General features: G+C 58.3%; 9 protein-coding genes and 1 long non-coding RNA gene across 25 annotated transcripts; 4 read left to right on the forward strand and 6 right to left on the reverse strand.

Moving 5' to 3' along the window:
- Positions 1–30,155: 30,155 nt before the first annotated feature.
- On the forward strand, positions 30,156–60,739 carry RARG (retinoic acid receptor gamma). Its single transcript, XM_048834769.2, is given in 9 exon segments — positions 30,156–30,644; positions 48,505–48,566; positions 48,568–48,654; positions 50,140–50,281; positions 55,571–55,731; positions 56,690–56,866; positions 57,050–57,254; positions 57,479–57,637; positions 57,980–60,739. Coding segments are annotated over 9 exon segments (1,326 nt in total). The 5' UTR covers positions 30,156–30,493; the 3' UTR covers positions 58,162–60,739.
- A 3,549-nt stretch (positions 60,740–64,288) lies between these two features.
- Positions 64,289–85,394, forward strand: ITGB7 (integrin subunit beta 7). Of its 2 annotated transcripts, none has more exons than XM_075121576.1 (16): positions 64,289–64,443; positions 69,842–69,926; positions 70,869–70,942; positions 75,249–75,450; positions 76,332–76,502; positions 77,229–77,470; positions 78,022–78,177; positions 80,122–80,217; positions 80,303–80,392; positions 80,831–80,971; positions 81,581–81,774; positions 82,380–82,597; positions 82,859–83,075; positions 83,380–83,588; positions 83,890–84,050; positions 84,528–85,394. In XM_075121576.1, exons 2-16 carry the CDS (start codon positions 69,845–69,847, stop codon positions 84,591–84,593), a joined length of 2,319 nt encoding a protein of 772 aa, XP_074977677.1. In that variant the 5' UTR covers positions 64,289–64,443; positions 69,842–69,844; the 3' UTR covers positions 84,594–85,394. The 2 variants fall into 2 exon arrangements, with proteins under 2 accessions (XP_074977677.1, XP_048690720.2); XM_048834763.2 differs by having other exon boundaries at positions 64,290–64,443; positions 78,019–78,177.
- Positions 85,395–87,656: 2,262 nt separating this feature from the next.
- ZNF740 (zinc finger protein 740) lies at positions 87,657–101,755 on the reverse strand. Of its 6 annotated transcripts, none has more exons than XM_075121846.1 (7): positions 101,622–101,755; positions 99,787–100,027; positions 99,034–99,165; positions 98,757–98,843; positions 97,769–97,892; positions 96,620–96,758; positions 87,657–94,516 (listed from the first exon to the last, which is right to left on the reverse strand). In XM_075121846.1, the coding sequence occupies exons 2-7, from the start codon at positions 99,802–99,804 to the stop codon at positions 94,276–94,278; spliced, it is 741 nt and encodes a 246-aa protein (XP_074977947.1). In that variant the 5' UTR covers positions 99,805–100,027; positions 101,622–101,755; the 3' UTR covers positions 87,657–94,275. The 6 variants fall into 6 exon arrangements, with proteins under 6 accessions (XP_074977947.1, XP_074977948.1, XP_074977950.1 ...); XM_075121847.1 differs by having other exon boundaries at positions 99,648–100,027; XM_048834778.2 differs by having other exon boundaries at positions 94,297–94,516; positions 96,620–96,738.
- Positions 101,756–111,582: 9,827 nt separating this feature from the next.
- Positions 111,583–124,606, forward strand: CSAD (cysteine sulfinic acid decarboxylase). 2 transcript variants are annotated; one of them, XM_048834768.2, is made up of 15 exons: positions 111,583–111,736; positions 112,206–112,369; positions 113,913–114,039; positions 114,526–114,616; positions 115,227–115,333; positions 116,195–116,310; positions 117,294–117,373; positions 117,857–117,911; positions 118,018–118,134; positions 118,997–119,061; positions 119,486–119,567; positions 120,318–120,517; positions 120,665–120,716; positions 121,043–121,132; positions 122,429–124,606. In XM_048834768.2, exons 2-15 carry the CDS (start codon positions 112,223–112,225, stop codon positions 122,600–122,602), a joined length of 1,503 nt encoding a protein of 500 aa, XP_048690725.1. In that variant the 5' UTR covers positions 111,583–111,736; positions 112,206–112,222; the 3' UTR covers positions 122,603–124,606. The 2 variants fall into 2 exon arrangements, with proteins under 2 accessions (XP_048690725.1, XP_048690724.1); XM_048834767.2 differs by lacking the exon at positions 111,583–111,736 and having other exon boundaries at positions 112,114–112,369.
- Positions 124,607–124,791: 185 nt separating this feature from the next.
- Positions 124,792–128,987, reverse strand: LOC125629354 (uncharacterized). Of its 2 annotated transcripts, none has more exons than XM_048834776.2 (3): positions 128,868–128,987; positions 127,263–127,648; positions 124,792–126,755 (listed from the first exon to the last, which is right to left on the reverse strand). In XM_048834776.2, exons 2-3 carry the CDS (start codon positions 127,600–127,602, stop codon positions 126,463–126,465), a joined length of 633 nt encoding a protein of 210 aa, XP_048690733.1. In that variant the 5' UTR covers positions 127,603–127,648; positions 128,868–128,987; the 3' UTR covers positions 124,792–126,462. The 2 variants fall into 2 exon arrangements, with proteins under 2 accessions (XP_048690733.1, XP_048690734.1); XM_048834777.2 differs by lacking the exon at positions 128,868–128,987 and adding an exon at positions 128,152–128,653.
- Positions 128,988–130,079: 1,092 nt separating this feature from the next.
- Positions 130,080–143,261, reverse strand: SOAT2 (sterol O-acyltransferase 2). The gene is made up of 15 exons (XM_048834726.2): positions 143,168–143,261; positions 142,185–142,243; positions 141,677–141,804; positions 140,648–140,707; positions 139,710–139,817; positions 138,760–139,042; positions 138,208–138,283; positions 137,856–137,937; positions 137,573–137,618; positions 134,527–134,656; positions 134,016–134,113; positions 133,477–133,575; positions 132,745–132,880; positions 132,342–132,487; positions 130,080–132,000 (listed from the first exon to the last, which is right to left on the reverse strand). Exons 1-15 carry the CDS (start codon positions 143,259–143,261, stop codon positions 131,950–131,952), a joined length of 1,596 nt encoding a protein of 531 aa, XP_048690683.2. The 3' UTR covers positions 130,080–131,949.
- A 2,276-nt stretch (positions 143,262–145,537) lies between these two features.
- Positions 145,538–151,788, reverse strand: IGFBP6 (insulin like growth factor binding protein 6). The gene is made up of 4 exons (XM_048834775.2): positions 151,310–151,788; positions 148,048–148,199; positions 147,381–147,500; positions 145,538–146,616 (listed from the first exon to the last, which is right to left on the reverse strand). The coding sequence occupies exons 1-4, from the start codon at positions 151,689–151,691 to the stop codon at positions 146,494–146,496; spliced, it is 777 nt and encodes a 258-aa protein (XP_048690732.2). The 5' UTR covers positions 151,692–151,788; the 3' UTR covers positions 145,538–146,493.
- Positions 151,789–158,713: 6,925 nt separating this feature from the next.
- Positions 158,714–196,991, forward strand: SPRYD3 (SPRY domain containing 3). Of its 2 annotated transcripts, XM_048834770.2 has the most exons (11): positions 158,714–158,811; positions 163,164–163,310; positions 164,502–164,577; positions 165,408–165,532; positions 166,813–166,948; positions 167,355–167,543; positions 182,700–182,849; positions 185,796–185,853; positions 192,220–192,339; positions 192,902–193,062; positions 194,256–196,991. In XM_048834770.2, exons 2-11 carry the CDS (start codon positions 163,183–163,185, stop codon positions 194,388–194,390), a joined length of 1,278 nt encoding a protein of 425 aa, XP_048690727.2. In that variant the 5' UTR covers positions 158,714–158,811; positions 163,164–163,182; the 3' UTR covers positions 194,391–196,991. The 2 variants fall into 2 exon arrangements, with proteins under 2 accessions (XP_048690727.2, XP_048690728.2); XM_048834771.2 differs by lacking the exon at positions 182,700–182,849.
- A 6,075-nt stretch (positions 196,992–203,066) lies between these two features.
- On the reverse strand, positions 203,067–259,837 carry TNS2 (tensin 2). Of its 6 annotated transcripts, none has more exons than XM_048834756.2 (29): positions 259,373–259,837; positions 233,173–233,284; positions 231,792–231,829; positions 225,655–225,693; positions 221,715–221,753; positions 220,452–220,501; positions 220,021–220,192; positions 219,414–219,464; positions 219,111–219,233; positions 218,831–218,895; positions 218,162–218,245; positions 217,898–218,010; positions 217,198–217,258; positions 217,031–217,106; positions 216,442–216,571; positions 215,943–216,008; positions 215,433–215,549; positions 212,380–213,810; positions 211,944–212,100; positions 210,603–211,462; positions 209,848–209,934; positions 208,962–209,093; positions 208,485–208,577; positions 207,920–207,997; positions 207,204–207,281; positions 206,588–206,756; positions 206,153–206,221; positions 205,557–205,586; positions 203,067–204,455 (listed from the first exon to the last, which is right to left on the reverse strand). In XM_048834756.2, the coding sequence occupies exons 1-29, from the start codon at positions 259,466–259,468 to the stop codon at positions 204,314–204,316; spliced, it is 4,758 nt and encodes a 1,585-aa protein (XP_048690713.2). In that variant the 5' UTR covers positions 259,469–259,837; the 3' UTR covers positions 203,067–204,313. The 6 variants fall into 6 exon arrangements, with proteins under 6 accessions (XP_048690713.2, XP_048690716.2, XP_048690714.2 ...); XM_048834759.2 differs by lacking the exon at positions 259,373–259,837 and adding an exon at positions 248,581–248,744; XM_048834757.2 differs by lacking the exon at positions 259,373–259,837 and adding an exon at positions 246,412–246,649.
- Positions 259,838–271,265: 11,428 nt separating this feature from the next.
- On the reverse strand, positions 271,266–274,488 carry LOC125629356 (uncharacterized). 2 transcript variants are annotated; one of them, XR_007354403.2, is made up of 4 exons: positions 274,402–274,488; positions 273,716–273,943; positions 272,900–273,084; positions 271,266–271,735 (listed from the first exon to the last, which is right to left on the reverse strand). It is a non-coding gene; the product is annotated as an uncharacterized LOC125629356 (long non-coding RNA). The 2 variants fall into 2 exon arrangements; XR_012665630.1 differs by lacking the exon at positions 271,266–271,735 and having other exon boundaries at positions 271,761–273,084.
- Positions 274,489–275,090: the final 602 nt, after the last annotated feature.

Genomic DNA, 275,090 nt, shown 5'->3' on the forward strand with positions numbered 1-275,090 from the left:
GTGACTTTATCCCTCTGTGCCTCAGTTTTCCCCCTCTGTAAAATGCGGGTGATAGAATGTACCCAGCTGGGAGGTCAAAGAGGCTGCTTGGGAAGCTCCCTGCCAGGCTATCAGAGAAGCAACACACTGTTATTACTGGGGACAGCGTGGGATCCAGCGGCAATTACCTAAACCACCCCCGCACACCCTGGCTCACAGCATAAGATCCCTGCAGTCAGGGTGAGCCCCATCCCCCGGCTGGACACTGGAGCAGCAGTTCATCTGATACAATGCTTGATCTGACCCAAGGCTGCTGGACTCTGTGTGGGCCCTACTCCTTCTGCACCCCAATGTCCTCCACATTTTTTTCACCATGCAGTGAGCCTAGCTCATTGATCTGGAATGGTCCAGGGGATCCCAACAGGCTTAGGGAGGGGGGCGGAATTACACCAAGCATGGAGATGCAGCCACCTCTGAGGTGGGGCATGGCAGCTGTTTAACGCTGCAGGAAGATTTAGGTGAGGGAGTGAAGAAGACTCCTGAATCTGACTGAAATGACGAGGGAAATGTAGGGAGGCAGAACGGACTCACTCAAGGGGAATTTGGCGAGGGGGCTGGAGTGGGTCAAAGGATCAGCTTTATTTCTTAGCCAAGAGACCCAGGTACACCAGTGAAAGTACACAGAAAGGAGGCTGTGGCCATGAGTTGTATGTGTGAGCATGAGCACCCATGCACACTCACCATTGCCCTCTACTGGCTGAAATCATAGTGGACCGACTATGAGTCATAGACCCTATACTGTTAAGAGCTGAGGGGGATTCCTCCTTAACTCAGGTGGCCGTTGGAGCAGACGGCTGTGCGTTCAAGCCCTAGCAGGGTCTGAGCAGCCCCTGGGAAGGGAGGTCCCTATGAACGGATCACAGCACGGTTAGGTGTCCAGTGTTGTGGTTCTTAACGGTTCCATGGTGCCCAAGTCAAGACACCGCTGAGGTGCAAGGGGTTTGGAAGCAGGACGTTAGGGAAAGGCAGTTCTTGGGACGGGGGACCGAGGCCTGAGATCCCAGTGTCCAGACCCCAGTATAGTTGGCTAACACAACGTTCCAGCTGCAGGATCTCTCTTGCTGGGGATGGCATTTGAGCAGGCAGACCAGGCCAAGCTCTCAGCCCCGGCCCAGCTCTCAGCCCCCAGGGCAGAGTCTGAAGCGCTGGAACTAAAGACGGTGCCAGGGCTACATGGGCATCATTCAGTTTAGCAACGGTTGAACTCCTGACTCACATCCTGAATACAAATATTGTCTTCTCACTAGACTCCCCCATGAAGGGCCCAAATAGCGTTCAGAGGAGAACTCAGGAGACCCCGTCCCAGCTCTGCCCCTGAGGGACTTCCCCCTCCCCTCCTCTGTCTGGATTGTGAGGGACGGGGGCTGTCTCTGACCCTGTGTCTGGGCAGCGCCCGGCACAATGGGATCCTGCTCTAGGGTAGGCCCTTGAAGCTATCAGTACTGCAGCTCCTCGCCATGGCTCAGGGCATGGCGGGTTTCAAGCTGCACCTGAGGACTCGGAGCATTGTCTGAGCTGAGGGGGAGCAAGTCACCTCTTTGAAGGCCTTCACTGCTCCTTTCTGCTCTTACCCCAGGACCCTGGTGTGACCCACAATCCCCCCCACCCAGCAGGCAGGACTATCCCCGTTCTATAGCGAGGCACAGAGAAGCTAAGTGACATGACCAAGGGCATGCAGGAGTCTGTGGGAGAGCAGGAATTGAGCCTGACTCTCTTAAGAGCTGGGCCATCCCTGCCAGCTGGGGCTGGGTCCCTGGGCTGTGGTAGGCCTGGTCTACAGGGGAAAGGTTTTGTTTGGTGTCTGCCAAGGTGTGAATGGAAACTGACCTACTTCTCCTGGTCCCACTTTCCCCCGCAGGGACATTCTCCTCCCAGCGTAACTCCACCTGCATAGTGCCACCCGGGGCACTGAGGCCCACAGCCCTGCGTCATCTCCCACGCTGCTATGACCCACCCCAGGGAAGATCCGCTGCCCTTGCTCCCCACCATTTCTCCTCCAGCCCCGTTCACGTTGGCTTCGCTCTCCCAGAGATGCCAGGCGCTGCATGGACGCCCCACGAGAGCCACTTCCTGCCCCAGGGAACCTGCGGTCCAAATGGACGCGGGAGGGATGGGACGCAGCAGCAAAGCGAGGGGAAGGGGCTTGCCCCAGGCTACCGGCAGAGCTGGGAATAGACCCCAGGAGTCCTGGGCACCAGTGCCCTAGTTGCTAGCCCAGGCTGCTGCTCAACCCATTCACCAGGTGCTCTAACAGGGAGGGGCACTGGCCTAGCAGCCAGGACACCTGGGTTCTATTCCTGACTCTGCTGCTGACTCACTGACCTTGTGCAACCCGCCCACTTCCCCTTCTTTGTGCCTCAGTTTCCCTGTCTGTAACCCTGGGATAATGACACCTTGAGGGAAGAGCCTGTTCCTCCCGATGCCAGGTGTTCTTCTTGTAGAAGGCAGTTGCGGCCCCACCTCTCTCTGGCTGCTCACGCCCAAGGAGCTGCTGCCCCATTCCCACGCCAACTCACAGTTCCCGCCCCGCCCGGCGTTCTGGCTCCGGCTAAACTCTTGCCATACCAGGCCCTCTGGCTGGGCTATAGGAGAGAGGTGTGGGCATGCCCAATGGGGGTGTTAAACCCCATCCCGATGGTGGCTCTGCAGGGACATGGGGGCCGAGATCAGAGAGGCTGCAACCCAGCAGGGGCAGAGAGAGGCCCCCCCCCCTCCACACACTCTTAGGTTCTATTTCTAGCTCAGGAAGGGGAGTGGTGGTGGGGGAGCTGGGAGCCAGGACTCCTGGGTTCTTTCCCCAGCTCTGCTCTGATTCGCTGTGGGAGTTGCTTCCCTTCTGTGTGCCTTGGTTTCCCACTGAGCCCTTCCCAGGAGGGCTGTGAGGCTCTGTAAGTGTCGGGCAGGTGCTTTGAGATCTCAGGACAGGCCAGCCCAGTGGTGTCACTATCCCAGTGAGCTGAGGGGCTGGGAGCTCTGGGGTTCCCTGGTGCTTGGAGGCCCTGTGCCTGGGACCTTCCCTGGGGCATGGTGTGGCCCTGCCCCGCTCGAAGAAGCCTTGGGAAGTTCTTGGGAAGAACTGCTGGAGGAGGCCGTGGGCTGGACCGGGAGGCGAGGGAGGTGTCTCTCCTTGTCTGCCACTGCAGCCTCGTGACTCAGCCACCTCGGGTCTTGGCCGAGCTCCCTGGCCAGTCACACCCGAAACTGCGGCACTGCGGGCAGCAGGCTGGGCGCTGCCAAAGCCGGGCAGTAGCCTCCCCTCACAGCCTGGTATCAGCCCAGGTTCCAGTCCCCAACCAGAACCACCAGCGCCAGGGTTCACTCTGCCAGCCCCTGACAGCAGCTGGATCTGCCCGCTGGGCCACCGGCGCCAGCCCCTCACCTGCCCCCGCATGCCAGGAACAAGCCCATTCCAGGCCCCCCTTGCCCGCCCACCGGGGCTGCCGAAGCCAGATGTCAGTGCTAAAATTACTCCCGGCCCGGGCGGGGAGCTGGGGGTGGGGAGCTGCGCTCAGCCGTCCCTGCCCGGCTGGCTGGGAGACAGGCCCCGGCTTGCTGGCTGGGTTTTTTTTATTATTTTTATTATTATTTTTTTTTTAAAGGAGCTAATTCGGTCATGGAAAAAGGTTTGGGTGGAAATACCTTCCCCAGACGTGTGAGTGGAGGCAGTAAATGGGAGCTTTGTTTGGCGGCTGGGCTGGGAGGCCCAGCCCAGCACGGCAGGGAGAGGGGCTCCGAGGCCAATCCCAGCCCCCCTGTGTTCTTAAAGCCCCTCCACGGTCAGAAACCCCCCGCCCCCATGGAGCCAGAGCCCTCGGGGGAGCTGAATCTCCCCCCTCCGGCTGGCGCGGAAGTCCAGCTGGCTCCACGGAGCCGGGCGGCAGTGGGTCTTTGTGTGGTGTCAGGCTCCGGGCTGTTTGGCGCTCCGGGCTGGCCTAGCTTGAGGCAGTGAGGTCCAGTGGCTAGAGCACTGGGTTGGGACTCAGCAGACCTGGCCTTGGCTCTGCCGCTGACCTTGGGCCCGTCTTTGATCCTCTCTCTCTAGTTAGGCGCTGAGCTGTCCGGGGCAGGAACCGGGTCTTACTCTGCGGCCGTGCAGCACCTGACACAAAGGGCCCTGAGCTCGGGTAAGGTCTCTGCTACCTTATAATCATCTGGGTTTTGGGTCAGCCCCTCTCCATCCTTGGCTGGGGTCAGTTACCCTGGGCTGATTCTGCTGGTCCTGGGTTACCTGAGTTTGGGGAGGGCTCCCAGGCATCTCTGACCCTCTCTCATTTCCCCAAACGTCCCTCCATGGTGAGAATTCTCCTTGTTTTTCAGACAGGGACAAAGAGGCAACGGGAGTGGGGTCTAGTGGTGAGAGCAGAGGAGTGGGAGTCTCGACATCTGGGGTTCTGTGCTCAGCATGGGGAGGGGAGTGTTCTTTAGTGGTTGGAGCGTGCGGGATGGGGGGACTTAGACTCCTGGGTTCTATGCTTGGGAGGGGACTGTGGTCTAGTGGTTAGAGTGGTGCCATCCAGAAGCCAGGACTCCTGGGCTCTATTCCCAGCTTCCTACTGACTCACTCTGTGACCTCAGATAAATCCCTTCCTCTCTCTTGCTCGCTCTCTGACTCAGTTTCCCCACCTGTAGCTCAGAATTGACTCTCACCCATCACCCTGAGGGCTGTGGGATTTAGGCCACATACCGCTTTGGTACCTCTTTAACTACAGCCGTTTAGAAATTAGTGCAGTGAAAGTGGGTCAATCCCGTTGTGTGGTTGCAGGTCTAAACATCTTTATACTGGTATAACTGGGTCCCCACTGGGCTGGGTCGTACCCCTTCAGCTGTCCTGGTATGGCTAAGTTGGTCCCCAAACTGTAGAGCAGGCCTTAATAAACGCCTGCAAAGAGCTTTGAGATCCTCCAGGCTTCAGGGGCGGGGGGAAATGCAAATGACTTACTAATGAACATTTGTGGTACGTCCACACTGCGTTGTAAACCTGGGTCTGGGGGATCTGGGCTTGTGCACGCGCTGTTTCCAACCTCCCACTTGAGTGTCCGCACTGCATTGTAAACCTGGATTCACAATTGCTGGTCCCAGCTCTCTCAGTCGTGTTAACATGTCCACACCGCGCAGACCCTCCGACTCAGGGCTGCGACTTGACTTTCGTCCGCACTGCAGAATGACTTGCCTCTTGGCTTCTGGTTCGAGCCCTCGGAGCTTGGCTTGGGCCCATGTGGATGGCGCTGACAGTGGGGAATCGGTCTGCTGCGAGAAAAGGAACAGGCCCTGCTTCCCACCCCATCTTGGTCAGTGCCAGAGCTCTGGCTCAGGGCATTACTGATGCCCCCTGTTGGCTGATCGCGCCCAATGCCACCCTCTGCCCCAGGACAGGGCTTTAAAGCTCCAAGAAGCTCCAGCCTGGCCCCAGAAATGCTGGCGGTTGCCAGGGGCTGGCTGCTACTTTCTTTGGCTGATTTCCCATCAGCCCGGCCAGCGAAGGGTTCAAGCCCAGTCCAGACCCCAGAGCCCCGCTGGATTTCGGGCTGGGCTGGCTGGCTCTAATTCGGGGTGAGGTTCGGGCCGGGCCTGTTCCCCGTGCAGCCGGGATCCCTGCTGGGGCGGAAGGGGTTAGATGCTGTGGCTGCGCTCAGGAATGCGGTGCTGCGAGTCGGGGAAGAACCTGCATGCGCCCAGGTGCTCCACGGGGCTGGGTTTGTTTTTGTTGCCTAAGCCTGTGGGTTTGGTTCCTACTGGGCACGGGAGAGCAGGTTCTGGCTCTTCCCCCCCCCACCCCCACCCCGTGTGTTCGGGCCCAGCCACACCCACTGGAATAAGGGCCTGGCATGGCAGCTGCGGGCAGGGAGAAAAGAGATATACCCCTCCTTCCCCCAGCTACACCTAAACACACACACACACAGAGCAAACACACATACCCAGCTCAACATAGACACAGTCCCACACCCCCAGCAAACACACACACACACACACGGCTCAACACAGACACACTCCAACACTCCCCAATCAACACAACACTCCAACACGCACACGCACGCACTCCAGTCCAACAGACACATACCAATATTTACACTCACATATCTCAGCACACACACACATCACCCCCCCAACCTCAGAACAGACTCATCAACAAACACACCAACCCCAACAAAATCACACACACCAGCCCCACAGACACACACACTGATACATCTACACACACGCCAACCCCAACACACCCTCACCGACATACCCAAAGACACCCCCTCCCCCCACATTCCTGCTGCAAGCACTAGACAACCCTGCCCCTTGCAGAATCAGGCACCAAACCCAGGAGTCCAGGCTCCCAGCCCCCCACCCCGTCTCTAAGGGCCCAATAGTGCTAAGAGCTCCCGGCCACAGGCTGAAAATTTTCTGAAAATCCAGCTCGTCACCGGTGCCTAACTGGGAGCTGAGCCTCTCTGGAAATCCGGCTCCTGCAGTGCCAGCGGTAAGAGACAAGACTTCCCTGGGTGGCAATTCCCGTCTCTCCCTTACAAATACCTTTCCCTGCAGTCCTAACCTGCCGCCACCCACAGCCCCCATTACAGTCTAATTATTGTCTCCCTTGCCAGGAACAGTTTGTTGAGAAAGTGGAAAATCTGTATTTATTTTCCCACCTTCAAGTAGCTTTTTAAAAGCAACAACAAAAAAATACAAACCCACAAACCCAAAGCAGGCCCAGCTCAGTGGATTCCACCCGGCCTCCCCTCCCCACCTCCTGAAAATCCCCCACCCCACCCCACCCCACCCTGCAAGCTGGAACGGCTTGCAAACCCCAGAGGGGAAATATTTCTGAGGACGCCGTGGCAAGGGGGTTAGGTTGGAATGTGCCGCACTCCACCTCCGCTAGCTTTGCTGCCAGTGTCCTAACGGGGAGGGTATGGAGCGGGCGGCTGTGGGTCACAGGGGCAAATTGAAATCGCTGTCAGCAGTCCTGTTAGGTTCAACAGGGCCAGGAGCTGGCCTAGAGCAGAGAGGAAGGATGGATGCTAGCCCAAGGCCTGGCTTCAAGCTATTTAGGCATAGCAGCTCTGAGACTCAGTTTTCCCATCTGCACAATGGGCAGAACAGCCCTGCCCTGCCTCACATGGGGTGGGTTGGGAGGAGAAATCCTTTAAAGACTGAGAGGTATTCGGACACCACAGCATAGGCGGAGGTCCTAGACAGACTGGAAACCCAAGATCAGCTGCATGGCCTAGCGGCTGGGGCCTTAGATTAGGACCCGGAGACATAGGTTCTGTTCCTGGCTTTGCCAGTGCCTGTTTCTGTGTGTCTGGGCGTGATACTCTGAGCTCCATGGGAGCGGGGGGGGGGGGGGGGGGCGGCAGCGGATTGGCACCTTCCAATGCCAGGCCCTGGCCCCGGTGAAGAGTGGCTGTGTCTGGCTGTCAGTGGGAAATACACCTGCCTCCGCGCACAGCTCGGCCCCAGTCTTTGTGCCTGTCACCTGCCCCCCAGCTGCATTAGCCCCATGGCTTAAGTAGCAGCTTGGAGTGACGGTCCGTGCTGAGCCCGGCCGTTCCAGGGTGCACCGGGACCTCGCCGGACTCCGCTGCCCGGCGGCCAGAGCCACCCGTTCACATGCACGTGGCTCCGAGCTAGCAGCTTGTCTGCTCCAGAGGAATGTCCCTCCCGAGGGCTCTGGGACGCCCTGCTGGTTCCCGGGTGTGCCGGAGTGGACGTGCTTTCTGCTGGGTTCAGTGCTGTTCCCCCGGGCCAGCGCGGAGCCCCCTGGAAACCTTTGACCCTTTTCCTGGCCCCATCCCAAAGTCCCGCCAGATCTCCCAGCCTCCCCGGCGTCATGGGATAGGTACCCAGAGGGCAATGCCAGTCAGATGGGTCGGAAAGGGGGCAAAAGGGCCCTGGCTCTTACGCCACGTGACCCCATTGCAGTGGAGGCTCTGAGCACTTGGGCCCAGTTCCTCAGAGGTGCGTAGGTGCCTAACTCCCAGAGGAGCTCTCTGAGGAGCTGGCCTTGGGTCCTCACACTGGTTCGTTCCACTAGTGCAGAAGCAGCGTGGAAGGCACTGGTACTGTTATCCCAGGCACCATGCTCAGCAGCCCCTTGGCAGGTGGAGCTGGAGGGGGGACGTTTGCGTCAAATCCCTTGGGAGGGAGGCGGGCGGAAAATCCACATCTCTCTTTTTCTGTTACCAAAAAATATAGCCCTGGGTTTGAGCGGGGTACGGCTGCGGGCTGCTTGGCCTCCCTAGCTGAACATCACAGCCCAGGCTGCTCCGATGGACCAGAGCCCAAAGGGCCGAACTGGGCAGATCGGGCCGGGGCAGACCTGGGTTTTCCCTGCTCTGGCGAGTCACTTCCCCCCCTGCCCGGGCTTGATTCCTCGGACCGTCTCCTCCCTGCTCTGTGACTGGGAAGTGCCTGGCATAGCTTTGCCCTGGTCTGAGTGAGGGCCTCTGGGCACTCCCGCCATACAGAAAATGGTCACAGCAGAGATGAAGCTCTCTCCAGTCTGGGCGGAGCGTGGGCGGTGGCCACGCCAAGGAGGTTCGAGTCAAAGGCCAGGTTGGCACCACGGCGTGAAGAGGTGGGATCCCTGGTTGGCGTCGCTGCGTTCACAGAAGCCCCTGGTGCAGCAGACGCTGGAGGCTAGAATAAGCGACAGCAGCGCACGGTGAGGCGTTGCCGGTCGAAGCTACGTCCGCCCCGGGGGGTCCTTTGCTGGGGCAGCCACACTGGCAGGCATGCGCTGTGAGGCCTACCCCAAACAGCCTGGGTTTGCTGCAAGCATCGACTCCCCTCAGACGCACGGAGCGAAACCTCCTCTGGGCTTTTCCAAGGCTGGGGCGAGCGCCTTGTCTGCACCACGCCGAGGGTGGGAGAAGCCAGCGCCGCTGAGTGTGATCCCATTGTGTTCCGGCTGAGAACGGCAAACTTGTGACGTGTTGGAGGCCGCCCCTGCGTGGATGTAACCTGCGATCCCCCAAGTGGTTGGAAAGCAGCCCCACAGCTGACCCGCTCCCCTCCCCCCCGCCAGCCCAGCCCAGAGTCTAGAGAGAAAGCGGGGGGCCCTATCTCTGCAGAGGGGTATCTGTGAGCTGGTTCTCTCGCTGGTTTCCATGGGCTGGACACCTTGGCCTGACAGCACATTTATTTTTGGAACCCGGGCTCCAAGAGGCCCTCACATATGGAAAAGCTTACGGAAACGGAGCCCTTACGTGAGCGGCTCACTTGAAATCTCATGGCTTTCGCTACACAGGCCGCTTGGCAGGGTCCTCCGCAGCAGGGGGAACGGAGCCATGGGCCAGCGAGCTCTTGGATTTTTAAAGGCACCCAACACTATCCTCTCACCCCAGTAGGATGTATGCACAGGCCCGTTCGGAGAGATGACTGGCCTCTAGGGCTGTTTGTGCCACTGGGCTGGGTGCCTGCTAGAGTCATGTCAGGGCACTGCTGCGGGGAAGTTCACAGCGCTGGTGTCCCAGCTGGGCACTGCTGAGGGGAAGTTCACAGCGCTGGTGTCCCGGCTGGGCACTGCTGCTGGGAAGCTCACACATGAAGCTTGTGAGCCAGTGTGCAACGATCGTCCCCGCCGTCTTGCGCCAGCATGACGCACATCAGCATCCTCCTCACGGGACGCTAGTTTCCTCCGCTTTATATCCTCCAGTCTCCTGCCTGGCTCAACACTCCAGCTTCCCACGTTCACCAGTGGGGGAACCACATGGCAGGTCATCCCTAGGGATAGCTTGGACCTCAGCACCCTGGGCCTTTAGGACAGAGATGCGGGGTGCAGCCCCCTGCCTACTCCGTGGGGATCTGCAGGGTGATGGGGCCAAATTTACCCCCTGACTGCACTGTGGATCTGGATCTGACCCGTGGGGCTCAAAGCAAGGAAGCCCCCGGCAAACTGTGACCCCAGATCAGAAGGGGAAGAAGTGGATTTCCCTACTGGGTGACAACAGTCCCCCACCACTGGGGTGAGCATCAGGGCCTCTCTTCTCTGCAGCGGGATGAGGTTGACCCCCCCAATCCAAGCACAGCCCCTGCCCGCCTCTCCCCCTCCCCCGAGACCAAGCACCCAGGCCTCTCCCTCAGCTGTGGCCATTTCTTCTCTGCTGGTCATTCTTGTGCCGTTCGCTATCTCTTTCTGCTATTCCCCATCCTTGTGCCAGTTGCTATTCCCGGGCTGGGCAGCCCTATCTCCATGGTTCTCCCCACCAGCATGCCAACCCCTCTGCCACGTCCCTTCCTCGTGCCAGCCCGGCTCTGCTGTTCACCATGATCGTGCCAGCCACGGCCTCTCCACTCTCCCCCAGGCGTGATGCCAGCAATCCCCTTTCACCCATTTCCCACGACTGGCACTCCTGCCACGGTCCCCGCCACCTCCCTGCCCTCGCCTCCTGGCCTAGGAGCTGTACCAAAGGGCTTCAAACTAGGGTGTGGCAAGATCCCCCCCAGCCTCGCCCCCAGGGAGCAAGTGCAGGAGCCTGAACAAAGGAGGGGGGGACCGAAAACAAGCAGCAGGGGCGGGGGCGGGGGGCAAGAGCTGGGCGGGGGGGGGGGAGCGGGAGCCGCAGTGGCGGCTGTTGTGAATTAGGGCTGGGGTGTAGTGTTCCATGTGGAAGATGTGACGAGCTCGCATTCTGCCCCCGGGGTGGTACAGGCCGCGCTGAGGCGGGGCGAGCCAAGCCCAGACTAGCGCTGGCATCGAGAACATAAGCTCCATTTATCTGGGAACCTGAAATGACTCTTGATTTAAATCAGATGGTAAAAGCACAAAAAAATCGCCTGCCTTTGGCCCCGGTTCAAAAGGAAAAGCACACAGACACACGCGCCCTTGTGCGGCGCCGCTTAAAGGGCCAGCACCACGCACCGCTCCGGCGCGGGGACAAGGCAGGGCCTCGTCCAGGCGTGGCGGGAGGGGGTCTGGGTTGGGGTCTGATGGCGCTGTTTGGTGGCCCGGGGCTGGACCCGGGGTTTCTCCACTGGGATGTGGGGACTGCCATCAAAATATAGATCTGGATGGGGATTTTAAATGCGCACCCAGGGTCAGGGGGGTGTGTGTGAAAGAGAGAGAGTTGGTCTTCTTGTGTATGAGTCAGGGTGTGGTGTGTTTGTGCATGTGAGTTGGTACATGTGTGTGAGAGTAGGTGTGTGTGTGTTTGTTTGTGAGTAAGGGCGTGTGTGTCATTTGGATCCTGGGTTTAGGTCTGATCTGCTTGCCGGTCTAGGACTCTCCTGTTCATGCATTTCTGAGCCAGGGGGCGTTCAAACCCACTGGGCTACAATAAACCTCCTCCTCTCCCAGGTCAGCAGCGTAGGGTTGCCAAGTTTGGTTGGACATATTCCTGGAGGTTTCATCGCATGACATAATCTTACGATCCTGGAGACTCCAGGACAATCCTGGAGGCTTGGCAACCCCACCTGAGCTGTGAGTTAGGGCACAGGATTGTTGGGGGAGGGGGCAGGATTCCTGGGTCCTATTCTCAGCTCTGCTGGGTGACCTCAAGTGAGTCCCTCCCCCTTGCTGGGCCTCAATCTCCCCATCTGTTGCAAAGCACTTGAGACTCACGGACTGAGGTGGGGGGGGGGGTCAGGCACATGCTAATGAGCTTATCAAAGCCAGTTTGAACCTTTGCCACCCCAACCCCAGTCCTCAGCCCTCTGGGGTTAGCTGGCAATGAGCAGGAAAGACAAGGCAGGTGTCCCGACTGTCGAACCAAACAGTGGTATGTCCCCTCCCCTCAGGTGGGGCTGGATATTTGGGGTTATGGCCCCTGCACCGTGGGTCAGAGGCTACTGGTTGAACTGGCCTCCAGATCACCCTTCCCATGGGCATGCGGAGCCATCTGGCCCTCCGTAATCGGGGCGGGACTGGCTTCCATGGGTACTCGAAGCCCTGCTTGTCACCCGCCCCCCCCCGGCAGAGAGCATGCTGGGACAGCTGTGTTCCCAGCAAGCTCTCTGCTCTGCACATCTGGAAGGGCCCCCTCCAGCTGAGCCCCTCTGCTCTCCCATGATGCACTGGGGGCTCACAGGGTGGCCCATGGAGGCAGTACTGTCTCTGGTCTCCCATGATGCACGGGGGGCTCACAGGGTGGCCCATGGAGGGGAGGGGGCTGGACAGCTTTCTCCAAGGGAGTGGGGTTTGGTGGATCTCTGCTCCATCCCCAGCCAGCCCTCAGCCCCCACTGACTTAGGAGATGCCTGAGGATCCTGGCTACCCAGGGGCATGAGGCTTGGCACAGGCCTATTGGGGGGCAATGTTCGGGGCAGTGGCAGGCCAGATCCCTGGTGTATTAATGGCGCATCCCCTCCTTACTGCACCCTGGAAACTCCAGGACAATCCGGGAGGGTTGGCAACTCTACTCCTCCTCCCTCTCCCTCCAGCAGGGGCTGGGCTGGGATCAGGGCTGTTTCACATGGGGTGGGGTGGGAGGTTGGGAGCTGAGAGACACAGAGCCTATGCAAGGGGTGGGGGGAGCTGCTTTCCCTGTGCTGCGTGCACAGGCCTGTGTGAGTGTGTACATGCCTGTACTGGGTGTGTGTGGGCACACTGTGTGTGTTTATGTGTGTGCGCTGAACTCCTGGGCTATCCCCACCTCCCTCACAGGGTCAGGAGTGCCCTGACCAGGCTGGCACTGTACCAGAGCCCTGGGCTTCCTGGGGCCCGTGTCCTGGGTGCAAATCTAGCTCGAAAGGCCCAGCAGGAAAACTTGGCCCTGGCGCCTGCCGTGCCTGGACCTGGAGCAGCTTGGAGGGTTGCAGCTGCTCTTCCTCTGTCAGGGCAGCTTGGCAGGATGCCACCAACCCTCCGGGCCAGGCCCTGCCCCCTGCCCCCAGTTTCCTGCCCACCCTCTCCCCCATTGCAGGGGTGCCTGCGGGGGCAGGGCTTTGGGAGTCTGGGCGCAGGCGGTGCCCGTGCAGTGCAGCCAGGCTGCAGGGGACCGAGACCCCTGGCTGGCTCATCAGCTCTCGCTCGCCCTGCCGTGGCATCTGTGCCAAGCGGCAGCATGGTACTGAGCTCCGCCACCGGGCAGGGAGGGGCTGGTCGGCAGTTTCACCAGCACCATCTCATTCTGTCCTTCTTCTCCCGCAGCCGGGAAGGCCCAGCGGACGCCCCGGATTCTCCGAAGACAGGAGGAAGGAACGCCGGTGGTGTGTCGGGGGGGGGGCAATCCTGGTGGAGGACACCCCAATTCCACTGCCCGCTGTGTCTTTCAAGGGAGATGCCTGGGGGCCATGGCGTGCTCGCCATGGGGGGCGACTGATGCCACCAGGATCCTCGGCCGGTGCTGAAAACAGGTCGGTGCTGGGCATTGCTCCATAGCAGACGGACAACCCCCTGCTGGCCCTTCCCCACCATGGCAGCAAACAAGGAGAGGGTCTGCCCCAGCGGGACCCCGCTGGGCCACATGAACGGGTTCCCCCCCACCGTTTACCCCTTCGCCTTCTCCAGCAGCATCCGGGGCTCACCCCCTTTTGAGGTGCTCACCAGTGCAGGCTACTTCCGGGGCTTCCCCACCGACCTGCCCAAGGAGATGGCGTCTCTGTGTAAGTACCAGGGGCTCGGCGGGGCTGGGGGTACCTGTGTTGAGGGAGGGGGTTCATCATTGTTTAGGGGAATCACAAGAAGCTTGAGGCTGTGATGTTGCATCGTGGCAGGGCTGGCGATAACATGCAGTGAGTTGAGGGTGGGTTGGCATGGGATCGAGGCTGAGATGGGATTGATGCTGGGACTGGTGGTGCCACGCTGGAGTGAGTGGGGCTAGCTCCGGATGTGAAGGGATTAATGGCGGGGTGCAGTGGGGCTGGCTCCGGATGTGCAGGGTTTAATGGCGGGGTGCAGTGGGGCTTGTGTTGGAAGTGAAGCGGTTAATGGCGAGGTGCAGTGGGGCTGGCCCCGGATGTGAAGGGGCTAATGGCGGTGTGCAGTGGGGCTGGCTCTGGATGTGAAGGGGTTAATGGCTGGGTGCAGTGGGGCTGGCTCTGGATGTGAAGGGGCTAATGGCTGGGTGCAGTGGGGCTGGCTCTGGATGTGAAGGGGTTAATGGCGGGATGCAGTGGGGCGGGTGTTGGATGTGAAGAGGTCAATGGCAAGGTGCAGCAGGGCTGGCTCTGGATGATAAGGAGTTAATGGCGGGGTGCAGTGGGGCAGGCTCCGGATGTGAAGGGGTTAATGGCGGGGTGCAGTGGGGCTGGCCCTGGATGTGAAGGGGTTAATGGCGGGATGCAGTGGGGCGGGTGTTGGATGTGAAGAGGTCAATGGCGGGATGCAGTGGGGCAGGTGTTGGATGTGAACGGGTCAATGGCAAGGTGCAGTGGGGCAGGCTCCGGATGTGAAGGGGTTAATGGCGGGGTGCAGTGGGGCTGGCCCTGGCTGCGTAGAGGCTAATGGTGGGCTCCATTCTCTTTATTGGGGTAGCAGCTGCAGTTCCCATCCCAGATCAGAGCCCCACTGTGCTGGGTGCTGCGGGAGGGATGTGCCGCAGGGGCATGATGGGGTGGGTGCCAGGGCGTGGTAGGACAATTTTGGGTTCGTCATCGGGGCATGGCAGGATTGGTGCCTGTAGATGGCTGGGCTGCTGCCAGGATGCAGCCGAGTCAGCGCCAGGGCATGGCAGGGTCGGTGCCGGGAAGTGGCAGGATTGGTGCCTGCACATGGTGTGGCTGGCATCAGGGTGTGGCGGGTGTGACGCTGGGATATTTTTAGGTTTGGCCCTGGGATGTGATGGGGTCATTGCCTGATGGGGTCATCGCCCGGATGTAGTAGGGTTGGTGCTAGGCCACGTTTGGGTTTGCCATCGGGCCGTGGCAGGGTCAGTGGGGAGTTGGTGCTGGGACTTTTCGGGGGCGGCATGGTGACCCATCGCAACGACCTGATGTGATGGGCGATACTTTGATGGGATGTCCTGATGGTCGAATGGGGACGGGGGGACGCTGTCTCTGGTCTTCCATGGTGCCCTGGGAGCTCACAGTCCTGCCTCTGGTGGGGGTGGCTCTCAAGGGGGATGTCTCCCAGCAGCTCCTGCTGCCCTATAGTGCCAGGGGTGGGTCAGACCCCCCACCCTGTCCCCGGTGAGCGTTTTGGCTGGGCTGGTGGCTCAGCGCCAGGGCTTCAGGGCTCCGTGGGGCTCAGCCCTCTCCTGCCTGCTGGGACAGGCCTGGAACCCGGCCTGGTCTCCCGTGTGCGGATCCCAACATGCAGGAGCCGCGTCCCCACGCCGCCCCAGCTGTCAGTCATGGGCTGCACGTGTCTGCCCCACATGTGGGACTGGGCTTATCCCTGTGGGCGTCAGGGTCCTCCCCCGCATGGGGGGCTCCTGATGGAGGAGTCATGCCCCCTGTGGCCACCCCCAGCTTCAGTGATGCCTCTCAATCCCGACCTTCAGCCCTTCCTCCCCACACCACCTCCCGGCCCGCTAGAGGGGCTCCAACGTTGTTCCTTTCGCTGGGGCTGGATCTGAAGGCAGCGTGGGGTGGGTAGCATGACCCATCCCGCCCTGGGCACTGGACCTTAGGGCTGCCCAGCCCTGGGCCAGACCCGGTGAGCGCCCTGCTTGGCATGACCTGGCCAGCAGCCTGTGCAATGTGGGCCGCGGTACGGGGAGCCCAGGGCGTGCCCGCGTGGGCGTGGGAGCCTGGCTGGGCTTTTTGACAGTGGAATCCCAGGCAGCTGCAGGTGGTGCTTGCCCTGGGGCCCGGCGGAGCGGCAAGTACATTGCGTGGGAGGGGCAGGAACGTTGGCATCTCGGGGGACGAAGCAGCTTGGCAAGACGGTGCCTGCTGTGATCCCCCACCGTGTGGGGAGGGCAGGTGTGGGCGAACCCTTGCTCTGCCTATGCCAGGGTGTTAGCTGACGGGCACAGTGCCCCCTGCTGCTCAGTGCAGGGGTCCGAGAGCCCCCGAGGTCTGGAGAGGTGCTGTGAGGTCAAGCTGCCATTTGTGATGGGGGGCAGGAGCCTGGGGTTGAGTGAGGGGCCCATGGGGCAGAGCTGGGCTGGGAATGTGGGGCTCAGCAGGTCTGGCTGCAGCTTGGGGGGAGTTTTCAGGCCGGGTGGCGTTTGTGACCATGGAACTGTCTCCTCATTTTTCAGGAAACAGGAAAGGGGTACACTTTTGGCACAGGTGTGGGCAGGAATCTGCCCCCCGGGCTGCCCCCGGCCCAGCCCCCTTGTCTCCCCCAGCCCCCTTTGTCAAACTCCACGCGAGCAGCAAGGTGGCCTCTGTTCTGCTCACGCTGGCTTTTCCGCGGGCCCGGCTCTCGCTCGGCCGACGGAGGGTGACGGCTTTAATCAGTGCCTGATGGACAGGCGCTGGCAGCGCCCCTGGAAAGAATTATTTCATCTGGCTCCAGATGAGAGCTGCCGAGCGGGGCCCGCATGGCGCTGCAGTGAAAAGGGCTCTGTGTGCTCCCCTCGCCAGCCCCTTGCAGGCAGCGGGCAGGCGGCTTTTCCCACCCAGTCCTTCGGCTCTCCATAGCAAAGCAGGCTGGGGTCAGGGCTCCTCCCTGGCTTGCTTTCTCCCTTCTGCAGGGGCTCTCGGACTTCACTAGCCCATCCCAGCGCTCGCTGGGCCCCGGGGCCGCCTGAGCCCATTGGCCTGGGCCGCACCTGGGGTTTAGCTGCTGGAGAGTGGCAGGGCAAGCCCTGGTACAGCAACCCCCTCGCTGCTCCCTGCCAGGGGCGTCGCTGGCTTTGCAGAGCGGATCTGGTGGACGCTGGGATTAGGGGCTAGGTGACTAATGTGGGAGGGCGCGGCCGGGATGTGCAAAGGGAATGAGTGGCTTAGAGTGGGGGTGAGCGGGTGGGGCTGGGAGTCAGGACTCCTGGGTTCTCTTCTTGGCTCTGGGAGGGGAGTGGGGTCTAGCAGTTAGAGCCGGGGTAGGAGCCAGGACTCCTGGGTTCTGTCCCTGAGTCTGGTGGGGGAGCAGGGTCTAGTCTGTTGGAGCAGGGCAGGAGATGGGCGTCAGGACTCCTGGGTTGCTTCCTCACTTCTGATACTGCCTGGTGAGACGGGCAGCGCTCTGATATGGGCAGGGGGCTGTGAGGGCATTGCCCTCCAGCTGCTGGGCTTGCTAATGGGACCCAGATCCGTCCCCTGCGCCAGCTGGTGAGAGCTCAGGGGTCCCAGGTGAGCTCGCAGAGGAGCTGGGACTGAAGGCATTCTCCTGCTGCCTCTCGGGGGCAGTGCAGGTGGTGCCTTGCCCTGCCCGGCCTGTGCATCTTGTAGCTACGAGCCTCCACGGCGATCGACCCAGCACCAGATTCACCTTGAGCTTCCCCGGCCTCCACCCCCGCTCTGGACCCCCCAGAGCCCTGTGGCTCCCTTGTCATGCCCCCCAAGCCCAGTCTTCCACGTCCTGGCCCCAGCTCCTGTGTCCTGTTCAATGAGATCCCAGACTGCAAATGGGCATCCCACAATCCCGGCTCTGTGAGCTCCCCCACAGCAGTGCCCAGCTGGGACTCCAGCGCTGTGAGCTTCCTGGAGTACAAATGGGCATATCCCCTGCCCCCGGGTAGGTGGAGCTGCGAAGCCACATGGACGGTCCCAGCTCAGTGGCCTGGCCTCCTTTGATCAGCTAGGCAGGTGGACTTAGTGCATTGCATGGTGCGGGAGCAGCGGTGGATACATCTTTACTTTGGCACTTCACCCTCGGGGGTGGCTCTCCACACCCCAGAAGCAGCTGCCTTCCGCCGTTCTGTGGCATCGGGAGCCCCCGGCAGCCCGGAGAAGTGGTAAAACTCCTCTCCCTGCCCCCTTTATGCAAATGGAGAAACTGAGGCATGTAATGAGTGGGACGCGGTGAGGTAGAAATAGAAACCAGGCGACCTGGCTTCCAGTCCCAGGCTCAGCCTGCCTAGCTGTGCCATAACCTGCCAGTGGGGCTCCCCATCTCCAGGGTTTGGGATCGTCCTTCTGGGGGTGGGGAGCGGGATATCCAGGGAAGCGGAACTCCCACCACCCCAAATCCCTTGACTTGGGGCGAGCGGAAACTGCCTCCCACAGCTTCTGTAGCACAGTGGACACCCAGGCTGGGATACTGGGGAGGGCTGAGACTTGGCTGCTCTGGGGGGCAGGGACGGGGTTCAGGGTGATTACCCAGTTTGGTGTGACTTGGGGTTCCCTGACCTGCAGCATCCCCGGGAGCTGGGCAGAGGGACCGGGGGGTGAGCCCCAAATGTGGGGCTGTCCCGTCCTGAGCGCAGTGAGCCCATGGGTCTCCAGGGGGAGCCAGCGGTATCCCAGCCCCAAGCATACTGGCCTCTCAGTGAACCCCGCCAGGGGTACAAGGGGGGAGGCCAGCCGGGGGGGTGGGGGATGTAGCTGGCGGCCGCCTATACCCTGTGGTTTGTTTTCTTTAGTGTTAACTTTCAGCGTCTTTCAGGCCCATTTATGCCGTAGTGGCTGGAGTAGAGGTGCCCCCAGAAACACCAGCCCCAGGCCCCCTGGCAGCTTTTGGCTCCCCTCCCCTCATCTCTGATTGCTTTTAGGAGAGCCAGAGAACCCCAGTGCCACCAGTCGTGGATCTCCAAGCACCATATGGACATGAACTAATTCAGCCCTGCGGCCCTCCGTGATATCCCAGCTTTGCAGATGGGGGACAGGGACACACTCTGCCAGTGATAAGACTGGCAGAAAAACCCAGGACTCCTGGGTCCCAGACCCCGCCCTGCTGTATCCATTAGACCCCCCCACTCCCTTCCCAGAGTAGGACTAGAACCCAGGAGTCCTGACAACCAGTCCTGGTTTCTCTAGCCACTAGACTCCACTCCCCTCCTAGAGCTGGAGATGGAACCCAGGAGTCCTGGGCGCTGGGTCTCCTGTTCTAACTCCCTTGCCCTCTCCGCCGGGCTCTCGCAGCTCTCCCCAGGGGCACAGACATTGCTGCTGGACACAACAAACCTTCTATCGCAGCACTGGCAGGAGGGGCTGGGGGATGCAGCCCCCCAAGGGCCGGGCGATGCAGCCCCCCAAGGGCCAGCAGAGGCTGCCAGTGGCAGCTCCTGCTCCTCAGGGCTGCTGAGAGCTCCTGCAGGGATGGTGCCCAGGGAAGGGCCCTTAGGAGCAGCACCTGGAGGTCCTGGCTGAGATCAGGACCCCGTCGCATTGGGGTGAGAGACAGCCCCTGCGTCCAAGAGCTCACAGTCGAAACAGACCAAGAGTGGGAAGGGAAACTGAGGCACGTGGCAGGGCAGTGATTTGCCCATGCTCTGTGGCAGGAGTCAGGGATAGGACCCAGGTGTCCTGACTCCCAGCCCAATGCTCTAGCCACTAAACAGCACTGCCTTAGGCTTCCCACTTGCTGCCCCCTTGCACTGGTCTGTGCCCTCCCCCTCTGGTTAGAGCAGAACCAGCATGCGTCTCTCCTCCCTACCCGAGCGAACCCAAATGCCCCTGGGAGAGGGGCCTGGTGCTGGCAGCTGGGAGGGAAGGAGTGACTCCCCCAGCTCTAGGAGCACTGAGCACCCCTTATCTCCATCTCCTCCTGGCTTAATGCTGCTGCTCTTCCTCCTCTGCCCACAGGATCCTCCGCTTGTGCTGGCTACTGGTGTTAAAGAGACAAGGGGTGGGGGCTGCCAATGCAGACCTCCCTCCGTCTGCATTGTAGCTGTGCCTTGCCAGTTCCCAGCCAGGACTCCAGTGCTGTGAGCTTCCCCGCAGCAGTGCCCAGCCAGGACATCAATGCTGTAAGCTTCCCTTTAGCAGTGCCCAGCTGGAACGCCAGTGCTGTGAGCTTCCCCTCAGCAATGCTCTGCCTCTCATGATATTACTTTACAAAGCTGCAGGGGATAAAATAGATCCCAGGAGCTCTAGCTCCCAGTACCCTGCTCTAACCACTAGACCTGCCTTGCTCTGCTTTTCAGGGAGAATAAATCCCTGTCTGTTAGGGTGCTCAGCATGGCTGAGCTGCTCTGTGGGAATTCCCTCCCGCACAGGTGGTTCTAGGAAGGGGAATCACCCTGCTGCCCTGCAAGTTTGCACTGCCCCAATCCCCCACAGCTCTGAAACCCCCAGGTCCTCTGCCCCCCATCCACAAATAACCGACCCTCTCCTACTGCTTCCCCCAGCCACCCTCTCCCCTAGCGCCGCTCAGCTGACGTCCCCTCCCCATCCCCCATTGCAGGGTCCCTGATTGAAACCCAGAGTGGGGAACGCACCCAGGGAGCAAACAGAGGATGAATCTGTGAATCCAAAATTGGGGGGGGGCCTGCCCCCCCATCCTGATCCTGGATCCACAGCAGGAGTTGGATCCCCCCTGCCAAATGCCCCTTCCCCCAATTTCCTGCCTCTGCTGCTCAGCTTGTGTATCCCGCACCCCTGTAGGCCGGGTCTGTTCCCCCTTTCCACACTAAACCGGTGAGCCAGCATCCATCAGACACGATTATGGCTCCTATCGAAGAGCTGCGCTCCCAGGGGGGGAGGACTGCCCTCCCCGCCCACTGATGCGCAGCTGTCCAGGCGTTGATGGGCGCCCTCTCCTTTAACAAGATGGGGGACGGCCGGGATGCTAACTGATCCCTGGAGCCCCAGAGCAAGGCCCAAGGGGGTGGTTGTGTCCCTAGGGGTGCTGTGACCATTTCAAGCAGCCTCTGGTCCTGGACCTCTGCGAGCCTGTCAGCTGTGAAATTAAGCCGTGGTGGGTGTGTTCAGGAGTGGGGAGGGACACCTCCGCCTGGAACCAGTGGGGTGGTCAGGCCTAATCCCAATGCCTCAGTGTGGTGCTAGGGGGCGCTGTGCTGCAGGGAGAGAGGGGGGGCTCTGTAGGGAGTGCTCTTCCTTCAGAGTCAGCCTTGGCTGAGCTTGGGGGTGCTGTGGGCTGCAGGGAGTGGGATGAGGCTCACTAGGGGGCACTGTGCTGCAGGGAACTGGGTGAGGAGTCACTAGGGGGCGCTGTGCTGTAGGGAGTGGGATGGGGGTCAGTAGCTGCCCTGCTGGGAGGGTGTCAGGAGCGCTGTGCTGTGGGTGGGGGCTCAGTATGGGGCACTGTGCTGCGGGGAGCGGGGTGGGGGCCTCAGGAATGTGAGACATGATTATTACTAGCTCCCCCCCCATGGCGCCCGGGGCTGCCCAGCCCCACCCATGGTGCTGGTGCTGCCCCTCCCCCTCTGTTCTCACCACATGGATCATGAATGTTGCAGTGTTTATGGCATCAGTGGGGCTGGAATGTGGGAAGGAGCCTTGGGGCTGTTGCTGGCTCCAGAGAGGGCCTGGCCCCTCGCCTCCCCCCTGGGCCAGCCTTTCCTTCACCGCCACAGTGTAGATCCCCTCACTGGGGCATGCATGAAAGAGAGCCCAAACAGCCCCCAGATCAGACCCATGGCTCCATTCAGCCAGGTGTCCTGCCCAGAACAGAAGCAATGGCCCGTGTGCCCAGTAGCCCATCTCCTCTGCCCTCACACTATAGCAGGGGTGATGTCTTCCTGACCTCCCAGTCAGGGGCCCTTTCACACCCTGAAGGAGGGAGTAGGGGTGGAGGTGGATCTACAGCCTGTGTCATTGTGAACCCAGATGTTGAGCTCCACTGAAATGCAGCCACCTCTGAGGTAGAGCTTGGCAGCTGTTTAACAGTGGGGGTGGGGATGGGGTATCTTAGCCAAAGATAGGCAGCCCTCTGCTCTCGGGTAGTGTGGCCTAGCAGACTGAGCAGTGGACAGGGAACTGGGAAGCCGCAGGTTCTAATCTCGGGTGCTGACTCACTGTGTGGCCTGAGACCAGTCCCATCCCGTGCTTCAGTTTTCCCCCATGTGGGCTGAGAGCTGAGAGGGTCAGTCGGTCTCAGGGCGCTGGGGTGACAGTGCCCCTATGGGTTTGCATGGCCTGTGCAGAATTGCTTGGGCCTGGTGTGAAAGACCCCTACGTGGGCTGCAGGCAGCTCTGCTGGGATTCTGAGCTGGGAAAGGGCTGGCTAAAGTATGATGCTGAGATGGCTTTGTGTGTATGTGAGATATGAGGGGTGTGTGTGTGTGTGGCAGAGGTGGTGGTGGGGTGATCTGCCAAAGATGCCTGAGGGGTGGCTGATGGAGAGGGAAATTCTTTGCTGTGGATTTGAGGGTCCATGAGGAACCCACTGGAGGGTCTCTTGACACTAGTGGTGGTGTGACTCTGAATGAGTCAGGGCACGAATGAGAAAGACTGACTTGTGATTGTCTGCCTGTTGGTATGCGGCTGTGATTGTGAGCGTGTGCGATAGCAGTCGAGTGACCAATGAGCCAGCGATCGAGTGATGGATGTGTAAAGGGCGCCGTTGGGCTGAGTGTGAGTTGCATCTGAGAGCGTGCGGGAGTGACACCAGCGCCGTTCATGTGCTGCTGTGAATAAACGTGAACATGACAGTGCATCATCGTTCGTCTGTCCATCCTGGTGGGGAGGAGATGGAGGGAGGCCAGGGACGACCCAGCTGTGTTCCCAGTTTGCTGACAGTGTGTCGGGTTCCTCTTCCCAGACAGTGAATGCGTCACTCCCAGCAACTGGTGCCCTGGTGGGGCATGGCACGCAGGGCTGGATGGTGGAAGGGTCTGGCACCGGGCCATGTGGCCAGCACAGGAAGTAGTCAGTGTGCCACAACAGGAAGTGGAAATGCCAGCCTCACCCTCTGCTAGGAACCCAGATGGTTGCAGCATATGCTGCTTCCTGGAACCACCGTGGCCAGCCAAGGGGGATGTCACCTGGAGCGGTCCAGGGGGCCTGGGTGGCAGAGGGCAGGATGCACCGAGCCCCAGGAACAGGCCTGGCAGGTCTGGCCTGGCCCCTGATTGGGCTCTGGGCAGAGATGAGTCACACTGTTGCACAACACTGCCAGAGTGACTCTGCTTCTCAGAAACATGCATCACTGCAGGGGAAGAGGGCAGGAGGGCTGCCATTGCGGGGAGCTCCAGGCTACCCCAGCCCAGCCTCTTCCAGCAAGGGACACTGCAGGGAGTGGGGCAGGAGAGCTGGCCCGGGGGGGAGGGGCGGACCTCCCAGCAGGAGTGCTATTGCTAATGGAACAAAGGTTCATGTCCATGCTGTGCAAGTACCAGGTGGGCGGGGTGTTTATAATATCATTAAACACCAGCCATTTTGGGGGGGGTCCTTTCTGTTGCCCACCCGCCCCATCTTGGTGCCGCAGGGGCCTGCTCCTTCCCCTCCCCCGGGGGATCAATCTCTTCTGGAGCTGGGAGGCTGTGCGGGTTTCAGACATAATAAAAGAAAAGTTTCCCCTGAGACAGAGGGAGCGACATGGGCACGGGGGCCTGGGGTGGGGGGAGCAGAGGTTTAGCCCTGGGTCAGCTGGGCACATGGGAGCCAGCCACCGGCAAGATGAGGGATTCCTTTCTGGCATGGGTCAGCTTAATGGTGGTAGTGGCGGGGGATAAACGGGGGGGAGGCCTCAAGGAAAGAAGAAGGAAAGTGTGAGCGTCTCTGTGCAAAACAAACAGGGCTTTATTCAGACAGGAAGCCCCCGTGGCTGGGTGGGCGGGCGAGGGGCTGGGGGCCTGCACCCTCCCAGCGGCATCCCGTCCCCTCAGCCAGCTCATGGGGGTAGAGGTGGAAGGTGACGCTGTACCCCCGGGGACATGGTAAAGCCAGGCTGCCACCCCACCCCCTCCGGCTGACTGGGGGGTAGGTGACACCGTGACCCAGAAGGTGTCCTCCCCACCCCGGTGTGAGTGACAGGGGGAGCAGGTGACACCCTAATGCCAAGGGTGCAATCAGCCCCATTTAACCCACCGGGAGTCCTACACCATAGTCCACAGCTGCCCTCTTTCAGGGGGGCGGCCCAGGGAGACTACAACTCCCAGCATGCACCGGTCCCAGTGGCCTGCCTGGGGTGAGGGCACTGGAAGCTGGGAGTTCCAGTCAGGCTCTCCGGGGCACCTGGCCACCGGCCGGACTGCGTCTCTTTGTGCCGCTGAGTGGCGGCTCTCGGGGACTCCTGGCTGGTGGGCAGAAGGCTGCAGAGGACCTGGGTGCTGGCATCTCGCTAGCCTGCCCCATGCCGCGTGCCCCACCCCCACAAAGGCTGGCCCAGGCACATCTGGTTCTCGTGAAACATTAGAAGGCTAATAGTTTTAATTGCCACAGGTTGGGGGGAGGGGGTTCTGGTCCCTGTGCTGCCTGCAGCTGGGGTGGGGGGGGAAGGCTTCTCGTCGGCCTCTGCCCTCCCCCCAGCCCAGCTCGGCTCCATCTTTCCGAGTCACTAGGGTTGTTACGAGGTAGCCCTGGCCCTTCCTGTCGGGGGCTCTGCATGGAGCAGGCAAGAAGCACCCAAGTTGGGGGTCCCAGTTCATTGGCAGCGGTTGGGTGGGGAGTGACTAGCAGAGGGGGATGAGGCTGAGCAGGCTGGGGGTGATTCGAGGGCTGTCACCTGGCCTTATGCAGGGGCTGTCAGGGTGGGGTGTGAGCAGGCGGGGGTGTGGCGGGCCTGGGGGCTCCGGAACGGAGCCATGAAACTGTAGGGGCCTGAATGGGAGCAGGAGCCAGAGTCTTTGCTGCCCCAGAAACACAAGCTCGACCCCCTCCCCCCAAAAAAACCAGACATTACACACGGCTTCACATGCCACACACACGCACCACAAGGCTGTGCACACCATACAGATATTGCACGCAAGCACATGCAACAGACATCCCATGCACTTGCCCATGCCACACATGTGCGGGCGTGATACACTGCACACACGCACCATGCTGAGAGGAACGTACATGCTTCTGCAGCCCAGACACATGCACAGCACATGGGCACACCCGTCACACATGCCTATGCATGCCAGCCCAAGGCAAACACGTACCAGGGTGACGTAAGTATGAGGGCAATGACACACGTGTTGAACAGATGTGAGCACACAGGAGAGCCATGGCGACAGCAGCACACCCACATGGACACTGACAGAAGTACACAGCAATACGACATGCGTGCCACACTGTTCCGAGAACGCACATGCAGACACGTGTGCACGGTGCTAACACGATCATATCACACCCACACAAGCATGGACAAATGGACACAAAGGCCTGCAGACATCGCACATGTCTGCATACACCATACAGATGCACAGACATCACTCCAAGATGTCTGCTTGTGCCACACTGACATGACAGACACACATGCATTGCACTGACAGAAGCCTGTATATGGTGAAGCCACATGCAAACACATGTGCAGTAACACAAGCATGCACACCCGGGTATCACTGACTCAAAGAACACATGCTCCAGCATGAACATGCAGACATACGCACCTCACCAACAGGCGTGCTGTACCACAAGCGTGCACCGACATGCGTGTGCTGCAGTGGCACACGCTCCATGCAACTCGCACATATATGCCCACCAACACGAGTGTGAATACAGTGAATAATGTACCAAAAAACTCCCTGAGCACGTGTTAGGATGATTAAACCAAAATGCTTCCCGCTCACTCCCTTCCTGCTGATGCTGGAGCCTCTGGCACAACAGTGACTCGTGCAATCGCACGTCCCAGCGTGCCCCATGACACTCACAAGTAAGCAATGTGAACGACGAAAACCCACTGGCCCACACAGCTGTGGGGCAAAATTCGCTAGATTCCCTGCAAAGTATTGGCTCCGTTCCATTCCTATCAACCCCCACTGGGGTGAGCTGGGAGGGGCCCATCCCAGTCCAGGGGCTCCTTCCAGCCCCCCCCCCCCCCAATGTTAGCTGGCACAGGACCCCTCGATGTGGGGCTGCTTCGAGAGTTTGAGCGGGTGAGTTCTGCGCCCAGGGAGTGAGGGAATGTCTGCAAGGCTTAATAGAGTCTGTGTGAGTCTGGGAGAGGAGCGGGAGCCCGTGCCTCCACGCTCAGGCCTTCCACAGAGCCGGGGTTTGTGCCGAGCGGCTTCTGGTTTTAATTACCGGGCAGGCGGGTCAGGCTAATTGGGACCTTTTGGATTTCAGCAAATGCATTTGAAAGGGAAGGAGGAAAGAAAAACCCTTTCGGGCCCTGCAGCACGTCAGCTGCGACGTGGCATGCCCCACCCAGGGGTCCGCTACGGCACAGGTCAGTGTGTGTGTGCCTATAGCCCCCCCTTACACACACACACACACACACACACTCTACCTTTCTCCAGCCGCAATGTGTGCGTCACTTTATACATCATTTGCCAGTTCAGGGTGCATTGAGGATTTAAGGCTGGGGAGGGGGAAAGGGAATACTGCCCCTCCATTCAGACTTGCCCTGCTTCCAACTGGAGTTGTGGGTGCTCTGCCATGGGTGATCTGATGTGGGGAATCCAGGGGGTTCCCCCCAGATGTGGGGGGAGGGGAATTGGTGCCCTGATGGGGGCAGTTTTGGAGGGGATGCCTGATCCCAAATCTCCCAGGAGTTTCTGCTCTAGGAGATCTGCAGGGTGTGTAGAGCAGATCTGCCCCCCTTGGCCCCCTGCACACACACATGCTCACCCCCTGGCAGGAGGCACTGGGCTCTGGCCCCTGCTCCTGGCTCAGTGGCCAGCTCCCAGGGCGGGTCTGTCTCTCGCTCTCGCTGATGGTTTATTTTTTCCAGGCAATTATAAATTGCTGAAGCTGCCTGTGGAGCCACGTGGCTGCCCCTCCAGAGGCTCGGGGCTGCGGCCCCCCACAACCGCTGTGAATCCCCCTTTTCCCTCTTTGTAGGAGGCAGCAGGGGCATTAGGGCCCAGTCATTTCATGTTGAAACCCCCACAGTCTTGACTAGGTCTTGGCTGAAAACCGTGTTTCAAACCAGCTCCGCCAACATACCCCCCCCCCCCCGGGGGACCCGGGGCCTCAAGCTACGAAACTGGAGCTAAAACCCCAGCTCCAGATGCCCCGTTGCAGGGAACCCCCAAGCCCCGCATCCCGAACTGGCCCCTCCAGACGGGAGACATGGCTGGGGCAGGGGTGTGCTGGGTGGGAAGGTCGCCCCTGTCCTGGGTTGGGGTGGGGGGCAACAGTGGCAGGGGCCTAGGGGGCGGGGTGGGGGGGCTCGGTAGGAGCAGGCGGGAGCCCGCTGTGTCCTGGCGGCGCCTCATCGGATCTGTGCCGCGCGCTGCAGGCAGGGAAGGGAAGGGTTGACATGGAGCTGGGTCAGTTGAAGGTTACTGTACCCAAAGGGGGTTCTCCGAGAGTTCAAGCAAAGCTCGCTGCTCTGCCTCTGCGCTGGAAGGAAAGGGAGGGGAGCTGCTGGGGGGGGGGGGGCAGCAGGCTGGCCCAGCCAGCGAGCGAGCGGGGAGCCAGGCTGGCCCAGCCAGCGAAGGGGGAAGCTGGTGAGGGGGGGAAGCCAGTCCAGCCAGGGAGGGGGAAGGCTGGGGGAGGGGCCAGCCCAGCCAGTGGGGAGGGGGCTCTGGAGAGGGCAGCCCAGCCAGGGAGGGGGAAGACTGGGGGAGAGGCCAGCCCAGCCAGGGAGGGGGAAAACTGGGGGGGGAAAAGCAGGCCTAGCCAGTGGGCGGTGGGGGGGAGGGGGATGGGGAATGAAGCCCAGCCAGTGGGGAGGAGGCAGGAGGGGTTCAGGCCAGCCAGTGGAGAGGGGGCTGGGGGAGCAGGCCAGCCTAGCCAGTGTGAGGGGAGATGTGTGGAGGGCAGCTCAGTCCGTGAGGGGGAGGCCATCGAGGAGGCCAGCCCAGGCAGTGTGGGGGAAGCTGAGGGGGGGAAGCCAGAGCCAGTGGGGGGGGGGGGGAGGCTGAGGAGGGAGGCCAGCCCAGGCAGTGTGGGGGAAGCTGAGGGGGGGAAGCCAGAGCCAGTGGGGGGGGGGGGGAGGCTGAGGAGGGAGGCCAGCCCAGGCAGTGTGGGGGAAGCTGAGGGGGGGAAGCCAGAGCCAGTGGGGGGGGGGGGGGGGAGGCTGAGGAGGGAGGCCAGCCCAGCCAGGGAGGGGGGAGGCCAGGGGAGGAGGCCAGCCCAGGCAGTGTGGGGGAGGCTGAGGGGGGAAGCCAGCCCAGCCCAGCCAGTGGGGGGGGGGGGGGAGGCTGAGGAGGGAGGCCAGCCCAGCCAGGGAGGGGGGAGGCCAGGGGAGGAGGCCAGCCCAGGTAGTGGAGGGAGAAGCCTGGGGGGACCTGGGGTGGTCCAGGGAGTAGAGTAGGGAAGGCTGGTGAGACCCAGGTTAGAGCGGAATAGGAGGAGCCAGGTCAGCCCAGCCAGTGGATAGGGGAGGTGTGAGGGGGAGGCCGGGACAGCCCAGGTAACAGAGGGGAGAGGCTGCTCTAGGAGCAGGCTGGGCCAGGCCAGGCAGCAGAGGGAGGGGCTGGGAGGATAGGATGGCTCCTCTGGGCTTGGCCTTGCTTAGGCTGTGGACAGGGTAGGCTGGGGGGAGGGAGGGAAGGCCCAGGCAGCAGAGGGGGGGGAAGGGAAGACCAGGGAAGGGGGAGGCCGGGCCAGCCCAGGCAGCAGAGAGGGGGGAAGGGAAGGCCAGGGAGGGGGGAGGACAGGCCAGCCCAGGAAGCTGGGCGGGGGAAGGGAAGGCTAGGGAGGGGGGAGGCTGGGCCAGCCCAGGCAGGGGGGAGGGGAAGGGAAGGCCAGGCAGGGTGGAGGCCAGGCCAGGCCAGGCAGCAGAGGGAGGGGCTGAAAGGGGAGGATGGCTCCACTCGGCTTGGCCTTGCTTAGGCTGTGGAGAGGGGAGGTTGGGTGGGGGGGAGAGGGAAGGGAAGGCCCAGGCAGCGGGGCGGGGGAAGGGAAGGCCAGGGAGGGGGGAGGCCGGGCCAGCCCAGGCAGGAGGGTGGGGGGAAGGGAAGATCAGGGAGGGGGGAGGCCGGGCCAGCCCAGGCAGGAGGGTGGGGGGAAGGGAAGACCAGGGAGGGGGGAGGCCGGGCCAGCCCAGGCAGGAGAGTGGGGGAAGGGAAGACCAGAGAGGGGGGAGGCCGGGCCAGCCCAGGCAGGAGAGTGGGGGAAGGGAAGACCAGGGAGGGGGGAGGCCGGGCCAGCCCAGGCAGGAGAGGGGGGGAAGGGAAGACCAGGGAGGGGGGAGGCCAGGCCAGCCCAGGCAGGAGAGGGGGGGAAGGGAAGACCAGGGAGGGGGGAGGCCGGGCCAGCCCAGGCAGGAGGGGGGGAAGGGAAGGCCAGGGAGGGGGGAGGCCAGGCCAACCCAGGCAGGAGAGGAGGGTGAGGGTGGGGGGGAGCTGGGTGAAGGCGGGTCTTATTTTTGCTGAGAGGCATCTGAGATTGAAAGGAAATGGAGACTTTCAAGCCACAGGAATGTATCACTGTGCCCTACCCGAGGGTGGGGGTGGGGGTGAGATGGAGTTGTGCGGGCAGCTTGTGTGGGGGGGGCCGGTTGGCACAAGGGGCTGTGTAAATGCATCCCGGGTGTCAAGGCTTTGCCACCCACAGCCCCTGTTGCCCACGAGCAGTGGGGAGGGTGTGTATGGAAACAAAACCACTGCCTGTGGGTGGGTGCCCGGGTGTATGTGAGACTGTGTGAGCATGACAGTGTGAGCAAGACTGTGAGACTTGGTGTGACACTGTGAGAGTGTTTCAGAGTAACGGCCGTGTCAGTCTGTATTCGCAAAAAGAAAAGGAGGACTTGTGGCACCTTAGAGACTAAGCAATTTATTTGAGCATGAGCTTCCGTGAGCTACAGCTCCCTTCATCGGGTGCAACTGTGCGAGTGTGCAGCTGTGTGCGTGACAGGGTGAGAGAGATGGTGTGTGCATGTGAGACTGTGTGTGCATGGTCCAGAGACTGTGTGGTGTGAGATTGTGAGACAGTGTGACACTGGGTGAGACGGCACATCTGAGACTGCGTGACACTGAGACTGTTTGCATGTCACTCTGTGACACGGTGTGTGACCCTGAGACACTGCACATGTGAGACTGCGAGACTGTGTGTGCGTATGACACAGAGGCTGTGTGCACGCGTGACACTGACACCAAAACTGCGTATGACAAACTGAGGCTGCGTGTGACACTGACACTATGTCTGAGACTGCGAAACACTTTGTGTGTCAGACTGAGTGTGTAACTGTGTGTGTGAGGCTGACTCTATGTGTGCTTTTAAGACCTTGTGTGTGAGGCTGGAACTAGGTGAGAGACTGTGTGGCTGTGTCCCCATGGTGTGCATGTGTGACATTTTGTGTGTGAGACCTTCTCTGCGTGCAACGGCAAGAATGTGTGACTGTGTATGTGTGTGTGAGAGAGAGAGAGACTGTGGGGGGGGGGGAGGCCTGGGGGCAGCTTGTGCACGTGTGTGTGTCCGAAAGCCCGTGTGTGTGTGTGTAGGTGTGCCCTCCTCTTGCTAGCCACGCCCACTCTGTCCCAAGCCCCACCCCCAGCCAAAGGCGTTTGCTTTTCCAATAGGTACCCAGCACTAGCCGCTGGGACTCACCCGAGGCGCGTCCCGCGCAGCAGCATTAGCCAGTGCCGGGCTTTTTTGGGGAGGTCCCAGTTGACCCGGCGCCCCCAAATCCGTCCCCCCCCCCGCCGAAGTGTGGCTCTCGCCCCCTGTGGTGTTGTGGGGGAGGGGGCGCAGCAGGGATTCCCTCCCCCCACCCCCGCTCAACCCCCAAATCACCCCCCTCCCCGCCGCGATGTACGACTGCATGGAGGCGTTCGCCGTCGCTCCGCGGCAGCTCTTCGATGTCACCAACCAAGGCTCCTGCATGCTGCGCAAGGCGAGCATCAGCCCCTGCTTCGGGGCGCTGGATCCTTTCGGCTGGCCCCAGCCGGCCAGCCTGCAATGTAGGTGGACCCCGGTTCCTCCCTGGGGAAGGGAGGGGTTGGTGGGGTGGGCCGCGGCTTGACTGATGTGGTGCCGTGGGTGGGTTGCCACGCGTGGGGCTGGGCCGTGGGTGGGAGTTTCCGTGGGGAGGGGCGCACGCCCGTGGCTGAGCGCTTCGGTGCGCCAGTGTGGCCGGGCTGCCCGGGGGATGGGGCGCGGGGGTTATACATGTGCGGGGGGGGGAGGGTTGTTACGCGAGTGGGCGGGGGGGGGGAGCAGAGAACCCACTTCGCGCCCGCGGTCTAGCCCCGGCTCTTCGCTTCGCTCGTTTCCTGCTTTAGAACTTCACGCGGGGGGGGGGGGGGAAGTTTGGTGAGAAGCGTTTTTGGAGAGGGCTTGGGGGGGGGCGTGGGTTCCCCCCCCGTCATCCTCCATCCATGGCCTCTCTCCGCTTTACCCTGCTGATGGGGTGGGGTGCAGTGCGGGGGACAAAGTGGCTCGGTTCCAGGAGCCCCGGGGTCCCCTGCCTTGTTTGGCTGGGGGGGGGGGCGCGTGTCCCTTTCCAGTCCCCCTTTGTCTTCAGCGCGTTAATGAAAAGCCCCGGAGGGCAGGAAAATGAGGACCAGATGAGGGTGCGCTTTGAAGCCAATCCCAGGGGACCTCGAGCAGGGGGTGGGGGTGGGGGTGTGTATGGGGGGCGGGGAGCAGGGCAAGAGGGGTCATTTCTTCCATCCTTACTAGCCAGAGCCAGGGAATTTTTTGTTTCTTTCTTTTAAATATGGAAATTTGGCGGCGATCCACTGAGCCGTGCAAACAGGATGAGGGATTGGAGAAGTGCTGGGAGAGGAGCCCTGTGGCCGGAGGTGTAGGGGGCACAGCATTGCGTCTCGCACCCCACCTGTAACCCCCCCGGCAGGGCCAGGAGCAGGGAAGGGGAGTGGAACTAGTAAATGGAGCCGGGGGGGGCGGCGGGGGGGAGGAATCTTCCATCCCCAGGACCCCGGGCTGCTCTCAGCCCACAGGCTCCCTTTGAGTGGCGGCCAAATCTCTCCGCCTTTGGCAGCCACCACTACTGTTTACAAGTTGAGGAACAGGCTGTTTTCAGCAGCCGGTTGTAGGGCAGGGTGAGCGCCCGTCTGCAGCCCCGGGCACCTAGCAGGGCAGAGATGGGCATAGGGATGGTGTGGGGCACCCCCCCCCCAAGTAAATCTGACCGTTTCTCTGTTCCATCTCAGCCCCCCCCCCTTCCAATGGTTTCATTTCAGAGCCAGCCCCACCCCGCTCTGCCAAGCTTTTTCCTGCCAAGGCTGCCCCTCTCTCGCTAACTCCTCGCTCCAAAATGTGGCACGTAACCCTTCCTTAGCACCCTGGGCCTGGGAAGCAGGTCGAGGCCTGGCCGAATCCCTAACACGCCACCCCCGCAAAGTTCCCATCCAGATGAGTTTTTTTTAGACTAGGAATCCATTGCAAAGCCAGGACCTGTCTAGCATTCAGAGCCAGGTGGTAAAGACACCCCAAAACACTGTGGGGGGATTGGGGCCCCCATGTGTGTGCCTGGGGGGAGGAGGGTGACTGCTTTTCCTTTCTCTCCTTCATTTGCTCCCAGCTCCCAGCCTACGGTACCCATCCCCCTGGAGTTTTTAGCTTGGGCAGGACCCCACCTCTCCCAGGTGTAGTGGGGATGCTGATTAACCTGCTCCCAGCTTGGGTCTCCTCCCCACTCTATGGCAGGAGGGTGGGAAATGACCCAGCAGTCCCTGCTCCCAGGAGCCATGCTGGGGGACAGCTGCATACAGATATGCCTGAATGGTTCTGTCCAGACCTGGTGCAGAGTGCCCCAGAGAACAACCAGGGCTGAGTGCTCACCCAGTGCCCACCCAGCCGGGAGAGCCAGTTCTCTTCTTGTTACCTCAGCCATCTGCTTTCACCACGGTGGGAATCAGGGATCGGGGTCCGGTGGAACATGCATGTTCCTGTGGTTGTTTAGAATAGTAGCAGCTAGACGCCTCAGCTGAAATCAGGGGCCCTTTGTGCCAGGTGCTGCAGCAGAGCCAGTCCCTGCCCCAAAGAGCTCATTGACGTCTGCATAGACGAAGGGAAACTGAGGCAAAGGGACTTGCCCCGGGTCAGTGGCAGAGCTGGGAATAGAACCCAGGTCTCTGCATCCTGGGTGTAATGAGTCGCTCCTTGGCACTGGCTGCGTGTGACACCTAAAATGTTCTCCTCATTTGCCTGGAATGAGTGCCCCCCCTTGCGTTAACACCGCTCCCTGTACCCCAGCGACCTCTCTGCCCCTGGGTTCCAGCTGGCAACCCAATGTCAGAATCCCCCCTCTCCTTGCCCCAGCTGACCCCCAGGTAGTTCGGAGAAGCAGCGCTGGACTGGCCCACCCAACCGAACTGTTCTTTGCTCGCCCCTCCCCTTCCTGAGTGAGGACACACCTCTGTCTGTCCTCATCTCTGGGCTGGCAACTCCTCTGGCTCAGGGCCTAGCTGCTAATCTCCCCCAGTGGAGCCAGGCCAACCGGGTTGTCCCCACCTTGGGGCTGGCTCCTCTGCTGTCATCCCCACTGGGAAGGAGGGGCTTGTGGTGCTGCCAGATCAGAAATCCCACTCTGCCTGGCTGCCAATCACCCTACAAGGGGCATGGCAGGGGGAATCAGGCTGGGTAGAGGGGTGGCCCCTGCTCTGTGCACACTGGGGGAGATGGGGCCAACCTCACCCCTCAGGCAGCAGGGTACACAAGGCTCATGGGCGCAGGTCTTACATCAGCGTGGCCCCACTGAGATGAGTGACCAGGCCCCAGGACCCCTATCCAGACCCTAGGTGGAAGAGTCCTATTTTGATTTCCCTGCCTTCCCGCCCCTATCCCCTCCCCACCTTGGCAGCGATCTTCCTGAGGGCAACTTATGGGGTAGTTTTCTTCAACCCCCCTGTTCCACTGACCCAGATGTCCTGGAAACCACAGTGAGCGAGGTCACCAGGGTGGCCCCGGAGCGGCTGTTGTCAAAGGGAGTAGGAGGGAATTTGGGGCTGGGCTGGCAAAAGCAGTGGCTACTAAGCTTCCCAGCCTGGTAGCCTGTGGCACCTCCCGGGCAGGGAAGAGCTGCTGTAGTGATTGATCAGGGACGTGGATGTGGGTGAGTGTGTGTCTCCTAGACAGCAGAGGAACATGCATTTGTTTGTGTGTGTTGGTTTGCATGGGTGTGTCTGGGCATGGGGTGGAGGTGCGGTTCTGGGTGAGCCGGGAGCCCTGCCCCCGGCTGGGCTGTGTGTCTTTGCTTGAGGCTGCAGGCATGTGTGGGTGTTTGGCTGTGGTGTGTGTCTCAGTGTGTGGGGGAGAGGGGGGCCGTGTGTGGATTACTCCCTTTGTAAAGTGTCAGGAATGCAGTTACTGAGACAAATGGCTTATATAGCGACCCAGCTGCAAACATTTTACGGCCGGTTATAAATGGCCTGTTTGAAGCTGTGCGAGGCGAGGGCAGGAATTTCCTCAATTTCAGCAATTTAGGCTTTAAAAAACAAAAAAAAACCCCCAACCTCCACCAAACTTCCTGCCCCAGGTCAGGCAGCGGGAGAACTGGGAGTAGGAACCTTGGCTCGGCCCAGCAAGAGCAAGTGGGCTGGGCCATCAGCACCAGGCTTGCGGGAGAGCTGACCCCATGACAGCTCCCTCAGGAGGCTGCCCAGGGACCTTGTATTAAAGGGTTCAATAGGGCCGTGGATTGCCGCTGATCCTGGCATGGTCCTGGCAGATACCAGTCAAGAGCTTTGCAGCCTCCTGTGAGCATGGGGTGTCCTGGCTGCCAGGTAGAGCTGTGGGACCACAAATGAGCCCAGATAAGATAACTGGTCCCCAGTGGTGTGTGCCCCTAAATGTTCTCTTGCTGGAGGGCGAGACTGCCCCTGCCTTTCTGCCTGCCATGCCTCCAGCTAGTCCAGGAGCGGGGCAAGCAAGGTGGGTTGGTGTCCTGTGGAAGATGAGCTTTGCAGGGGAATTCAGCCCAGAGCCGCACACGCAAGGCCCCTGGCTACCAACACCATCATAGCGACTGGCATTAAGCAGCCCTGCTGGTGGGCAGAGAGGCCAAGGCCTGAACAGGCCGGCCTGGGGCAGCCCAAATTCCCATCTGACCCTCCGGGATGGCCCCCAAAGGATTCCCCCAACAACTGAGAACCGAATGCCCCACACCCCAGGAGCCGTGGGGCGGAGTGGGCCATGACCCCTTCCAGTGTGCTCCTCTGAGCCTCTGGGGGCATTTGGCTCTTTGGAGACTCAAGGGGTGAGGATGCTGGGGCTAGTGCCTGTTGGTGCAAGGGGTGAGAGATGCAGGGCGGGTGCCGCGCAAGTGGGGTGGCTGGAAAAGCCATGGGCGGCGGGGGCTGCTAAGTAGTGGGGGGATCCTATGGGGTGAGTCACTGGCTGCTCCTCCTAGAGGGTTCAGAGCTGTGGAAGGTGGTGCTGGGATGGGAAAGCAGTGCAGAGCTGAAGGAGGAGGGGATGCCAGGCAGCTGAGCCAGGTTGCAGCATGCGGGGAGGGGTAGCTACAGGGCTGAGCTGGGGTGAAGCAAAGGGGGAGCAGAGACAGGGCAGGGCCGAGCTGGGCACAGCACCTGCAGTCCTTCCCCCTCCAGCCCACCCTGGCCAGCTGGGGCCTGCGTCGGCTGCAGAGCTCAGCCCCAGTTAGCTCGGCAGCTGCCTCTTCTGTGCTGAACGTTTCCTGCCGGTGGCTTGGCTCCCCTGCCTACACCCTCCTGCTGGTGCCCGCTCTGATGCGGGCATGTGGCAGCGGGCAGGCTGCAATTGGCTCGCGAGGGACCCTGCCCTGGGGTGACGCCACCCCCCGGCCCCTCTCTGATTGGCTACTGGGCGGGTGGTGGAGGGGCACCTGCTGCACGGAGAGGAAATGACCCAGCATTATAGGAACAGGCTGGCAGCGGGGCCATGGCAGCGGGGCGTGGGGGGGGGAGGAAGGGGAGTACCGTGCGTCAGGTGCCCACGTGGCTTTGGCAGAGAGACGATTGCAAGCCTGAGCTGGTGCCTGGGGAAGGAGATTGAATCACGGGAGCCCGTCAGCGCCTCCCCGGGCAGCCCCGTGTAAAACAGCCTGGGGCCGCAGCAGCTGTGGCTGCCTCTGAGTGCTATGCCCCAGGATGCACGGGGCCTGGGCCCTTCCTGGCTCCCAGCGCTGGGTCTGCAGGTGGGGCTGTCAGATTGCCAGGGAATGGGGTGACAGGCTCCACGGATCTGTCTCTCCATCTGCGTGTCCCTCCATCCCACACGCATCCCCAGGGGAGTGGAGCGCCCAGCATTCTCCCTCTGGGGTTGAGGATTTAGGGGTGCAGGTGGGGTGGTTCAATCCACCCCTTCCCCAAAGTAACACCCCCACCCCAGGGCTCCTGGGAGGGTTGGCGTGTTGTGTACAGAAGCTATTAGGAAGGGATTAAGTTAGGGTTGTAATGTGATTCTCTCCAGGAAATGACAGGCCCGATAGCTGGTGGCCTCAGCGGGCCAGGAGCCTGTCCCAGCCTCTTGTAAAGTTACCAGCAGGCTCCAGATCTGATAAGAAGCCAGGAGCTGGGCCCCTTTTTCTCTCTCACCCAATGGATGGGGAGGAAGCGCTGGGATGGGGGTTGGGGAAGGGCAGGGGCAGGAGGGGAGGAAAGCTGATGGGGGGGGCAGGGGGGAGAGAAATGTTGCATTCAGCCCTGGATCCTGGGGCCAAAGGGATGGACATGCAATGAGGGGAGAGAAAGGGAGCTGGATGTGTGGGGTAGGCGGAGGTGGGTGAACGCCAAGGGGCAGAGGGATACGTTACAGGGGGTGGGATTAGGAAAAGTGGAAAAACATTGTGGCAGGAGGACCGATCCAGCCAGAGAGCGACTCTCCCCCAGGGGAAAGGCTAGGAGCCCCATTGCACTGGGGCCAGGAGCTGGATGGATCTGACAGGCACGTCGTCCCTCCAGGGGAAGGGCCAGGAGCCCAGGTGCTTTAGGTCAAAGCGATGTAGTAGGGACCCACCCTGCCCTGGCTGGGAGGGCTGCACTAGACACCACCAAGGGGCTCTTCTCTGCTCCTAGATCCCAAAGTCCTTACTCCCCGCTAAGGGGAAACAAAGCCCCTGGCAGTGTTAAGTCAGTTACAGATACAGACCTTGGGTCTTGGCCACCTGCTCTCTAGGAGGAGAGTACAGCAGGAGTGATGGGGAGTCAGGACACTAGGATTCCATTCCCAGCTCTGCCACTGACCTTGGTCAAGTCTCTGTGCCTCAGTTTCCACCCTCTGTCTAGACTGTCAACTCTTTGGGGGCAGGGGCCGGCTCTCACTCTGTAGGGTGAGGAGGTGCAATTGAGAGAGTGCTGTCTGGCTGCCCATGCCATCGCTGAGCCCCTTGCAGTGCCAGGGGCAGGGACCAGAGAGGGCCCCAGAGCTGAGCCTGTGTGTGGGGAGAGAGGTTGAAATATAATGGGGTGTATGAGACAGGATTGCCCCCCTCCATGTAATGGGAGCTGGTGGGGTGCAGCGGGCACCTCTCTGCCATCCACACTGTTGCTTGGGCCAAATCCAGGGCTGGCACTTTGATCATCCAGAGCAGCAGAATAAACAGCTTTTAAACTGTTTCACAAAGGAGGTCAGTGTATTATCCCCATTGTATAGCTGTGGAAACCGAGGCACAGGGAAGTGACTTACTCAAGGTCACACAGCAGAGCTGGGACTAGAACCCAGGTCTAGCCTGAGTCCCAGTCTAAGGCCATAGCCATTAGGCAGCACTGCCTCTGCTTTACCCCCATGGTTTTGCCCCACCTAAGCCTTTGCCTGGATCTGGTTTTGCATCTGACAATTAGGCTGGTTGGCAGAGCCCTGAGCTCCACCAGAACCACCATGAACACTCCCCTGGCCTTTCCCCTCTTGGCTCAGTGAGCGCAGACATTGGGAGGCAGGGCTCCTGGGTTCCCTCCCCAGCTCTGGGAGGAGTGATATCTAGTGGATAGAGCAGGGGAAGGGAGTCAGGCCTCCTGGATTCTCTTCCCGGTTGCTCCAGGAATTAGCCATGTGATCTTAAGCCAGTCAGTTCCCCGCGCTGTGCCTCAGTTTCCTCGTGTACGAAACCTCTGCTCTGCCTCCCGGAAGCTTAATTAACAAGTGTCCGCGGAACGCTTTCAGATCAAAGGGCAAAGGATCAGTGTTATTAATCACTCTGGCAGGTTGCTGCTCGCTGCACCTGCTGGCATGCGGCAGCCACCTGACGGGAATGCAAAGCCCTGCTCCACGCTTTGACTCCCTGACATTGCCTGGCCCTGCTTTAACCACCACCATGGTGTTTGAACAGCAACCAGTCCTTTTATCCAGCTGCTGCAGACACAGGAACGATCCTGGGGGAGAGGGGGGGGATGAGAGCATCTTCCATCCTGTACCAGAGCGGTTCGGATTGAAAACACAGAGGCAGATGCCCCAGTGGCAGCCAGCTCCGTGGCCCACATGCAGTTACACGCCACCGGGTGAAGGCAGTGTCTCAGGGAGACCGTGGGGAGCCATGGAGCAGCCCAGGGCCAGCTCTGACCGGAACCCTTTGCTGGTGCAGCAGTATTGGAGAGGGGGGTGATTTTTAATGGCATTTCTTTGCCAGCCAAAGCCCCAATGTAGACGTGACCTGGTGAAGACCTAGCCCAGGCTGGGAGCTAGCGAGCCAGAGGCCTGGTCTATGCTTGAACATTTGGTCGACCTAGCTAGCTACATCGCTCAGGACGGTGAAGAATTTCATGGCCTAAGTGCTGTAGTTCAATCAACCTAACAAAGTAGGAAGTGTCTACATCATGGGGGGAGGGATAGCTCAGTGGTTTGAGCATTGGCCTGCTAAATCCAGCATTCTGAGTTCAATCCTTGAGGGGCCATTTAGGGATCTGGGCCAAAAATTAGGGATTGGTCCTGCTTTGAGCAGGGGGTTGGATTAGATGACCTCCTGAGGTCCCTTCCAACCCTGACCTTCTGTGATTCTGTGTGCTTAAGTGGCCCATCGGCAGTGGCGTGGCTGTAGCAGCTGCCATGTAGACAGACCCAGAGACAACGCCAGGGTCCTATCTGCGTCCAGCCGCCTCAGTACAAAATCCTCTTTATACTCCTCACAGCAGAGTCCCATCTAGGACTGATGCCCTAAAAGGTATCCAGGATCCAGGCAGATGCCCCTGGAATGGAGCACAAGTCACATTGTGGTCGCCATTACACCTCACTGGGCTGGGTCATTCATAAGCACATAAGAAGGTCCTGCTTTGAGCAGGGGGTTGGACTAGATGATCTCCTGAGGTCCCTTCCAATCCTGATATTCTATGATTCTATGAACAGCCATACTGGGCCAGACAATGGTCCATCTAGCCCAGTATCCACAGTGGCCAGAGCCAGATGCTTCAGAGGGACTGAACAGCACAGGACAGTATCAAGTGATCCATCTGTTGTCCAGTCCTAGCATCTGGCAAACAGAGGTTTAGGGACACCCTGATCAAGGGATTTTGAGCCTGACCATCTTGGCTACTAGCCATTGATGGACCCATCCTCCATCCACGTAGCCATTTATACTTTTGAACCCATTTATACTTTTGGCCTTCACAACATCCCCTGGCAATGAGTTCCACAGGTTAACTGTGCATTGTGTGAAGAAGTTCTTCCTTATGTTTTTCTGCAACCTGCTGCCTATTAACACAAAAAACAGGGATCAGCCAATAAAATTATGTGGAGGGGTAGATACCACTTCCTTATTCACTTTCTCCACACTGTTCATGATTTTATAGCCCATTATCACATCCCCCCTTAGTCATCTCTTTTCCAAGTTGAACAATCCAATTTTTTAAAATCTTTCCTCATATAGAAGCTGTTCCATCCCCCTAATAATTTTTGTTGGCCTGCTCTGTACTTTTCCCAATTCTAGTGTACCTTTTTTGAGATGGGGTGACCAGCACTGCACACAGTATTCAAGATGCGGGTGCACCAGGGATTTATATAGTGGCAATACGATATTTTCTCTATCCCTTTCCTAATGGTTCCTATCATTGTTGGCTTTTTTGGCTGCTGCTTCACATTGAGCCAATATTTTCAGAGAACTATCCATGAGGACTACCTGGTCTCTTTCTTAAGTGGTAACAGCTAATTTAATTCAGATCAGGATCCCTCTCCCCTCCAATAGCTGAAAGTCTCTAGGATACTGCTTCTGGGGGCTGAGGAGATGATAAAGGGTTGCTAAGAGTCTCCATAGAAATGCAAAGCTCTGTTGTCCATCCGGGAAGCAAGAGCTAGCACCTTACGTTGGGCCTGGAAGCCCTAGAGGAGAGACACCGCTACTTGATTTTTGTTTATTCCCCATCAAGGAACGAACTGCTTGTCCACATGGGAAGTTATACTGATATCATCATCCTGGGATAAAGGGCTCTGGCTACCCCAGTTTAACCTCCTATGTGGACACTCTTAGGTCTGGTCTACCTTTGAACTGTAGATCGACCTAGCTACAGTGCCCAGTATGAAAAACTTCACCCCCCGGAGCCTGTAGTTAAGTCAGCCTGGTCCCGGGGGGAAGATACAGCATGGGTGATGGGAGAATTCTTCTGTCGATCTAGCCACTGCAGCGCAGGGAGTTTAGGGTTGCCAATTTTGGTTGGATGTATTCCTGGAGGTTTCATCACATGACATAATCTTTAAATGAAAGATTCACCTTTAATTCCTGGAGACTCCGGGACAATCCTGGAGGTTTGGCAACCCTCCATCACTCAGGGAAGCGGGTTGCCTCCATCAACGGATGAACCCCTCCTGTTGATGTGGGAAGCATCAACGCTGTGGGGCTGCAGCAGCATCGCTGCAGCTGGGCCACTGGACCGCCCGTAGTGTAGACGTAACCTTAGTCCAGAATAAGAGTGGCTTTTCTCTGACTCAGTTTAAATCACTTCCAAAGTGACATAAGCTATATCGGATGTTAGACTGGGATAACTATAGTGGTTTCAATTCCCCCCACGCGCCCCCGTCCCTTAGCTTATCTCATAACTTCCCATGTTTTTGGTTTTGAACCTATTTAAGTTAAACCACAGTAAACTGCTCTTAATCTGAGACCTTGTCTACACAGGAAAGATACACCAGCTGTATCAAATCCATCTATCTGGCTGGGTGGATGCCTGCTTGGTACACCGTGTTTGTACCCATATAACTGTGTTGGTTGGGGGGGCTGATTTTTCACAGATCGTGATACTGATATAAGCCCTCAGGTGGATGCAGTTATACTGGTATATATTCCCTTCCCATCTGGGAATGAGCTACACCGGCACAGATCCATTTGTACTGGGATAATTGTGGCAGCCCAGTAACTGTGCCTGTGTGTGTGTGTGGTTATACTGCTTTAACTAGATCGGTAAGGTTCAACCACTACAACTTCCTAGTGCGGACGGAGGCCAGGAGTGCCTCAGGGGTGGGGGGAGTGGGGTGCTAGACCAGGGTAGCTTTACCGGTGCCTTCAGTCATACTGAAAAAATCTCTTGTGTAGACAAAGCCTAAATCGGTTTCAATTCGCATCTTTTAATCTGATGCTGTTTTGCCCTGTAGACAAGGCCTTGGATTTGAAATTAACATAACAGCAACTGTATGGGCTCAGACTGCTGCTTGCAAGTCTATCTATCTATCTATCTTCATATGCACCCAACTGTCTCTTTCTCCCCCCTCCACATACATACCTCTCTTCCCCTCCTGGACTTTTCCCCATTTATGTCAGCGGCAGCAGGATCGCTGGGACTTTCTTTATAGACCAAAGTTGCCTTTGGTAAATAGCAATAAATAGCTGAAGGAAACGGCCCGCCCCCGCCAGCCAGCGTGGCGGGATCCGTGGTGCCGGCTGCAGGAAGAGATGCTCCTTTTCCAGCAGCGCAAGGTATAACATACGCACGGGTCAGAGCGAGTCTCCCAGCATCTGGGCATTGCTTATTAACATCTCCCCTGTGTCCTGCCCCTGAGATGAGGGGTCTTAATCCAAGGGCTTGGTGACCAGATCCCCGCTTGGGCAACCACTCCAATGAGAAGAGATTCTCCTGCACGGTCCCTCACTAAAACCATCACGCAGCACTGCTAACCGGCTGCTTTGTTCCTCCCCAGAGGCAGCTGCGTCTAAGGACTGCTCGTGTTTGTAATGGGTCCTCTGGGAGGAATGTCCTGTGGAATCAGTGATGGTCCCTGCTCCCAGCATTTGTGGGAAGGGGCGTCTTTGGATAAGTGGGTGTAGTTTTGACTCTATCTAATAACAAACACTGGCAGAGAACTTCACGTTAATCGTATTATACTTCGGGGATGTAGTGGTTTGCCTAGGATCACACCGAGAATCAGTGACAGCTGGAAATAGAGTGAGTCAGGACTCCTGGGTTCTTTAACCACCATACTGCCTCCGAGAGCTCAGACTAGAGCCTGGAAGTCTTTATTCCTTGGCCCCTGCTTTACCTAGAAGACGCACTTGCCTAGATTCACAAGCCCCAACTGTGTTCTCCATTGCCACACGCCTCACCCAAATCCAGGATTAGAACCCAGGAGTCCTGGAGCCCAGCCTTGGGCTCCACATACTAGGCCATGCTCTCCCCCAAGATCTTTGGTTAGAATCCAGGAGTCCACTAGGCCACACTCCGCACCCAAGCCCAGGATTAGAACCCAGCAGCCACCTGCTACTTCTCGGTGCTGTGAGTCTGGCGGACTGGGAGTCCCACAAGTAATGGGGATCCTGCCCCCACATCTCTAGCCCCTGAGCTGGCAGCCCTATTCCACCTGCTTGGAGGCAGAGTGGTCCCCAGCAAGGGCTGGGAACACGTGTGGGTCTGTTCGTCCGGTGCTGAAAGGCACAGGGCAGAACATCAGATGGCTGGCGGTGCAGGGGGGATTTATGACCCTCCCGGCTCTTCCCCTCTCCTCTGCGGTGGGAGGCCCTGGGCACAGCATGAACTGTCCTGACACTGGATTTATTTCCTCCCCTCTGCTCCCACCTGTTGCAGGGCTCCGGGTTTATCTCTGCTAATGATGCTGGAGCCTTGTCAGCCTGGCTTCGGGGCTGCAGCCACAGGGCAGTTGGGGGCCCCTGGCTGTGGTTTGTGGGGTTTGAGCATCACCCTGATTTAGGAGGGCTCCCCCGAGCAACCAGTTGGAAAGATATATCCCTCTCTCTCTCCATCACACTTTCTTTCTTTCTGCCTCACACGCACCCTCTCCCACCACTCTGCTGCTCCAGGCAGGAAGGAAGGAGGCTGTAAAATGCAATCAGGAGGCCAGGAATTTTGTGGCTCAGTTCTTGTTGATGAAATGGGTGAGCTGGGTTTTGCCAAGCCTGCTGAGGGAGGGGTTTATTTTGAGAGCAGTGTCTGGGGGGAAGTATCTGGGAGGAGCAGAGCTGTGTCGGGGGATGGTATTTTGGGGGGAACGGGTATGCAGGGGGTGGTACTGGGAGGTGATATCTGGGGGGAGCTGTGCTGGGGGACAGTATTTTGGGGGGACTGGTATGCAGGAGAGCGGTACTGAGGAGTGATATCCGGGAGGAGCAATATCCAGGGGAGCTGTGTCGGGGGGATGGTATTTTGGGGGGACCGGTATGCAGGGGGACAGTACTGGGGAAGGGATTAGGGAGCTCCTAGGCTGGATTTCCAGAAGGGTGCCCCCCCTCCCTGGGGACCAGCCCTCTCTCTTGCCCACAGCCAGGCCTGGGGTGGGGGACCAGGCCTCCTCCACACACATGCCCCTTCAAGGGCTGGGGCCTGTAATGATCACTAGGAGCCCAGCCCCACGCCCAGCTCTTGCATGCTTATCAAGAGATGGCAGCTGGGGGCAGGAGGGCTCTGATCCATGGGTTGGTGACCCATGTCTGCAGCTTAACCTTGGACCCACTGGAGCCACATGGCCAGTGCAGTCCCAGCTCTCAGACCCCAGGCTCCATAGCAAGACCAGGGGAAGGGGCGGGGAAGGGGGGGCCTCACCCAGTCCTGCATGGGCCTCGGGCTGAGTGTGATGGGGTGGGATTGGTCCCTGGGGCAAGATCCAGTCCACATCGGATTTCCCCACTCCCTTTGCCCCCCATGTAGCTTGGGGACTGCTGTCTAACCCTACCCGGACCCCAAGGCATCTGCTCTCCAGCACTCTAATTCCTGGGGTCAGCTGAGCACTGTCCCTGCCCCAGGGGCCCGCGGGAGGCTTCTGGAATATTGCACGGGTTGGGTGTCTAGGCAGTTGGCTCCCATGGGTCAGATGCCGGTAAGGGAGGGGCCTTCCCTGTCCCATGGAGACAGATCTCTGGGGGATGGGGCTGCTGGTGGGGGAGAGGAAGCTCTAAAGGGGGTGAGCAGCCTATCCCGGCAGGGAGCAAGGGGCAGGAGTCCTGCAGCAGCCCTGAGATGTTCCTATAAAGTGGGTGATACATGCATGTAAGCACTCACCGGGAGCGTGTACACCCAGAATCAAATCAAGACGAGCTCACCGGGGACTGCGCCCCCAGAATTAAAGCCAAACATACTCACCAGGGGCTGAGCATACACACTCAATCAAGCGCACACATGCGCTCCCATTTCTGCACCCACACAAACACAGTCCACACAATCCACACAGACACACTCTCTTGCAGACTCACAATCAACTCCACTGATGTAGAGATACACACAGCATTCCCGTGCCTTTCAAAGGCGCCTCCCTGTGTGTTTATGGGTTACTTTCAGGTAAATAAGAGCCTGCAATTGAGATATAATCACCTTACCCTCCCCTCCTTTGTCTCTCTGCTGATCTCCCAGGCGGGAGGGGAGGCACAGGGAGAGGTCTCAAATCCCCTATTGTCTTATTGTAAAGAAGGGAAAAAATGCAGAGGGTTAAGATTCATGAGCCTCTAATCGTCCACTTGGCCTGTCTGTCATGGAGATGAGGTTGTCTCCCTTGTGGGGGAAGGGACAGGGATGCATGGAGTCAGGAGCTCCCCCATGCATCAGCCAGAGCAAAAGGCTAGATGCTCCCCCGGGTGAGATCTGGGGTGCAAGGGGTGCGGGAGAGGGGCATGGAGTGTGGGACCCCGAGTGCTTGCAGGTAACTAGTCCGCGGGGCCAGCCGCCAGCTTTGCCCCTAGATCTGAACCCCCGTGGATCTTTGGGGGCTCAGAGCTGAGGTTTTGGCTGGAGGCTCTAATTCTGTTTGGCAGAAGTTGGGGCAGAAAGGAAGCCTGGTGGAGAAGCGAGTGATGGCAGCTTGGATGGCCTGTGAAACTGAGGCCTGTTTCTTATTTATGTTACGGTGGAAGTCACCAGGTGGTGCTGTTGCATAGTCATGCTAGTTCTTAGCCTGCGGGCAGTGCTCTGCCTTGGAAGAGACGCCCTATTGTTTAGTTTGTTGGAGGATGGACATGCATCTCCCAGAGAGCTGTTGCAAGCAGCAAGAGACAGTTTGCACCCAGGGTGCAAGGGGGCTGCCCCCTGGCCACAGATGGCAGAGGCAGAACCCCACACCCTGCAGTTGGGTCTGCTCTCTGCGCTATGCCAGGCTCAGCGGTGCCCAGGGACGGCAGCACTGGGGTGGTGTTGGGGGCTAGTGCTCCACACAATGGAAATATTGTTTGTGTGTATGTGGGAGGGCTGATGTTTCTGCCTCCATGTGTCATTCCCTGTGAACTGCGCACATGCATGGGGGGGCAGGAGAGCAAGTGGGATTTAGAGGGGCTGGGGTCGCCACCATGACATCCAGGAGCCCATAGAAACCCTCCATCTAGGCCCCCTTCCTTAGTAAACTTTAGCTGTGGCCGGGTTTGCTCCCTGCCCTAATCTCTCCAACCAGGGTTAATTATTCTTGAGGGAGTCTTGCTCCCTGGGAACTGGGCTTTGGGGTTGGGGTTCAGATTTATTACAGAGGGGGCTGCCTGTGTGCCGTTTGTGACCGCCTCTGTTCCAGGTCTGGCGAAGGGACCGTATGCAAGATGCACTAAGTAAACTACCTAGTCCTCTGTGCTACTGCTTTCTCTCGCATTGGGAAGCTGATCAGCGAGGCCCTGAGATCCACACCCCAGTATTATAACCGCTGCTATAGTCATGCCGAGAGGCCCCTGCTGCGATCGGGGCCCTGGTGTGCAAGGTGCTGTGTGCACTGCACAGGGTCGCCAGTGGCAGTGGTGGTGCTGGAGTGTCCCTTTGCCATCTCCGATTCCTGGCCGCTGAGGATTTCTGCCTGAGCTTGCAACGGTTGTTGGGCAGCAAGGGCGGGCAGAGGATGCTGCCCCCCTGCCCATGCAATCTGTGCCCTGCATGGGACCAGCACGGAGCAGGGCCCAGCTTGGGGGCAGCACTGCCTTTCTGCCAGCACTAAATGGGGCTGGGAGAAGTGAGGCAAGCGAGGGTGTGCCCCTTGAGCCTGCACCCTGCTGTGGGTGGTGGCGATAGAAGAGAGGATCCCAGGCATCTATGTGCCACCTACACCGTCTCTAGCCTGGCTGTATGCTCCCAGCGCTGGGCAAGGGCCGTGTCTGGGGTGTTGGGTGGGGAGCTGGGGAAGAGCCAGAGCCAGCATCCTGGGAGCAGGGGGAATTAGGCAGGTGGTAGAGGGGGAGCTGGTATCCAGGGAGGGGGAAAGGATCTGAGCAGGGGGCTGTAGCCAAGGAAGGCAGCTGGAGAGGGGGCAGAGTGGAAGTAGGGTAGTGCCCATTGACGGGGCAGGGTACTGAGGAGGGAGCCTGGGGAAGGGGGTGTGGGTGAGGGTCCCATCTTTCAGCCAGAAGCAAATGTCTGGGGTGTGTATCTCTGAGCGTTTCAGGATGAGACTGGAAAGATGTGTGGACACCAGGTCAGCAGCAGGACCTAGGTGTTCTGGGCTCAGTCCCGTTGCTTGTGGCTGCTTCCCCGATTCCCACCCTTTTCCTGGGTGGGCTGAACAGTGCCCAGTGGAAAACCTTCCTCTCTAGAGGGCTCACCTTGTAGCCTGATTTACCACTAAAGACCTTAGGGAGAGGCTACAGCCTCAGGGAAAGAACCTAATCCTGTTCTAGTATAACCCTGGCTTCTACTGCTTGAGCTACAGGAGCGTCCCCCCTTAGCCGCTAACAGTACAGGGCCTATGGCACACAGCTGGACAGTTCCGATTGTGTTCAGTAGAGGGCAGCATTGCACACATGGACAGCTCTGCTCCTCTCTCATACTGTATAGGGGCTAGTGGCCACTCAGGCCACAATTTGCACAAGAGGAGCAAAGCAGTGAATGAAATATGCTACCAGTTTAAAATGTCTCCCCTAGAAAGTTCCTGGTTTTCAGGTATCCTGTGGGATGCTGCTGAACTCTGGTAGTTGCCTGGAAACTTTGCACCTGTGGTATTTCTCGGTCTGTTTCATCATTAAGTTCCAGAGTTAACATCACATCAAAAGGGAGCAGTTTGAGTTACTGCTTTTGGCTGGCTGGTTGCAGACTCAGGCAGTGGCTTGTGGTCGTGTTTGGAAGGTTATTGATATAACTTGAAGGCCTGGCAACTTAAACTTAAATTTTATAGAACCCCCTCACCCCCCAAAACCCAGAGAGAAGAAAGATTGCTTGGAAGTTGCAAACTCTGCCATGCTGGTTTGTTATTGTTGGGTCTCTTGTGAGTGCTGGAGCTGGGTGTACTAGTGTGTTGTTGTAGGGTTGCTTCTTTGCACAAGTCCGTACACACTGATTTATTTTAGAGCTGCTCAGGGGCATAGGACTCCACACGCTGGTTTGTTATTGTAGGGTTGCTCAGACTCTCTGGGCTGCACTGGCTGGTTTGTTATTGTAGGGCTGCTCAGAGGCCCAATGTTGTAGGGTTGCTATTGTTTTCCTTTTTTAAGAAAAATGAATGTGGGATGCTGGCCCCCCGCCCCCTGGCTTTGCAAACAGGGGAAGCTGATGCTTTGGAGACTGTCCAAACCTAGGCAGCACCCAGCTCCCCCCTCCCCGTTCCATTGCGGGGCTCCACCTGGGCTGATGGGGTTTCTGGGACTCAGCTGCCCTTCCAAGGGGTAGGGTGGGGATAAAACAGCCGAAAGGCAAGAGGCGGGACACACGATGCCCGGCCCTCTGTGGAGGGATAAGCCCGCAGTCCCCGTGGGGTATGGGTGTGCCCCCTCCATCCCCCTGCGCCCCTCCTCGTGCCGTGGGCCTGGGGGAAGGGGGATTAGGTTACACGGCTCTGGTAACAATTCCAACCTGTTTGGACTGGAATGTGGCATTTAGAGCCCGGCTACAGGAAATTCGCTCTGCGCTGAAAGACAGAATTGAAAACAGTTTGCAGCCCGGCCTGGGGGCGCCTGGCTGGCTCGGGGCGGGGGCGGGCAGGGGAATGGGGGTCTGGCTCTGGCCTGGGGTGGAGGGCAAGGGGATGGGGGCCTCGCTCTGGCCTGCAGGGAGCAGAGAGATTGTGGGGGCTGGTTCTGGCAAGGGGGAGAGCAGGGGGATGGGAGGATGCCTCTGGCCTGGGGGGAGAGCAGCAGATATGGGGGCTGGCTCTGGCCTCGCGGAGCAGGACAGAGGATTGGGGGGCTCGCTGTGGCATTGGGACAGGTTGTGGAGGGATTTGATTCCCCCTCCCTTCCCTGTTCCCCTCTGGTTATTTTGGCCAGTGCCAAATACCTAGCAAGTGGCCTTGGCTGCCCCAGGCTGGAGGGATCCCACAGAAGCATGTTCCTTGGGGCCCCTCCTGACCCTCCCCCCCACCCCCCAGGAAACCCCCATGATGGGAAGCCCCCAGCACCAGCACTCAGAGAAGGTTCCTGTCAGAAGTTGGGGGGGGAGGGGGGTTTACCAACCCCCCCTCCCCCACGCTGTCAGGGCCATCCCTGATCGCCTGGGTCTTGCGGCCCTTGGAATTTACCCGGACGCTGGCTCCTGATGCCCCTGCCATTCCCTCTCTCATCAGCCGTGGAGACCCAGAGCACGAGTTCGGAGGAGATGGTGCCGAGCTCGCCCTCACCACCCCCGCCCCCCCCGCGTCTACAAGCCCTGCTTTGTCTGCAACGATAAGTCCTCTGGCTACCACTACGGCGTCAGCTCCTGCGAAGGCTGCAAGGTAACGGGGACCCCCCCCTTGGGGCCCGCCGCACGGCTTGGGGCTCAGCCAGCTCCTTGCTTTGCCCCTCTGGAGCCTGGCTCTCCGTTGGGCACCCCTCCCAGCTGAGATTGGGGCCCCGTTGTGCAGGGCGCTGCACAGACCCCAGCTGAGATCAAGGGCCCATTGTGCCAGGCGCTGCAGAGAACCCAGTTGAGATCAGGGCTCCATTGTGCCAGGGACAGTCCCTGCCCCAAAGGGCTCACAGTGCAAACAGAGAGGAACAAAGTTTTGGAAGTGCAGTCATTATTTTGCAGGAAAAGTGGCTTTTAGTCCAAAATCGAGTGTCCAGTGGGTCACTGTTCTGGAATAGCAGCACAGTCTGAGGGCCTGAGCGCTGGGCGAGGGCTTGGGACCCCTGGATTCTAGGCCTGGCTCTGTTGGGTGACCTGACCAGTCACTGCCTCTCTTTGTGTCTCACTTTCCACACCTGTAAAATGGGGCTAGTGATAGGTACCCCCTTTTTAAAGTGCTTTGAGATTTGCTGATGAAACAAGCTAGGTGTCATTATTATTTCAGTCCATTTCCCCATGTAGACAAGCCCTAAAAGAATGACCAGGATAGAGACAATTTGTGGGGCGTGAAGGCCGAGGGGGACACTTGACCCATTTAAAACTGATCCCAGGGAAGAGCATTTTGAAAATGATGACCCTGTGGAACTCACCACCACTGGATGTTCTTTGCAATAGGATCTGTCAGGGATGGCCTAGATATATGTGCTCCCTCAGTGCAGGGAGAGGGACTGGGTGACCTCTCGAGGTCCCTTCTGGCCCTGCATCTCTACGATTCTATAGGATTTAGAGAAAGGCAAGGGCGGGGAGGGATAGCTCAGTGGTTGAGCATTGGCCTGCTAAACCCAGGGTCTTGAGTTCAGTCGTTGAGGGGGCCATTTAGGGATTTGGGGGATTGGTCCTGCTTTGAACAGGGGTTTGGACTAGACGACCTCCTGCTGTCCCTTCCAACCCTGATAGTCTATGGTTCTATGAAAAACCAATTACATGAATAGTGAATTGCATGGAAGGCTAGGATGTGCAAAGGGGCCCAGGGGGTTGGGCGCACTGCATTTGGGCACCCCACTCCCTTTGCAGATCCCAGCCAGAAGGCCTACACATTCTCCTGTTGACAGCACAAGCCAGCTCCTAAAAGCCAGGGGTCAGGAGGGATCAGTCCATGATTGCCTGTGAGAAGGGGGTTGAGAGTGTCAGAGCCGGAGCACCGGGCTGGAGGGGCCATTGCTCTTAGCTGCTGCAGCGACTGGTGCTCCAGCAGGCCAGTCCGGGGGGTTCTGTTTGCGTTTGGGGGTGCAGCTTTGCCAAGGCACCTGCTTGGAGCTGTAGGGCACATGGGGTAACCCCTTCCCTGCCTCTTCTCCCCCCACCACATCCTTACCTCTGAACCCCACTCCCCATGACCTGCATGTCCCTGTCTCCCCCCCACCACCTTCAGGGATTCTTTCGCCGAAGCATCCAGAAGAACATGGTATACACCTGCCACCGCGACAAGAACTGTCAGATCAACAAGGTGACCCGCAACCGCTGCCAGTACTGTCGGCTCCAGAAGTGCTTTGAAGTCGGCATGTCCAAAGAAGGTGAGGAGCCAGGGAGCAGCAGGAGGGTGGGGGCAACAGCCATGGGCGGCTGGGAGGTGGGGGAGGAATCCACCTGCAGCGGGATCAGATGGAAGGTTGGATCCAACAGGGGCATGGCCCCATGCAGAGAGACTGGCCCACATGCACCTGTTCCCCTCCCCCCGAGCCCTCTACTCCTGCATGCTCTTGTGTTGCCCAGGGCCCTGCCCCATGGCACTGCTGTGCCCCAAGACTGGAAAGTCACTGGCACTAGAGGTGAGAGAGCAGGGGCCCCTCCATGAGCCCCATAGTGTTTGGTGAGAGCTTTGCCCGAGATCTTTGCCCAGCTGGCACAGATGGGGCCGGACTGTGACGGGGCTAGAGCATGGCATCCAGGCCTGGCTTCGGATCATTTGGATCCAGGGTTCGAGTTTGGCCCAGTTCAGGTCTGTGGCCGGGGGGGGTGGGAGTTTGGATCCAGGCTCTGGTTTGAGGCCTGTCTCATGGAAGTCTGGCACCCATGGCAAGGCCACGCTAGGACATGCTTCCGATACGGGTAGTTCTTGGGCTGGCCGGGCCAGGGTAGCCAGAACCAGGTGGGAACAGGACACGGGCCAGAAGTGGATCCGAATCTCACCGGGATTCAAATCCTTGGTTCTGGCCCCTTGGCAAAGTGGGCTTTGAGGCCCAGCACTTGGAGCCATGGTTCACAGGTGCCACCGTAACCGTGCCCCCATGGTGGTGATCTCTCGTACCCACACCCCCTCCCCCCGCCCGCTTTGCTGAGTCACGCGGGAGTTGGCGGAAGGCTTGGAAGAGGGCGGCTGCCCCTTTAAGAGTGCTGTCAGCCGGATGGTCCATCTGGAGACAGAGTGCCTCTTGGCGGCTGTTGCTTTTACTCCCGACTGCTAAGGCATGTCCTCACGAGCCGGCCGGGGTGGGGCCCCCATTAATCACTGTCTCTTTAAGAGCCCGTAATTAGGAATGTCTGTCTCAGCCCTGGCCATTGATTTCCAGGCCCCTGTCGCTTTAAGGGCGGAGGGTTTTTTGGGGCGGGTGAGGGCGAGATGTCTTGAAGGCGACCGGAAATGGGTGGTCTGTGGGAACTGGGCCAGGATTGGGCAGGGGCGGGTATCCTTGGCATCCCTCCCACTCCCCCAGCGCTGGCCCAGCTAGAACTGAATGGGCTGCAGGACGCCCCCCCCTCCGCCCCCGAAAAGAGATCAAGGGGCTGCCCCCCTTGCCCTCCTGACAGCTGGTGGGCATGTGAACAGCACTGCATGGGAAGACTGGCACAGGTCCCGGATCTGGGGGACCTGCTGCCTCTCTGAACTGCCCTTCCCTGCTACCCCCCACTCCACACGCCTGCTAAGCTTCGGCTGTCTCACCTGATTCTTCAAACAACCCCCCCCACACCCGGCCTCCATGCGTCACCCTGGCTTTCGATGGGCTGAAGGTGCCAGTAGATAGGGTGGGGGGGCTGAGCAGCTCCCCCCCGGCCCCATGCCATGGCAGCCCAGGTTGTTGTGCATCTGGGGGGATGGGGCTGGATCCCCAAGGCAGTGGGGTGTCTGGGGGGGGGGGGTGAGCTCTGCTGGCAGCCCCTCCCTGCCGGCATTGTGCTGGCCGAGGCTATAAGTGGATATCCTGCCGGCTCGCGTATCCTGTTGCCAGATTCCCCCTGGCGCTCCGTGCTGGGGTGAGCCGGAAGTGCAGCCTGGAAATGTGCGGCCACAGGGCGGGCCGGGAGAATGTACACGCAACGGGAATGCTGGGACCTGGGGGGGCGGGGGACCCTGCTGGGCTCGCTGGGCCCCAGGACTGCTGGTGCCCTGGTTTGGGGATGGCAGGGATGAACTGACCCCCCCCCCCCCCCCCAACCCCCAGGCATGGGGCTGTCTCTATCCCTCTGGCTGAAGCCTAGTTCATCTCCTACCGTCCCCCTGCCACCAGGAGGCCAAGCCAGGACGGGTCAGGGCTCAAAGTACTTTGCAAGGGGCCCGCCTGGACAGGTGCAGCAGGAGGGCTCCCCGGGGAGCGGGGCTGGGGCGGCCGGAGTGGGGCAGAGGGAGAGCCGGGAAGCCCCATCCTTCACAGGAGATACCGGGCAGCCAATCCGGTGAGCCACGTCAGGCACTGCCCCGTGTGCTAAGCAGTGTGGCCAGTCAGAATCCATTGGTGCTGGGCGCCTGCACGTGGTCTCAGACTTTTGTACTGGCGACCCCTTTCACGCAGCGTGTGCGACCCCCCCTTATACATTAAAAACACTTGGTTATGTATTTAACGCCATTATAAATGCTGGAGGCAAAGTGGGGTTTGGGGTGGAGGCTGTCAGCTCATGACACCCCCCCCCCGTGTAATAACCTCGCGACCCCTTGCGGGGTCCTGACCCCCAGTATGAGAACCCCTGACATGGTCAAAGCCGGACAGCCAACCAGAATCCATTTCCATTGGTTCTTAACCCACATTAGAAGCCGGGTAGCCAATCAGACTGGGCTGCCAGTTGCCAGTGTTAGAAGCTGGATGGCCAATCAGGTTCCAGCCTCCCCCCCAGGACACATGCCCCAGGGGTCTAGCCAGCTGGGGCACTGTGAAGACAGGGGCTATTGGGGTGCCGGGCAGGCCTAAGGGGGGGCAGCTATCACGAGCCAGCAGCCAGCAGGCTTTGGCGTGATGGGATCCCTGGGCATATGCTGTGGGCAAAGGGGGAGAGCCTGGGGCAATGCCATGTCATCCCCCACTCCCATTTATCCGAGTACCCCCCACTCTCCTCGCCCCCCCCCCCCCCGCTTTATCTGGCCTCCCTGTCCGCTGCTTCCTGTTTTCCTTGGGCTGAGCACAAGCCTCGGTGTTTCCCAAGCGAAGGCGGGGAGGGTGGCTGGGAACCGCGGTGGGCAGGGGCCAGCTGGACTGGCCGAACCGCCTCCGTGGGTCAGGATGGGCGAGGGGTGTAGAAGCTGCAGTGGGAGCATGGGGACACCAGCCCACTGCAGCCTGGCTCGGAGGAGGTGACACCCAGACCAGCTCCTACTGGCCCTTCCCTTGCCGCCCCCTGCATGCCCATCGTCTCGCTGGCTGCCCCCAGGGCCACGTATGAAAATGAGCCTCAAGGGGCACCCATCGCTAGGGGAGGGGGCTGGCAGGTTGCTGTGGGCAGATGCTTGCTGGGCCATCCCCATGCCGATCGTGCGCATTAACTGCTGGGAAAGGGGATAGAGCGCCAGAGTGTATAAACCTGGGTTACCAAGGTTGGCCCCGGGGCAGGGGGAATGTTTCCCTCTGCAGAGACAGGATTCGCTTCCCCCTGCCCAGGAACTGGGACATGCACCAAATGCTCCCTCACCATGGCAATGCAAAAAATACCCCCGTCTCACGGGGTGCACTGTCTAAATAGAGCACTTGGGGAAACTGAGGCATATAGACAGCAGTGAGTCGCTCATGGTCAACCAACAGAGCTGGGAATAGAACCCAGGTCTCCTGCGGGCACAGCTGCTGCTCCCACCACTAGCCCACACTGCTTCAGAACAGCCAGGCTGAGAAGGAACGCCCAAAGCGTGTGATCCGACTGGCATCAATAGCAGCTTCCTAGTCATGTGGCCCTTCCAGCCCCAGCCAGGGTAGATCAGTGTCGCTGGGTTGCAGTCAGTGGGGCCAGATCCCTGTATGGTGTAAATGGGCGTTGCTGGGTTGCAGTCAGTGGGGCCAGATCCCTGTATGGTGTAAATGGGCGTCACTGTGTTGGAGTCAGTGGGGTCAGATTCCCGTAGGGTGTAAATGGGCGTCGCTGGGTTGGAGTCAGTGGGGTCAGATCCCTGTATGATGTAAATGGGCATCACTGCGTTGGAGTCAGTGGGGTCAGATCCCCGTATGATGTAAATGGGTGTCGCTGGGTTGGAGTCAGTGGGGTCAGATCCCTGTAGGGTGTAAATGGGCATCACTGTGTTGGAGTCAGTGGGGTCAGATCCCTGTATGATGTAAATGGGCATCACTGCGTTGGAGTCAGTGGGGCCAGATTCCCGTAGGGTGTAAATGGGCGTCACTGCATTGGAGTCAGTGGGGCCAGATCCCTGTAGGGTGTAAATGGGCGTCACTGCGTTGGAGTCAGTGGGGCCAGATCCCTGTATGGTGTAAATGGGCGTCACTGTGTTGGAGTCAGTGGGGTCAGATTCCCGTAGGGTGTAAATGGGTGTCGCTGGGTTGGAGTCAGTGGGGTCAGATCCCTGTATGATGTAAATGGGCATCACTGCGTTGGAGTCAGTGGGGTCAGATCCCCGTATGATGTAAATGGGCGTCACTGCATTGGAGTCAGTGGGGCCAGATCCCTGTAGGGTGTAAATGGGCGTCACTGCGTTGGAGTCAGTGGGGTCAGATCCCTGTATGATGTAAATGGGCATCACTGCGTTGGAGTCAGTGGGGCCAGATTCCCGTAGGGTGTAAATGGGCGTCACTGCGTTGGAGTCAGTGGGGCCAGATCCCTGTAGGGTGTAAATGGGCGTCACTGCGTTGGAGTCAGTGGGGCCAGATCCCTGTATGATGTAAATGGGCGTCACTGCGTTGGAGTCAGTGGGGTCAGATCCCTGTAGGGTGTAAATGGGCGTCACTGCGTTGGAGTCAGTGGGGCCAGATCCCTGTAGGGTGTAAATGGGCATCACTGCGTTGGAGTCAGTGGGGCCAGATCCCTGTAGGGTGTAAATGGGCGTCACTGCGTTGGAGTCAGTGGGGCCAGATTCCCGTAGGGTGTAAATGGGCGTCACTGCGTTGGAGTCAGTGGGGTCAGATCCCCATATGGTGTAAATGGGCATCACTGCGTTGGAGTCAGTGGGGCCAGATTCCCGTAGGGTTTAAATGGGCGTCACTGCGTTGGAGTCAGTGGGGCCAGATCCCTGTAGGGTGTAAATGGGCGTCACTGCGTTGGAGTCAGTGGGGCCAGATCCCTGTAGGGTGTAAATGGGCGTCACTGCGTTGGAGTCAGTGGGGTCAGATCCCCCTATGGTGTAGGTGGGCGTATCTCCATCGGGGTCAGGCCAGAGCCCCACCTCCTACAGATCAGCCTAGCCCCACCGAAGTCAATGGTACCACGCCAGTTTACACTGGCCAGGGATCTGGCCCATCGGGTTGATTTGGTGATCTCTGTTTTAAAGAGGAGTGTCCCAGCTGTGGGAGGTGTTTGGGCTGGGACACTCAGACCCCCAGGGCCAAATGCCCCCCTGACCGTGTGGCTCCCACACGCGCTCCCAGCTACGGACTCTGAGCCAGGGTCAGGGCTGGTCGCTCGGGGCCGTGTCCTCACCCCCACCCCCTCTCCGGCAGCCGTGCGGAACGACAGGAACAAGAAGAAGAAGGATGTGAAGGAGGAGGTGGTGGTGGACAGCTACGAAATGACTCCCGAGCTGGAGGAGTTGATCCAGAAAGTCAGCAAGGCCCACCAGGAGACCTTCCCCTCGCTGTGCCAGCTGGGCAAATACACCACGGTGAGCCCCCTGCACATGGCACTGCCCGTCTCCCCTAGCTCACCTGGGAACCCCCTTCTGCCTTCCCTGCTTCCGTCATTGGAATGTGCCTCCGGGTCCCTGCACCCCGAGCCCCAGGGCTCAGCCTGTGGGAATGACAGAGCCGCCTTTTACCACCCCGGGCTGCCCACTGCTGTCACAAGGGGGAGCTGTTCTCAGCCAGGCTGCTCGGCGCCCCTGAGTGCGCAATCCCCAGGGAATGCAGAGCCGGGATTCTGCACAATGGCCACCAGGTGGCACTGGTGCCCCTTACAGACCCAGGTTCTGTGCCTGGCTCTGACGTGGAGACGGGAGTGGGGCACCCAGATGCCATGCCCAGCCCAGTGAGGAGCGGGGGTCAGGGCACCCGGTTCCATGCCTGGCCCAGCAAGGAGAGAGGGTCGGGGCATCCAGGTTCCGTGCCCAGCCCAGTGAGGACAAGGGGTCAGGGTGGCCAGTTCCGGCCCCGGCTGGAAGAAGGGGTCGGGGTGCCCGGTTCCGTGCCTAGCCCAGTGAGAACGGGGACAGGGTGCCTAGTTCCGTGCCCGGCCCCAGCTGGGAGAAGGGGTTGGGGCGCCCGGTTTCATGCCTGGCCCAGCGAGGAGAGAGGGTTGGGGTGCCCAGGTTTCATGCCTGGCCCCAGCTGGGAGAGGAGGTCGGGGTGCCTGGTTCCGTGCCTGGCCCTGACGGGAAGAGTGGGTTTGGGCACCCAGGATCCATACCTGGCCCAGCGCAGAGAAAGGGTCGGGGTGCCTAGTTCCAGGCCTGGCCCTGGCAGGGAGAGGAGGTCAGGGTGCCAGGTTCCGTGCCTGGCCCCGGCTGGGTAATCTCCCAGCAGCCGCAGGTCACCCTCTGGCTCTTAGTTGCAGAGGGTAGGAGACGATCCCCACCTAGGCCCTGTGGTGCAGCATTAACCCCTCTCCCCCATTCCCTCCCCCAGAACTCCAGCGCCGATCACCGGGTTCAGCTGGACCTGGGGCTATGGGACAAGTTCAGCGAACTGGCCACCAAGTGCATCATCAAGATCGTGGAGTTTGCCAAGCGCCTGCCGGGTTTCACCACCCTCAGCATCGCCGACCAGATCACCCTGCTCAAGGCGGCCTGCCTGGACATCCTGGTGAGGAGCAGCCTGGAGGTTTAGTGGGGGACTCAGCTGCCTAGAGTCTCTTCTTCCTTGGCCCATGGCTTGGTGAGACCCTGGGCCCCTGCCCAGCCCAGGGCTCAACAGGCTTTGCCCACTGTGTGGGGAGGAGCTGGCCCAGTGGGTCCCGGCGCTCACCCCACATCCCATCCCTGGCAGATGCTGCGGATCTGTACGCGCTACACACCAGAGCAGGACACCATGACCTTCTCGGACGGGCTGACCCTGAACCGCACCCAGATGCACAACGCCGGCTTCGGGCCCCTCACTGACCTGGTGTTCGCCTTCGCGGGGCAACTGCTACCCCTGGAGATGGATGACACCGAGACGGGGCTGCTCAGTGCCATCTGCCTCATCTGCGGAGGTACCAGGGGTGCTGGGCACACTGACGCCATCACAGCTGCTGCAGCCCTGGCCTCTCCAGCAGGGGGCGCTGTAGGGGTGGGGCAAGAGCACTGGCCATGGGAGGAGCTCCCGGCTACATCAGCCAGGCCTCTCCCAGCAGAGGGCGCTGTGGGAGTGCTGGCCATGGGGGTTTGAGGGGGCTGGGTATGGGGATGTGACAACCAACGTGTGTGTGCCCCACAGATCGGATGGACCTGGAGGAGCCAGAGAAGGTGGACAAGCTACAGGAGCCGTTGCTGGAAGCGTTGAAAATCTACGCCCGCCGTCGCAGACCCAGCAAGCCATACATGTTCCCCCGCATGCTGATGAAAATCACCGATCTGCGAGGCATCAGCACCAAAGGTGCGGGCTGTCCGCTGGGCACTGCTGGGGAGGAAGCTCACAGCGCTGGTGCTTCCTGACGCTGCTGGGGTGGAGGCTTATGGCACCAGTGTCCTTGGGGTACTGATAGGGCACTGCTGGGGGGAAGCTCCCAGCACCCGTCTCCCACCTGGTACTGACAGGGCACTGCTGGGGGGAAGCTCCCAGCACCCGTCTCCCACCTGGTACTGACAGGGCACTGCTGCGGGGAAGCTCACAGCACCCGTCTCCCACCTGGTACTGACAGGGCATTGCTGCGGGGAAGCTCACAGCCTCCTGCAGTGCCGGCTCACTGCTCCTTTCTTCTCCCCACCCCCGTCGCAGGTGCGGAGCGAGCCATCACCCTGAAGATGGAGATCCCTGGCCCCATGCCCCCCCTCATCCGGGAGATGCTGGAAAACCCCGAAATGTTTGAGGATGACTCGTCGCAGCCGCCCCCATCGGCAGAGCCCCCCAGCTCTGAGGAGAGCCCTGCCGAGAGCAAGAGCCCTGAGGAGACCCCCTAGCACCCTGGGGAGTGGGGGGTGGGGACTGGGAGAAGCCCCATCCTCAGGCACCCCACCCCCTGTCCAACACCCAGCTGGTTCGAACAAGCCAAAGCTGCCTTCAATCTGCCCTCCATTGCTGGGGGGGGCAGGCATGGGCTGGGGGGCAGCTAATGGAGATTGTCTGTGTGCTGCCTCAGAGGTGTAGCTCTTGCCTTAACCTTCTCTCGGGAGGGGGGGGCAGTCTGGAGCCTCTCTTTCCCCCCCCCCCAAGCTTTTTTGTTTTCCAAAGTCTGACTCCAAGCCAAAAATCTAGTGGGGGCAAGGCCGGGCCAGGGAGCTGCCTGCCTGGGGTGGGGGGCAGATCCCTGGAAATGGACCGAGAGGGGTTCAGCAGAGCCCCCCACTCTGTCCCAGCACTGCAATTGCCCGTCCGGCGGGGGGCGCCCTGGAGCCAGAGAGAGAGACTTGGAAGTGAGCCTGGGCTGGGATGTCGGGGTGTCGCCCCCCCACTCTGCATCCCCAACGATGCTGCCTCCAGATTCCTGACTCATGATCAGTCAAGACCCTGCCTCCTAAACGGACGTTCCCCGCTGGAACCCAGGCATCCGGGACAACTGATGCAGATCTCTGAAGCGGCGGATTGCTGGGGAACAGGCGGGGGTCGGAACAGCCCCTGCCAGCCCGTGGAAAGCCCAGAACACCTGGGCGTGTTGGGAAAGGAGGCTGAGCTGGGGGGGCGTGGGGGACTTTGCCCCAGCATGGATGCTGCCCGTCACCCAGTGTCCTGCAGGTTTCGGGGGACGCGGATCTCAGAGGGGGGCGGCGAGGTCCAAGTTTGGGAGGTTTATTTTATTTTATGTCTTTGTTGTATAACGTGCTAATGGTTTGGGATCACTCCTTGGCGGTGGGGGATGAGGGGTCACTGTCCCGTCTCCTGGGGGCTCTGCTGGGATGGGGGGGGCCCCAGAGGCAGGGGGCCGGGGCTGTAGGGCTGTATCTGGTTTTGCTTTTGATGCTGTTCAGGTTTGCTATAGTTGGGGCGTCTTTTGCTCTTGACTCCCCACCCCCCCATAACCTCCAGTTCCAACCCTGCCCCTGTGATTCCCCCACTTCTGATTCCCTACCCATAACCCCCCACATGGCTTCCCATAGCCTGACTAACCCATTTCCCCCTAACCTTCCCCTTCAATCCTGACCCCGCCCCCACAATCCCCCTCCCCAGCCTCACCCCTTGGTGCTGATGATTTTGGGAACACAACACTAGAGACCAAAGATGGGGGGGGGGCATGGGGGCAGGGATTGGAGGGCAGGAGCTGGTGGGGTCACATGGGGACAGGGAGCTGCCACCTTCCCAGGGACTCAACCCCCCCTCCCCCAACAAGGCTGCTTTATGATGTATCCATGGGGAACATCCCCCCCCCCCCATGCCCCTCGGAAATGGGCGCCATCGGGCACTGCCAGCTGGGACCCTGCTCCCTGCCGGGGGTGAGGGGAGCACCCTAACCCTTTGCACAGCAGCCTGGAACGCGGCCCCAGGGGGCAGCACTGGGGGGGGGCCCTTTGCACATCATCCCCAGCCGCTTTGGGCCCCAACTGCTCTACAGCACCCCCTATGGACCAAAGTAGATAGCACCTCTACCCTGACTCCCCCTATAATCCCCCCTAGGGCCAGTGTTGTCCCCCAAAACCTCCACTCCAATCCTTGCCCTGGAGAAAATATTGTCACCCACACACACCCATTCAGAGTCGTCCCCCAGCTGGGCGGGGGCGGGGGGGGGGGAAGCGGTGGCGGTTGAATCCGCCCTCCCCACCCAATGCACACAGCCCCTGTAGGCTCCCCCCTCCCCTCAGCACCCCCCAGCTGTAGGGGAAGGAGCCCTGCAGGGTCGCTGATCTGTTACACTACAAGATGGGGCGGGGGAATCGCCCTCTCCTAAGGCCCCTGTTGGTCCTGGGGCTGCAGTTCCAGACTCCTGCAGCAGGGGCCACTGTCACCCTCACAAGCAGGTTCTGCATCGTGGGGGGAGGGGTTGGCCTCGTAGCATGGGGGGGGGGGGCAAAGGAGGTGCCCAGACTTTGCCACCTTTGCCAGGTGTCCCATGCCTGTGAGCCTGGCCGGGGGTGGGGGGGCCTGCAGGGGCAGGGTGAGCTGTAGCCACGTGCTGACCCCTGCAGCCTCTACAGCTCCCAGCCTGGCAGCACTTTCCCTGTGTTATTTATTGGCCTATCTTCATCCTGGGAAATGGACCCAATTGCCCCCTACCCCAACAGAGAGTGGGGCAGGGGGAGCCCCAGGGGTCCCGCCCTGGCATGAGACACAGCCCCATCCCCCCTCCCCCAAATCTCTGCTGCTCCCTGATCCTGTTGAGCTGCCAAAAAGAAATACCCCAGACCTTAAACCAAAGCCAAGGACCCTGTTACAGGGGGGATCTGGGAGGGGGGCTTTGCACCCCCCCACTCCCCTCGGTCATGTTTACAGCCAAGCTTTACATGGTATTTTAAAAGAAAAGCCCCTTTCCCATTGCTCACCCCCTTGTTGCCCAGCTCTCGCAGAGGGGACTTTTCTATTTTTGCAAAATAAAGTGATGGAAACTCAGCCCCGCCAGCTCCTGCTTTGGTGTGTGGGGCGCCCCCACCTGGCCGTCCCAGCCCGTCAGCACCCACCCGGCCGCGGCCTGATGGGATGGGCGGCGCTGGCCTAGCGTCAGGAGGCACCAGGCTGGCTCTGCTCCAAAGGACTCCTGGGTGGAGATGATGCAGCTGCCTCTGGGGTGGGGCATGGGGGCTGTTTATACAGGGTTCCCTTGCCCGGTGCTAAGATGCAGCTGTCTCTGGGGTGGGGCATGGGGGCTGTTTATACAGGGTTCCCTTGCCCGGTGCTGAGATGCAGCTGTCTCTGGGGTGAAGCTCTTTAACAGCCTACAAGTAACGCTGCACAAATCCTGCCTCATAAAACACCCCTGTGGACGCTGCAGGCAGGGAGAAGGCTCCATGGCTGGGCCTCCCAGGAACACAGCTAGGCTGGATTTGGAGGTCTAATCTACCGGGGGGGGGGGCGGTACCCCCAGCCCCGCCCGGGTTCGATGTTGACACAAGAAAGGAGCACCCCTCCTGGGTCCTAGTGCTGCCTGCAGCTTGCTGAGCCTGGCCATTAGCCTGCCCAGAGCAAGAGACTTCCCTGCCCCGTGGAGCCCAGGATCCAGCTAGACAAAGGGAGCGAGGGGAAACCGAGGCACAGCAGGAGAGTGACGTGACAGAGGCAGGAATAGAACCCAGGTGTCCTGGCCGTGCCCTGCCTTCCTGAATGCGGATGGTTCTGCAGTAATGACCCCCCCCCCCCACACACACCCCGGCAGTAGCCCTCGCTCCACCCCTCCGCTGTGGGCTCTCCCAGCCACGCCGCATCGTCCCGCACTGGAGAGCTGCCTGGCCTGGGCTGGGCCCGTCCACACACCACGACGTTCTGCAAACAGCCCCAGCCCTGCTTTGGCCCCAGGGTGCAGGGCCAGAGGGTGGGGGCTGCTGCATCAGCCGTGGAAACAGCCCCAGCAGCTCTGCCCAGCCCGCCATGCAACACCCAGCCTGGGAAGGGGGGACCCTGCTGCAGCCCCCGGAACCGGGAACTCTGGAGATGCAAGAGGAGCAGCTGTGGGGAGCAGGGGGCAGGACTGATGTGGGGCTGATGAGCCCCCCCACACACTTTTTTAAAACTTGTCAGTGCCCCCGAATTCTGAGAACAGCTGTGCCCCCCTCCCCCCCCAACTCTGCTGGTGCCCCTCACTCCTGACCCGCAGCCCCCCGCCAGCTCTCCCAGCCCTGCCCCCCTCCCAGCTCTGCTGGTGCCCCTCATTCCTGACCCACAGCCCCCTGCCAGCCCTGCCCACCTCCCAGCTCTGCTGGTGCCCCTCATTCCTGACCCGCAGCCCCCCGCCTGCTCTCCCAGCCCTGGGCTACCCAGCGGCCAATGCCATCTCGAGCTGGCAGTGGGTCGGGCTGGATCTGGCTGATGCTAGAGGCCTCAGGTCTCCTAGCTAATAAACGCCATGGGGCTAACGCAGCTGCCCCTGCCAACCCAGCACAGCCACCAGAGGCCAGACCTCGGCTGGAGCCGGGGGGGGAAGACCCCGGTGACATCGCTCCCTGGTCCAGGTCAGATCTCAGCGGCTGCCTTTCCTGGTCTTGCAGTGACCCCTGCCGGCCACTGGAGGTCGCCATTCCCCAGCTTTGTGCGGCCCCGTTGCTTTTTGCTTCACTCCCCTCATGCTCCCACCGGCCTGGGCCAGCAGGGGGCAGCAGAGGGGCGGCAGCTTCGCGTGGTGGGGGGGATGGAGGTAGATTTTAAACACTCACACTGGGGGTTATTGGTTAAGGGGGAGGAGAGCGGGGGGGGGGACAACCTCCGTCCCTCTGTAGTGATGGAGGGGGCAGAGAAAAGGAGGGGTGGAGACAGCCCCCTGCAGCACAGCGCCCCCTACTGAGCCCCCCAGCACAGCACCCCCTACAGAGACCCCCCACCACTCCCTGCAGCATGGGACCCCCGACTGAGCCCCCCCAGCCCATCTCCTCCTACTGAACCCCCCCCCCCGCTCCCTGCAGCATGGGACCCCCGACTGAGCCCCCCCAGCCCATCTCCTCCTACTGAACCCCCCCCCCGCTCCCTGCAGCATGGGATCCCCGACTGAGCCCCCCCAGCCCAGCTCCTCCTACTGAACCCCCCCCCGCTCCCTGCAGCATGGGATCCCCGACTGAGCCCCCCAGCACAGCACCCCCTACCGAGACCCCCCCCGCTCCCTGCAGCATGGGATCCCCGATTGAGCCCCCCCAACCCAGCTCCCCCTACTGAACTTTCCCCCCCGCTCCCTGCAGCCAGGGACCCCCGACTGAGCCCCCCAGCCCAGCTCCCCCTACTGAATCCCCCTGTTCCCTGCAGCATGGGACCCCCTACTGAGCCCCCCCAGCCCAGCTCCCCCTACTGAGCCCCCCACTCCCTGTAGCATGGGACCCCCGACTGAGCCCCCCAGCCCAGCACCCCCTACTGAGCCTTCCCTCCCCCCCCCTCAGCATGGTATCCCCTACTGAGCCCCCCAGCCCAGCACCCCGTAGCGCTGTGCTGGGGCATTGGGGGCCAGCACAAACTGCGAGGAGACAGCGCACCCTGCTGAGCCCATCCCCTGCTCCCTGGGATTTCCGGGGCGTCTCTCACCCATGTACTGACCAGGCCCCACCCTGCCTGGCCTGTGAGTGGTGACAGATCTTAGTCCGGGGGGGCAGGAGGGGCAGGGTGCAGAGCCCCTTCCCCCCCCATGCGGGGTGCAGCCTCCCGTGTCCCTCCCAGCTGGCTCCATTCCTGCAGCCTGGAGGGGGGTTCATGTATCTCTCCAAGCTGGGGGTGGGGGCGGGGGGGATGCAGGCACGGCTGGGGGTGGGGGGGCTGCTGCAGGAGGCAGTTAAAGCTGAAAAAACCCTCTGTGGCCACAGGGGCGGGAAGTTTTCTAAGAGCCAGAAACCAGCACAATGGGGGGGGGGGGCGGTTCACTCAGCCTGAGCAGCTGCGACCTGCCCAGCCCCACACCTCCATGCTCTGCCCACATCCACAGCCTCCCTGCCCCCCCAGTCCTGCTCACAGCCCCCACCACGGCCATGCACATGCCCCACTTACACATACGTGCAGCCCGCTACAGACACGGTCACGCCTGCCCCCTCCTGCATACATACAGCCCCCCTCCCCCAGACGCTTGTACATGTCTGACCCATGCTCAGTGTCCCCCTCTAGTGGCTGGGCCACAGAAGAGTTTCATGGACTGCTATTGCCTTACTGGTGCCCCACAGAAGGTTTCGCTTCTGAACCCAGAGGCTGTGAGGTCAGGACCCCGGGGTGTCACGGCCTGACCATGGGCATCTCAGTCCTGACTACTGGCCCAGCCCTGGGCTTCCCTCCCAGCCCTGCCGACACCCCTCAGTCCTGCCCGATAGCCCCCCCCCCCACTGGCCCAGCCCTGGGAACGCCCCTGTATCTCCTTTCAATCTTCACACGGCTCTTTCCTTCTCTCCCCCAGCCCCCTGTGCTTCCCCACCCAGCCCCCATGGCACCCTCCCCCTTGCTCTCCCCCCCCAAACCATTTCCACTGCACTGCACGGCTTTGGTTTCCTATCACAAAAGATTCATGCAAATTGCAGCCAGTGCACAGCTGCCTTTGAAGGAGGAAGGACTGTGGCTAGTGCAGCTACACAGCGCCCCACGGCTGGCCGGTCCCCAGGAGACGTTGGGATCCCCCTTTCCCGGGGGCTCCATTCAAGCCGGTGAGTGCCCTTGTTTGCTATCCCACTGCTGGAACCAACAGCCTGGGTGCTGGGGGGTCTGAGCTGTGAGTGTTGACCCAAACAGCTGTCCGGGGCTGGGCGGGTCAGGGGCCGCAGCGGGGTGGGGGTGGCGTGACACTGATCTGTGTCCAGTGGCCCAGATCTGACAGCCTGGCTCAGGGGGAATGTAGGGAAACTGACACAGCGGCTAGACTCTCCCAACGGGACTGCTCACTGACCCCTCAGGTAGTGGCTACTCCTGCCCTGAACAAGGTGGGTTCTGAACCCCGGCACTTTCCATCCCGCCCAGTGTCATGGTGCATATGCCCCGTACTGATAAAATTCTCCCCTTTGCAAACATTCTTCCTTTTACATCTTGTTAAATGTTCCCTTGCGCTTATACTGTGAGAGCATGAGAGGTGAACACCCGATCCACAGCCTCTTTCTTCCCGAGAACGAATCTAGCTTTCTCTTTTTGTATCTTCTATCTGTTTCTACCTTCCTTTCTCTATCAATCCATCCCAATATACACCATTTCTTTCTTTCTTTCTTTCTTTCTTTCTTTCTTTCTTTCTTTCTTTCTTTGTAATGTACTCATCTCCTTAGTATCCAGGGCCCCATCTGTGCTGCTTTGCACACACAGCTGGGATCGCTGCCCCCCACTACCCCAGGCCGGAGAGGGGTGTGTCTCTGCCGGCCAGGCCAGAGCCATCCCCCACTTCTCGGGTTATGAGACACAGCACTTGTCCACGGGGCAGGGGTCTCCACCCAGCTCTGTGCTCTGCAACGGGAGTCAGCCGTTGCACCTGGCATCAGAAAGTCGCGAGGCTGCAGCTGGGCTGGGGTGGCTGCACCTGGGGTCTGGGAGCTGAATCCCACGGGATGAAGGCTGCGCCGTAGATTCCAAGGCCCACTGAGATAGACTAGCCTGACTCCACAGCACAGGCCTGGGACATCACGCCAGCCAGCCCTGCATCCCCCCGATCCCCGGGGGCTGAGCTAGAGCCAGGGCTGTAGAGCGTTGGACCAAAATCAGCCTCAGCTCCCCCTCAGTCTGAGCCTGCTAAATCCTCTCCACTTTGCCCCAGGGGTGGAGTGATATTTCCCCACTGTGGGCAAGGAGCCCGATCTGCCTCCAGCCAGCTCCATGCTCTGTCCATTCACTGTCGGGGTTCGCACAGCTGTACCAAACCCTGTCTTACCCGGGTGTGGTGCAGGATGCTGTGAGGTCCCAGGGCAGACAGATCCCCATGCAATGGGGATATAGAACCTGTGTGATCCAAAGGCTTTGATCCCACCCCTGCCCCGGCACTGCCATGCTCTGAGGCCCATAAAAAGGTGACCAGCAACGGGCTTTTAGCTTCTTGATGTTGAATGTGCAAGGTCTGGGGAGGGGTCTGTGAGAGCCAGAATTGGCCTTGCTGTTTGTTTGTATGTTAGAAAGTTCAATTTTTTTCTCCCCTGGGAAACGCTAAGGAAGACTAGGGAGCTGGTGGACAGATGGGCTCAGACACTGACTGCAGATGCTGAGAGGGGGAGAGATTTGTATTCGGTTTGTTTAAAACCCTTAGCCGTTTTTTCGCCCCTATGAAACTCCAGCACCCAATGAACTCTGTGGAGAAAAGCGTTCTTTGTTAAATTTGAGGTTTCTCAGCCTTCAGGTCCCGGCTAGCCAATTCACACCCCAGAGACCCCCGGCCCCAGGAGCAGAAAGCTGTGATGCTCATTTCAAGCTGGTCTGGTGTAAATTCGAAGCAATTCCATTATTTCCAGGCTAGTCTGGGTGGGAACACTTGTACCCAAACCGACCTGAGCTGAGGTCAGGAACAAACTGCCTTTCACTCCACCAGCTTTAGCTGCTCTGATTCCGAAGGGGAGTGCTCACACCCCGAAATGGCAGAGTTGCTTTGGATTTGCCCTTTTTGCTGCCAAGCCTGTGTGTGGATCGGCCCTGAGGCCCAGGGGGAATCAGTTCAAACCTTTATTCTTTCATGGAAAAATTCGGGCAATGTCCCACGTTGGTGAACGCTCCTATGGACGTCTGGCAGAGGGCTGTGCCAGGCGACAGACCTTTGTGTCGTGCCCTAGGGTGCGGTTTGGGTGTTGTACCCCACTGGGGAGTGGGATATCTGACCCCCATCCCATGCCCGAGCCGCAGATGGGTTGTTGCAGCCTCTAACCAGTGAGTTTTGGGTCTTTCACTCCCTCTGGAGCATCTTGTCTTTTAGCTCTGGTCATCCCCGGTTCAGTGCCTGGTGGGTTGGGCCAGGGGCTCTCAGCAGGGTTGGAAATTCGTTCCCCTAAAGCCAGGGGCCCTTTCCCAGGGCGTTGCTGACCTCTGTGTCACGCTGTGGGCTGGAGCATCGAGGATGTTGTTTGTCACTGAGTTTTTGTTATTTCCGATTTGTAGACTTACGGGAGCCCTGGCTCCCAGCTTCCCGCCCCTCCCCCGCTCTAACTGATTGGACCCCACCCCCTCCCAGAGCTAGGGATGGAATCCAGGGGTCCTGATTCCCAGCGCTAACTCCCTACACCCCACTCCCCTCCCAGAGCTAGGAAGAGAACCCGGGAGTCCTGACTTCTCCAGCTCCCGCCCCACTCTAATTCTCTAGACCCCACCTCCCTCCCAGAGCTAAGAAGAGAACCCAGGAGTCCTGACTCCCAGGTCCCCCTGCTCTAACTGATTGGACTCCACCCCAAAGCCAGGGATGGAACCCAGGGCTCCTGACTCCCAGCTCTAACTCCCTACACCTCACTCTCCTCTGCAAGCTGGGAAAGGAACCCAGAAGTCCTGACTCCCAGACCCCCGCTCTATCCACTAGACCCCACTTCCCTTCCATCTCCTCCTAGAAGTTTGGTGCTCATGGGAACAGAACCAGCCCCAGGGGCCGGCTGGTTGTAAAGGGGAAGTGCCGCTCTGCAGCCGAGGAACTAGCAATGAGCTAAATGGTGCCGCAAGAGCTTTGCTGGGGACCAAAGGCTGGTGGGGGAGTCAATCCTGGGCCCGACGGGCTGCTGTCATGGCCTGGTTAAATGCGAACAGTGCAACCCCATGCCCTTTAACCCAGGCAAATGCCAGGCAAGGTGGACGCCCAGGTGACTGCCTCCAGGGCATGGGCTCTGTCTGGGGATGCTGTGCCCCCAAGAAGGATTTAGGGGCCATTGTAGATAATCGCCCCAGTGTGAGAGCTCCCAGCATGACACCGTGGCCGGAAGGGTCAGTGCGGTCCCTAGGCGTTGAAGGGGACTGGTAGGCAAACGTAGGGACGCGCTCGCACCTCTGCGCCCGGCGCTGTACTGGAATCCTGAGGCCAATGCCAGGCGCTACGCTGCCGGGGGTGTAGCGAGTTCAAAACACAGATCCAGGGGCTGACAAAGAAGCCTTTTGATGAGGGGCTGAATGGGAGAGAAGGCTGAGAGGGAGCTGAGCTGTGTGTCTGGTACTGACACACCGCAGAGAGGGCTGAGGGCTGGAGGCTTCTCTCCACCTCGCTGCCAAAGGAAGCTGCCTTTTAAAACCAGGCTGGGGCATGTTCGTTTAAGAGGTCGGCTCTCAAAATGAGCTGGGGGCAGTTCTCTGGCCCAGGCTACGGGCGCTCAGATTAGCGGATCGCAACAGCCCCGTCTGCCCTTGGAATCGCTGAATCTGTAAGATCCAGTTGCTAGCAGCTGCAGTTGCAATAAGATGCAATTTCCTAGCTGGGAGGGGCTGGGTGTCAGGACTCCTGGGTTCTAGTCTCAGCTCTGCAAGGGGAGTGGTGTCCGGTGATTAGAGCAGCAGGGGGCAGGGCTGAGTGTCAGGACTCCTGGGTTCTATTCCCAGCTTGGCCTTGGACGCATTCTGCATCTGCGAAATCAATCACCTTCCTGTTCCTTGCCTGTGCGTCCTTAGGAGAGGGTGGGAGGCTGGGTTCATTCGTGTCTAGCTCCAAATCCCCACCGGCTAGAGGGGGAAACTGAGGCACAGAGCAGGGCCACGCCCGGTGAGTCAGCGGCGGAGTTAGGAACAGAACCCAGGAGTCCTGGGTCTAGTCATGTGCTCTGACCACCTGCTTCCGCTCTGCCGTGATCGCGTGTGGAGGGAAAGTTGGGCGAAACCTGTGCTAACCACAGCTCCTGCCTCTGACAGGCACCTGGCGTGGGGGGAGCAGGGGGAGACTCTGGGCAGGGCTGTGCCTGCGGCCCGGCTCTGGGCCGCCTCTGCTCATATCCCTTAGGTGGAAAGGAAGCATCAAAAACTCGGGGGCGCGGGGGGAGGCCTGGGCTGATGTGGTCACACAGTGCACGGGGAGAGGGCATGTGTGGGAATCTCCAGGGCGGTGTGTAGCTGGGCAGGCGGGGGCATGGGTTTGAGCCAGTGTCCTCACTGCAGCAGAAGCGGTGGGGTTTGTGTGTGTCAGCTCCTGTCCCCACAGCCCCCCCAGGGTGACCCCAAGCAGCTCCCTGGAGGTGAAAGCCCCTGGGCCCCGTCTGCACTGGGACGGCTCCCTCCCAGGCCAAACGCCACGGCTACTGCTGCAGGGACGCCAGAGTGTGTGTGTGAAGGGTGTGTGTGCGAGAGGCCTGGGTGCACGTGTAGAGTGTGTGTCTGGGTGTGTGTGAGTGAGTGTTTGTTTTGTCCTGGTGTGTGAAGGGTGTGTGAGTGAGGGGGCCTGGGTGCACGTGTAGCTTGTGTGTGTGTGTGTGTGTGTGTTTGTGTCTCTGGGTGTGTACAGGGTGTGTGTGTGAGAGGCCTGGGTGCACATGTAATGTGTGTGTGTGTGTCTGCAGGGCGGGTGTGTGAGGGGCCTGGGTGCACATGTAATGTGTGTGTGTGTGTATGCAGGGCGGGTGTGTGAGGCGCCTGGCTGAACACATAGTGTGTGTGCAGTGCATGTGTCCTGCTGTCTGCAGGGCAGGTGTGTGAGGGGCCTGGATACATGTGTGTGTGTCTGGGCGTGCTGTAGGGAGGAGGCCATTTACCACACTGCATCCTCTGTCCCTCCCTCCATCTGCATCAATACAGGGTTGAGAGAGATTTTCCATCGTTCCTGGGGTGTGGGGGGGGAAGAGGGGGCAGGGGGGAGAGGTTCTCCAGTATTCCCAGTGTGAGGAGGGGGGGTTTCCCTGTTGTTCCCTGTGGGAGCTGCCCAGAGCTGAGCCCCTCTATGGATTGGGCCCCATCCTGGAGCTGCCTGGCCCCAGGGAGTGGTCTAGGAATCCAGACAGTGTGTGTGTGGTGGGGGGAGAAGTGAAACTCCCCAGGCCAGGGTGGGGGGCCAGGCCGTGCCCCCCGCTCAGCACTTTCACTTCCCCATGGCAGGGAGGCCTGGCTCTGGGCAGGAGACACCTCTGCCTGCAGCGGGGAGGGCGGGCAGACAGCTGCCCCCCACCCCTAACCATCTCCCCTCTCTGCCAGACCATGAGGGGCACCGGGCTGGTGGCGGGGCTGGGCCTCCTGCTGGTGCTGGCGATGGGGCAGGAAGAGAAGGCGCTGGAAACAGGTAAGGAGAGGAGATGGGGGTGTCGGGGTGGGGGGCATGGGGCAGCATGTTGCTGGAGGCAGAGGGATGGCGGGGGGGGGGGGGCACGGCAGGAGACTTGTCTCTGGTTTGTCTGGGCCCTGCAGCGGGTGAGACGCCTGTGGGTGCTGGGGAAGGGACTGGGGGTGTCACTCAATCCAGGGGCAGCGTGTGGGGAGCCCTGGCCTGTGTCCATTTTGGGGCCCCATCGGTGAGGTCAGGGAGAAGCCTCTGGCTGAGTGGAACCCACCCACTGCCCCGCCCCCCCGGGGTAGCCCAGTATAGCCCCCCAATCCTTGCCCAGCCCTGCCTTGTATCCCAGCCTGTCCCCTGCTCACCCGCCCAGCCCTGTCCTCCAAGCCTCCCCGCCAGCTTTGTGCTGCCCCCTAGCCTGCCCCTCAGCTCTGCCCCCCACAGCCGTCCCCCAGCATGGCCCAGGACACTAGTCCAACCTGGCCTCACTCCTAGTCAAGGCTTTTGCCATGGCAGGGTTGCTCTCCTGAGTGCCCGGCTGCTGGGCAATGCATGTCTGGGGAATGGGAGTGATGGGAGGCGGGCTGGGGGCTGTAGGTCACGGGCTCTGAGCAGTGGGGGATGCGCAGGGGGGGGCTGTGTGGTGGGGGACAGGGTCAACACAGTGGAGGTGAGGGTTGTATGGTTGGGGGGCTGTACAGTCGTGGGTGGCTGTGCGGTGGGGAGTGGGGTCTCCCCAGTGGGGGGGGTTGTATGGTTGGGGGGCTGTGCGGTGGGGAGGGAGTATCCCCAGTGGGGGGGGTTGTATGGTTGGGGGGCTGTACAGTCGTGGGTGGCTGTGCGGTGGGGAGGGAGTATCCCCAGTGGGGGGGTTGTATGGTTGGGAGGGCTGCGGGCTGCGCTGTACGTTGCGGTCGGGGTCACTCGGACGGTATCCCTGGTTCCCTGCAGGCTCCTGCTGGCCCCGCGCCTCCTGCCGCGACTGCATCCGCTCCCAGCCCAGCTGCGCCTGGTGCAAAGCGCTGGTAAGTGCCCATGGGCACTGGGGGGAGGGAACACACGCGAAGGGATCCCCCCCAGCTGAGAGCAGAGCCGGCTTATTGAGCAGCCCCACGGCCCCCAGGGAGCCCAGCTGGGGCCAGGGGCTGGGCCAGGGCAGGAAGGATCCTGCTGCCCTTGGGGGCCCTGGGATGTTCTGAGCTGCAGTTGGCGGGGTCTCCTGCTCTCCTCCCACGGTACCTTCTCTCTGGGGGGCTCCTCTCCCCTCCCATCCACCCCACTCTGAGCCCCAGACCCACTCCCCCTTGGCCTGAGGTCCACCAACTCCAGAACAAAAAGAAAAGGAGGACTTGTGGCACCTTAGAGACTAACCAATTTATTTGAGCATGAGCTTTCGTGAGCTACAGCTCACTTCATCAGATGCATACCGTGGAAACTGCAGCAGACTTTATATACACACAGAGAATATGAAACAATACCTCCTCCCACCCCACTGTCCTGCTGGTAATAGTTTATCTAAAGTGATCATCAAGTTGGGCCATTTCCAGCACAAATCCAGGTTTTCTCGCCCTCCAACCCCCCCCACAAATTCGGTATGCCCCTCTGCCATTTACATTGGTCAAACTGGACAGTCTCTACGTAAAAGAATAAATGGACACAAATCAGATGTCAAGAATTATAACATTCATAAACCAGTCGGAGAACACTTCAATCTCTGGTCACGCAATCACAGACATGAAGGTCGCTATCTTAAAACAAAAAAACTTCAAATCCAGACTCCAGCGAGAAACTGCTGAATTGGAATTCATTTGCAAATTGAATACTATTAATTTAGGCTTAAATAGAGACTGGGAGTGGCTAAATCATTATGCAAGGTAGCCTATTTCCCCTTATTTTTTCCTAACCCCCCCCCCCCCCGGATGTTCTGGTGTAACTTGGATTTAAACTTTGAGAGTGGTCAGTTTGGATGAGCTATTGCCAGCAGGAAAGTGAGTTTGTGTGTGTATGGAGGTGAGGGGGGGGTGAGAAGGCCTGGATTTGTGCTGGGGGTGGCCCACCTTGATTATCATGCGCATTGTGGGGAGAGTGGTCACTTTGGATGAGCTATTGCCAGCGGGATAGTGAGTTTGTGTGTGTGGTTTTTGGGAGGGGGGTGGGGGGGTGAGAGAACCTGGATTTGTGCAGGAAATGGCCCAACTTGATTATCATGCACATTGTGTGGAGAGTTGTCACTTTGGATGGGCTATCACCAGCAGGAGAGTGAATTTGTGTCGGGGGGGGGGGGGGGGGGGGGGGGGGCGAGAAAACCTGGATTTGTGCTGGAAATGGCTCAACTTGATGATCACTTTAGATAAGCTATTACCAGCAGGACAGTGGGGTGGGAGGAGGTATTGTTCTATGATCTCTGTGTGTATATAAAGTCTGCTACAGTTTCCACAGTATGCATCCGATGAAGTGAGCTGTAGCTCACGAAAGCTCATGCTCAAATAAATTGGTTAGTCTCTAAGGTGCCACAAGTACTCCTTTTCTTTTTGCGAATACAGACTAACACGGCTGTTACTCTGAAACTCCAGAACAGGGACCCCAGGATGCTGCCAGCCCCACTCGTCTGCCGCAGCCGGACGCCACGACCCCCTGAGCCTGGAGAACAGCCCCCAGCTCCACCAGTGCCCCTCAGCCCTGACCCACAGCCCTCTGCTGTCCCCGCCCTGGGCTCCCCCCACACCTAGCTACGCTGGTGCCCCTCAGCCCTGACCCACAGCCCTCTGCTGTCCCCGCCCTGGGCTCCCCCCACACCTAGCTACGCCGGTGCCCCTCAATCCCGCCCTCCGCCCGCTGCTGTCCCAGCTCTGGGCTCGCCCCACACCTAGCTACGCTGGTGACCCTCAATCCCCCCCCCCGCCCCCTGCTGTCCCAGCCCTGGGCTCCCCCCACACCTAGCTACGCTGGCGCCCCTCAATCCCCCCCCCGCCCCCTGCTGTCCCAGCCCTGGGCTCCCCCCACACCTAGCTACGCTGGCGCCCCTCAATCCCCCCCCCGCCCCCTGCTGTCCCCGCCCTGGGCTCCCCCCACACCTAGCTACGCTGGCAACCCTCAATCCCCCCCCCCCCCCCCGCCGCCCTCTGCTGTCCCCGCCCTGGGCTCCCCCCACACCTAGCTACGCTGGCGCCCCTCAATCCCCCCCCCCGCCCCCTGCTGTCCCCGCCCTGGGCTCCCCCCACACCTAGCTACGCTGGCAACCCTCAATCCCCCCCCGCCGCCCTCTGCTGTCCCCGCCCTGGGCTCCCCCCACACCTAGCTATGCTGGTGCCCCTCAATCCCGCCCTCCGCCCGCTGCTGTCCCAGCCCTGGGCTCGCCCCACACCTAGCTACGCTGGCGCCCCTCAATCCCCCCCCGCTGCCCCCTGCTGTCCCAGCCCTGGGCTCCCCCCACACCTAGCTACGCCGGCGCCCCTCAATCCCCCTCCCCCCCGCCGCCCCCTGCTGTCCCAGCCCTGGGCTCGGGCTGTCAGACAGAAGTGACTTCTCATCCCAGCCGCGGCCTCTGATTCACCCTCGACCTTTTCCTGTTCTTCCTCTGGCTTCTCACGAACTTGGTGTTTGTGAAAATAACACAGTGAGTCAGGCCGACTCGCCTCTCCCCCACCCCCAGCTCTGCCGGTGCCCCTCAATCCCGACCCGCAGCCCCCTGCTAGCCCGGCCCTGGCCCTATCTGGAGCAGGCACCTGTTAGTGCCGTGGGCTTTGGGGCTCGTACAGGGGGCCTGGAGCTGGATCCCCAACATCCCCCTCTCTGGGCGCCCCCCTCCCATGCAGCCAGAGCATTACCCCGAGTGCCGGGGAGCCGTGCAGTCTGTGTCCAGCTGCCTCGGCCCCCCCAGGCACGATGGGTAGGACCCCCCCATGCGGAAATCCTCTCTGATGCGTTATCCCAGCCGGGGGGGGTCCCAGCTGGCGTGTGACAGCAGCTCACCACATCCTGCCACCCAGCACGGCAGGAAGCCTGGGGAGGCGGGGTGGGGTGGGGGAATCTCCGAGCATGAGGGGGTCGTGTAACTTAACAGCACCGTCCCCATCTCTCACCCCTTCCGGCTGAGGGGCTCAAGGTGCAGCACAGACAGGGGCCCGGGGGGAGAGTGTGCGTGGGGGGAGGGAGGAAACTGAGGCACGGGGGGGGGCATGACTTGATGAGGCCCACACAGTGACGGTGGCAGAACTGGGAAAAGAGCCCAGGAGTCCTGCCTCCCAAGGCCCTATTGTGGTTGTTCGGTTTGGTGCCGCTCTGTCCTGCAGAGAAACCGGCGGCTTTGCCCTCTCGGGAGCTCGTGCCATGGGGTCTGGCCAGCGGGTGGGGGGTGGTGGAGCACAGATCCCTGGGGGACCCTCTGCCTCTGGCACAGACAACCATGGGCACCAGCCACTGGGCCAAGCAGACCAAGCCCTTCCCTCCCCTCCGGGCATGGCTGGGCTGAGTGGAGGAGCTGCTGGCGAGGATGGGAATGGGGGACTGCCCCAGCAGTGCCAGATGTCCCCCGCCTTGCCTGCCAGCTCCACTTGCAGGGGGCTGCACATATTTGCCAGCCTTGAGAGGGGGCAGCGTGAAACCCCAGTGGTCCCGCCCTGGTGTGGGGCAGCAGGAACAGCTCCCAGTCACCCCCCCTGCCCGCTACGCCCATGCCTCCCAGCCATGCAGCTGGGCTGTGCACCAGTGTAACTGCTTGGAGAGATGGGTCAGTGCAACAGAGAGGATAAAAGACCTACTACCAGTGCTGGCCGAGGGAGCGCTCCCATAGCTCACGGGGCCGAGGAATGTGCGTTGGGAATGGAAGGATGGGGGCATCCAGTCCAGCTGTGTCAGTGGGGGCGGTCTGCAAAGGGCTTGGGGGGGCACGATGGTGAAAGCCCCCCAACCCCCAGACATCCCATCCCCCACTGCTAATGCTGTGGTTTGTCACCTACAGCAACAGGAAACCATCAGTGAGAAACAGATAAGATAAACGCCACCAGCAGCACGTCTCGCACATCCCGGGGTGGGGGGGAAGGGGGCAGCCAGCAGTGGGGGGTCTCCTGATAGCACCCTATCCCTAGGGGCTTGGAACGGACCACAGGGAGTGCCCCCTTCTGGGGCAAAGCGGTAGGGGGGTGCCCCCGCTGCTCTGCTAGTGGGCCTCAGAGTGGGCGAGGGAGCTGGGCTTGCCCAGCAGGTGCCCTGGGTGGTGCTGGTCAATGGGGAGAGACCTCGGGGGGGCAGCGTGTTGGGGGGAACAGAATTGGGGGGAGGTGCCTCCCGGCTGCTCAGGCTTGTGGGCTGAACCCCCCCTCCCCGCTCCAGAACTTCACCAAGGCGGGCGAGTCGGACGCCACGCGTTGCGCCACGCGGGGGGAGCTGCTCCACCGCGGCTGTGCCCTGAAGGAGGTGGTCGAGCCCCGGAGCCGGCACCAAGTCCTGGAGGACGCGCCCCTGAGCGACAGCGCCGAGCAGGAGACGGTGACCCAGCTGGCACCCCAAAAGATCGCCCTGTGGCTCCGACCCGGTGGGTCCCACTGGAGGGGGGAGGCTTGTGGTTAGAACTGGGCCCCATGCCAGGCTGGGGGGAAGAGCGGTGCTGGGGCCCAGCTGTGGAGCTGGGTCTTCTCTGGCCTCCCAAATCCCCTGCCTGGGGCTGCTGATGCCTGGCTCGCCAGCCCATGTCGGTCACGTGTCTCTGCCAGCACCATGGATCAGCCCTTTGCTGGGGTCCCAGGGGTTTGTGCACCCAGGCCACGAGGTGCTTCTGAGAGACAGGGGATGTGTGCCTAGAAATACAAGCACTGGGGAGATAGTGATGAGACAGAGGGATGTGGGATGGATGGATAGATCGCGGGGGTGGATGGACAGGTATGTATGGAGCTGGGTGGGGAGACAGAGGGGTATGTATGGGGGTGGGTGGATGAGTGAGTAGGTGGATGAAGGGGGCTGGGTGGGTGACCAGAGAGGTGGGTGGGTAGATGGGTTGGTGGATGGGAATGGAGTATACATTGCTGGATAGAGTGGTATGTAGGGGGATGGATGGATGGAGGGGGTTATGGGTAGATAGAGGTGTGGGGTGGCTGGATGGGTGGAGGATTGGGTTGGTGGATAGAGTGTTGGAGGAGTGGGGCAGATGGATAGGTGGAAGGATGGAGGGGTTGGGGGGATGGATGGAGGGGTGGATGGGTAGGTGGATGGATGAGGAGGAGGTGGTAGGTAGGTGGATGGCTGGTGGGGGATGGATAGGTGAGGGGATGGGTAGGGGGTGGGAGGTAGGAGGATGGGGGGATGAAGGAGTGGGGGATGGATGGAGGGTGGATGAAGGGTCTCCCCACAAGCCCCTGGCCTTGCAGCGTGATTCCCTGCTGAGCTGGGTCCTTGGCTTCCACCCCCCGCCCTTCCCAGGAGAGCAGCATAGCTTCTCGGTGCGGTTCAAGCGGGCCGAGGGCTACCCCGTGGACGTCTACTACCTCATGGACCTGTCCTACTCCATGAAGGACGACCTGGAGAACATCAAGAAGCTCGGCAATGACCTGCTGGCCGCTCTCAGGAACGTCACCAAGTCAGTGAAGATTGGTATGAGGCAGCACCCCACAGTGGGGCGATGCCCCCCTGTTCTCCTCGTGCTCCACTCCCCAGGCCCCCATGGGGTGATGCGCCCCCATTCTCCTCATGCTCCACCCCCCAACTCCTCGAAGGGCGATGCCCCCCCACTCTCCTCATGCTCTGCCCCCAACCCCTGTGGGGCAATGCCCCCACTGCCCACTCTGCTCATGCTCCACCCCCACCCCCATGGGGTGATGCCCCCCCACTCTCCTCATGCTCTGCTCCCCCCATGGGGTGATGTCACCCTGCTCTCCTCAGACTCTGCCTCCCCCACCCCCTGTGGGGTGGTGCCCCCCCCCTTCCTCACGCTTTGCTCCCCCACCATGATGCACAGATGGAGCCATGAGCTGTGGGAACCTGGCCCCCTCCCTGGCCCCATAGTCAGAGCTCCATGGGGCTGGAGGGCAGCTGTGGGAGAAGTCAGGGCAGATGGTACAGGGCGGGGGATGGTGGGTCTAATGGTTAGAGCGGAGGGGGCTGGGAACCCAGACTCCTACATACATACATACCCTTCCTGGTTCTGAGAGGGGAGTCTAGTGATTAGAGCAGGTAGGGGCTGGGAGCCCGGACTCCTGGGTTCCATACCTCACCCTAGGAGGGGAGGAGGAGGACTGGGGTCCATCCGGCACAGGTGGGGTCCCCCTGTGGTGACTGTGGGGCCAGCATCTGAACCCGGCACCGCCTCTGCCCCGCCAGGCTTTGGCTCCTTTGTGGACAAGACGGTCCTGCCCTACGTCAGCACGGTGCCTGCCAAGCTGCAGAACCCCTGCCCCGACCGCTACGAGCAGTGTGACTCGCCCGTCAGCTTCCGCCACGTGCTGCCGCTCACCGACAACGCCAGTGAGTTCGAGAGCCGCGTGAGCCAGCAGCGCATCTCGGGCAACCTGGACTCGCCCGAGGGCGGCTTCGATGCCATCATGCAGGTGGCCGTGTGTGAGGTGAGCCGCCGGGGGCAGTAGCCACGGGCTCTGGGTGGCGTGGGGCGTGGGAGTCCGGCTGTTGGGCATTCCCTGCCTTTTCGTTGGCTCCCAGTATGTGCACGGCTGTGTGAGTGCGCAAGTGTGCAAATGGGTGTGTACATGCACATCGCTGCCAGGGAGTGTGTGTGTGTCTGGGTGTGCACGCGCACACACAGGTGTGTACGTGTGCATGGATGCCAGGGTGTGTATTAGTGTTGGTGTGTGCGTGGCTGGGTGTGATTGGCTCTGTGTGTGCTCAAAGGGTGTGACTGTGCACGTGGGGGGGGGTGCACGCACGGGTTATATGAGCACAAGGGCACCTGTGCACGTAGGAGTGTGTGCATAGCTGTGGGAGGGCACGTGCTCACCCGTCCATGTGTGGGCACAAGGGTGTGCATTGCTGCAAGGCGTGTGAACAAAAGTGCATGCATGTGCCCACGGGTCTGGGTCGATGTAGGGGGTGCGCAGGCTGGAGGCACCAGTGGGAGGCCATTGTACCTGCTCACCCCCCACCCCCGCCCCACCAGAAGCAGATTGGCTGGCGGAACGTGACGCGCTTGCTGGTCTTCACGTCAGATGACGTCTTCCACACGGCAGGGGATGGCAAGCTGGGTGGCATCTACCTCCCGAATGACAACCAGTGCCACCTCGACACTGACGGACTCTACAGCAAGAGCCACATCTACGTAGGTTTCCCCCCACCCCGTTCGGTGCCCCTCGGGGGGCAATGGGGCCGGTCCCTGCAGCACCCTGCACCCAGCTGGGGGAGGCTGGGACGAGGACGGGGGCAGTGAGCATGCCCTGTAAAAGCGAGGGGTGCAGCCGGAGTCCAGGAACGGCTGCCCGGATGCCAGGGTTCTATGCCTGGGTCTGGGAAGGGAGTGTCGTCTTGTGGTTTCAGCAGTGGAATCTAGGCTGCCTCTTACTACACCCGGAATGACCTTAGCCTTTTTCGCAGCTGACTCATATTCAGTTCGTGATCCCTGCTAACCACCACATTCTTTTTCAGCACTGACTCCCCAACCCGGCTGCAGTCATGCGTTTGATTTTTCCTTCCTAAGCAAAGTACTTTGCACTTGTCTTTACTAAATTTCAGCTTGTTGATTTCAGACCCGGTCTCCCATGTGTCCGGGTCATTTTGAATTCTAATCCTGTCCTCCAAAGTGCTTGCAACCTAGGGTGACCACATAGCAAGTGTAAGAAATCAGGACGGGGGTGGGGGGCAATAGGTGCCTATATAAGAAAAAAAACCCCAAATCGGGACTGTCCCTATAAAATCGGGACACCTGGTCATCCTATTGCAACCCCTCCCAGCTTGGTGTCATCTGCAAATGTTACATGCCGCTACTCCACTCCATTAGCCAAGGCACTAGTGAAAATATTGAGTAATACTGGACCCAGGACTTACCCCTGCAGGACTGCCCCCGCCCAGCCCCCAGCTCTGCCCTCCCTGTTTGAGAGCGAACCCTCCATAGCTTCTGTTTGAGGACGGGCTTTCAACCGCTTGTGCACCCACCTTATTGTAATTTCACGGAGACCGCCAGCTCCCTAGTTTGCATTTGAGACTGTGTGAGAAGCCGTATGAAAACCAAGCTACGGCGCTTTGACAGCTTCCCCCATCCGCTAGACCAGCAGCTCTGTCAAAGGAGGAAATGAGGTGGATTTGTTCTTGATAGACCCGTGCTGGCTATTTCTTATCCCCTAGTCAGAGGTGGGCAAACTGCGGCCCGCGGGACCGTCCTGCCTGGCCCCTGAGCTCCCGGCTGGGGAGGCTAGCTCCCAGCCCCTCCCTCGCTGTCCCCCTTCCCCGCAGCCTTAGCGCGCCATGCCACCAGCACTCTGGCCTGCCGCTCCTGCTGGGCAATGCGGGCAGTGTGGCTGGCTCCGGCTGGGCGGTGGGGCTGCGAGCTCCTGCTGCTCTGAGCAGCATGGTAAGGGAGTGGGGGGGTTGGATAAGGGGCAGAGGGTCCCGGGCGGGGAGCAGGGGGCGGTTGGATGGGGCGGAGGTTCTGGAGTGGGCAGGCAGGGGATGGGGAACAGGCCGCATTGGATAGGCGTGGGAATCCCGGGGGTGGGCTGTGAGCGGGTGGGGGCATGGATAGGGGTTGGGGCAGTCAGGGGACAGGGAGCAGGGGGGGTTGGATGGGTCGGGGGGTTCTGAGGGGGGCAGTCTGGGGGCGGGGGCCAGGCTGTTTGGGGAGGCACAGTCTTCTCTACCCAGCCCTCCATACTGTTTCTCAACGTCGATGTGGCCCTCGGGCCAAAAAGTTTGCCCACCCCTGCCCTAGCTGCTTACAGATCGCTTGTTTAATAATTGAGTCCAGCAGCTTTCCAGGGGTTGAAGTTAGGCTGGCTGGGCTGGAATTCCCCGGGGTCTTTGTTGCCCTGTTCAAAGCCCAGCGCTATGTGTGCCCTTCTCCAGGTATCTCACTCGGCCTCCATGACCTCTCCGAGTTAATCGCGATGGGTTCTGAGTGCGCCAGCTAATTCCTCAGGCCCTGCCGACCCTGGGTTCTGTTCCTGTGCTGGGAGGGGTCAGAGCCCGGACTCCTGGGTTCGACTCCTGCTTGGATGCCACCCTGGGCTGGCAGTGCTGTGTGGTGACAGGTGGGCGCTGCCTCTCGTTGCAGGATTACCCCTCGGTCGGGCACTTGGCCCAGGTGCTCTCAGCCTCTAACATCCAGCCCATCTTTGCTGTCACTGGCTCCACGCTGCCCGTGTACCAGGTGAGGGCGGGGGTGGGCCGGGGGCGGAGCTGGGGGAGGCGGAGGGGGGGGCTCACTCACTCACCCGGCCTCTACCCCGCTCCAGGAGCTGAGCAGGCTGATCCCCAAGTCGGTGGTGGGGGAGCTGAAGGAGGATTCCAGCAACGTGGTGCAGCTCATCTCTGACGCCTACAATGTGAGAGGGAGGGGCAGCTCAGGGGGAGGGGATGATGGCATGTAATGGGGGTGGGGCTGAGGGTTTTGAGGGATCCTTGAAGGCCCCCCCCGGCCCCAGCACCCAGCATATACCTGCAGGGCGCCCTCTGGCCTGGGCACCCCATGCAGGGTCTCCTTGGCACTAGTGGGGGAGGTGGAGGGGCTGGGTGGGGGTGTTGCCTAGTGGTCAGAGCAGTGGGGCCTGGGAACCAGGGGGGCGGGTGGAGGGGCTGACTACCCAGCCAGATGGCTGGGGACTTGGAGGGGCTGGGTGGGTGGTAGGAGCTGGGGTGGGCGTGGAGCTGGCTGGAAGCTGGTGGGGCAGGCAGGGTGGGTGAGCCAAGGAGGGTCCCTGCAGCCTGAGGACCCCCCTGCTCCCGCGGCTCCTGGACGGCTCCCTGTGCCCCTCTCCCCCCAGAGCCTGTCGTCCACGGTGAACCTGGAGCACTTCCAGCTCCCGCCCGGTGTGAGCGTGGCCTACGAGTCACACTGCGAGGATGCCACCCGCTCCCTCGGGGGCCACAGTGGGGTCTGCTCTGGCGTTCGCATCAACCAGCTGGTGAGCCCCCCCCTTCACCCCACACCGAGCCCTGCTGGGCTCTGGGGACCCCAGGCTGAGCTGCCCCTATGGCCTGGCTCCTCTCCCCGTCTCTGACACCCTGGGGTGGGGGAGGGCAACCCAGCCCAGGCCCTCAGTTGGGCCACCAGGCTTGGAGGCTGGGGTCGTCCTGGGCAGTGTTAGGACAGCCTGACCCACTGAGGGGGAGGGGGGGCTGGGTAGCTTGTCCCAGTGGGGAGAGAGGACAGGCCAGCTCAGTGGGGGGAGGGGGGCTAGGGGAGACAGGTGAGGGGAGGGGGCAGGCTCGCTCGGGGGTGGGGGGAAGCTGGGGGCCCGCTGAGGAGAGGGGGCAGGCTCGCTCCTGGGGTGGGAAGCTGGGGACCTGGTGAGGGGAGGGGGCAGGCTAGCTCAGTGGGGGGAGGGGAGCCCGGTGAGGGGAGGGGCAGGCTGGCTGGGCGGGGGAGAGGGCGGCAGGCTGGCTCAGTGGGGGGAAGAGGGCTGGGGGCGGGGACAGGCCAGCTCAGTGGGGCATGGGGGGGGGGTATCTACTCTAGGCCTCGTGGCCGGGGGTGTGTGTTTACCCCTCCCCCACATGCCCGTCTCCCCCAGGTGAATTTCACGGTGACGGTGCAGGCCGACACCTGCCTGGAGGGTCCGCACACCTTCGCGCTGCGGGTGCTGGGCTTCCCCGAGGAGGTGCACGTGGAGCTGCAGACACTGTGTGAGTGCCCCTGCAGCCAGCCGGAGCCCCACGCCACCCACTGCAGCGGGGGCCACGGCACCCTCACCTGCGGAGTCTGCAGGTAAAGCCCTGCCCAGACGCTGGGGGGGTGGGGGGGTGCAGATTGGGGCAGGGGGAACAGACTGCTCAGCAGGATGGGGTTGGGAGTCTGGCCTAGTGTGGGGCTGGTCGTGGCCTGGGCTGCAGGGAGTCGGGGGGCATCCCTGCTGAGCGGGGAGGGGCACTGGAGGCAGCCCAGAAGACGGGGGGGGGGTAGGAGGGGGCAGCTAGGCTGTGCGTGTGTGTTGGTGGGGCTGCAGGCCTCTTGGCCCAGTGGCTTGGAGGGGGGGTAAGAAGAGGGGGGGTAGGAGGGGGCAGCTAGGCTGTGCGTGTGTGTTGGTGGGGCTGCAGGCCTCTTGGCCCAGTGGCTTGGGGGGGGGTAAGAAGGGGGGGGTAGGAGGGGGCAGCTAGGCTGTGCGTGTGTGTTGGTGGGGCTGCAGGCCTCTTGGCCCAGTGGCTTGGAGGGGGGGTAAGAAGAGGGGGGGGTAGGAGGGGGCAGCTAGGCTGTGCGTGTGTGTTGGTGGGGCTGCAGGCCTCTTGGCCCAGTGGCTTGGAGGGGGGGTAAGAAGCCCCCCCCCGACATGTTCCCCTGACCGCCTCTGGCCCGCCTCCCCCACCGCCTTGCAGCTGCAGCCCTGACCGCGTGGGCCCGCTGTGTGAGTGCAGGCTGGCGGATGCCGCGTACCTGCAGGAGGGGTGCCGGGGCCGGAACGGCACGGGCCTCCTGTGCGACGGGAAGGGGCAGTGCGTGTGCGGGCAGTGCCAGTGTAACAGCAACGTGCGAGGGCAGCACTGCGAGTGCGACGACACCAGCTGCGAGCGGCGCAACGGGCAGCTCTGTGCAGGTGAGGGTGGCGGGGCCGGGCGGGGCCGGGCGGGGGGCCTGGTTGCCGGGGCTGCCGGGCTTGGGGAGGCCAGAGCTCCGATGGGCTGGGCAGGCCCTGGGCAGCTGCTGCCTCGCCCAGTGGGAGAATGGAGGGGGGGAGGGTGGCTGGTGGGTTTTGTGCAAGGCGAAGGAGGAATAGAGAGAGGGGCCGGGTTGGCTCCCAGACCGGAGCGGGTGCTCGCCCAGGCTGACGGCACCCTGCCCCCGTCCCTCCCCGCAGGCCGGGGTCGGTGCCAGTGTGGGAGTTGCCTGTGCGACCAGGGCTACGCGGGCAGCGCGTGCGACTGCAGCCTGGACACCAGCGCGTGCCTGCAGGACGGCGTGGAGTGCAGCGGGCACGGACGCTGCCTCTGCAACAAGTGCGAGTGCCAGACGGGCTACTTCGGCCGGCTCTGCAGCCGGTGCCCGGGCTGCCAGACGCCCTGCGAGGAGCACCGGTGAGAAGCGGGCAAAGGGCGAGGTCAGGACGGAAACTCAGCACCGCCCACCCCAAGTGCCCAGGGTGGCAGCCTAAGGCCAGGGGAGAGGGCCGGGTGGGGTGGGTCAGGCTGGCGGGGGCGGGGGCAGCGAGTGGTGGCAGGGGGCTGGGGGGGTGGCTCAGGACAGTGTATTTGTGTGTGTGGGGGGGGAACAGGACGGACAGTGGGAGGGGCCGGCTGGGGATGGTGGACAGGGCAATGCAGGCAGGGGGGACCCTGGAGGGGCCAGCTGACTGCAGCTGTCTCTCTGGGAGCCCTGCAGGGACTGCGCCGACTGCAAGGCCTTCGGGACGGGCCCGCTGAGCCAGAACTGCAGCACCGCCTGCAACCACACCACGGCCACGGTGCTGCCCGAACCCGCTGTGAGCGAGCAGTGGTGCAAGGAGAAGACGGAGGACGGGCGGATCCTGCTCTTCCTGATCGAGGGCACGGACGGGGGCACAGTTCGCCTCACGGTGAAAGCCAAGGACGGTGCGTGCTTGGCCAGGGGGAGGCAGGGACGATGAGCACCAGTTGGGGTTGGGTGGGGGCTTGGGTAGAGGGGGTGACATGGGGCAGGCTAGGGGCTGGGGCACTATGCCCCAGGAAGGGTGAGCAGCAGGGAGAGAGGGGGCCCAGTGTGGGCCAGAAAGGGGGAGACCAAGCAGTCGGTGGGGGGACAGCGAAAACAGGGAGGCGGGATGCAGCTGTGCGGGCTGCCGGGGGGGGTGGCGGGGGTGCGGCGCGGCTGCAGGCTTCACTCAGGCCGGTGCTCTTCCTCCCCTCCTTGCAGCTGTTGCTGACCAGACCGCCATGATCGTGCTGGGTTTGGTCTTGGGCATCGTGGTCATCGGGCTGCTGATCATCATCGCCTACCGCATCTCCGTGGAGGTCCTGGACCGGCGGGAGTACATGCGCTTCGAGAAGGAGCGGGAGCAGGCCAGGGGGAATGAGGTCAGGGCCCCACCCCTGCTGTCGGCGGCCCCTTCCCTCCCAGCTCAGGCCTTCCCCCTTGCCTGGCCCGTTCAGCCCTTGGCCACTGCCAGTTACTGTTACAGGGCCTGTCAGAGGAAGTGGCCTGAGGCCTGGGACCAGATGGGAGCCTGCGAGCTCCCTCACGCCACGGCCATCCAGTCCCAGCCCCCAGGCTGAACTGGACGGGTTCCCCGGGTCCGATGGCTCCCTACCTCCTTCCCCATGGGCTGCAGCCCGTATGCCCTGTGTCACGTGCCCCAGTGGGTGAGGACGTTCCAGCACCTGGCCCAGTCTCCTCCTCTCCGGGCCAGGCCCCCAGGTGGATCCGGCTCATCAGCCCCAGATGCAAAGCAGGGCAGCTACTTGTCCTAGGTCAGCGGGAACAGACCCCCGGTTCCCTGAGGCCACCCCACTCCTGCCTCCCCTTTGATTCCAGCAACCTCTCTGCCCTCACAGGTCAACAACCCGCTGTACCAGAGTGCCACCACCACGGTCATCAACCCCAGGTACAACGAGGACTGAGGCATCACGGATGGCCAGCCACCAATGGCATGGGCCCCCAGATGCCACGCTACGGCAGCCACCCCGAGCTTGACTGGGCCTCTCCTGGAAGGGAAGGTGCAGGCAGAGGGCCTGCTGCTCGGTGGAATCTCACACGGCTACCCGCTGCCAAACAGGCTGCCAGGTGCCCCCACTTGTCACTGGAGGAACAGGGTGCGGCCCTGGCTCCATTCTGGGGCCCGTCCCAGCCCGAGGCCTCCCTGCTTTAATAGCCCTACCCTGCCCTCCCCTTGCAGCGCTAAGCCCCTGCCCCGAGCCTGCTGCTTCTCTGCCCCCTGCAGTGCGTCCGTCAGCGACCCCCAGCACCCAGAGAGCAGGAGCTGCTGTCCACGCCCAGCAGAAGAGCTCTGGGGTCAGTGACTAGCAGGAAGGGCCGGGCTACGGAGAGCCAAAGCCCTGCTTTTGGGGGCTTCTCTCATTTAACGGGGAGCACTGTAGGGCAGAGCCAAGCCAGGGGAAACTCATGGCCAACCGTGGGGGGGGGTAATTGGAGCAGGGCTCTTCAGCACCAGAAGGAAAGCAGCAGGCGTAATCCCTCCTGCCAGCCGGGATCAGGAGCACCAAGCCAGTAAAACCCCACTGTGAACCGGGTGCTTAACAACTACTGAGAGCCAGAATAAACCTAGGGAGCCTCTCCCTCTTTATCTCCTCCAGCACCCTCGGGGCTCTCAAATAATCCCCCCCCCAGACGAGGAACTGCCTCCCCCACTTCGCTGAGTGAATACAGAGAGGAATAAAGGGCTGGGGCAGCAGCCAGCTCAGCTCTTGCGTGATGTTTTATTGTGCGCTGCCACTGACAAAGAGTTTCCTCGCAGGCACCGGGGCTGGGAAGATACAGTGACCGGGGCAAAATACAGACAGGCTGGGGGAAATTTGCATTGGGCCCAGGTGTAGAGCAGGTCAAGCCTCTCTCTCCCCTACACTACTAACTGCAGCCAATGTTTTCACACACAAAAACTCAGTCAGGGCGAAGTGTGTGTGTGGGGAGGAGGAACACTCGCTCCCCTTCTCACTAAGTAGCGGTTTGTCAGTGGTCGCAAGGAGGTGTGTGTGCGGGGGGTCACACTTGAGAATCAGCCGCTCACACTCTTACACCCCATGTGTACGAGGCAACCAGCCTGCCTCTCTCCAGGCCCCTGCCCTGTGCTCTCACCGGCTGTCCATCTCTTGCGCCTGCAGTGACCACCCCTTCCCCTAAGCACAGGTGCAGGGACTGAACCCAGCCCTGGTGACTCAAGCACAGAGGTGGGCAAATTACAGCCCGTGGCCCACATCTGGCCCATAGGACCATCCTGACCAGTCCTTGAGCTCCCGGCTGGGGAGGCCAGCCCCCTCCCCTGCAGCCTCAGCTCACCACGCCGCCAGTGCTCTGGGTGGAGGGGCTGAGCTCCTGCCAGGCTCTGGCCAGGTGGCACAGCTGCCAGTCCTGGTGCTCTGAGCAGCACGCTATGGGGGCAGAGGGGTTGGATAAGGGGCAGAGGGTCCCAGGGGGTGGTTGGCTAGACGTGGGAGTCCTGGGGGGCCCATCAGGGGACAGGGATCCCAGGAGGGGGCAAAGGAGCAGAGGGGATTGGATGGGTCAGGATTCTGAGGGGGGCAGGCTTCCCTACCTGGCCCTCCATACGTTTCAGAACCCTGCTGTGGCCCTCAGGCCAAAAAGTTTGCCTGCCCCTGCTCTAGCAGCAGAAGCCTTTATGCTTGAAGCTAAACGTTCAGGCCCACTGGCTTAAGGGCAGTAGTGGAAAAACCTCTCTCCCTGGGCTAGGAGGGGGAGAAAAGGCCCCTGCTGGGTTAGCACCAGGTAAACTGGTATCTATATGTAGCTAATGGGGCCCTAGGGTTGAAATGAACAGGTGTGGGATTGTTCCCAGCCCTAGAGAAGCCAAGAGGACATAGTGGGGGTGAGGGCAGGGGCAGGTGCCCAAGTGGGGTTTGGTGATAAGAGAGTCTGGGAGGAGGTTCTGTATATTTCCTCATTTCGGCAGCTTCCCATGCTCAAAAGCAGAACCTCCTTGCAACTGCGTCTGCTTTCCTGACATAAACAAGTGTCAAATCCCACAAACGCGGGGGGAGGGGGAACCACACAGCATCAGGAGAGCCAGCCCCAGCTGCAGGCTGCTGCTCCACAGCACATGGGAGAGCGAAGGTCCCAGCTTGGAAGCCCCCTCAGCAGAGGGGGCAGGGAGGGCCCCGCAGGACAGAGGCTGCAGTGTTGGAAGTCAGGGAGCAAAGCTTCCCCCTTGCAGAGCAGGCAGGCAGAGAGAATCAAGGGGCAACGCCACCCAGGGCCACATCCTGTTACACGCCTGACAAACCCAAGGTACTGATTAAACACAGAAATTGTGACAGCGCATTACCCCAGTGCTCCGGACTGACCGTGATTAGGCCCAGGAGGACATGCCAGACCCTCTCATAGCTAACTAGGCAACGAGATGCCAAAGAACCAGAAATGCTCCTCTAATCCCCAGCCACGCACCTTATGTCCTATCACACGAGGAGGGCTGGTACGCACTTTCCACCATCCTCGCTCCTGTAACCAATATTAATATCCACATTAGCTGATCCTGAGCTATGAAAAAGCAAAGTTGTGGCAGAAAGTTCCATGGGTTAATTAAAATCCATACTTACCATGGTGACAGCAGATTTTTGACCCTTTAGCTACTTGGGAGAAGTTCTTGGTTCACTGAAACTTAAAGGCCAAGATTGTGTTATTTATTAGCTGTCTTATGGGAACACCTAGGAGCCCATTGGGCTAGAACAATTTCTAGCGTGACTAGTGATTGCAGGCATCCAACCCTGGACCCTTTTAATGGGGTCTGATGTCCAGAACATTAAGTATTTGCTCTGTGAAAGCAAGGGCCCTCTAAAGAGCCTCACAGCTAAGCTCCCAAAAAATCACTACTCCCTTTTTCATAAGCCTTGACTGTATGCTACATGGGCTTTTTTTTTTGGGGGGGCGCTTCACTGCTGCTCAGACCAGGATCCGAGCCCCTAGAGTGAACCGAGATAAGAAGCAGAGTAGAGTTTAGAAAAGAAAAAACAAGTTTTTATTTAAATACTCTAAATAGGTCACAAAGGAACAGACACCACACTAATGGTAAAAAGATACAAGTTTATAACATCTTATAAAAACTACAGTTTAAAAGGGATTCTCATTTATCTCATCAGTAACACACGCTCCCCCCACCCCCATCGCAAAATAAGTATATTTAATTAAAAAAAAAAAAGAGACAAATAAGTAAGCCATGGGACTTTCCAGATATCACTCAGCTCGGATTCACTAACAGGAGAGTTCTTGGTCCATCTGTCAAAACAGTAGTTCTGGGACAACTCAGGGGCCACTTCGCGCCTGCCTTCAGGGATCAGTCACGCCACAGTGTGGCTAGTGCGACTGTGTTCATTCTGCTTGTGAAGAACACCTGGACAGCCATGCCCTTCTTGTTCACACACTCCTTGACTCAAGGGCAGGCCAGGGTGTGCGTGTGTGTGGAATCTCTCTCACGCTTAGCTGGTGGCATGGTTTCCAATCCCTGCCCTTTGGGGGCTCATGCCAGAAAACACCCCTCACTGCAGCCAGGCGTGTGGTTTTCTGTCTGGGTGATTTTTAAATGCTCACGAAGTGGGGAGGAAATTATCCTGGCTGGAGCTGGGAAATGGCATGATCAAGGTCTAATAATGCACATGAACACTGCTCTACAGCTAACCTCTTCCCTGGGCCGTTCCAGATATGGGCCTCACCTGAGAAGACATCTGAACACAAATCAGACCAGAGTCTGGTGAGCTTGTCATGCATGCACACTAGAGAGCAGGGTCCCATCTCTGAAATACACACTCACACAGTCTCCTTCCCCCCTACCCCCAACCTGCCACCAGATATGGGCTCACTGGATACAGATGCTACAGGAAAAATGAGTTTTACATGGGTGCACGAGGAGATGAAGTGCCCATTTGCACCCCACTCCAGAGAAGCAGCCAGCCTGACGCCCATGACTCCGCAACTCACCTGCTTTTCAGCCACGGAGGGGCTGGGCGTAGCTGCATTACTATGGCTGCACCAGTGCGAATGCACCATGCTGTGACAGTAAGGGGCTTGCAAGAGCACGGTTTACCCTAGCTTAAAAGCAGGGGAAGCCCCGAATTGCACCAGAAAAATATGTTTACAGTGGAGGGTTGTATTGTTTTAACTACACTCCCCAGCACAGATGAGGTGTCGACACGCCTCTTTGCTACAGTCAAGTTAGAAGCCAAGTTTACACATCGTCGTGTGTGTATTACTAGAACTGACAACTTTTCAGTAGATTTATTTTGGAGTGCGGGTGCTAGCCAGATTGCCCTTTTGCACCCAGCTCAGACAGGGAAACTTTTGTTTCTGGTCAGTTTCAGTTGTGTTCCTTGTCAGTTTCACTGCCCCCACCTTTCTCATGCTAATTCGGCTGTAAACCAGCTAGGAAGAATAAACTCATAGTCACGACACATCTGTCAATATTACTCTTTATCCCAGGGCACAGCTCGTTAAGGGCTTGTGTATAAGGGGAAACTAAGGAAAATTAATCCTAATTAATTAAAGGTGTGAATTTATAGTGAATTAGTTAAACTGCATTAAATCCCTGTGTGAATGCTCTTATTCAGAATTAAAGTGGTCTTCATTCAATTGATCTTAATTCACTCTGGAATGTCATGACAGGTTACTTTTAAGAGCATTTAAAAATACAAACAAATGTTCAAATCACCGTAAGTCACTAATTTATAGATATAAAACTGAATACTTTTTCCATTTATCAGCTGAGGGGGTTTGCAGAGCATGAGCCGTAGGTGAATCCAATGAGCCTCTTAGCCCCAGACCCATATTTTTTACTGGGAATGGAAATACCTCTGCAGAGATGGTTTAGAAAAAGGAAGCCCCAGCTGCAAACAATTTGACCTTCAGGCTTCAAAACAGCTGCAGCTTCTATAGTGCACTGGCAACCTGCAGCGTCAGCTAGATGGACGAACCCTTTCTCTAGCACACTGTGTGCATGCATCAGCTACTCAAGGAGAAGGACGGTCTGTAGCAGCAGTGACAGCAGTAGCTCCTCACCACCAGGTCAAAAAACAGGTTTTGAGAAAAACCCCAGCCACACAGACCACACACGCATCGAACTCTGCAACACTGAACGCAGGCAGCTTCAGGCCCTCAGAGGATCTGAGCAGTGAGGCTCCCACCCAACAGTTTCCCATAATTTAGGGGTCTCTGCCCCAGACCACAGGTGTTCCATCCGCTATGAAAGTTCAAAACCAAGAGTGAGTTAGTCTGTCTTCTAAACCAGCATCTGGTTTAACCGAACTAACCGTTTGCCAACACCCTTTTGCCAGTAGGACTACAGGATAGCTTGTACTGCCCCCTGGTGCTGGGCAGAAGTACAGCCAGATTGTAACAGGCGGCCAACCAATGTCACGTCACAGCCAACGCCCCAAGATCCACCCTCAGCAGTTCTACATAGAAGATTCGTGTTCCAATAGTAAAACTTCATACTTCTTTCTGCAAAAGTGAGTCAGTATAATTAGTGCAGGGAGAACACAGATACGGAGCAGTACTCTGCCCAGGGTCGGTGTCAGAGCTGGGCCTAGAACCCATGACCTTCTGACTTCCAGTCGATTGCCTTACTCATTGGGTGGGGTCAGGAGAATAAATAGCGACAGCAAACACACAACGGGACATCCCATTTCAGCCACTGTTGCCAAGGAGCAAAGGAGCCAGGGCTGAACAGCCAATCACGCCTGTTTGGAAGAGAATCTTAAGTCTAGGATTAAAGGTTTTTCTGGTGATGTTCTCCAGGCCAAGATACTTCACGTTAACGCCTCTAGGCTTTCAGTGTTGACTCCACCCATGAAAACTCGTTCTACAGATGTGAGACACTGTCAACGAGGTATCTTTTAAAGAGGTCAGGATTTCTGGGGGCCCAAAAGAATGATAGGCCAACTCTCTGTAGGAGCCAGATACTAGTTCCTCAGCGATGCTGATGTTTTGATGTAATAAGGGGCTAGGTAAAGCTGATTTCAGCTCCCTTCACCACAACACGGGGGCGTGGAAGGCAGGGAATCTCCTTTTACCAAATAAAGAGGGTAAAAAGAGTCTTATCAGCTTCTCTGAGGGGCAGGAAACGTTGAGAGTTCCTTTAAATTCCATCATCGGTGAAAGAGAGAGCAGGGAAAGACTCGTGGAAAAGTGACTTGTCGCCTTCTCCATCGGCTTTGACCCGACTGGACCAGCTAGAATGGTAATCACCAGTGGTTGGCCTGGAAGCTGCTTCCATACAACACTCCTGCAACCTTATGCCCCACAGCCAGGTTGCAAGGCCCAACACTGTTCAAACAGCCACCACCTCTTCTGTCCAGGACAGCTTGGCCCACGAGCCTGTGGTGGAAGTGTCCTGAACTTCCTTCCCTGCTGTGCCAACCCAGGTGCTGCCAACATGGAACTCCCAGCTGAGAAGCTAGCCAGTCACCCATCCCATTGCTCCCCACAACGGAGCCACAGGCATTCTGCCTAGTGTGATTCCGAGTGACGGAATCAACGGGGCTTCCAGCGCTTCCTTGGGGAACACTATGCCTCAGTCTAACTGACCCCATGGGCGCCAGCAGCCTATGCTTTGATTCCAGCCAACACCCAGAAGCTCCAGACATACAACGGGGTGTGATTTTCTCGGGCAGGGAGACTGAAAAGGAACAATTCCAAGTCGAGGTTGCAGGGGCCTAACCGAGAATCATGCAAATGGCACCAAAAATGAACCATTCTGAAACGGTCTCCAAGAGGCGGCCTGCCTTTAACAGGCAGCAGGAGCGGATCACGGAGTGTTGTAACTAACACTCCGCTCTTCCATTCTGTATGGTTACAAGCAGAGCCTGCATTTGTCTGGCCAAGAGGCAGAGGATGCCCATTTAACCTCTCCCAACAACAAAGTATGTTAGATACAAGCAGGAAATTGGACCATTGTGATTTCAGGATCTAAGGAGCTCAGGTGCCCTGAACTCACAGCTCCAGATGGACTCAGGGGAAAGGTAGTGTTTGACACCTGGGAAAGACAACCCAGGCTACCAGGTTCTACTCTAGCCGTTCCCCAAAGGAGACCACAGTGCGTATGCAGACGCTGTACTCCACTGGGGAGAGATTTGGACGAAGAGCACCGCTCGAGTAAAGCATTCATACTGGTGTATCCAGCATGCAGGTGTGGAGAGCACGTGGCTGTCGAGATCCTACAAAATCAACCAAGGATGCGTCAGGCCAAGCCAGGGTGCCCTGTCCTGTGCAGGGAAAGACACAACTCTGTTCTCTTTGGAAACTGGCTTTCAGTCCCATCTTTGAGGGACTGGGGAACGCAGAGCAGAATCTGGCAGCAAGGAGCATTGCAAATCTCCCCCGAGATATCTCACTGAGATATTTGGGTAAAGGGGAAAAAAAACAAACACACCCAAGACAGAAACCCATTCCTATTTCCTTAGTGCGCACGCACATGGGGTTGGGGTCGGGGGGGAGGAGATGAGAGAGAAGGATGAGCAGCTGGGGGCAAGGGAGGCTGAAAGGACCTAGAGACCCAAGGGAACATAGCAGCGAGATGGAGACAGAAGGTCAACTTGCTAACATTAGCAGAGCCCCCGCTGGCCTAAGATAAACGTAGGAAGTATCTACCTTCGCCGGACAAGGCCAAGCTGCACCAGTGCAGAGCGCACTCTGCTGCTGGGAAAAGCTGCTACAGAAAGGATTTTATTTCGGTATGTAGCTAGCTACATGGGGGCAATGATGGGGGGCTGCATGATTTGAACTAAGAAGGGACAGAGCCACTGACATTTTAAAGAGCATTTGGGTCATTTCCCAAGAGCACTTTGCTGCAGTGTCACTGATGCTCAGAAAGCCGAGTCCAGATTCTCACTGCCCTGTGTAACCTTCCCCTACGCTCTGCTCCCCCTTGCCCCAGAAGAATTACCAGGGCACCGAATGACATCTTGGGGCAGAAACAGGAGATCTGAGCTGCAGCGATGCCAGCTGCTGTGCACAGAGACTAAGCTTAGCTCGACCTGGGCTATGGGTCATCTGGGTGGGTCATCCTAGACAGGGACATCTGGGCGGGGCTCCCAGCAGAGCACCGAGCAGGAAGTATCCAATATACTGCTGTCACTGCAGGGGGAGTGGAAGACAAGGTGCAGACGGGAACAACATCTTCCTTCCCCACACATTTGTTACCAGCCGGGAAAGGTCTGATCTTTAGCGGACACTCGCTGGGCCTGAGTTTTCAGATGCAGGGTATGAACGTGCGTTGGGAGCCAAGAGGGGGATTTGGGGAGGCAGAGTCATCACTTTGGTAACAGGCTTTTTCTGGCTTGCAACACTCAGGGCTCCTGAGCATGGCTGGGGAGCCTGGCCCCCTCCCTCATGCTCATAGTTTGTTTCTTTCAGAAGAGGAAGTTTAACTGCCTTTCCCTGCAGGTCTCTTTAGCTGTTTCTAGCTCTCTCTGAACTGTGCAGTTGCTCCTGGGCCACTGGAGAGTTGCCGGAGAGATCACAGTTTATTTAAGTGGTGTCCACCCCAAAGTGGGCAGGGCACTAATGTACTGGAAGTGAAATCCGAGAGTGGGTTACATTCCCCCCCAAATCCACAACAGACACTGCAAAGATCCATTCCTGGCTAGCCCACGGGGTCAAACACAAAGGGGTAGATCTTATCCCAAACTACAAAGCAACTGAAAGCCTTCCTGAGCATGAGCCAATCCCGGCAGCGTTTGAGGCAAGAACATTTCCGAGAAAGCCAGATTATGGGTTGCTGCCTTGAACCAGACTAGGATCTGAATTCAAGGGGGCACAGGGACATGTGGTAATGTGATCACCCCAAGCACCCTCATATACACACACACTGGGGCCAAGGAAGCAGGACAGCCTCTTGCAGAAGCCGTTCCCCCCCCAGCCATGGGCTGTATACCCCGAAGCACTGCCTGTCATCATCAGGGGTTTGGGTGTTGCTAAGAGACATTCAGATTCCATGCGGGTTCACCCCCGCCACGTGTGCAGCAGCTGCTCACGCAACACCATTTCACAAGACACTGATCGCACGAGTTGCTGGGTGTCACAAGAGTTTCAACTGAGCCCCCGCAACCGCCACCCTCCCCCGCAACGGTGCGCTCTCCTCCCTCCCCCTCCAATGTCCCCGCTTGTTTCTTGAAGGTGGAAAGAGCAGGAGGAAACTCGGTTACAAAATCAGACACCCTAGAAATAAAAGCTCTGCAGACCTCAGAACCAAGCTCTCGGCTGAGATGAGTTTCTGCATTGCACGCCTGAACCAAAATCCTCCACAGCTGCTTCTCATAATCCACCGCTTTGTTGGTCTCTTCCGGTGAGACTGGTTACAAAGAGAGTCAGAAGAACATCACAGTTGATTTCCACCCCGCTATATTTCATACCTGTGAGCTCTGCCTGGGCGTGAGCTGGTTGATCAGGTGATGGCAAGTGTTAAGAGTTTGAGGTGAGTGTAGCTAGCTTTGCCCTGTTGTCCCCCGAAGCCTTTCCTGAGAGGCAAATGGTGATACTTCAAAAACAAACCAATGGAAAAGAAGGTTTATACACAGCTGCCTGTGGCTTCTGCTGGTTGGGTAGAGATTCCAGATCATCCTCATCTTATTTACAGTGTCCAGACCCCATCTGAGAGTCTAGGAGAGTCCTCAGCTCTGCCCCACCTAGGCCGGGAGAGCAGGAGCAGGCAAAACCAGACACAGAAAACTGAAAATCCTGTCCACTTCCTAGCTTCTCCAATGCATCGCCCTGGCTCCTAAAGCAGCAGCTGTGAGTCAGGGGTTTTGGTCTGGCAGCCCTGGCACATTCGTTTGTGTCTAAGCAGCCGATCTGTCCTGGAGAAGCTCTGCGAAAGATGGAGAAGAGAGAAGGGAGTTATTGCAACATCAAATCCAGCCAATAAGAAAAGCACCAATGCAGGGCAGCGTGCGCTGTTGGAGTCTGTTATGGGAACGGCAGGACCAATCTCTGGAGCTAGGAAAGACTCCTAGGACAGCAAGGCACGGCTAGATTCTCTGCTGAGCATGGGGAGCTGGAGTCAGGTCCAGCTCCACATTCAGGGTGCTTTGTGCTGACCCCAGCCCAAGTTATAGTAGTCTGAGGGCTGCTCTTGCTTACACAACTGGCCTAGGGTCGCTTAGGCCATTGGTTTTCAAACCGTGGGTCGCAGCAGCTCTGGTCAGCACCACCGTTAAAAGTCCTGTCGGCTGTGCTGCCCGGCTAAGGCAGGCTAGTCCCTACCTGTTCCAACACCGCGCTGCACCCCAGAAGCGGCCAGCAGCAGGTCTGGCTCTTAGGCAGGGGGGCCACAGGGCTCTGTGCTCTGCCCCCGTCCTGAGCACCGGCTCTGCACTCCCATTGGCTGGTGCTCAGGGCAGGAGCAGAGCACGGAGCTGTACCAGCTGCTGGCTGCTTCTGGGGGCGCAGCACGGTCCGCAGTGCCAGGACAGGTGGGAAGCCTGCCTTAGCACCCCCGCTGCTGAACAGGAGCCACCGGAGGTAAGCCAGTGTCCGCAACCCCCTGCCCTGAGCTCCCCCCAAACCCGGAGCCCCTTCCTGCACCTCAAACCCCGCATCCCCAGCCCCAGCCCAGAGCCCTGACCCCCTCCTACATCCCAACCCCCTGCCACAGCCCTGAGCCCCTGTCAAACCCAGAGCCCCCTCCTTCACCCCAAGCCCCTCATCCCCAGCCCAGAGCCCTGACCCCCCTCACACACTCCAACCCCTCGCCACAGCCCAGAGTGCCCTCCCATACCCTGAACTCTCATTCCTGGTCCCACTCTGCAGCCCTCACCCCTGCACCCCAACACTCTGCCCCAGCCCTGAGCCCCTCCCTCACCCCCCCATCCCCAGCTCTGTTGGGTCATGGGCATCAACAATTTTCTTCAACTGGGTCACCAGGAAAAAAAAAAGTTTGAAAACCACTGACTTCGGCAGTGAAAGGTTAGCACAGCCATGTCCCATCCCCACTCTCTACCCCAGCTTTTAATTACCCCTGGGTGGGTCCCCTAACTTCTCTCATGGGAATTCCCCACTGGCTGTTTTCAGCCAGTATCCAACCTCTTTTGCACTGTTTGAGGAGCACAAGGGGCCGGATCGTAACCAAGGACCTGGCCCAGTGCCCAGCCACGCTGCTCAGCTGAACGAGCCGTGTCTAGAGAGAAGAGACAGCCCCACATGGTTAAGCAGTTCACTGTTCTGCTCTGCTCGGTGGGAACCTGGAGTCTAACCCAGCTCTGACACAGTCTCTGCAAGACAGCTAGGCCAACAGCTTCCATGCGTGGCTACCGACTGGGGGTGCCTCTGTTTTGGGGGAGCCATCCCGGCTGGCTGCTGGGCACCTGCAATCCCAGCAGAAGTCCAGGAGAGCTGGCAGAGCGCACAGCTCTCAGGTCATAGATAATGGAGGGACCCTAAAAGGGCAGCAATTTCTGACCTAAAACCCTTCGCAATCCCCTACTTCCCAGGGGGCTGTGGGAGGCTTTGCTCATGCCTCTGCAGCGCTAGGAAGATGAGCCATGCTCTGTGGGCCCTAGGCACAGACCTGCACTGCTAGGGACAGACCAAAAGCAGCACCAGGCAGATTTGACGGGCCCAGAGTGAACCAGGAATGAATTCCCGGCAAGCCCTCATCCAGGCTGTTCGTAGGAGGCCGCTGGTTCTGATAGGAAGGAAGTGGCTTCCCCCGCTGTGTGCGCACAGATCTGAGCATGCTAGCTCCCAGTGATAAGACACCGTCCTGCTCTGGGAAACCACGGAGCTTGGCGGCGCGAGACCAGGCCCTTCTGAGTACAGAGCCTGGGCTGATGCCTCTTCCCAGGAAGGGGCATCTCCTCCCCACGCCCAGCTGCTGCAGGAGTAACCCTTGCGGGCCGTGGGTGGGGGAGTATCTGCAGCAAAGCGACCCCACCCCTCGGTCGGTGGCGTGCCTGGCTGGGGGTGGGGTTACCTGCATGCAGCGCTCGCATTGGTAGGGCTTTTCGCCGCTGTGCACACGCTTGTGGCGCTCCAGGTGGTACTTCTGGATGAAGCGCATGTCACACAGATCGCACTCGAACGGCTTCTCCCCTGGGGAAGAGCAGAAGGGGCTGTGATAGGGAGGCTTGTACTGCCCACTGCCCCCCCCCCTCCCCCCAGTGCTGGCACGCAGCCCCATGCCACCGCCTGGCTCCGAATCCCCACTGCCCTGCATGACCCAGCCTTATCCTAGACCCCCACGCCAGTCTGTTTGCCTTGCATCTCCGCCCTCGTCTCCTACTGTGCCCCCCCCACTTCCCCTATCGATAATGCCACTTCGAACCACCTCTCCTCTTCATTTCCCTTTCCTAGTCCTGTCTCCACGCCTTCCTCTGTGCTGCCCCCTAACCCATTTGCAAAGCCGCTGCATTCTCCCCATTCAGCGCTGCCCCCAGACGGAAAGATCATTCACCAGGCTGGTCTGCATTAACTGATCAAGAGGTGCCTGCCCCGCAGCGGAGTAACCATCTGATCTCGTGGCTGCACCACACGCCACTTTCCCTTGAAAACTCACCAGGACAGGGATGGATTTAATCCCGCACGGCATCCCCTCTGCACAGCCTGTTTGGTCCCCCTCTTTTCTCTGATGTCACAGCCCCACCCTATTCTACAGCTCACAGCTCTCCGCAAGCTGGGCTGTTCGGGGCGAAGCAGCAGAAAAGCAAAGAGAGGCAGAGCGCTAGGGACAGAAGATCTTCCACCATCATGATCCAGGCTCTCAGCAAGGAACGGCTCATACGGCAACAGCCGCTTGCGCCTAGTCAGATCCACTGGTAGCAGCTAGAATGCAATGCAGTGAAGGCACCATTCGCAAACTCTGCACAAGACCTAATGCCCAGGCAGGTACATGTTCTGAATTAAACATCGCTAGGACACTTGTGCCCTCTTGCAACCTTTTTGCTTAAAGAGCTGAGCTGTTTGATTAATAGAGCCCCTGCCCCCCCTGGAGCACAGCTCAAGCTACAGACGCAGCTGGAGTTATGGATCAGCCTCTCAATGCTTCACCCCCGTTCTGCTTCTGAGCCAGAAGGCCCACAGCAGCCATCAGCAGAGCAAGACCCTCGCTCTCCTGGCTCTTTACCAGTATGGATGAGGATGTGTCTCTTGAGATGGTAGCTGCTCCGAAAGGCTCCGTAGCAGTGCTCACAAATAAAGTTCTTGGGGATTCTCAGCTGGAAGGAGCCGTTCTGCTCAATCACCATCACCTGTGAAGCACAGACAGACCCTCACCGTTCCAGCGTATGGCACAGCGAGCACATAACACTGCTCTAGGGGCAGGTTCTGCCAAACTATTCACCCCTTCCTACCCCCTTCCATTTGGTGATGTCCAAGCACTCCTGTGAACTAATCAGGGCAGGGACCATTTTTGTCATGTGTCTGTGCGGTGCCTAGCACAACAGGACTCCGGGGCCCCTAGCCACTGCATTAAAGATTGTGAAGCACTTTGAGATCTCCCGATGAAAAGCTCTACGTAAGAGGTAGGTACATGATTACTGCTACAATACAAAATAGTTTAGCCTCCCAATTCTCCTAGAAGGTAAGAAGAAAGATTAAGACACCGAGAGGTTAAAGGATATGCTTGTGACCATGCAGAGAGTCTATGGCAGGTCCAAGGACAGAACTCAGGAGTTCCGATTCCAAGTCCCATTGCTTTACCCACAAGACCACTCTTCCCATTTTAGCAGAGATTCTTCTTGCAGGTGAGACGGGTTCAGTACTGCAGGGAGAGCTAGTATCTGCCACATGATGCGAGTTCACATTTTGGTTTGAGGGTATCGTGTGTCACTGCCCCACCTTTACCCCAGTGTCACTCTTGGAGCCTGTGAATTCATTTCTCGCCTTCAAGGTGCTGGGCCCTCAAGGCTGAACAGTGTGATCACGAGGAGCTGGATGCCTGAGCCGCGTGACTGTTTGAAGCTAAACACCTGAAATGCTCTGCTGTCTGAGAAACAGGCAACAATGCCAACAGCTCACTCAGAAAGACAGGTTGGCCCTGAGCGTGGTAAGACTTCATAAGGCAGCCCCATCTGCCCCACTCCTCCGTGACCATATGACAGACGATTACCTGCCTTTTTAATGGTCTTTTTTGGCTGCGATGCTTCTGCTGGCTCTGCCTCTTTACGGCTGCGAGATTTCTCACTCTCCTGGCGGAGACCCTTAAGGAGAGAAAACAGGGGTCAGTTCTTTCCCTGTGTTCATTTCCAGAGCCCCTTGCCCCCCAGAATCCTCTGGAGACACCCTGAGCCATTACATTTAGACACCCCCCACTGTCATTGACATGACTAGAGAGATGGTGATGGGGCAGGATCAGGGTAGAGATGATACCTGTAACAGCTCCCCACATACCAGCATGTTCGGGCTGTTCCCTCTCTCTCCATTCTCTGTCTGTTTGGAGCTCTGTTTTGGCATCATCTTCTTGCTGGCAACAGTTGGCACGAGGCACACCCCAGAGAGGCCCTCACAGGCCAGGAGGCTCGCCTAAGAGACGAGACAAACAACCATCAAAGATGCAGGGTTGAGCCGAGCTTAGCCAGCCAGCCATAACCTAACCAGCCACTGCCCACACATGCCAGTGCCCTCTATCAGAATGAATCGGACATCAGCTACATGTGCAACTACACCACCCTCTAGTGGCTGGAGGTCTACAAAGTGGGTCTATAAATTAATACTACTTGTAGCGAATGGGAGAGTTCCCTTGAGCTTAAGGAGTGCAATGTTTTGGGAGCAAGCATTCCAGTATTGTGGTGTTGTGTCTGCAATCGTGTTGGCTGCACATACTTAGCTTCCTGTTTAATTCAACAGATACCCCGTTTGATCAGAACTACATCGTTTGCATTAAGTATCTACTTCTACCCGTTGTCACTGTGGGTCACCAAGGGCTCTACAGCCCATTCAGCTTGACAGTCACCTCCCAGTGACGTTGCATTCCTGTTACAGATGGGAAAATTGGGGCTCATTACCTGAGCCATCTTGTCTGTCTGTCCTCAACAAACGGATTGTAACAATTCTTTAGCCTTAATTCTCTCCCAGGAAAGAATTTTACGATTAGAAAGATTTTATTTTTTCAGTTAATCATTTTTTGCTGGTCTTGTCCAGTACCCTCCACTTTGCCGACATCTTTCTGGATTCTGAGAGCCTGGAATTGTGTGTGGCGTTCTAAGGGAGTCTTCTCCCAGCACTGCCGGGAGCTGGAGAAGCTAGACGGGAAGGTAACTGACTGCACAGCTTTTACAGATGAGTCATCCCAACCCTAGCCCTGCTTCTGGATGGATTCTGGATAAAGGGGGTTGATCGCCGTGCCTCGATATTGCTGCAGACACTTCTCTGGTTTAGTCTGAGCCTGTGAGTTTAAAAAAAAAAAAAAAAAAGCATAACTGAATCAATTGACAAGGGATGGCTAGAGAAAGAAACTTCTTTATCTGTGAGTCAAAGCACTTTCATTCAAAGAGAACCCAGGCAAAATTAATTGTTTAATATTAGCAGAGGTTTTGCAGAAAGGTGGGGAGAAGACACATAATACTCTCTCTCCTGTTTCAGAGTAACAGCCGTGTTAGTCTGTATTTGCAAAAAGAAAAGGAGTACTTGTGGCACCTTAGAGACTAACCAATTTATTTGAGCATGAGCTTTCGTGACCTACAGCTCACTTCATCGGATGTTTATGAGCTTCTCTAAGCCCTGTGCAGACAGTTAGCCTTGACAACAACATTTTGCAGATGGGGAGACAGACAGAGGTAAAGTGGCTGGCCCCAGGTCACACAGTCAGAGCTGAGAGTAGAAACCAGGAGTTATGACTCTCAGTGATCTGCCCTAACCTCTAGCCACACTCCCATCCCAGCGATGGGAAGAGAACCTGGGAATCCTGACTGCCACCTTTTGTTCAAACACACCCCTTCATTCTTCGAATACCGACACATACAGAAAGGCTGCAGTAGGTGCTCTTCCACATTATTATTTCGTAGTTCAGGAGAAAGTGTCTAGAAGTCATAACTTTCTATTCTTAGAAACAGGAAACATAAAATCTGACTCTGTAGTGCCAGCTGCCTGCTCTGTGATGCTGCATGGAAATACAGTGAGACTGCGAATGAGCAAGCAGTAATGAACGTAATGAACTGTGGATTGGTTTCAGAGTAGCAGCTGTGTTAGTCTGCATTCGCAAAAAGAACAGGAGGACTTGTGGCACCTTCGAGACTAACAAATTTATATGAGCATAAGCTTTCATGAGCTACAGCTCACTTCATCAGATGTGGATTGCGGTTCCTGTCCATGCATGCAGAAGTGGAGTGAGAGAGCAAGTTTGTGATTTGCAGGAAGAGCAACACACACATGGGTGTGAACTACTATGAGTGCGGAAACACAGTGCAGCACAAGTGAGGTCCGGTGCCTGAATCGGAGGAAGTAGGCACCACAATAGGTGCTCCATGTAGCATCCCAGAGCGCACACAGGGTAAGTGTGCACAAGCACGCAGGTTGTTGCAGGGGAGCACTGCTAAATACAAGTGCATCTGCACCATGCTCATGTGCAACAGCCCCAGCCTGTGCACAAGCGTGCAAACCACAGCACGGGTGTGCAAGCATGCAGCTACGCCCAAGGCGGTGACCCAAGAGTGCAACGTTGCAGCCTGTGCTTGTGTCTGGGCGTGCAAGGCCTGAGCACGAGTGTGCGCACAAGCGCGTGGGGGGCGGGCAAGACGCAACGCCCACGAGTGTGCAAGTCGCACCCCCGGGCGTGCAAGCGACCGCGCACGCGGGTAGGTGTAAGTGTGCAAGCCACAGCCCCCGAGCGTGCAAGGGCCCCGGCGCGAGCGTACAAGCGCATGCGCGCAAGGCCGAGGCGCAGGGGGGTGCAAGGCCGGGCCGAGCCGGCTCCGGCCCCCTGTAGGGGCGGGGCCCGCTGGCCCCTAGGGCCCGCTGCCCGTTGGCTGGGGGGTCCGTACCTGGCTCGGCCGCTGCGGGCTCCAGGTTCCGCCGTTGCCTCCCTGCTCTCCCCCGGGAGACAAGTTTACAAACAGCGGCCCGAACCCTCTCGGCCGCCGCCGCTACCCCGGAACCGGAAACGCTTGACACAGGGGTCACGTTCAGTCCGCCCGGGCGGGGCCAGCGCATGCGCGGGGCCGCTCCTGAGGCCGCCACTGCCGCCATCTTGGTGCAGGGAAGGCAGGGAGGGGGCTGTTACCAGGGTAACCCTGAGTAGCGGGAGGGAGATCCTGAGGCCTCTGGGAGTGGGTTCGCCTTGGACTCCATATAAATCCCTGGAGGAGGGGCTCTCCCTGGCCACCCCCCAATATACACCCCCGGTGGGAGGGGCGCTCCCTGGCCCCACCCCCCCATATACACCCTTCTGGTAGGAGCGGCTCTCCCTGGCCCCGCCCCCAATATACACCCCTGGGAATGAGGGGATTATGCCCCACTCCCATCAGTGGTGAACTGGGGCACCAGGGCATGGAGGGGGGTCCTTTGCACCACAACCCCTCTCCACCATCAGGGGGTGAAAACAAATACCCTCTCTCTGGTGAGAGGAATCCAGACATTTGCGAGACACCTAGGGTGACCAGATGTCCCAATTTTATAGGGACAGTCCCAATATTCGGGGCTTTGTCTTATATAGGCACCTATTACCCTCAATTCCCTGTCCCGGTTTTTCACACTTGCTGTCTGGTCACCCTAGAGACACCCCATCTTGCAGTCCTTGCAGTCCTACGGACCCTGGACTTCAGGAAAGCAGACTTCGACTCCCTCAGGGAACGGATGGCCAGGATCCCCTGGGGGACTAACTTGAAGGGGAAAGGAGTCCAGGAGAGCTGGCTGTATTTCAAGGAATCCCTGTTGAGGTCACAGGGACAAACCATCCCAATGAGTCGAAAGAATAGTAAATATGGCAGGCGACCAGCTTGGCTTAATGGTGAAATCTTAGCGGATCTTAAACATAAAAAAGAAGCTTACAAGAAGTGGAAGGTTGGACATATGACCAGGGAAGAGTATAAAAATATTGCTCGGGCATGTAGGAATGTTATCAGGAGGGCCAAATCGCACCTGGAGCTGCAGCTAGCCAGAGATGTCAAGAGTAACAAGAAGGGTTTCTTCAGGTATGTTGGCAACAAGAAGAAAGCCAAGGAATGTGTGGGCCCCTTACTGAATGAGGGAGGCAAACTAGTGACAGAGGATGTGGAAAAAGCTAATGTACTCAATGCTTTTTTTGCCTCTGTTTTCACTAACAAGGTTAGCTCCCAGACTGCTACGCTGGGCATCACAAAATGGGGAAGAGATGGACAGCCCTCTGTGGAGATAGAGGTGGTTAGGGACTATTTAGAAAAGCTGGACGTGCACAAGTCCATGGGGCCGGACGAGTTGCATCCGAGAGTGCTGAAGGAACTGGCGGCTGTGATTGCAGAGCCATTGGCCATTATCTTTGAAAACTCGTGGCGAACCGGGGAAGTCCCGGATGACTGGAAAAAGGCTAATGTAGTGCCAATCTTTAAAAAAGGGAAGAAGGAGGATCCTGGGAACTACAGGCCAGTCAGCCTCACTTCAGTCCCTGGAAAAATCATGGAGCAGGTCCTCAAAGAATCAATCCTGAAGCACTTGCATGAGAGGAAAGTGATCAGGAACAGCCAGCATGGATTCACCAAGGGAAGGTCATGCCTGACTAATCTAATCGCCTTCTATGATGAGATTACTGGTTCTGTGGATGAAGGGAAAGCAGTGGATGTATTGTTTCTTGACTTTAGCAAAGCTTTTGACACGGTCTCCCACAGTATTCTTGTCAGCAAGTTAAGGAAGTATGGGCTGGATGAATGCACTACAAGGTGGGTAGAAAGCTGGCTAGATTGTCGGGCTCAACGGGTTCAATGGCTCCATGTCTAGTTGTCAGCCGGTATCAAGTGGAGTGCCCCAAGGGTCGGTCCTGGGGCCGGTTTTGTTCAATATCTTCATAAATGATCTGGAGGATGGTGTGGATTGCACTCTCAGCAAATTTGCGGATGATACTAAACTGGGAGGAGTGGTAGATACGCTGGAGGGGAGGGATAGGATACAGAAGGACCTAGACAAATTGGAGGATTGGGCCAAAAGAAATCTGATGAGGTTCAATAAGGATAAGTGCAGGGTCCTGCACTTAGGACGGAAGAACCCAATGCACAGCTACAGACTAGGGACCGAATGGCTAGGCAGCAGTTCTGCAGAAAAGGACCTAGGGGTGACAGTGGACGAGAAGCTGGATATGAGTCAGCAGTGTGCCCTTGTTGCCAAGAAGGCCAATGGCATTTTGGGATGTATAAGTAGGGGCATAGCGAGCAGATCGAGGGACGTGATCGTTCCCCTCTATTCGACATTGGTGAGGCCTCATCTGGAGTACTGTGTCCAGTTTTGGGCCCCACACTTCAAGAAGGATGTGGATAAATTGGAGAGAGTCCAGCGAAGGGCAACAAAAATGATTAGGGGTCTGGAACACATGAGTTATGAGGAGAGGCTGAGGGAGCTGGGATTGTTTAGCCTGCAGAAGAGAAGAATGAGGGGGGATTTGATAGCTGCTTTCAACTACCTGAAAGGGGGTTCCAAAGAGGATGGCTCTAGACTGTTCTCAATGGTATCAGATGACAGAACGAGGAGTAATGGTCTCAAGTTGCAGTGGGGGAGGTTTAGATTGGATATTAGGAAAAACTTTTTCACTAAAAGGGTGGTGAAACACTGGAATGCGTTACCTAGGGAGGTGGTAGAATCTCCTTCCTTAGAGGTTTTTAAGGTCAGGCTTGACAAAGCCCTGGCTGGGATGATTTAACTGGGAATTGGTCCTGCTTCGAGCAGGGGGTTGGACTAGATGACCTTCTGGGGTCCCTTCCAACCCTTATATTCTATGATTCTATGATTCTAAGGCAGGGAAGCAGTCTTGGGCTCCCACCTACGGCGCCCTGAGGAGCAGGTGTTGGCTTTGTAGCATCCCACTGTGGACCCCCCAGAACCTGGGAATAAGGGGGATCAGGATATGCAGTTGTACTGCTGGAGTGTAGATGGAAAAGGGGGGCTTTTCTTACCCCTTCCTGCCAGGGGGTAAGGTTGGGGTAGGGGAGATCGGTCATTGAATCAGCACGTTACTCCCAGTCCTGCATTTTCCACAGTAATTAGCACGAGCCTCACTTTGCTCCCACTGACATACCATTGATATGCTGAGCGCTGTGGGAAAATCTCACCCTGATTTGCTATTGGTTCTGATTTCTTTCCCAGTCCACTCTTCTTCTGGTGACTCCTGCTCTCTGTGCGCGTCTATTTAACCTGAAGAAGATCTCAAAATGCTTTGCAAACCTCCATGAAGAGCCACAACCCATCTGCCAGGTAGGGCTGTGTTGTTATCATCCCTGATTTACAGATGAGGAAACTGAGGCACAGAGGAGTGACGTGGTTAGGGTCACGCAGCGAGTCAACAGGAGTCTGACCTTGTTCTAACACAGTGTGACAGTGCAGGGGGAAGAACCAAGTTTGCTAGACAGGGCCAGCATGCCAGTCCTATTGATGCAAGATTGCCTTCACTTCAGAACTTCTGTACTTCACAAGTAAACTCACACTTCTCAGGGAGGCTGCCAGCTGGGTCTGTTTTGAAAGAAAGAGTGGCTGGAGAGGCGGAAAGTGCTTTAAAAGTGTCTTGCAGCCTGAAAAGCTTGGTCTTTTGACACTCAAAGAAAAGGTCCGGGTTTAAATCTGATGGACAGTGCTGACAGCTAATGGCTCATGGTGTCCAGTGTGTTATGATTTTGGTGAGTCTCAGAGCTTCTCTTAGGTGATAATAATAATCCCTAGCTTTTATCAAGTGCTTTCCATCAGTAGATCTCAAAACACTTTACAAAGCAGGTCAGTATCATTACTCCCATTTTACAGATGGGGAAACTAAGGCATAAAGAGGGGAAGTGACTTGCCTGAGGCCATCCAGCAGGCCAGTTGCAGGAATAATAATAGAACCCAGGTTTCCTGAGTCCCAGTCCAGCACACATTACCTCTCTCAGTGTTCATGTCACAAAAGCCACCAGCACAAAGGGCACTAATTAGTGTCTTTTTGTTACTCCTATTTATGAATTAATGATTAATTAATAATTAATCACAAAGAACCAGGGATCACCCAATGAAATTAGAAGGCAGCAAGTTTAAAACAAACAAAAGGAAGTACTTCTTCACACAATGCACAGTCACCCTGTGGAACTCTTTGCCAGGGGATGTTGTGAAAGCCAAAACTATAACAGGGTTCACAAAAGAACTAGAGAAGTTCCTGGAGGATAGGTCCTTCCATGGCTGTTAGCCAAGATAGTCAGGGATACAACCCCATGCTCTGGGTGCCCCTAGCCTCTGACTGCCAGAAGCTGGGAGTGGAGGACAGTAGATGGATTACTCAATGATTGCCTGTTCTGATCATTCCCTCTGAAGCTCCTGGCATTGGCCACTGTCAGAAGACAGGATACTGGGCTAGACGGACCGTTGGTCTGACCCAGTGTGGCCGTTCTTATAGGGTATCACTTACGGGACTAAGGCAGATCTCAATTATGGTAGGTACTGAACAAACATTGAGTAAATAGTCCCTGGATGAAGCAATGGATGGGCCAGGGAGACAGAACTCTGATCCCAGTCCTAGACACGGCCTTCCATGACCACGATGGATGGACGCACATGAACAGAGAGCAGTGGGCTGGGGCAAAGCATACCCTGCTGCTGTCTGTGCTGTACTGGCCGGGGATGTCAAGCTGGTACTTTCCATCAGTGCTAAATTAGTGTTATTATTATTATTATTGAACATTTGTATTGTGGTAGCACCCAGGAGCCCTAGTCCCGGAGCAAGATCCCACCATACTAGCGCTGTACAAACAGACCGTCCTTGCCCCACAGGTTCAAAAGAACGTGCATCCCAAAGGGATTTTTGCCTAACAATCCCTGTGCATTGAAAAATCCCCCCACCTTAGGACAGGATGCTGACAGCTAAGGGACTCACTGTTCCCTGCGAAGCTCCTCAGAGAAACAGGGATCTACACGGACTCCTGTGACCCCCTGACCTACAGACCCCTTGCAATAAGTGTACACAGCCCCACGTCACTGACAGGTGTTTCAGAAGCAAGGGGGACCCTTAGTGGCAGGGACTGGCAACTGCAGCCTTCATGGCTACCACAGTCACGTGACCAATCACAATCATACACATTTTAAGGAGAGTGATCACTTTAGATAAGCTATTACCGGCAGGAGAATGGGGTGGGAGGAGGTATTGTTTCATGGTCTCTGTGTATATAATGTCTTCTGCAGTTTCCACAGTATGCATCCGATGAAGTGAGCTGTAGCTCACGAAAGCTTATGCTCAAATAAATTGGTTAGTCTCTAAGGTGCCACAAGTACTCCTTTTCTTTTTGCGAATACAGACTAACACGGCTGTTACTCTGAAACCAATCACAATGACCGTTTCACAGATTGCAGATCTGGGATGTCGCAGGTGAGAAATTCCCGCTGGCTTAAAATAAAGTGTGCCTTGTTGTTGAAATCCCTATTTGCGCTCAATAAAAGTCTGGCAGGGATCTGTCCCTTGTTGGTGCTGGCCAGTCCTGTGATGATACCATGTGGACTGACCCCTGTAGTTAATTTCCCATTTGGATCCATAGGTCAGGGTATAGGAATTGATCCTGATGTGGTGTGCTGGCCACGCTGCTCCCACAGAGTTCCTTTTCCCTCCCCACCTTCCCTTCCTTTAGGGGATACTCATGCAGAAAGCAGGCAGCAGGCTGTTGGGCAAACCACATTTGGAAGGTAAGTGGATTCTTATGAATTAGGGGTGGTTTCCTGGAGTGGAGTATCATAGAATCATAGAATATCAGGGTTGGAAGGGACCCCAGAAGGTCATCTAGTCCAACCCCCTGCTTGAAGCAGGACCAATTCCCAGTTAAATCATCCCAGCCAGGGCTTTGTCAAGCCTGACCTTAAAAACCTCTAAGGAAGGAGATTCTACCACCTCCCTAGGTAACGCATTCCAGTGTTTCACCACCCTCTTAGTGAAAAAGTTTTTCCTAATATCCAATCTAAACCTCCCCCACTGCAACTTGAGTGATCTTGAGTAGGTCTGTAAAAGGGTGATATTCATTCTTGCAGGTAAATGAGATGGAATAAAGGGTGAGTTCAAAAGCTGAAAATTTAATGATTTACAGTGAAAGGCCTCATCTTACCCAGGGGTTGTGATTGTAACATGCTCTCTGTGACTCAGATCCCTCTCTGCCTTCCAATTACTTTTCAGAACGAGTAGGTTTCATGGTCCTTACTATTTGCAGCCCTGATCATAAACAAGAGTAGTATTTATTTTAACAAATGAAGGAGGAGATTTTCCCCAGGAGCACAAGTGGCATAGAAAATCACTGGGGCTTGTGCTCTGAAATCCCTTAGGTACTTTTGAAAATATCCCCCTCAACCAGTCAGCAGTGCTGCCAACTCTGATGATTTTATTGCAAGTCTGACAATATCTGGTGCCTGAAAACCGTAGTTCCTGGATTCCTGTGGTTAGAAGAGCATCTCAGCTATCATTTACCAAAAAATCTAAGTTTCTAACCCTCATGGTTGCAGAGAAGAGTGTGAAAATGTGAAGCCAATGTGACCTACAGGCTCAGAAACCAGTAATTAAAGCAAAAGAAGCCCATTTTAATTTTATTTGGTTTAAAATCATGATATTTTTTTAAAATCTCATGATTTTTGGGACCTCACTCATGATTTTAGAAAGCTTGGGGTTAAGTGATAAGTGAATCAACAGGAGAGAAGTTTGGCTCAAGAAGCAAATTAAAGCCCTGACTCAGGAGAGTATCAGCTTGTGGGAGTTAAGCACATGTTTAATGTCCTTTCCTCAACTGGGGTCAAAGTAATGTGTTCTTTGGGAATGAGCGCTCTCCAGTGGTGCTGCAAAGACCAGAAAAGTTGGGGGAGCCAAGCAGCAACCAAAAGAGGGGGGCAGCTGGGGGATGCCCATTGGAACAAGGAGTGTCTCCCTGCAGAGCTCGTCCTGTTCCTGCCTTTCCCACTACCTATGCTTGGCTCCTGCTCCTCTTGCGGATGACCCCACTGTCCAGGTGACCCTGGTACCCAACTCCCGACATCCTCCAGTTCCACCTCGGGCTCTCGGAAGCTCTGGCTTCTGTGCTGCCCTGTCTGGTCCTGGCTGCAGCATCCTGGCTCCCCCTGTGCTGACCTGATACCAAGCACCTATATTCTCAAAAGGGCAGGGGCGAGCTGGGGAGGCTCAGGGGAACAAGGGATGATGCCTTGCATGGCCTGTCTGGTCTCCGCCTCCCCCTACCTGTGCTCAGTTCCTGCTCCCCACTTATATAAATCCATGGTACGCCCACATCTTGAATACTGCATACAGATGTGGTCCCCTCATCTCAAAAAAGATATACTGGCATTAGAAAAGGTTCAGAGAAAGGCAACTAAAATCATTAGGGGTTTGGAACGGGTCCCATATGAGGAGAGATTAAAGAGGCTAGGAGTTTCAGCTTGGAAAAGAGGAGACTAAGGGGGGATATGATAGAGGTCTATAAAATCATGAGTGGTGTGGAGAAAGTGAATAAGGAAAAGTTATTTACTTGTTCCCATAATATAAGAACTAGGGGCCACCAAATGAAATTAATGGGCAGCAGATTTAAAACAAATAAATGGAAGTTCTTCTTCACTCAGCGCACAGTCAACCTGTGGAACTCCTTGCCTGAGGAGGTTGTGAAGGCTAGGACTATAACAGGGTTTAAAAGAGAACTGGATAAATTCGTGGAGGTTAAGTCCATTAATGGCTATTAGCCAGGATAGGTAAGGAATGGTGTCCCTGGCCTCTGTTTGTCAGAGGGTGGAGATGGATGGCAGGAGAGAGATCACTTGATCATTACCTGTTAGGTTTACTCCCTCTGGGGCACCTGGCATTGGCCACTGTCAGTAGACAGGATATTGGGCTGCATCGACCTTTGGTCTGACCCAGTGTGGCCGTTCTTATGTTCTTATGGTGACTCCACTGTGCAGGTGGCCCTGGTTTCTGACATCACCTGTCTCCTGCCCCTGCACTCCACTGCCTGGTCCTAGCTGTAGCATCCCAGGTTACCTCCATGCTGACCTGTTGCCAAGCGCCTATGTTCTCAAAATGGGGGGCATGGGTCCTCTGTCTAAAAAGTGGGGAGGCAATTGCCCTTTGCCTGCAACCCCCCCCCCCCAGCCCTGGCTCTGTCACCTATGATGCTCTTGCAAGAGCAGATTTTCCTTTCTCCTTGTTCTCTTCTCTCAATCTCTCCTTGGTCACTCCTCCTTTTGTATCTCAGCATCCATCCTTTCTAGAAGGAAAGCTCTTCAGGGCAGGGACCTTGGCTTCCTTTGTGTCCGTGGTGCTGCCAACTGTAAATAATGCGTTATAATAACCAGCAGAGACGGGCCCTGCAGGATCCAAACACTCTAGATTTTGGGGGAGATTTGGATCAGAGTGAGCCAAATACTGGGCCAAACCAAATGGATCAGACTGAACAGGCCAGATCTCAGCAACCCTGAGCTTTCAAGTCCAAGCTTTGCATTTCAGGTACATAAACTAAGACCTGGCATCTGCAAACAGGGTTCGGGGGGACACGACCACCCTCCCTATCTTTAAGGCTAGATGGGAGAGGAGGCTTGAAACCTCTGCCTCTTGTAACTTGGGGGCTCAGCATGGGAAAGGTTCAGAATCAATGAGGTAAGAAGACTGTAGCCTGCCCTTGATTTGAGTTTTGTATTCGTTACACTAGGAATCTCCTAAAAATTGCTGGAATTTCCATTCCTGAAACAAACGGTTGCTAAATTTAAATCCCCAATAAATGGAAACAAGTCTTCAGGCAGCACTTAATCAGTCTGTGCATTGCCCCAGGAGAACGGCTGTGGCTGGATTGGAAGAAGGCATGAATGGGTTTTATATCCAGTAATAACATTTATAGCTTGGCAGGCTCAGATAAGAGTAAGTACTTCTCATGCTGTAATGTGAGCTGAAAGCCTGTGTGGGATTGGAACATAATTTTTTGTTACCACCTCTGTACATCATTGCATATTCGGCCAGGTGCATGATGGGATTACATTAACTTTTCTTTGAAGTAGCAGTTGTTGGCAGGATTCATGAGGCCAGACTGGATGAACCAGTCATTTGATCCAGTGTGGCAAATCCTCTACAAGGTCTGTTTTGTTCCATTTCTGCACTGGGAGTTGCAAGGTTTGCTTTAGCTGTAGGATGCACAGAGCAGGAGAAAGACAGAAATCAGGGGCGTCAGCATAGCAATTCCATATATCAGGTGTAAGAAAAATTGGTGTAAGTGGGGAGGTAGCACTCACCTGGCACTCAGTGAGCAAGTGTGACTTGCACTGAGCAAGTATTTAGCGGAGAATTAGCTGGTGCAGCTAAATTGGGGAATGTATTTATTAGTTGTATTAAAGGACCCACTCAGGATAGGCGCCCCATTATACTAGGCACTGTATAAACGTATGGTGATTGATGTCCCTGTCCAAAGAGTGTACAGTCTAAATAGACAAGGGCAGGAGAAAGGAAGCTTTATCATCCTCATTTTACAGAGTGGAAACTGAGGCACACTGAGATTCATGTAATTTGCCCCCACTCACACAGGGAATCTGTGGTAGCACCAAGAACTAAACCCAGCTCTCCTAAATCCCAGGTCAGTCTCTTAATCACAAGACCAGCCTTTCTCTCACACGTATTAGGATGTTGAGGGCATAAGTTAATGTTTAGGGCAGAGGGTGCTCATTTTTCCTGCTGCATAAAAGTGAACCTTGTATTGCACATCCATTGCTTGCTAAAGCAGTCTCCATTCTCTGCGCTTCCTCGTGACTTAAATTGGTGCATTGCATGCAGGGGCTTGTAGTTCCTACAGTACTTGTTGACCTCCTCCAGTAGTCTGATGGAGTGCCGCACCCTGGATTTATAGTCCTTGCTAGCCACACCTCTGCAGGGAATATGAGGGCAGGACTCTGTGGACTGCACTGGGCCCACAGAGTGCACTTTGGCCAGAGCTGCCTAGTTCATTTAACCTCTGGGAGCTGGCAGGTAAGGAGCTGCTACCTCTCCACGGTGCCTGAACCACAAGTAGGGGGGAATGAGAGAGAGGGGCTGGGAGGGAAAGAAGAAAGGTGTTCAGAAAGCTCCCATCGGTGGCCCCTTCCTCGAGCACCGGATGATCCGTAATGATCACTTTTCCCAAAGGAGTTTGTAGTGTCTCAGCATCACTCTGGCCTGGGCTGTCCCTGGCATTTCTGTGGCAAACAGCATTTAGCACACAGAGGTATCTCGGAGCCAGCCTGTTTGGACTGAGCCCAGCAGGGGGCTATGTGAATTTGACTCTATTTGTGTCTGGCAAATAGAAAATCTTCTGGAAACAGCAAGGGGTCCTTTAAGAGCTGCTGTGTGGCGTGATTTGTCAGTAACAGATCATTTCCTTTGTACTTTGCCCATGTGATCTGGGCATAGTTCTCACAGGACTGGACAGGTAACAAGACACTGGGTGGCTTTTTTCCAGAGTGGTTGTACAGAGGCATGCTCGGGGGGAAACGACTGACGATGGCAGAAGACCCCCTGTCCCACCCCGCCCTGGATAAGGCGGCTGGCGAAGAGTTCCTGCAGGAAGCTTTCCAGATCATCCTGGAGGAAGCTGTCAGGAAAGGGACAGATGTCAAAGAAAAGGTGGGGCTCCTGAGGGCAGTGGCGGCTGAGCAGTCCAGGAGGCTGGAGTGTAGCCCCACCCCTTCCATGGGGTAGCCTGTGACTGGCCCCTCTTTGGTATGGGCAGGGGAGGGAGTTTTCCCTCTTACCCCAAAGGTGCTTTGCAAAGGGCTCCTGTCTGTTTCTAAGCCGAGTTACTGCCAGTGGTGATCATTCGCCCTCTCCCTGTCTCCAGGTGCCCTTTGCCCGGAGCAGTGATGATCATTGGCTTTTCCAAGCCATTGGCCGGAACATGGCCCCACCAGAGCAGTGATCCAGCTGGCCTTAACCAGTGCTACAGGCCACGCCCTGCAGTCCAGGCACAGACCGCCAAGTTGGCTTCTAACACCTGGGCACAGACTGAACAGCCACCCCCTGCTACCTGGGCACAGAGTGCCCCACCACCCTGGCACAGATTGCCTGGTCACCCCCTACAATATAGGCACAGACCACGTGGCCACTTCCTGCCACCAAGGCACAGACTGTCTGGCCACCCCCTGCCAGTCGAGAACAGACTGCCCAGCCGCCCCCTGCAGCCTGGGCACAGACCACCCATCCGTACAAATCAGCACCGATCGCACCCTCGGCTTTAATATTAAAGGGGAGCTCGTGGAGACTGCACGTCGCAGTCTGCAGTTCAGCCTGGCCACTCAGCTCAAGGAGCATGGTACATCTTTATGGACTGCACCAGTGCCTTAGAGAGGAGAGCCGCCACGGGCTGCACGCCAGCACCCATCCACACCATACTGTGCCCGCTCATGCCTTAGATCGCAAGCAGAGGAGTGACTTTGCTCGGCATGTGCTGTCTGTTCCTCTGACTGCTACTGGCACTGTGCTCCGCTGTCCCCTCTCCCTAGGGAGGATCTCCAAGTACTCTGGGCATGCCAGGGCACCGAGCTTGGAGGCCTTGCTCTGGGAGGCAGGCTGGCATTGTCCCACTTTGCAGAGGGGGAAAACGAGGCCCCGTGGTGTGAAAGAGCCTGGGGAAGGGCTCTATGTGTTGTGGCACAGGGGTCCTGTGGAGCCCCGGGAGGGAGCAGTTCTGGGATTGCGGCCGCAGGGAGTGCCTCTCTCTGAGGTGCTGCTCGGACCCCATTCCCCTCCTGTCCTTTCCTGTTTATGGGCTCAGTCCATGGGAAATATATGCACAGTCCTAGGCACTAAGCAAAGGCTGGACGGATACGCTGCGGTCGGGGGAGCGGGGGTGACCATTCCAGACTCCTCCATTGCCAGGGATGGTGGGGTGGAGAGTGCCTAGAAATGAGCTTCCCCCTGCTGCTGCTTAGACAGGACCCGACTTCTTTCCCCCAGCCTGGAGTAACCCCCCTCACACATGTGCACAGGCTCCTGAGGTCATGAGCTGGGCATCTTCTACCAGCCTTGCCCCCAGCTGTAGGGGGGCTCCTTGCTGAGGTGGGCCCTGCTTGCCCTGTGCCCCCTGGAGAGGGAGCCTCCAGGAAAGGGCTGTTTTCCCAGCTCAGCAGGACCGGAGCAGACTGCTGATGAGTTGTCTCTGTCTCTTCAGGTCTGTGACTGGAGGGAGCCCCATGACCTGCAGAAAATCCTGGACCTGGAGATGAGGAGCAGTGGGGAGCCCCAGCAGAGGGTGCTGGAGCTCTGCCGGGATGTCATCCACTACAGCGTGAAAACATGTAGGTGATGAGACACTCTGACGGCTGGGCCTGGTGCTGCCCATGGAGGAGGTCCCCTGCCTCCTGCTGCCTGTGTGTCAGAGGGAGAACAAGGCTCGCCCTCCACTGAGCAGGGCCTGAATGCTAGGTCAGAACTACATCCGTAAGGGATATCAGCGCAGCTGTGACATACCAACTAGGGTGTATACGTCACTGGAGCCCAGCCAAGTGAATGTGGCTATCGCCCTCTAGCAGCTGCAGCCCAAAGAGGGTAACAGCCTTAAAACTGTTACAGCTCACAGAGATTCTCCTTTAGCTCAAATGGTAGAGGCTGTATTTATGGACTCACAGGTCCTGGGGGCTGCCCAGTGTAGGGCTGAGCTGGAGACTGATGTCTGCTGATGTTACTTCGGATCTAGACCAGGTTTAATGAGAACAAAAGCTCTGTTTCCTGCTCTTTCCCTGTGTTAAAGGCTCTCTCTCTCTCTTCCCTCCCCCCTGCCCCAGGTCATCCTCGTTTCTTTAACCAGCTGTTTTCGGGGCTGGATCCCCATGCCTTGGTGGGACGGATGATCACAGAGACGCTCAACACCAGCCAGTACGTACTTGCCCTGTCTCTGAGCACCCTTTGCCTGAGCTGCCCAGGCAGGCAGCGCATCTGGCTGGGGGTGGGGCACAAGGACAGTTAAGGACACAGGAGAGGAAGAATGCAGGGGCTGTTTGCTGCCAAAAGACAGGGAGTGGTGGGTGAAATTCACAAGGTGGGGGGAAGTTCTGGGTTGTCATTTTGGCCCCGAGGGTCCCAGAGGCTGCAGTCTCTCTCCTTTAGATGTAGATGGGGTATGGATTTGGCTCTCCTGACTAACAGCACCACCAAAGCTGGTATAGTGCGGGCCCAGGGATTGTGCATCTCTGTCAAAGCACCTTCATCTTTACCTGCAGCCTCCCCCTATTCCTGCCCTGGGCTCCCCACACACTGCTCTGCTGATGCCCCTCAATCCCGACCCACAGCCCCCACTACTGTTCCACGCCCAGGTGCTCTTGAATCAGGGCTCCCATCACTGCCTAGCTGGTCTGCAATCTGCAATATGGCCCAGCACCCTGCAGTTTTCACTTCCCTCCAGGGCTATCCATCTCCTGTGCAGCTCCAGGGACGCCCCCTCCCCCAATGGCCGGGTGCCTCGCTGAGGTGTGTCTGTGTGTCCCAGGTACACCTACGAGATCGCCCCTGTGTTCGTGCTGATGGAGGAGGTGGTGCTGAAGAAGCTGCGGGAGCTGATTGGCTGGGGGAGTGGAGACGGGATATTCTGCCCAGGTGCGTGAGGCTGGTATACTGCCAGAGGGAGGGTCAAGCCCAGGGCACCCAGGGCATCACTGCCCTTTCGTGAACCGGGTTTCCTGCAGGGCTAGGAGATCCCTGAAAGAAGTGTGTGAGCAGGGTTAGCAGCTGGCACCCCAGATGACATAGGGGGCAGACTCCGCCCTCCCTGGCATACACACTGGGCCAGAGCCAGACCCGGCCCTCCCTGCAGTTTGCCTTTATGGTTCACTTAAACAGCAACAACAGAACATAACCTGTGGCCAAAGCTTTCTCCTGAGCTTGGCTCTTCCTAGGGTGCTTCTCTGTAGGACTTCCCCGATCTTTACCCTTAGTTCCCTCTGCCTCCATCCCGTTTTATGTCCCTCCATCCCGTTTTATGTCATGGCTTGGACCGGATAGGACCTCCCATACAGAAGGAGGCAGCAGAAACCCTGTCTCTCTCTGCAGGGTTCTGGCGCCCGGCACTAAGGTGAGTCAGCAAAAAAGCCCTGCCTTCTTATGCAGAGTCCTAGAACCTGATGCTCTTACGGTGATATACCACCGAAACCTGGGCCTTCCTCCCAGCAGTTCTCGGTCAGTGTGAGCATCCTCCTGGCAGTGCCCTGCCAATCCAACCTCCTTCCACCAGTGTGAGCTTCCTCTCAGCAGTGCCTTGCTGATTCCAGCTTCCTCACCACAGCAGTGTGAGCATCCTCCTAGCAGTGCCCTGCAGAGTGAGTTTCTTCTCGGTGTGGTGATTGAATCCTGCTCACGGAAGCCTCCTTCCCCTCCAAAGCTGTCCTTGTTACTGTCCTGCAGCACATGGGGAATGGGTGACAGGCTTGCACTGATCTCTGTGGGTTTGTTTCCCTGCAGGAGGCTCCCTCTCCAATATATATGCCATGAACGTGGCACGGTACCAGCGTTTCCCGGACAGCAAGCGGACGGGCATCTGGGCACTGCCGAGGCTGGCGATGTTTACTTCGCAAGAGGTGCAATCTGGAGTTTCCCCTTCACTAGCCATGACAGGCGCATGAGAAGACGGGGCTGAGCTTCGTCTCCCCTGAAGGATGGGGTGCTGCAGTGTCACCCCATTGGAGCCGCGAATCAGCAGGGCCCAGAGCATGACCCACTTCTTCCCTCAGCATCCGTGCCATTTGGCTTAACCCCTGCCATCTACAGTCCCCCTCCCCAGTTTGGCTGGCGTGCCAAACACATAGCCCAGCACAGGGACCAGGGGCTTTTGGGGGTCCTTTTCAAACAGGAAGCATGGCATTGTAGGATGGAGTTAGGCCAAGTGCGTGAACCAGAGGGTTAAGGGTTGCAATGCCTGAGGGTCGCTATCTGCACCGGGAAGGATGCCCAGACCTGGATTCAGCTGGATTTCAGAGTAGTGGTCTGTCCCGCACTTGTAGATGCCTGAGAGGTGTTGTGGGAGGGAGGAGAGGGACGCGACGGAGGGTGCAGTTCAAAGAACTGCAGCCCAGGGCTTCTTGCTGTAGCATTTTTCTGCTAATTTGGACCAGGCCCCAAAATCCCGTAAATGTCTTCATCTGTCTATACCGTCCACACCCTTCGAATGGGCCTCTTACCAGAGTACCAGGGGCCCTTTTGGAGAACTAAGGCACATCAGTTCTCCCTCCACCCGGGGTCCCCCGTGGGAATAACGCAGCAGGGCTAAAGTATCACAGAATACACAATCCAGCATAGGTGCTGGAACTAGGAGTGCGGGGGGTGCTGCAGCACCCCCTCACTTGAAGTGGTTTCCATTATATCCAGGGTTTACAGTTTGGTTCAATGGCTCACAGCCCCCCTGCAATACAGGAGAAAATGGTGCATTCAGTTAAAGCAGCCCTGACTCCTAGGGATTCTGCAGCTCTCACCTCTAAATGACACTTCCTGCCCTGTGATTAGTTTGGGATTGGACCCTGGCAGGAGTCAGTGCTGATTCCCTCCCTTCTGCCTTCCCCCATAGTGCCACTACTCCGTCAAGAAGGGGGCAGCTTTCCTGGGCATTGGCACAGACAACATCTACCTGGTCGGAGTGGATGAGAGGTGAGAGCTCACGCTGGGAAAAGTTGTGGCCTTTATCCAGACCTGGCACTGGTTCCATTCGGCTGAGCATGCCTCCTTCCCTTCCTACAGCACCTCCTGCTGGGAGAGGCTGGTATGACAGTCACTGGAAGCACCCCAGGACTTCTTTCTGGGAGCTGGAATCGCCCCAGCAATCAGCGCCCCCTCCTGGGAGAGGCTGGGACTGGAGTAGCTGGGTGCGCCCCAACACCTAGGACACATGCCCCATTTCCTTCAGGCTCTATCTGGAGGAGGCTGCGACTGCAGTGGCTGGAAGCTCCCGAAAGCCATCACTCCTCCACGGGTCCCATCAGTGACTCTTGCTGGCCTGAGCAGGGAGCTGGGTAGCTAACAGCTCCCACAGGCGCTTCCCTTGAACCACCTGCATGGACTTGGGTAGAAGAATCCATCTCTGCTCTCTGCATGGAGGCGGACCCCAGGGATAATTTGTGCTCTCATCCTCAGGGGGAAAATGATACCTGCAGACTTGGAGAAACAGATCAACAAGGCAAAATCTGAGGTGAGTATGGGGTGGGGCGAGGGGGCCTGGTCTGCGGAGCAGGGAGCAGACTGCTAGGTACACCCCCGTAACTGTAACACCGCCCACTGTCCCTCTTCCCTTCCAGGGTGCGTGTCCTTTCTTCGTCAACGCTACCTGCGGCACCACTGTGTTGGGAGCCTTCGACCCACTGGTGGACGTGGCAGACGTGTGTGAGCGCCATGGGGCCTGGTTTCACGTGGACGTGAGTCCCCCAAGGAGGGCGGGGCAGGGAGATGTGCCCTAGGGAGCTAGAGATTTAGGAAGGACTCCGTCCTTGAGCGCATGTGACTTTGGCACAGACAGCTGTCCGGGAAGGGAGGTGGGGCTAGGGGAGCGGATGAGGAGGTCACTGGGAACCTTCCGTTACCACAGCTTGGCTGAACTGATCCAGCATTGCTGGTAATTGACAAGCCCTATCCCTAACCCCCACACGGCTTGTCTCCACAACCGAGTTCGCTCCTGTTGTAGTGTGAAGGATCCTGTGATCTCTCTCCCATCCACACATGCAAACCATCACTCATGTTCCGCGATGCTGGTAACACCACTGGGGCACCGGCTGAAGCCGAAGTGAGTGCAACTGGTCTGCTGCTATCGCTCCGCAGCGAGGATGCAATGCTTGGGGGCCGCTAGTCCTCCAGTGCCTTCCCATCTTCCCCCTGGGCCACTTGGACAGTAGTTTTGTGTGTGTGCCATCTCTTGTGCATCCAGACTGAAAGTCACCTGCCAGTTCATATAGGCCAGTTTGGTGTTGGAACCAACAGCTGCATTCCTCCTGCATTCCTCCTCTAGTGTCCTCTCCATGTGCACTGGGCCTCTTGCAAAATCCAGGCAGGAGACTTTAGGGTCAAGCTCTCCCCTTAGAGCAGCCAAAGGCAGGGGATCGTAGATGTCACAGTGAGAGAAGAGGCCCTAGGCTGGGCTAGAAGGGACCATCTTGAAACAGGGTTCCCCTTGGCTGAAGGTGCAGCATGCCCCAGTCTCAGCGGATTTAGCCACATGTAGCTCCCCACTGGCTGCTGATTGAACTCAAAGCACTACTGTCTCTCCCTGTTCTTCCTTGGCAGGCTGCATGGGGTGGGAGCGCCCTGCTCTCCAGAAGACACAGACATCTGCTGCGTGGGATAGACAGGTGCGTACTGTCCCCAAACCGGGGGACAGGGTTAACTGTCATGCTCGCAACTTCATGGGAGTAGTGGAGGTCAGAGCCTGCTCGATCAGGTGAGGGGCCGGTTATGCAGAACTTTACATCGGGGTGAGGAACTTCAAGGACACACTGAGAACAGGAATTGAGGCAGAGCTGGAGATGATCCCTCTCTGTGCGATCCAGCATGGGCAGCCTGTGCCTGTAAGACCCTGAAATTAGCACATGGTGGCATCAATATCAGTTTGTGCAGCTCTGCTCCTGCTGGTGAATATCCCATTCCATACACCTCCTGTAGCTGGCTGTCCGCTGCCCAGAGCACCCACAGCCATCCCAGTGCTCCCCTGCTCTCCAGCCCTTTCCCTGGTCCAGCTGATGTTAATGTCTCACTGAGTCTCCCTTTTCCTTGCAGGGCGGATTCGGTGGCTTGGAACCCCCACAAGATGCTGATGACGGGTTTGCAGTGCTCTGCCTTCCTGCTTCGAGATAGCTCCGTAGGTTTTCGCCGCCATTCCCTCCCCTAAAAAGAAAAGGAGTACTTGGGGCACCTTAGAGACTAACCAATTTATTTGAGCATCAGCTTTCATGAGCTACAGCTCACCTCATCGGGTGCATACTGTGGAAAATACAGAAGATGTTCTTATACATACAAACCATGAAAATAAACACCCATTTTTTCATGGTTTGTATGTATAAGAACATCTTCTGTATTTTCCACAGTATGCATCCGATGAAGTGAGCTGTAGCTCACAAAAGCTGATGCTCAAATAAATTGGTTAATCTCTAAGGTGCCACAAGTACTCCTTTTCTTTTTGCGAATACAGACTAACACGGCTGTTACTCTGATTCCCTCCCCTGCAGAGGCAGGCAATTATAACCCCGCTGTGATGGATGCAGCTTATGTTCTGCTCTCTACAGTGTCTCCTGCTGGAAGAGGCTGGAAATGAAGTGACAGGGAGCTCCCCCGCAGCCAATAGTCCTGCCCCATTCCCTACAGTGCCCCCTGCTGGGAGAGGCTGGGACTGGAGTAGCTGGGCACTCCCCTTCAGCCAGTGCTCCTACCCCACTCCCTGCAGCACCCCCTGCTGGGTGTTGTTGGAAGTGGAGTTTATGTGACCATGTAGAGCCAATCCAGCTCCCTCAGTGCTCTCTTGCTGGCCTGGATAGCCCATGCTTTGTCCCTGCCTTCCCATGGGGCCCTGGTCGGGACATGCTGATGTGTTTGCCGGACCCTCCCATTTCAGGGCCTGCTGCAGAGGTGCCACTGCGCCAACGCCACCTACCTCTTCCAGACCGACAAGTTCTATGACATGGCCTACGACACGGGAGACAAGACCATCCAGTGTGGCCGCAAGGTGGACTGCCTCAAGCTGTGGCTGATGTGGAAGGCCAATGGGACCGAGGGGCTGGAGAAGCGAGTGGACAGGGCCTTCGAGTTCACTAGGTATGGGGTGGGGGATACAGGTGTACCCCTGACCCCAAGAGGTGCTCTAGTGATGCCCCATGATCCTTACAGATGGATGTTGTCTCTAGCTCACGATTGCTTTATGCCCACCACAAAGATCAATGATGTGCTCTTCATCCTCTCTAGGTACCTGGCTGATGAAATAAAGAAAAGGGAAGGTTTCCAGCTGGTGATAGAGGTATGGGCCATCTGGAGCCATTGCTACACCATGGCTCATCCGGAGCTTGTCGTTTTCCAAGGGAGCGGGGAGAGTGTATCATGGATTCCCAAAGCCCTTATTGATGGGTGGGCGGGCAGCAGCTATTTAACCTTTTTTATGTGAGTTTACCAGCAATGAAATCCAATCTCCCTGGGTGTTCCTAGAGCCATAAGCAAGGGGGGAGCAGGCTTGGATCCTGTCCAGGCTCCAGAGGCTGCACCTCCATTAGCTGAGGTTTCAGGGTGCTCGGGTTGTTTACTTACAGAGATCCCTGCTGGTGACCCCTTCTCCTTTACCTCCCCCAGCCTGAGTTCGTCAATCTGTGTTTCTGGTTTGTGCCGCCCAGCCTCCAGGGCAAGCAGGGCTGTGCTGATTACTGGGAGAGACTGGGAAAGGTGAGTGCAGGGAATGCTGGGAGTGGGCTGGGATGTGGGGGCCCTGTTTTCTGATGGATAGTCTCTGTGGATGGTAGTAAACTCCAGTGCAGTCCCCCCCAGACTTGTGGAGAGAGAATGTGTGTGTGTGTGTCTGTCCTGTCCCCCTGCCAACTCCCAGGCTGCGGCACCCCAGCTTTCTCTTTGCTAGCTGCTTCTCTAGCTTACTGTGTACTTAGACGTCACTGTTTCTTTGTATCCAAGGTCCTAGGTCTGTGTCCCACTGGCCTTAGCTGATGTCTCTTGTCACACTTAGACACCAGAGTTCCAGGCATTATCCATGACAGGGATTTTCAAAGCTGCCTGGCAGAGTTGGACATCCAGCACCCAGGGAATCTCTTAGGGAGTCCCGCACCCAAATCCCATTGACACCTTTCAAAATCCAAGCTGCTATATGGTGACCCCTTGTGGGGACACTTTCTGGCATCAGCCCACAGCACAACAGGTGTGCTCAGCCTCAGTTTCCCTTTTATTTGAAAGGAATGTAGCCCATCTGCCTCTGGGCAGAATGTCTTCCTATACACCCGTGCTGTGACTCCTCCACAACCTTGCAAGTGAAACCTTTCTCCAGTGCCCACAGTGAACACACCCAGTCATTTCCCCCTCCCCCACCGCAGAATCAGTAGCAGCACTGTACTCCCACTTGCTTTGGCGCCTGCTCCAGGTCTCCCTGCCTGGGTATGACTACCCTTCCCTCAAGGCTTTGCCAAAGAGCTCCCCAGCTTTTCCCTAGGAGTCCCACCCCTGCTCAGGGGGATCCACCCTCTTGCTTCTGGGCTCAGCTCCCCCTGGCTAAGCTAGATCTTCCCCTTTTGCCTTGGGGCCACTTCCCAGGCCTTCTACCCATCAGGGTCCCTCTACCAACAATCCTGTTCCTGCTCCCACCCCAACTTAGCTCTCTCCACTGAGTCTCCTGTAGCTTTTTCCCCAAGCAACTCCTGCTACCCCATCACTGCTCCTCTGGGGCTCCTGCCCACCTCCAGTGCCTGATTCCTCTGCTGGCTCAGGGGGCCCTCTCTTAAGCCTAACTGGAAGGTGGCTGACACATCACAGGTGCACTGGACCCTAATCCTTCTTAAAGGGGACAGTCACCACACAAAGCCCCAAACCCTGAGCTAGCTAGATGGGCTGGGTTGGCCATTGGAAGGGTCTACTCTATAGCCCAGGAGAAGGGTTACAGGTTTGTATCACAGCTGGCTAATTAGGTGGCTATGTGCTCCACTGACTGATGCTGATGTTATGTGCGGCTCCGCCTAGGTGGCTCCAGCTATCAAGGAGCGGATGATGAAGAAAGGGTCCATGATGGTGGGCTACCAACCCCTTGGCAGCAAGGTCAACTTCTTCCGCCAGGTTGTCACAAATCCCATGGTCACCAAGCAGGATTTGGATTTCTTCCTGGATGAGATTGAGAGACTGGGCACAGATTTGTAGGGAGCCCAATAGACACAGCTGATTGCATAGGAGGAATGGCGGTTGTGGGGCAGTCCACATGGGCTGTGGAGATGCACCGAGCTGTGTGGAACTGGCACAAAGCTCCACCTGGGTTGCCTCCAAACAGGCTTTTCAAGTCAAACACGGTGCTCCTTTGTCATTCCTCCCCTGCCCTTAGCAGTGCTCTGGCCTAAGTATTCCTGATTCATTTACTTAAGCACATGTCAGTTCTTAATAAATGCTTGGTAAATGCTTCCCTCCCCCCCCCCGCATTTCATAAGCAGCACAGCAGGAAACATGGCTTTTGGTTTTAGATCCAAACCACTGCCACCTTTGTTAAATTGCCATACCAGCCCCAGTGCAAATTCTGCTTGCCCCCTCCCCCCATATCGTATTCTACTTGCCTGCTAGCTAAAATGACTCACCTTGAATGGGTGGAAGTTTGCAAAACTGTCTTAAAGAGACCACCGGGCTCTTGGTGGGCTTGGAAGTTCACTGCTGCAAGAAGTCTTGCAACATTGCCTACTGCTCCAGAGAATCAGTAACACAATTCTGATGGAGGAGGCAGCATGGTCCAGTGGTTAGTGCACTGCCCTGGGACTCTATCTATTCCCAGCTCGCTTTCTGCACCTGTAAATGAGTCACTTCCCCTCCCCGAGCTTCAGTTTCCTTGTCTGTGAAATGAGGACAGTGAGACTGACCTGCTTTGAGATCCATGTACGCATTCTCAGCATTGTCTGAGAGTTCATAAGAACGGCCATACTGGGTCAGACCAATGGTCCACCTAGCCCAGTATCCGGTCTCCTAACAGCAGCCGGTGCCAGACACTTCAGAGGAAATGAACAGAACAGGGCAATTATTGAGTGATCCAGTCCCAGCTTGTGGCCATCAGAGGTTCAGGGACACCCAAAGCATGGGTTGCGTCCCAGACCATCTTGGCCAATAAGTTCATTGAGGATAGGTCCATTAATGGCTCTCGTATTCTTTTTGGACCCCAGTTATACTTTTGGCCTTCACAACATCCCCATCTTTTTGCCCCAGCTCCCAGCCTGCTTGCTATCCGCCCTCCTGTCTGCAGCCAGCTCACGGCCGTTCAGTCTTCTGCTTCTAGCCTTTTTGCCCCCATGCACCAGGCCAGGATCTCGGGGGGGGGGGGGGGGGGAGGAACGGGAGGGTACAGACCTCCTGCTGGCTGGATGTGGCACTGGCTGGTGTCCACACTCAACTTGGAGCCAGCAGGTTCATGCTGGCATTTTAACACGCTGAAGTGGGGGAACAGCGGCTTTGACTTGGCTCAAGGCCTCATCACCACTGGGCATTCAGAACATGCGGAGAGCTGGCGTTTGCTAGCGCTCCCCCCTTGGAGCCCAGCTCAGACAAGGCCACGGGGGCTGCTTGCTTGGACAGGAGCCAGGAGCTGCTCATGTTCCTGCTTTGGTATTGGGCACAGAGGCAGCGAACGGACCCGCATCACTCCCAACGCAGGGCCCAACCCGGCCCGTGCTGGCCTAATGAAGTGGCTTTGCTGCAGCAATGCTTGTGCAAACTGGCTGCAAATCAGGAGGACCTCCCTTGCCCCTCCCCGCCCAAGGAATACCACCAGTACACAGTGCGTTCCCCATGGGCACAGACCTGGCTCTGCACCCCAACCCCACAACATGCCCTGTTGTGGCAGGCAGGGGGACGTCCCAATAGTGGGAGAGGGTGTGGCCACAGTAGCCCCGCCCCCTGGCTATTCCCCGGCTGCCATAAGGCCAATAGGGACCATATACAACATAAACCTAACAGCAGAGCCCTGTACTGGACTATTTTTTAAATCCCGCCCCGCAATACCCACTCCCCCCAGCTCCCACCCACAAAAACTTTAGGTCCCGCAAATCCCACAAGAGAGAGACAGACTCCCCCAGCCTACTAACAAAACACAACCGTCGGTTAATATATTATATATAAAAATGGAATTCAGACAATTTTACCACTGAAAGAATAAAACAAAATTTGCTTAAACCGTATAAAAATAATACTTTAACTCCTAGAATAGACATCAAATCTCTTTCTATCCCTCGTTTAAATTGAGGTATCAAAACCTTTATTTAAAAAAAAAAAGCTTGCTTTACCTTGCTGAAATTCTATTTATGACACACTGCTGTCGTGTAGATCGCATATCACGTCAAAACAAATTACGCCAACACTTTCTCTTAAAAGATGCAGATTTTTTTTTTAATGATAAAAAGTTGTTTAAAGAAACTGGAATGTTTTACACCGTGCTAGCACCGGTTTGGGAAATTTGAAACAAACCATTCAAGTTACGTATAGATCAGGATTACTCTTGCTTTCTGAAAAACATTTAGCGGCAACACTGCTCACCGCTCTAGGTTTTTGATAGAAATTTTTAAAGAAGACTCAAGCTAAGTGATCGATAAGGTGGTCAATTTGAACAGCAGGTGCAGCTAAACTTGCATTTTGTTTTCCTGCAAATTACCGCAGTCTGCTTTTTTGCCCACCCAATCCCATCTGAAACAAAGTACATTTTACCTGCTCCCGCTGTGATGACAGTGGGTCCTGCGGTATCCCAGTCCCGCTGCAGAGCTCTAGCTATTATTAGTCTGTCCTGGCCAGCAGCGTAGCCAAGTGGCCCCAGAGCAAGACAGCTTCCTGCCCCTCTTGCAGGGCTCTGCATCGGGGCTGGGATGAAATCCAACTACGTGGGGTTGAGCTGTGATTATAATCAGTGAGAAGCAGGGCCTGAGCTGCGCTGGCTTTGAGAAAGTTTATTTCTTTGCAAGTATAAAAAGGCTTCAATTGTGCTTCTTGGTAAAAACGGTCTTTAAAAAAGAGCTGCCTAGATGAGACCCCAAGGAGAGATCGGGGGAGTGGATCCCCCAGGTTCTTCTTCGAGTGATGTGCCTGTGAGTGGGCAAAGGGTCTCCCACTTTATAGCTGTCCCAGATCACAGGTGTCTCCTCCCTCTCCATCTGCCCCCACTCTTGAATCCATTCTCTGGGGCTATCCTGGGCCCCCTACTTGGACTGACCCACCCCAGCTAGCAATTGGTGGCAGGCTGGATGGGGGAAGCAGCCAGACACATCTCTGGGGCCTGACTCAGTGGCACTTGAGGCTGCTGGCAGTGAAAGTGGCTTTAAAGGAGGTACATCTGGCACCCTGAGCAACCACCCACCTCAAGGGCCTCTCTGGCTGAGGTAAAGTAATGGGAGCTGCTAGACACTGAGCTCTTTGGAGAATCTGGCCATGTTTTCCCCACTGCACATGTAGGTAAACTGAGGCATGGGGCAGGACAGAGGCCAGCATTTTTCAAAGTGGCCACTGATTCCTCGGTGCCACCCATGGCCTGGTTTCCGAGCACCCTCCACTCCAGCTAAGATCAATGGGAGTGGTGGGTGCTCGGCCTCTCTGCAAGCCAGGCCCTGGGGGGTCTTAAATCAGACACCCCAAAACTAAAGCGCCACTGTCAAGGCCACTCCATCCCCTGGACCAGGGGTTCTCAACCTTTTTCTTTCTGAATGCCCCCCCACCCCTCCAATGTTATAAAAACTCCATGGCCCACCAGGGCCACAACTGTTTATCTGCATATAAAAGCCAAGGCTGGCATTAGAAGGTAGCAAGCAGGGCAACTTGCCAGGGTCCCACACCAACCTACATTGCTCAGACTTCGGCTTCAGCCCCGGAGGCGGGGCTCAGGGCCCCAGGCTTCAGCCCCGGACGCAGGGCTCAGGGCCCCAGGCTTCAGCCCTGCACAGCAGGGCTTCGGCTTCCTGCCCTGGGCCCCAGAGTGGCTAACACTGGCCTTGCTCGCGGACCCTTGGTTGAGAACCGCTGCCCTGGACTAAGCCCCCCAGATCTCCTTAGGCCCTGCCTGTGTCCCGGAGGCAGTCGAGGTCCTCGGGCTGGAGGGGCACCCCGTCCTGGGAGAGGATGGAGAGAAGGCAGATGACAGTGGCCTCCTGCCTCGCTCGTTTCCTCCACTCCAAGAACATGCTGAAAGCTCGCAGTTTGGTGTTGCCGGGATTGTTCTCCTCGATCTGCTCCAGACAGTGATTCTCCAGGCCCAGAAACTCGATGCCGATCTGCTTCCAGGACTTGCCCATTTTCCCTGCCAGCTGCATCAGCTGCTGCTCTGAAACCAGACTCTGCCTCTCTGGGAAAGAGGGGAGAAGAGTCAGCCAGGAGAGGCTGGGGCTGGCATAGCTGGGAGCACCCCCAAAACCAGTGCTCCTGTTCTGCTCTCTACAGCGCGCCCAGTGGGTGAGGCTGGGACTGGAGTAGCCAGGAGCTTCCTCAACAGCCAGTGCTCCTGCCCCACTCCCTACAGCACCCCCGGCTGGGAGATGCCAGAGCTGGAGCAGCCAGATGTGTCACCCACAGCCAGTACTCAAATTACAGGGGTCTTCAGAGGGGATTGGGCCCCCTTACTAATTTTAGGGGCTGCCTCACTGCTGTCTTACGGACCCCTTAGTTCTCACTACTATTTAAATTAAAGCAAGCCACTTGGTATTCAGGGCCACTCCTATTCTCCACATCATTGGAGCTCGGGCTGCTGCCTTTCCCCTACAGTGCCCCCTGCTGGGAGAGGCTGGGAACAAAGAAGCTGGGAGCTCTCCATGCCTGTCACTGAACCACCCTGCTCTGTGGCTGTGCTCCTTACCGTAGGCCTGCAGCTCACTTGCCCTGGCGCCGCTATTCACAGCCTCACTGCGATTTGCATCATCGCCACTGTTCCCAGCATCTCCTCCTGTCTGGAGCTGGTGGCCCTGGACCAGGTCCAGCCTTGGGATATTGCACAGCACCTGGTTGGTGATGTCTAGTGCTTCCTGGGGGTATGTCTGCATCAGCAGCTCAGCCACCTGGATGCGGGAGGCGCCGTCCAGCTTCCCGCGGCGTACGCGGGGAGCCATGCCCCCATGGAGCAGGTAAAACTTGAACTTCTTGAACTCCTCCTCTCCCAGATCCTCCAGGATGTGCAGCACCTGCTCACCCATCTCCATCCTGGCACCTCACCCTGGAGCCCCCCGAAAGGCAGACCTGCAGGGCCTGAAAACAAAGCAGCCAGGTGATTTGGGGTGACTGGGTGGAAAAGCCTCTGTTCAGCCTCTTCAGGGGACCTGCTCTCTGAATGCCCCCTCCTCACTCCATCCCTTAGACTCTGGGGTCCCCCTTTCAAAATTCCTCTGAACTCCAGGATTCGCTGTCAGTTGAACCACAGAACCCAAGTGTTTCTGAGGGGAGGCCCCAGTGCCCAGGCAGCTAGGCTGAGCAGGGAAGGGTCACCTCACAGCACAGAGGGTTTCCCCAGCCTACCCCAAAAGGTCCCTGCTGTCTCAGCAGCATGCCCACCCTGCAGCCCCTGGCCGCTCCCAAAGCTAGTGAGTTCTGCAGGTTTCGGTGAGAGATGCCTTTTTCTGCAAAACAGCACCAGGGTCTTGCAGACAGACAGCATGGCTAGGACTCAGGACACCTGGGTTCTATTCCCAGCTCTGCTGGTGACCTTGAGCAAGTCACATGGCCTGCTCTATGCCTCAGTTTCCCTTCCCCACCTTTTGTCTGTTTAGACTGCAAGCTCTTCGGGGCACGGCCTGTCTGTGCAGCGCCTGGCACGATGGGGCCCTGGAAGATTATTCAGTGTGGAAATCCGGAGCCACCTGGTTTTCCCTGGGTGGCATCTGCTCTCAGTAGTAACACGATTTTGGGGGGGAAGGAGGGGGTTGGGGAAATGGGTATTTCAGGGGTGGAAGGAGCTAGCGTGACAGGGCTAAAGGCCGCTCCCAATGGGGCAAGACGGGTAGCGGAGCCCTGGCTGTCCACACACACGCACACTCAGACACCACAACCACTGTGCTGCACCCCAGAGCCAGGAGCCCCAGCCCTCCCACCTCGCTCCCAGTCAGCCCAGGCCTCCCCAGCTGGGAAGCCAGCCAGGGGCCCAGGTCGCCCCACGGGCGGGTGGCACTTTGTGTGGGGGACACTCCCAGGCTGCCCTGAGCCCCCCGATACAGGGCACCCGGAGCCGGGGGCCGGGCCTGCCGGGGTAGGTCCCCATCCTACCCAGGGTTTACAGTTTGGCCCCATGGCCCTCAGCCCGCCCCCCGGTTACAAACTGTCCCAGCGCCCCCCGATGGCGCCTCCCCCGCCCCGAGACGCGGACGCTCTTCCAGCTCCTCCCGCCCCTCCCGGCTGGAGAGGCCCCGGGGGCCGTTAGCTTCCGGGGGGAGGGGGGGAGGGGAAGGAATCGCAGCCCCCAGTTCCGACCCACCTCGGAGCCCCTCTAGGGCGGAGCCCGGCTCCGCTCCGCGCCTTCCGCAGCGCGAGGCGGGATGACGTCCTCCCCATCGCGGCGCAGGCGCAGTACGCGCGCGGAGGGGGGGGCGGGGTCCGAACCCTTTCCGGGAGCGCGGCGCGCGGCGGCGGCAGCAGGAAATAAATATATAAATAAATAAATAAAAGGAGGAAGCGGAAGCAGCCCCCCCCCCCTCCGCCCGGCTCCTCGCGCGCGCGCGCGCGCGCGGAACCCCGGATCCGCCCCGCCCACTCCGGGGGCGCCCGGTTCGCAGCCCTGGGGGCGGCGCTGAGTGCGGGCGAGGGGCCCGGAGCCGCCCCGCGGGGCCGGGGCTGAGGAGCGGATGGGGCGGAGGTGTGCCCTGGTCCCTCGGGCTCCCAGCCAACCGGCCCTTGGGCCCCCTGCCCCGGCGGGGGTCTCTGAACTTCCTCGGGGTCCGGGCTTCATGGATCGCATTATCCCCCTGGCAGAGCTCGACGCCCTTTACAGGCGGGGAGGAGTGACTCCTTCCCGCCCCCACCAGAGCTCAAGCAGTCCTGTCACCCCTCTGTCCGACAGCTGGGGAAACTGAGGCACGGTTTGACCCCCCCCCCCCATCAGAGCGTCCCGACTCTCCCACCCGGAGCAGGGCTGGGCAGGGAAGGGCGGCTGCTGATAGGGTATCTGGCAGGCAGCGAGTCCCACTCTAAGACAAGGAGGAGTACTTGTGCACCTACCCCTCTGAAACCTATAGACAATTTACAAAAATGCGGCAAAAAGAACAGGAGGACTTGTGGCACCTCAGAGACGAACCAATTTATTTGAGCATCAGCTTTCGTGAGCTACAGCCCACTTCATGGGATGCGTGTCTGAGGAAGTGAGCTGTAGCTCACGAAAGCTTATGCTGAAATAAATGTGTTCGTCTCTAACGTGCCACAAGTCCTCCTGTTCTTTTTGGGGATACAGACTTACACAGCTGCTCCTCTGAAAAATGCTGCAGGAGATCTACATGTCCCCGAAGAAGAGCTCTGTGGAGCTCAAAAGCGTGTCTCTTCCACCAACAGAAGTTGGTCCAGTAAAAGATTGCTTCACCCACCTTGTCTTGCATATTCTGGGACCAACATGGCTACAACAACCCTGCAAAGATGCTGTCTTGAAGTTTTGCTTTTAATTCATGTCACGTCGCTCCCTTTATGGGGGAATTCTTACTACAGGGACGAGGCATCTGGCTTGCTAGATGAGTGGAAATTTGCCCCACAGAAACTCTTATTTTTCAAATAGAAACCATCGCCGTTTGTTAGGGCTGCTCGCCCATCACTGAGCATTTCCTGCGAGAAATTCAGAAGGAAATGAAACTTTTTTTTCACTTTGTTTCAAAATATTTTGTGGAAACATTGGATTTTTGCAATGAAACATGCATGTTTAGTGTTCTTTCCCCCTCTGTTCTCCTCTCTGAAAGGAAGGAAATGGGGGTTGGGAAAGAGAGAGAAAGGGAAGGAGAGGAAGCAGACAAAAAAGTATTTCAAATTGATGAAAGATTGAAAAATTTGCAAAGTAAAATGTCCACCAAAATTGTTTGCATGGTTCAAAAAGCTACTTCTCACTGAAAATACTTTTAATGGAAACAATTTGATCAGTTCTGCTATCAATATTAATACGACTGACACACACGTTCTCTCTCTCCCTACCCACCCCATTCATAAACAGCTTATCTTTGTTGACATGCAAAAGTTGTACCGTTTCGGCTATACCCATATAGTTAAAGCAGCACAGGCTCCCTCCCTGGTGTGGATGCAGTTATATTGGTATAAGAATGCCTATAATAATATCCAGCTTTTATAGAGCACTTTTCATCAGTAGTTCTTCAAGTGCTTTACAAAGGAGAGCCCTATCATTATCCCTGTTTTACAGATGGGGAAACTGAGGCACAGGAAGGCTAAGTGACTTGCTCAAGGTCACCCAGTGGTAGAGCTGGGAATCAGAACCCAGGTCTTCTGAGGCCTGCGTCAACCCTCAATCCACTCGGCCACACTGCAAGGGGAAGTAGCTATGCTGGTATAAGGCAATACCAATAAAGGAATCCACACTCCTACTGGACACCGTTCTCCTGGGACAATGTCCCTGGAGCAGCATGGCTGGGAGCTGCTGGGAGCAAAGCCTGGCCCTGTGAGTGAGCCGATGGCCGCAGGGTCCCCTTGATGCACTGCACAGGTACAGTAGCGCTAAAACTGTACCCTGCTCAGTAGGAGGTGCCACCCCAGGCAGACAGGTCCCAACTGGCAGCCAGCTGGGGCTGGAGTTCATGGCAGCTTGCCCTGTTAGTGAAGCCAAAGGGCTGGGCTCTGTCCTTTCATGGTGCAGATGTGGTTTTGTGCTCACAAACCCTTTGATCTACCCCAAGTGCTGCGCTGCCCTGTCGATTAACCTGCTGGCCTAGAGGATTGTGTCAATTGCTTGGGGGGTGGGGGAGTGTGAATGGAGGAACCGTGCCTGGTGTCAGGATCGGCACCCAGTGATTGAGACAATGCCAGAGTCTGGGTCTTATCCAGAGGTGGAGCAGTAACCTGTTGAACCAGGCACGTTTGTGTGTGTGTGCAGAATTCTAGTGTGGCCTTTTCCCCCATAGGAGTGGATGGAAAAGAGTCCAGCTGCCGGGCATGAACCCAGGGCTGAGGCATGGGACGGCCCCTGCTGTTACTCTGGCCCATCCACAGACTGCACAGGGCTGTCTCAGTACAAGAATGTCCAGTGTAGCTCGCTGGTGCATGGCTGGGTTGGCAGCTGCTCCTCACCCCACCCCAGGTCTCTCCAGAGAGCCAGGCCCACTGGCAATGCCCTCTTGCCCAAAGCCTCCCTGGGGAAGCGACAGAAGGCCCGGCCTCGCTGGGGAAACGTGATCCAGCCCGATCCACTTGGGACATGCTGAGCAAGAAAGGAGCCAAAGGGGCGGAGACGGGCACATGCAGCTCCTCCATGCATCCTGGCAGCAGGAGCTCTCGGTAGCTGGGGTGTCCGGCAGGCCTGGGTGCAGCTGAGTGTCCTCCTGGTGCAATGGGGAAGACGGTATCCAAAGGGGCCCCTAGCTGCGGCAGGACCAGGAGCGTGGCGTCACCAGCCCCCAGAACGTATTCTGTTGAGAACCCCCCCGGAAATCCAGTTAGTGACAGAACTGGGCCCTCGCTGCCCTGGGGGGTAATGGACTTGGGGCCAGGCCAGAGGGAGGGGGACACTACCAACTGACTGAGCCAGAGGGAGAGGCCTGAGGCATGGGCACAGCCTAGCAGGGAGGGCCAACACCCCTCGCTGCTGGGCGAGAGCGACAGGCTGTGACCCAGGGGCCTAGAGGAGAAGGGGACCCTAGTACTCTAGGGAGATAAGTGACCCGCGATGAGGCTGGGGGTGTCTGGCACGGCAGCTGGGTGAGATCTGCCCCCTGTGACCGAGACCAGCCTCCGGGCCGGGTGCCCTCACCTGCTCGAGCGGGCAGTGGATCTGGGCATACCACTCCTGGCAGTACAAGCACACCTGGATGCCCTGGCCGATGAAGAGGCAGGTCCACATGATGATGTTCCAGATCGGGCTCTTCCGCTTGTCGTTCAGCAGGAAGTTGAAGATCACTGAGGGGAGAGCCAAGGGGGAGGCCGGGCAGCGACTGCCCCATCCCACGCACCTCCTGTCCCCACCCCACTGGGCTCCCCCCGTCTCTGCTGAGTGACCCCATAGCCTTGTGAACTGGGCCGAGACCCACTCAATCCTCTCCCATCTATGCTTCATTGGCCACTACTGTGGGCTGGCGTGGGGCTGGCGAAGGCGCTCTCCATTTGCCCCCTTTTCGCCCTGGGAACCGAGAAGCCGGGCACTAGGCGGCGCTCACCTCCAATGATGGCAAAGAGGGTGAACATGACGGGGTAGAAGAAGCCAAAGCAGAGGGTGATGACGTATTCGTGGACGATGGCGGACATGATGAAGACTGACAGCATGGCTGCGACCCGGGACCTCCCTCTGAAGAGCTGGAAGGCAGGGAGAAGGCACTGAACCAAGGAGCCACAAGGAGCAAGGTCCCAGACCCCAGCTCCCCCCAGGCCGATGGCCCATCCCATTACTAACCCTCGCCCTGCCAGGAACGTGTCTAGTGCCACGCCACCCTTATGGTGAGACCCCCCCTCCTTGTCCTTCCCCCAGCTCCGCACCATCCTGGCATAGATCCTTTCCTCTGCATGAGACCACCCCGCAGCAGGGAGCTGGATCCAGAGGAGGGAGCCTCACTGTGTCCCCTCCCTGCATCTACCTCCCCAGCCCAGGACCATTTCTGGCTGCTCGCCTGGCACCCTGAGCTGGACGGAGAGCAGCGAGGATCCTTTCAGAGCCCAAAGCCCCCTTGCATCATCAGCAGTTCCCGTTTCATTGAGTCCAAGGGCATCATCCTCACTGCCTGGGCTGGCGAGCGCCCCCTCCATCAGGGCCGCTGGCCTGGGCCAGGGAGCCAGAGCTGGGCTATGGTCATCTGCAGAGCCCCCTGACCGAACAAGGCTCCAAGCGCCACCCGCACCCCTGCCAGGTGCCGCAGTGACGGCCACAATGTCCAACCGGCACCAGGGCCACATACCCAGAACAGGTCCTGGTAGACATAGTAGTAAAGCCAGTCGTGAACCACCACGTTCCACGTCCGGTAGTAGGTGGCGAAGGACGTGGAGTTCCACCAGTCCTGGGCACGCATGCAGGGAGAGGGACGAGGGAGAGAGGGGAGTGAGCCCGGGCCGAGGGTGCTGCAGCGCCCACCCGCGTGTGCACGCCCATCTGCAGCACCCGTGGTGCCCACGTGGCCCTGGAGCTTTGGTGTCCTCCAGCCCCTGCAGCTCCGCTGCACTGGTAGTGCCCTCTGCCCATCTTGTAGCTCTCAGACAGAGCGGCCACCCCTTCCCCACCCAGCTCCGTGGCACAGGGGAGCCCAGCTGGGCCTGGGCACTGCAAGCCAGCTCAGGAGCCCCCAACAGGGGGCAGGCAGAGCCCTGGCACAGGGCACCCTGGCTGAGAATTTCAGGGGTGTGGGGAGAAGAGACCCTCGAGCTTTCTATGGGTCCCACATCAGGGTGGGTGGCGGCAGGGCTGGCCCCAGAGGGCCCTCCCCTCCCTCCCCCAGCTCACCTTGTAGAAGGTCCGGTCCGCAAAGCGCAGCATCTCGGCGAAGGCATTGAGCCAGCAGTGCAGGAACGCGAAAAACGACAGGAGCAGCAGGAAGGTCCCTGCAGTGGCAAGAAGGGGCGTCTGGCCTGGGTTGGGCTGGACGGCTCCGTGCTGGGGCAGGCGCGCCTGGTCTCTGCCCCCCACCCCAATGCAGTCTGTCACCTCCGGGGCCTCCTCTCCCCTCCGTCACGCCCTGGGACCGCTTGCCCATTCCCATCGCCACAGCCTCGCCAACCTCCACGCCCGCTGTTCCACAGCGGGATTGCCCCGACCCTTAGGGGGCACTGCCAACCAGGCCAGCTACCCTGGCCTGCTGGTTACTTACAGCAATTATCACACCCCCAGTCCCATATGACCCCTCCTCCCACAGTCCCCCCACGCACCCAGCCCCACGTGGCCCCTCCCAGCTCTGCACAGCACCGCCCCCTCTCCCCAGCCCCACCCAAGGAGGGGAGTGGTGGGGGCCGTGTACCTGGAAGGGTGGCGTTGAAGACGGACAGCACCAGCATCTTGATGCTGAAGGGCTGCTTGCTCATGTTGGTGAAGATGGGGATGCAGAGGCGCTCCAGGATGAAATAACTATAGAAGAGGCAGCCCAGGAACTGCCAGGGGGACCCAGTCAGGGATGCTGCTCCCTGGAACGAGCACGCTCTGCTGGGGTGCAGGGTTAGAGCTGGGGACATGCCCCGCTCCAGCTCCTCCCAGAAGCCTCCCGCAGGGAGACTGAAATGCTTGTCACTGGGCAGTGGAGTTGAGAGGCCTGGCGCCGTTCACACCTCCCTGAGCGATTGCCTCGGGCTCTCTGCAGACTCAGGCAGATGTCTCCGCGCCGCTCGCACTCAGGCGACGTTGGCTTTTTGCAACCACAAGGGCTAGAGGCTGTTTTTTTTTTCCCAGGGTCCAATTTCAGTCTTTCGTTGGAAATTTGAATATCGACCATTTTCCGCCAAAACATTTCCGCTTTCTGGCATTTTTTGACACCCTCTCCCCCCCGCCCAAGTCAAAACTCTCAGCAGGAAGCAGACACTTCTGCAGGAAAAGGTTTTGTCAACCCCCGCCCAGCCCAATTTTCCAGCGAAAAACAAGTTTGCTGGGAAACGTCAATCATCCTCATTTTGCAGATGGGAAACTGAGGCACCGAGGGACTGAATGACTCGCCTGGGTTTAGAGGGGAGTGTGTCACAGGGCAGGAGGGGATTGAAACCAAACAGCCATCCTTCCCCTCCGCCAGCTGGCATCGCGCACGGCCCGCTCTGGAAGAGGGCTGAGCAATGGTTTCCCTCTCTTTAGATTCCTGCCTGGTGGGAAGGCCGTGTCTACTCTTAAAATTCAGTCCCTCGCTACGGCGCTTCAGTGTAGCCACGTAGCTAATCTACCTCCCCAAGAGGCGGTAGCTAGGTGGACGGAAGAATTCTTCCAAGGGTTAGCCTGGCATAGCTGCGTCTTTCCAGAGTGTGGATTTGATCCCTGAGAGATAGCGATGCTGATGCCAGCGTAGATCGGGGTGGCAAACTTTTGGGCCCGAGGGCAACATCTGGATGGGGAAATTGCATGCAGGGCTGGGGCAGGGGGTTGGGGTGCAGGAGGGAGTGCAGGGCGTGGGAGGGGGTCCGGTGTGCAAGAAGGGGCTCAGGGCAAGGGGTTGGGGCAGAGGAAGGGTGCGGGGTGTATGAGGAGGCTCAGGGAAGGGGGTTGGGGTGCAGGAGGGCATGCAGAGTGCAAGAGCGGGCTCAGGGCAGGAGTGCAGGGAGGGGTGCGGAGTGTGGGGGGGCTCAGGGCAGGCAGTTGGGGTACAGGAGGGGTGTGGGGTGCAGCAGGGGGCTCAGGGAAGGGGGTTGGGGTGCAGGAGGGGTGCGGCAGAGGGCTCAGGGCAGGGGTTGGGGGTGCAGGAGGGGTGAGGCAGAGGGCTCAGGATAGGGGGTTGGGGTGCAAGAGGGGTGCGGGGTGCTGCAGGGGGTTGAGGTGTGGCAGGGGGCTCAGGCAGGGGGTTGGGGTGCAGGCGGGGTGCGGAGTGCTGCAGGGGGTTGAGGTGTGGCAGGGGGCTCAGGGCAGGGGGTTGGGGTGCAGGAGGGGTGCGGGGTGCAGCAGGGGGCTCAGGGCAGGGGGTTGGGGTGCAGGAGGGGTGTGGGGTGCAGCAGGGGGCTCAGGGCAGGGAGTTGGGGTGCAGGAGGGGTGAGGCAGAGGGCTCAGGGCAGGGGGTTGGGGTGCAGGAGGGGTGAGGGGTGCAGCAGGGGGCTCAGGTCAGGGGGTTGGGGTGCAGGAGGGGTGCGGGGTGCAGCAGGGGGCTCAGGTCAGGGGGTTGGGGTGCAGGAGGGATGCGGGGTGCAGCAGGGGCTCAGGGCAGGGAGTTGGGGTGCAGGAGGGGTGAGGCAGAGGGCTCAGGGCAGGGGGTTGGGGTGCAGGAGGGGTGCGGGGTGCAGCAGGGGGCTCAGGGCAGGGGGTTGGGATGCGGAGTGCTGCAGGGGGTTGAGGTGTGGCAGGGGGCTCAGGGCAGGGGGTTGGGGTGCAGGAGGGGTGTGGGGTGCAGCAGGGGCTCAGGGCAGGGGGTTGGGGTGCAGGAGGGGTGCGGAGTGCTGCAGGGGGTTGAGGTGTGGCAGGGGGCTCAGGGCAAGGGGTTGGGGTGCAGGAGGGATGTGGGGTGCAGCAGGGGGCTCAGGGCAGGGGGTTGGGGTGCAGGAGGGGTGAGGCAGAGGGCTCAGGGCAGGGGGTTGGGGTGCAGGAGGGGTGAGGCAGAGGGCTCAGGGCAGGGGGTTGGGGTGCAGGGGGCTGCAGGAGGGGTGCGGGGTGCAGCAGGGGGCTCAGGGCAGGGGGTTGAGGTGCAGCAGGGGGCTCAGGGCAGGGAGTTGGGATGCGGGGTGCAAGAGGGGTTCGGGCTCTGGCCTGGCGCCGCTTACCTGGAGCGGCTTCAAGGTGGGAGCGGCGCGCACCGGTGCCAGGGCAGGCTCCCTGCCTGCCTTGCCTGGCCCTGCATGGCACCACTTCCCTGCGGCCCCTGGGGCAGACGGGCGGGGGGCAGAGGGCTCTGCACGCTACCCTTGCCTGTGGGTACCTCCTCTGAAGCTCCCATTGGCCGCAGTTCTCCGTTCCCGGCCAATGAGAGCTGCAGGGGGCGGTGCCTGGAGGCAAGGGCAGCGCACAGAGCCCTCTGCCCCCTCCCCCCCCCCGGACACACACCGGGGGCCAGCGGTTTCTGGGAGCGGCGCTAGGGGGTGGCAATCCCGCGGGCCAGATCCAAAGCCCTGAGGGGCCGGATCCGGCCCACGGGCCGTAGTTAGCCCGCCCCGGCGTAGACCATCCCTTACATGCTCAGGGTCTAACTGATCGATGGATCAGGGCTGGGAAGGCCCTTCGGGGGTTTTCGACTTTCTCTGCAGCATGGGGCACGGCTGGGCACCCCGTAAGGATATCTGGGCGAAACGCAACGGCCTGGGTTAGCCAGGGGGTCAGACCGGAAGGTCAGGGCCCCTTCTGCCCTCGAACGCTAGGAAACGATTTCAGAGGAAAGCAGCCGTTCTCACCTTGGCGAAGTTCTGAGCGACGTATTTCCACCGGATGTAAGGGGTCCTGGGGGAAGGGAGTCGGTCAGTGGCTGGAGCTTCAGACTATGCCCCCCCATCCATCCCTCCCACTTGCTCACAGACCCAGCACACTCATGGGAAGCAGGTCAAGCCTGGGAGGAGTGGGGCTTCCCCCAGGTAGGGATCCCTCTGTCCTCAGCACAGCCCCCCTCGGGAAGCTAGCAGAGGAGTGATGTCCCTGGTGCCCCTCCTCCCCCTCTGCCATGGCATGCAGCAGGCTCACCTGGGGTAGCTCTCTCTGTAGATCAGCGTGGGGCAGAACAGAAAATACAAGTACGTTGACAACGCAGGCAGCTTCACTTCCTCTGGAAGGAGAAAACCAAATGTGTGGCTAGGAAATGTCTGCAGGGAGCGCTGGGGGAGAGGCAGAGGGGCCCTGGCTGGCACCGGGCCCTGGCAAAGAGGGGCCCTGGCTGGCACTAGGTACTGGCAGAAAGGGGCCCTGGCTGGCACCAGGCCCTGGCAGAGAGGGGCCCTGGCTGGAACCAGGCCCTGGCTGGCACTGGGTACCGGCAGAGTGGGGCCTTGGCTGGCACTGGGTACCGGCAGAGAGGGGTCCTGCGATCAGTACTTACCGTCCAGCGGCTTGGCATGGATGATGCCGGGTACAGCCTCCCGCAGGAACGAATGGCTTTTCATCAGGAACCGGATCTGGAGAGGAGGGAACAGGGAACTTTGCTCATGCTCCTGAGCTGGCCGGTCCCCAGAGAGCCAGCCCCCCACCGCCAGCCAGAACTGCACCAGGGCTGGGGGTGTCCCCGGTTCCCTAGAAGACAGAGATGCATGGACACCGTACCGAGAATCTGGCTAGCTCCTCTCACAGCTCCAATCTTTCCCCTTCTACCTGCATCCCATGTGGACCCCACAGTGGAAGCTGGGCCCCCATCCAGAAAGATAGGACGACCCTAGCTTTGTGGGGCTGTATGCTGAGCCAGATGCTCAGGGAGACTCCAGGAATTTGTCCAGAGAAACATCTGGTTGGAGACATCTACAGTGGGACAAGCAGGAGTTCGGGACAGCAGGACGGTGACTGCAGGACAGGACAACTGGTCCTGCTGAGCCATGGGGCCCTCCTGCCCTGCCTGTGCCTGGTTCTGCCCCTCTGTGCCCAGCCCCATGGCACTCACCTGCTCGAGGATGACGATGAACCTGTATGCGAGTGGGAGCTGGTGCTGGATCACCGTGTAGACGGGGTAGAAGCCAAGCATGGCAGCGTGGCAAGCCAGCAGCGCCCCCCAGAGGATGGCAGTGAAGGGGCGGGGGAAGCGCACGGTGTGGTAGGAGCCAGCCCACAGCTGCAGGGCTTTGTAGGGGACCAGCAGGGTGTAGAGGAACATAACCAGCCAGGTGGCCAGCACTGTGGGGAGATGCTCGAAGGCAAAGATGAAGAGCTCAAAGTCCAGGATTAAGCTGCAGGGGGAGAGGAGAGTGACGCAAGACTCAGAGCTGCACCATGGACCCTCCATGCATCATGGGCCCGAGGGACACTCATGGCCCTACAGACCCTCAGGGCCCTATAGCATTCCACTAGGGGTGTTCATGGCCCTACGCACCCTCAGGGCCCTATGGCATTCCACTAGGGGTGTTCATGGCTCCATGAACCTTCACTAGAGATCTTCGTGCCCTAAAGCCCTCCTGTGAACCTTCACTGCCCTATGGCAAACACTGTGGACCTTCCTAACTCTTACGGACACCGGGGAAGGCTGCCCCAGGCTTCCTCCCAGTGCTCCCTTGGGAAGCCCTCAGGCCGCGTATTCTCACCATGCAGGGGATGGGCCCCAACTCATGTTCTCGTGGTTAAACCCCCCTCCCACACACCCCGCCCTGCTGCTATCATCGCTGAATGGGCAGAGAGGAAGGGTCTCCCCGGGGTGGGGGGAGGGAGGGGCTGGAGAAAATGCCACTTTCTGCTCTTCAGTGCAAGCTGAGGTCTCTCAGGCTGGGATGTGGGGCCCTGGTGATCTATCACATCCCCAGAAACACTGTGCTCTGATTGGTCAGGGCAGGGATCCCCCTTGGCCACACCCCCAGGCACAAAAGGCCGTGATTGGTTGAGGCGGGGATCCTCCTGGCATACCTCCCTTGGTCAATGAAGTCCACCGCAACAGTGCTGACGATGAAGACGCAGAGCATGGCGATGAACATGTGGTAGATGGTTCGGAAGTGCTCCACCTCCATCAACTCGCTGGAAAAGAGCAGGGCAGGGAGCTCATGTTACCCGCCCAGAACTAGGGGAAGGGCAGGGACTGCCCCACCCTCCCTGTGTCCACAGCCTCTTCCTGGCTGGGGGCGGGAGACTCCTCCAACCTTCAATAACAAAGCTGCTGGCAGATCCTCATCCCCATTTTACAAGTGGGTAAACTGAGGCACAGAGCGGCAAAGAGACTCATCTGAGATTGTGGCACAGTCAGGACTCCTGATTCCCAGCCCCCCACCCCCCGCAACTCTAGCCACTAGACCCTGCTCCCCTTCCAGAGTTGAGACTGGAACCCAGGAGTGCTGACTCCCAGCCCCACCACTCTACCCAGTAGATCTCATTCCCCTCCCACAGCCGGGCAGAGAACCCAGGTGTCCTGACTAAATGACCCAACTTGTGGTTGCCCTGCAGCACCAGCACAAGAGGCCCCTCTAGGGGTGCACACAGCTCCCCCCTCCCCAGCTCTGTCTCCCCCACCTCCCATTCTGTAAGATTCGACAGCACAGGGGCCATTCCAGGGCATGTCGGGGAGGGGGGGCAGTTCTGGATGTGGGAGGGGCAATCCCTCACCCCAGCTACTCCTTGGTTGCCTCTAGGGTCGCTGAGCAGCCTTCAAGTCTCCCCGAGGCAGCCCCAGGATGAGCCCATCGTGTCAGGTGCCCTGTGCTGGGCATTCAGAGCTCTGGATGGGGGTTTGGTCCATCCCAGCTGCCAGGTGCTGCTGCCTTGCCCCTGGCGTCAGGCTGGCACACATGGGCATCTCGGTGCAGCTCCCTGCCCCTGTACGTGCAGGCCGTGCCAAGCCGGGCCATACTCACTCAAGCAGCGACTGCCGGTCGACAAACACCTTCCGCTTTTCCAGCAGGGAGCCTCTCCCCCTAAAGGATTCCAGGGGGGATTGGGGTTAGACCCGGGGGAGAAACCCTCACCCCCGAATCGGTACTGCTTTCCGCGTGCACCTTCCATCCCAGGGTAATGGCCACCCCTTTCTAATGAGCTGGTGCATGCTCACTGCTGCCGGCTACTGGGTGGAACCAGAAGAGCTCAGCTGTGTTTCACAGGCCCTACACTACTAATTGCTAACGAGGATTCTCCTGCAGCTCAAGCCGGAGAGGACTGGGCTTCTGCAGTAGCCAGGTTCATGTCCACTGGCACCAAGCAGCAACCACAGACCAGGGAAGGGGCTTTCACAGCCACGTTCCCACACCCACTGCACTTCTAGGGTAGAGAGCAGCCGGTCACCATCCCCACCAGCTGCAAGGTGGGTGGGCGGAAGGTGTCCCTCCGGGGGGATCAGCACGCGCGGGTCTCCAGTCTGATGCTTAGAGCGTCTGGTTAACAGGGCAGTAGATACTGGCGTTCCAGCTGCCATTGGGGCCCTGTGACACCGACATTGCCTGTACCCTAACGGGCTCACGGGCTAACTGGACAAGGGGCAGGAGGGGAAACTGAGGCACAGAGGGGGGCAGTGACTTGCTGACGGTCACGCAGCAGGAATGGGACTAAAACCCAGGTGTCCTGAGTCCCAGTCCAGCACCCTCGCTACCGGCCCAGGCTGTGAGTGACTCTACTCAGCAGGGGGGCCTGGGTGGTATCTGGGCAAGGGAGGGGGGCACCAGCTTTCAGCACCGCTGCCATGTCAGTGCCCCCAGCACCCCGTGTCACACCCCAGACACCCCCATCTGGGTTAGGTTGGAGAATCCCTGGTTGGCTGGCGGCCAGGAAGGGGATCCCCGAAGCAGGGGACTCCCCAGGGTGGTGCCGCATTGGGGCAGGGAGAGGAGTCCCGGAGCTGGGTGGGGGGAGTGGGGTGCTGGGTGGGTGGATCCCCTGCCCTCTGCTCTCACCTATCCTCTCTCTCCAGCCGGTCCTTCCTGGGGGGCTGCGGGTAGGACCGCGCAGCCTCCTCCACGGCCTTGTCCAGCAGGTCTCCGAGCTGCCCGTGCATGTGCTCCAGCAGCTCCGACTTCACCGCCTGCCCCAGGGGAACGAGGTGGTGACTGGCCTCCCCAGGGAGTATCCCAGCATGCACCTGGGAGGTGCTTCCCCTGTCCCCCCAATTTCTCACATCCTCATCCCAGCTGCCTCCCTCCAGTCCCTGCAGCTCTGCCAGCTGGTTCCAGGGCCTCGGGGGGACCTGCTCCTCCCAGTGCCCTGCTCCAGAGCCATCAGCGTCCTCCTCTAGCCCTGATTCCCCCCCACCCCTACCCCGCAGGAGACAAGCTGCCCGGGGGGAAGGGCTCTCCCACGGGACCTGCCCATTGCTCCTTCCCCGGCAACCATCCACCTAGCCCCCGATGCCCACCCCATCCCATCCCCCGGCCCGCCCCAGACCCAGGTGGAGCCCTGCCTTACCTCCATGTGTCTCCTCCATTGGATGAGGCTGGTGACACTGTCCTGTTGCTCGATGTTCCCTGGCGGGGGGGAGCCGGGGGCAGTGGGTCAGTCACGTGTCACCCGCTGGGTGGTGCCCCCTGGAGGGGAGGTGATGTATAGCCCAGCTCCTGTCAGAGCCGGCGTGCATGGGGGGCCCCACGTGTCCACGCCAGAGGGGTCGGGAGCTCTCTGTGGCCACGTGGCAGGGCCAGAAAGATCCCCATTTGCCTGGAGGTTTGGGGACCCCCACCCCATTTCCGCCACGGCTTGGTGCCATCTCATACTGTGACAGAGGCAAATTGGAGTGGGATGGGATGGGCCCCTGGAAACCAGCCCACCGAGCCTGCATCGGGGGCAGCGCTGCAGGAGGAGTTGGCTGCCAGCCCGGCCTGCTGGCTCACAGGGACTGGTGGGGCATTGACATGCCAGCCCCAGTATGGGCTGGTGCCACCCCCTGAGCCTGGAGCTCCCAGGGCTGCAGCTGCTAGGTCTTAAAAGGATGATGGGACACACCTGAGCTGCCAGCCCCACCTGGCAAGCTCCCTGCTTGTCCACCCCAGCTAGGTAAGATACAGACCCCCACCTCCCACCCCACCCCCACTACCTGGGCCTGGGCACACGGGTCTGAAATGCCACATGGTCACCACAATGTACCGGGCAACCCACATGGCTGTAACATGCCACACGCCACCACCAGGCACCCGCACACGGCTGAGACATGGCACACGCTGCTCTAGCCCCAGGCACCAGTGACATGCCCCAGGCTGCTCCAGCCCCGACACCTGCATGCTCGGCAGTCACTGCTCTGGACCCAGGCACTGCCCCCCCCCGCTCAGCTCTGATGCCCCTGGCAGGTCCCGTCTATACTTGCGCGCCTGCCCAGAGCTCCTGAAATACTGCGCCCCACCTCCCCTTCCTCCTCCTTCCTATCCCCCCGCCCCCGCTCTGCCCCTGCTCCTCACCATCCAGCCCCTGAGTCTCCTCCTCTTCCGCCTGCCTTCGCCCCTCTCTATTCCTCTGCCTGGCTCTGCCAGGGGCCCTCTGAGCTTGCTCCATGTTGGCTCCGGAGGGAATGGGACCAGATCAGAGCGGCTGCCCCAGAGCTACCATCCTCTTCCTCCCATGGGGCTGCCTCCCTCCCCGTGCTGGGCCCTGCCCGGTCAGCTGATTGGCAAGGGGGGTAAAGTCCTTGGAGAAGTTTTTCCACTCTGGGATCCAGGCTGGAAATGGGAGCCTTGGACCCTCCTTGCAGGGGTGATAAGATAAAGCCCTTATCAGGGCAGAGATAGCAGGGCCTGTGGCTCCAACCTCTGCCCCCAGCCAGGGTCACCCGCCCACACACACACACTTTAAAACTTTGCCTTTGGGCACAGAATCATCAGGTCCCACCCACATAGGATGGGCCTGGGCAGAGATGGAGCGGGCACCTAGACTGATGCCTTCGCTCTTCTACAGGCCGGTTTGGAGACAGGCGGGGCTGCGTCCCTGTCTCTTGCTGATTGTGGGTACCGCTGGCTCTCGGATATTCCCAGCATGCTTTGCACAGGGGGGTTGCAGCATCCTCTCCTGGGGCAACCCATGTGTGTGGGTCATAGGGAGGGAAGGAACAGCTAGAAAGAGCGGGCTGGGTCCCAGGCTGGGCTCCCGGTTAGCCCGTCCCCTGCTGATCTCTGTTCCCCCTGTGATCTCACTGGGGCACGACGCTCATCTCTGCTCCCTGCCCTACACCGTGACTGAACAGGTGCTATGCTCTGCCCCAGAGCTAGCTGCAGCTCAGTCAGGGAAGGGAAAGGGATCAGCACTAGGTGTAAGGGAGCTCCCAGGAGGGGAGAGGGTGTCACGGCTGCTTACACCAGCGAGTCATTTGGCCCGCAGCCTGCCAACATTCCAGAGTGAGGATTCAAACGTCTTCTTGCTGGGCACTGCTGCTTAGGGACCACCTCCCTTCCCCTGCCCTCACCCCTGGGGGGGACCCCTTGCTGTGCCTCTCCGCCCCAGACTCCCCTGTCTCTGCTGCACACGGGGGGCCCCTCTTTGTTCCCCTCATGCCCCAGAACAACCCACCCCCCTCCATGAAGGAGCATCTCTGCCTCTCAGGCCCCCAGAGGCTCCTCTGCCCCCAATTTGCCCCACTCTGCAGTGGCGGGGGGTGGGGGCAAACGGACCCATTGGCTGGATAAGGCAGCATCCTGCTGGAATTCAGCCAGTCTGGCTGCCTTGGACTTCCCAGCAGGGCTAAGGCGAGGGGAACTTTGAGCCAACCGGCCGGCTCTTATTGGCAATTGATGAGGGGTTACCGAGATGACACCTCTGCAGGGCTGAGCTCTCAGGTCCTCCAGCCACAGGGCCAGGGCTGGCTTGGAAGAGGCTACGTGTTACGGTCCCGCCCGCACTTACAGAAATCTTTGAACCCAATCTAGTGCTGATGCCAGATCCCTAGTGAGCAGCCCCCTAGACAGAGGCCTCCAGCCAACTCTGGGGCAGGGCCAGACCTGGAAACTGCCCTCCCCCCACCAACACACACACACCTGCCCCTGGAGGGATCCCCCAAGGTGGGACAGAGGCATCAGGGCCCTCACTCTCCTCTACAGGCCTACAGTCCTCAGCTGGACTCTATTTCCCCATGAGGCACTGCCTCCTCTCACCAAGAGGGGAACCATGGTGCACCATGGGAGATGTGGTCCAGCCCAGAATATAAAAGATACTTTTTTTTTTTTGGCGCACTGAGGCTCAAGCGATGGCTCTGATTCTCTTCCAACTGGCCTCAGCCACTCCGAGCAGATCTCATCCACATTGTCAATAGCATTCATTAAACAGAGGGCTGCCGACGGACTCCAGGACGCAGGTAGGGCCACATAAGCGTGACGGATGCTCCTTCCTCCAATGGAACCGAGTGCGACCAAAGAAAAGCAAGTCGCTGCAACTCTCATCAGTACCAACCTGACCAAAGGGATGGCGCAGCATCATGACTCGCTGCCCTAAGAGAGGGCCCTGTTCCAAAGACCGGTGGAGGGTCAACACTGACATAGGCCAGGTCTGCGGTACAAAGGCGTGGTGACGTTCCCCTACCCAGCATTGCTATGCCAGCAAAAAAAGCCACGTTGATGCTGTCTGTCATTCGTCAGGGTGGCAAAACTGTGTCTCTACCAGGGGTTATGCCGACAGAGCCTGGCAGAAGCGTGGACTGGCCATAGGAGCCGGGATATCCAACTGGACTAAGGGCAGGCTAGTTATTCTGGTACAGCCTATTTCCCCAGCTAGACAAGCCCTAAGATGGGGTCTGGAGGGCACCAGGAGGGATGCACGGCAGAAAGAAGGCAAGCGCCAGGCCCTCCAAAAACCAAACTCAGCTTTATTTAAAATAAACATCTCCCAGAAGCATCCAACAATCCTCAGGAGGGCGCATTAAGGTAAAGGAGCTGCAGGACAGGTCACAGCAAAAGCACAGCTGTGGGACGGGGCAGGGCGAGCCGGCAGCCTGGCCCTGACTCCCGCTCCAGTTGCCTCTGCTCCAGCTGCTTCCCACACCCGGCTGGCAGCAGGACTCTCCCCAGCCAGCTGCTTTCCTGGGGGGGCTCAGGAGGAAGGTCAGAAAGTGAAAGGTTGCTTGGCCCACGGCTGACCCCCCCCATCCCTTTCTCCCCTCCCAGCTTCTTAATTGATGTCTGACTGCAGCTCAGGATGTGTGTGTGTGTGTGGGGGGGGCTCCTGAGATTTGGGGGTGCAGGGGTGAACTCTTGCTGGCTCTTTCCAGCCTGTCCCCCAAAGCCATGCTGCCCTTCCCAGAGTACCCCCCACCCAAGATCCAACATTAGTAGCACTCTTCCAATACTAGCCTTCTTTGTTCCCCACCCAGAAAAGCAGTTCACCACCACCCCCCATCCAAGGGGGAAACTCCCCATTGCAGGAAATGCATCTGTGGGTGGCGGGGTTGGAAGCACCAGGGGATGCTGCAACCCCCTGCCTCCGCCCACTCCCAATAGCTTATTGAACAAACACCTGCACTAGCAGACTCCCAAAGCAGCGGCATGGGCTCCAGGCTGCTACCACAGAGCTGTTCCCTGCCCCCTGTGCCCAGCCAGTCCTGGGTGTGAATGGGGCAGGTGGGAGAGGCCGATCCTCAGCGAGGGCAGCGCCCCCAAGCTGCCTTCAGGCCAGCTCCTTCCAACAGCCACAGTGCCATGTAATAAATTAAAGGCAAAATGCTTCTGTATCCTCGGGCTCTTCTTCCCACAGCGTCTATCAGGCTGAGCCTCCTCCAGCCCCGCTCGAGCCCAGCCCACCCCTCTCAGTCACTCCCGTTGGGCAGGCAATGGGGGTTGCCCTCCAGCCCCCCCGAGCCGGCCAGCGGGTGGCCCTTCTTATCCACACACCAGCACTGGCCTCGCCTCTGTCCTTTGGATGCCCGGCACTGTAAGAGGAAAAGACAAGGGGGAGGGAGGGTGTGAGAGAGGACATATCAATGGGCTGATCGACAGTCTTGTAATCGGAGGCATTTCCACCATGCCCCTCGCAATGAAGCCCCAGCTCCTGGAATCATGGGACCATTACATGAAAGCTGAGATCCTTCCAGAGACTGGGAGTATGTTTCTAGCCCTCATGACTGCAGAGAAGAGCTAGAGATTGGTATCTTCTAGCTTTTCCTCTAGCACGTGGTACCCCTACATCTCCAAGTGCTTTACATATAGATGGGGAAACTGAGGCACTGGAAGGGGCAGCAACAGTACTGTATCCACTAGGCTGTGCTGTCCCGTAAAGGATGAGAATCCAGATGGGCAAAAAGACCCCGGCGCAGTAGTTGGGGGGACATGGTTTAAAATCTCTGGCTGTTTGGAGCTGGTGGTGCTTGATCTTGGGTAACAGTCAGATGGTCCCAGGCACTAACCCGGTATGGCAGGGAATGGTAGAAGACACACGCACTGATATGCTAGGGCAGCCGACAGGGCATAGGTCAGTGGGCCAGTGGCTGGACACAGAGGTCAATGCCCATTGGGCTGATCACCTGCCAGTCCAATGCTGGGTCCGGGCAGCCACTCACTGGCTTCCCGCCAATGCCCTGCACCTACAGGGCTCACTGCTCTGACTCCATCCAGCCCTCATGGTGCCCCAGGCCCAGAGGTGCCCACCCCAGCTCAGGGGAACCCACCCCAGCCCTGGCCCTGGCCCCTACCTTACCTGTTTTTTCCTGTAGAAGCCTTTGGTGTCGCAGTTGGGAATGAAGATGTCCTCTCCACTCCGGTACAGTGGGGCCTTGAGCTCCAGCATGACAGCTGCCAGGTGCATGCGGCATGGAGCCTGCCAGGGGCCAGGACAGATTGCAAGTTCAGGAGGGATGGGACTTGCTGGGCTTCCCCCCACAGCTCTCAGAGCTGCCTTTTCTCCTCCCCCCGCCCACCCCCATGCCCCAGCCAGCCTATGCATTGGGCTCTGCCCTCCTCTTCGCCAGTAGGGGCAACCAGCATGCCGGGGAGCTCATCTCCCTGCAGCAGGAGTGCTCCAGCCCAGTGATTGCAGAGCCTGGGACAGCTGTTTGTAGCCTACAAACTCAGTCCCAGCCTCTTCCACCAGGGGGCGCTGTTGAAAGTGGGGCAGGGGCACTGGCTGTGGGGGAAGCTCCCTGTTACTGCAGTCCCAGCCTCACCCAGCAAGGGGCGCTGTGGGGTGCAGGGCAGCAGCTCCCAGCTACGGCAATGCCAGCAGGAGGTGCTGCAGGAGCGCTGGCAGGGGATCCCAGGTGTGTTCTCTACCGGTGCTGGATGCCTGGGCAGGAGATGCCTCATGTCAGACTTCCACAGGCACATGCTTGCGCTGTCCCTGTCCCTGCACCCCTCCCGCAACGCACCGTCTCCAAGTCCGGCTTGCCGTCGCTGTTCAGCGAGATCTGGTGCAGCCGGTCCTTGCCACCGTTCACCTCCACCAGGGGGCCGTGGTGCTGGGGGGGCCTAGGCTCCAGCGTGGGATGGCTTGCCCTGCGACTCTCCTTCCGGCTCTCCCCTGCGGAGGAAAGGGAGACAAAGCCTGGGGCCTCAGCCTGCCACGCACCCTCCCCTGCCCTTCCCCACCCCAATCTGCAGCCAGAGTGACCTGTCCAGCACAGGGCCCTGCGGCTTCTGCTGGGGTCAGGCCCCTCAAGGATGCAAAGGGGCCATCCTAGCTGCGCCAGCCTGGTTGCTTGGGTGAAGTGAGTTTGCTGCATCCTTACCTTTGCCAGGTGCCCATGGCAGATGCAAATGCAGCCACGCCCCCCTGGCTGAACAGGGGTGCCTTTAGGTCATTGCTTTCAGAGGCTACCACCAACTCTGGGTGTCATAGAATCATAGAATATTAGGGTTGGAAGGGACCTCAGGAGGTCATCTAGTCCAAGCCCCTGCTCAAAGTGGGACCAGTCCCCAAATTTTGCCCCAGATTCCTAAATGCCCCCACCCCAAGGATTGAATTTACAACCCTGGGTTTCGCAGGACAATGCTCAAACCACTGAGCTATCCCGCCCATCCCCCCAGTACTAGTCTTCTTTGTTCCCCACCCAGAAACGCAGACCCCTTGGAGACACCCAGGATCCGGCACCATGGAGCACCTGCAGCTCCATGCACCCAGGAGGTGGGTGGACCTCAGTCCTTTGGGGCCCGGGGCCCAGAACCCCGCAGCAGCGCCCAGGCCAGGTTCACCAAAAATTGTGCATGCTTGAGTGCTTGAAAATCCAGCCCTGAACTCTTGCGAGGGGGGCAGGGGGGATCTTGCCCCAAATTACTGCTTGCCCAAGGGCCCCAATCCCAGTGCCCAATATCCAGCATCCCGTTCTGCACTCCCACGTTCCGACACAAGGGGGAGCCAGCGCTCCTGGGATTGGTGAGCAGGCCAGAGGAATGGGTGAGTAACTGAGAGCAAACCCACAGATGGGCCTGAACACCCCCCCCCCCCCCCGAGCTAGCCGCCCTCCTGCAAAGAGTCGGGGTCCCTTGATACAACAGCTCCTACAGGGTGGGTGGAACATGCCAGGAAGCAGCTTTGGGTGTCTCAGAGTCATTGAATGGCCGTGAACATCCCCCGCAATCTGCAGCAGCCTCCCAGCTGCCTTAGCCCTGGGTGGAATTGCTCAAGGCATCTCTGCTCTGCTGGAGAAAAACCTTTGCTTTATAGTGGGGTGGAGCAAACAGCTGGATTCTGCAGTCGCACCACGGCCAGGTCTCACCGCTCTCATTAAACATTTTTTGTCCTGTGTTTGTACAGCACCTAGCACCACGGGGCCTGGGTCTATGACTAGGGCTCCCAGGTGCTAAGACATGGTCAGTTTAAGGGGTAGGCTCAAGATTTAGGCTTTTCTCCAAGAGTTGGGGGGAATTTTTACTTGATCTCTTATTATGGAAGAGCCTGGCATGAAGTTTGGGGTAGGGGGTGCAAGCAGCAGGAGAGAATTTAGGCTGAACTGGGGGCTCAGACACAATAGCACAGACCCTGGCACCATTCTTGAAAGGGGATGGGGGGGAAAAAGAAATTGAGGGTCCTCTGAATACCCCCTCTGGAAGGGCTTTTGCCCCTGTGTTTCATGCCATTGCTTGGATGGACGGCTCTGATCTGCCCTGATCCCCCAGCCAGGACCTCCCATCCCCGGTACACAGCCACCCCCCACTGGTGGGATTTGTTACAAGGCGATGGATTCCTCTCCTCCCCCACCCCAACGCGTTCCTCCGAGCTCCCCCAGCCAGCGCGGGGGTCTGCGAGACTCAACTCCCCAGCCACAGCAGTGTCCTGAACCCTGATGGAGAATTAGCTCTGGGTGGCTCCCTGCGGCCTGTCTGTTGCCATCTGACACCCCCATGCCAGATCCTTTCTCTCCGGCCAAGCACAGGGGGCTCGCCCCCGGACTGGTGCCGGCTGAGAGAGCGGTGCTCTGAGCCAGACACCTTGGGGGAAGTTCAGTCCCAGTCTCCCATACAATGGTCCCCCACCCCGCCTCAGTCTGGCTTTTGCCCCTCAGAGACCAATCTTTGCTGGCAAATTTTAGCTACTGCCAGCTGGAACCTTTACTTGGGTCCCCCCCGCTTCGCCACGTTCCCAGGCTTGGCTCAAGTCAGCAGCCTCCCGTGGGCCGGCCTGCTGGTAGCTAGACTGGGAGCTCTTTCGGGGCAGGAGCTGGCTGACTGTGTTTGTACAGCGCCTAGCGCCACAGGGCCCTGGCCTGTCTCCCACCCTCACAGCCCAGGGGAGGGCCTGTTCCCCTTCCCAAGCAATATATCCACCCACGGGCCCCTTCTCCCATTCAAGAGGCTGAGCCCACTTCCTAGGCACCAAAATGTGTGTGTATGTGTTGAGGGGGATCAGGCCGGATCAGGGCACCTGGTAGGGACACCTCCATGGGGGGGGGGTGGTGGCTAGAGGTGATCCTGCTGGACTCCTGCTGGGAGCACCCATGGGCCATTGGCAGCTACAGCTGCTGAGGCAGGGGTGAGCATGGCTGCATATTGCCCACAATAGAGACAACTCAGGGGACAGAAGCCCCCCCCCACTTCTCAGGCAGCCCCCAGCCCCTTCTTCCGCCAGGCTCCCCCCCCACCTGGCATCAAGCCAACCCAGGGCAAGCAGAACCTGACCCACTTGGAGCCTCTCCCCCTCCATCGCGCTGGGCAATAGACAAGGAGCCACCCAGCCTCCCCGTCGCCCCCAGTGTCCTGCAGCAGCACCCTGGGGTCTGAACCCTCCCCACCCCTGAGCCAGAGAGGGGCAATGCCCAGCCACTCCCTTGGGAGTGCGCCCCCTGGCCAGGGAACTCCACTATGGCAACCCCCAAGTGGAAGGACCCATCTTCTTCTGCCCCTCCAGGGGGAGGAAAGAGACTCAGTTCCGGGGAGTGGGGGGGGCGGGGGGGGAAGGGGGGAGAAAGCAGCAGCCTTTGCCCTTAGAAACTAGGGAGATGCCCCCCCAACTTCTGGGGGTGCTGCTAAGTGTCACCAGGGATCCCCCCGATCTAGGCTCAGCACCTCCGCGAGGGCTGCCCTGTGCCCTTACCCCGAAGCTCAGCTGGGGGGGGGCTCCAAGGATCCCCCCCCATCTGGGCTCAGCCCCGAAGCCCAGCCGCGGCTGCTCTCCCCAGCCCGCCCCGCACTCACCTGCCGGGGGCTCGGGCTCCGTGTGGTTGCGGCTGCCCTTCCTGCCCCCCACGGCCCGGCACACCCCCTTGCCGAGGAGCAGGGCGTGCAGGGGGGTCCGCTCGCCGGCCCGGGGGATGCAGCGCAGTCCCCGGGCGCAGCTGGGCGTGTAGACCCCGCACGGCTCCCCCAGCTCCCGGACGCAGCCCTTCTCCCCGCAGGCTTCCCGCGGCGCCTTGGCGCTGTCGGGGGGCGCCGCCGCTGCCCTCTCGGGGGCCCGGCAGCCGGCTCGGGGGGCGCAGGCCGGGGGGTCCCCGTCCTCGCAGCTGGGGCACTGGCCCAGGGCGCCCCAGGAGCCCGGAGCCAGCAGCAGCGCAGACACCAGCCAGCAGCCCGGGAGCATCTTGGCCGGCTGGGCAGGGGAGGAGCCGGACCGTGCTGCGCCCCGACTGCTCTGGGCTCCCTCCCCACGGCCTCGGCCCTTAAATACCCTGCCCAGCCCACAACCTGCCTCCAGCGCTGGCCCCGGAGCGCCAGGTGTCTGCAGCCCTGCCACCCCCCGGGCGGTGGGGGGAGCGTGGGCTGAGCGCTGCCCGGCTCCACTCCCACCCCCGCTGCGCTCCGGCCCCCCGCTCTTGCCCCCCCCCAAAACCCTCTCTCCTCTTGCCCCCCTTCCAGGCTCCCCCGCCCCGCGGCTCCTCCCCCTGGCTACTCTCTGTTCTCACCCCCACCCCTCCTGTCTCTCCACCCCACCCCCATGTTCATTTCCAAATTCAATTTCCCCCTTCTCTCCATCTCGGAGATTCCTGGGATTCTGGGGGCGGCGGGAGGGGGGCGGGGGTCGCCTGAGCCCCTCTGAGCTGCAGAGGCTGAGAGAGGAAATGAGACAGGCCGGGGGAGGTGGAAAAGAAACATGCCCCGTCCCAGACCCACAGTCCCAAGAGGGAGCTCCAGGCCTTACACCCCTTCCCAAGGGGTCATCAGTTCCAGTCCTGCCCCCCACATCCCAAGAGGTAGCTCCCTCCTATCCTATCTGATTTAGTTGGGGTTGGTCCTGCTTTGAGCAGGCAGTTGGACTAGATGACCTGAAGCCCCTTCCAACCCTGATACTCTATGATTCTATCCCTCCATTCCCAAGGGGTCAGCTCCCATCTCCATGCCCCCATCCCGAAGTGGGAGAGCCCATCTCCATCCCCTGCCCCATTCCCAAGTGGGAGGGCCCATCTTCATCCCCCTCCATTTCCAAGGGATCAGTTCTCATCTCCATCCCCCCCATTCCCAAAAGATCAGCTGGCTCCCGTCTCCATCTCCCCATTCCTAAGTGGGAGAGCCCATCTTCATCCCCCTCCATTTCCAAGGGATCAGCTCCCATCTCCATGCCCCCTTTCCCAAGTGGGAGAGCCCATCTCCACCCCCCCCATTCCCAAGAGATAAGCTCCCATCTCCAACCCCCCTCCCCATTTTCCCAAGTGGGAGAGCCCATCTTCATCCGCCCCAGGCCAATTCCCAAGTGGGAGAACCTATCTCCATCCCCCCGAGGCCCATTCCCAAGTGGGGGAGCCCACCTTCATCCCCCCCATTCCCAAGGGGTCACCTCCCATCTCTATCTCCCCATTCCCAAGTGGGGGAGCCCATCTCCATCTCCCCATTCTCAAGTGGGGGAGCCCACCTTCATCCCCCCCATTCCCAAGGGGTCACCTCCCACCTCCAACTCCCCATTCCCAAGTGGGAGCTCCGATCCCCTCCCCCCCAGTAATTTCTCTTCCTGTGATTTGGATCTAATTCTCTGAGCATCTCTTTTGAAAAACCAAACAACCCCCCCACCCTCTCAACCAAACAGAAACCGCTTTCATTTAACCCAACCCCAAAGAAGCAAAGAGCAAACAATTTCCTGGTGCCCAATCCCTGATTTCCCCTCCTTTCCCTGGGGGCGCTGGGCTGAGATCATGGTTCCCCCCCCCCTTCTTCCCTCAAAAGTACATTTTTTTTCAGGGTCTGAATGAATATTGTTGCCTTCGCATGGAGCCTAAATGCCTGGAATATTTCATGCTTCCAGCCCATCTCTGTTGTGTAATCCAATCGCTGAGCTATTTCCCTTCCCCTGTCTAATTCTTTCCTAAAACATAACACATCATTTTTACTGCTGGCCTTTGTGTGCGCAGAGCTGAGTCTTAAAACAATGTGCTTATTTGGCAGGCTAGGTCTACTGATTAGAGCGGGGCATGGGAGTCAGGCCTCCTGGGTTCTTGACTAGCGGTTAGAGCAGGGCCCTAGGGAGGATCAGGTCTTTTGGATTTCTTGCTCTGAAAGGGAGTGAGTTCTAGTGGTGGCAGCAGAGGGCTGAGGGTCAGGACTCCTGGCTTCAGTTCTTGGCTCTGGGGGAGGAAGTGTTGTCTAGTGGTTAGAACAGGAGGCACTAGGAGTCAGGACTCCTGGGTTCTATTTTCAGCTCTGGAGAGAGTGTGGTTTAGGGGTTATAGGAGGGGAATGGGAGTCAGGATGTCAGAGCTTTGTTCCTGGCTCAGGGAGGAACTGTGGTCTAGTGGCTAGAACAGGAAACTGGGAGTTAGGACTCCTGGGTTCTATGAACAGCCCTGCCACTGACCGTGTGACCTTGGCCAAGTCACTTTCCTTGCCTGTGCCTCTGTTTCCATGTCTGGAGAGTGCCGATGATATTACTTTCCTATCTCTCTTGTGGGGCTTTATTAATGTCAGTAAAGATCTTTGGATGTTGTTAGTATTTCTTGGAAATTTTCACTGCTCACCTCCAGGGTTTCTGTTCTGGCTACTCCCCCCATTGCTTCCAGCATTTTTCTTTCCTTGCTTCTGGTTTTCAATAATCAGCTTTTCTTACATGTTTTAAAAACAACAAAATTCAGTTTTCTGTTGGTTGCCGCTCTTGCAAATCCTTATAGGCTCCAAGAGCATGGGAGTAAGAGGGGCAGACAGAAATCAGTGTTACACGGCTTTCCCACCCAGTGCTTTCCAGCCAAATCCCTTCCGAACCTGCAGCTGGTCAATCCTCAAAACCCTCCAGGGATGTAGGCGGGTCAGTATTATTGGCCCTATTTTACAGATGGGGAAACTGAGGCACAGAGCCCATAAAGGGTCTCACCCAAGATCACAAGTCTGCCATAGAGAAAGGTGCCGAACTCAGCATCACCCTCAGCAAAGCACTGTGCCTTTAGCAAATGGTTGTCCCTGGAGCCTGAATGGAGAGACGCTTGGGAATATTGCATGCTTCATTTTCCTTTACATCAGTAGCAGCACACACACACACACACACACACACCTGAAGATGCCCTGGGCCTAGTGGATTGAGCACTGGGCTGAGACCCAGGTTCTAGTCCCAGCTGCTGGGTGGCATTGGGCGAGTCACTCGACCTGCTGGTGCCTCAGTTTATTCACTGGGAAAAGGAGGATCGTGACCCTCCTTTGTAAAGCTCTATGGCTGAGAAAAGCGAGGTGTTGTCATTAAGCAGCTCCACTTGGAGGGGCTCCAGTCTTTCAAAGGGCTGAGGAAAGAGGTGCAGTTAATTAACGGTTCACATAGCTGTTGAACTTGAATTTGTATCAATCATACCCCAGGGACAGGACCTCTCCCTGGTAAGAAGCGGCTGTTGCAGATGCTTGCCACCGGATGGCGCCCCTTAACCCTTCGCTTTCACAGGACTAACTAGGTGCAGGGCTGCGAAGCCACCTTTGAAATGCAAACGAGAGCTGCAAGCAAAGCGGGGCTAGTGATGGACAGGCCTCTCTGCTTTCTCCGGCCTGAAGCTGTGGGGGCAGAGGGGGGACCCCCTGCTCAGAGTTGAGGGGGGGGGGCTCTGATATTGTTCAGGCCATCCAAGAGGTGATGATTTCATTCTGAGCAGGACTCCCAAGTGCAGCTCCGTCCTCTGGAACACGATCAAGCAGCCCTGGGAGGCAGCCACAGTCCACTTCCCATAAACAAGGCATTCTTCGGCCCTGAGCGGAACATGCCTCCTACTTTTCCTGAGATCCACCCTCACTCTATTTGCATTTCCCCATTTTCCACCCAGGATGCCCATGCACGCTGCCCCAGGACAGGATTTTAACGCCTAGGGCCTGATCTCTGTTTACTTTTGTCCATGACGTTCCAACGGGGAAAAAGAGGCGGATTTGTAGCCGGGAGTGAAATCAGCCATGGGAACAGCTTCTCAAGGGATGTGGCAAAGGCTCCGTCCCTTGGAGTTTATGAACCAAGCCTGGATAGCTTCCCAAAGGGTAGGCCCTGACTCAGCCATGCGCTTTTGGGCTCAATGGAGGAATTAGCGGGTGACTTACTTGGCATGTGCTATGCTGAAGGTCCGACTGTCTGTCTCTGGCACTTACAGCACGATTACCATACATCTGAGTGCTTCCTAATCTTTAATGGATTTAGCCCCACACGACCCCTTGGGGCAGGGCAGTGCTACTATCCCCATGTTCCAGATGGGGAAACTGAGGCAGAGAGAGTGAAAGGCCGAGATCCACAAAGGTATTGAGGTGCCTGACTCCCGCAGCACCTCCTATCTGGGCACCTGAACAGGGAGGCAGATTTTCAAACCAGGCCGTTTCGTTTCAGGGGGCTGGGACCTGAGCTCTTTTGACAACCTGGTCTCAATAGCGCCAGGTGCTTGGGAAAATCTGACCCTAAGACTGCAGTCTGCAGGAGTCTGGTGATCTCAGCTATGCCCAGTCGGCCCGGACAGCGCCCCCTGCTTGTACCTGTGTGCAGCGGGGTGCAAAGTGCTCCTTGACCCGAATTCCCCCCTCACTCTGCCGGCAGCATTTAAACCCGCTTTGCCCAGGTGTAACTGACTAATGCAAGGTGCCAAGCAGGGGAGGATCGGACCTGAGGGGGAGGACTGGGATCCAGGGGTTAGAGCAGGGGAACCGGCGCCAGAGCCCTCAGGCTCTGTACTTGGCTGTGTGGTCGAGGGGTTAGAACAACAAAGTGGGAGCGGGGACTCCTGGCTTCTGTTGCCAGCTCTTCCACGGGATTCCTGAGAGATCTTCAGCAAGCCATTTCACCTCCACCCACTGGGTGGATGTGCACCATTGCCCCCTGCTGGATGGGAATCAGACCTACTTCACTGTGTGTCATAGGCCCTCTGCTGCAAATGGAGAGTCTCCTTTAACTCCAAGGGCTGGGCTGTTGGAGCAGGTGCACCCGAGTGCTGTCCCTGCTAACACTGGGAAGCTCTGGATGCCTTCTGTGTGTGATGCAGCGACAACCACAGAGCCCTAGACTGGGGGCAATAATTTAGTAAGGGATGATGCAACCCACAGAAAAACAGCGATTCCCCTAGCCGGGAAGCAGGGAATTTGCATTTCCCTGGCTAGTCAGATCTCCTCCATGCTGCCTAGCAATGAGGAGGTCCTGTCTCAGAGCTGTGCTGGGGGTGTGTGTGTGTGTGTCAGAGGCCCTGGTTTTGCATCATCCTTGCCCGTAGCTACTGCAGGCCATCAGGTGACCCGCCTGCTCTTGCCAATACAGAGGGTTTTTTTGCTCGGGTGCCCTGGCTGCTCCTCAGCCCAGAGGACTCACTGCAGTGCTCTGAAGGACATGAGGCCGCTCCAGCAATCTGGACACCTTCCCCTTCATCCTGCGGCAGAGCGAGTGACTGGACGGGCACGGCTCGCTGGAGGGCTAGGCTGGGACGTCAGCCAAGTAATGCTTGAGGTAACAGGGGAAGGGAACATGCATGGAGCCAAGAGCCACGGCTCAGAGGAGAGAGGGACCTCAGGCTCAGCCTGGCGGGGTGGGAGTTACTCCAGGAAGGAATTTGGCCCATGGTGTAAAAATAGAAGGTGGAGTTCAAATGCAGGCGTGTCTAGGATGAGGAATGGAGGCAGCTCCCTCCCAGCATGGCGCAGAGGGAGCTCTGCTATGGGGGTGAGAGGGGCCATAGCGATTTCAGTGCAGGAGCTCAACTCAGGGCCTGAAGTCTCACAAGTACAGCCCAGGCAGCGGCAGGCTTTTCACCTGCCTGCCAAGCTGCTAACAACCTGGAGTTGCTGCTGAAGAGGAGCCACTGACCTCTCTCTTCAGCTCCTTCTAGGGCCCTCCTCACTGTACGAGTTGAGCCCTCCCCCACTCGCTGATGGGAGTTCACCCTCACAGCTCTCAGGGATTAGTCCCATTTTACAGATGGAAAACAGAGACACGAAGTGGATTAAGTGACTTGCCCAAGGTTAGCCAGGGGAGTTTGTGACTAACTGGGAATAGAACCTGGGTTTTCTGTGTCCCAGACTAAGGCTCTACCCACTAGCCCACCCTTCCAACACCAGAGCCAAAGATTGAGAGGAAAAATAATGTACGAATACCATCGCTTGCAATTTTGTGCATCTCCTTCTCATGCAAACTAATAGTAACCAGGACTTGGAAAATGTATGACGTTGATGACCTAGAGGCTAGACAAGCCAGCCTACTAGCCGGAGGTTGATATGTGAGACGGCGTGGGTGGGCTCACAAGTGAAGTCCAGGGGCAAGTGGAGAGAATGGGGAGGGAGCTGGGACTCCTACTGGTGGGTTGAGGGGTGTTGTCTCCTCCCCTCCCTCCCATACCAACCAGCACCTAAACAGTATGACAGGCCTAGGTCCTGGGGAAGGGGGCTATTGTCCTTGCCATGATTGACAGCATCCTGGAGGACCTCTTCCCTGACACAGCCTTTCTAGTCACCCACCATTCTAGGGCCATGGGGGTGCCCCCCATTATATGGTCCAGTGGTCCTTCTCACTTACAATGCCCGGGGATCCCCCATCATAAAACCCTAGGGTATCATGCCCTTATAAGACTTGGGTGGTCACTCTAGTGTGAGGGCCTTAGGTAGCACCTCCTCGATTCTAGTACCCTGGGAAGGGGGGCCCTTTAAAGGGCCCTGAGCTGGAACCTTTCCTAGCACCCTGTGGAAGTCCCCATTAAGGGGCTCTAGGTGGCGCCCCCATTCTAGTCCCCAAGGGTCCCCCATTCTAGGGCCCTGGGCCCCCCAATTATAGGACCCCCTAGTCTAACGCCCAGGGGTCCCCCGTTAAAGGGCCCTCGTTGCCCATCCCCATTTTAGCATCCAGGGATACCCCCTAGACTCCCCCTCACAGTCTATGGCCCCCCAAGTCCAGTGCCCGAGGGTCCCCCAGTCGAGGGGCCTCGCCCCCTCCCCCAGGCTGTCTGCAGCCCAGGGACAGCGTTTAGCCCCACCCCGCTCTTTACGTCATAATCGCGCGCCCCGAGCGCGGGGCGTCATCATCAGCTGCGCATCCGCCAGAGCCGCCAGCGTCACATGACCAGCCCCCGCCTCGCGCTCTCCCGTCCCAGCCTCCGATCGGTGTGTAGCACTGCCCGTCAAAGTGGAGCGCTCGGGGATTGGCCGGGCCGGCTGTCGGGGGGCGGGAGGGAGGCAGGGGAGAGCCGGCGGTGGGGTACCCGGATGTGAGCTGAGGCGGGCGGTGGCGGCCGAGCGGGTCGGGAGAGAAGAGTGGGGAGGGGTCCATGGAGGGAGAGGACGGGCCTGGCTGGGTAAGGGGGAGCCCGGGCGGGCAGGAGGGGAAGGAGAAGGACGGGGGGAAGGGATGCGCTGGGAAGGGGGCATCCTGGGGAGAGGGGATGCTCTGAGCCCAGGGTGGGTTGTGGGGGAGGGGATACCTGGGGAGAGGGAAGGAGAGATACCAGGGAGGAGGGGATACCCAGGGCAGGTGAGGAGGAGAGGGATAAGGACGGGGGCAAGGGGAGGGGATATCTGGGAAGGGGGGATCCTGGGGAGAGGGGATACTCAGGGGAGGGGAGGGGAAGGGATGCTCTAAGCCCAGGGTGGGTTGTGGGGAGGGGATACCTGGGGAGAGGGAAGGAGGAATCCCAGGGAGGAGGAGATACCCAGAGGAGGAGGGGAAAGGGGATGCTCTAAGACCAGGGTGGGTTGTGGGAGGGATACCCCAGGTGAGAGAAGGGGGAGATGCCCAGGGCAGGTGGGATGCAGGAGGATAGGGAAGGGGGATGCCCTGGGCCTAGGGTAGCTGAGGGGGAGGAGATACCCAGGGTGGGTGAAGGGAGTGACTGCCCAGTTGTGGGGAGGAAGCAGGTGTCCAGGGTGGGTAAGGGAAAGCGGGGAAGGGTGCCCTGGGGTCTGGGTAAATTAAAGGGGGGGGGTGCCCAGTGGGATGTAAGGGGACGCCTACAGTGATTTAGGGGGGGAAGGGGAGAGGACACAAAGGGTGTTCCGGGGAGGGGAGGGAGGATGTCTGTGTTCCCCGGCTGACAGGAGGTGAGTGTGGCAGGTGCTTCATGAGTTGGTGCCCTGGTATAGCTAAGTACCCTGTTGTGGAAGGTGAGTGGACAGATGGCAGTGAGTGCCTAGTTATAGGAGGGAAATGGATGAGGTGCTGGCGGTAGCTATGAATGTTCTACTTGGGTATCTGCCTGGGTCCCCTAGGCAGTGTGTGTGTGGTGGTAGGTAGGGCCCAGAGATCATGGGAGGAGAGGTGGGTCTGAGGACTGGTCATAGGACTAGGCAAGTGCTGAGGGAATGTGCAGGGGGTGCTTCTCCTGCTGGCTTTTTGGCATCAGGAGTCTCTATTCTAAAATGCCTGTCTCTGTAGCATTGGCCGTCGGAGCTAGCATACTGACATTATTAATAATTCTTCATGTAGCACCAGAAGCCTGCTGGGTGCATTCCAGAGTAGAGCAAAGTCTGTGGTTTGCGTGGGAACGGCTTAGGTTCGAAGGCCAACTTTCCCAAAGGGGGTCAGTGATTTGGGGTACCTTAATTTATTAGGATTGCCTGCATCTTGGTCCTGATTTTCAGAGGTGTTGAACAGCCCCAGATCCTGGTGACTTTGGTTGCAGATGTGAATGCTGAAAATCCCTAAAAATCAGGCCCGAGGTGCTGCACTCCAGTTGAGGATCCTGAAACCACTGGCGTCATTTGAAAACTTTAGCCTGAATGACTGTGAAAGGCCCTTTATTTCAGTTGTGCTGTGCTCATTAGAGGTGTAGGTATTGCTTGATCAAACCTGAGGTGAATGGAGCAGATGGGCTCTGTAAAGTCAGGTTTCAGAGTAACAGCCGTGTTAGTCTGTATTCGCAAAAAGAAAAGGAGTACTTGTGGCACCTTAGAGACTAACCAATTTATTTGAGCATGAGCTTTCCTGAGCTGTAGAGCTCACGAAAGCTCATGCTCAAATAAATTGGTTAGTCTCTAAGGTGCCACAAGTACTCCTTTTCTTTCTGTAAAGTCAGACACTACTAATCTGACACCACCTATGCCCCATTTGGCTTCCTTCTGACTCCAGGAAAAGACAAGACTCTTTACCCTACTGCCGAGCCTTGTGATTTGTGCATGGAGGTGATTTCCTTCTCTGCCCCTCTTCCAGGCTACTCCACGGTGAAAAAAACTCCAGTACCTGCTGCTGCTAGTGATTTTTCCCAACAGGCAGAATGAAACTGATGTGAGGCTGATCAGTTTCATGGCTGCTTGGGGAAGATCTGAGCAGCAGCAGAGGCACTGGGGCTGTGTCTATCTGCAAACTGAGGCCTGGTCTACAATTCAAACTTGTACTAGCATAGCTAATGTCATCTGGGGAGGCAGTGCTCTTATACCGCTAGAAAGTCTCTTTTTGGGGGTGTATACTGCTATGCTGGTGCAATTGTGCTAGCATAGGCTCTGTTACGTAGACATAGCCTTAGGAAGCATTGTGCTGCACAGGGCTCTGGTCACATTTGGATGGTTGTCTGCCCAACTGTTAGAGTTGGAAATGTAACTTCCTTTTTAAAAAAAAAAAAAAAAAAAAGGCATCTTGGATCTCTGTAGAAATAAATGGCTTAGTTGCCCTTCAGCTCGGCTCCTTCTCGCCTCTGGAAGCTCCCTACTCATCACTGGAGTGTGGGTTTTTCCAGCTCTACATTTGGGTTGCACTGATGCCAGTGGCCTTGAATAAATACCAGGCGTGTCTTACTGGTGCTCTGATTGCACTAATTTTTCTATCTCGAGTCTCAAAGGCAATAACCCTTCTCCTTTTCCCCAACACACAGGTCACATTTTTTGCTAAAACTCTTAAAGGGATTTATGGTGGGTCCAAGTCCCTGTGAGCTTCTGTTGTGTTTAGGGATTGGTCAGAAACCAACTCCTTTTGGGGAGGCTGGGCAGGTTCCCCCTGATGATCTCTGCTTCTCAGCTGGGGTTGCAGCTCTTCCAGCTGTCTTGGAAGTTAGAGGACTTCTCCCTGCCCTACCTGTCATTTCAGTCACTATCGAGATTGACTCTCTCCTCCGATCAGTCCGTGATGCCAGCCTCTGTCGTCCTCTTGTTACATTTTCAAACAAGTGCCTTCATGCTTTGTTCCATGCTGCCCTTCATGTTTGGGAGGCGCTCCCTGTAAACATCCACAACGCTACCTTGTCCTCCTTCAAGACTCTCCTTAAAGCTCTGCTTTGCTTTGGTGCCTACACAAAACTTAGCAAGGGTTTGCCAAGACACTGCAGGTCATGTGGACCAACACTGTTTCCTTGGGCTCTCCCATTTGTCTGTATCCATCTGTTGTCTCTTGCCTTATGCTTAGATGGTAAGCTCTTCGGGGCAAGTGATGGTCATTTGTATGGTACCTAGCGCAGTAGGCTCCTGGTCCATGACTGGGCCTCCAAGTGCTACAGAGTACAAATAATAATAATTTAGTGCTGTTCCAGCTGAGCAGACAGTCAGTGACGTTCATGTTGCCATCTCTGGTCTGGGAGCAAAATCCCTGTTAGCCCTTGTCTCCGGCATCTTTCCTACACTGTGGGACCTGCCAAATCCCAGATACTCAATGTGTGACTCCCAGCACTGGGGGTTAGTTTTGGGAATGGGGGGTGGCAAGGGGCCGTCTTTGGAGCCAGGGGATCAGAAAGGTCTCAGCGTTGTGTGGGGGATGGTGGGGTGAAGAGAGCTGGAAACAGCTGCAGGGTGTATCGGTCTGGCTGGGTTGGATTGCATGGGTTAGAGGAGGCAAGGTTTCTTTGAGTGCTCGGGGAGGAATAGCTGTGTGTATGGACACAGTGTGGCTTGCGGGTGAGGCCAACATTCTGTTGTAACCAAGTGCTGCTTTCTCTCTTCTCCTTCTCTGTACCCCCTCTGTGCTTTGAAGAGTGCCTCTGTTTCCAGTTCCTGGTGTCTCTGTACAGCTTTCCTCTGGCTGGTGTATTAGCACCAGAGAGTGGTGTTAGCATTCAGAGGGTCAAATGAAAACTATCTCGCCACTGGCATGTAGTCTTGGCCGTTATCTCTTTATAGGTTTCTGTCTTAGTGGATAGTAATAGAGGAAGTGTTTTCTTGTGGTTAGAGCTAGGTCTGGGAGTCAAGACTCCTGGGTTCTACCCGCTGGCTGGGATGGGAGCTCAGAGGTTGAAGCAAGGGTTGGGAGTCAGAACTCCTGGATTTTCTCCCCTCTTCTGCTGCTGACTTGTGTATACATGGGCAAGTCACTGCCTCTATCTGTGCCTCAGTTTACCCCGTAGAACAGGGATAATACTTAACATGAGTGGTGCAAGACTGACTGTTTATCAGGTGCATTACGCATACTGTAGCATTTGATCACAGCCTGAGGCAGGAGAACAGCAGTGCCTGTCTGGCTCCCGATCCCTCCAAATAATGTAACAGTTCACACATTGGATTGCTAGGTGTGGGATGTAGGAGGGCCAATGGAGGAAGTACATGCTGTTGCTGTCTTTCAGTGATTCGAAGAGCTGGGCTTCCAATGCCCTAGTCTCCTCTGATGTCTGGATAATGCCTTTTGGCTGTCTTGGCTTTTCAGGAGCAGAGACTGTATCTTGGCTGGTGGACTCCAGGGTCTCATTCCACCTTGTACGTGCTAGCCAACTTCTTACCCCCTTCCTTTCAATAGGTTGACTCTCACAGCCATAATGGATGACTTGAACCTGCACTACCGGTTCCTGAACTGGAGGAGGAGGATCCGGGAGATTCGGGAGGTGCGGGCTGTCCGCTATCAGGAGAGATTCAAACACATTCTCGTGGACGGGGACACACTGAGGTAACTGGCAGGACTGGCAAACTGGATAGTGGGGGCGGAGCAAGGAGCAGCCATAGCAGGGGATGGCCTGCAATCTTCTCGCCTAGCATGGGGAAGGCGTCTGTTGTGACCGGGTACTGTCTCGCTCTGCCTCTGCAGCTTGGGAATGAAGCAATAAAGTGAAATTGTTGAGGTCTCTGAAGGCCTTGCTTGAGATCTCCAGTTTGGTCCTTTCTCTGCGCTGGGTGTTGCACACAAAGGTGTCGGATGGACTCTTTAACCTAAGCATCTTCACTGAACAAATGATGCATCCTGCGGTTATTCCAGTGGGTTGAGACTCACAAAAATTTAAGCTGGAAAAGGCACATTGGGTCATTGTATCATCCCCTCCTCCGTCCAGTGTTGTTGGTTAGGACATGGTTGTGATGTACAGTACATTCTTCTGTGCTTTGTCCTGACTAATGTCCCAAGTGACAAGGCTTACCTAGAGGGGAGAGATTCTTTTGTGGTTCTGTTCCTGGCATCTCCCATAGGCAATCCCCTTTCCCTCTCTGTGCCTCAGTTTCCCCATTTGTAAATTGGGATGGAGGGAAGGATACTGACCCACCTTGCCCTAAAGCATAAGTGTATATAACATGCTTTGAAATGCTCTAGAACTACAGAATGTTATTTGCAGGTGTGGTGTTTCCAAGCTTGGCAGGTGGCTGATTGGACTGAGCTGCAAATCCCACAAGTAAGGGGATTGAGGAATGAGGGGCTTCTGCTGCTAGGACCAGCAGCCTTGTGGCATGCCCTAGGACTGCAGCCAGGAAGCAGAGCTGTCCAATCTAAATGCTCCAGAGTGACTTGTGATTTTTGGGGGCCCAACTTGAGACACCTCCAAGGGGCCTGATTTCCAGAGTGCAGGTGCTCGGGTCTGTCTGAGAATTGGCCCCCTCCAAGGCATCTCACGTGGGGCACCCAAAATTGCCAGTCGCTTCTGAAACTCCAGGCCTTAGTCTCCTGCCCAGGGGGCACTTGGCAATGAATTGGGTAATGACTGTTCCATTCGCTAGCTCAGCTGGCAGATAAGCATGACTGGCACCTTCGCCAGATGGATGTGGTCGGCTACCCAGCCACATGCTCCCCACACCCTGACTTCCCTTGTCATTTAAAGTGCCTAGCCCAGATCATGATGTTTAAGTAACCCGGCCTCTTATTTCTTGTCTGCAGTTACCATGGGAACTCCGGGGAGGTTGGCTGTTATGTCGCCCCCCGCCCACTGACCAAAGACAACAACTACTTTGAGGTAAACTTGCTTTCTGGGGCTGGGTGAACTCCCTGGGTCAGAGCTGATCTAAAGATCCTTCCTTGTGTGTGTTGTTCTCTCCTGGTGATACCACCTCTTGTCCTCTCTTGCTAGCCCAGCGTGCTGCGTCTCTGTGCTCTGCTGGCTTCGCCATATGTTCAGCCAGGGATTTCTATACTGAGATTCCTGGATGCTAAAACTGGCATGGGCCTCCTGCATAACACCAGCCAGAGAATTTCTCCCAGTTACCCCTGTAATGAGCCCCATAACTAAAGCAGCCCTTCCAGAGAGCCATCCAGTCTGGCTCTGAGTCCTTAAGAGTTGGAATCCACCACTTCCACGGGTGGTTTGTGCTGGTGGTTAATGACCCTCACTGTTACAAATTGGTGTCCTGTGTCTGGTCGGAATGTGTCTGGCTTTAACTTCCAGCCATGGGTTCTTGCTCTTCCTTTCTCTGCTAGATGAAAGAGCCCCTTAGTATCCAGTGTTTTCTTCCCATGAAGGTACTTCGTGATCAGATCACCTCTCGGTCTCCATCTGCTCTTTGATAAGCTGAACAGGTGAAGCTCCGTTCTTGGAGATGGAGCCTGGCTGCTACTGTTGGTTTTTTTCCATTCTCCCTCACTTGAGCTTGGAGGGTCGAAATTCTCTCGCCACCCCGTTTCTGGAGGTGCAGCCAGCTTGTTGTTGTGCAGCATGGCTGTGCCCTGGCTGATCACCTGAGCCACTGTGTTGGTGTGGGCAGGTGCCGACAAGGAGCCGAGCCCATGTTCATGGCTGGAAGTGTTACTGTTTGAATGGAAAGTGATTGTTCTCGTAACTACTTGCAGGTGTCGATTGTGGACAGTGGTGTGCGGGGCACCATTGCCGTGGGCCTTGTGCCACAGTATTACAGCCTGGACCATCAGCCGGGGTGGCTGCCTGATTCCGTGGCCTACCATGCTGACGATGGCAAGTGAGTTGGGTGCCCCCCTGCTTGCCAGATTAGCGGAGCGTTGAGGCGTGGCTGGGGAGCACATTGGTGTGTGCGTTTCCTGTGGCATTTCCTGAGCTGCTGATTCAAAAGGGCTCAGGGGGTGTGGGGGGAGTGGCGGAGGGAGGGAGGGGCACAGGCTGCTTTGGTTGAGGCCTGCTATACAGGGGGCTTTAGGTGCTGGCCTTTGTCACAGGGGCTGTGACTCTTGTGTGGAGTGAATGGGGGGTTGGGTGGATGCAGGAATTAATTTGATCAGCAGTAAAAGCCCTGAGGAGACCAGTGGCCCAGCTAGCCCAGTGACCTGTCTTCCCACAGTAGCCGGTTCCAGCTGCTTCAAAGGGAATGAACAGAACAGAGCAGTTTATCGAGTGATCTATCGCCTGTCCAATCCCAGCTTTTGGCAGTCAGAGGTTTAGTGGGGAAATGACACGTAGATTGCTCTGGGTATCGCTCAACACATAGACATCCCCCCTTGTGCTGGAGCTGCGTGTTCCTTCTCTCTGGTCAAAAGGACTGTGTAAACCTTCTGGAAAACGTGCCAAGCTGCCACTGCCATGGAATGTCTGGTGCTGTCAGCCCTAGATTCTTAAGCAGGCGTCAGCATCCTGCTGGGCGCTCCACTGAGCTGCTCCATTTGCTTCCCTTCCGAGGCAGCCCCACATCTGTGGTGAGGTCTGTACCCTCTGTGCTCATCCCCTCGTATCCAGACAGGAAGAACGGCCCAGGGGTTAGGGCACCAGGCTGGCACTTGAGAGACTTGAGCCCAGGTCTCCCAGACTTCTGGGGTGATCTTGGGCAAGTCATGTAGCCGCTCTGGGCCTTGGTTCCCCATCAGCACCTGCCTCACACATACCATACATTAAAGATTGTGGGGTGCTCAGAGCTCCGCTGATGGGGGCCAGATAAGTACCTAAGATGGATAGACGGCCAGTCTGAATTAGCTGGCTGCCAAGCTTTCAGATGTCCAGGCAGCTTCTTGCAGGGGTCAAGGTAACTGCATTGAGGTTAGCTGGGTGCTACCTGGGATTCTCTCAGAGACACCTGGAATCTTACTGTGCGAATGGGAGGGTTACTCCGTTGATGATGCCCTGACAGTGTTTTGTGTCCCTGCGGAGGCCCAGGGGCCTATAGGCACAAAGTGTTCCTCCCTCCCCTGCTTGTTAATTTTGCCCTTTGTGCCGAGCCTGGGTGCCAGTGAGTCTCACGTTGGGGCATCTGCGATGCTTTCCGAGGTCATTCCTTGCTCTTCGCACCCTCAGGCTCTACAATGGCAGAGCGAAGGGCCGACAGTTTGGGACGAAGTGCAGCTCGGGGGATCGGATTGGCTGCGGGATCGAGCCAGTTTCTTTTGAGGTCCAGACAGCCCAGATATTCTTCACCAAGAACGGAAAGAGGGTACGAGCTGCTTATTGGAAATGGTTGTCCATCTGGCTGGGTTTCTTACTGCTTGTGGGGGAGGGATCTGTTGAAAACCAAGTTGCTGGTGGAACTCACCTGTAGTCATGGCTTTGTGGGCATCAGGGCAGGCTCTGCAGAGATGAGGACGGGCAGAATGTGTGAGCTGCTCTTCCTGGGGCTAGATCCTCTAGATGCAGAGCAGGCTTCCTCCAGTGACATGGCTCAGCTGTGACCCACAGAGACCCCCTGACCCCATAGGGCAGAGGTTGGGGTTCAGCTCCCATGGCTAACTCTGCTACTGCTGGCAGGATTGACTGAAATACCAGGGACCTGTCGTGCTGCGAGCAGGTGACACCAGAGGTACAGGAGGCTCACGGAGGGTCTTGCTGGCTGTATCCCGTAGGTGGGCTCCACCATAATGCCCCTGTCCCCGGATGGGCTCTTCCCCGCCGTGGGGATGCACTCGCTGGGAGAAGAGGTTCGGTTGCACCTCCACGCCGAGCTGGGCAACGAGGAAGACGACAGTATCATGATGGTGGATAGCTATGAGGATGAGTGGGGCCGGCTCCATGACGTGAAGGTCTGTGGCACGGTGAGTGAACTGATGGGTCGCCCCTGCAGGGAGCACGGGGCAATGTCTGCCTTCAGCTTAGGTGCAGGCTTTGAACCTGGTCCTTCCTTAGGGCGAAGGTAACCCAGTTCCTGCCATTCCCCTGCCCTGGGTCTCCTTCCCCTCTGGATTCCAAAGAGAGCATCTTAACGCTGGGGGCAGGGATCTACGGAGCACGTGCTATGCAGGGTGTTGGCTGCCGACCTAGCTGGCAGGTGATCAGGGTCCCCTTGAGGCATTGGCCCCTCTCTACAGCAGGTGCTGTGCTCTGTGCTGGAGGGAGGGAATGGTCTGAGCTTGACGGATTGGCTCTGTGCTTGCGTTAGTTTGGGTTCTTACTGGGGTTACCAGGGGCTGTGATGTCAAACAGGGAAATTCCTCTGAATCCAAGGGTCTCTGGCAGGAAGGGCGCAGGTTGGAGCTAGGAATAAGGTTTTAAAGATTCTCCTTGCCTGCCTTGTAAGCTACAGTAGCTGCTGCCATTTATACCGTGATAGCCTATAGACGCCCCATTGTGCTAAGCGCTGGACAAACCCAGAACAGATCTGCCCTGAGGAGCTGACAAGCTAAGTCTAAAATGAGAGACAACAAGTGGATACAACAGTGGGGGAGCCTAAGGAGCCAAAGAGACCAAACTGGCATCTTTTCTCCCCAGCTGCTACCCAGAGAGGTAGCATGGTCTAATGAGCGTGGCTCTGGACTGGGAGTCTGGAACCTTGGTTCTCTTTCCAGTGCCTCGGTTTCTCCTTCTCTGAAACAGGGACAGTGATCCTGATCTGCCTGCATACAGTGCTTTGTGATCTGTGAGGGGGAAGTGCTGGCTAATTGCTAGATAGAATTAGCATTACCCAAGAATGTGCAGGCTTGTGTGATCTTTTCCTCCAAAGCGAGATTGTTGGCTCTGTTAATTCCACAAACACACAGATGCTTATTTATTTTTAGTCAAGCTCGAGGTGGGGGTAGTGCGGGGGATTTCCCCCTACCCCCTGGAAATTCATCAAAGAAGTGGAATTGTTCCAAGCAGCTCTTTTGAAAACCCTGCTTGGCTTTGCTTTTTGGGCACCCCGGCAGCGATGCATGATCTCATAAGTGATCACCGCCCAGTTAGAAGGTAGAGCCTTGAACTCTTTGCCAAGGTGTCTCCGTGCCTCCTTTCCGCTCGGCACTGGAAAGCAGCAGGAGTTGAAAATTTGGGACTAGCTGTGTATGATCTGTGCTTAGCTTGGGAGTTCTGAAGTCACTGGTTTGGGCGCTGCTGCGTTACAGTCCAGACACTCGCTCCGTCCCACTCGGCCTAGGGATGAAAGTCTTGAGGTCTCTCAGGACTCATGGCTGCCATTCTGCCCCACTGATTGGGGGCATCTTTATTAACTGTATATAACTGGGAGCTGCTTTCTACCAAGATCAGTTCTGAAGATGTGTCCTAGTCCCAAAAGCATTTATACTGATGCACAAAGTGCTTCTAGCCCTGACTGGCTGTGAGGTACAGGGCTTCGCAATCGCTCTGACACCACACTTCAGCCATCTTTGCAAAGCACGGTGAGATCTGTGGTTATTAGCCCCTTTTTTACAGATGGGGAAATTGACTAGCTGCAATCTCTAGGGCAGTATAAAATCTCGGAGTCCTGACTCCCAATCCGTGACTTTACCTACAGGGCTATGCTCCCTCCCAGAGCTGGGGATAGAACCCAGGAGTCCTCACTCCCTTTCCTCTGCTCTCACCCATGGGCGGCCCCGCCCTTAGAGTTGGCAAAGCCACTCTTTACTGATCCCACCAGGTGCAAAGCCTTGGTCTGTCATGAAGAGGGCTGCAAAGCTAACAAGCCAGTTGGCTCTGTTTCAGCGTGAACCTGTGGAAGGGTATGAATGCGTCCTTGGGATGCCCGTATGTCATTGGGGCTGCTGCAATACACAATGAGCTTGGCAATTGCATCTGTCTCTCTGCAGCACGACCCGGTAAAATCCCCACTGTAGGCTGCTCCTGTCCGCTCCTGAGAGCGACGCGGCTAGTGGAGTCCCACAGGCTGGTTCGCTTGCCCCTGAAGCTAGCCGAGTAATCCAAGACCATGCTTCTCCATCCTTGCAGGGGATTCTGGTCTGGAGTGGCCATTCCCAGAGCCCAGCAGTAGCTTGGAGCGCTGCCATGCTCTTTCTGTTCCCCAGCTGCCATGGTTACCTGGAGCGTGGTCCCTATAATTATCAGATGGGTTTTACCCTGGCTGGGGGCAGGTGAGGAGCAAGTCCCTCATTGGCTGGGGAAAAATCTCAGGCTGCCATGTGATGATCCCTCTGCATGGCTGGGTTGTCACGTAGCTTCCGGGCCTTGGTCCTACAAGCCCAGCCTGTGGACGTGCTTCTTGCTGGTGTGGGCAAGGTCCAGCACTAGGCCTTGTTCAGCCCCTTTCCCTACCTGCAAAGGGTACAAGGCTGACAATCAAAGGTGGGGTTGGGTCCAAAGGGATGAGGGCCAAAACGAGAGCCGCGTCATGCCTGGCTCTGCACCGGCCTCGCTGAGTGTCTGTGTGGGCTTCCCTGCAGAAGCCGGCTCCTCGGGACGTTCTCTGCCCATGCTCTGCCGCACTGACCTCTCGACATGGGTCATTGTCACAGGGTGGTGGAGCCTCCGGTTGAGTTGGCTCTCCTGGCTCTGTTTTTGGCCAGCACGCCCCGCCCTCTGGAACACTGCTTCGCTTCCCTCCCTGCCTTTGCGGAGCAGGGATCTCTGTGTTCTGGCTGCTCCCCAGAGCCGGTGGGTGCAGCGGGGCGGTTCGTCACCTGGCATCCCAGGCGAACCCAGCAGCGGGGCTGGCGGTAGCTGCCTTGTTGGCGTAGCTGTAGGGCCTAGCACTTCACCTCGCTTGTGTTCGGTAGGGTGAGAAAGGAAACTGCTGAACGTGAGGGTGGATCGACCCATGGGCGTCTGAATTTCCCGCTTTCTTTGTTGCTGTGTCTGGATGCTCGCTGCCCTTCTAGTGGAGGTAGAGCCTGTGGCTGCTGCATTACCCCTGATGCTTCCGGGGCATCCTGAGTGCCACATGCGCTAACAGCTCTGACACATGCTGTCCCACGGCAACGGGAGAGCTGTGGTTAAAGTAGGGGACTGGGAGTCAGGACTTCTGGGTTCTGTTCCTGCCTCTGATCCACTTTCTGACCACAGGCAAGGCTTTGCCCTCACTGCCCCTGTTTCCTGCCTTGTAAAATTAGGGCCAGTAATATCTGCCGACATCACGGTGGGGCTTATGAGGCCGGCTTAGTCTGAGGGATTGGAGGGACTGGCTCTGTAATGAAGTGCACAGCAGTGTCTGGAGCCCATTCTTGTTCGTGAGAGGGCTCTTCCCAACGCCAAACATACCTTCTCCTCCTCCTCCTCCCTGGTCCAGCCGGGGTCCTTTTCCCCTTGTACTTGCATCTCCTCTTTCTTCTGGGGATCCCAAAGTCCTGTGGTAGAGGAAGACAAAGGCAATCCTTTGCTCACAGATGGGGAAACTGAGGCACGGTGGGCGTGGGGTATGTGACTTGACCGAAGTGCTGTTGCCCGTGGGGTTGGAAGCTAGAACCTTGTGCTAATCACTAGCTGCTGCTGCCTCCTCTTCCCAGCTGGAGCTCTCAGAGCATTTCTACCCTCTCCCAGAGCCTTTTTCAAAAACAAACTCGGGGCCCAAACCTTCTCCAGCTGTTAAAGGATTGCAGCTGTGAACGCAGACCCCACGTCGCAGCACATGTGACGGCCGCTCGTGTGTGCCGGATGGAGCCGGGCCGGACCATTTGATCAAGGCGCCGCGGCGGGGAAGAATCCGCCGTCTTGGGCTGCATCCTTTTCCATCTCAACCTCTGTTAACCGCCCCCCCAATTCTCCTCTGACATTTCATTGCAGACAACATCTGTGAAGTTGAATTTTGAGGCAGGGCCAGGAGAGACATTCCAAGGCCTTCGCTGACCTTTAGACAGAGCGAGTGTTTCTCATCTGCTCCCTGGAACGGCTGAGTGGGGTTTTGCCATGGCTCCTGCCTGCCAGGGCAAGTCTCTTTGGTTCTCCCCCCCACCCCTTCCCTCTTGCCATGTGTAAATACCGGCCAGCTCAGCCGCACTACCACAAACGTTCGAACAATGCACGGTGCTAATTGACGCGGGAGGGTTGGCAGGGTGTGGCATGAACACCGAATTAGGAACTTTATAAATAGGCTCTTGCATTCTTTCACGGTACAGCTGGCTCCTGTGTGCGACGGCACCCCACCTTTACTCCCTTGGTTTGCATCAGCCCCAGCAGAAGCCACTGTCCCTCTCTCGGGCAGAGGGATTCCCACGCAGGTGCTGAACTCTCCCATCTCCAAAGCAGCAGGGTGTGGTGGCTGGGGTTACTGGGACTCAATAAGGATAAGTGCAGGGTCCTGCACTTAGGATGGAAGAACCCAATGCACCGCTACAGACTAGGGACCGAATGGCTAGGCAGCAGTTCTGCGGAAAAGGACCTAGGGGTGACAGTGGACGAGAAGCTGGATATGAGTCAGCAGTGTGCCCTTGTTGTCAAGAAGGCCAATGGCATTTTGGGATGTATAAGTAGGGGCATAGCGAGCAGATCGAGGGACGTGATCGTTCCCCTCTATTAGACATTGGTGAGGCCTCATCTGGAGTACTGTGTCCAGTTTTGGGCCCCACACTACAAGAAGGATGTGGATAAATTGGAGAGAGTCCAGCGAAGGGCAACAAAAATGATTAGGGGTCTAGAACACATGACTTATGAGGAGAGGCTGAGGGAGCTGGGATTGTTTAGCCTGCAGAAGAGAAGAATGAGGGGGGATTTGATAGCTGCTTTCAACTACCTGAAAGGGGGTTCCAAAGAGGATGGCTCTAGACTGTTCTCAATGGTAGCAGATGACAGAACGAGGAGTAATGGTCTCAAGTTGCAGTGGGGGAGGTTTAGATTGGATATTAGGAAAAACTTTTTCACTAAGGGGGTGGTGAAACACTGGAATGCGTTACCTAGGGAGGTGGTAGAATCTCCTTCCTTAGAGGTTTTTAAGGTCAGGCTTGACAAAGCCCTGGCTGGGATGATTTAACTGGGAATTGGTCCTGCTTCGAGCAGGGGGTTGGACTAATGACCTTCTGGGGTCCCTTCCAACCCTGATATTCTATGATTCTATGACTCCTTGGTTCTTCTAGCTCTGCCACTGACGCAGCGCTTGACCGTAGCCATGTCACATCGCTGCCTTGTGCCTCAGTTTCCCCTCTCTAAAACTTCCTAATTCTGGTGTGAAGGCTTAATGTCTGTAAAGAGATCCTCAAATCAACAGCATCTTATGAGTGCAGAGTGTTACTTTTAAATAGGCTCATTTCCTGGTCCACCAATACAGAGACCGTCCATTTTCCGAAAGAGACAGACTGCTTGGAGAGGGGCATTTGCCTGGGACAGAGCTTCTTACAGGCACAGACCAGTTTTGTTTCTTCATTTCTAAGTCACCTGTCCCCCAAAATGCTGTGTCGGATGAGAGGGGTCTTGAATGCAAACATCAGATGAGCTCCTTGGGGACAACCTAGTGCTGTTGGCAGCTGGGGAGTGGGGCTCCTCTGACAAGTTGGTATTGGGTTCTTCTGGGGACTGGATCAGCGCCCAGATGTGCCAGCTGGGGCATGCTAGCAAAACCATAGTCCTGCATGTGAGCTTGGCACCAGAGTGTTCGTCTCACTGAGATGACTTAGGCTTGGACAAAGCTACCTGTCCTGTTGTCCCCAGTGGGGAAATTGTGCACGAGGCAAGATCAGGCTTTTAAAGCCAAGACTAGGAGCTGGGAGTCGTGGGTCAGTGGATGACCTTAGCCAAGTCGCTGCTACTCTTTGTGCCTCAGTTTCCCTCTCTCTAAAACTGAGGGTAGAGAGAGCATGGGTATCTACCCCCAGTTGCTGACCTGGACAGAGGTCCCTCTGACAGCTACTCTCAGGGCAAAGCTGGCTCTCCATTCTCCAATCCCTAGCAGCTGTGATTCTGGCATCTTTCAGAAGTCGCTTGTTGTTTGGCTTCTTTTAACATCATAATGTTCGCGGAACTTCTGTTATCTGCACTAGGGTAGCACCTTTGGGCCCCAACTGAGATAAGGGGCCCCGTCATTCTGGGCCCTGCACATACAGTGAGAGGTGATTCCTGCCCTAGAGAGCCTGAAAATTAAATAAACAAAAGGCCAGCGAAGGGCTGGAGGGAAATGAGGCTCGGACTAGACCTGGGCTTTCTGTACATGCAGTTTTGTCCTGGTGTAACTGGTGGTCGGGGTGATTTGTTTTTTTGACCCGTCTGGTTATACCAGTACAACCCCTAGTGTGAGCACAGGTATGCTGGTGTAAAGGTGCCTTTGACCGGTATAGCTTGTTCCATTTCCCCTACAAGAATAAGTCACCTTTATACTGGTAAGTCTGCATTCCCATCAGGGGCTTGTGCTGCTTTCACAAGATCAGTACAGTTAAAGCATTGCAGCGTCCGTGTGTGGACAAGGCCTGGGATTTAAAGATGGGATGTTGTCGGGTAGCCTAGACTTTACAGCATGTGCTGAAGAACACTCTGCTTTCTCTTTACTCAGCCTGAGAAGACCTGTCTTAGCTCGAGCTAGCCGCTGTGGTCCATCCCACACCTCTAAATCCTAGTCTAGACAAAGCCCCAGACACCTGCTGGAGGTCATGCAGCAGGTTGGTGGTAGGGCCGGGAATAGAACCCGGGTGTCCTCAATCTTTCCAGTGCCCTCACTGCTAGACTAACTGCCACCTGTGTATTTTCTCTCCTTAAGAACATGTTGGTGGCTTAGCCAGACGGCCGGAAGGGGGGTTGAAGCAGTGGGTTCTGGGAAGGAAGGAGGCCTGGCAGTCATGTTGTTACACAGCCACTCCAGGAGCATGAAAGAGTCTTTTCCTCTAATCCTCGGTATAGTTCAGGCCTGATCCGATCCCTTTCTCTTGCCTGCTCCATCCCACTAGTGACAGGAGCGCATAACTAACCCTGATCCCTGCTGGGAAAGGGGGTCCGTGGGTGGCCCTGCCACACAGCGTGTGGGGGTGGCATGAGCCTGCGGGGCTTTAAGCAGCATGACGGGAGATTCCCTGCACTACAGTGGAATCTCAAAGGCTCTAATCTTGGGTCCATCCAACTTTCTCGCCCAGGGGTCCTGCGCTTCCTCCCCTTTCGTGGCTTGCAGCATGAACGTGTATTATCAATGAGACAGAGCTGGGCGGGAGTGGGAAGTTCTGTCGCTCTTCCAACACTTTGTTTGGTACTTACTGTTTTACCTGGATGTCCTTGGGATCCAGATACGTGCCCAGTCCCTCTTTGAATCTTGCTACGTTCTTGCCCTCAACAACATCCAGTGGCAGTGAGTTCCACAGTCTAACTGTGTATTGGCGTGGAACATAGCCCCTTCTTTTCCAACTTCTACCTGTTCCTCCATGTGCCTGACTCAGAATTCTGGTGGATAGCTAATTACTTTTGCTACTAATTGAGGCCATAGGATGGCTAGTTGCTGCCAGCTCCTTACCCGCGGGAAGACCAAGCCATCTGTGATGAGACTACCTACCTCTTATACCTTGCTTTTCATCAGTAGATTTCAAAGTGTAATTATCTCCATTTTCCTGATGGGGAAACTGAGGCAATGGTGACATGACCTGCCCCAGCACGGTGGCAGAGCTGGGAATAGCACCCAGAATAGCTGGTGCTCTATTCACTAGGCCACACTGCCTCCCTCTAGTGGATGGGCTCTGGCACTGCTGTGTTGCCGGAGAGATGAACTCAGTGAGCCATCTCTGTGGCACATCTAGGGATTTTTAGCTTTGGGCCCTAGCGAAAGAACAGACTGAATCGTGAGGATTTCCCTGCACCCGGGGGCTGAGGCAACAATGAGTAATAGGCAGCAGCAGTTCATGGAGGACACGTTATGCCAGGCAAACTTGAGGGCTTTTTATTTTCATTGGCTGGAGTGACTTTGGCAAAGGGTTTGAGATGGTCTCGCGCTCCCTGTCCTGGGGAGCTAGCTTCAGTGCATGCGAATCCAATTACCCTCCTGGGCTGGAGCAGACCTGTGTGGCGTTGGGATGAGGCTGGGGTGCCGTGCAGCTGCTGGCATTCAGCCTTTTATTTAGCAGCCGGGAAGAGTTTGCTAAATTAGCTGACCCACTGAAATTGCGGGGTGGCAGATACCAGTGCAACAAAGGCCAAGGGAGCTAGGAAGGTTGTCGATGTGGGCGGGAAATAGCCATGGGTCTGCGGTGTTGCCCGCTGCTGTGATTTCTCTCATGACTCTCTCGCTGCTTGGTGTCTCTTTACTCCTTAAAGCACCATCTCCTGGAGTCATGTGACAGAATCCTCAGCTTGGTTTTTTTTTTAATCACTGAAAGTTTCTAGCTCTTGTGCTTGTGGAGAAAAGCTAGAAAACATGACCCCAAATGTTCAGAAACTGGAAAGCCAATAAAAAGGATCACAAGCGATTTTTTAAACCTCGTGATTGGCTTAAAAATAATCTCACAATTTTTGGAGCCTGACACGGCGTTTTTGGATGTTTGGGGCTGGCGATGCTGGATCTGAACCTTGTTTTTTTGTTGTAGCATCGACTGCTGCGAGTACATGTTGCCTTCACAGAGCTAGCTTTGCCAAGTAACGAGTGTCAGCAGGCTCCGGCCCCTCGAGGGAAAATCCACTCTGTGCCTAGTCGGTGGGCAGGGGCTCCGAGGGAGATAGGCAGCGAATTGGCTGAGAGTTTGTAGTGCAGTAGGGGCCCATGTTAATTCGGCTGCACCTATGTTACAGATCCGGTGTTAGATGTCCATCCAGCATGCCTAGAACCAGCCCAGGCTCCCAGGTGCAAGTACAGGCACCTCGCTGCCTGGAAGGCATCACTGCCGAGGGCTGAGGTGGGATGCAGAGCAGTGCTGCCGATCAGTGGGCGGGAGCGAGTAACCATCCCCAAGCAGCGGGGAAGGGGGGCGAGAGGCGGCGTTCGGGGTGGTCCGAGCATCTCCGGCCAGGAGTGTGTGTAGTCAGCCCCCCTTCCTAGCCCAATTCCCAGTAATCAAATCTCCTCTCGGTCTTTTTTTCAATCAACTAAACAAATTGAATTCACCGTCAGGCTTTTTTTTCTTGCTCTTAGCTCACTTTTGTGGTTCCTGCTCCAATTTTGAAACTCCCTTTTTAAAATGTGGACCCCAGAACTGTGGCCAGTGTTGCGATGCTGGTCTCAGCAGTGCTTCATTAGAATCCAAAGTCAAGGCTACGCATTCTGTGCTGCAGCTTGACGCTGCAATGGAGAGTACGGCCAAGATTTTCAACAGGGAGACTAAGTGGCCTGTAGGGGAGGGATGGCCTAATGGTTAAGGTGCTAGCCTGGGGCTTGAGAGACCCAGGTTCAGTTCCCCACTTTGACTGTGACTTTGGGCAAGTCATTTAGGGGGATGCTGCCATTTGAGCCTTTGACAACAAAATCCATTCTTAACCTCTCTTGTGACTCAGTTTCCCCATGTGAAATGGGGATAATAGCAGGGTTGGGCAGGTAAATATACTAAGGATTGTGAGGTGCTCAGACACTGGGGACAGGGCCTAGATTTAGGTGCTTAAGGGCCTGATAGTTCAGCTGTTTATAAAGGATTGTTGGCATCATTGTCATGTAATAGATGGGGAAACTGAGGCACAGAGCAGGGTAGGGGGTGAGGACTTGCCCCATGCCACCCAGCAAAGCAGTAGCAGAGCTGATGTCTTTGAAAGCGACTAGTGATTTTTTTGCATGTCTGGGCTGCTGATCAAATGGCCTGGTTTCCAGAACGCAGGTGCTCGGGACTTTCTGAGAATTAGGCCCCTCTAAGAGGGTGCCACACTGGGGTGGGGTAGGGGCCTCCGAATCGCAATCGCTTGAAGGCCTGGGACATGATTTTCAAATTTCCTGTGCTCTGCCTACTGCACCATGCTGCCTTTGCCTAATTTTAATAATGTCCGACTGACTAGCTCTCTGATACAGTTTATCATAGAATCTCAGGGTTGGAAGGGACCTCAGGAGGTCATCTAGTCCAACCCCCTGGTCAAAGGAGGACCAATCCCTAAATGGCCCCCTCAAGGATTGAACTTACAACCCTGAGTTTAGCAGGCTAGTGCTCAAACCACTGAGCTATCCCTCTTCTCCACCAGGAAAGAACAATCGGTGAAAACCACCTCCGCCCTTGGACCAGCCTAGAAGGGGAGATTGCAGACTGTTCCTCTCCATCTTGCCACCCTTAGTGCTGAATAACTTTGCCCCTGCTAAATTCCCCCTCCCCCAATCCGTTGAATCTCTAGCCAGGGCTTTTCCGTTTTAGCTCCAGACTGTCAGGAAATGATAATGCACATAATTCACATTCTTCTCTCGGACAGTCTTATTACTGACGGCCCTTGATGAAAGGCCTGGTTTGGGTTTGGGTGCTCCGGTTGGCTGGGAGGGGGACGTAAAGGGCAGTTTTATCATGTGTCTGTCTGTTCCGAAAAGTTGGTTGTCTTGGAATTTTCGTCATCTGCGCCACAATCGCCTCGGGCCGTCTCCTCCCCGCACACGCTCCCCGTCCTGGGGAATTACACGGGCCTCTTTCTTTTTCCAAACCCAGCTGCCTGCTAGGAAGCATCATTTGAAGGGAAGCTGGCAAGGGTGGCACAAATGCCCCCTTGAGAAGCCCTGCTGAGATTATGGGCTGATTCCCTCCCTACCCATGGCAAAGGATTCTTAGGTTCCAGGGACCCCCTGGAACCTTCATCCATCAAGTCAAGATGCCATTCAGCAATGTGAGAGAGGCCAGGTGGCATGTGCCCCCTCCTCACACCAGGTCCTGCCCCCCCCCCCCGGTTGAGAACTCATACCTAGGTGACCAGCCAGCATGGGACTGCCTTTCCAGAGGGGCACTGTATTCAACCTGCCTACGCACTCAGCGGGCTGCCTGAGCCACTCTCCAGCTTTGTGCCTTGTTCTTCGGAGGGGTGGGGGGGCCTTCTCAGACTTGTCCTCGATCCTTGCGGTTCCTTTTTCCTGGCTCAGCGCCGCCTCCGTCAAACCAGAGAGGAGCTGCGCTTGCCCATCGCAGCTTAGGAGCCACTCCATTGTGCTCTGCACTGGGAGGCTTCCAAATTATAGCTCTTTCAGGCCTGAAGCGTCTGTGTGTGATCATCTCTTTGAGCTCCAGCAGCGACCGAGCTATTGAGGGTCCTGTCGCTCACTCTCTGAGCTGTGATTGCTTCTGAACGCCGCGGAAGACACGGCGCAACCCTTATGGATGCGGCTATCGTTGTCTCTTAGCGCAGAGAGCGTTCCCAGCTCCAGTGGGGGCGAGGCAAACGCATTGTTGTATGGGTGTATGGCCATGGAATGGGGCACGAGGGAGGCCGGAGGGTGCTGGGGGCTGCACTTTGAGCTGGAGTGCGGGGGCTGGGAGGGATTGTGTAGGCCTGGGAGGAGTCCCTGTTGATGTTGGATGGCACAGGGCGGGGCTGGGGGGCGTAGGCTGGTAGCCGCTACTCAGTCTGTTATTCAGATGATGCCTTACTAGTTTTAAAGCAGCTAATTAAAAGGGGATTAAGGTATTTTGTGGGCAGCACCGCTGGGTGAATCACTGCCACTGCTGTGAGCGCTGCCATGGCACTGGGTAAACAATGCCCCCCTCCGGTCTCCAGGAGGAGCGTGCATGCCAGCACCTTTGCTGGGGCAAGTTGCAGCCGAGGGGCGTGAGCTGCTGGTGGGAAGCTTCCCATCTGGGAAGGTCTCCAGGGCCAGGGGCCCGGCTGGTGGGTGCCAAGCCTGCCCCTAGAAAGCGGTCACCCAACTCTGGGGTGCCAGCACTGGGGTCTGAAGGTATCTTCCCACAGATTCAGGGCAGCAGCAAGCCTGGCACCTCCCACGCTAGGGGTGAGAGGTCAGAGGTCAGGATCCTACAACCCATGGGCTCCGTGGCTGCTAGCCTGTGGGGCAGGTTGTGCTGGTGGTTTTTGTGTTGTGAGCATCCCTGGAGCCCATTTCCCTCCCCAGGTTTTAGGGAATGGGGTGGGGAGAAGGAGCCACCAAAGAGTCTCAGACTGTGCCCCCTACCTGGGAAACCCCTGGATATGTTGCCCCCCCAAATCCAGCTTGGATTAGGTCTGGAGAAGCTTCCAGGAGATGGGAATTGAAAACCACATGGGGAAATCTTCCCCCACTGCCCTTCCCTCACCGAAAGGCGGTTCCGCCATTGACTTCAGGGGAGCCAAGGTTCCCCCCAGATGCCTTGAGGCACCCCGCCTCAAGGGCTTTGGAGTTGCTCTGTAAGATGCCAGCTGCCCTGCACAAAGAGTGGAGCCATAGGACTGGAATGGTCGCTGAGGTTATGCCTGGTTTTGTGGGAGCCCCATCACATCATCCTGGCCAGAAATGGATCAGGTTCCATCTTCAGATAGCATAGGGCACTTGCCCCCAACCCTTCTTACTGAGGCTGCAAACCCACTCCTCTCCTCCAGCCTCAGCTGCTCCCTGGCCAGTTAATTCAGATTTGTTCTTGTGCCAGCGTTGTCCTTTGGCTCCTCAAGCTCTTCCCCCTTCCCGGTGTAATTTGCCTAGAGCAATTGGATCCCCCTCAGCCTTTGTCTGGCTGAGCAAGCCAAGCCCCTCCTGTCTCCTCTTGTGAGATCAGCTCCGTTCCCCTGGTCAACCTAGTGGCTCTTCTCAGCATGTGCTCCACTTTGAATGCTGTGTTCTGGCCTGGAGCACATGCTCTGGTTGTATATTGCAGCAGAGCTAGCTGAGGGAGGATTGTGCAGGGGTGAGGGTTGTAGCCTGGGGATTGGGACACCCAGGTTCAATTCCTGGCTTTGCCACACACTTCCTGTGTGACCTGAGGGCAAATCGCTTAGTGTCTCTGTGCCTCAGTTCATGGCTATTGGGGAAAACTGCCCCACCTCGCAGCAGGGTTAGGAGGTTAAATACATTGATAAGTGTGATATGCCCAGAAGCTGCGGTTATGGGCGCCATGTTTGTACCTACAGTGGATCTATTAGAGCATGGAAAAAAATGTCCCTGGCTCTGAGCAAGCCCCTGGCTCTGCACAGCTGGGTGGCCCCACAAACCCCTGGCCATTCTGCATCTCCCCAGTGTTTTAGAGCAGTTGCTGTGCCCAGGAAACTTACCCTCTTCATGTAATGTTGTGCAGGCTCTTTCCCATCAGCCTGTAGGACTAGCTCCTGGTCTGGTGCTGTCATTGGCCCCAGCCCTGTCTGGACGCCACATGCATGCATAATGTGCAGCCACCTACATTATCTGCTGTTCTAATCGACGGAGCTGACATGCTCTTTTACGTGATCCTACGTAAGTATCCTTCTCTTCTAAGCTTGCTTTCTTCCAGCAGGGGAACATTTACAGTCTCTTTCCAGTGTTGTTCCTTGTCAAGGAGTGACCCGAGGTGACTTCGTCTTCCAGAGCCTCGTGCTGATTTTATTTTGGTGCTTAAATGGATGAGCAGTTCTCAGAATCCCGTGGCAATGCAGCGACTGAGTGGAAAAATGTAAACCACTGACCCTTTCCATGGCTTGGCAGGAGCCAGCAAATATTGGTTCAACATGCAGCCGGGCTCCGAGATGCGGGGTGGGGGAGCTAAAATGGACAAGATGCTTTGGGCCTGGTACAAACTAATCTGTCAGCTCCAGCTGTCAGCCAGTTCGTGTGTTGTTTTCTTGATTGCCAGGCCTTTGACGTGGTGTGTCGGCTCTTGCAACTCTGATCTTGTGAGTGTAAATAAGACTCTCTTCCTAAGAGATGAGCCCAGGCAGCCCTGGGGAGCAAAGGAGGGTGTGAGGTTGTCTCGTTTATGCTCCCTGAAGGGATATTTTTCCACGCAGCTGCGTTAGGTGGGACAAGGGCCCGGCTTGCTGGAGGCAGGAAACAAAAGCTGATGTCTGTGAAGCAACAATTGGAATGTCGGGCGCTGTCCAAAGAAAACCTCGTGACACAGGGCTTGCCTCATGAATCTGCAAAGCTCCCGGCCTTGTAAACATCCCCTTCTCCTCCTGAAAAACCCAGATTTTGCAATTCCCTCTGGATCCTTAGAGCAACTGGGACAGAAAATGCAGCTTTCTTCTCTCTCCTCCCCACCCTCCCAAAGTTAGCCAGATCCCAAGCGAGATCAGTTTAACTCAGTCTGTACTACTAGGACACAATCTATTTTTTCTCTCCAACAGAAGCTGTTTCTTCTAATGACTCCCCTTTCCTCCCCAACCCCAGGGCTTTTCGGGGATGGCTGGCTCTCTTGAGGAGTTGGCTATGGGGTGTTCTGGGTGATCTGGTGGGATGTAGGGGGTAGCCTAGAACAGCTGTCATCGCAGGGTTGTCCCTGGCTTGTTTGAAAGGACTGAGCGGTCTCATTCTGCTTCCTAGAAGATGCTTCTCTGTATCCCAAGGGGGACAAGGCCTGACATGCTCTTTTATGTGACCCTTGGCCAGGCCAGCAGGTTGGCTGGCTTCTGTTACTTCCTTTCCCTCTTCTGTTGAAACTTACCAACCTTCAGTTCTGAAATCTGTCTGAGCCCCCCTCCCGGTTCCCAGTGTTGGGGGCATAAGTCCCTCCCACTGGGCGGAGCTAGATCACTGTATAACTAAGCCAGACTGAGTGACCCTACCCATAGGGCTGCAGAGACCCAGCTGGTCTCCTTCCATACAGGCTTTTCCATAAGCCATTCACTTCACCTTGAAGTGCCACGATTTAAATTGGGCCGGAGAGCTGAGTGGCATTCTCCTTTGCTCCCTGCCGGGCTACGAAACACTCCCAGGCTAGGGACAGATGGAACCTGCCGCCCAGGCTCCCCCGGGTCACTTGTGCAGTGCAGACAGGATCAGGGCCTGCTCTGTGGCCGTGCAGGGGACCTTTCCAGGGCAAACAATCAATCATTCTGCAGGTCAGGGGTTTGCTACCTATGACTTGTGAACAGGTGCCTGGGGGGTGGGGATTCACCCCGTCCTTCCTGTATTGCTAAGAGAGGGGAGAGTGTCCTGGTTATCTGGGAGTGGGTTACTGGGTGAGGAGCTGGGACTGTGTTGGCATGGGAAAGATGAGAACTGCTGCCATAGGAGTCCCTGCCTTGTGGGTCTCCGGTGCCGCGTCTGCTCTCAGAGGTTGACTCCGATCTCCTGTTCTCTGCAGCTCCTGGAGTACGTGGGCAAGGGGAAGAGCATCATCGACGTTGGGCTGGCCCAGGCAAGGCACCCCTTGAGCACCAGGAGCCACTACTTTGAGGTGGAGATCGTAGACCCCGGGGAGAAGTGCTATATCGCGCTAGGCCTGGCCCGGAAGGTAAAGCCACTGCGGGGAAAGTGCCTTCTGGATGGGTCCCACACATCCGTCCGATATGTGTGTCTGTCCACGAGCCTGCTGATAGCAAGAGTGGTTTGAGGTGGGGCTTCGGAGACCAGGTTGTTCTGAGGAGATCTCCCATCCGTGGGATGACCCAGCCTAACCATGTTCAGCTTCCACGAGGTGCCCCGATCGTTACACAAGCTGCATGTTTTATTATTGTGCCTATTTATTAAAAGCCCCTTCCCAGGCACCCCTCTCCCCCCCAGCAGGTGAATGATCTAGCCAGGCTCATTTCTCTTTGTGAGGTCTCACCTGATTGTGGCGTAGGAGCCATCCTCTAGGCTGCGCTGCCTCCCCCTCGAGAATGCAAACCACCCACTGCCCCTTTCCTGCCATCTGTTTCTGTGTTTGTCCTGACATGTGGTCTGGATTCATGCGCTCATGTTCGTCTCCCGGGTGATGCAGCACATTACCCTCCCCTGCTGCTGCTAGCATTCCTCATGGCACATCGGGCTTGCCAGGTCCAGTCTCTGTGTGAGAGCTGGCCCTGGGGTTGGCTGTACCCACGTTGCCAGGTTCCATTCTCTTGCCAAGTCAGCTACTGTCTACAGGGGTCTGCCTGTTACCCAGCTGTGCCTTGTCTGATGACAACCTACGAGTGAGGCTGCCAGGACAGCCCTAATCTGGGACAGTGATTGGAAATTGCTCTGCGGGCTCTACGTGAAATGAGGGGTGGGCTCTCAGTTCAGTTCCTAGTGAGGGAGTGTCTGCATTGCAATGGGCACCTCTGATGACATTCTCTGCGGGGACCATGTAAAGCCGGGTCTGCACTTAGGTTTTGCCGTGTTAACTGTGTCGGCTTTGCCCCCTGACTTATTCCGGTTCAGAGAAGCGAAATAAGCGATACCCGCATAAGCAGTTTTATACTGGGATAACTCTCTACACTAGGCTTTCACCTGCATCACCGCGTTGGCAAAAACCTACCTTGATGGCAATAACTCTGCCGCTCAAACAGCTAAGAGCAGGCCTGGCCTAACGAATGAGACCAACACAGACCCTCTTAGGCGCTTTCTTCCCTAAGAGAGAAGGTGTTTTCTGTTCCCAGGTCTGTCACTGGCTTGCAAAGTACTTCTCCTCCCCCCTCCATGCCTCAGTTTCTCCATCTGTAATGTGGGGACAATGATACCTCTTTGAAAAGCGCTTTGGGATAAGAGCTAGGGATGATGATTGGTGATTAAGATGAGTTGATAGGAGGTAAGCACTGAGGAAAGACTACACTGTTTGTAGTTTTCACATGAGTTGGTTGGCGGGTTGCGTTCTGGAATGAAGGGGGCAACCTGTCCATGGCCAGACCCCAAAGGAAGCTGCCCCTCCTCTCAGAAGAGAGGACTCAAAATCGTTAACAGGGCAACAAAATGCCCACGTGAATGGCCCACAACAGGCAGGAGGTGCCCCTGGAACCTGGGCTGGGAAGGAGCCAGAAGCGACCCCGTTTAATCCCGCTGTTCCTTGCCCACTTTTGCTGCAGCTGGAATGCGGCAAATAGGTGGAAATGGGCGCTTGTGTCCAGCGGTCTCTTGGGGGCAGGCCAGGTTAAGTGTGACAAGCCACGCTGGGTCACAGCATTGTCAGCTGGAAACCCTAAATTCCATCTACCCCTTGTACTGGTTTGGTCCCTGTCACCATATTGTCGTCACGTCACGACCTTCCGTGTATTTAACCCCACATGCCCCTAACCCTAACCCCATTGTACAGATGGGGAACAAGCACAGAGAGACTGAGTCCGTTTAAACTGTTCCCTAAACCTGGATCTGTGGGACCAGGGCTTATGGAGTTGGGATTTCTTGAGTGTCCGCACTGCGTTGTGAACCTGGGTTTGCAGCTGCTGGACCCGCGTCTCAGCCATGCTAATGTATCTGCGCTGTGCTGCACGGACCTTCTGACTCGGGGCTGCAGCTTGGCAGGCATCCCACACTGCTAAAAGACAGGGCTTGGAACCGAGTCTCAGTGGGACTCTGGCTCTGACCCATCCTCCCAGCAGGGTTCTAGGACTGAGGGCTTAGCGCCCTGAGTCAGAGTGATTTGTTTGTGGACGGAAGGGGGGCTTCAGAGCCCAGGTTCAGGGTTCAGTGTAGACATGCCTTGTCCAAGGGGCAGCCATTTGACTAAGTCCCAGGTTTGCGTCCTAACCACTGGACCATCCTTCCTGTCTGATGTCCAGGTGATATTGTCGGGACTGGCAGCACCCCAACCCCTCTGATTGATGCAACAGGCCTATCCCTGTCCTGGGTCCCCAGCCCCGTAGCGTTCCCGCTGCGCCGCTAGCCAACGCACGCTCTGCACTGGGCTGGGCCGCGGTGGAGCAAGTTGCTGCGTAGGTCCCAGGAGCATCTTTCAAACAGGGGCCAGAAAGCTCTGGGGAGCAGGTAGCTCTGAGTCACCCTTGACTCATGCTGGTGCTGGCTGGCCTGCTGTTAGCCTTGGCAGCCTTCGGGCAGGGTTCCCTCATCCCCGGTGGTTTGGGATTGGTCTCGGTGCAGTGCATCCTCATTCATTGAGCTGCAGCCGTCTAATCCCAAGGGATTTACCTGCCGGTGAGTCATGCACCTGAGGCAGGCCATGCCACGGCCTCCCAATTAACTCTCTCATGGGCCAAGCGCTCTGATTGCACAGGGCCTGGTTCCCCTCCCCTTCCTGAAGCCAAGCGAGTCACAGCCTCCATCGGGGATGGCGGGAGGGGGCATGCCGTGGCGCCAGGGATGTGGCTGGGGGGAGTGGGGGATGTGTCTGCTGCGCTTTTACAGCTGGATTTTCCATCTCAGCCCAAGGCCAAAGGCAAACTCACATTTTATAGGGAAATATTTTAGCAATTCCCGCTGCTGGGACTCTAGGTGATAATGGGTGAAGTCATGAGACCCACCCTCCCTCCTCTCTCTGCCCTAGGACTACCCGAAAAACCGCCATCCCGGCTGGAGCAGAGGATCTGTGGCCTACCATGCAGGTGAGCGAGGCAGGACTGGAATGGGGAGGAATCTAAGTCTCTGGCCAGAACCCAAAGGAAGCTGTCCCTTCCCAGTTTAACCATGCACTCCCCAAATGCAGCAGCATCACCCAGGGGCAGCCACTGGCAGTCAGTGCAATGCACACAACTTGGGGGACGGTGGAAGTGTCATTCTCCCAACACTGGACACCAAGTTTTTAGTGGGGGAGTTTTCAAAAAGCAGCTAAGGGAGTTAGGTGCATAAATACCCCTGGGGCTTGCAGAAGCTTTTGAAAATGTCTTTAATGTCAAAGGGTCCGGCTTTCATTCTGCTCTCGGGGCAGCCTCTCAGCTGTGGGGTCTGGATCGTGAGTGGAGAAGTCCAGGGAGTTGGCAGCCCACCAGAGCGAGGCCCGGTGAGGCTCGGTGTTTGGTCCCAAGTTTATCAGCCGGGAAAGCTGGTTAATGTTCAGGTCACAGGTAGCTCCACTTGCTTACAACCCCACTGGTTACTGCTGCCATATCTGCCCATCTCCGGCTTGCGTTGGATGATGGTGGTTCTCTGAGCTCTGAGTCCTCTCGCGCTGTGGGCTGGATCCAGTCAGACCCACTGCACTCCAGCAGGGATGGGGGATGAGTTATTTCCACTAGGGGCTCGGTTCATCTGGCTGTTGCCTTTCAATCTTCTTACATCAAAACTGGCCTGTCCCCTTTCTGCTGCCACACGCTCCTCTGGGTCTTTGATGCTTGTGTCTGCCTGCTTTGAATTTAGCCCACATTAATCTGCACCCCAGGAAGAACAGCGAGCCATTATTAATTTGCTAAGTACCCGAACATGCAGCAGCCCTCTGTGCGTTGTCTATAGCAGGGGTTGAACCTGGGACTCTTAGTCTCAAATCGTGAGCCTCTCCTACCTGAGCTAACAGACCGTAGAGTCTCCTCTTCTTGTGTGTGATTCAGCCAGCGGGAACAGTCACCCAGTAGAAGGGTGGGTTACAGTAACATCCCCACTGCTGACTCTGCTCTCGAAGAGTGGTTCTCACCCAGCCCCTGTATGGAAGCTGAGCTCAAGCACTGAGGGCTGCAGGCCCGGGTGTGGACACATTCCCCCTCCCAGGGCTCATGATAAGAATGAACCGAGGCTGGCTCTTGTGTTGCTCGCTGTGAAAGCCCAGGGGACTAGCGGGTGCTTGGCACCAGGCTCTTAGGCAGAGCAATCGACCAGGGATCTGGAGGTCGGACTCCCTGGAGCCTCCAGCTGCCTTTCCTTAGAGGGTCAGATGAGCTTCTGTGGCCTGCGATGTGCAGGAGGTCAGAATAAATGATCACCGTGGTCCCTTCTGACCTTAAAATTGACGAGTACAGCGAGACCTGGGGTTTCCCTGTTGGCGCCGTGTCTGCTCCACTGGGCCAGAAGGAGCTGGCAGTCTGGCTAGCTGAAGAGTGGGGTTCTCTCCCCTGCCTTGGACTGTAATGCTGGCTTTCGGCTGATCCCCATCAGCTGAGAATTAGCTACTAGCATGTTGAGCCAGCTGTCCCACTGTGGCTGCTCCCGGCCAGCACGCTCCACCAGCTGGGAGCTGAACAGCTGCTGAGTGCAGGGCTGGTCCTGGGGACTTGTTCCTGTGACCTGCTGCCTCTGTGGCTGCCTAGAGCTTTCGGAGGTGCTCGCTGCAAAGACCAGCTCCTGCTCTGATCATTCTGGCCTGTGTTACCCAACACACAGGGCTGTAAGTGTCCTGCTGAACCTCTCTCTAGGGGCCCCTCGGCTTGATCTCTGGATGTGAATCGGCATAGCTGCTCCGAAGTCAGTCGTGCGACACCAGCCAGGCATCAGGCCAAGTGTGTGTAACCACACAAGCAGATCTCCAAGGAGCCACTTGGCAGATCGGAGCCACAGTGCTTAGAGCCAGGTGGCTGCTTGGCTCGGGGTGTGGCTTTGGAGGACCACCTGTATCTGCTGCTGCCCAGGCTCAGCCGTGCTTTCGGGAAGGGTGTTGAAAAGATTTAGGTGATGTTGCTAGTCCAGCAGCAGAGCTCCAAGCATTTTACAGAGCAGGGCAGTAGCCTTATCCCTGTATGACAGAGGGGGAAACTGAGGCATGGGGCGGGGAAGTGGATTTCCCAAGGTCATCCAGCGGCAGAACTGGGAATAGAGCCCAGGTCTCTTGAGAGTCCCGTCTAGGGTTCTACACACAAGGCCAGAAGCTGCTGAGGGCAGGATTTTTACAACCAACAGTGCCTGGGTGTTTTCAACATCTCTGCTTGAGTCACCCAGTTATGGGCTCCCAACCCCCGGTTCAGGAGCCCCATTGCCACCATCTAGTGGTGATCGGGGTTTGTCTGCAGGTGCCTTGGTGGCAGCCTGACCTCTTGCTATCCCTGGCCTAGGTCAGCCCTTGAGTCTTGGCTCTTAGTGGCAGAGGCTCTGTTGATGCAGTCTCAACCCTCGATGGACGATTGAGGCCTGGTCACCGTAATCCTATCGGGTCCTCTGGCTCCAAGACAGCAGGGCTGGGAGCCTTGTGGCCCTTCCCTCGCGATTGAAGTTGTTGGGAGCTGTCCCCACTCTCGCTCCGCATTCCATCCCTTCCCTCCGTGGGCAGTCCGACCTTCTGGGCCGCACTCCCTTTCTGCCTGATTAAGGATTTTATTTTCTCTGTCTGACTTGTCTCTCTGAAGGAAAAGCTGTAAACGCTTTTGATTCCTGGTGGTTTCTTTCCAGTGCTCGGCGCCAGGGGAACATTCAAATTCCCATCCAAGTATTCGATCTGCTGCCTCCCACTTCCCTTCGCTGGCCACTTCACCTTCCTCCTCCTCCTCTTCCTGGAAAAATTCTCCTCCCACCTTTTTTCCCTTCGTGTTACCCAGCCTTTGCAGTGCCAGCTGCTGCTCTGAGCTGCCATAACCTCTGGCAGACACGGGCGCTCAATCAGTCCTGCAGCGGGGGAATGTCCGGGCAGCAGAGCCCAGGCTGGGAGGTAGCGATGCAGATGGGCAAGAGCTTCTCCTATCCGCTCGTGCTGCAGGCGAGTGGAGGAGGTACCACGTGGGTAGGGGGGAGAGTCTGCAGAAGCAAGGGGCAGTAACCCGGCCCTAAACTCCCTCATGGGCTTCTGTTCATTGTGTGGCCCTCTCCCTCCGAACCTGGCTCCTGCCAGCTCCCTGGTTTGTGGCTGGCTGGCGAATCGAGGGCAATCTCTTTTGTTTTGCTGCCTCTGAGTGTCCGGCTCCGGCTCTCATCACCCTCCTTATGGCACGGAGCTATCTCGGATGCTCCCCTCCCCATCTCTGCCAGGGCTGTGGCTGGTGTGAGCTGAAGGCATCCGTGAGGAGTGTGGGAGGCCTTGGTGGAGGCCAGCCGCCCCGTGGCTTGGTCACAAGCAGAGATCTTCGGCCTGCAGTGCCCGGCTTGCTCTCTTGGGCCGGTGGGTCTTTGCGGAGGCCTTTCTCCTTCCTTGCCCATCATCTTTCTCTCCCCCAGGGTGGGCTGGCTAGCCAAGGGCAGCTGAACATTGCTGCCCATGGTGAGCATTGCAGCTGGGTGCCTGGGGTGTGCCCAGATGCCCCAGTGCCAGGCCAGTTCTCAAACAGTTGAGCATGGTGTGCAGGCGGGTGCATGGGGGGCAGAGGCAGCTGCTGTGACCCACTTGTGTCCAGGTTTCCCAGCTCCCTTTGGCCACGTTGTCCTTTCCCTGGCAGCCCCAGCCAGTCGCTCGTGGCTCCAGCCTGGCCTCCCCCACCCCCATTTTGGATCTTGCCTCGTAGCTGGAGCTCAGCTGCCTGGCTGGCAGCCCCAGCGCAGTCTGAGTTGGGTTTGGCGAGCCTGATGGCTGGGTGCCTGGGCTCGAATAGCTGACTGAGGTTGCAGCACAGTCTAGGGTGCTGGGAAGCAGCAGACCTGGGTTCTAGTCCGGGCTCTGCCTCGACCTGCTCGGTGAACCGGGAGAAGCCCCTTCTCCTGGCTGTGCCTCAGTTTCTCCTCCATTCTTTCTGTTTCGTCTGGAAGCTCTTTGGGGCAGGGGAGCTGCCTGGCCCAATGGGGCCTTGCTCTCACTTGGGGCTAATAGAAAAACTAACCATCAAGGAGCCAATCTCCTTCCAAACTAGGACTTTTGGGAGTGAGTGGAACGCGGAGTCCAGCCGGGGCCGAGAACTCCTACATCTCCTGAACCCCCCCCCCCCCCCCAGCCGTCCAGTGCAGCCGCTGGCCTTCGTCTCTTCGGGGTTAGACCGAGGGATGCTCCCCATGCTCGCAGCATGGTTCTGATGCCAGTGCCCAAGGGCCAGTCACCATCGGGGCCCCATCGTGCTGGGCGAGGGTCGAGCTCACGGCCTCCCTCACCCAGACCTGGGTGCGGGCATGGGTAGAACACACCAGTTGAGGTTGCTCTGGCCCCAGCTCAGCAATGGGGGGCGCGGAGCTCCCTGGCTTGGGAGGTCTGTGATGCTGGAGGGGAGGGGGCAAGGAAGAAAGGATTCCAGCCTAGCTCCGAGGCCGAAGGGGGGGGGTACTGAGGAGTGGGTGTATGGGACCCTGTAGGTAGGTGGAAGGAGCCAGGAGGGGAGAGCTGGGCAGGTACCGAACTGGCTGCAGAGGGCATGGGGTCAAGATCTACTGGGGGGTCTTCCCTCGGCAAGGGGGGCAGCAGCGGGCCATGGCCCCCTCGTTGCACCCTGCTGGTGCCCTGAGACGGTTGGGAGGTTGGAAAATCTCCAGCGACTTGGTGCAGGGGATGGGGTTCTCCTGGGCTCCTTTCCATGTGGCATGAGAGGGGGCTGGGTTAAGCCTTCCCTTGCCCCCGCCCCGAGTACCGTCCACCAGCAAGCCCTGCTCCCCCCAGCCTCCAGGGGTCTGTTTCCCTCTGGTTATCCTGCATGGGCCCTGGTGCCCGCCCCCGCCTGTGGCAGGAGCCAGGGGATCCCCTACAAGGCGCGCTCGCTCTCGACACACAGGAATGTTTACACAGTATTATTCCCAGCTTTGGTTTCCCTGGCAACGGGGAGAAATATTTACCGCCCCTTCGCTGGGTGCATCTCCCTTGTTTGCTGAAACAACCCCCCCCCCGCCTCCCGCCAGGCCTCCGCCTTCTGCCTGGCCCATGTGCCTTGGGGCTCCTTGGTCCACAAACCAGCTGCATGGTGCGGGAGGCACAGCCGGGGCCCCCCTGGCTCCTTTCACGTGGGCTCCCACGCTCGGCTTCTCTCCCCTGGCACCATCTGCTCTCTGGTACATGAGAGCCCATTCAGCGTGTGACCCCAGCCCGGAGCTCACCCCGGTGCATCAGCTTTCTTGCAGCACTCCCGGGTGCAGGCCATGGCCGGCTGGGCGCTGGGGTCTCTCAGGGCTAAGAGGAGGGTCTGGCGCCGCTGGGCGTGTGGTCAGCCCCCTGGGTCCGGTCCATGGCTCGGGAGGCAGCTGATAGTACAGCCAGCTGTGGGGGCTGAGGAGGTGGGCGGGTTGGGGCTGGCAAGGGAGCCGAGATAGGGCAGGGTGAGGCCTGGGGTGCTGGCACCGTGCCCTCTGAGCGATCGCTCTCCCCGGCCTGTGGTAACATGGGCGCTCGCTCTGCAATTCGCAGTCTCTGCACAGGAGCAGACACTGGTAGAGACCTGGGGGGCAGGGGGGTGCGTGCAGCCCATCCCCCCGAATACGCCCATCCCCCCAGCTGCTGGGGAGGAGGAGTACAAGCAAACCACCTCGGTGGGCAAGGGCAAAGTGCCAGGTAAGCACAGCCCCTCATGCACCCATGGTGGGATCACTCATAGCTGGCAACTAGTGCGGGTCCAGCTGTGGAGCATTGCAGCGGGAACCCTGCACCTCTAGGTCTGTCCTCTCCTCCATGCAGCAAAAGGCCCAGATTCCCTGGACAATCACCTGCCCCCTGTCCCTTATTCCTGTATCCCATCCTCTAAGAGCAGCTGTTAACCTAGAGCGTCTTCCCCCAGTAGCCCTTAAGTGGGGGCTGACCTGGAACCTCAGCCCCCAAAAGCCGGATGAGCTAGGATTCCTCTCGGCAAGCCTGCTCACAAACCTCCGCGTGGCCCAGCCACTAAAGGGGGGCAGAGAGCCGCACTCTGTGCGGGGTCCACCTCTCCCCCAGGCTCGGCCCGTGCTCTCTCCTATCCTGGCCCGAGTCCCATGGCACCAGTGCGGCTGTGAGCTGTGTGGCCCAGGTATCTCGTGCCATCTCCCACTGGCGGACGTAGCATTCTGACCCACCTGCCCTGCAGGCAGAGACCATGTTGGTTGGTGTAGACCGGTGGTGCTGCCAGGCTGGAAATCTCCCCAAAGAGTGGCCACGTGCCTGGGCATCGCTCCCCTTCCCGGGCCGCCCTGCCAGGCCCGCCATGCTTAACAGCCTCTCCTCTGCCTCTTCCTTCCAGACGATGGGAAGATCTTCCACGGGAGTGGCGTGGGCGACCCCTTCGGGCCCCGGTGCTACAAGGGCGACATTATGGGCTGTGGGATCATGTTCCCGCGGGATTACATCCTCGACAGCGAAGGTGTGTGACCGCACGTGGCTGGGGGAGGCGTGGCTGGCCCCCGGGGACCTGAGATCCAGTCCTGTAGCAATGAGTGTAGTGCTGAGGGCTGCAGCCAGTCCCCCAGCTTTGCCCCCGGTGGTGAAACAAGACTCAGAAAAGCAGGGGGGATGTGGAGCAAGGCAGCATGGTCTAGTGGCTAGAGGCAGGAAGCCAGGATGGCGTTTCTGGCTGTGCTGCTGACCTGGCCGAGTTGCTTCGACCCCCTGGCTCAGGCCTGGTGAGGGCAGGGGCTGGCAGTCGCGGGGCACCCTGGGTGCTAGGCAGTGCCGATGGGTGCTAGGCAGTGCCTTCGCTGCGGTGGCTGGACGGGGCTGAGCGGAGGACATGTGGTAGCAGCTCCTGGGGGGCCTGTCGGGGGAATGAATCTGGATTGGGGGTGGGGGGTCCTTAGTGGGGTTTAATCCTGGAGCCGCTGCTACGTGAGTCGAAGGGCCCAGCCTGTTGCAGAGACCCCAGCGGGTGCTCCCTGCATGGGGTACAACCCAGCCCCGGGGTGACCCGGCTTTCCCCACCACCCCAGGCGACAGCGACGACAGCTGCGACACCATGGACCTGAAGCCCAAGCTGCGGGGCGTGCGGAATGTCATGTACCTGCACCAGGAGGTGGAGGAGGAGGAGGAGGAGGAGGAGGAAGAGGACGGGGAGGAGATGGAGCAGGAGCACGAAGGGAAGAAAGTGGTGGTAAGAGCTGGGCTTTGCTGGCACCTGGATGGGGGCTGTACCGTGGGTCTGGGACAGCTTGGGGAGGGGGTGGGACTGGGGAGGGGGATGCGCTGGGTGGAGTGGCTCAAGGGAGGAATGTGGGGCTGGGGGGACAGGCCGGGGGCATGGTTGGGGGACCAGTGTGGGTCAGGAGGGGGAATGCACCAGGGGCTGGGGCATGGTGGGGAACACGCCTGGGGGATGACTCGGGGGAGGGGGAATTTTCCAGGGTGATTTGGGGGAGCGGGGGGTGTGCCGAGGGGTGGTTCCAGGGCACTGGGGATGTGTCATGGGGCTGCTTTGCCCCATGGGGGTTTTTCTGCTTCGCATCCATGCTGGTAGGAGCCGAAGGCCCTGCCGGGAGTGACGGGGTGGCTCTGTCTGGGGTCCTGGGACCCCGCCCCAGGGACACACATTGGCACAGCTCATGGTGCTGCCACCCCGTGCAACGAGCTTGAATCAATTGGAGCTGACTGGGCAGTGCCCAGCCCCCAAGAAACTGCAGCCCCTAACCCAGGGGCCGACCGGCCTGTTCTCCCCCGTGCCCCACTGTGACCTTGGCCCAGGCCTGGGTACCTGGCTGGATTTCCCTGGCCTGAGGCGCCCCCTAGTGGCTGATGCCACAATGTTCCCCTCCTCCAAGTGGTGCTACAAGGAACTGGCTTTCTTAGCAGTGCCGGAGAACTGCGGACTAACACCACTCCAGCGCCCGGCTCTGCGGCCTGCTGGCTGGGGCTCGGATTGGCTGTACTGGAGTCCTCCTGGCTGGCTGGCCTGCACCCCTGGCTTGTTCTCCTCGGGCTTTACGGCTCCTGAGCCCATAGGACGGGGTGGCTAAAACAACAGGCCTGGCGGGGCCCGGGGGCTTGTGGCATCTGGGTTTAACAGAGGCCCGGGCTAAAGAGTGTACACATCTAGCCGTGGTGCATGTTGGGAAGTGTCTCTGTGGGCAAAGTGGGGGGCACTTGCAGTCATTGCAGATTGGGTTACTCCCAACAAGGAGCTGCTGTGGCCCTTGACTGGGCATCTCCCAGCGTGGAGCCGGATGTCATGGCTGTACTGAGTTTGGCCGGGGCTGGGGGGAGCTGAGTGGGGCCCTGGGCTGGGAGGGAAGGGGCCATGCTGTGGCAGTGAAGGGGTTAACAGCCCGCGGCACCGTCCTGTCCCCCCAGGTGTTCTTCACACGCAACGGGAAGATCATTGGCAAGAAGGACGCGGTGGTGCCGGTCGGCGGCTTCTTCCCCACTATTGGCATGCTGAGCAGTGGGGAGAAAGTCAAGGTGGACCTCCACCCGCTCAGCGGCTAGGAGCCAGGGGGCATATCCCGTCCTCTGCCCCGCTCTCGGGGTCAGCACCCTCCCCATGGGGCACCCTGGGGACGTTCTCCATCACTTCAATCCCTCGCGCTTTGAGCCTCTGCCTGTAGGGGGCAGTGCTTTGTCGCTGGTGGCCGAAGTATTATCCCAGCTGGTTCCGCGAGTGCCCCGCTGGGCCCTGGTGCCCGGCAGTCTGCAGGTGGGATGTTTGGTGGCTGGAGAGAGCTCCGGAAGCTCTGGATGTGCCTGGTGCTGCCCCCCCAGCTCTGTCCAGTGCCAGCCAGAGCACAGGGCAATCTCCTGTTTGTAGCAACTTGCCAAGCCTTGGGCCCAGCCTGTCCATCTCAGTGTGGTGTGTGACATGCGGAGACAGGTGCCGCCTGAGGCCCAATTCCCACCCCCCTGTGTGGGGCTGGCCCCTTCCCCCCAGCTGGCGAGATTCCTCTTTGCTTTCATTTCCTGTCTGGCTGCTGCTCTGTTGCAGGGATCCTGGTAGCTGGGCACCTGGCTTGGGCTCTGGCTACCACCTGAGCATGCGTGAGATCTGTGCCCACTGGGGCCTCTCCTGTTACCACGGATGGTTTTACAGCACTGTGGCCTCCTGCCTGCCCCAGCTTGGCCTGCCCTGGTGTTGGTGAGGAATCAGGCACCACTCAGATGGGGGTCTGGGCTGACTCGAAGCCTCTCCCTGCTGTCCTGCGGTGCCCGAGCCTTGCCCCACTTGCTAAAGAGCTGGCTTCCTGGGCTTCCTCCTCTGCCCCTCTGTAGCCAGCGATGGCCAACCCTCCGCCCCTCGTGCCCACACTGGTTGCCTTATTACAGTGTCATGCCATCCCTCAGGGGGCTGGGATGGCCTGACCCATGGTCCCAAGTCCCCAGGCCATCAGTCAGGCTCCCAGGGGGCAGGGCACAGGTCGGGGGGCAGGCTAGGGTTTTGTCCCAGACGGCTGTCTCGTTCTGCCCTCTGAGGTCAGGGGCTGGGGGTGTCAGGGGGAGTGAACACTGGCTGCTATGGGCCCTGATGTAGCGTCAGGCTGGGGCTGGGCCTTGAGGGGACAGTGCTGCAGCCCAGGGCCCCTTTGTGGGGGGCCACAGTCAGCAAACCCTGGCCCTGCGTGGGGTGATCTCAGCTGCCCCTCACCCAACCCCCTGACCCTGGAGCCCCCTAGACCCCAGCCCATCTCCCCTCCTAGGGATCACCAGGAGGTCTGTAAGGGGCAGGGCAGATGGGTGGGTTTCTTCAGGGTAACTGGGGCTTCCCCCATTAAGCAGCCTCCCCCCCCGCATCCCAGGCAAGCTTAGAAATTCTCGTTCCCCCCTAGCCTGGTGTCAGCATCCCCCCCGGTTGGGCTTGTAGCCAGGCTCGGGGCAGACCAGCCCTCGCTGCTCCACCCGCTGTTTCCTGCAGGCCAATTCAGCCTTCCACTTCCCAGAGTCCATGTGGACCGGGTCAGGGCTGCCCCCCAGTTCCGAGTCTGCCCGTGGCTCCCTCTCCCACCCCCGCTCTCATCCTCCTTTGAGGGGTAGCTCCCTAGCCTGTGGCGGGGGTTCCCCTTGCTGGGCTGGAGGACGTGGTCCTCATGTGGGGTGGCAAGTGGGGGGTCACGGCGGGGAGGCCTATTTCCAATGCTGGGGATTGCAGCACCTGCCCCAGAGCTTACACATACCCCCCCCACCCCCTAAGTGCTGGTGCCTGCCCTACTGCCAATGCGGGGGCAAAGGATGGCGATGGAACCCGCCTGTGCCCTCCAAGGGAAGCGGGGGCTAATGCAGCCAGGGCTTGGGCAGCCTAGTGTCTCAGCCCAGGCTGGCGGGGCTGCAGGGAGTGAGGGGGATGCTCTGATGGGGGGCAGAGAATGAATTCAGGGGGCACGCGAGGGTTCGTTGGCAGAGTTAACGTTGGGGCAGGTTCCTTCACTCCTCTCTACGGCTCTCTTGGGACACCTGGGGCCAGGGCTGCGCCCAGGTGGCTGCTAGCCAATGAGAGCTGAGTCGCTGGAAGGGTCTCTCACCCTCCCACCCCTGCCTGGGCTGCCCCAGCCCTGTGATGCCAAAAGCTCCCTGGGCCTACGGGGTCATGTCTGTGATGGCTGGGGGGCTGGCTGTGGACCAGGTGCCACTGGGGCTTATGCTGCTCTTTCTTTGCTTAATTGTTACCAGATCTTGTGAATGTAAAAATCAGCCCCCTCCCCCTTTTGTGTATCCCCCCAGCCCAGGTCTGGACACAGCCCTTAGCTGCTAGTGGGAAATCAGTGAGCCTGGGGAGGGCTCCAGTTGTGGGACTCTCCCCTGCTAGGCTTCAGCTGGGAGGGCGTGATGCCCTGGGCTGGGACCCTGCCCGGGTCCCATCTGCATGGAGCCCATCCTCCCTCCCCCCGCCCGAGATGGGGATCTCACCAGTGCTGAGGCTGCTGCTGGCTGAGAAACCCGGACTTTGCACCTACGGGGAATCAAGTGTTTTGACCCAGCCAGGTTGAGATCCCCCCAATCCCCACCCCCAGTCTGCGCTCTCCACCCTCCGACTTACACGTCTGTACATACTGAGATCTTTATACACACTCAATAAAGATGGAGTTTCCATATTTATCTGTATCCGGCTCCTGGCATCTTTTGTCCTGGTTGGTGCTGCCCTGTGGCTGGCCCCGTGGGCAGCAGGGACCCGTGGCAGGCAGCTGGGCTGTGGGATGGCGGGTTGAGGATCAGGGCGGATCGATTTAAATCAGCGGTTTAAATCCTGATTTAAATCACCAAGCCTTAGTGTAAACCATCAATTTGAATCAGCTTCTCCTTGTGTGATTTGGTTACTTGTTAAAGAAAGGTGCATTCGCTGTGGTTTGTATAACCCTTAAAGCGGGTTGAGTTACAGCTGAATGGAGCCTTGACGCTAAATTTGGTCCATCTTTTGGTGAGCTGGGTGGGGAATCATAGAATCATAGAATATCAGGAAGGGACCTCGGGAGGTCATCTAATCCAACCCCCTGCTCAAAGCAGGACCGATCCCCAATTAAATCATCCCAGCCAGGGCTTTGTCAAGCCTGACCTTAAAAACCTCTAAGGAAGGAGATTCTACCACCTCCCTAGGTAACGCATTCCAGTGTTTCACCACCCTCCTAGTGAAAAAGTTTTTCCTAATATCCAACCTAAACCTCCCCCACTGCAACTTGAGACCATTACTCCTTGTCCTGTCATCCGCTACCACTGAGAATAGTGTAGATCCATCCTCGTTGGAACCCTCTTTCAGGTAGTTGAAAGCAGCTATCAAATCCCCCCTCATTCTTCTCTTCTGTAGACTAAACAATCCCGGTTCCCTCAGCCTCTCCTCGTAAGTCATGTGTTCCAGTCCCCTAATCATTTTTGTTGCCCTCTGCTGGACTCTCTCCAATTTTTCCACATCCTTGTAGTGTGGGGCCCAAAACTGGACACAGTACTCCAGATGAGGCCTCACCACTGTCGAATAGAGGGGAATGATCACGTCCCTCGATCTGCTGGCAATGCCCCTACTTATACATCCCAAAATGCCATTGGCTTTCTTGGCAACAAGGGCACACTGTTGACTCATATCCAGCTTCTCGTCCACTGTAACTCCTAGGTCCTTTTCTGCAGAACTGCTGCCGAGCCATTCGGTCCCTAGTCTGTAGCGGTGCATGGGATTCTTCCGTCCTAAGTGCAGGACTCTGCACTTGTCCTTGTTGAACCTCATCAGATTTCTTTTGACCCAATCCTCCAATTTGTCTAGGTCCCTCTGTATCCTATCCCTATCCTCCAGTGTATCTTCCTCTCCTCCCAGTTTAGTGTCATCTGCAAATTTGCTGAGGGTGCAATCCACAACATCTTCCAGATCATTAATGAAGATATTGAACAAAACCGGCCCCAGGACGGACCCTTGGGGCACTCCACTTGACACCGGCTGCCAACTAGACATGGAGCCATTGATCACTACCCGTTGAGCCCGACAATCTAGCCAACTTTCTACCCACCTTGTAGTGCGTTCATCCAGCCCATACTTCTTTAATTTGCTAGCAAGAATACTGTGGGAATACCGTGTCAAAAGCTTTGCTAAAGTCAAGGAACACCACATCCACTGCTTTCCCTTCATCCACAGAGCCAGTTATCTCGTCATAGAAGGCAATTAGATGAGTCAGGCATGACTTGGCCTTGGTGAATCCATGCTGACTGTTCCTGATCACTTTCCTCTCCTCTAAGTGCTTCAGAATTGATTCCTTGAGGACCTGCTCCATGATTTTTCCAGGGACTGAGGTGAGGCTGACTGGCCTGTAGTTCCCAGGAACCTCCTCTTTCCCTTTTTTAAAGATGGGCACAACATTAGCCTTTTTCCAGTCGTCCAGGACTTTCCCCGATCGCCATGAGTTTTCAAAGATAATGGCCAATGGCTCTGCAATCACATCCGCCAACTCCGTTAGCACCCTCGGATGCAATGCATCTGGCCCCATGGACTTGTGCTCATCCAGCTTTTCTAAATAGTCCCAAACCACTTCTTTCTCCACAGAGGGCTGGTCACCTCCTCCCCATGCTGTGCTCCCCAGTGCAGTAGTCTGAGAGCTGACCTTGTTCGTGAAGACAGAGGCAAAAAAAACATTGAGTACATTAGCTTTTTCCACATCCTCTGTCACTAGGTTGCCTCCCTCATTCATTAAGGGGCCCACACTTTCCTTGATGACCTTCTTGTTGCTAACATACCTGAAGAAAACTTTTCTGTTACTCTTAACATCTCTTGCTAGCTGCAACTCCAGGTGTGATTTGGCCTTCCTGATTTCACTCCTGCATGCCTGAGCAATATTTTTATACTCATCCCTGGTCATTTGTCCAATCTTCCACTTCTTGTAAGCTTCTTTTTTGCGTTTAAGATCAGCGAGGATTTCACTGTTAAGCCAAGCTGGCCGCCTCCAATATTTGCTATTCTTTCTACACATCGGGACACTATATACATGTGAGTTAGCAGGTATGTAGCTTAATATTGTCCGATTATTAACCACGTTTTTAGTGTGTTAGAAAATGGTGAATGATATATTTCACTTTGTGTGTCAAGCTGCATTAGGATGGTAACTGGAATTTCATTAAGCACATCAAACTGCACAGCAGATGGATTTTCATTCAACAAAACAAGCCCTTACTCCTGTGCATCCATGACCTGTTGTGCCACATTTATAAAGCCAGTCCCCCCCCCCCCCGCCCCAGTTACATCCTTTCTTTATGTAGACAAGCTGCCTTTGACTCCAAGTTTTTGCAAGAGGTTCACGGATTCAGCATATTTATTTTTGATTTCAGTGTTTGAAGGGATGATAAGTCGTTTAGGCCTTCACATATTTTGTATTAAATTCAAGTATAATTTTAAAAAGGAAAAAAAGTACAAAATAAAGTGGATTTACGTTACAAAAATCCATTTTTTTTAATTGTTTAAAAAAAATGTTTTTTTCCCTGCCCTGTTGAGGATCCTGCTGAGTGTGGCGGCTGATTCGCTGCCCTGCCTGGTCCTGGCTTTGCCTCTGCCCCCCAGCTGGCATTCTCAGTGCCAGCTGTACTGGGGGCACGTTGCCCTGGCCTTGGAGCCAAGCTGGCTGCCTCTTGGGCTTCTCCTCCTTCCCCAGGCTACTAGAACACGCCTTAAACCAGGGTCCCGTCCAAATCAGGCTGCTCCAAGACACACACCCCCCTGTAATTGCTGCATCCTGCAGTGTAACCGCCCAGTAGAGACCCTAGCAAGGAACAATGACCCTGGGTGGGGCATTGTCCAGTTGCCCCTTACAGCTGTAGCAGCAGCTGGAGAAGTGACTGGATTTCCCCAAGGCGGGGCAGCTGCCTGGGCCTGTGCCAGCAATGGGTAGGGGGCACCTCTGCCAGTCGGTCCACTGCTCTGGTTTTTACCTCCCCATGTTGGGTAACGTGGACCCTCCATCCTGGGTTGTGAACGCCCGCTGCGGTGAGTTCCTCTGCCGTGTGGGCCGCTCTGGCTTTGCTCAGGGCAGGCGCTGCCTTGTTGCGGGGTGGCTGCCGCTCTCCTGCACCCAGCACCAGTTGTGGCTCCTTCATGCTGTTTGTCAGGAGCAAGAGTCAGGGCCTGGCCAACGCTAGTTCCAGCCTGGGAGCCCAGCGAGGTGCCATAGCCAGTGATGCAGCAGGAGGTGCTCCGCTGCTGACTGGAAAGAAGAGCCCTCCGGCTGATGCTGAGCGGGACACGGTCCATACCTTTGGCTTGTGCTGCTGTTTTAGACAGATGCAGTGGAGGGGGGTGGGGTGAGGACGTCTGGGCTCCCTCCAGACTCAGGCCCTCATTTCTCTGCTCACCATGTTAACTCTGAACCTTACTGATGACCATTCCTCTGTAATGCTTCCAGTTCCACGGGCAGAGCGAGGAAGCCAGGCAGAACGGTAAGTCTTAATGCGTGAATGGTGTAGGCAGGAGAGATTAGATTTATTAGGAACTGGGGAACCTTTGGAGAAAGGAAGAGCTCATACAAGGGGGATGGGCTCCACCCAAACCAGCATGGAACCAGACTGCTGGCATCAAAAATTGAAAAGGTAGAGGATTGATTTATTTATTTTTAAACTAAAGGCTGGGGGAAGGCCAAAAGGAGCAGAGGAGCACACCATTCCAGCAGAGATAGCCCTGAAGGATGAATTTATTAAAGAGGGAATGCAGTAGTCCAGGGGTTCTCAAACTGTGGGTCGTGACTCCAAAGTGGGTTTGTGACCCATTTTAATGGGGTCACTAAGGCTGGTGTTGGCTCTGGGCCCCAGCAAGTCTGAAGCCCCACTGGCCAGGGCTAAGGTTACATGCCCCCCGCCCAGAGCAGAAGCCCTTGGCCTTCAGCTTTGGCCCCCTTGCCCAAGGCAGTGGGGCTCAGTCTTCGATCTTCCCTCCTGGGGTCGTTTAGTAGTTTTTGTTGTCAGAAGGGAGGTTACGAAGTTTGAGGATTGCTGCAATAGTCTCCAAAGAGGATAGGAAAGAATAAGTAATAAGGAGGGATTTCAACTTGGACTGACTGGGAACTTCACCTCTGGCTGGGATAAAATTTCTAGGCAGGGCTAATGGCTGCCTCTTGGAGCAGCTAGTTCTGGAACCCACAAGGGAAGAGGCACTTCTCGATTTTTGTCCTAAGCGAGCCTGGGGTCTCGCCCAGGAGGTGAGAGGAGCCGAACCGCTTGGTAACAGTGACAATAATTCAATGTAACACCCTTGTGCAGGGGGAAATGCCAAAGACGCCCACCCTGGTAGCATTTAACTTCCAAAGGAGGGACTACACCAAGACAAAGAGGCTAGTTAAATGGAAACGATAAATCCTAAGACAGTAAATATCCTAATGCCACTATATAAATCCATGGTTCACCCACACCTTGAATACTGCGTGCAGGTCTGCTTGCCTGGTCTCAAACAAGAGATATTCAAATAGGAAAAGGTACAGAGAAGGGCAAGAAAACTTCCAGATGAGAAGCAGTTCAAAAGGCTGGGATTGCTGAGAAAAGAGCTGAATAGGGCAGGGTTGGGGAAGGGGGTGTCTATGATAGAAAGCTATAAAATCATACCTGGTGAGGAGAAAGTGTCTAAGGAGGTGTTATTTACCCCGCCCCATAACACAAGGACTGGGGCTCACCTAATGAGATTTAGCAGGCAGCAGGTTTAAAACAAACAAAAGGAAGTACTTCTTCACACAACACACAGTCAATCTGTGGAACTCCTTGCCAGGGGATGTTGTGAAGGCCATAACTACAACATGGTTCAAAACCGAATGAGATAAGTTGATGGAGGATAGGTCCTTCAATGGCTATGAGCCAAGATGGTGAGGAACACAGCCCTGTGTTCTGGGTGTCCCTAAACCTCTCGCCGTCAGAAGCTGGGAGTGGATGACTGGGGACAGACCACTCACTGACTGCCTGGTCTGTGCATTCCCACTGGGTTGGCTGGCCCATTGGGCTGACCCAGTATGGCTGCGCTCTCTCTCATATCCATCCCACTCGTTTCCTCCCAGTTAACTTTTAGCAAAGCCAGCTGGCAGCTCTGGATGGACAGGGGCAAGGAGGAAGGGGGCTATTCTATCTTCTCCATCATGGCTCATCAGGCTTGTATCTTCCAGGCGTGCGTTATGCAGTGTGGCTAACATCTGTCATGGGTGGCTCATTCTCCCCCCACCCTCCCCTGGAGTGGAGCTGGGGAGCGGTTTGGTTTGGTTTTTAAATGTCTGGTCAGAGCAGCAAACCTGGCACTGGGAGGGGGCTGGTCCTTTGATCCCGGGAGTCATTGCACCATCTGGACCCAGCCCCCACGGGAGCTCCTTCTCCCTCCTTCCCTTCCCGCTTGCTGGCTGAGTTCTCCCTTGCTGCTCCGATCCGACAAGGGGCTGGGTCTCTCACTCCCCTCAGCCCCTTTCCCAAATTCCAGGCTCGGCTCGGCCCGGTAGGCGCAAAGATGGGCCTGGAGGCAGCTTGCCCAGAGCAGTGAGCCGGGCTACACAGCGGGGCAGACGCCTGGCGCCAGCTGGGAGGCATGGCGGGGGGGGAGGGCGTATTTTCCCCCGGCAGGTTGTTCTAGGGCAGTTACAAGTGGGATCCGAGAGCTTCCGTCGAAATTTGTACAAAGGAGAAAAAAAGACGCGGCTGGCTAAGGCCCCACGTTCCACTCCCCCCAGTAGACGGCAGAGAGACGCCTCTGCCTGGAGGTCATATAAATTCTTTATTAGACAAAAATAGATCTCTTCTCTTAATTAAATCGCCCCCCCCACGGAGCGAGGCCTTCGGCAGCGGCCGGCTGCAGCCCTTCCTCCGCACTGGAGGCAGATGGCGAAGCAGCGGCTGTGGGGCGTTGGCTGGGCCCCAGCTGCCTCTCCCCCCAAGGCGCTGGTGCTCTCGGGCAGCAGGGCCAGAGTCGGCCCTGCCTGCGCTGGCGGGGTCTCGGCTGTGGGAGCAGCCCGCCCCTGTAGGCAGCTGGCCCGCCGCGAAACAACCGCCCCCTCGCATTGGGGCTGACGTTGCACTTGCTAACTCTCCCACTGCTGGGCGGGGGCCTTGGGGATAGAACCCAGGAGTCCTAGTACCCAGCCCCGCCCCCGCTCTAGGTCCCACACCCCTCCATGAGCTGGGAATAGAACCCAGGAGTCCTAGCACCCAGCCCCGGCCCCGCTCTAGGTCCCACGCCCCTCCATGAGCTGGGACTAGAACCCAGGAGTCCTGAGCGCCAGCCCCACTCCTCCTTTAACCCCCTAGACCACGCTGGCTCTGCTCTTGAATCCTGTCAAAGCCAAGTGCCCGCACCGATCAGGCCGGGAGCATGAACTTGTCCCTCCCACTCCCTCGGCGCCCGGCAACCCCAGGCAGGGCCGGGCACCCTGGGGTGGGCCCTGGCCTTGCTAAACGCCGCACGCTCCTGCCCCCTGCTCCTTCAGCACTTACAGCTTCTCAGACACTTCCCCCTCCAGGATCCCTCATCCCCTTGGCAACGGCCCAGCCCCTGGCTGCCCACCTCTTCCATGCCCCCCACTGTCTCCAGTGACCCTGCACCCCCCGAGGCCACCCCCTTCCACAGCCCTGAGCATTAACCCCTGCTGTGCCACCACAGGGTGTGAGACCGAACCGGGCCCCCCCGTTAGGAAGGTGCCTTTGGTTTTTGGTGGCTCTGAGGGGGTTAAAGCTTTGAGCTGGGGGGGGGGGGGAAGGGCTAGATGAGAAACCCCCCCCTCCCCATCCCAACTGACGGGAGAGAGGGATCAGGCCTGTGTGAGGGTCAGCAGACGGGTGGGCCGCACCCGCAGGCCAGCCCCTGCCCCCGCTGGGAGCCGCTGCCCCCTGCGTGGCTGGGCGCTGGCCGGGGAGGGCGGGGGGGGGGGGGGGAAGGGGCAGGGCTGGCGTCTCTCTGCGGGCCGTGGGCGAAGGCCAGCGCCCACGTCTCTCCTCCCCGGCCTCGCTCATTTCCGGTGCGTCCCCAGCATGACCTTGGTGATGAAGTTGACGATGGCCAAGGCCGGCTGCTCAGGGTCGAGCTCGGCGAAGAGGTGGCAGACGTTCTCGCAGGGGCTGCCCTGCTTCTTAGCCACAAAGCCGAAGAGCCTGCGAGGGAGGAGACGAAACTGGAGCGAGCCGGCCGGCAAGCCAGCTTCCCCGGCGCTGACCTGGCCCCCCGCACGGCGCTGACCTGACCCCGTGGCGCTGACCCCATGGTGCCACTCCAGCCCCACTGGGTCAAACCTGACCCCATGGTGCCACTCCAGCCCCACTGCACCCACCCCAGCCCTGCTGTGCCCACCCCGGCCCCACTGATCCCAGCCCCATTGCACCCACCGTGGCCCTGCTGACCCCAGCCCTGCTGCGCCCACCCCAGACCTGCGATGTCCACCCTGGGGGAAACAGGGTGAAATCATAAGGATGCTACAAGCAAGCGCATCCATGGGACAAACAGAAGGGCCAGCCCCAGAGCAGAGCCCTGCAGGTTACTGGACAGGGTGGAGGAGTTCCCTGGGGAAGGGTTTTTAATCTCAGCTGTGCTGGGGTCCCTGTGGGAGGGTCTGTCTGTCCTGGCCGTGCAGGGGTCCCTGGGGGAGGGTCTGTCAGCCCCGGCCGTGCAGGGGTCCCTGAGGGAAGGCTCTGTCCCGGCCGTGCAGGGGTCCCTGGGGGAGGGTCTGTCTGTCCCGGCCGTGCAGGGGTCCCTGGGGGAAGGCTCTGTCCTGGCCATGCAGGGGTCCCTGGGGGAGGGTCTATCTGTCCCGGCCGTGCAGGGGTCCCTGGGGGAGGCTCTGTCGGTCCCGGCCGTGCAGGGGTCTCTAGGGGAGGCTCTGTCGGTCCCGGCCGTGCAGGGGTCCCTGGGGGAGGGTCTGTCTGTCCCGGCCGTGCAGGGGTCCCTGGGGGAGGGTCTGTCTGTCCTGGCCGTGCAGGGGTCCCTGGGGGAGGGTCTGTCAGCCCCGGCCGTGCAGGGGTCCCTGAGGGAAGGCTCTGTCCTGGCCATGCAGGGGTCCCTGGGGGAGGGTCTGTCTGTCCCGGCCGTGCAGGGGTCCCTGGGGGAGGGTCTGTCTGTCCTGGCCGTGCAGGGGTCCCTGGGGGAGGGCTGTGCAGGTCACAGGGTCTCTGATTCTACACCAGGGCAGCCCCGTGGCTGGGCCAGGTGCGCGAGTGGGCTTTGGCTGCAGCGCTGGCCCGGCCCCTCCCTGCACTCACTTGGAGGTGGTGCCGTCCGGATTCGTCCACCTGCAGTTAAACAAACAAACAGCCCTTGTCGCTCAGCAGGGAAAATGATATTTGCTCCAAGTGACACCGATGCTAGGGGGAGCACCCGTTGACGCCAGACTCCCAGCATGGGGCTCTGTGGGGAGCGGGGCAGGAGGGCTGGCCATGGGGGGGAACTCCTGGCTACTGTAGTCCCAGTGACCCCCAGCAGGGGGTGCTGTGGGGAGTAGGGCAGGAGCGCGGGCCATTGGAGGAGCACCCGGCTACTCCAGTCCCGGCCTCTCCGCAGGGGACGCTGTGGGGAGCGGGGCAGAAGCGCAGGCTGTAAGGGAGCGCCTGGCTACTCCAGTCCCAGCCTCTCCCAGCAGGAGCGCAGGCTGTGGGGGAGCGCCCGGCTACTCCAGTCCCGGCCTCTCCCAGCAGGGGGCGCTGTGGGGAGCGGGGCAGGCGGGCAGGCCATCGGGGGAGCGCCCGGCTACTCCAGTCCCGGCCTCTCCCAGCAGGGGGCACTGTGGGGAGCAGGGCAGGAGCGCAGGCTGTGGGGGAGCTCCTGGCACCCACTGTTTGGGTGTGGACGTGTCCGATACCTCCTGTCCTGTGGGTCCGTGCTGCAGAAGGTGATGCTGGTCACAGGGTAATGGCGCCGGAAGAACAGCCTGTTGGATCAAGCCAATGGCTGGGTGTCAGTGCAGGGTGCTGGGCAGGTGGCCCGGGGCAGGGTCAGCCCCCCAGCACGAGGACGGGAGAAGGGGCAGCGAGGGGATGGGGAGGGGTATTTGCAGCACAGGGCGGAGCCTGGACAGGTGATGCCCGCCGTAGGTGGGGGGTGGGGCCTGGGATGCTCCACGGTAGGCAGAGGGTGGAAGGGATGCCCCAGAGAGGGCAGGGTTGGGGCCTGGGCAGAGCCTGGGGGTCTCCCCTTACAGATCAGGGCAGGAGGGGGACAGCGTGTGCCTGCCCAATGGGACTGCCCCCTAGGAGGGGGGCACGGTGCCTGCCCACGTGGCAGGGGAGACACTTACTTCCTCTGATTGTCTGTCAGGGTGATGCCCTGGGTCGAGACCTTGAAGTGCACGAGGCAGGCGGGCGGGCGGGGGCTGCAACTCAGGGTGCTGGCGGCCGCCTTGGCCACGGCCTGGGGGCCCGTCAGCGACTCCGTCTCCACCGAGCTGAGGTAGAGCACGCTGCAGGCTGGACAAGGGACGAGCCATCAGCACCGGGGGGCAGCCCCCAGGGGCCTCGTTCCCCCCAACCCCTGGCCTCAGCACCATGCCCCAGCCGGGGGGAGCCGGGCTGGGGCCCCCCACAGGTCTGACTGGGGAGTCAGCTGGCCCCAAACCCCACCCCCAACTCTCTGTGACCCACCAGACCCCCCTCTGCAGACTCCAACGGAGAGACCCTCCCACCCCAGTCCAGGTCTCCCGGCCAGGCCGCCCTGCGCTGCCAGGGAGGGTGGCCATGAAGCTGGGCCTGGCCTGGGCTGGCTCTGTGCTGAGTGGCCAGTGGGCGTGGGTGGGCATCTCCCAAGACCCCCCAACTTTACCCATGTGATCCCTACTGCCCCCATGCCACCGCAGCCGGCTCCCAGCCCCAAGGGGGTGCTGGGACCGCCCACCCTGCTCGGCCCGCCTGACCTACCCGCACCCTGCTTCAACAAATCAGCCGCCGTGCTCACGTTGGTGGGAATGGCCATGTCCGGGGTCTCCTCCATGGGATCTGAGCGAGAGAGGGATGCAGAGGCAGTGTGGGCTAGTGGCTGCAGCAAGCAACCAGGACTCCTGGGTTCCATTCCCAGCTCTGGGAGGGGCATGGGGGGGCTAGTGGTTAGAGCAGGGGGCGGGGCTAGTGCTGGGAGTCAGGACTCTTGGATTCCATTCCCAGCTCTGCCAGGGGCCACGCCCTGGGGACAAGGACTCCTGGGTTCACCTGTCTGTGCGGCCTGAGTTCGTGTCAGTGTGGGTGATGGGGATCTGGCCTGCTAACAGCAAAGCAAGCCCTTGTTTCGGGGGGGATCTGGGTGCTGCCCTCATGGAGCAGAGGGGCCCTGGGCTTGTGGCCTTGTCCAAGCAGCCAGGAACCGCCTCGGCCAGGGCTGAGGGATGCAGGCGGGATTCAAACCTGTGGGTAGCGCCCCCTTGTGGGAGAACGCAGTCAGGGCAGGGCCTCCCTCTCTGCTGACAGAGGGGTGCAGGGCGGGAGGTGCGGGGAAGGGTGCTGCCCCCTCCCTGGGTGCCCGAGTGGGTGTGTGCAGAGCATGTTCTGCAGCAGTGTCAGATGGGACCATCGCCACGGGCCCCTGGGGCTGAGAGGTCTCCAGAGCCGGGGCTGGGGGTGCCCCCTCCCTGGGTACCCACCTCTGCTGGGGATCCGGAGCTTGCAGGGCAGAGAGATGGGGGTGATGGAGTGCTGCGAGACCAGGGCGGGCAGGCTTCCTGTAGGGCACACACACAATCAGCTTCCCCTGCCCCAGCCCCTTCCCCGGGCCCACAATCAGCGGCTCCTCTGGCACCTGCCCCCACCCAGCCCTCTTCCCCATGCACCCACCCTGGCCCCCTTCCTCGATGCCCTTTGCTACCCAACGCCCGAGCTCTGATGTCCTTCTGCTTTCACCCCCTCCAAGACCCCGAAGCAGGTCCAGCCTGCTGCCCCTCCCCTCTCCCCGCCACTGCACCCCAGACTCCCCCCTGCAGGCAGCGAAGGGGTGGGGGGCAGAAGCCCCAAGCGGCGGCTGGGGTGAGGGACAAGCTGGCGTCTTTGCAGGAGACCCAAGGCCAAGCTCCGTGCCTGGAATGGGCTGGGGTGGCAAGATGCCCCCTGCTGCAGGTGCTGATCGCTCAGTGGTCGACATGCCAAGGGCTGGCAGCCAAGGGCCGGGGAGTTGAAGGACATGAGTGGGGGTCCCCCACCCCCATCACTCACCGAAATAGGGTTCATTCTGGCAGCCCTTGATCTTCACCCCCTTGGGGCCTGTCTCAATCAGGAAGTGACGCACCAGCTGCTCCATGGGGTCACCTGGGCAGGGACCCAGCCAGGTGAGAGACCCTCGCTGCAGACCCGCCGCCCCTCCCCAAGCCCCACGCCCTGCCTCCTCCTTGGTGCCGGTGGGACTGGGAGTACCCTGGCAATGGGGTGGGCACCAGCTCCCAAAGGGCAATGGAAGGGCTAGTAGGGTAGGGGAGGGGGTTGGCAGTCAGGACTCCAGGGTTCTGTTCCTGGCTCTGGGAAGGGAACGGGCTCTAGTAGTTTGAGCAGGAACGAGCCCAGGAGCCAGGACTCCTGGGTTCTCTTCCCAGCTTCCTGCCCCAGAGTCTGTGCCTCAGTTTCCCCACCTACAACCTGGGGGTAATGGTCATCGGTTCCTGCTGTGGGGCTCAGCCGGGAGTGTCTGCGCCTTACCTTTGGAAGGGAGGGTGAGGCAGTTGGCCGGGGGCGTCGCCACTTTCAGAGCCAGCCCGTAGGCACCTTGGAAGGAGTTGCTGTCACGGATGAGGAAGCAGCCGGGCTCCTTGTCCTTCAGCAGGGCGATGGCTGCTCGAGGGGGACGACAAGGGGAAGAGCCTGTTTGAGCTTCCTGTGTCAGCCGTCACCCTGCCCGCTCCTCTGCCAGCTGTCGCCTTGCCTACATTGCCCACGAGGGAGGATCTGTGGAGAGAACCACGGCTCCCTCCCACGAGTCCCCTAGCCCTGTAGCAGCCAAGCCCCGTGGTGCAGGTGGGGTGCCATTCAGGGGGGAAGCTGCCTCCTGCCCCACAGGGGTTCATGCCCAGACGGCGCCCGCTGCATGGCCCTGGCCGGGATGGAATTCGGGCTGCATGTCCCAGCCTGCCCCTCCATACAGACTGACTGGGGTGACTGGACAGCCGAGCTCTGAGGATGCCCCTGGTGTCCTGGATGGTTCTATATGGGAGGGGTGTGCGGCCTTCTAGTTAGGTTTGGGGGGCGGGAGGGGCGAGGCTGAGAGCCAGGACTACTGGGTTCTATCGCCAACTGTAGGGTTCTGATGGGAGTGGGGTCTAGTGGTTAGAACAGGGTGGCAGCTGTCAGGACGCCTGGGTTCTGATGGGAGTGGGGTCTAGTGGTTAGAGCAGGTGGAATTTGGCCCTCTGGGTTCTAGTCCCAGCTCTGGAAGCTGAGCGCAGCCTGGAGCAGGAGTGCAGGTCTAGGGAAAGATTTTTCCTACTTAAAAATATATCACATGGCTGCTGCTAAATTCTAACCAACCCGTGTGTGAACTGAATCAAGGTAAGCCCCGCTCCCCCCGCCCCCCCCCAGCACACTGTACCTTGGTCCCGGGACAGGTTGGGTTTATACCAAAACTTGGACGTATCCTGGACAAATTTGACGTTGCTGTGGCTCTCCGGCTGCGTGTCTGAAAGGGAACAGCGGCCCCCGGTGAGCCGGACGGGGATGCCGGTGAAAGAAACCCTTGCTCACGTTTCAAGGGGGAACCTACTAAACTGGGGGGGGGGGGGGGGAGTATCTCACCTTCCGTCATTGCTTCCAGCTCAGCCTCTCCCAGCAGGGGCGCTGTAGGGAGTGGGGCAGGAGCGCTGGCCGTAGTGGGAGTTCCCAGCTACTCTGCCTGGCCTCTCCCAGCAGGGGCTTTGTAGGGATCGGGGCAGGAGCACTGGCCATAGCAGGAGTTCCCAGATACACTGCCTGGCCTCTCCCAGCAGGGGGCGCTGTAGGGAGCAGGGCAGGAGTGCTGGCCGTAGCAGGAGTTCCCAGATACACTGCCCGGCCTCTCCCAGCAGGGGCTTTGTAGGGATCGGGGCAGGAATGCTGGCCGTAGCAGGAGTTCCCAGATACTCTGCCTGGCTGCTCCCAGCAGGGGCTTTGTAGGGATCGGGGCAGGAATGCTGGCCGTAGCAGGAGTTCCCAGATACACTGCCCGGCCTCTCCCAGCAGGGGGCGCTGTAGGGATCGGGGCAGAAATGCTGGCTGTGGGGCAGCTCAGACCCTCACTGCCTGGGCTGGCGGATTATGAAAGGACCCTGGTGCCATCCTCCCATCCCCGCAGCGGAGCCTATCTCCCACCTGGGTCTGGCCTGGCGGTGTCGGGCGCGAAGGTGACGTGGTGGCCTGTCCCGGTGCCACGTCCTGGGGGCGAGCTCCTCTCCCAGCTGCCAGCCGCTGGTGTGTGGCGCTTCTCGGGCAACGGCGGCTGCTGCAGTGAATCGCAGGCGTGGCCCTGGCTGGGGGAGCCCGGGGGCAGCGGGCTCCTCTCCCCGCCCGAGTAGTAGGCTGTGGTGATGGGGAAGGCAGGGGTCGGGGAGCACTGCAGGTCGGAGGGGCAGTAGGGGGCTGGGACCTGCACGCTGATGGGGCTCGGGAGGGGGCTGCCGTTGGGGCAGCGGGCCAGGGTGCCCGGGGCCAGCTCGGCTCTGTCACTATGCAGGTGCCCGTTGTAGGGGGCTGGGTTCCTGAGCGTAGCTGTCGCTCTGCAGCTGGCACAGGCCGGGCTGTGGATGGGCGCGGTCGGGGGGCTGCGTTGGTCCAGCCTGTCCATGCCAGGAGGCAGCGGATGTGCTGGGGTCCCATTGCTGGGGGATGAATCAGGGGAGACAGCTGGGTAGCTGGGGCCATTCAGGTGACGCGGGCTGTCTCCCGGGTTCACCCTGGATAGGCCGGTGCCCTGGGGCGGGCTGGCGGGACTGTGGGCTCGGAGACAGGGCTGCCTTGGGGCCGGCCCATTGGACTGGGCCCTGGAGGTGGCTCCGTGGGCACAGGCCTGTGTTGGAGAAGGGGGCTGTGTGGGGCTGGGCGTGGCCCCTGGCAGGACTAAGCTCATCTCTGGGGTTCTCTTGTCGCTGGGTGGGGCTGTGTCCTCGGGGCTGGAGCATGCCGAGCTCTCCTGCAGGCTGGCAGCCGGGGTGCTGCCTTTGGGCATCGCCGGGCTGTGGAATCACAGAGGGGGCACACTCAGTATCACCCTAGGCACCAGCCAGCACATGAGGGGCAGGGCACAGTACAACCCACAACACTGGGGCCAAGGGCCCACAAAGGGCAAACAGAAGCTTGTGCCAGGGCAGCAGGGCACAAGCTGGTGCTTCCCCGGGGGACCCCAAGAGGCTGTTCCTAGTGGGGACGACTGTCCCCTGGCCAGGGGCAGGGAGCTTCGACCCTGGGACAGCTGGTGCAGGGGGAGCAGTGCCCTGGCACCGGGGGCATCAACCTGTCACTCCCAAGGGGTGTTGGGGGCCTGGCAACTGACAGGGGAGCTGGTCTCCTTTGAGTGTGTGTGTGTGGGGAGACTGCTTCTGGCCCTAGGACCCCTCTGCCACTGGGCCTTGCTGCGCCCACCCTGGGATCTCTGGGTCTCTGCCGCATGGGTGACTCCATAACCACCCCCCGCCCTGCACAGTGGGTGGCACGCACCTGTCTTTGCTCTGCACCGGGCTGCTGGTGTGCAGAGGAGTTGGCGGGCCTGACAGCTCGGGGGGCGCGGGGCAGGCGGCGTGAGCCTCCCAGGGGGGCTGGCGCAGGGAGCCAGGGGCGTCTCGCCAGGGTGCCTCGTCCCCAGGGCCCTGCATCTCTGGGGGGAGAGCAGCCAGCGTGAAAGGCAGGCCATGCCCCCCACCCTCCTGGCTGTCAGCCAGATTTCCCCCCTCCCCATCGGCCACATACCAGCCCGCTCCCCCCACAGCTATAAGCCACCCACCACCCCCTTTTAGCCACCATCAGTCCTCTCCCCTGCGTGGCTGTTGGCAAGATTACCCATCCCTCCATTAGTCACACACCAGCCCTCTCCCCCCAGGGCCACTAGCCAGTCCCCAGGCCTGGTAGCCAGTGCCATGCCATATTAGGGACTCACCGGCAGGCGTCCGGTCCTGGTGCCCCAGGCGTGGATAGCCCTGGCCTGTCTCCAGGGACTGGGGCTCGTAGCTTTGCTTCCTGGAGGCCGGGTAGGCTGAGCTGACAGGGGACGCCGAGCTGGATGGGGGCGAGTGGTAGCCCGGCGTGTCCGGGGGGGAGGCGCAGGGCCTGGCTGGGGACCGGCCATAGAAGGGTGGCTGGGGGCAATGGGTGGGGGGGCCACAGGCGTAGGCGCCGTGGGGCAGCAGGGCGGGGTAGGGTGGGCCATAGCGGTAGTGGAAGGGCTCCAGGCTCTGCTCCATGCCCTTGTGATGGGCATGGCCCTTCTGATGGGCGCCGGGCATGGGCTGTGCCGGGTAGCTGTGGCCAAAGTGCACCGGCATCTTGGCATGGGCGGGCTCGAACTCAAAGACCTCGTGATGCCCCCGGGTACGCTGGCTGTAGGCGGCCGGCATCAACAGGGGCAGGGACTGGCCGGGGTGCCCTGACCGGGACAGGGGGGACTTGGCACGCTCATGGGCCCACTCCTCGGGCTCGCGGCTGCCCAGGTGCAGGCCGTAGAAGGCGGTGGTGGGGGGCAGGCCGGCTTCCTCGTGAACCTTCTCCTGGCAGTCCTGGCACGGGCACAGCTCCAAGCCGCACGCGGGCTCCTCCTCCAGGATCAGCACCTCCCGGTAGCTGGGCGGCTTGTAGGCCAGGTCCTCCCGCTTACCGGGGCTGTGGGGCAGCTCGTAGGCGTAGGGGTGGGCGAGGGGCTGCAGGCCCTCGGAGAGGGAGCGATACACCCGCCGTTTCTCCCCCGGCCCGGTCTCCTGCGGCAGGCAGGGGTAGCCCTCGGCGGGGTGCAAGTGGACCCCGTTGGTGCTGTACACCAGGCGCCGGCGCTCCAAGGTGCCCTCTGGCCTGTAGTAGGCGCCATTGGGCAGCCTCTCGGGGCTGTGGGCGCCCGGGCAGCTCTGCGAGCGGTAGCCCAGGCGGCAGGAGCAGTGGCGGGTCAGGCCGGGGCGCCGGCTGGGGTACGCCAGAGGCCCGAAGGGGCTCATTTCCACCAGCTCATCTTCCAAGATGGCCGTCTCCCTGTCCCTGGCCCCGTTGCTGGGCGGGCATCCCCCCAGCTCCCGGTGCGGGGATGCCCCGCTCTGTTGTTTGGGGGTCTCCGGCCTGGCCTTGACCCCGAAGCCCCCGAGCAGCCTGTCCAGCTCCTCCCTCTCAGCCGGCGTGGGCAGCGGCTTGGCGGGAGGGGAGGGTTCGGCCAGCATGGAGGAGTGGCCCGAGTCGCTGCTGACGGAGAGGAAGCGGCTGCCCTGCTGGGTGGAGTCGGCACTGGCCGGGCTCCCGCTGCCGCCGCCGGAGAAGCCGCTCAGGTTCCGCTTCTTCTTGATCTTGGCGTAGAGGCTGCCGTCGATGGGGCCGCGGGTGTGGGACATGTCTGTGGGGGAGCAGACAGCAGGGCCCAGTCAGGGCTGTCCTCGGGCACCGACCGCACAGGGATGCCAGGACGTGTGATCGGCCAGCAGGGTGGGGTTCGTCCCTGCCAGCAGGGGGCAGCACACACGCACACGTACACAGGAGGGCTCATCCTCGCCAGCAGGGGGCAGCAGAGACACACTCACACACACAGAGCAGGTCTCATCCCCTCCAGCAGAGGGCAGCAGGGACACACACACACGGAGAAGGTCTCATCCCCTCCAGCAGTGGGCAGCATGGACCCACACACACACTATGCAGGGCTCATCTCCGCTGACAGGGGCAGCAGGGACACACACACACACACACACACACACACACCCTAACTTCCATTCATACCTTTGAAAATCTCACTGACAACCACAAAACGAAACCCACAACAACTTCATGAACACAGAGAGCCTCCCCCACAAAAAAGTTACACACACGTAAAGTTACACACACACACACACATACAGAGACGCAACCCAAAGAGGCACATACAGACATGAACACACACGTGTCCTCACAGACACACATGCACGACTTCAGAAATTCACTTAGACTCGTTCCACCAGGGGGTGCTAGACCCCAGGAACAACCCTTCCTGCCAATGACCAAATATCCCGGAACCATTACTTTCCCACAAATCCCCTGGTGGTTTAAGACATTCATTTTCTGCCCCCGCCCCAGCCCCCCAAACCCTCCCCCAATCAGAGAAGCCATCACAGATCCTCATGTCAATCCCTTTGTCAATTCACTCCCCTTGGTTTGGAATCTCTCTCTACAAAACTGTAGGTCCTACACAAACACTGGCTCTTGCTTCAGGGGTGGGTTTTGCTGCTGCCCCTTCTCTCCCTGTGGTAGGCGCTGTACATATGTCACAAGCAGCTGGCCCCAAAGCGATCGCCATTAGAGCCAGTCGTGCATTTACTGACAAACCGGCGTGGGGGGGGGGGGGGGAATTCGTGAAGACAAATGCTGATTTAGCAGAAATGGTTTGTGAAGCCAGGGCAGGGGCGGCAAGTCCCCCAGTTCGAGCTGTGTCTGGAAAAAAGTTTTGACAATTTCGAAAGAAAACGTTCCAGTTTCCCAGTTCGTAATGACTTTTTGTGCTGCAATTTTGGCTCATTAGAGTGAAAAAACATTGCGTGGGGGGAGAGGAAGAAAGGTCAAAATTGAACCAAAACGGTTCCAAGTGATCAAAACAAAACATTGACCCAGTGACCCAAACTGACATATTTTCCCCAGTTTTTTGGGTCACGTTTTTGGAGGTTTTGACTTTTCGTCCTGATTTGGGAGAGGAACATTTTTGAAACTCTGGAAAATATTCGTGGGACAGGAAAACCATCTCCCTCCTCACAGTCTGAAGAGACAAAGGGCAGGAGGGGAAACTGAGGCAGAGAGAGGGGCAGCAGCTTGGCCAAGGTCCCAGGGCAGCGGCTGAGCTGAGAAGAGAAGCCAGGTGTCCTGACTTCCAACCAGCCCCGTAGTCACATTGTTCTCTATGGGTGGCCCCACTGCCCTGGCCAGTCACCCCTGTGGCATACGGGAGCGGGTGGCTGGGGGTGGCTGTGCCCAGGCCCTGCCGGTGCCCGGACGTACCTTCTAGGCTGTCCTCGTGGTGCAGGTTGAAGTTCTCGTAGGAGTCCCAGCGCACCATGGGATCGGAGATGTTATAATCCACTGTGATGGATGGGCTGTTCCGTAAGGTCTCCAGGCCTGAGGGGAGAGAACTGGTGAGGGCCACGGGCTGGGGCAGCCCTCCGTCTGGGAAATGGGCCCTTTGTGGGCTGCTCCCTCCGTGAGGGACTGGGCTGAGAGCAGCCTAGCTGGGGGGGTGGGGGGTCTCCTGGCTGTTGGGGGGCTCCCACCAGCTGGGGGGGATCTCCTGGCTCGGGGGGTCCTCCCAGCCTGGCTCAGGGCAATGGGACTTCTGGCTTGGAGGTGTCAATCCTGGCTCGCTGTGGGGGTGGGGGGTGTCCTACCGGCTTGGCCCAGGGGGCAGGGGATTCCTGGGCGAGCTTGGCTCAGCGCAGCAAGGTGGGGGAGGCTTAGGGGGTGCTACCACTGTGCGGGGGAACTTTCCCCCCTCCCTGCCTGCCAGCCCCTCACCTTTCATCTTCTCAGGGCCGGAAGAGAAGACGAACTCCACGCTGGCTTCAAAGGGGAAGCGCTCGTCTGGGGAGAAGAAAGGAGAGCGTAGCACACGGTGAACAGAGGAGCTTTTGGCTGAGGGTACAGCAAGAGGGGGTGGGAGGTCCCAGGCATGAGGGGGCAGGGGGAGCAGAGGGGTCCCAGGCACGAGGGGGCAAAAGGGAGCCAGGGGTCCTGGGTATGAGGGGGCAGGGGAAGAAGAGGGGTCCTAGGTACAAGGGGGAAGGGGGGATCCCGGGGTCCCAGGTACAAGGGGGCAGGGGAAGCACAGGGGTCCCAGGTACGAGGGGGCCAAGGAGAGCAGAGGTTCCTGGGTATGAGGGGGCCAGGGGGAGCAGAGGGGTCCCAGGTATTGGGGCAGGGCAGGTCACTGCCACGAGGTGCGTACAGGGTTCTGAGCTGCATGCTGACGCCCCGTTTGGAGCCTGCCCATGGTACCGCCCCCTGCCCTGCTCACCTTGCCAGGCCTCGTCCAGCTCATCCTTCCCGAACCAGAGCTGGGTGCCGTGGATGGTGCACGTGTGGAATTGGATGCGGAAAACCACGTCCCGGTCAGAGCTGCAAGTCTGCTTGTGGTAGCACTTCACCTGGGGGGGGTGAAGGTGGAATCAGCCCTGCCGTGGCCCCCCCCGGGCACATGCAAACCCACGGACACGCCCACAGCCCCCCATGCACACCCACGTCTGTGCACACACACACACACGTGGATCACCCCATCTGCAAACAGAGGCACACTCATACACACCCATTGTGCACGCTGACACCCCCATGCTCGCACACACACACACACACGGGCACACTCACCCCCCATTTGTGCACACTGGCACCCCCCCATCCTGGGTGTGCACAGCCCCATGCTCACACCTGTTGTCTGCCTTGCAGAGCTGTCTGGCAGGCAATCGAGCCTCAGCCCCCCAGTTCCTCCTGCTCTGTTGCTAGCAGCCTGCTGAGCCCGGGCTCAGAGCTGGTGGTGGTGGGCTCTGGACTTTGTGCCCACTCCTTACCCGGCAGAGCCCCCCCCCCTTCCTGGAGCTGGCCGTACTCACCATCACGTCCCCTTTCAGCAGCAGGGCTGGCTCCAGGGTGACACACAGCTTCTGGGGGCCGGGGCCCGGGACGCTGCTGCAAGGGAGGGCAGAGAAACACGGGGCTGGGGTCAGAGCATTGGGGGACGGGCCCAGCAGCTCCCAAGCAGCAGGTGCCTCATACTCACTAGATCCCCGAGGTGTAGACGAGCTGCATGGACTGGTAGATCTTCAGGAAGGGCTGGTAGCCTAGGGCGGGATGGGGAGAGGGGGCAGAGGGTAAGGGGGCAGGCTGCTTCAGCCAAGGGCTGAGCCAGTCTGGCAGGGAGCCCTCGTAACTGGCTCAGGACACAGGGGCATGAGCTCCCTGGCGAGGGTGCAATGCCACACCCATGCGTGCAGGCCCAAACAGCTGGTTCACACGCGTCTGTGCCCCGGGACTCCTGGGAGTGCACGACGCAACGCGGGCCCACTTTGCACACGCCTGCAGGTTTGGGCATGTGAGCGTGCCCGTTTTGCACACCCCAGCACATTCGCACCCGTGTGAGCGTGCCCATCGTGCACATGCCGATGGGCGAGTGTGTGTGCACGTGTGCCCATTTTGCACACATCAGCAAGTTGACGAGTGCTCATTTGCACGCACCCGTTGGGTTGGCGTGCACGCAAGCATACACGTTGTGCACGGGTCTGCAGGTTCACACATGCGTACTCACTTGTGCGTGCGAGTGTGAGCATGCACATTTTGCACACGATGGCAGGCTCACCCACATGCGTGCGCTTGCTTTGCGCACGGTGGCTGGTTCCACCTGCATGGGTGCCCACCTGTTGCACGTGGGAGCGTCGGCAGGCACCCGGGGCCGGAGTCTGCGTGTGCCCCGTGGCACTCACCTCCGCTGGCCTCGAAGCTGGGGATGGCGGGAATAAGGACGTGGTGCAGGAACAGGGTGTTGCTATTCATCTTGATGGTGCCCGACAGCAGCCCGCTGAAGTACTTGATGTACCTGGGGGGTTCAGGGGGGACAGCTCAGCCCCAGGGTCCTGGCCCTCCCCGCACTGGAGCGGGCGGGCGGGGAGGGGCCAGCCAGTGGGGACCCTCCCCTGTCCCTTAATGGTCACCACATCCCCCTCCTCTGCCTCTCCCCCCCACCTCACCTTTTCTGGGATGGCTGCAGGGACGCGGCTACTTTGTCCTCGCAGAATTTCCGCATGGTCAGAGTGCCAAGGGCCTGGTCCGCGCTGCGGGGGAGAGCACAGGGGTCAGCGCGGGAGCCCCCGGCCGCCAGAGCGACCCCTGGGCTCGGGGCCTGACTCTGCTCCAGGGGAGGGGAGAGAGGGGAGCAGAGGAGTGTGAGGGAAGGAAGAAAGGTGTGGGGAACTGCCCTGGGGGGTGGGGGGAACAGCCAGGGCCGGGGGGGGTATTGGTGGAGGGGGTGGGAGTGGGGAGGGGAAGAGCCCTGGGGGGTGGGGGGAACAGCCAGGCTTGGGGGGAGGCTGGGTGGGAGTGGCGAGGGGGTGGGGGGAAGAGCCAGGGTGGGGAGGCAGGGGAGGCTGGGTGGAGGGGGTGGGAGTGGGGAGGGGAAGAGCCCTGGGGGGTGGGGGGAACAGTCAGGGCAGGGGGGGAAGGCTGGGGGGAGTGGGGAGGGGAACAGCTCTGGGGGTTGGGGGGAACAGTTGGGGGTGGGAGGTAACTGCCCTGGGGCAGTGGGGCTGGGCCAAGGGGAAGCAGCCAGGGCGGGGCCGGAAATAGGGAAAGGGGACGAGCACACGCCAAGGGATGGGGGGTCAGCCGGGAGGGAAGCTCACCGCCCCCCCACTCCGTACCTAGCAGAGATCTTGCTGTAGTGCATATAGGCGGCCACGATGACGCCCGTCTTGCCCTTGTTCCCCTGCAGCGGAGAGAGAGCGTCAGGGCCGGCGTCCCCCCCAACCCCCCCAGCACTGCCAGGGCCCTGCAGGGTTGGGTCCCTGCTGCAGCCCAACCCCCAAAGCAGCATGACCCCGCCACGGGTCAGGGGCACTGCCCGCCCCAACCTCCCCCCATTCCTCGCTGTGCCCCTCCTCAGCCCCCCGCCTGCCCCCCAGCTCCACCCTGCCCCCTCACCTTGCAATGCAGCACCACGACGTGCTGGGGGTCCGAGTTCAGCCAGGTCTCCATGGCTTTGCAGATGGAGCAGATCTTGTCCAGGGGGGGCGCGTGCATGTCCGGCCAGCCGAAATCCTGAACCTGCGCCACGTTGGGGTGCAAGCAGTTAGATTCCTCCTCCCACCCCCAACACAGCCAGCTGGGAAGGGCCAGCTCAGAGCTAGAGAGTGGGGTCCCCCTGCCCCCTCCCTGGAAATGGTGCCCTTCCCTGGGAGAACCCAGGGATCTCCCGGAGGACGTGGGGTGCCCCTCCCCTCTCACCTTGGGGTTCAGCCTGCTGATATCATGGCGCTTCTCGGACAGGTTGAAAAGCTGCAAGGCAGAGAGCGAGCTCATTGGCTGCCGGACCACGACTGTATCCTCCCCCTGCTCCCATCCTCCCCTGCTCTAACCACTAGAGCCCACTCCCCGCCCAGAGCTGGGATAGAACCCAGGAGTACTGGCTCCCATCCTCCCCTGCTCTAACCACTAGAGCCCACTCCCCGCCCAGAACTGGGATAGAACCCAGGAGTCCTGGCTCCCATCCTCCCCTGCTCTAACCACTAGAGCCCACTCCCCGCCCAGAACTGGGATAGAACCCAGGAGTCCTGGCTCCCATCCTCCCCTGCTCTAACCACTAGAGCCCACTCCCCGCCCAGAGCTGGGATAGAACCCAGGAGTCCTGGCTCCCATCCTCCCCTGCTCTAACCACTAGAGCCCACTCCCCGCCCAGAACTGGGATAGAACCCAGGAGTCCTGGCTCCCATCCTCCCCTGCTCTAACCACTAGAGCCCACTCCCCGCCCAGAGTTGGGATAGAACCCAGGAATCCTGGCTCCCAACCCCCTCGCTCTAACCACTAGCCCCAGCTGCCTTTCCCTGTCCCCTACCGTGTACTTATCCTCATGCTTGGACTTGAGCATCTGCGCCACCTCGCGCAGGTTGCCGCGGTAGCGCTGCTCCTCCAGGGCAGGGGGGAAGAAGACGGAGATGATGCGCTCAGTGATGTAGGTCAGGTCGAAGTCATACTTGCGCTCCATCACGTGGTCCAGGCTGAAGCTCCTGGGGTGGGGGGTGAGTGTCGGGGTGTACCAGCTCCTGGGGGTATCCCACCCCTGCAGGGTGGGCAGCTCCCTGGGGTATCGCACCCAACTAGCAGGGTGCCTGGCTTTACCCCACCTCGTGCAGCCCATTGATGTACCCCCGGATCAGCAGTGGATCCCCCCACTCGGTGTCTGAGCCAAACCCCCCCCCCCCATGGCAGGGGCAGCGGGCAAGGAGCAGGCTACGAACCGTACCCTCCCCGGCCTCACCCACTCACCTGGGCAGCGTGCTCCGTTGCTTCGAGGTGTGGAGGGATTTGGTGGAGCCCTGGGGGATGAGAGGGGAGGGGGGATGCCGGTCAGCGTGGGGAAATCTGGGGTCCCCGTGGCCCCGTGTTAACTCCTTGGCACCGAACCACAGCCCCGGGCCCAGGCTGCTGGGGGGTCGGGGACGGGAAGCAGGGTGGGAACGGCCCGGGAGAGCGGGGAGCGCCTGTGACAGGTCCCGCCCGGGCCCAGCCTGCAACTCGCGATCCCCCGGGGGGATGTCAGAGGCCAGGATCCAAGCTGCCCTCACTCTGTTCCCAGAGTCCCGCTGACCTAATGGAATTGGCTGTGGGCGGGGGCCCCGGCTCCCAGCCCAGAGGACGGGCGGAGTTCTCCACTCGCCTCCCCCCACTTGTAAGATCTGCACCGGCAGGCTAACTCCTCGCCCCCCGGCTGCACCTCTTCTGCCTCAGGCTGCACAGCGACACCTGCTGGGGGCAGCCAGGGTGCAAACAGAGCAGGGGGAGGGGGCGGGGCGTGTGGGGGGGCACTGGGCCTCAGAGGGCGTGGATGAGACAGGTCAGCACACTGGGCTCCCACCAGCCGGCACAATGGGGCTTTGGCCCAACCCCGTGTGTCCTACGGCAACACCCCACAGGGCCTAATGAATGGGCAGGGCCGGAGATGGGCAAACAACCCCCTCCCCACCATCACCCCATCCACCCCCCTCCCCGTACCTCATGGCCCAATTCCCTTCCACACCTGGCCGGTGTGGGAATAACCATGCAGGGTCCTGGAAGGGAAATCCAGATCCCTTCGCAAGCTCCCCGCATCAGGCGTCGGGGACGTCTCAAGGGGAGGGTTTCGGAGGCTGGCCCCCGATCACACAGAATGCCCCCTGCAGCGTCACTCCTCTGCCATCACAGGCCAGCCTGCCCCTGGCCCTGCACCGAAATGGACGGGGCAGAGTCCACGGGGCAATGCACCCCTGCAGGAAGAGGGCTCCCCTGGGCTGAATTCCCCAGGCGCTATGGGTCAGCAACCCCCCTGGCTGCTTCCCAGATCTGCCTTCTCCCCAAGGAAAGGGTCATTTCTGTAGCCCACCCAATAAAAAATCCCAGCATCCAGCCGTCCCCCAAGCTTTGGGGGGAGGGGGCTGGGATCTCTCCCCATTTCCCCTGGGGCGGAGGGAAGGTCCCATGGCGGCTTATGCCAGGAGTGGGGCATGGATTTGGGGTGGGGTGGTGGCTGAATAAATGGAGGCAGGGACTCACCAAGTGCTCAATGCGCCGGGCCGGAGCAGTGTTTCGCCTCTGGAGTAGGGGGAAAGGGAAAAGAGAGCGTGAGTGGAGTTGACAGGAGGAGATGGAGATTGATAGCGACGCATCAGCCCTTTCCCTGAGACGCCAGGCCTGGGCGCCGAGCCAGCTGGCCCCGAGGTCAGCAGCTAGTTTGTAAACCTCCCCCGATTGCGTGATGTGGCCCGGAGCTGGGGGTGGAGGAGTCAGGAACCGGGAAGGAGCAGCAGGAGGCCTTGCTGGCGGTTCAGGGAGGTCAGAGGTGCTCTTTTGACAGCTTCAGCAAGTGGAACTGCCTGTTTGCTAGCAAAGGTGGCCCAGTGACGCCGGAAACCTCGCTTCTAGTCCCAGCTCTGCCCCTGAGCTGCTGTGTGACCTGGGGTGAGCCTGTGTGCCTCAGTTTCCCCTCCAACTCCTTGTTAGATAGTGCGTGCCTTCTGTCTGTTATGTAAGCCCCTGAGTCATTCACAGCTTTGGAGCCTGGCACTTTAGCAGCTCATGCTTCTAGTTCCACAGCGCACTCCCCATGTTGGCCAATGAGGCAGCTGTCACATGTACAGCACCCAGCGCAATGGGTCCTGATCTCAGCTGAGCCCTTTAAGGCAGGTAATAAGGAGGGATGAGCCCCAGCTCCGCCTTGGGGACCAGTTCAGTGTCTGTGGGTTCCTCAGCCTCTCTGCTGAGATTTTTCAGGGGAAGCCAGCAGGTGCCCCCTTCCCCCTCCCCCACCCCTGCTCCCAGCTGTTGGGAAGTGAATTGTGGCCCTGTTTCCTTCCCAAGTGACCTGGAGCCCAGCTGGCACAACCGGTGGGCAGCAGGGGAAGTGAAATTGACATCGGGCTGAGGCAGTCTGCCAGCGAATCAACTTGGGAAAGGATACACCTGCTCTTCCCAGGATCAAAGGGAGCAGGTGGGGAAAGCTAACGCTGGCCAGAGGGCTCTTAGTTCCAGGAGCTTCTCGACCTCCTGCTCACGAGCTAGGGCACAGAGCAGGGTGGGGTGCTGGAGTCACCCAAATGCTGACACTGGCCATGGGCACAAAGGGCTAAGATTGACTCCAGGGATGGAGAGGGCAACGCAAGACTCAGCCGAGGGGAACAGACCGGTGGCCCGTTCAGTCCAGAAGACACCAGTGGCCCATCCTCCCAGAGGAGACTGAGACTCGTGGTCCATCTGGCCCAGAAGAGATCCAGGGTCCATCCAGCCCTGTAGCCCGTCTCCCACAGTGGCCAAGCTTGGATGTGGCCATGGAAGATGAAGCACGGAGGAGGAGTGCCTAGCAGGCTGCAATCGTCGTATGTTTCATGGCCATTAAAGGCAAAGCTGTTGAGTCCATGGGGGCTGTTGGTGGAAATCCAGCCAGTTATTCAGGTGCCCAAGATTGGATCTAGGGGCCTCCTAGGCTCCCAAATGGACTATGTGTCAGCCTGACTGCATCAAGAAAGCAAATCTGTGTGGTCAGGCTCCATGCTCCAGGCCCGACATCAGCTGTGGGGGTCAGGAAGCTGCCTGCGGGGGTTAGTATTGCATTGGCAGCTTCCTTGGGAGCATCAGGCTACAGGGACCATGGGCTGGCAGCTCGGAAATTCTGGGCTGGGGCTGCCCCAACTTCTAGCTATAAGGTACCTAGATGAGCTCCCTCACCACAGGATCAGAGCACATCACGTGAGGCACCCCCATGAGGCAGGGCAGGGCTATTATCCCTGTTGTATATGTGGGGAAACTGAGGCACAAAGCGACAAAGCCATTTCCCCAAGGTCACCTGAAGCCTGTGGCAGAGCAGGGATTTGAACCCAGGCCCTCTGAGTCTTACTTTAGCCCCCTATGACTCTGAACATCATCAGAACTCTCCTCACCTGACTGTCCTTCACACGCTGGTGTCATTTGCCCCCACTATGCCCTGGTGTAAGGGCAACCCGAGGTGTGGCATGATGGAGAATCAGGCCCTGGCAAGTTTCCCAGGGGACTTTCCTGTCTCAGGCCAGAGAGGAACCCTCCTGCCAAAGCCACTGGCTGGGAGATGATACATCTGGAACTTCTCTGACAGGGCGGAGTGGGACGATTTTTCACTGCCAAGGACTGAGCTCACCAGGCAGCAGGTCCCAGGGCTGACGTCCACACCAGCTGTTTGTGCACCAGGCAGAGACAGCAGCATCGAGCTTCCTCCATGCTGCTGCGTTGCTGACGTACCCCGGTGTAGCACCCGGGCGCGGGTGCACTGCAGGCAGCCACAGGGTGACTACTCCCTCTGGAGATGGGTTCTATTCCCTCCCACCCAGCCTGCCAGGGGACACTTGCCCACTGAGACACCAAAGGCAAAGGCCACCAAACAACCATCAGCTGGTGACAAATAGTCATTGCTGTCCTGACCCAGCTTTGAACCAGTGACATACTCACGAGCCTGAGCCTGCTCCCACTTATTCTCCACTGCACCCCCTATCCCTGGCCTGGATGACTAGGGGACTGGAATACATGACTTATGAGGAGAGGCTGAGGGAACTGGGATTGTTTAGTCTGCAGAAGAGAAGAGTGAGGGGGGATTTGATAGCAGCCTTCAACTACCTGAAAGGGGGCTCCAAAGAGGAAGGATTTAGACTGTTCTCAGGGTTAGCAGATGACAGAACGAGGAGTAATGGTCTCAAGTTGCAGTGGGGGAGGTTTAGGTTGGATATTAGGAAAAACTATTTCACTAGGAGGGTGGTGAAGCACTGGAATGGGTTACCTAGGGAGGTGATGGAGTCTCCTTCCTTTGAGGTTTTTAAGGTTAGGCTTGATAAAGCCCTGGCTGGGATGATTTAGTTGGGGTTGGTCCTGCTTTGAGCAGGGGGTGGGACTAGATGACCTCCTGAGGTCCCTTCCAACCCTGATATTCTATGATTCTATGATAAGGCCGGCCACCAGGAAACGCTTCATCCGGTGGGGTTATCCCAGCTTTTCACATCAGGATATACCCCGGCATTGAGGCCCGGATGCCACCCGACTCCCAGGCTCACTCGCAACATGGGTATCTGCACCACTTCCCGCTGGTTTAGAAGAACCCCCTGGAATTTACCTGGCCTCGCTACGGACTCCGATCAGGAGCTCTCTGGCTGCTGAAAATCAGGCCTCCAGCTGGGCACCCGAAAGTCGAAGCGCCCAATGGAAAGGGCAAATGGCTCACCCAGCGCTGAAATGCAGCCAGCTCTGGGGTGGGACGTGGCCGCTGGTTTGCAGCTACGCTGCATCCCATTTAGGACAGGAAGTGAATCCGAGTGTATTCCATGCCAGTGGCGCTGTGCATCTCCAGCAGCCCGGTGCCCTCTGGAGGGATCTAGGCCAGAGCGGTTGATGAGCCTGCTACGGGGTCAGCTGGGTGAGGTGGATCTGTTCGCTCACGCACTAGATCCTGTGCATTAAGATCCTGAAGGCCCAGGTTTAATTTCTGCTGCCAGCGTCCTAGCCCGGAGCCCGGCATTACCCAATCCAGCGGAGGCCAGTTGGAATGACCCAGGTTGGAATTTGGCCAGGACCGGGTGGAGGCGGCTCCCACTCTCGAAAAAAGTTCCAGGGGAAGGAGCAGGAGTCACCAGGTGCTTGGTTCTCCCTTTGGCCTGAAAGATAGCATCTCGAGCGGCACCGGGGTCGGCACCGGGGCCAAGGGACGAGGGCTCCTTTCTGAGCATCCCACGCGGCGGCCCGTCACTCTGGGACTTTCCTGAGCCGTCTCCCACCCACGCCCCGACCCAGGCCTCTGGCGAGATCGACCAGGGACCCAGCGCTGGGAGATATGGACTCAGGGGGAGCAAGGCTGGCGGCTGCCGGGGCCGGCACGTGGAAACCGCCCGTCTCCCGCACCCCTACCCATTCTAGCAGCCGGTGGCTCAGTGAGAGATCGCCGGAGGGGTGCCAATGGGGACAGACCGATCTTGGCACTTACCAATTCAGGCGGGGGAAGGGGCTGGCAGGATGACGCCACCTGAAACAAGAAGCCAGAGTGGGGGGTCAGGGCGGTGCGGGGACCCCGGCTGGGCAGCGTCTCCTGCAAATCAGTGCCGTGGCAGCCACCGGGATGCTTCTTCCACCCCCCTCCAGACGGGACGTCTCCTCCCCTGGGTTGGGGGCGGGGGGAGGAGGGGGAGGAGACTGTGGCTGGCTCCTGAGGTGGGCTCTGTGCAGCGTGGGGGCTGGACCCCCCTTGGCCGTGGGGCAGGGGTGTTTTTCTTGGCCCCAGCCGGCCCTTTCCAGCTCGGGCATACACAGAGGCCGCGATTCATGGCAGGGCCTGGGAGGCGGTGAGGCCGGAATCGCTGGGTGGGGGTGGGGTGGGGGGAGGCTATATATAGAGAAACATAAACAGGGTGCGCCCCACCCCGGGCTTGGGGTGCACAGGGAGCCCATTCAGCCCGGACCCTACCACACCTGCCCCCGGCCCCACCCCGCCCCCACTGCCTGGCTCCGGCCAGAGAGAAGGAAACGGGCTCGGAGGGGGCCGGTGAGCCCTCCCCTGCCCCACCCCCCCACCTCAGGGGGGCACCTGGCTGTGCCAAGATTGCCTTTCCCATAATGCCTCGGTGGCTTTGACTCACGGACGAGCGGAGGCCGCTAAACTCAGTGCAGCAGTGGGTGGCTGGGGGGCGGAGGGTCTGTGCCGGAGTCTTGGGGGCAGAGCTGGTCTCTCCGCGGTATTAAGGGGAGTACAATTCCGCACCCCTGCCCTCCGCCCTAGCCCTGTGTGGGGCGAGGAGCAGCTACAGCTGCGTGTCCTGCAATGGGTACGTCTGTCCCCCACGCTAAGCCGGGGGCTGCGGGTCCTGGGCTTGTGGCCTCCGTGTTCCCAAGCCCGTGCTTGAGCGTCCACCCTGCACTGTACACCCCTCTCCTCCACTGCCCCCCCAGTGCCAGCCTGCCCCCGCCGGAGCCAGCTCCTGCATGCCCAAACCTCTCTGCCCTTCGCCCACTCCCTCCTGCCTGGCTCCCCTGTGGCCCAGCTCCACGCCCCGAGCCCTTCTAGCATCCAGGAGAGTTTATTTATCTCCTGGCAGCCAGGAAACGGGAAGCGCCGGAGATCTTTATCATGCTTACGTGGTCCTTACAGCCAGGGGCGCTGCTGCGTATCCAAGGGCTGTGGGGCACGAGCAGGCCTGGCTTGGGGAGCAGGGCCTGGCAATCCACCCAGGCCGTGTCATGCCACCCCTCCCTCCCCGCCTGCCCTGCCTCCTGGCACGTCTCTGTCCAAGCCACCTTGACACCCTGGGCACCGTCCTGGGAGCTGGCCAGACACGGGGCTCCTTGCCAGGGCTCAGGGTTGGGTTGGGAACTGGTGGAGGAGGAGGTGGGGAGACAACCCCGGGGGAGAGGGGGTTGGATCAGTGTGGGACTCGGGGGGAGGTGGCGTGGGGAGTGCAGGCCAGGGGTGCTAACAGGAGATTGTGGGGAGGTGAGATGGGGCACGCAGGCCGGGGCAGGGCATGTTGGATCACAGAGGGGATCAGGGGGAGGTGGGATGGGGACACGGGCTGGGGGGCACATGTTGGATCAATGACGGGCTCGGGAGGGAGAGGTGGGATGGGGAGCGCAGGCCAAGAACCAGATCCGGGGCGTCTTTGCAGCGGCAGGGACGCACTGTAAGAACCTAAAGGGAGCCGAACGGGGACCCCCAAGCTCCATCCCCGCACCTCTGCCCCTCACCCTCTGGGAGACAGGGCATGGCTACAGGATGAACCCTGCCCCCCTGGGTTTGCAGCCAGAGCCCCAGACCTCCCCCTCTCGCTCCCCATGCCAGCCGGGTGCACATCAGCCAAGGGAGGCCCTGGCGCAGGGAGAGGACAAGCCACGGCTGGCTGGGTGCTAGCTAGTGGGACCGGAGCCGGGCAGAGCCCCAAGCATCCCAGCCTTGGCAGCACCACAGCCCCGCATGCCAACACCGAGTAACAACAAGCCCCTAATTACAGGGCACGCAGAGGTCCTGCCAGGCAGGGAAGGTAGAATTAGGCAGGTGGGTTCTGCCAAGCCAGGGTCTCCCTGGGGCGACGTCCTGTGGCCAACACCAGATGTGTCATTGCTTGCCCCTCAGCCCCATAAAACACCTGGCGCACCGTGCGGAGGGGATTCCTTCCTGACCTCCCCGCACCCTGGAGAATGAGACTGAATCAGCCAGGGGCCATAAATCTCTGTTAACAATGGTCATAAAATTAGATGGGCCTTTTAACGAGCCAGCTGAGGGACTGAACTGAGTGCCACCCCGTGGCCCGCCCTCCCCGTGCAGCTGTGGGGCTGAGTGGGCAGGTACTTCCTCCCTCCTGCCCACCCCGGGCTGGGTCTATACGCTCCCCCCAGAGCCATGGAGGTGGGGGCACTTCCCTTAGGAAGGAACGGGCAGGAGAAAGGCTATAGGTTGCCTCTTGCATAAGGAGAAATTAGACCACATTCCCCCTACCCCCACCCCAACAGCTCTCCCCTCCTCTAGGCTTTGAAATCCCTCCAGCCCCTCAGAGCAGCCTGCCATCCCCCTGCCCGAGCCCCTCACTGAGCCGACCCTCTGGACTGCACTCCCCCCAAGCCTCCCATTGATCAGACCCCTCTCCTGGCCTACACTCCCCATCCCTGAGCCCCGCACTGATCAGACACCCCACCCCTGGCCTGCGCTCCCCATCTCCCCGAGTCACACATTGATCTGACCCCTGTGCTCCCCATCACCACCCCCCAAATCCCACACTGATTTGACACCCCCCCGCCGGCCTGTGCTTCCCACTGCCCCCCAAATCCCTCACTGATTCGCCCCCACCCCTGGTCTGCAATCCCCATCCCACCCCAGGAGCCCCTCACATATCCAATCTCCTTTCCTTTCCCTTCTTCCTCCTCCTAGCTAGGCAATTGGTGGGCATCCCACCTTGGTGCAAGAGCCATCTCCTCCGCAGCTCTTGCTAGCCACCTTGCATCCCTTCTGCAAGCCTCTCCCACATCTCCCGGCCTGTTAACTCCCCTCCCCTCCCCTCCCGCAGTTTCTGTCTGATCAACATTTGCTGTCCAGAGCAAAGTGTGTCGCACAAATCATCCCCAGCGCAAACTTCCTGCCCCCTCTCCCCGCTCTGCCTCTTAGCTTCAGCCTGGGAAAAGATCTGGTTCAGCCTGTGGGACGGAGAGAGGGCTGGGATGTGGGAAAAGCACCGTGACCAGAAACTCTGGGAGAGAGGCAAATGGGCTTGAAAGCTACAGGGGCCATGTGGAAAGGAGTCCCCCCCATCGCTGCCCCCACTTGGGGCCGCTTTCCACAAACAGGATCAGTGTTTGAAGAGCATGTTGCTTCTACCAACCACCACACATCACCCCTGCTCCCCAAAAGTCATCTTGTAGGTGGGGAAACTGAGGCACAGAGCGGGGAAGGCACTTGCTCACAGTCATGCTGTGTCGGTAGCAGAGCGAGTGACAGAACCCAGGAATCTGGGCTCCCTATTCTACGCCCCCCCCCCCCCGCTTCTCCAACCATTAGAGTACACTCCCTCCCAGAGCTTGGGATAGAACCCAGGAGTCCTGGGCCCCAGCCCCCTTAATCTAACCACTAGACCCCACTCCCTCTCAGAGCAAGGAACATAGGAATCCTGCTGTCAGTCCTCTAAACACTGGATGATGCCTCGGTCTATAAACCCCCCTCTTGCAAAGTTTCATCTCAGGGTAACATCACCTCTAAGGGACCCTGATAGCACCTCTGGGCAGGGTACTTGCTGGGGCACGGTGCCCAGCCCTGCCCACCCTTCCCAGTAGCAGGCTCCTGACCCCCAGGGACCTCCTGCCAGCTGCTATTCGAGCACTGTGGCTGGTCTGCCCCCTTTTACAATCACCCTCCCATGCCCCCTGCTACCTCCACAGCTCACCCCGACTCAGCCCCCTCCCCGACACTGAGCATCGGTCCAAGCCCATCCCCATCCTCGGCTGGCCTGGAGTCCTCTTAGCTCTGCCCTAGGCTGCCCCCTGGTGGAGGGGGCGGAGAGGGCCGATCAAAGGGGCATCCTGTCCTGTCCCGGCCTCGCCCACAGGTCCCCCTGGCTGTCAACAATGGAGCTATACCTGGGGGGTCAGCAGGGCAGGGTGGCGCTCGTCTTTAGGATGCCGGGTTTCTCCATCCAGCTGTTCCCCGCATGGAGGGGAGCCCCCCAATTCTCCCTCCGGTGCAGGATCTTCTCCGCTCCCTCTATCCTCTCCTCCCTCGCTCAGCCACTTCTCCCTTCGCCCCCCGCCTTCCCCTCATCTGACTCCCGTGCAGCCCTCCGCTCCTTGGATGGATGGACGGACGGAGGGGTCTGCACCGAGCAAAGAGCCCCGGAAAATCCCGGAGGAGAACTAGCAGCCTCCAGCTGCAGACGCTGGCCCGGGGCCAAGAAAAACTCCCTGCTCCGCACAACCATAATTACACAACCAAGGCTTAAAGGGCCAGCGACGCCAACTTCGGGGACTCCGGCACAGTGAGCCAGCTCCGAGGGCTGCAGGTAGCCGTGGGGCTCAGCATGGGGCCACCTGCATCCGGCCGAGAGGGCTCAAAGCCCAGACTGTGCCTAGTGCTGGGCCATGAGGAACTATCCCTGGCAATGGGTCTCAAGCCAAGTGTGTTAGGAGGGGATGAGAGTAAAGCTCGGAGCAGTGTTCCAGCGCTGTGAGCTTCCTCACAGCAGTGCCCTGCTGGGATCCCAGCTCTGTGAGCTTCCCCACAGCAGTGCCCTGCCAGGGCCCCAGTTCTGTGAGCTTCCCTAAAGCAGTGCCCTGCCGGAACCCCAGCGCTGCGAGCTTCCCTAAAGCAGTACCTTGCCAGGACCCCGGTGCTGTGAGCTTCTCACAGCAGTGCCCTGCTGGGATCCCAGCACTGGGAATCCCCACAGCAGGTCCCTGCTGGGATCCCAGCGCTGGGAATCCCCAAAGCAGCACCCTGCCAGGACCCCAGCACTGTGAGCTTCCCCACAGCAGTGCCCTGCCAGGGCCCCAGTTCTGTGAGCTTCCCTAAAGCAGTGCCCTGCCGGGACCCCAGAGCTGCGAGCTTCCCTAAAGCTGTACCCTGCTGGGACCCCAGGGCTGTGAGCTTCCCTAATGCAATGCCCTGCCAGGACCCCGGTGCTGTGAGCTTCCTCACAGCAGTGCCCTGCCGGGACCCCAGCACTGTGAACTTCCTCACAGCAGTGCTCTGCCAGGACCCCAGCGCTGTGAGCTTCCTCACAGCAATGCCCTGCCAGGACCCCGGTAAATCTGAGTTTTCCCAGCGCAGCTCCCACAAAGCTCCAGAAACCCGCTCTGGCATTAGCAGCCGCAGTCCGTCTCTCAGAGAGGGAAGGACTCCACATCTCATGCCAGAGCCCCGGGGAATGTTTGCTCGGCCACGCTGCCAGCCCCCCACTCTTCCCTCCCTCGGCGCAGCACATTTCCCACGGCCCCATGTTCCTGCTGCTCTTCAAACGGGCTCCCTTCGGCTCTTATCTTGCTCTGTGCTGGCCTGGATAAGGGCCTGGATCTCCCAGTAAACAGGGCTGAAGCCCGGGTCACTGAGGCTGTGTTTCATCCCTCCCTCCCCTAAACCCCTGATTCTGTGGGGCCGCAGTGACCTGTCCCTGCAGTCCTGCAGCTTCCACCCACAGCCGGCCGAGCTCCCCCATCTCCCTGCCGCCAGGAGCCTCTTCCTGCCCTCTGGGGGGCTTGTCCCCATCCTCCTTCTGCCCCACGGGGGTGAGCAACCCTGCCCATTCCTGAGAGCTGGCGATGGGCATGGCCACCGGCCCCAAGGCTGGCATGCATCTCCTCTGGCTGCAGCCATGGTGGGGTCCCTCGCTGGGCCCCCAGCACCCGCCGAGCATGGCCTGGGAGCTAGAGGGGCGGGAGCGCTCCAAGCTGGACTGTGCAGGGTGGAATTGGGATAGCTGAACCTGGGTAAGTGGGGCCCCAGTCCTCTATGGACAGACACCCCTGCCTGCTGCATTGGGCGCCCGTCAGCTGGGTTTGCCCATCACACATGGCCAGGAAGGGACATGGTCCCAAAGGCTGGGCTCCAGCCATCTCCCCCCCCCTCCCCCGATTCGGCATCATGCCTTCACCTACCTTCGCTTCGCATTTCTTGTGGCTGGCGATCTTGCAGGCTGTAGGGGAGAGAAAAGGGGGTGTGAAGGGGAGATCCCTGTGCAGCCTAGGGTTAGTGTGCTGCAGCCTGGCTCCCAGTGTGCACGGGGGTTGGGAGTGTGAATCCTGGTGCTCATGCACTGGGGCCTGGCTCCCAGTGTGCACGGGGGCTGGGAGTGTGAGTCCTGGTGCTCGTGCACTGGGGCCTGGCTCCCAGTGTGCACGGGGGCTGGGAGTGTGAGTCCTGGTGCTCGTGCACTGGGGCCTGGCTCCCAGTGTGCACGGGGGCTGGGAGTGTGAGTCCTGGTGCTCGTGCACTGGGGCCTGGCTCCCAGTGTGCACGGGGGCTGGGAGTGTGAGTCCTGGAGCTCGTGCACTGGGGCCTGGCTCCTAATGTGCACGGGGGCTGGGAGTGCGAGTCCTGGTGCTCGTGTGCTGCAGCCTGGTTCCCAGTGTGCACGGGGGCTGGGAGTGAGTCCTGGTGCTCGTGCACTGGGGCCTGGCTCCCAGTGTGCACGGGGGCTGGGAGTGTGAGTCCTGGTGCTCGTGCACTGGGGCCTGGCTCCCAGTGTGCACGGGGGCTGGGAGTGTGAATCCTGGTGCTCGTGCACTGGGGCCTGGCTCCCAGTGTGCACGGGGGCTAGGAGTGTGAGTCCTGGTGCTCGTGCACTGGGGCCTGGTTCCCAGTGTGCACGGGGGCTGGGAGTGTGAATCCTGGTGCTCGTGCACTGGGGCCTGGCTCCTAATGTGCACGGGGGCTGGGAGTGCGAGTCCTGGTGCTCGTGTGCTGCAGCCTGGCTCCCAGTGTGCACGGGGACTGGGAGTGCGAGTCCTGGTGCTCGTGCACTGGGGCCTGGCTCCTAATGTGCACGGGGGCTGGGAGTGCGAGTCCTGGTGCTCGTGTGCTGCAGCCTGGCTCCCAGTGTGCACGGGGGCTGGGAGTGTGAGTCCTGGTGCTCGTGCACTGGGGCCTGGCTCCCAGTGTGCACGGGGGCTGGGAGCGTGAATCCTGGTGCTCATGCACTGGGGCCTGGCTCCCAGTGTGCACGGGGGCTGGGAGTGTGAGTCCTGGTGCTCGTGCACTGGGGCCTGGCTCCCAGTGTGCACGGGGGCTGGGAGTGCGAGTCCTGGTGCTCGTGCACTGGGGCCTGGCTCCCAGTGTGCACGGGGACTGGGAGTGCGAGTCCTGGTGCTCATGCACTGGGGCCTGGCTCCTGGTGAGCACAGGGGCTGGGAGTGCGAGTCCTGGAGCTAGTGCCCAGGGTACTGTGCTGCTGAGGCTGCGGGTTGCCAGGCTGGGATCTCTCGGACCACCCGCCCCCGCCCCGGCTTTGAGGAGGGTAAAGGTGGTGGGGGCTGGTACCTTGGCAGACGAGGCCCAGCGCCTCGATGGATTCCTTACACACCACACACGCTCTCTTCTTCTTCTTAAAGGCCTTCTCCTTGAAGCTGTGGGGCTTGGGCACCTTTTCTGGCTACGGAGGCAAACACAGGGCAGATTTGGTACAGGGGTCTCTAAAGAATGGGAGAGCAGTGTGTAGTGCCCATGGGTACGGAGCCACGCACAGTGCTCGTGGGTACAGAGCCACGTCTAGCGCCCGTGAGTACAGAGCCAGGCATAGCGCCCGTGGGTACGGAGCCAGGCATAGCACCCGTGGGTACAGAGCCATGCAGAGCGCCCGTGGGTACGGAGCCAGGCATAGCGCCCATGGGTACAGAGCCAGGCATAGCGCCTGTGGGTACGGAGCCACGTCTAGTGCCCGTGAGTACAGAGCCATGCATAGCACCTGTGGGTACAGAGCCATGCGGAGCGCCGTGGGTACGGAGCCAGGCATAGCGCCCGTGGGTACAGAGCCATGCGGAGCGCCCGTGGGTACGGAGCCAGGCATAGCGCCCATGGGTACAGAGCCAGGCATAGCGCCTGTGGGTACGGAGCCACGTCTAGTGCCCGTGAGTATAGAGCCATGCATAGCACCCGTGGGTACAGAGCCATGCGGAGCGCCCGTGGGTACGAAGCCAGGCATAGCGCCTGTGGGTACGGAGCCACGTCTAGTGCCCGTGAGTACAGAGCCATGCATAGCACCCGTGGGTACAGAGCCATGCGGAGCGCCCGTGGGTACGGAGCCAGGCATAGCGCCCATGGGTACAGAGCCATGCGGAGCGCCCGTGGGTACGGAGCCAGGCATAGCGCCTGTGGGTACGGAGCCACGTCTAGTGCCCGTGAGTACAGAGCCATGTGTGACGAAGTGGGACTGTTCTTAATGTTTCCTCTGAATAGTGTGGGGGTGCCTCAGTTTCCCCTAGGCAGTTCTTAAGTATCTAGGGGGTGGAGTAAGGGTGTATGATCATTGCAGAGCCCTAGAGGGCAGGTGTGTGCAGGAGTCTGGACACAGAGAATGGCCGACACCCTGTTTCCTGGCAACTGATGGCCTGGGCCCTTCCCCCCCTGCAAGGTGAGAGCTGAAGGGTTGGAGAACAAAGGAATCAGGTGACCACCTGGCCCGGGAAAGGAACAAAGCCCAGAGGAGGAGGGGCTGGAGGGGTTTTCAGTTTGGGGCTGGCTGGGACATGGAGTGAAGTGCAGACGTGGTTGTCTGGCTCACTGCCCCCCAAAATGGACCCAGCTGAGGGGTCCCGTTCTCTGCACCTGCAAGCTCTGTTTTAGACCATGTTCCTGTCATCTAATAAACCTTCTGTTTTACTGGCTGGCTGAGAGTCACGTCTGACTGCGAAGTTGGGGTGCAGGACCCTCTGGCTTCCCCAGGAGCCCCGCCTGAGCGGACTCGCTGGGGGAAAGCGCATGGAGGGGCAGAGGATGCTGAATGCTCCGAGGTCAGACCCAGGAAGGTGGAAGCTGAGTGAGCTGCGTGTCCTGAAGACAGGCTGCTCACAGAAAGGCGACTGCCCCAGAGTCCTGACTGGCTTCATGGGGAGCAGTTCCAGAGCATCGCCCAGGGACTCCGTGACAACTGGTGGCAGCGGTGGGATGTACTGCACCCCGTGGATGGTGCTTCCTGCAGTAAGTGACTGGGGAGCAGTAACACGAAGGGGGATTGCCGAGGACCAGGCCTGCTGAAGGCTCAGAGAGGAGCGGTTTCGGGGGGCGGTTAACCCCTGGGAGTGTGTGACCAGCGAGAAGGACTGTGCAGTAGCAGGGTTCCCCTGGGGATTGCAGCGAGCAGTCCAAGGGGCGGAGGAGTCTGCAGCTCGACTCTGGCAAAGAGGTGGTGACCTCGAGAAGGGCTGGCACACTAGGGGTTCTCCCTGGAAACCGTGGGGAGCTGAGAACACACGGGCCTGTGAGTCCACAACAACTTGGGAGGAGCGGAGTGATAGCCTGTCACCGTCTCCTTAAGAAGGACATTGTAACCCTGTGCAGAAAGAGAGGGTTGAGCGTTGGAAAGTTCACCAAAGCAGAGTTAATCGTGCAGCTGGAGGAGGATGACCGCTCTAAGGAACAGATTCCTGACCCCAACTGGGGCTATAGCAGGATCTGAGAGCAGCTGAAGCGGGAGCCAGGCATCGCCAAGACTCCTGTCCCCGACCAGACGAGGGTCTTCACGATCGGGTTCCCCATCGGGGGATCGAGACGGACGGGATTGGAGCTGAGTCTGAGAGAGTAAGAGGACTGTGGGAGACAGCGAGAGCCCGAGAAAGAGCTGCAGAAGCAGCAGCAGGATGAACTGGCGGTGGGGGAGCGGAGAGGCCTAGGGGACCTCCCCGGGGTGAGTGGGGATAGATCCCGGGGGGCCAGTTCCGCAGGGAACCTCGAGACTAAATTGCTGCCCCTGGTTAAGGGGGGGGAGTTTGGATGCCCACCTCACTGCCTTTGAGCAGGCTGGCGATTTGAACCAAGGGGACCCTGCGGAAAAGCCCCGGTGTCTAGCTCCCTTGCTGGGTCCCAAGGCCATAGACTCCGTCAGCCAGATGGTTGGGGATGTGGACGGGCTCCCACTCCTGACCCCAACCTATATGTCTGTGTGGAGTTTCCTGGGGCCAGGCCCCTCGGACCTCCAGTGGGAGCAGAAGGTGATGGTCAATGGGGAGACATTCTTGGGGTGGCCAAAGGGCATGGGCTGCATAAACCTTCCCACATGCGGCCTGCGAGTGCTATCGACCACCCTGACCTAAGGGAGGGCGTGAAACTGGAAGGGCCTGGTGTAACTCCTACCAAGGAATGGGAGAGATGCTGGGGCATCCATGGGAACGTTGGTGGCTTCGAACTTCCCCAGGTCACCGGCTAAAGTGACCCCGCTCAGTTCGATCTCGAAGGGGGGAGAGATGTGACGAAGTGGGACTGTTCTTAATGTTTCCTCTGAATAGTGTGGGGGTGCCTCAGTTTCCCCTAGGCAGTTCTTAAGTATCTAGGGGGTGGAGTAAGGGTGTATGATCATTGCAGAGCCCTAGAGGGCAGGTGTGTGCAGGGGTCTGGACACAGAGAATGGCCGACACCCTGTTTCCTGGCAACTGATGGCCTGGGCCCTTCCCCCCCTGCAAGGTGAGAGCTGAAGGGTTGGAGAACAAAGGAATCAGGTGACCACCTGGCCCTGGAAAGGAACAAAGCCCAGAGGAGGAGGGGCTGGAGGGAGTTTTCAGTTTGGGGCTGGCTGGGACATGGAGTGAAGTGCAGACGTGGTTGTCTGGCTCACTGCCCCCCAAAATGGACCCAGCTGAGGGGTCCCGTTCTCTGCACCTGCAAGCTCTGTTTTAGACCATGTTCCTGTCATCTAATAAACCTTCTGTTTTACTGGCTGGCTGAGAGTCACGTCTGACTGCGAAGTTGGGGTGCAGGACCCTCTGGCTTCCCCAGGAGCCCCGCCTGAGCGGACTCGCTGGGGGAAAGCGCATGGAGGGGCAGAGGATGCTGAATGCTCCGAGGTCAGACCCAGGAAGGTGGAAGCTGAGTGAGCTGTGTGTCCTGAAGACAGGCTGCTCACAGAAAGGCGACTGCCCCAGAGTCCTGACTGGCTTCATGGGGAGCAGTTCCAGAGCATCGCCCAGGGACTCCGTGACACCATGCATAGCACCCGTGGGTACAGAGCCATGCGGAGCGCCCGTGGGTACGGAGCCAGGCATAGCGCCCGTGGGTACGGAGCCACGTCTAGTGCCCGTGAATACAGAGCCATGCATAGCACCCGTGGGTACGGAGCCATGCGGAGCGCCCGTGGGTACGGAGCCATGCGGAGCGCCCGTGGGTACGGAGCCAGGCATAGCGCCCGTGGGTACGGAGCCATGTCTAGCATCCGTGGGTACAGAGCCATGCGGAGCGCCCGTGGGTATGGAGCCATGTCTAGCGCCCATGGGTACAGAGCCAGGCATAGCGCCCGTGGGTATGGAGCCACGTCTAGCGCCCATGGGTACGGAGCCAGGCATAGCGCCCGTGGGTACGGAACCACGCAGCACGCCCATGGGTATGGAGCCACATGGCGCACCTGTGGGTATGGAGCCATGCATAGCGCCCGTGGGAACGGAGCCATGTCTAGCGCCCGTGGGTACGGAGCCAGGCCTAGCGCCCGTGGGTACGGAACCACGCATCACGCCCATGGGTATGGAGCCACATGGCGCACCTGTGGGTATGGAGCCATGCATAGCGCCCATGGGAACGGAGCCATGTCTAGCGCCCGTGGGTACGGAGCCAGGCATAGCACCCGTGGGTACGGAGCCATGTCTAGCATCCGTGGGTACAGAGCCATGCGGAGCGCCCGTGGGTATGGAGCCATGTCTAGCGCCTGTGGGTACAGAGCCATGCGGAGCGCCCGTGGGTACGGAGCCACGTCTAGCGCCCGTGGGTACAGAGCCACGTCTAGCGCCCGTGGGTACAGAGCCATGTCTAGCGCCCATGGGTACAGAGCCATGCGGAACGCCCATGGGTACAGAGCCACGTCTAGCGCCCGTGGGTACAGAGCCACCTATAGCACCCGTGCCCAGAGAGCCCAGCCCCACTCGTGGGCACAGCCCCACTCGTGGGGCACAGCCGGATACAGTGCCATGTGTAGCACCCACAGCTACAATGCCTTGAGCCCCGCATGGCACCACAATCACACCGGGGCCAGCATCGGGGCCTATGGCACCATGGATAATGGCCTCACGTGTCAGCCGCATTGCCGGGGGGAGCTTCTTTCACAGCAGGTAGCCAGCAGGGCCACCACACCACTCGCCACTTCTTATTGCTACAGTGACATGGGCTGAAGATTTGGATTACGGAAGCGCCTGGTGTCCCCAGCCAGGATCAGGGCCTCATTATGTCAGGTGCTGCACAGACCCCAGCTGAGATTAGGGTACCTTTGTGTCAGGCGCTGTACAGACCCCGCTGAGATTAGGGTACCTTTGTGTCAGGCGCTGTACAGACCCCACTGAGATCAGGGCCCCATTGTTTCTGTCAGGCACTGCACAGACCGCAGCTGAGATCAGGGCTGCACTGTGCTGGGTGCTATAGAGACACATAGGGAAACAGCTCTCCAACCTTAATAGACAAAGGGGTGGGAGGGGAAACTGAGGCACAGAGCAAGGAAATGACTTGCCCAGGGTCACCCAGCAGGGCAGTGACGGGCCCAGGGAGAGAAACCAGGTCTCTTGAGCGCTAGGTCAGTGCTTCAATCACTAGATCATGCTGTCTTTCTGGAGGAGCCTTAAAGGAGAGAGCGACAGGGCACTGGACACCCACCTGCAGAGGGTGCTCGGTCTCTACAGCCCACTCCATGCCCCAGTCCCCGGGCACAGCAGGCCCTACGCCCTGGGGCACTACTGCCAGATTTCACTCTCCCAGCCCCCACAACCCGAGCGCCAGTTAGGGCCAATGACTGTCAGCTCTGCACAGAGGTCATCATGAGAGGGGCGGGAAATGTGTCCTGCAAGCTGCGGGGGTGGGGGCCCTTTCCCAACCGCCTCCCCCACACCGCGGGTTCCTCGCTGACCCCTATCCCCCTCCTGGCTTCCCAGCCCCACAGCGCAGCACCAATTAGCCAGAAACGCAACAGCTGGCCGGCCGGAAACGCAGCCTCTCGAGGGGCCGAATTCCAGCCATGCGGCCGGGGGGGCACGTGAAATGCCATGGATTCCCCGCAGAGCCTCCTTCCCTGCCCCCACGCACCGGCCCGCTGCTGCTCAGTTACACAGGGCCAAATTCCACTGGCCTGAGCCCACCACCGTGCCCAGTGAATGAGCAGGCTGCAGCCTAGTGGGACAGGCACAGGGCTAGGAATCCTTTCTGCTAGTGCTAGACTGAGAACCAGGACACCTGGGTTCTACCCCCAGCTCTACCTTGGGCAAGACCCTTCCCCACTCCGTGCCTCAGTTTCCCCTCCCACCCTTGGTCTGTTTGGCCCAAGAGCTTTTTGGGAGCAGGACGGCCTTGATTTATGTACATACGTACAGCGCCTGGCGCAACGGGGCCCTAGTTCTCAGGGCCTGCTGCAGTAACAGCAGCAACGCCCCCACCTTTGCAGCAGGGGGTGGGTGGGTTCAGAAGGCAGGCCGAGTTAACTGGCCTCGTTGGGGTTAGCCCTGAAAGCACTCAACACTGAGACGGCCACAGCCCTGCCGGTGCCCCAGTGCTGCCCCCTAAGGGCAGGGGCTGTTTATTGCTGCTTCCAAAGCCCTGTCTCCCCTCCGCCCCATTGCAAAACCCTTTGGGTTTTGTGTATGAAGGTGATGGGGCAGTGTGGGAGGGGTCTGAGACCCTCACCCCACCTTTAACCCAGCCCCGGAGGTGGCCACCAGTTCAGGACAGACACGGGATGCCCCCAAAGGCCCCCCCCCCCCATTTTTCTCTTCTCTCACACCACTCAGTGGACACTGGAGCCAACTACCCCGCTGCACCCCGGTAGCCAAGCCACCCAATCCAGTGGCCATGCTCACTGAGCTGGGGACATGGGAACTGCAGCCGCCGTCCCAGGCCACTGGCACCAGCTGCCCAGGCTGGCAGGAGCCGCGCCCAATTGGTTCCAGCCAGGTTTCCCCCCCATCTGGTTAATGACGCCTGAAATCAACCAGGCAGCCTCCTCCCCCTGCCCCCCCCGTCCCCCCAGTAGGGCAAGAGGCTCCTGGGACATGTAGTTCGTCCCTGGGGAGGAAGGGAAGGGAAGGGGTGACTGAATGAGGCCCTTTGCCTGCGCCTATATAAACCCCACTGAATGGGCCATTCACACCGGCTGGGGCATGGCCGCCCACGCTATAAATAGCCATGAATCGCCAGCTTTGTTGCCCGGTGCGAAAACAAGGATCTTTCTTAAAGGGCAGGATCGGGGGTGGGCCCAGTGAGATGGGGGTGGGGCAAGGGCCATGGCCCAGCGAGATGTGGAGAAAGCAGGCAGGGTCCAGTGAGATGGTGGGGGGGGAGTGGTGGGGGTAAACCCCTCTGTGCTAATAAGCCCCCTCCTCACTGTGAGCTGCATGCATGGCACAGGACCCGCCAGTCACCCCTGGGCAGGTACCCAACAGAGAGCGCCCAGCCAAGCCTCTGGTTCCAGACAGGTGCTCAGAGGGGCTCAGATACGCTGGGGATGGGCACGGTACAAAACCAGGCCGCGCGCTAGACGGGCACCGCTGGTGTGCATCCGGCTCGGCTCTAGCTTGGGCTGAGGGACACCTGTGTAGACAGGTTGCTTAGCTGGAGTAGCCTGTCCCCCGTTCTCGCTGCCCGGCCCCTCGTGCCATCAGCCGGGCAGTGTCTCACACACCCTTTGCACAGCGGTGGGCACTGGGCGGGGCAGGATCAGAAACACCTGCCGGCCTGCACATGACGCAGCCCTCACCCATGGCCCCCCACCATCCTTGAGCCCCACCAGCCTCCCTCCCCGACCCCGGGCAGCGTAGGCTGTGGGCAGTGCCACCCAGCCAGGCTGACCCTCAGCGCAGCAGCACCGCTTACCGGCATCCTGTTCAAGACGCGTGGGGGCGGGCAGAGGGCAGTCCCACCCTGCGTCCTTTCCCTTCAGGGCGGGCTGCTCTCTGCCCAGGCTGGCGGTGAAATACAGCAGGGATCTGGCTTAGCTGTGGCTGCCTTTCGCAATCCTTGCCCGTGGGGAGCTGCGACACAGTCAGCCCCCTCCCTCCCCCCCCGCCAGCCCTTCCCCGCTCCCAGCCGAGTCCAGGAACCGGGCGGGAGAACATGTTTACTCACTGGCTTGGGTCACGATGCTGCCTGCTGAGTGCCCATGCCTCGGGCAGTGTACCAGCATCTCTGGGTCATACCCGCGGCTGGGCCCTCCTCCCCGGGCCTGCAGGCCTCTGGGCGTCACCCAGGGCATGGGAATACCCCATCCCATCCACATGCCCCCAGCTGGCCCCCACTTGCGGGCAGAGTTCAGTGTCCAGGGCCCATTCACTGTGGTTTGGGAAGGGGTGTTGTGAGCAGGGAGAGAGGGAGGAGAAATGCAGAGGGAGGAATGGAGACAGGATGGAGCCAGGACCCAGATCCAGCCCCCACTCAACTCGGGAAAGGGGAGATTCAGGCCTCCACAGGCTCGGCCCTCCCTGCCGGGCAGCTGGCAGAGCAGTGCGGGAGGAGGGTTCCCTATAACATGAGAGGCACTTGCCCAAGCTGGCATCACTCCCTGGCCCATCCCTGCTGTACCCCCCTCGCCCTACCCTCGGCGGGGGGACAAGACACATAGCCAGCTGTGCCCAGCGCCTCCTCCGAGGCAACGCCCCTGTTAGTGCCACCCTAAGGGTGGATCAAGGGCAAAGGAGCCATGCTATGACCCTTGGGGTGGGGGGAGTGTGTGTTCCCCCCTCCCTTTAGAGATTCACCCTCCCCCCTAGGGAGCTGGCAGAGAATGGCTGCTCCTGATGCCCCATAGACAGTCTCTGCCCTGCCGCCCCTCTCTGGTTGCTCCTGGTGTCCGGTGGACGAGCAGGGGATGCCCTGCTGCACCCCTTAAGAGTGGGTGCCAATGCCCCCGGGCACCCACACCAGGCCACAGCAGAGACACCAGCCCTTGCATTTCAGTCTAGATATACACGGGATGGGAGGTTCCCCTTAAGCTGAGCTCCCTGTTCCCTGCTCAGGAAACACGCCCGTGCTCAGAGAATGGCTGGCAGGGAACGGGTAGGGAGGGTGCCTGGCCTTAAAATAGGCCCTGTCAAACTATCAATGTTAGAACTAGCCTCTCTTCCCTTGGGCCACGGATCAGGCCAGAACTGAACGGTCCAGAGAGACCTCCCTCCCAGTCAATCTCTTTGCCCTGGAGCCCAAAACCACACGGGTCAGTTTCACTCCCCTCGGAGCAGCATAGTCAGTTTCACTTCTTGGTTCCCATGTGGGGTCAGGTCCGGAGGAGGGAGGGAACCTGGGAACGTCTTGCCCGGAATCCGGGGATCTCGCTTCTCGTTTGGAAACCAATTCCACGAAAATTACTGGGTTGGTAAAACCCTCTGTGTGCACCAAGCCTCAGCCATGGCCCCCGGAGAATGTCCCTATAATTCCCATCCCCTGGTGCCCGCGCCACCATCAGCCGATCGCAGTCGCCCACGCTGGTGCCGGCACTGCTCGTGAGAGTGTTTTATAATTCCCAAAGCGCCCAGGCTGGGAGGGTATAAACGGTGGGTCTGTCTACACAGCAAAAGAGGGGCCTGAGGCTAGCCTGCCCAAGCGTGCTGGAATCCAGCTGGCATGGGGAGTCACAGCAGTGAAGCGAGCCCAGCGCCATGGGGGGAGGAAAGGGGGCAAACCTGGCACAGACCCTGGCTATGGGCTCAGCTCGCTAGCCCTCTGTGCAGCCTGGCAATACCCCCTGGCTAGGCTCTGGGCTGAGACCCAGCAAACTCGTTTCACGCAGGGGCCCGCTGGATGGGGACGGCCGGCGGGGGAAAGAGACTTGAGGTTCCCCCAGTGAAGCTGGTCAGAAAATGCAGCCCCAGGAGGGGGCACATTGTCTCCAGATCAGCCCCCCAAATATTCACTGAGAGGCAGGCGGGTGGATGTGGGAGAGCCATGGGCATCGCCCAACAAGGTGGCAGAGGGGAGGCCGGTGTGTTGTGAGCTGTGTATAGTCCAGAGATGTGCAGGGCTGGGCCCCGGAGCAGCACCCAGACCCTGGCTTTGGACCCACCAGCATGCAGAGGGGATCGGAGAAGCAGCCAAAGGGTCAGTGGTAGCTGCCAAGCTCCTCCCAAGCACCCTGACCACTTGCCTTTGCCACGCTTGGCTTGGAGGGGTCAGCACAGGGACTTCGAGCTCTACAAGTCACTGGATGGGCCAGGAGAAACCTTCCCTCCCAGTGCCAGCCGGTGCCAATGCCGGGCCCTGCCTGGTTAACCCTTCCCTCCCAGTGCCAGCCGGTGCCAATGCCGGGCCCTGCCTGGTTAACCCTTCCCGCCCAGTGCCAGCCGGTGCCAATGCCGGGCCCTGCCTGGTTAACCCTTCCCTCCCAGTGCCAGCCGGTGCCAATGCCGGGCCCTGCCTGGTTAACCCTTCCCTCCCAGTGCCAGCCGGTGCCAATGCCGGGCCCTGCTTGGTTAACCCTTCCCGCCCAATGTCCCTGCTGTACACACACCATCATCTCTGCTCATCACCTCCCGTTACTGAAGGGCCGCGATCTGGCCCCGGGGACTAGCTGGAGCCTCCGGGCCGTGCTGGGCCCAGGGAAGCAGGGGCCCCACAGTCCAGCCTTTCCTCCTGCTGCTCCAAGCCCGGAATGGCTCTGGCTGGGCCATGCTCCAGGGCCCCGGCGATTAGCAGAGCCCTGGCGCCCTGACAGCCCCGTCACAAGGCCGGGCCCTCCCAGAAGCTATTTCTGAGTCAGCCGGACGTGGGACCTTCGGATGGCCCCGGGACCTGCCCGTGGCCCCCCCACCCTCAACATCCTTCCCGCTGCATGGGCTGGGGACAGCGCCTCCCACTGGCTGGGGCTTGGCCCCCTCCATCTCCACGTTACCTTGGTTACCAATGGAGGGTCCGACCCACAGGTGCACCCCATGGCTGACTGCCCTAGATCCTATGAGAGGGGCTAGACCCCCCCACTCCAGAACCCCATGTCTAATCCCCCCGAGCCTATGAGAGGGGCTTGACCCCCCCAAGTAAGCCCCATGTCTAACCCCCCTAGGTCCTCTGAGAGGGGCTAGACCCCCCCCCCACACACATGCACCCCATGTCTAATTCCCACATATCCTACGAGAGGGGCTTTATCCCCAAGTGCACCTCATATCTAATCCCCCCATATCCTATGAGAGGGGCTTTATTCCCAAGTGAGTCCCATGTCTAACCCCCCTAGATCCTAAGAGAGGGGCTTGACCCCCAAGTGCACCCCATGTCTAAGCCCCTAGATCCTATGAGAGGAGCTTGACCCCCAAGTGAGCCCTATGTTGCTGACACGCCCCCCCCAACCCCCCACTGCAGAGGAGTTGATCCTTCTTTCCCACTCCATCCCACCCCCACCTTCCCTGGACTGGTGGGGCTGTCAGCTGAGTTGGGGGGTGGGAGGGTAAGGAGGGTGGGGGTGGTCCTCTCCTACCCTGCTGGAGCCTGGCACCCGGGTGCTTTCTTGCCTTCCTAGTGCCCTCAGCAGCATCTCCACCGTGTTCCTAGGCTTCATAGCAGCCGGCGCGGTGCAGGGCTGGCCGGAGAGGCTGAGCCCCGGTCCCCCTCTTGGCTCAGAGCCCCAGGCCGGCTGGAGAGAGCGCCCGCCCGTGCCGATGCAGCCCCCTCCAGGGTGGCACCAAACGGCACGGTGGGCTCAGCCCGTCCCAGCAGAGGTCTCGCTCCCCCGGCAGCCCAGCCCGGTCAGAGGCGGAGGGGGCCAGGGCACGGGGGATAGGATGTGAGACTGGAAACAATGAGCCAGAAGCTGGCCCAGGGGCTGGGATCAGGACGAAGGGACGAGCTGGTGTTTCCTGACTCACAATAGCTGCTTCCCTTTGCGCTGAGGTCACGGCGAAGGCCACCACGGGCGGGGCCCTGCCTGCCGGGACAAGGCTGGGCCTGGCTCTGGCCTGGCGATCCTGCGCACCTCGGAGTATGTCATCGGCGAGGCTTGGACGCGACCCCGTGGGCCAGGCAGGGCTGAGTGCCGACGCACTTGTGACACCCATGAGGCTGCTGGCCCCTCCCCAGAGGCAGCCAGGAAATGCCTCGGGCGGCTCTTCTGGCCCCGGCTCCGGGCTTATCTCCAGCAGCGCAGGGTGTTCAGTGTCAGGCCTAGAGGGGTCGGCAACCCTCTGTCCGCCGGGGCAGGCAGGCCCCAAGCATGGACGGGAGCCCCCAGCCCTGAGCGGAGGTGATGGGCTCCGGGACAGAGGGATAGATGTACACACACAGGCATCAGACGTACAGGCATTGCCCCTCCCTCACCTGACCCCCCCACCCCGTGCATGTCAGCAGGACTTTGCCTGGGACAGCCCCCTCCCCACCTTCTCTCACTCCCGCTCAAGGCAGCAGAGAGAGCCTGAGAGTCAAGACCTGACCCCTTCTCCCTCCCCACGCATAGGAATAATTCATTCCTGGCCCCCCCGCCCCAACAGATCCCCACCCTCCCATGCCAAGAGCTCCCAGCCTCACTAAGAGACCCCCTGGCATGAGATTCCCACTGGGAGGCCTTCGCTGGAAGATGCCAGCTCAGCTTTCACTTCTCCCTTCCACCCGAGAGAGGAACTCAGCCTCCTGGAAGGACACACCTGTGGGTGGATCATGGCGGGGCTCGAACCCGGGGCTGCTGGGTGTAAAAGTAGCCCGTCCTACCTCCTGAGCTCACGGGACAGGTCTCCTAGCACTGAGGCTTGGCCCACTTCAGGAGCACGGCGCAGCCCTGCGAGAGTGGGGGGGCGAATCCCGAACACCCAGTTTTGTTTTCTTGCCCATTCTGTTGCCCCTCCAGGGATGCCTCCCTGGAGACAGTCCCCAATTGCCCTTCGCCATCCTCCCTCTTCCCTGCTCCACGCTTGTCCCCCTCCTCCGTCTCTCCACTGTCTCTGCCCTTGGCCGGGGCCGCAGGCACCTTGGGAGGGTGCCAAGGGGCTGCCACTGGAGTCTTCTGACCCGCTAATTAAGTGGCCCCTGGCAAATTCCCGCCGCAGTTCCCTGCCACCCTGGCCCTGGGTTAACTGCTCTGCGGGGGAGTGGAGCTCTCGTGCAGACCCAGGCTTCCCCCTCCCTGAGTTTCTCCAACGCTCCCTGTTCCCCAGCACCTCAGGTCAGTCCTGCGGCCCATCCCGCGGAGATTCCCCTGCACATGCCCCGCAAAGGGCTCCGGGGGCCTGCGGGACCCACCTGCGCTTTGAGACGGGCCTGCTCTAGAGGTCAGGGGACTGGCCTGGGGCTCAGGACAGCTGGGTTCCAGGCCCGGCTCCGCCTCTCCAGCTGGGTGACCTGGGGCAAGTCATGGCCCCTTTCTGTGCCTCAATTTCCCCTCCCATCCTCAGGCTAGACTGTGAGCTCTCTGGGGCACCACTCTGGCTCCAACCAGGGGCCCATCTAATCTGCTCTGCTGCCTTTAACAGCGGCCCTGGCCACAGAGGAGGAAGGGGTGCGACACTCTGCAGTGGGTTATGCAATAACCTGCCTGCAGAAGAGCCAGGAATAGAACCCAGGAGTCCTGCTGGCAATTTCCTGCTCTGATTACCTGGCATGCTAGATTGAAGCAGCCTTGACTCCTCCCACGGTACCAACCTGGCACAAGTCACCTCGTTCCTCCCTGGGCTGCTGGCATCCCTTATGCAGGCAGGCCCCTTGCTCCCCATGGCCCTGGGGGCAGGACAGCATCGAAACATACACCTGTTAAGCTTCGCCCTGAGGCCAAGAATGCACAGAGCCCAGGTGCAGGGGAGCACCATGATTTTGGGGTGCAGCAGCCATCCGGAGCACCCCACAAAACCATCCCACTCCTCTTGTGTCTGCACAGCTGAACTGGCTTTGCCAGGGTGAGAGGCCTTCCGGGGGGAAGGCTCTTTCCACTTGCAGTCTCCCACTGAAGCCTGGAGAGGGTGCGGTTTTCAGTATGGACCCCTGTAGCGTCATCCCCCACCCGCCCAGCCTAGCTTCCAGCTCCTCCCAGCCCAGGGAAGTGATCTGCAGCCCCAGTGCAGCTGCCCCTTTAAGATGCACCCACGTGGTTTCCAGACCTGGAAAACAGTTCTCTTTGCCTGCTTGTTCCTACTGGGAACAGCCGTGGGGGGAGTGACTCAGCCCGGGGCTGGCTGGAGAACCAGCTGTCAAGTAGAGCAAAAGGAGGCAAATAGTGAGATCTGGCAAATCTTGAGTGCACATAAGAACGGCCACACTGGGATCCAGCTAGCCCGGGATCCTGTCTTCCGACAGTGGCTGGGGCCAGATGCTTCAGAGGGAATGAACAGAATGGGCAACCATCGAGCGACCCTCCCCTGGTGTCCAGGAGGAGGTTTAGGGGCACCCAGAGCATGGGGGTTGTGTCCCTGAGCATCTTGGCTAATAACCATTGGTGGACCTATCCTCCATCCGCATATCTCATTCTTTTGGGGCCCCACTCTTGGCCTTCATGACATCACCCTGGCAATGAGTTCCACAGGTGGACGGTGCGTGGGGTGAAGACCTAGGGAGGCGAAAGCCGGGCCTAAAGGTGTTTCCCCCGCTGGGTGTTTTCACGTGCGCGGAGCTGCACACCCTGGTGCAGAGGCCTGGCACGAGTGCTCATGCAGGACACGCACACTAGGGGTTGCCACTGGGGGGGCGGCGGCTTTCGTGCAAAACCATGCCGACCGATCCACCCGCCAGCGCCTCCTCGCACACTCTCACACACACGCCCCGGGCATGCGGTGCCACGGCCCAGCTGTTCCGCGCCCTCAAACCCAGCAAGCCGTGGTGACGGAACGAACCACTCCGGACTAGATTTTCACACGCCCTCAGCTCCTGACCAGGCACCAAAACAAGCCGCCAGCTCTACAGAGAGGCGCAGCGTGCGGGGCACCGGCAAATCCAGCCCGGCCGCTGGCAAACCCGGCCCATGCTGGTCTGGGAGAGAGATGTCTGGGATCAAAGGCCTCCCTGGTGTAACAATGGAGTTGCATATGCTTATGCCAGCGGTGAATTTGGACCGTTCCCTTTTCGGACGAAGGGGCAGATTAGGCTGCACCAATAAAATAAACACAGAGGCCAGCTGGTTGGAGAGAGAGCGGAAGTGGCCGCAAACCCCGACGCCACGGCCGGCAGGGTTCAACCGCTAAATGACGCTGCTTTCTAATAAAACGGGAGCTCAGTTCTTCTCCTTGGCCCACATTCCGGTCTCAAACCGGTATCAATCTGGAGTCACTCCATTCACATTGCTTTGCATTTACACTGGGGATAACAATGATCAGAATCTGGCAGTACGACAGGGAGGCAGTGTGGCCTAGTGAATACAGCACAGGGGCTCAGAAGAAAGAAAGAAAGAAGGAAAGAAAGAAAAGTAACAATGGTTGCCCCAATCTCCAGCTCTCTAATGACGAGTCTGGGATCCATTTCTCCCCCAGGAATCCCAGCGCCCTGCAGATCTTCCACTGATTTAAACTGTACGCTAAGGACCAGCTGCTCGCATTGGACACACCCCTCCTCCCCCAGCAGAGAGGGCCAGGGGCTCCCCCCTGCGCTGCCGCTCACCCAGGGAATGTCTGCAATCAGCTGTGGGGTGTGGCTTGCAGGGAGGAGAGGGTTTGCAGGGTCAGATCCAATGACCTGGTGGTCCCATCCGGCCTTAAATCCTGTGTCCCATTCCCAGGACCCGCACAGCGGCCTAGAGAACCAGCATCGCTCCATCCTCCCCAACTCATCGCCCTGTGACAGGGCTGACAGCTGCCCCGCCGGCCCAGGGCTCTGCCCGGTCCCTACCTTCATTCTGATCTTGCTGACCAGCAGCTGGCTCGTCCCCCCTTGGCCGGACACAGTGGCGTCTCTGTCTTATTCCAGCTGCCCCCGGCCACGATCTGGCTTAGGGGAAACTCCTGGGTCAGAGCGAGTCCTCTGGAATGCAGCCCCGGCTTCCCTTAACCCAGAGCAGTGGTGAGGAAAACACACCCTCTCCTCCCTCAGCCGCTTTTCCCAGCCCCCTTTCCCACCCTCCTTGCAGGGAGGCTGAGCGTACTGGCTTCCTGCCACAGAAATGATATCATCTAAGGTGGGGGGGGATTAGCCCCTGGACACAGACAGCCCAGCAGCCGCAGGGAGCATTAATATAACGGCTCACACAGCTCAGCCCTGGGACCCCCCTTGCAAGGAGCAGAAAGCGTTAATGTGAAAGGATCAATAGCTTGGCCTCTCAGCCCTAAGGAATCCTGGTGGCCCCCGGATTCGTGGGGGTCAGAGGTTGGGCAGACTTGCCCCCTCGTGCTCGGCACATGGCCTGTATACCTGAGCTGGGCCGGGTCCAAACATGGCCTAGGTCCCGTCCTGACCCCCACGGCTGGCCCCAAACAGCTCCTGAAGTCCCCTTGAAACCTGGCCACTCCCTGGAGAGTCCGAGAATCGGGAACGTTTCTGACGCTCCCCCCGGCCTTGCGTTTTCCTTTCATTCCTCAGCAGGGCTAGCCGGGGAGCAGGGGCAATGGGGCGTCTTCGCTGGACCAAGGGGCTAACAGTGGCTTGTTCCCTGCAGGGGAGATTTCATGAAATCTCTGTTCCAATGGGGAGGCAAGGACCCCGTCCCCCTCGTGGCCCCAGCTAGGGGGCAGTACAGTAACGAAGGATGCGGGGGCCAGGCCATATAACAGATTTAGGACCTCTCTCCTTTACCCATTGTCACCTGCACAACAGGCTGAGGCCAGGGGCCCCTTGCGCTGGGTTTTGCATAGACAGCCCCTGCCCCAAAGAGCTCACTGTCCAAATGAGATGGGAGAGGAAACTCATAGACTCACAGATATTAAGGTCAGAAGGGACCATTATGATCAACTAGTCTGACCTTCACAATGCAGGCCACAGAATCTCATCCACCCACTCCTGCAATAAACCTCTCACCTATGTCTGAGCTATTGAAGTCCTCAAATCGTGGTTTAAAGACTTCAAGGTGCAGAGAATCCTCCAGCAAGTGACCCGTGCCCCATGCTACAGAGGAAGGCAAAAAACCCGCAGGGCCTCTGCCAATCTGCCCTGGAGGAAAATTCCTTCCCGACCCCAATATGGCGATCAGCTGAACCCTGAGCATGTGGGCAAGATTCACCAGCTGGATACCCAGGAAAGAATTCTCTGTAGTAACTCAGATCCCACCCCCTCTAACATCCCATCGGGCATATTTACCATGAATAGTTAAAGATCAATTAATTGCCAAAATCATGTTATCTCATCATACCTTCTCCTCCATAAACTTATCGAGTTTAATCTTGAAGCCAGATAGGTCTTTTGCCCCCACTGCTTCACTTGGAAGGCTGTTCCAAAACTTCACTCCTCTGATGGTTAGAAACCTTCGTCTAATTTCAAGTCTAAACTTCCCGATGGCCAGTTTCTATCCATTTGTTCTTGTGTCCACATTGGTACTGAGCTTAAATAATTCCTCTCCCTCTCTGGTATTTATCCCTCTCATATATTTATAGAGAGCAATCGTATCTCCCCTCAACCTTCTTTTGGTTTCAGAGTAACAGGCGTGTTAGTCTGTATTCGCAAAAAGAAAAGGAGTACTTGTGGCACCTTAGAGACTAACCAGTTTATTTGAGCATGAGCTTTCGTGAGCTACAGCAGCTGTAGCTCACGAAAGCTCATGCTCAAATAAACTGGTTAGTCTCTAAGGTGCCACAAGTACTCCTTTTCTTTTTGCGAACCTTCTTTTGGTTAGCCTAAACAAGCCAAGCTCCTTGAGTCTCCTTTCATAAGACAGGTTTTCCATTCCTCAGATCACCCTAGTAGCCCTTCTCTGTACCTGTTCCAGTTTGAATTCATCCTTCTTAAACATGCGAGACCAAAACTGCACACAGTATTCATCCGATGAAGTGAGCTGTAGCTCACAAAAGCTTATGCTCTAATAAATTTGTGAGTCTCTAAGGTGCCACAAGTCCTCCTGTTCTTTTTGGGGGTACAGACTAACAGGGCTGCTCCTCTGAAGCAGTATTCCAGATGAGGTCTCACCAGTGCCTTGTATAACGGTACTAACACCTCCTGATCTCGACTGGAAACACCTCGCCTGATGCATCCCAAGACTGCATTAGCTTTTTTCACGGCCACATCACATTGGCGGCTCATAGTCATCCTGTGGTCAACCAATACTCCAAGGTCCTTCTCCTCCTCTGTTACTTCTAATTGATGCCTCCCCAGTTTATAACTAAAATTCTTGTTATTAATTCCTAAATGCGTGACCTGACACTTCTCACTATTAAATTTCATCCTATTACGATAACTCCACTTTACAAGGTCATCCAGATCCTCCTGTAGGATATCCCGGTCCTCCTCTGTATTGGCAATTCCTCCCAGCTTTGTATCATCCGCAGACTTTATTAGCACACTCCCGCTTTTTGTGCTGCGGTCAGTAGTAAAAAGATTACTGAGGCACAGAGCGGTGGGAGGGATTTGCCCAAGTCACCGACCGAGCCAGAAATAGAACCCAGTGCTCTGCCCACTAGACCACACTGCTGCTTGGTCTAATATAGTTCTTAGCAAGGATGTCGCTGTGGTTGCCAGGGCACCCAGGTGCTCCGTGCTGTCTTCCCACCCCCTTTGAACACCCCCCAAGTTGGCATTCAAGATGCGCCTAGGCCCCGCTCTGCCTGCTGACTCCCAAATCTCGCCCTCCCCTCCCCAGAGACGCCGTCCCATCCCCATGCCCGGCGTGGCCCTGACTCGCTCTCCCAGGCGAAGGCAGGGCCCACAGCACTCACCACTTGGGAGGAACTCTGCCGGCTTCCTGTGACCTCCACGGCTTGGAGCCAGCGGGCCCCAGCTCAGCCAAGTGGGACGGGAAGCCCAAGGGGTGGCCGCGAGTGGCTGGAGCAACAGAGGCTGATCCACGCTCACCAGGGCATCACCAAACAGTGGGTGCTCCCTGCAGCCCCCCTCATCCCTTTGCTCCAGGTCTGTATAACCACGGGGCCGCGGCGAGCAGGCTGCATCACGCCTCTTCCAAGGTGGAATGGGGGGGTATCAGGGCTGTGGGGGGGCGGATCTGGCCCCATTGCTCCCTCAGTGGGGCAGGACGCCCCAGTGAAAGTCCAAAGGGAAGCAAATTCGGTGCCGTCATCAGCCCCTGGGCTCTGTGCGCAGGTCACGGGGCGCCACCTTGTGGGCAGGCACCAAACTGCACGGGGGTGAGACGCAGCGGGCAAAGGGGCTCCAATTTTATTATTATTTGGATTATCGGCGCCCCACCCAATCTCAGCTCAAGACCCCAGTGCGCCAGGGGCTGAATAAACACAGCCCCTGCCCCAAAGAGCTGCCAGTCTACGTACCGGCCTTTCTAACCGGGGGCTGCTACCTGGGAGAGGGCATGAAACAAACCCCGTCTGGTTCTGCCGCCCTGAACCCAGCCAAAGGCTAAAGGCGAATGAACAGCATCAGAGCACAGCAGCTGTTTGTGTCTCACAAGGTTTGGTGATTAGAGCAGTGAGTGGGGGATCAGGACGCCTGGGTTCTATTCCTGGCTCTGAGAGGGCAGCGGGGTCTAGTGATTGGAGCTGGGAGTCAGGACTTCTGGGTTCTCATCCCAGCTCGAGGAGGGGAGCGGGGTCTAGTGATTGGAGCAGGGGGCTGGGAGTCAGGACTCCTGGGTTCTCTTCCCATCTCTAGGAGGGCAGAGAGGTCTAGTGATTAGAGCAGGGGGCTGGGAGTCAGGACTCCTGGGTTCTCGTCCCATCTCTAGGAGGGCAGAGAGGTCTAGTGATTGGAGCAGGGGGCTGGGAGTCAGGACTCCTGGGTTCTCTTCCCATCTCTAGGAGGGCAGAGAAGTCTAGTGATTGGAGCAGGGGGCTGGGAGTCAGGACTCCTGGGTTCTCTTCCCATCTCTAGGAGGGCAGAGAAGTCTAGTGATTGGAGCAGGGGGCTGGGAGTCAGGACTCCTGGATTCTCTTCCCAGCTCTCGTTGGGCAGAGAGGTCTAGTGATTAGAGTAGGGGGCTGGAAGTCAGGACTCCTGGGTTCTCGTCCCAGGTCGAGGAGGGGAGTTGGGCCTAGTGATTGGCGTGGGGGACGTTGGAAGCTCAGGATTCTGAAGCTCTGCAAGTGCCTCACTGTGTGACCCTGGCCAGGTCCTTTCCCAGCTTGAGCCTTGGCGTCCACCCCTCTCTAAGGCGTGGCGGGACTTCCCATCGGCAAAGCGCTTGGAGATCGGTGGCGGGACCCAGGGGCTGCCCGCCTGCGGTTCAGGATGCCACATCTTCGGAAGGTGCCCGGCGCACAGAGATGTGTGCAACAGCTGAGCAGAGGGGAAGACAGTGTGGTGCAGTGGGCAGGGCACTGGAGTAGAAAGGAGGAGACTTGGGCGCTGGGCTCGGGTCTGCCACAGCCCCAGACTGGCCCTGCCTCGCTTTGTGCCTCAGTTTCCCCGCTTGCCAGCTGAGGCTTGCAGCCTCCAGCACACCAGGGCCCCGGTCTCTGTTGTGCTGCTGTGATCGAGCAGGGCCTGTTGCCAGTTCAGGGGGATTTTTGAACATATTTATTATCTTGGCAGCAGCTCCCTTGGGGCTGAATATCAGAGGAAAGGAAATGTGGGGGAGGGAATTGGCTGCCTAGCCACCTCCTTCATGGGCTCATCACAGGCAATTAGCCCTGCCATGGCCAACCCCCTCTCCGAGCAGGGCCTGGCTGAGCCGTTTGCATCCGGTGTCCTGGCCACTGTCACTCCATCATGCCAGGGTAACGCTCCTGCTCCGAGGAGGGGAAGGCTGTTATCAGAGCTGGAGCGGGGCCAGTCTTTCTGTGCTGGCTGCTGGGATTCTGGCCTGGATCCAGCTTCCCCAGGACCTGGGAGGGGCGGGGGGGGGGGAGTTAGGAGCCATGCCCAGGGGGCTGCAGGGCCCGAGAGCATGGCATGGGCTCCTGGGATTGAGGCTGGCTTAGGAGGAGGTTTCCCCCCAATCTCCCCATTCATGTTCCCAGCTGACGGAGTGCAGACAGAGACAGATCCATGCCTGGGGCACAGCTCCCTGGCAGCCCAGTGCCCTGAGTCTGTTCTGCAGCCTGGGAACACTGGAGCGGGGGGGACATCATGAGATGAGTTTGCTGGGTCTCAGTTGGGCCCTAACTGGCCCACTGGGGCTTAGGGGTATGTTGGTGGGTACGGGCTGGGGACTCCGCCCCATTCTCCAGCTGGGGGGAGGGTCTCTGCTCTTCCTTGGGCCTAGACGCTGCCCTTTATGCCAGCTGGGCACACAGGGGGCAGGGCTGGATGAGGGGCTTGTGGCGAGAGAGAGGAGGTTTTGCGGCAGCTTGGCTGACTGGGGTCAGAACAGTCCTGGGCTGATCCCAAGGTGAAACGCTGCAGGGGAAAAGCTCTAACCCCGCCCGCCCCGGCCACTGTAACTGGCCCCAGGCCCCTCGGTGAAGGGGCCAGCCAGGCCCACCGGTCCCAGTAGCCGCAATAGGTGCGACCTGCCCCAGAGGCTGGGCTAGCACGATGCCCCTGGATCTGCCTGCTGGGCCCTTGACCCCGGGAACCAGTTGCTAGCCAGGCTCCTCTCTGCTCTCTTATGGAGAGCCTGGGGGCAGCTGGGCGGCTGGGACCAGTAACCTGAGCAGGGGGGTCCTGGCTTTGCCAGGCGCGTGGCCCGGCTCCAGGATGTTCTGGCAGCGCCAGGCTGGAGCAACGGGGTTGTCAGAGCAGCCGCTGTGCCCGGTCTGGCTCACTGCAGGGTGGGCACCGGTGCCTGGCTGGGTTTACCCCCAGGCACACGCTTCCATGTGGGCCTGGCAGGAGCTGGGAATGGAGCAGGGGGGCTGTGGGTGGAAATGGGGCAGGGGCTGGGGCATTGGGAGCCATGGGGAAATGATAGGGGCCAGGGTGATGCTTGGGCACAAGCTGGGGCTGGGAGGGGAAGGGTTGGGAAGGGAGCGGGAGGGCCTGGGGGTGGGCAGGACAGGGCCTTGGGGTGGAGAGTGGAGTGGGGTCTAGGGGTAGGGGGTGGGCATGGGCTGGGGACCCCCCCCCCCCGTTCTTCAGCTGTGAGGGGTCTCTGCTCTCCCTGGGGCCCAGACTCTGTCTGTCCCCCTTCAGAGGCTGCCTCGCCCACCCCGGGGTCCGTACGGGGGAGCCCCCACGGCCTCCAGTCTGTCACCCTTTTGTCAGCACAGCCTCTGCCCCCCACCCACACTCTGTCTTTCTCCTCCTCCATGGCAACTTCTGGGGTGGAAAATCCCGACTCCCTCCCAAAAAACCTCTCTGGTTGCCTCGCAGCCTTGGGGGCCTGGCTGGGCTGGGGGCGGGGGGGGGCGGCGCAGCTGCGCTTGTGTCCAGCCCACTGTGTAAGCTCCCCTCACAGCCCCTCAGCTCCCACAGGGGCACCCAGAGGTTAAGTCTCTGGGTTGGAACCAACTTGGGCTCAGCATTAACCCTTCGACAGACAGCTCCCCACCACAGCCCGACAGAGACCCTGGTTGTAGGCAAGGGACAGGGGCTCGGCTGGGCTCGATAATTCGTTATGGACGCTGCTGGGCCTAGCTGCCTTGTGCGAAGTCCTGGCTTGGACTTAGTGCATATGCCACTGCACACAGGAGCTGGGCCTATAAGGCCCTCTACCCCCCAAGCACTTTCTTCCCTCAAGCCTCCTTCCGCCCTCCGGCCGGACACGCTAGCTCCGAGAGACATGACGCCAGCAGCTCGTTTGCAGAAGACACGGGGGATGCTGCTTTGCATGGAGAGCCTCTTGCAGCTGAAAAAAGAAAAGGAGGACTTGTGGCACCTTAGAGACTAACCAATTTATTTGAGCATGAGCTTTCGTGAGCTACAGCTCACTTCATCGGATGCATACCGTGGAAACTGCAGCAGACTTTATATACACACAGAGATCATAGAACAATACCTCCTCCCACCCCACTGTCCTGCTGGTAATAGCTTATCTAAAGTGATCATCAAGTTGGGCCATTTCCAGCACAAATCTAGGTTTTCTCACCCTCCACCCCCCCCCCCCCCCCCACAAACTCACTCTCCTGCTGGTAATAGCCCAGCCAAAGTGACAACTCTCTACACAATGTGCATGATAATCAAGGTGGGCCATTTCCTGCACAAATCCAGGTTCTCTCACCCCCTCACCCCCCTCCAAAAACCACACTTGATGATCACTTTAGATAAGCTATTACCAGCAGGACAGTGGGGTGGGAGGGGGTATTGTTTCATGATCTCTGTGTGTATATAAAGTCTGCTGCAGTTTCCACGGTATGCATCTGATGAAGTGAGCTGTAGCTCACGAAAGCTCATGCTCAAATAAATTGGTTAGTCTCTAAGGTGCCACAAGTACTCCTTTTCTTTTTGCGAATACAGACTAACACGGCTGTTACTCTGAAATCTTGCAGCTGAGGGTCTCTATGTCTTTGCGGGGGGTGAGAGGGAGGGAGCGCAAAGAGAATTACAGTCCATTTTTTCAGAGGGGGAAACTGAGGCACGGAGCGGCAAAGTGACTTGCCCACAGTCACTGGCAGAGCCAGGCGGAGAACCCGGGTCTCCTGAGTCCCAGCCCAGGGCTCTATCCACTAGGCATCTGAAAAATCTCAAAATCTCTCTTTTCCCCTGTCCGGGCCTCAGTTTCACCCTCTCTAAATGGGGTAATAGATTGTGAAGATAAAATCCATTCATGATTGTAAAACGCCCAGATGCTGAGCTGATGGGCCCATGGAAAGCACCTAGCCAGCCAGTCTTACCCTACGACTGCTGCAACATCCATGAGATCTTTTTCCCTGGCAGCTCCCGCCTCGTGCTCCTGCCTGTCAGATAGACAAAGTCTGCAGGGCGATGAAATCAAATGACCAGGGGCTACGCCACGGTAACAGGGCTTTGGGAGACCATGCCTGGGTTTGACGCACACACCCCAGGCTGCTCCCGAAATCCATGTCTAGACCGGGGATTAGCCCCAATTCAGACAATGGCCAGCAGCCATCATGGGCTGGCGGTATGGCTGGGCACCAGGTTCCATTCCCTGCTCTGCTGCAGATGTCTTGTGTGCCCTTGGGCAAGCCACTTTGCCGTGCCGTGCCTCAGTTTCCCCCTTGGGGCAACGGGGCTAATAGTACTGCCCCACATTATGGCATGTGGAGGGCTCTGCTGCAGGAAGTGCTGAGTCAGGGACAGGGTGTGACAGATCCCCACGCAGACCAAGCTGCGGCTTGCCCTGGTGCAGCTAACCCCGGGCAGCTGGTGCGATCCATTGTCTGCTGCGTAGGTTCCTGGCCTCTGAGCGCTGAGTCCCAAGTATAAACAAGGCCTTTGAAATTCTCCTGCAAACTTTGACTCTGCAAAGCCACTCCCTGCTGATCGGGTCGGCCTCTCCCTGGGTACCTGAGCCGCTGCTTGTACTCCCACACGCCCCACTGCCCTGCCCTCCAGCTCCCCGTGATGGGAGAACAAGCTGCTCGTAGTGATTTGTATGGCAGTAGCCCCTTTGAGGCCCCAGGGACTAGATCAGGGCCCCACAGACACAGTCCCTGCCCCCCAGGGTAGCAAAGGGGAAGAAACCGCAAGCGACTCGTCTGACATCACCCAGCGGGCCAGAGGCAGCTCTGGGAACAGGTCTCCCCAGACTTCTGCCCCACATCACAGAGCTCACGTCAAGGACTCAAGAGGGTGGGTGCAGAGTAGGCAGGGAAGGGCTGTTTTCCTCTTGTGCGTCCATTTCTGCCCAGTCATTAAAGGGTTGTGACTTCATTAAAACCCCAGGCAGCTGCTGTTTCTATTGGCTGAGAAGAGATGAAATGACACATTGTTGCAACTCGTGTTCCACTCAGCAGCCGTGCTCAAGCTAGTGACATTTTTAGCTCTACTGAGGGATCTCCTGTCCTTATACCTAAGGCTCTGTGATCCGTTTGCAGACTGCAAATCCAGTCAATAACTTTCTGACTAAAACAAAACAACAATCACTCGCGATTTGCATTACACTCAACAGAGATTACAGCCCCCTTGCCCACGAGGCAGCGCCTGCCCCAAAGAGCTTACCATCCACGCAGACAGAGAGTGGGGGAGGGGAAACTGAGGCAATCAGAGCAGGGAAGCGACTCATCTAACATCAGGGGTGAAGCTCGGAAGACAACCCGGAGGGTTTTGACTCCCAGAGCAAGGCTCTAGCCAATATATCACACCGCCTTTGCTAGACCATGCTGCTTCCCCATCATCTCCAGGGGCAGTTCTGGCCTGTTGGTTCCAACAGCTGGTCCTGCTGAATTCCAGTAGCTTCCTGCCAGCAGAGTAGATTCCTAGTAGCTACTTGTTCCACCAGCCCTGGAGTCCCCACTTCTCTCCACGCTCCCTCTCCTAGCCCCTCCATCAGCGATACCTGACACATCCCCCCCCACATCGTGAATTAGACGTCTGTGAGGATCCCCGACCGGATCTCCCCCACGTGCCCTCCGCTCCCCTTGCTCCGGCCAAACACACACACACACACGCAAAATCCCCTCAAATCAGGTTTTAACCTCAAAAAATGCAAAGAACGCCCTCCGAATCAGAGGGTGCCAAGAAGGCCGGAGAGAGAGGCTTGGAGAAAGGGAAAGCGAGAGCTCCCAGCCTGGGGAGGAATTAAAATATGCAGGCAGGGGGAACACAAACCCTGGGTAGGCCCTGTGCCTGGGGAGCATGCAAACAGCACAGAGAGGGGCTTTATTTTCCCAGCTGGAAAAGTTCATCAGCGCTCTCAACTCCCTGACGCAGCTTGGTGCTTAAACCCATCATGTCGGGTGCAAGGGGGAGCCCCGACACAGCTGCCTCCTTGCTACGGCAGCCCGCCCGCCCCCATCGCACGGTCCGCGGGAGGGGTGGCTCAAACCCCTCTGGCAGCCCCGAAGGCTGGAGGAAAGCAAGGTCCTCTCCTCTTGGAACACACTCAGCACTTCTTGTCCTCCGAACATTTGCCAGCGCATCCTTCCATCCTAATCTGCCTGTGGAACTCACCGCCTCATGATACGGCTGGGAATTTAGGGTTTAAACAAACGGATTGGCTGTTTGTGGGGGAACATGCACTGGTCCTAGTTGGTATTTGTTATTAGCCAGGATGTAAATCCAGGGATTTAATTCAGGGCATATGCCAGTCCCAGGGGGTCAGAAAGGCTCTTCCCTGGTGCAATGTTTATAGCATAATTGTCCATACTGGGGAGTGCTGCCCCTGCCTTTGAACCAGCCGGTGCTGGCCACAGGACTGGCTGGGCCCTGCTCCACTCCATTACAACAGTCCCTGTGTCCCCTCTCCTCAGGAGCTGTTGGACGGGGGTTTCTGAGCTGGGACCCTCACTGTGCAGATGGGGGGCCAGGCACCACGAGGGGAAGTGACTCATGTTGGGAATCGGAGGCCCATCCGGGGAGTTCCCGGCTCCTGTTTCCCCTGTTTAACCCCCTAGATCTCGTCGCCTTTTGCAAAACAACGGCTCCCACCGCCTGACGGCGAACCCCTCGCAGCCACGCACACTTCTGCGCCCCCCTCCCCCTGCAGCGCTTCCTCCCTCCCAAAAGCTGTTCGTCACATGATCTGACCCTTCCCCCCCTCCCCCTTGATGCGCAGATTTCGGTAACTCACCTTGGTCAGTTGCATTCTTGTTCTGCTGCCTTTGCTCCCCCCGGTTGGCTGACAGCAGTTGTGTCCCCAGCACTCGGAGCCACTACCCCAGCCCATGAGGTCCCCACCGCTCCCTCCAGCTTTTCCTCGGTCTACGCTGCTGTTTTCTTCCTCTGGCTCTTTGAAACTGCCTTGAAAACTCCACCTCCTGCCCTGCTCCCCCCGCTCTGACACACAGTCTCTTAATAATATTCCGCCTGGTGCCAAAGCAAAGTCAGCCGTGCCAGGGTGAGCTGCGATCTGACGCCGCTGGGGCCCGTCAACAGGTGGAGACGGAAGATCTCCGGGATGCAACCAGGCCAGGAGCTGACGGGGAAGGGGGCTTAACCTTTGGGGCTAATGATGTGGGTGCAGGAGGGCAGGAGGGGGTAGATTTTAAGGGTGAAGGGATCCTTGTTCCAGTGCATGATTCCAAGCGGTGGAAATAGCTAATTGGAAACAGATTCCTACTCTGAAACCCCTCCAGAGCAAATAGATATACGTGCTGTATATATATGTGTGACTATGTGTGTGTCTATTTCCTTCCAGCCTTCCGGCTCTGGGGCTGCAGACCCTCGGCCCGGCTCACAAGAGGAGGGATGACTTTGCTTCCCACTCACCCACCCTTTCCCAACTCTCCCAGGCCCTCCGCATGGCCAGGAATCAGATCAGATAAGGAGAGAAATGGAGGAACGAGGCATCTGCCCCCCCCCGTGGCACCACACAAGCTGCACGGATGGCGGTCTGAGAGAGCCGGCAGGAGGGGGGCTAGAGGCAGTCCCCTGTTTTAGACCCCCCCCCCCACAAGGTTGTAGGGGTGGGTAGTGGCCTCTGCTGGCCATAGTGCTCATTAATTAACTGATAATGATGCCAAGGGCTTGATGGAGCTTTCCACCCCCAGGGGTCAGCGGAGGGGAAGGGACTTGTCGGGCGCCTCCTGGCGACAGAGCCTGGGCTAGAACCCAGGAGTCCTAGGAGAACGGTGGAAGTGCCCCTCCGTGCTGTGCCTGGAGGGTGGGGTACTGGAGCAGCTCTACAGGGAAGGAGCCAGGGCTGGGATGAAGGTGGATTTCGTCTCTTGCATGCGGAAGGCGTGGGCTGGGGTCGGGGGGCTTCCCCGCCCCGTCCCTAGGGGTCAGTGGGTCAGAACCGTTGCCCCGCTGTGAGGGACCAGTGTCGACACGGAGCACCCCAGAGCAGGCGGGTGACAAATTCCTTCCTGCTGCCGGGAGGAAGCCGAGTCCCACTAGGTAGCGCAGCTGTAATGGGGCTGGGTTACGGCCAGGAAGCAGAGGAGCCGGGGGACGGGCTGGAGGGGACGTGCGCGGCTCTAGGCAGTGGCCTCATGGCTGAGGCTCTAGATCAGCGATCAGGAGATGTGTGGGCTACTCCTTGCCCTGATGGGGCAAGTCACTCACTTCCCTCTGGGCCCCGCTCCCACCCTGCATCTGTCTTGCCTGGTTGGACTGCGAGCCCTCTGTGTCTGTGCAGCGCTGATCTCGGTGCCTCTGGGTGCTCCCATGATCAAAGAGCTTCCACTGGCAATGGACAGAGGATGGGGGCCAGCGATCGTTCCCAGGACTGAACTGGGAGCACTGGCTGGGGAGCAGACTGCTGGCATGGCAGAGCCCTCTGGAAAAGATATTCCAGGGCAAGATGGGTCCGTTTTGCAACCAGATCCTTTGCGGTAAGATCTGCCGGTGTTTTCAGCCGCTCTGTTTGGGGCCATGCCTGTTTGCAAGCCCAGCCGTGGCAGCTCCTGTGTGTAGCAGGGTCCATGCCCTGGCCAGGAGCCTGATGCCTGGCTTTGGAGTACTGCAGGATCCTCATCTCAATGTGGGGGGGTGTTACGCTCCCAGCGCCAAGCCCCCTCTGGCTCCAGGGCGTGCCACTCCAGATGGAATCAATGGGCGAGCCTAGGCAGGCACAGTGGCAATGAGTCACTGCAGCAACATCTGCCGACAGCAGCAGCTGGCCCTAGACATCTGGCCCTAGACCCTACGTTCACTCTGATCCCCTGAGCTCCCAGCCCAGGCACCCGCTGGCCTCAGCTACCTCTCAGCGACTTCTTTGGGACCCGTTTTCCCTGGGTTTCCTTTCCCAGCTGATCCCTAACTGAAGCCATCACCGCTGGATTGCAAATCCATGGTTAACCCGCCTCCCCAAACCTGCCCAAGGGGGAAACAAACAGATGGCACTTAGTGCCGGAGGAGTGCCCGCCCCTGGGGTGTGGGGCAGAGGCGTTTCTGTCCATCATCTCTGCCTTCACAAGATGGGTCTTCTGCAGTGGGGGGCAGCACTGGCTAGTGGCTCAGGTACTGGCCTAGGGGACAGGACACCTGGGTTCTAATCGCTGCTCTGCTTGCAGCCTGCTGTGTGATCTTGAGCACTTCTAGGCCCCTTCAGGGCTCAGGGGCTGCTTCTCGCTCGGGCCTTGTCTGGGGAAATGGACCATCAGTTAATATCCCAGGTACATGGGTGTGAATTTCCCTGATGCACACAAATCCCCCGGGCTCTGTGCAACACCCTGGCCCCTGATCTCCGTCAGGCATCCTCAGTGCTAGCCTCTGGGTTTCATTTCCAAGGCTGTGGGGAGAGAAGATCTCAATGGAGCTCAGCTCCAGGGAATGGGAGAGCGGCACTGTCCGAAGCTGAGCGTTGCCAGGGGGCGGAAGTGTCTCCCGATTTGACGACTGGGATTAATGGGTGGCTGGGCAGAGCCTGCTAATACGGATGGGAAACCATCACCGAATTCCAGGTTCCAGCTGCTTCGTTTCATTGAAGCGGGGGGCGGGAGGGGGGGAATCTGGGGATATTAGTCCCAGCAAAACAAGAAGACACAGTGTGCCCCTTAGGGGCCTGCTGAAATTACCCCGAGCCCGGTGCTGTGGCAGGCAGGGAGGGGCTGGGAGCTTGTGTGGTTGGGTGGAAGAGGTCACGTTCAAGGTTATCCAGAGTTCAGCCTTAAAAATAGCACTTTTCTTGGCTGCTGAATATGGAGGTTGTTTCAAAACAAACTGCTTACATATTTATCTGCCTGATTCTTCCCTGCCAGTCCCTGAGGCTTTAAACCCCCCGGCCCACATCAGACCCTTCATTAACCCCCCCTGTGCATTGCTGGGGTGGGGCGGCAGCTTGGCCTGGTCTTGGGGCTGGCCTAGCACTCAGGGGACCAGGGCTCCTGCACCCATGGGGGCAGGGGCCGGGGGGGGGGCAGGGCACGCTCGGGGCTTCGGTGCATGAGCTGGCTAGCCTCCCCAAATGGGGGTTCACCTGCCACCCAGGGAACCTAGTGACTTCTTCCTTCACTTCCAACGCTGCGGCTGACTCTTCCCAGCTGGAATCGGCCTCGTCAATTTGCTCTGGACCCACCCTGGGAACGCTCGACTCTTCTGTGCGGTCTAGTGGCTGGGCCAACGGGCCATTAATGCCCATTAGTGGCCCAGCCTTCTAGCTCCTGCCAAAACGCCTCGTGCCTTGCGAAACATAGGCTGGGGGCTTGAGCCCAGCTCCCAGCCCGTGGGGGGCCTGGCCCAACGTCAGAGCTGGAACGATGGGAGCTTATCTTCGGCAGCCAGAGAGCACTGTGGGAATGCTTTTTGCGTCATTGTACCTGGGTTCCGTCGGCCGCTCCCTCTTCTTGGCCAGGCCGGGATTAATTCATTAGGAACAAGGGCAAAGGAGCGGCTGAAATCAGTCAGCAAAAGCCTTTTTAAGCCCTCCATGGCATCCTCTAACCCCCCACCCCTACAATGTCCCTTTCATGGCCCTTGATCACATTAGCTGGTGCCATAAAGAGGGAGAATTAACAAAGGGTTGGGGTTTAATGTCTCTGTGGGAGAAGCTCTGAACCAGCCAACCGCCCCCTGCCAACCCTCTGACTAACTCCTTCCTTCTTTCTAAGGAGTCTCAGAAGAACGGCCAGACTGGGTCAGACCAAAGGTCCATCTAGGCCAGTGTCCTGGCTTCTGACAGTGGCCAGTGCCAGGTGCCCCGGAGGGAATGAACAGAACAGGGAATCATCAAGTGATCCACCCCCTGTCACCCATTCCCAGCTCCTGGCAAACAGAGGCTAGGGACACCATCCCTGCCCATCCTGGCGAAGAGCCATCGATGGACCTATCCTCCATGAACTTATCAAGCTCCGTCTCTCTCTGGAGATTTGACTTTTCCCATGACTGGGAAAGGGGAGATGCAGGGGAGGAGACCATGGGTCTGAACTACTGGCCGAGCAGCCCCTGGGGATTTCCCAGGGGAATAAGACACCCCTGAGAGGGAGGTGCTGGAAGCAGGGCTGGAGAGAGAAATCGGAACAGTCAACACCTTCCCTCAACAGCTCTCAAAGCACGTTGCCATGGGTAATGGATTTACCCTCACAACCCCTCTGAGAGACAGGGCAGGGCTATTATTCTCCTCATATTGATGGGAAACTGAGGCACAGAGTGGCTAACTGACTTGCGGAAGGGCATAGAAGATAAAGCACGGAATTGAACCCAGGTGAATCAAGGCGCTAACCCCTGAGGGACTCTTCCCCATAAAGCTAAGATGAGCTCAGCTCGGCCCCTACCATCGCTGCTGGCTTGGGAGACCCCCTCTGTGGGCCACTGGCCGGGGCCCCTGGTTTAGATTTCTGCTGTGGGGATGGAGGGTGGGGGGGAAGGGACACGGCTAATAGGACAAACCTGGCAGACATGCAATTACACCTAGTCAAAGCGCTGACTTGAGAGCAGGCTCCAGCCCTGCTTGTTATGAGTCACCGGAGGTCTGACGTCTCCCATCTCAGCACATAGGCTGGCTATGAAGCAGAGTCCCTAGCTAACCCACTCATCTCTCCGGATCTCCCTACCTGCAGCTAACCTCACTCCGTCTTTACAAAGGGCTCAGCCCCCCTGTATCTGGGCAGTGACAAAATTCACCGAGGCCCACGCATTGGGCGCCCGCCCCTGCCTTGCATTCCAGCTGGGGGCTCTAGGGAGCTATGCGCGGTTAGTGGCGAATGGATCCCGGGGCATTTTAATAACAGAGACAGAAACTCAATATCCCGCAGGCCCTGAAGCAGCTCAGGACTGCCACGGCGTCAGGATAAAAATCAACCCTCAGCATCTAGCTCCCTGCGCTGGCTCCCACCCTGCTTCTGCTGGCAGGTCATGGGGTTTGGTCCTGATCTGCAAAGCCAGGAACAGGCCAGGGATCAGCTACTTTAGCGATCGGGTCTTCCTCCAGAGTAGCGGATCATGATCTTCCAAAGAGCTCCCGCCCCCTGGCTCCAAGGCTGTCGGTTGACTGCAGGATGGCTTCATGGTTAGGGGTTCGTTTCGGATTTAGGAGACCCAGATTGCTCTGCTCCAGGTGTCCCGGGTGATGTGCAATATGTCCACACCGCTGTCACAGGATGTGAATCTAGCTAGCGTGAGTACTAAAGAGGTGAAGCTGCAGTATTGGGAGCTGCACATGCCCACCGGGAACCCTGGGGCGATGACTTGTGTGGCTGGAGGCATGGCTGCTGGTAGCGAGATTAAAGCTAAGCGAGCTCTGGTATGTCTACACTCCCCCTCTGAATACAATGTAGACAGACCCTGTGCCTCGGTTCCCCAGGGATAACAGCACTGCCCTACCTTGCAGCAGGAGCGTGAGAACAACGGTATTAAGGATTGTGAGCTGCTTGGGTGCTACTGGGGCCACTGAAGTGCAGCAGTAGCAGTGAACAGGAGGTTAGGAACTATTAGGGAAAAGGGACAGAAAATATCACTATGTGCACCCACGCTTTGAATCCTGTGCCCAGTTCGGGTCACTCCATCACAAACAGGAGACAGTGGAACTGGGAAAGGGACAGAGAATTGCAGCCGAGATAATCAAGGGCCTGGAATGGCTTTGGTACAAGGAGAGACTAAAAAGATTCAAATGGTTCAGCTTAGAAAGGAGATGCCTACGGCGGGATATGATAGGGGTCTATCAAATCAAGAACGGTGTGGAAAAAGTGAACAGAGAAGTGTTATTTACCCTTTCCCACAACGTGAAAGCCAGGATCTCCTCCTGAAATTAATAGGCAGCAGGTTTTAGTTGTTTTAGTACAAACAAGAGGAAATACTTTTCTGCCCAACACAGTTAACTTGTGGAACTCATTGCTGCGGGATGTTGTGATGGCCAAAAGCGTAACTGGGTTTTAAAAAAGTTAGCTAAGTTCATGGAGGGCAAGTCCATCAGTGGCTATTTGCCAAGATGATCAGGGATGTAATCCCTCATCCTAATAAGGGGGATCCTAATCCTCTGATTGCCAAAAGAGGAAGACAGGGGTGGATCTCTGCCAAATTGCCCTGTGCTGTACACTCTCCGTGATGCTCTGGTACTGGCCACTGTCAGTGACAGGTTACTGGGCTAGATGGACCATTGGTCTGACCCAGCATGGTAGATCTTATATACTTAACATAGATAGAAGATTCCCCTGGGGCATCACACTCCCTTGCTAGATGGCCTGGGTGGAGCTGCCCATTTTGCAATCTGTTGGGTCTGGATTGTTCATCCCACCAGCCTCGGGCAGCTGCAGGAATGAACTTTATGAGCACCAGATCAAACTGGGGTGCGTATCACATGTTTGAATCATGTTGATGCTTCTTCCATGAGCCCCAGGGCTTTGTGCCAGGAGTCAGACGTGATCAACCCGGCCCGAGGATTGCACTGGCAAGAGGATGCTTCATATGGATATGCCTGGAATGTGCTTTCTCCAGGGTCTGTCCTGCCTCATTGACAGGGTCACCCGCCCTCGGCACCCTCCAGCTCGCACTGCAGCTAAATCAAGCTGCTAGCGCTGGATGAAAAAACATTTCCTTGCTCCTAACAGCAAAATTGCAATGAAAATTTGTTGCTTCTGTGAGCATTTGCAGAAGACAGGTTTCCATTTTTTGTATTGGAAAAACAGACAATTTCTGACCGAACTCGAAACAAAGTTTGGGCTTCAGCCAAAACTTTTCAGGTTTTGGCCAGAAGGAGACAGTTTTTGAGGCAAGCAGCCACTTCCCGTGAAAAGTGGCATTAACTCAGAAACCCAGTTTCCCATTTTTGATGGAAGTTTTCGATCGGCTCTAAAAATTTTAGGTTTCAGAGTAGCAGCTGCGTTAGTCTGTATTCGCAAAAAGAAAAGGAGGACTTGTGGCACCTTAGAGACTAACCAATTTATTTGAGCGTAAGCTTTCGTGAGCTACATCCGATGAAGTGAGCTGTAGCTCACGAAAGCTTATGCTCAAATAAATTGGTTAGTCTCTAAGGTGCCACTAGTCCTCCTTTTCTTTTTTCTAAAAATTTTGACTTCCTGCTTCTAACCATGCGACTCCCAGCCTTGCCAACCCTTCACTGATTACCATCCCCATGCCGACTGATTCTACCCTAGAACATCATAACCCCACCCCCTACGCTTTTTCATGCCCTTCCTCTTTCATCAGCGATATGCTCTGTTCATTCCAGTGCAAGAGGGGGATTTAGAATTGCCCTTGATCAGCTCAGAGGGGTCAAAACTAAAGCTATAGGAGGAATGGGGATTTTTGGTTCACTGCTGGTGCTGAGCAAGCGGAGAGAAAAAATATTGTTTCGGATCAACCTGAAACAAAAAGTGCCCTGGAAATTTTTGGCCAACTGGAAAGTCAAAAAAATTTTCCACTTCATTTTGGATGTTGATGCTTTTTAAAATGTTTGTAGTTTTCCAAAAATAAAACGGAAGGAAAGTTTGAAAGGGCAAGGCGTTTCAAACAGACACGTTTGGATCCTTTGCGGATTTTGTGAGGGGATTGGTTTGGGGGTTTGTTTGTTTGTTTTTTTTGACTGAAATAATATGCTGAAACAGACATAAATTTGTGAAACGTTTCGGTGGACCCGAATCTGCATTTTTTCAGAAAAAAAAAAAGAAAGGGTTTAGCTGAAAAATGTCACGTGGTTCTAATCAAAGCTGCTACTTGCCTTGCCTGTACTAGGATTCTTTCCCCGCCCCCCTTTCTCCTGATGAAGAGGAGGCCCATGTGTTTGTACAGAGCCTAGCACAGTGGAGCCTGGATCTTGGGCAGGGCTCCTAGTGCTACCCTAATACACCTAATAAAGCAGCAGCAAAAAGAGGGGGCATAAAGCCCATTTTCTTCCTTTGCAGGCCCCCTGTAAAAGCCAGGTCAATGGCTGCCGACACAGACAGTCCCAAGAGAGAATCTCCATGGCCGCATCCTGTGCTTGCAGAAATGTGGCCCAAATGTGTACCCAGATGTGAGTCTCAGCAGAACAAAGGAGGGCTTTCAGCATCTGGGAGGGGCTGGGGGAGCCTCGGAATTGCTAATCACAGGCATGTTTGCGTTCGAATGTAAAGGGAGCAGCAACCAGCCAAAGGAAACCGGGGGTGGGGAGGTAGCCCTGTGGTTAAGACACTGGCTGCGTGACTCAGGCTACCTAGGTTCAATTCCCAGGCTCCTCGGATATGTTATTTGACCTCTGTTTCCCAGTGATAAAACAGGGCTAATAAATATTATTTGTACTGCCATGGCACCTTTGAACTTGAGCAATGGGCCAGCCCCACATTGTGCTAGGCACTGAACAAACACAGAACAAATAGATGGGTCCTACCCCAGAGAGCTCGCCATCTAAATAGAGACAGGCTAGGAGGGTAAACTGAGGCACAGAGCGACAAAACACCTTGCGCACAGCTGAGGCTGTGTTAATCAGCTCATTAGTTATTATTCCGATTACCATTGTGCCAGGGGCTGTACGAACAAGGCAGCTTAGAGGAGCTTACAAACCGGGGATAGGACAAGAGACAACATGCAGGAGGATCTAAGGTAACGGTGAGACGAACATGGCCAGCAGGAGGATGCTCCCTTTGCTGGTGCTATTTAGCTTAGGCTCTTCCAGAGGCAGGGCCTGGCCCTCGCTCTGCGTCTGTGCAGCGCCTGGCCCAAGAGGGCCCTGATCTCAGTTGGATGCTCATAGAAGAGCCAAGCTGGGCCTGCCGCAGATCCGCAGTGCCCAACCCCTCCCGGACAACTGGGAGAGGGTAGATGCATATTTGCAAAGCAGGGAGGCAGCACTGTTCCCCATTCCCTCAATGGCACCCCTTCTTCCCACCCCACTGCCCAACGCCGTTCCAGGACCCCAGCCGTTGCACAGAGACCAGTGAGAGCTTGGAGCCTAGAGCACGGGCAATGCTGTGCCTGCAAATCCCACCCCTCGCCTGGGTAAAGCATCATCATCATTCAGGTCCTGAGGTGCCAATAGAGATCGGGGCCCCGTGGGGCCCTGCACAGACACCGAGTGAGAGACAATCCCAGCCCTGGAGCATGCAGGCTGACGGTGGGGAAGCCCAGGGTCACCAAGCAGGTCAGCAGCAAAGCCAGGAACAGAAGCCGGCTCATCTGACTCTCCCTGCAATGCCCTCTCCACGGCCCACCCACACTACAGCTATCCAGACCCATGAGGCACCCAGAGGCCGTCTTACTAGCGCCAGAGAGGCTTGGTTCCTACCAGATGGCGGCTCCTAATATAGGAAGACAAAGCCCACGTCGAACAGGAGGCTGGAGCTCTCAGGGGCACAGAGCCCTGCTGCGGGCCCTCGGGAGGCACGTGAATAATTCCACTGGGGAAAGAACCCTGGGTCACCTTAACTTGCTTCCTACGTGGTACTGAAAACACTTGGTCTCACGTTAGTTGTGGGAGGCTCAGCACCAAACTGAAACAGGCCCAGTTTGTCTAGTGGTTACAGCAGTGCGACTCCCAGCTGGGAGTAGAGTGGGCCATGTGACAGGTTTAGTGCCCCAGTTTCCCCCGATGAAAGGGGAATTATACAGGATTTCCCAACAAGGTGGCTGAGAAATGAATCGAATCAATGAGAGGGAGGGGGAAAACAGTTTGCACCAACTCAACCACTGAAGGATTTTTTTCCCGGAGGTAGTTCAAATTTCCCTTCCGGCCTTCGATGAGGAGCCATCGGAAAAGGAATGTTTGCAACTCCAAAGCACAGCATCCCCATTCTGCTATTCATGAACTCCTTCCGTTCACTTCTTGTTGTGAGAGAAGGTGGTGCTTGCAGGACAGGCGAGTATCACAAGCACTTGTGCAAAGATAGATTTGCACGGCCACCTAGTGGCGTTGGAGGTGGGGGACAGAGCAATTGATACCAGGTAGTTCTGGCTGCTCTATTCAGCAAGTGATAAACAGCCAGTACGTGTAGCAAGCGGTGGTTCTACTCCCAGCTCAGTGCCTCAGTTTCCCCTCCCACCCTTTGTGGTGTCTCGTTTACTACTTGTCTCTAAGGGGTCATCTGGATGAATGATGAACCACAGCAAGCTGGGGAGTGACTGTACCCCGCCCTAGGCTGCCGTGCTCTGTTTGCATGCACCCTCAGTTAGCCTGCAGCAGGCTTGGTCTGTAGACAAGCCCTCAGGCGTATGGCTATACAGCTCCAAGCACACTCAGGGACCTCTCAGTGCTACTGTAATACATGTAATAACAAAGCACCCTTATCACTTCATATATCTCCCACAAGCGCAGGAGAGAGCTGCCTGCTTTCCTCTCCTCCCATCCACTCCAAAGACTCCCCCATTCCTTACAGACCCTCTGAGGATTTGCCATCACTTGTCTCTCTCCAGTCAACCCCCCTTGCTCCTGTAGCACCGGCCCCTGCCTGTTACTTCACACTTCTTCGGAGGTGTAAGGAGTGGTCGCAGCAGCATTCCTTCATCTGGGCCTCCGTTCCATTCCCTCTGAAAGCATCTGCCCCCCTCACGGCCTCTCCGGAACTAAAAGGGACAGAAATTCTCCCACAGCTCTCGGACGAGGGCATAACAACCCAGCAATGTGCCAGATGAGCTAGGGTGACCAGATAGCAAGTGTGAAAAATGGGGACAGGGGTAATAGGTGTCTATATAAGAAAAAGCCCCAAATAATCGGGACTGTCCCTATAAAATCGGGACATCTGGTCACCCTAAGCTGAGCAAACAGGAAACTGACCTGGAAAGAACAGTGATTAAATGGACAGTAACCCACCTGCCATACTGGCTCAGTTAGTCCATTTCTTGGACCTCCAAATCCTGGGAGAATTTTAACCTTTTACTTCCCCATGAACAGCACTGGCCAGCTGGCTGATGAAGCTCTCGAGAATTGTTTATTGGTCCCTGCTATTGGCTCACCAGATGGGTCTGAGGGCTGGCAGGACACCTAAGTGGGGCCCATCTTATATTCAAGGCCCCTTGTGCTCCGTAGCAGCTGGATCACTCAATTTACTAAAAAAGAAAAGGAGTATTTGTGGCACCTTAGAGACTAACCAATTTATTTGAGCATAAGCTTTCGTGAGCTACAGCTCACTTCATTGGATGCATACTTTCCACAGTATGCATCCGATGAAGTGAGCTGTAGCTCACGAAAGCTTATGCTCAAATAAATTGGTTAGTCTCTAAGGTGCCACATGTCCTCCTTTTCTTTTTGCGAATACAGACTAACACGGCTGTTACTCTGAAACCACTCAATTTACTGGTATCCTGGGACTGTAAATGGGGCAAAATTTGTAGTGGCTTCCTTTAAAATCCCACAAGGGAGGCTTTTAATGAATTAAATATGGCAATGGGTTGAACAGCCCGTTTGAATCATTTTGCTATTTCCATGTTCAGTTTCTAATGTGCCACAGATTTCAGATCAGAGTTGCCAGAGGATGGATGGGTGGGGAGTTAGAGCATTTGGCTACTGGATAAGGGCCAACTGGGGCTATAAACACATGGGGGAGCAACCTGGGACTGTGGGATAATCACATTTCCTGGGTATTTCTGCTAAAAGGAATAACATTGGCAATTCGTCATCATTAGGTTTCAGAGTTAACGGTTCAACTACCTGAATCGGGCAGTCCAGTGCTATTGTTTCAGGCTGTGTGCAAACTCAAGCAGACATCACAGCGTCAGCATACACCCTGTTCACATTTTCAAGGTTATGTTTACAACCGCAATAGCTAGAATCTAAGTCAAGTCCCAAGCACACTGCAAAGAGCTACAAAAGGATCTCACAAAACTGGGTTACTGGGAATAAAATGGCTGATGAAATCCAATGTTAATAAAAGCAAAGTAATGCACATTGGAAAACATAATCCCGACTATACATATGAAATGATGGGGTCTAAATTAGCTGTTACCACTCACGAAAGAGATCGTGGAGTCACTGTGGATAGTTCTCTGAAAACATCCACTCAATGTGCAGCAGCAGCCAAAAAAACAAACAATGTTGTGAATCATTAAGAAAGGGATAGATAAGACGACAAAAAATATCATATTGCCTCTATATAAATCTATGGTATGTCCACATCTTGAACACTGCGTGCAGATATGGTCGCCCCATCTTAAAAAAAAAAAAATATTGGAATTGGAAAAGGTTCAGAAAAGTACAACAAATTATTAGGGGTAGGGAACAGTTTCCATATGAGAAGCAATTAATAAGACTAGGACTTTTCAAAAGAAAAGAGTCGTCTTTGGAAAAAAGACGACTAAGGGGGGATATGAGAGAGGTCTATAAAATCATGACTGGTGTGGAGAACGTGAATAAGGAAGTGTTATTTACTCCTCCTCATAACACAAGAACTAGGGGGTCACCAAATGAAATTAATAGGCAGCAGGTTTAAAACAAAAAAAGGACGTATTTTTTTCCACACAATACACAGCCAATCTGTGGAACTCATTGCCAGAGGACGTTGTAAAGGACAAGACTATAACAGCATTCAAAAAAGAACTAGATAAGTTCATGGAGGATAGCTCCATCAATGGCTATTAGCCAGGATGGGCAGGGATGGTGTCCCTAGTCTCTGTTTGCCAGAAGCTGGGAAATGGGCAACAGGCGATGGATCACTTGATTCCCTGTTCTGTTCATTCCCTCTGGGGTACCTGGCATTGCCCACTCTCAAAGACAGGATACTCGACTAGACTGACCTTTGGTCTGACCCAGTATGGCCGTTCTTATGTTTTAATCAAACAACAAAAGCTTAACTTTTGCAGCATAATTCTTCAGCGAAGGGGTGTATTTCTCAGCTGTGCAACCCACATAGAACCCTGCTTAGCCAAACAGTGCACCAGACTCCTCTTAAAAAGTACTGTTGGCTTCAAACAGGCTCACTTATTTGCCATGCCCCTTTAGAGAGTTTTCAATCAATTCCACACTGGGCCAGACCCTCAGCTGGTGCGTAAAACGGTCAATGTAGCTTTGCAAATTTAAACCAGTTGCATGTCTGGCCCTATTAGCTTAAGTGCCCCTACGCCATGTTCTCTCTAACAACTAGAAACCCCAGAGAGATACGCTTTGAAAAGGAACTAGATAAACCCACATCTTGAGGACACCCTGGTCAGCCCACCCAGCTGATCGCAATCAGCCCAGATTTGGGGCATTCTCGCACGGATTTCCCCTCCCCCCTTCCGAGCCAGCTCTGCTAGGTTTCCACCAACTTCAGATCCCTTCCCGCAGGGAAAGGGGGGTGCCGGGATGGCACACATTTGCCAGCTGCTGCACCAATACCTTTCCCAGGGAGCAGATCCGCAATGCCAAGAGCGCTGCTCCTGCCCCAAGCCTGACTGTCACCTGGGGGCGGGTGGCGGTGTGGAATTAAACTTGGCCAGACTAACACAAAAGCCGTCCAAGCCCAGGGATCGGACACAGAGCTCTGATTGTGCAAGCGAAGGCCGAGATCGTGCTGGTTTCTCCTGCAAGATACGGAATGAAATCAGGCCCCAAGGTGATTAAAAATAATAAAAAAAAAACGTACACAAGGCCAAGCATGTTCTCAGCTCAGTGCAGTTAGGAAGCCAAAAAGTCCTAGCGTTGCCAGTTCCAGCTTCCTGCACAAACTGTACAGGAGGCAGCGCAGGGAGCAAACATCCTGTTCCCAGCCTAAGGACCTCCAACGACCTGCAAGGAGCTGGGGGTTGTGCAAGTGCCGGGCTTCGCTGCCGATTCGCAGCCCCTGGTGCTCAAAGGCAAGGGAAGGCAGAGCCCCGGGGGTTCATCTATGCACCCTTGCAGAGACTTCAGAAGGAAATTAATGGGAAGAGGTACACTGTTCCTGTAGGGGGATAGACCCTATTTTCAGGTGAAGATCAAAGGCCAGGCACACTATGGATGGTGGTGCAGAGACACACCCTAGGATCCTTCAGACTGTGAAGCCAAGCGGACAGGGCGTTCCATCTTATCTAAGGGGGATTTCAGCCATCCTGAAAGGACTTGAGGTAAGCTAGCCTGTAGATGGGAGAAATGGCTGGTGAGTTAAGTTTAGGCTTCAGCAGGCGTGTGATTTTCTTTGCTATGTAACCATTTGTTTCCAATATTTGCACTTACTATCTTTGGAATCTCCATTCTGCGATGACAACCTTAATTCTTCCTTTCACCACATACACTTCCAAGTGCCGTGCACTACGCAGAGCGTGGGGATCTGGAGTTGAAGCTCGTATTCCCGGGGAGTAGCAGGGCACAGGGCCTGGGCACTCCAGAGGGATGCTGGGAGGACTCCCGGGTGGGTGCATGCCTATGGCTAACCTGTAGAGCGAGAGCAAGGCCTGCAGAGGCCTGGAAGGCAGAGCTTGCATTATCAGAGGCTTGGGGAGTGAGGGAGCTGATCTTCCGCAGGCACAGACAGGAAATCTTGGCACTAAGGGCAGGTGCTACTGAGGGGACTCACAAGTCTGGCTACCTCAGGAAACACCCTAGGAACCAGATTTTAAGAGAGAAAATCAGCACCTAGCAGATTGCCCAAAGCCCCTAACTCTCAGTGACTTCCAGGGGTGCTTTTGAACAGCCCAGCATGTACCCAAATACCACTGAAAGACTGGCCCTCAGGCCCCGATCCTCCCATTGTCAATGGAAGTTCGGAGCCTAACCACCTTTGAAGAACAGGCCCTAAGTGGCTTGCCCAAGGTCACGCCAGCAGCGTGGGGGAGAGCAGCAAACTGAACTGGAGGCGGACTCCCAGGTGAGCGGCCTAACCCCTGGCGAACCCCTTTTCCCAGCTAACGCGCATCACTCACCTTGGTTCCGGCACCTGCACGTAGAGCGCCTGCCAGGACGAGAGCACGGGGGAGTCTAGAAGCATGAACAGCGAATGCCGACCCGGGAGGACTGCGCTCATTTGCTCAGATGCGGTAATTAAACCACTTTATCTAGACAAATGCAAAACCCAGCTGGAGGTTGCTTCTCAGTCCATTAAACCCTCATGTTCAGCAGTTCAGCTGAGGTCAGTTCCTCCGTGAATTGCACGGCCCTGTTACAAACCTGGGTAAATTGTTAGGGCTTGTCTACACTAGAAATGCTGCAGTAGTGCAGCCGAGGGCTTCTTCCGTCAGCAATCCATTTCCTCGAGGGACCTAGCGCTGTCTACATGGAAACTTAGCTCTGTTGAACTTTGTTGCCCAGGGCTGTGGATTTTTCATGCCCATGACGAATGTAGTTGTGTTGACCTAATTTTCTAGGTAGACTTAAGGGCTGGTCTGCAATTCAGTCAGGCATTGACTATTTAAATCTGGTTTGTATGAGTTCAGGGCAATTCGGGGGATTGATTTCAGCTGAACTGCTCTAAGCCAGCTGTAGATCAATTTTTAAACACTGAGGGATGGCTGCACTATTTAAGTCGATTTAGAGACCTTCCTTGGTTATCGGACATGGTTCTGGCCACATGGCTCCTCTGCATACCCTTGGCTCTGAAACGGATGCGTCTTAA

This window comes from Caretta caretta, chromosome 20 (genome assembly GCF_965140235.1).
Source record: "Caretta caretta isolate rCarCar2 chromosome 20, rCarCar1.hap1, whole genome shotgun sequence".
Classification (NCBI taxonomy): Eukaryota; Metazoa; Chordata; order Testudines; family Cheloniidae; genus Caretta; species Caretta caretta.

Coding starts and splice junctions, on each gene's coding strand:
- CSAD (XM_048834768.2), top strand. CDS start 112,223: ATGCTCGGGGGGAAACGACTGACGATGGCAGAAGACCCCCTGTCCCAC. Junction 117,374..117,856: donor CTGGTCGGAGTGGATGAGAG/GTGAGAGCTCAC, acceptor TCTCATCCTCAG/GGGGAAAATGATACCTGCAG. Junction 119,062..119,485: donor CTGCTGCGTGGGATAGACAG/GTGCGTACTGTC, acceptor TTTTCCTTGCAG/GGCGGATTCGGTGGCTTGGA.
- SOAT2 (XM_048834726.2), bottom strand. CDS start 143,261: ATGGAGCAAGCTCAGAGGGCCCCTGGCAGAGCCAGGCAGAGGAATAGA. Junction 140,708..141,676: donor CGGCTGGAGAGAGAGGATAG/GTGAGAGCAGAG, acceptor GGAATCCTTTAG/GGGGAGAGGCTCCCTGCTGG. Junction 139,043..139,709: donor GACTTCATTGACCAAGGGAG/GTATGCCAGGAG, acceptor CTCCCCCTGCAG/CTTAATCCTGGACTTTGAGC.
- LOC125629354 (XM_048834776.2), bottom strand. CDS start 127,602: ATGGAGATGGGTGAGCAGGTGCTGCACATCCTGGAGGATCTGGGAGAG. Junction 126,756..127,262: donor AAGTGAGCTGCAGGCCTACG/GTAAGGAGCACA, acceptor CCTCTTTCCCAG/AGAGGCAGAGTCTGGTTTCA.
- ITGB7 (XM_048834763.2), top strand. CDS start 69,845: ATGAGGGGCACCGGGCTGGTGGCGGGGCTGGGCCTCCTGCTGGTGCTG. Junction 70,943..75,248: donor GCGCCTGGTGCAAAGCGCTG/GTAAGTGCCCAT, acceptor TCCCCGCTCCAG/AACTTCACCAAGGCGGGCGA. Junction 80,393..80,830: donor TCATCTCTGACGCCTACAAT/GTGAGAGGGAGG, acceptor CTCTCCCCCCAG/AGCCTGTCGTCCACGGTGAA.
- SPRYD3 (XM_048834770.2), top strand. CDS start 163,183: ATGGATGACTTGAACCTGCACTACCGGTTCCTGAACTGGAGGAGGAGG. Junction 167,544..182,699: donor ACGTGAAGGTCTGTGGCACG/GTGAGTGAACTG, acceptor TGTTCTCTGCAG/CTCCTGGAGTACGTGGGCAA. Junction 182,850..185,795: donor CGCTAGGCCTGGCCCGGAAG/GTAAAGCCACTG, acceptor TCTCTGCCCTAG/GACTACCCGAAAAACCGCCA.
- IGFBP6 (XM_048834775.2), bottom strand. CDS start 151,691: ATGCTCCCGGGCTGCTGGCTGGTGTCTGCGCTGCTGCTGGCTCCGGGC. Junction 147,501..148,047: donor GCAAGCCGGACTTGGAGACG/GTGCGTTGCGGG, acceptor GGCCCCTGGCAG/GCTCCATGCCGCATGCACCT. Junction 146,617..147,380: donor GCTTCTACAGGAAAAAACAG/GTAAGGTAGGGG, acceptor TTCCTCTTACAG/TGCCGGGCATCCAAAGGACA.
- ZNF740 (XM_075121846.1), bottom strand. Junction 97,893..98,756: donor CAAAAAAGACCATTAAAAAG/GCAGGTAATCGT, acceptor TGTGCTTCACAG/GTGATGGTGATTGAGCAGAA. Junction 96,759..97,768: donor ACACATCCTCATCCATACTG/GTAAAGAGCCAG, acceptor TCCCTATCACAG/CCCCTTCTGCTCTTCCCCAG.
- TNS2 (XM_048834756.2), bottom strand. CDS start 259,468: ATGGGCTGGGGTAGTGGCTCCGAGTGCTGGGGACACAACTGCTGTCAG. Junction 209,094..209,847: donor CAACCTGTCCCGGGACCAAG/GTACAGTGTGCT, acceptor CCCCTCGAGCAG/CCATCGCCCTGCTGAAGGAC. Junction 205,587..206,152: donor ACGGACCCACAGGACAGGAG/GTATCGGACACG, acceptor GTTTAACTGCAG/GTGGACGAATCCGGACGGCA.